We start from the raw sequence: 288,358 nt of genomic DNA, 5'->3' as shown, positions 1-288,358 counted from the left end.
AATCGTTTTTCCACGACAAAAAGGGGTTTCCTTAAATTTTATCCAAGATAAATGACTTTAATTTTTAACTTTTTTTAACGTATCTTTGCTAAAAATATGTCTCACGATTACAAGATCAATTGTTTTCATTCAAAGTTTGTAAAGAATTTTTACCTTTCACGTCAACAATTGTTTGTTGCTAATTGTTGCTAATTACATATCAATAACGCAATTTTGGTTTATTTTTAAAACATCATTCATAATTAAGTTGTTTTTCGTTTTAAATATTATTACTTTACAGAAAAAAGAGACTAAAGACGCTAAAAATGTTGCCATGTAGAATAATAACGTCGGGGTAATTGTTGAAATTGTGCCAACTACACTGACCTCGTGGTAATTATGTGTTAAGTTGGCAACATCTATCCCTTCCTTCTTTTGCGCCGCTCCTCTAGGCAGAACTGCGAGAGAACGTGATCGATCGAATTTTAAAAAAGGCACACATCCACCCCTGTGCTCCTGAGATCACGAAATTACTTTATATCTCCTGATTACAAAATCGGGAGTTCGTGTTTCGTGATTTTTTCATTCCGCGTGTGAGCTCGCAGATTCCACTACACGTCCGCGAGGCAATAAAGTCCAGTGAAAGAGGCCAGCTAATCGAACAAAATGTCGAACCTCGCAGATCCCGTGGCGTTCGCTAAGGACTTCCTCGCCGGTGGTATCTCCGCCGCCGTCTCCAAGACCGCCGTAGCCCCCATCGAGCGTGTCAAACTGCTGCTGCAAGTACAGCACGTCAGCAAGCAGATCGCCGAAGACCAGCGCTACAAAGGTATCATCGACGCCTTCGTCCGCATTCCCAAGGAGCAGGGTCTGGTCTCGTTCTGGCGTGGTAACCTCGCCAACGTCATCAGGTACTTCCCCACGCAGGCGCTCAACTTCGCCTTCAAAGACAAGTACAAGCAAGTGTTCCTCGGCGGAGTCGACAAGCACACCCAGTTCTGGCGCTACTTCGCCGGTAACTTGGCGTCCGGTGGTGCCGCTGGTGCCACCTCGCTGTGCTTCGTGTACCCACTTGACTTCGCCCGTACTCGTCTCGCCGCCGACGTCGGCAAAGGCGAGGGCCAACGCGAATTCTCCGGCCTCGGAAACTGCATCTCCAAGATCTTCAAGTCCGATGGCCTGGTCGGTCTGTACAGAGGCTTCGGAGTGTCCGTGCAAGGTATCATCATCTACCGCGCTTCCTACTTCGGTTTCTACGACACTGCGCGTGGTATGCTCCCCGACCCCAAGAACACCCCCATCGTCATCAGCTGGGCCATCGCGCAGGCGGTCACCACCGTCGCCGGTATCATGTCCTACCCCTTCGACACCGTCAGGAGGCGTATGATGATGCAGTCTGGACGCGCCAAGTCCGACATGCTCTACAAGGGAACCCTCCACTGCTGGGCCACCATTGCCAAGACCGAGGGTGGATCCGCCTTCTTCAAGGGTGCCTTCTCCAACGTGCTCAGAGGCACCGGTGGTGCGTTCGTGCTCGTCTTATACGATGAGATCAAGAAGGTCCTCTAAATTGTTTAATGTAAGAATTACTGTTACCATAATTTCAATTGTGATTCTAAATCACGTCTAGCCACTCCCCTGAAATCATGTATTACGTATTTAGGATCAACACAAAAAAAACGAAACCTAGTAACTTATTTTTTAGTTAAATAAAAATGATTCCATATATTTTTCGTTTCATTAAAGTTAGTTGCAAGTGTTACATAACAAACGCTTGATAGATTTGCTTGAAATTAATTTTAAGAATCAATTAACATCTGTTCTAAATATAAAATCAGTAATGATCTTGAAATAGAAAACTTTTCTGATCAGATTTTTCTGTAGTGACAGATTATGTAATGACCTCATTTGTGAGTAGCGTTTGAGGCCAAGGCTACATGACAGACTGCTTTTCTAACCTCTTTATGTCTAATACACTAATATAGAGTATATTATTATCCCACTTTAACATGAAAGGGAGTGACAAAAAATTGTGTAGTGAGTTATGTAACGTTTGAATTCAATTTTCTGTGAACTATATTCAATCATGTGATTGCGGCAGCTGTTATGTAACCTGCCTGGATGCAGTGAGAGTGTACTTCAAGAAAAACTGTTCTACTTCTAGTGAACCACTGTTTAGTGCTCTTGTCCTGTGATTTTTGACGTCTACCAACCTTATGTAATGTGTCATGTCTGTTTTATAGTTGTTTTTATTTTATAAGTTTACTGATAATTATTTCTAGGCATATCATTGGTAAATAATGTTGGTTTTAGTCAAAAACTAAGGACTTAAGTGTTTAATACATGTAACTTAGTAGGTAACATATTTCGGCATGTGTGAGACGAGTGTGTTGCAATGATACTATGTGGAAAGTTCCCTCGGTGTGAGTTTTTTGTAAGGAAAACTTCATGCAATACGAGAGAATAAAATATTAAAATGTTTATCTGTCTTTTATTTAACTTTTTTTGTTACCTACTAAGTTTTGTACCCTGAACCCTTCTTAACAACTTCTAACTCTATGCGCTATATAGATTATACAAATATTTTCCATATAGTACATCGAATTTGTAGGCTGCTACTCTATTAGTAAAACAATTTAGAATCTTTTCTATTAAATAGACTTCAAATTAAATTCGAAATTCAAGTAGGCCACCACCTATAAAGCATTCTTGTATATTTTTTCTAGTACTTTGAGGATCCAAACACGCCCTAGTTGTTCATTCAATGAAGCCCTCGGCAATCTACTATGTACCTATGCTGTATATTATTGGATCATTATTAGCATTATATTGAGGACTTTCTATTGGGCCTCCTCTGATAGAAAAGAGAGATTTTGAGCTTACTAATGCTGCTGCAATTTTCTATCTAATTTTTTAATATCTGTCAAGAATTTATGGTCAAATCAGAATTTAAAGATTTCAAGATTCTTTATATAAGATTAAGAGTGAGGTGATGGTGAAAACTTTCTCATTTCATCAATTTAAACTGAAAGCTTTCAACTCCAGTTCACTCGAGAAGCGCACAACTAAAGCTAGGCACCTTATACATACTATTTATTTTTTAAATTTGTTTTTCTTGTCCCAATAGTATCACAATAGTTATGTTTCATAAAGAATTTAAAAAGGTAAATATATACAATTCTAACTTATCTATACATGGTATAATTGGTATAGTGGTAATTGCAATAAAGAATTGATTTTTCAATGTACATATATTGTATTACTACTATGGTTCAAAAAATTAATTGGTTATGCACATTAAATAATAACTAAGTACCAAGGTAAGTAGGTATTTGAGAAACCAAATTACTGCACAAACCTCTCAATCTTGACTACCTAAGTATCCAAGTCTAGTCTTAAGTCCAGTGTCAAATGATTAAATAACATATTTAGGGCTGTAAAACAATAATGGAAGGGAAATGGTTCTTTTTTAATATTGCACGATCAAAACGTTTTAACAATTGTAAATTACATTCTTAACCTACAAAAAATCTAAAAATAATATTTTTTAACTTAAACTAATAAACTTGCTAAGGATTCAAGAATTGAGCATAGTTTGTGAATATGTAGGTATATAAGTATATTTAGGTACGAAGAGAAGTGACTGATGCATAGTGGCCGGGAATCTCTGCAGCTGTGATGACGTCACGCCATAGAGTCGACGGTCTCTGCGTAAGCCGAATGACGTCATACCGAACGTAGGTATTTGAACTTTGTTAAAATGGAAAGGTCAAAGGTCCAAACAGACTGCCATAAATGTATGATCTCAATACAATAACGATACATGTATCTAATATTTACTATTTATTTATTCCTCAACCTTTTAACAACGTCCCACTGTTGGGCACGGACCTTAAATTATGAGGGAAGGATTTCGGCCTCAAACCCAAACTGTGGACTAAATTGTTTTAATATAAAAATAAATAAATGAAACTTGGGCAGGTGGACTAGTGAATTTTACCCCTTGTAGGATATAATAGGTGGGGGATTTTTTTTTCTTTCATATACTAGTCGGGCAGCAGGTTTTGGGCTATTTAGGGTAGGGTCCCTGATCAAAGTTATGAAACTAGTACATATCTAAGATGGGCTATCCTTTTTTGAGTATGGTAGATTATAGGCCATAAGCTACTGAATCAGACCAGAGAGAATTCAGTAATTATAAATTTACATATTGCCCCTGCCACTTGTAGGACCAAAGCGCAGACCATTGCAGCGCATGTATCTGGTCTTGATTTGTCATCTAAACTGGCACTATATTTTGCTTTTAAAGTGCCGCAAAACTCGCAGAAATTATAAAGAATGATCTTTTTTTATCTATGCCTAGCCCGTTGCCCGCGGCTGCTGATCGCGTTTTTTCATGAAAGGGTAACAAACATCCATCTAAACTTTTGCATTTATAATATTAGTAGATTGACAGCGAATGATTCATTGAATTGCATTAGTGTTGTTATTTAAGTTACCTAGTTATAAGATTATTTATTGAACATAATATGTGAGTTTTAGAACGTATTTTAGTATCGAAAAACAGTATCGAAGTCGTCAGTGTTGATAAAAAATAGATGATATCGATTGATAAACTATAATAACGCCATCTGTTTTTAATCACTTACAACTTTGCAATAAAATAAAGAAATCTATGCAAATAACGAATGCTTTTTAAATTACTAAAAATAAAAAAATAAAAAAAAACATAATTGATGTTTATTCGATAAGACTAATGAGTATTTCAATAAATCATAATGTTATTGATCACTGTCAAATGATGCAGTCCTACATCGCGCTATTGAAGTTTTTTAAATCTGGTGATATATATAGATTGACAGTTGTATTACCGGCAGGGTCCTCCAGTTCGAGGGAAGCCAGTTGCCAAGGTCCAAGCTGGTCTAAGTTGGCGGCCTCAATCAGATGAGACTCGTAAAGAGTCTACCCTTACCATGCTCAGTCCACCTGCACTGACGCGTTCGATTCCTCCCCCTCGAAGGGTTGTAAACACCGCGAACTGGACTCTAGTCGACCCTACTTTTTGGGAAGATTCTCATGTAACATGATATTTTTGGCAATTTTAGATTCAACTCAGAGCGGTGTTTTTTTTAAATTTAAAATAACGTGCCGTCCACAAGTGAAAAAAAACTTTATTCAACTCATCATCATCATGGCAACCAATCGACGTCCACTGCTGGACATAGGTCTTTTGTAGGGAGTTCCACAACACACGGTCCTGGGCCGCTTGCCTCCAGCGGCTTCCAGCGACTCGCCTGATGTCATCTGTCCACCTCGTTGGGGGCCGACCTACGCCGCGTTTACCGGTGCGGTGTCGCCATTCCAGCACCTTAAGACCGCAACGTCCATCGGCTCTCCGAGCTATGTGCCCTGCCTCGCTAAACTATGTCGGTAACTCTAGTTCTTCTACGGATCTCCTCATATCTGATTTCATCACGTAGAGATACACCTAGCGTAGCTCACTTAACTACTTCGCTTATTCAACTACATGAAAAATTTTAAGAATAATATACATAAATAATTATAATATATAGATAAACACCCATACACTGAAAACATTCATGTTCATCAAACAAACATTGTCCAGTTGTGGGAATCGAACCCACGGCCTTGGACTCAGAAAGCAGGGTCGCTGCCCACTTTATTTTATTCTATCAATTGGTTATGCAATAATGCAATGCAGAAGCTTGTATGCGAAATTTATCAATCTTACTTGCAAAAGACCTAGATGCAAGGGTCATTATACCTTGCGTCAAGTAACGGCGAGACCTCGCGGCCCCGCACTGGAAGGTATTGATTCTATTACTTTGCCAACTACTACTGGGCCAGACTGGGATACGGCATGTCGTCCGTCTCATTACATAACGCATGTCTGAGTTCCGCTATTGAGTTCTCCACCAAACTTAATTTGTCTCGTACAATTTTTGAGGACCTCCCTGGCGTGCTGTGGCGTGAGTGCAGTGGTATTTGAGTGGGAAGTCCGATCGATCGAGATTCGATCCCCGGCAGAGGCAATCGGCAGGAAACTTTAATTTTCAATTTAAATTTATTCAGCACAAAATACATAATGATACATTTATAATAAAATATTTAAAATAAATCTAATTATATAATGTAACGTATGTACAACCAGTTTGGGCGCAGCCATTTTTGTTTTAATTAAAAAATTTTTGGAATCTCAAAACATAAGTAAGACATCGTATAGTAGGGAAACCGATTTTATCTGGGATGCTCAAAATAAAAGAAAAGAGTGTCTGTACTTATGTACACGCGTTAGAAGTTATACTTCTTTGGCGTATGGAAAAAAATAACTAAAATGCAGTAGTGATTAACGATAAATATTAAAATAAATAAAAAGATTTTATTTAAATAAAAAAGGTTTTATTAACGTAATAATAATATTTATTTATTCGCACTGTTTGTACTGTTACGAAACACATGTTCTAAATATAAAAATACTAGAATATACAACTTGAACATAGTTATCGATTTTCATGCCACCTGGAACTAACTTTACGATGTAGAATTCAGATTTCAGGTGTCGGTGTGCGCGCGCATCGTAAAAATTCACTCTCATAATTTTTCTCCATCGCACCAAGAGATGTATAACTTCAAAAGCATTTATAAAATAAAAGCATTGCACTATGACGTACTTAAAACTTTTTACTTCTTGATCAAAAAGCGTGAAACTCGCGTCATCGTCACCGCACGCTTTCCATGAGCTATATGTCAGACAGTACTGACAGTGTCTAAAGACTGCCCCGCATGTTTTATTACACGGGGAAACGACAAAATGTTCCTATCCCATAGAATTGATTACGTAGCACTTATTAGTGTATTCTATGGTTTTATCCACTCTCCACGGGCACACGGTTGGAAATAATAGCATACATTTAATATTAAATGGGGCTAAACTTAATTTTCTCATTAGTGGAAAAGTAAATTGTATCTCTTGTCATTGAATTTAATTGTCGGCCTTCCTGGTGCAACGGTGAGCGCTGTGGATTCAAGTCGGAGGTCCGGGGTTCGATTCCCGGCTGGGGAATTAGGGAATTTTAAATTTCTGAATTTTCTCTGGTATGCTCTGGTGGCTTTGGCCGTGGCTAGTTACCACCCTTCTGACAAAGACGTGTCGCTTAACGATTTAGTCTTTCGTTGCGATTTCGCTTAGAAACTGATTAGGGGTATGACTACCATACTTCCTAACAGGTTAGCCCGCTACAATCTTAGACTGCATGATCAGTTACCACGAGAGTTCCCCATAATTTCTTAAAGGTGCGTGGAGTCCACCAATTCCCGTGCACATAGTGGGTCATTAATTTTTTGACATGGCGTCCACTACAAGTGGTTTTTTTTTATATGATGACAATAATGATGAACAAAAAGAAAAGGTTCTTGTTCTTGGGATCCAACCAACGATTAAAAAAATATTACACTCTAACGCCATCTGTTTTTAATCACAGACAACCTTGTAATATAAAGTAAATTAAACAATAAATAACGATTATTATGGCGTCCAATAAATACTTACTTAAATAAAAAATATATTTAAAAATAAATTTGGTTGTCGATTAGTTAATAATAATGAATATTTCAGTCACTAATAATGGTATAGATCATTTCGGTCAATTCAATCCTACATCGCGCTATTGAAGTTTTTTAAATTTGGTGATATATATAGATGGACAGTTGTACTACCAGCAGGGATTCCGACTCGCGCATCCGTCCCGTACGGATGTCTGTCTCGCAACCGATTGCTCGAGGTGAAAGTGTCAGTGGAAATCAGTGTCCGTTTCTGCGTTGTGGTAGTGCAGTGTAGTTCTAGGGTCTAGGATTCCTGTAAGTACACGTGTTATTATTAGCGTAGTTTAACACCCTCGTCACCTAAAGGCGAGGCCCCATAGGGCCACACCCTTTTTTAGGCACACACCTCCCTGCATGGCAGGGAGGTCAACCGCTACCCCGGGGGCCGCCATGGCCCTCGCCGACTCCGACCTTAATCTGGAGGCCCTCTTAAAGGACCTCCAGGAGAATAACGCGGGTTACCTAAACCGCTTTAGGACTGTTAGGCCTAGAGTGTTCACGGACAGCCCGCAATCCCCGGCTCCCGCAGAGCCGATTACCGACGACCCGGTCGCTATCCCTGCGATAGCGATCGAAGAATCTACCTCCCCGGCATCATCCGAGACCGACGACGGCTTCACCGTCGTCGGTGCTAAAAAGCGGAAGCTTAAGGCTTCCAAATCCAAGGCGAACCCGCCAAAGAAAGTGGTAACGGACCGCCCAACTAAGACCCAGTCCCAAGCGCCCCGCGCAGCGCCTCGCGCAGCATCCCAGGCTTCCCCTGCGGACGAAGACGAGCCCGAAGACTCCCCTATGGAGGAGCAACCCCAACCCAGGGATAGAATCCCACCTCTCTTCATCCGCGACAAGCTCGCATGGATGAAAATCATCCCGCTTCTTGAAGCGAACGGCATCGGCTTCACCGGTGCCCGATCCACCGCTATAGGCATTAGAGTACAGTGCCTATCCTCCGACGACCACCGTCGGCTAACTTCAATGCTCAGAGAGCATAATATAGGTTTTCATACCTACGCCCTAAGAGACGAACGCATTCTCCGCGTCGTCATTAAAGGATTACCGAAGGAGATTAGCTCCGAGGTAATAAAAGCCGACCTTTTGTCGCAAAATCTACCTGTCCTGGAGGTACATAGGATGTACAATACCAGGACGAAATATGTCTACGAGATGGTTCTCGTTTTATTAGAACTTTCCCCCGAAGGTAAAGAGATTTACAATCTCGAAAAAGTGTGCCACCTTTCAGGACTCACTATCGAGAAGCCCCATAACAGAGGCAAGGTCGGCCAGTGCCACCGATGCCAACTGTACGGCCATTCCGCAAGGAATTGTTTCGCCCGCCCTAGGTGCGTCAAGTGCCTGGGCGACCACGGCACCGCCGATTGCTCCCGACGGGACCCGACCGTCGACGAACCACCGAGCTGTGTACTCTGCTACACCCAAGGGCACCCCGCGAATTATCGCGGATGCCCAAAGGCGCCGCAGTTTACACGGCGCAGGGGTCCGCCGCCGGCTCGGAGACCCGCAGCACAGCCCGCCCAACGCTTCGTCCCAGCGCCGGTACCCGCTACCAGCGCATGGGCCAAGCCCCTTAACGGAGCGCCTAGCGCCTCCGCCCCCGCCCCCGCACCGGTGCCGGTAGCCCCTCAGGCCACCGCACCGGCAGCGGCCCACCCGGCCTCAGCGCCCTCGCCCATGCACCTATCTCCGGATATGGACCCCCTGGACTTCATCCAGTACCTCGTGTCTGCGGTTGACATGAACGAGGTAAAAGTATTCTTTGCAAAGGCAAAGGTCTCCCTCAACCAGGCTATGCGTGAGCACTCTAGCCTCCTAACAACCATCGGGACTATCCAAAAAGCAATCCGTTAATGGGTAGTACATATAAAGGTAGGGTAAAACCACACTCCCTGGCAGTCAGCTTCTTTAATGCAAACGGCATTATCGATCAAATGCATCAAATCCGTGAATTTATATGTGCACAACAAATCGATATCTTCCTAGTGCAAGAGACCTTCTTAAAACCTAGTAGAAGCGATCCCAAAGTTGGAAATTATAACTTAATTAGAAATGATCGGACCACCAACCGGTTGGGTGGTACCGCGATCTATTACAGAAGGGCTCTTCACTGCACTCCTCTCGATCCTCCACAGCTTACCAACATGGAAGCCTCCGTATGTCAGGTGGGTATGACCGGCCATCCGTCGATCATACTAGCATCCGTTTATCTCTCACCGAACAAAACCTTTTTAGAGAGTGACTTACTCGCTCTCCTCTCCTTAGGTGACTCTGTCATTTTGGCTGGCGACTTCAACGCTAAGCACACCGACTGGTCCCGCTCCACTAACGCGCACGGACGACAACTTAACATACTTGTCAGACGACCCGACCTCAACTTTATCGTAGTTGCCCCAGACTCGCCGACTCGCTTCCCGATGTCGGATAGTTCGATCGACCGACCGGACATACTCGACATAGCGCTCCTCAAGAATATCACCCTTCAGGTGAACTCTGTGGAAGTGCTATCCGAGCTATATTCGGATCACAGACCTGTCAAACTACAGCTAGGCCCCGTAGGCCCCGCGATCCTCCCGACCCGTAAAGTCATCGACTTCAAGAAGCTCTCCGGGCTACTCGAAGCGAAGGACTCTGTGCACCTCTCTAAAATTCCTGACGTCGTAGAGACATTAGAGCAAGCCCAGGCAGCCTCACTGCACCTGACCAACCACGTTTGTGACGCTACGAGCGAATGCTCCCGCGAGATGCCGTGCGGATTTTACCGCATGGTACTCACGGAGGACGCGCGAGAGCTAATCACAAACAAGAATAGGGCCCATAGGGAGCATGACAAATATCCGACACGACAGAATCGGTTAGAACTCTGGAGAGCCCAGAGGAAGGTAGTGTCTATCATTACCGCACTCCGACACGGACAATGGGACAGGTTCTTGGGGGAGCTCTCGCCATCGCGTAGTGCGTTCTACAAACTGGCGAAGGCTCTCAAAATGACCCGCGCTCCCGCCCTCCCACCGTTAGCACGCCCCGACCTTCCGCCCGCCTTTGAAGATATCGATAAGGCTGAATGCATGGCTGACTGCCTCGAATCCCAATGCTCTCCGAGCACCGTATCCATTGATAGGCCCCACGTCTTGCGAGTCGAAAGCGAACTCGCAACAATCCTCTCGACCCCTCCCGATGGTGAACCTCTCGCCCCGACGACCTGCGATGAAGTTCATACTATTATCAAGGGTTTCCACTCTAAGAAAGCCCCAGGCCCCGACGGCATTACCAATAAAACCCTAAAGTTACTCCCAGGACAAATTATCAACCTACTTGTGGTAATTTTTAATGTATTCTTGGCAAACTGCTACTTCCCCAACCAGTGGAAGGAAGCAACAGTCATAGGTATCCACAAGTCGGGCAAACCCCGCGACCTTCCCTCCAGTTATCGCCCTATAAGCCTCCTCAACACCTTAGCAAAGGTGTATGAGAGGGTAATATTACACAGACTGAAGGCAGTCGTAGAGGAGAAAAACCTCCTTAACGACGAGCAATTCGGCTTTCGAGCCAAGCACTCTTGCGTCCACCAAGCGCACCGCCTCACGGAGCACATACTGGCAGGATTCAATCGATACAGACACATGAGCCCCACTGGGGCCGTGTTCTTAGACATTGCCAAGGCCTTCGACAGGGTCTGGCACGCCGGCTTGTTGTACAAGCTGCACCATCTGGGCGTGCCAGCTAGTCTCGTTCGTTTGCTGCGAGCGTATCTCACCGATCGCACATTTCGCTATCGTCTAGACGGTACGCTCTCTTCCCCTAGACCTATACGAGCGGGAGTCCCTCAGGGCTCCGCGCTCTCCCCACTTCTATACGCGCTCTTCACGAGCGACATTCCCCGCGACCTACCGGCGACGGTCAAACTGGCCCAATTCGCCGACGATACCGCTCTCTTTGCGACCGATCCCAAAAAGAGCAACATTGCAAGTCGACTCCAAAAGGCGCTCCACCTGCTGGGCAAGTGGTTCCGCCTCTGGAGGATCGAGGTTAACCCCGAGAAGAGCGCAGCGGTGCTCTTCACGGGCAAACCGAGAGGCCGCTTCACGGTAAACCCCGCAGAGGTCACCCTCTACGGGCGTCCCATACCCTGGCAAGACAAGGCCAAATACCTGGGAGTAACGTTCGATCATAGAATGAGCTTCACCGCACACATTCGCAAGGCCCGCAACAAGGCTGCGTATGTGATGGGTCGTCTCTATCCGATGATTTGCCGCAAAAGCAAATTATCCCTCCGTCACAAGGTAACCTTGTATAAAACGTGCATACGTCCCATTATGACATACGCCAGCGTCGTATTCGCCCATCGCCCTCACAGCTCCTACAGGAGCTTTCAAGTCCTGCAGAACAAATTTATGCGTATGACCACGGACAGTCCGTGGTACATGCGCAACGTAGATCTCCACCGAGACCTCGATCTTCCCACCATAGCCCAGTACATGAAAACATTATCAAAGACCTACTTTGAAAATGCAGTCCGACACCCCAACCCCCTAGTGGTCGAGGCGTCCACTTATACCCCCGTCCCCGACGTCGAACCAAAGCGGCGACGTCCGAAGCATGTCCTTGACGACCCTGACGACAAAATAACTACCGACAACGTGTCCCAACAACACACACACACGCAACATTCACAGCGTCTTCGCCGGCGAAGACGAGGGCCCCGATTTCTGACGTCATCCGGACGTGGATCCTTACCACGGTCACGGGGGCGTTCGGACTAAACAATGATTAGTCCAAAAGTCCACCAACAGTCAGATTAACGTCGAACCGAGCCGAGGTCCGAGTCCTCGCAGGAGGCACCCTCGGGTCGACGTCTCCCATACTCCCCCCGATGTCGTCGAGCCCTGGGGCTCTTCTCATGGCGAGCTTTCGCGCTCGCCCCACTCCCCCGGTGACGCCGTAGCAACCCCTTAGGTGGTTATCGGCAAGTGTCCTTCCGAAAAAGCAAAAAAAAGCACTACCAGCAGGGTCCTCCAGTTCGAGGGAAGCCAGTTGCTAAGGTCCAAGCTGGTATAAGTTGGCGGCCTCAATCAGATGAGACTCGTAAAGAGTCTACCCTCTCTATGCTCAGTCCACCTGCACTGACGCGTTCGATTCCTCCCCCTCGAAGGGTTGTAAACACCGCGAACTGGACTCTAGTCGACCCTACTTTTTGTAGTTTTTTTAAGCAGATTTCAAAAACAACCGTTATTTTTTTCCGCCAATCTTCATTAGGTACCTACTTAATATCTGCAACTCCGTAACTATTTCGATGACAAGATCGCGTCGCGTTGGTTGTAAGGTACTAAGCTCCTCGTACATTTTTTTTTTTGATTATGTCTTTTTTTTAAACGATCTCTTCAATAAGTTTACTTTTCGATTATTTTCAAAATAAGACACGAGAGGACAAACACAGCAAGTTATTAGAACGTGGTAATAATCAAAATTGTCTTCTAACTTAGATACTTAAAAAAAATGTATTGGCTCTTTCTGTCATCAATTTGAAATAATATGAATGATAAAGACCAAACATTTCAGAACTTCAAATTAGTAGCTCAAATAGTAGTTTATATTTTTATTAGAGGAAATACATAAAGAAATTTAAAAAACGAAAAAAAAAAGTCTACATAATAACATAAAATTACGAAAATTTTAGTGACTTCTCCATTCATTTCCATTGAGAAAACCTTACTAAGTCGTGTAAATCAGATAACGGTTAAATCACAAATATGTCAAGAATAACATTTTTTTTTCGCTGTGAAAAACTACTTATGGAATACTATTCTTAATAGCCTACCTCGTGTCGCGGTTTATTATTGAACTACCTTCTAAAGTTTAGTGAGTGCTGCACTGCTGTGCTATTTCAAAAGGATTGGATCGCCAGTGATTCGCATATTTAAATATAATATATTTTTTAATTATCTTTTAGGAATTTTAAGATAGATACCTACTACTTTATTGCACAAAACTAAATTAAAAACAACACAACGCGAAATAAAATTTACACAAACATTGGTATGCAAAGGCAGTCTTATTTCTAAAGCAATCTCTTCCAGACAAAACTTGGGGAAAGTAAATTAAATGATAAACGCTAGTGGCGTAAAATACAAAATATAATATGATCCTAATAAGGCACTTTAAGACACTTTAATTAGCTTTAACGCGAAATTAAACTTAGAGTAATATTCTTTAAACAGTGTTTTTTTTTTTATTTGAATTGTTATTTTCATTTGTTTAATATTAATTCTTTTTATTCTTACTATTTTAGCTTTTAACTTAATTTAATTATTTTGACCGGACTTACTTCAATGTTGTGTATACCTGTAAGTGATAACTATACTCGGACAATAAACTATAATCTAAAATGATAAGTGATAATACAGTGTATCGTTGGTATATCTAATGAAATAAATAAATAGTCATAATTATATAACGAATGAAACGTGTTAATGAATGAATATGTGTTATGAAAAATAAAGTCTACTTTAAGGGTGAAACTACAAAACAATTTTTTAGACCTCGTCGTTGAATAACTTCCTAGATTAGATTAGGATTTTTAATTATTTTATTTGTTTGCAATATAAAACAATTAAACATCTTAATCTTTAGTCGTTATCTTAGTTCCAAATAACTAGTATTGTAATTATTATCTCTATCATTTATTGATTTTCATTTCTTTTTTCAATTTCCTAACATTCCTAAAAAAAAATATTTATTTATTTATTAGCTTTTCAAGGGAAACAAACAATACTATTACACACAAAAGTAATGCCGTATTTTTATATCACATAAACCAATAAAGAAGTTTCCACAACTTAATTAAACATATAATACAATAAAATTAACCACAATTGCTTAGGAATAAGTGAAAATTATATAAAAAACGTGAAAAAAAAAAAAAAAAATTAAAAACACTAAATATTGAAAACACTATTAAAAATTTAAAAGAAAAATAATAATTATAAGCGCAACCTGCTCTGCAACTCGATTCGGTAGTTTTTTTTTTTTTATTGTTAGCTCTGAGCTCTGTCATTTTATAAAATTTTGGACCTAACGATTCATACGTTTTAAACAATGTGTCAAAACACATTTATTACAGTGAGTTAATTATTGAATTTCTTAATAAAAAGTTGGCTTGGAAGCAGATCGTTACGCTTCCAACTCTCACGATGCGATGTTGAGTAAGAGCAACTGCCGAGTTTTTTGCCGACTTCTTCTCGGTAGAATCTGCCTTCCGAACCGGTGGTAGTCACTACAATCTGATTGGATGTTTCAAAAGTGCTTATTTTTTTTTTATTACATTACAAGTTAACCCTTCACTCCAATCTCACCTGATTGTGAGTGTTTATGTGACCTGTTACGGCAGTTATATTTAACCCATAACCCTAGAAGTTTCTACGCGACATCGTACCGGAACACTAAATCGCTTAGCGGCACGTCTTTGTCGGTAGGATGGTAATTATCCACGGTCGAAGCCTCCCACTAGACCAGACGACGTAGAGCGAATTCGGAAATTATAAATTCCTGAATCTTCCCTGCTGGGAATCGAACCTGGGACCTCCAACTTAAACCACAGGGAGGGAAAGGCAACAAAGGCTTGTATTATCGGCCAACGGCCTAGTATCGCAGTGGACAGTGACTCTTCTTTCTTTGTCTATCTTTCTGTGATGAACATGAATGTTTTTTAGTGTCTGGGTGATTATCACCTCCAACTTCACCACTGCGACAATCGGCCGTTGGTCGATATATATTATCGTCGCCTTTATACCAATCCGCCTTCATCATTAGGCAATCGGTTTATTTTTATTTGTTTTTTTTTATTTTTTATTTATTAGTATTACTTACAAACACACTAATACAACCGTTTTTAAAATTTTAACTATTCTATTTAAGTGTAATGTTTTCTCAAAAGTAAACACAGCATATGCAAATATATAATAACACCATATCATGAAAATAAAAGGTTTCGTGAATGAGAATATAATAACAAAATATCTCACACACTTAAAAAAAAAATCAAGGACAGAACAGCAAATAAGGGTCAATTGGTCCATGATAAAATATCTTATCTCTGAACTTATACAACGAGTCAGAGTAAATATCAACTTCAGGTTTCGGTTTGCCTAGGTGTGAATACGGGCATTAGTGTCATATTATAATACCGTGCGCAGAGTAACAGCGTGCCCCGGGTCGCAGTATCGATTGGTTTAACTACCCCAGCCTGAAGGCTGCGACGCGGCCCGTCCGCTTACATAACGCCCGTCTGATCCCCGGGCCAAGTCCTCCGCCAGAAATAAAGTGCTGAGAGCTACTAAATGAGCTTGAAAGAACTTAAACTATAATAAATCTATACTAGGTATATTTATCATTTATTGTTTTTCTTTTTTTTTTTTAATTATTAACGATGCTTAAAAATAAAATAAAAAACACTATTAAAAATTTATAAAAAAAAAAAAAACTTCCACCCTCCGCTTGCGGGGCTTTTGAATGCCCAAGCAACCGGCGGTCAGGGCTCCAGAGTGAGGAACCTCCTCACAATACGCGCCGTTTCAAGGACTACTGCCTTCTGTATCCGACCCTTGATCCAACAACCAAGCGAAAGCTTCTTAAGATGTTGCTATTAAGCTATTAAGCGATAAGGCCGCCTTTTGTATTACTACTTCTTTCGATATGTTTCTGTTTTTGTTATATTTTAAATATGTTAATGTTGTGGTATACAAATAAAGAGTTTAATAAATAAATGTTCGTCCGAAGCTTTTCGCGAGAAGACCATTGACTGAAACGACGACCGGAACAATAACGGTCGACTCAACATTCCACATGGCGGTAATCTCGTGAGCAAGGTCCAAGTATTTAGATACTTTTTCCTTTTCAGCTTTCACCAGATTATCGTCATGTGGAATAGTAATGTCAACAATTATTGCACGGCGCACTGATCGATCGACTAGCACTATATCAGGTCTATTAGCTGTAATATCTATTCTCTATTTGTCTATTTGACGGCCGACTGGCGCAGTGGGCAGCGACCCTGCTTTCTGAGTCCAAGGCCGTGGGTTCGATTCCCACAACTGGAAAATGTTTGTGTGATGAGCAATAAGTGTTTTTCAGTGTCTGGGTGTTTATATGTATTTTCTAAGTATTTATGTATATATAATTCATAAAAATATTCATCAGTCATCTTAGTACCCATAACACAAGCTACGCTTACTTTGGGGCTAGATGGCGATGTGTGTATTGTCGTAGTATATTTATTTATTTATTTATTTAATATACCTGTCAGTGATAATCGTTCGATCCCAGTAGAGCAATGCACTGCTATTTTCAAGAACTGACGCCGGGTCGTACTAGGTATATAATATTATTATTGAAGTGGGACTTCTTTATCGACGTATGGGAGAAATTTTATAGCAATGTAACGTTTTTCGCACGCGCCATCTTGCAACAAATAGTTTTAATAGAATTATTCACATTCACTGATATTTACAACCGTTACGCACCGTATTTATTTCTAATACATTCAACACGTGGGTGTGATTAAAGTTATTTCAGGTTAACCTCAGTTTTTGATTGTAAATATCAGTAAATGTCAATAATTCTGTTAAAACTAGCAACTATTAATGAATACGACTATTAATCTATAAAACATTAATTAATTGTAATAAAAAAAAATGATGTCTTAAAGAGTTTCACTTTACACTCACATATTTTATTTTCTGTATCAATTTTAATTCAAAACTCATTTATTTCAAGTCATGATGACATCATCATATCTACCCTCCTCCCACAATGAAAAGGGCTCAAGGCCGTAGTCCACCACGCTGGCCCAATGCGGATTGGTGGACACCTTGTTCTCTCTGTGGGAGGAGACCCGTGCTCTGTGGTGGGCCGATAATTGTTTGATGTTGTGATGATTTAAAGGAAATGATTTCATCAATCATGATCGGTAAACATTTCAACCTTGATCCGACTCGCGAATCGACCGAAGACCTTTATGCATAGATAAATATATCCTTATTTTTAATGACAAGGTTGCTTGGCTTTCATCTCACATAAGAAAGAACAAAGATTGTTACAATTAAAATTATGTTGGAAAAGAGCAACTGCCGAATTTCATGCCGGCTTCTTCTCGGTAGAATCTGCTAAACATCATACTTGACATTTCAAATGTTTTTTTTTTATTGCAAAAGCAACGAGACAGTGTCATTTTAAGTATATAAAACAATATGAAATGGCATTAGGTAGCGAGGGTATCATTTTGTCCACTAAAACGATATCTTAATAGGGACTTTAAGATGTAATACGATCTACATAGTTAGCTTTGTTCGAAGAAGCTGGTAGGTATAAAACATTCCTTGCAAACAACTATGAACTTAACGGAATTGTGGGGTGTTTCTTGATAATTTAAGTCGTAGTTTTAATGTCTAAAGTTATGTTATTATCATTATTATTATTAATTTAAATCAAAAAATTTAACCCCGCACCCAATATGTTTACATACTCGCTGTTTCCCGCGACTTCGCGATGTTATTGTTTTAAAAGCATATTAAGCTGTGTATTCTTGTTTTAAAAATCAGGTGATGTTTTTAAATTAAGTGTTAGCTAAAAATAACTGTTTTCTTCAGGTGTAGTCCTTATTTTTTTTAAACTCGCGATAACTTTTATTTCAAATGTCTGATTGGAATGATTTATAAAGTATACCTGCAGATTGCACCATTACTTTTTTCTAAAATAGATTTTTTTTTGTAAAATAAACGTTGCCCAAGTTACTCCTTGTTACATCAGCTACCTGGCAGTAAAAGTCACGTGTATGAACATGTGACGTATAGCTCAGATATTCAGTATGGGCCAGCCAATACTTGGTGGTATCGGTTGCTAAGTATCCAGCTACTATTCGTCACGTGTATGAACATGTGACGTATAGCTCAGATATTCAGTATGGGCCATCCAAGACTTGGTGGTATCGTTTGCTAAGTATCCAGCTACTTGCACTACTATACGTCACGTGTATGAACATGTCACGCATAGCTTAGATATTCAGTTTGGACCAGCTGAGACATGGTGGTAACGCAGGGTAAGTAACCAGAATAAGCGTCACATATGCATTACTGATTATTATCTATAGATCAACTCAGATATTCGCTAATACATCCCTACTAATATAATAAATGTCAATGGAAGTTCGTTTGTTACGCATTCACGCAAAAACTACTTAACCGATCCTCATGAAACTTTGTACACATATTCTTGGCAGTGTTAAAAGTAATATAGGATACTTTTTATCCCGACTTTAAGCTCGGTTCCTTTGGGAGAGGGGAGGAGTGTTTGACGATTTTACACCATAACTCCGACAAATTACCTATAACCGATTTAAATAATTATTTTTGTATTATAGGGGTTATAATATGTGTTTAATTTTGCCCAAACTGGGGTTGGAGATAGAGGACGGAACTCCTCAGCGGACAGCAGCAAACCCCTCATTTAAGGCTTAGCAATACTATATACTTTAATTTTTTTTAGATCTACAACAAAATTTAATGCCACATCAAAAAACAAAATCAAACGTAGACGAAGTCGCGGGCAACAGCTAGTGCCTATACATACTTAATATGTATAGGCACTTGGCAACAATAAGCGCGTTCTACCAATCAAACTCTTCAACTTTAAAATATAAAGCAAAGATAAAAAAATGAGTGTACGTAAAGAAAGTGATTTTAAATTAAAACATGGTATGTCTGTACGTCAGTACAGAATGTCACGAGGGAATGACGCGGCAGTGCGGACCGCAAATGTAATCGGTCATTTCTGGGTTATGTAATCTACTGTGTGTACTATATAGTAACGTTGAACGATGTACGACCAAGGTCGGGGTAATTTAATAATGCTTAACGATTTGAATAGCGTTTTGTTGCAGAAAATTTTCGTTTCAGAAAATTACATAATGAAATAGTGCCGTGTGATCAAACGATGCGATGTTTACTACGAAAATGTAGTATATTTATTTATTTATTAAAGAAAAAAAAACACCTTGGTCAAAAAGCAACCCGGCTAAGTTTGTTGTAGTCTCTTCTTAGACGAGGCACGTTTGGGATCCTGTTAGCTTTAGGATTAAGTTGGCGAACGTAGTTATCATCGCCTCACAATTATGTAACTAAACAAATATCATGTATGAACACAAAGGTATGTATAATAATAATAATAATTGTCTTTATTGTGTCATTTACAATGGATTCATATAATCTAAGGAACGGTAACAACTGTGTTAGTTAGAAACTGTGTTACAGATATTAACGCCCACCTCCTAGTTTGCTTAAATACAAAAAGACTAAAACAAAGAAAAATTAAAATATTACAACTAAAACAATACAATTTACAATTTTATAATGTACGTGTTCGTGTATGCGTATGTGTGCGACAGTGCGTATGTGTGTGTGTGTGTGTGTGTGCGCGTGTGTTTGTGTGTGTATGTGTGTGTGTATGCGTGCGTGTGTGTGTGTGTATGAGTGTTCGTGCGTGTATGTGCGTGTGAGGGTTGCGTGTTTTTGAGTATGTTTTGCAAGCAAGCAAGATCTGCAAAGTTAGTGCCTTTAATTTGAAGTGACGATATTTTCCGTATAAAGCGGTGAAACTCTGTCTTTGTGAGGTAGTTTTTTTATATTTCACTACAAGTTAGCCCAGTAGGTAGGAGTTCACTTTCTTGGGGCCGAGCTCGAATCCCAGCACGCATCTGTAACTATTCTAAGTTATTTGCGTTTTTAGCAATTGAAATATCACTTGCTTTAATGGTTAGGGAAACCTGCATGCTTGAGAATACGTGGCATGCTTGACAATAGGCGTGTGGAGTTTACCAATCCTCACAAGGCAAGCGCGGATGACTTCGGCCTTAACCCATTCTCATTGTGTGAGGAGACCCGTCATGTATTGTACATAAATAAAGAATTTTTAAATTTGAATTTAAACCCTTCCTGTCCACGGGTGTGGTACGACTAAGGGAATATAATGGGCATGGGAACAGAACACACAACAAAATACGCGAGCATACACTACGCTAACCTTAGCCAGAGTATGTAGAAAAAAAAAGAACACTATGCAATTTTTATTATATGTATGAAATATATCAATATCGACTGGGATAACTAAATTCAAAAATTCAAAAAATTCAAAATTCATTTATTTCAAGTAGGCCTAATATAAGCACTTTTGAAACGTCAATTCTGTCTGTGTGTAGTGACTCTACCACCGGTTCGGAAGGCAGATTCTACCGAGAAGAATCCGGCAAGAAACTCAGCAGTTGCTCTTTTCCAATATCAACAATTTACATTTTAATTTTTTTTAATTCATTTTTCTATCTTGTGAGAGATGAAAGCGGAGCCGGCTATTTCCAAGCAACCTTGTCATTAAGAAACTCATCAATTGTATAATAACCTCGCTGTAATAAATGTGTTTTAACACATTCTTTAAACTTATGCATTGATAGGTCCAAAATTACCTTAGGAATCATATTATAAAAGCGTATACTCAATCCCACAAAAGACTTCTGCACCTTTCGCAGACGATATGCAGATGTCACTAATTTATGACAATTTCTTGTAAGTCGACTGTCTATATCCACTTTTTGTTTATAAAGACTAATATGTTGTCTTACAAATACTATATTGTTATAAATATATTGTGAGGCTACCGTAAGATTACTTATTTCTTTAAATTTTTCACGGAGGGATTCACGTGTTTTAAGTTTATATATTGACCGTACAACTCTTTTCTGCAAAATGAATATAGTTTCAATATCAGCAGCTTTACCCCATAATAAGATCACATAAGACATCACACTATGAAAGTACGCAAAGTAAACAAGTCTTGCTGTTTCTACGTCAGTAATCTGTCTAATTTTCCTGACGGCGTAGGCAGCCGAGCTTACTTTATCTGCTAGTGTATCTATATGGGTACCCCACTGAAGCATACGATATAAGGTCATGCCCAGAAAAACTGTGGAATCTTCCATTTTTAGTGATTCTCCATTTATTACCTATTATATTTTTATTAACTTTCTTTACATTTTGTAAAATAAATTCCACACACTTAGTTTTTTTTGCATTTAAAAGTAAATTATTGACAGTAAACCAGTGCGATACATGCGACATAGCACGGCTTACATCGTCAGAGTTATCTCTACCTCTATCAGTTTTAAAAATTAGAGATGTATCATCTGCAAACAGTACAATGTCACAGGTTTCACTGACATGGTGTGTAGTAGATCATTTATATACACCAAAAATAGAAAGGGACCCAAAATTGAATCCAAAAACACATACAATAAACTACCTATTATAACAGTTAATATAAAAAATAAAAAATAAAAAAAAACAATTACTAACCAATTACTTTAATGAAATGTAATTATTTTATTTTTTGTTAATTTATAATTGATACTTATTTGAATTTAATTTAGGAAAGTTAAAAGGCAGAAAAAATAAAACATACGCGAGCGCATACACACACACACACACATCAAAAGCGAGCGCACATACACAAATGTATTGCATAATTCACCATTCAATCTGCTATATTGAATTTAGATCATTCATTGTCGTTGATCTGAGTGAATGTAACGAATGACGGTATTAGATTGAGTTCTGGCTTCAGCTGGCGCAACTCCAGTCTGAACGGGGTTTTTAAAACGGCGCCATTGAACAAAGGTTAAATAAATTAGGTTTAGTCATACTTTGTTACTACTATATAACTGCACATTGCAAAGACACACTGCTTCGCAATGTGTCTTTGCAATGTATCTTGCCGCGTCTTTATCCGCGTTTATTACAGTTTTCGCAAATCCTGCGGGAACCGTTGCGAGGTAACATAGGCTTTTCTTTTTTTTAACTAGGTACGGCCAAAACCGGGACAGACCAAAAAAAAAACAGAAATAATAAATTCCCAAATTACCCTTGCCCAAAGGGTAATTTGGGAATTTATTATTTCTGTTTTTCATCGAACCGGGGACCTCCTACTTCAATTCACAGAGCTCAACGTTGCGCCAGGAAGGTCGTCAGCCTATGTTTAACTAACTCTTTGCCAGTAATAAAGTTTATTGGTATCTAAGTTAATGCGTAAATGAAGCACAAACAAATAACACACACTTTCGTATTACTTATTACTTGGGATTCTACTATAAGTAAACCTTTGACTGCAGTATCATGCATTGGTAAACGATGACATTCTATGATAAATACAAATACACTACGACAATACACACATCGCCATCTAGCCCCAAAGCGTTAGCTTTTTTTATGGGTACTAAGATTATGAATAATATACATAAATACAATAATAGACATAAATACTAATAAATAAAAATAAAATAATAAAATAAAAATAAAATCAATTTATATCAGGTCGGGAACCCATATACAAAATTGAGAGAGATAAAAGACATTCAGATTCAAAAAAATAATAAATAAAAAAGAAAAAAATAATTAATTAACCTCAAAAAATAAAAATAGAATACAATATACATTAAAACACCCAGACACCGAAAATCATTCATATTCATCATACAAACATTTTATGTGTGTGATTTTCAGTGTGTGGGAATCGAACCGGTCCTTGGACTTAGAAAGCGGAGTCGCTGCCAACTGCGCCAATCGGCCGTCAAAGATGATTGCGGCTTAGTCTGTAAAAGTTATGACAGTTCAATTAAAACCATAACCTATGGTTTAAGAAAACACAAAGAAAAACAACCCTGTTTAAATAAAACAGTGCTCGTTCGCTGGTTACAACTTCGGTATCTCTTTCGAGGGGACTGAAAGCGACACTAAAAAGTACCTATAACTTAACTTAATAACTCCGTTAAAAAAAAAGCGGTGAACGGAACTCAATCAAGTCTTCTCATCAGGTTACCCCAGTGCCTGAAAACTAAAGTTTTCAACCAGTGTGTCCTTTCGTAGACGCATACGAATGGACTGATCCACAAAAAGGTCACTCGACGAGCTATGGAGAGGGCTAGTTTTGGAGTTTCCCTTTAGAATAGATTTAGAAACAAAGAGATCCATCCAGAACCGAAGTCTATGACATAGCCCATACTATCAGCAATTTGAAATGGAAATAGGCAGGCCATGCTTGTCGTAGGTGCGATGGCCGTTGGATGAGTAAAGTTCTAGAGTGGAGACCGCGAACAAGCAAGCGTAGTGTGGGACACCCTCCAACACGATGGACCGACGATATAAAAAGAGTGACATGGAGTGGGTGGATGGATTTGAAAGAAATCATCGTGATCGTGATCTGCAAGCCTGTGAGTTCCTCATAGTGTTCTCAAAGGATAGAAAGTGAAGTCCAGAAGTCCACCAACTGTGCCAGCGTAGTGGACTTATACCTCATTCTGCCCGGCTGGCACAGTTGGAAGTACTATCAAAATTCGTCTAATAATAAATCGGGATAAACTTTTCCTATCCCCAGTTACCGTGCTTTGGCAGATGGACACGTGAATTATATGCCTTATAAGTGGATATAATCGGGGGATATCATTTTTGTCTCCTGTCTATTCTATCCGTGCTGAGATCAGACCCTTGCTGTGTAGTGGACCAGTAATGCGTTGATAACGATAATGATGAATGCTCGAAGGCGCCCATGCGCTTGGGTGCAAGGTCTAGGGGGAGAAAGTGAGATTGTTTCTGCTAAAACTGTATTTTTTATTTTTGTCTGTCTGCCTCTCTGTTTTTATCTTGGCCGCCATACATTTTTTATGCGAGTTCATAATTTTCTGCGAGATTTCCAGGCTGCCCCTCCTGGGTACACCCATGGCCATGCGTGTAGGCAGTGGCGTGCACTCCATACATACACAAAAGCACTGCATACCCTAACATTGATACATAACTCGTATAGGAGGATAATTTGTGCCGTTTTATGCAATTTTCCTGGTGTATGCATACCCTGGTAGGAAACCCTGTGCACGCCACTGCGTGTAGGTCATGACAAGTTTCGTAGATCGGTGTCTGGACGTTATATAAGAAGGATTTAAAAACCTTGAGTGATACCGTGCTATCACAGATAACTTTTTACCTAACTGATAACACGAAAGGCAAATATGTGTAAAAATTCCAAGTTTGCGCATTGAACTGCGTCATCTTATCCGGCATATTTAGTCTTTGATTCGTTTATTGGAAAATAAACTGAAGCACGCGACTTCGGGTCCGGATTTTTCAAAATCCTGCATAAACCCTCGTTGCATTCTACTAACCTTGACTGAATGAATGAATGAATATAATTTTATTGCACACGACAAAAAGTACATAAAAAAAGAAAAGTAAAACAAAACAATGTTTATAATTTGGCGGCCTTATCGCTTCATAGCGATTTCTTCCAGGCAACAGCAGGCGCAGATAGAAAATACAGAATATAGTTAGGTGGTGCATATATACATATACCCATAAAATAAATATTTCTAGAAAGAAAGAAATCATATACAGCAATAAGATCACATGCAAAACTAAAATCATGTGACTCCGGGTATCCGCATAGCGTAGGTACTATGCCCGTGTTGGTATTTTATCTTCCATAGGGTTGCCATAAGTAAACAAAAGTATAGAAAAATAAATATGCTTTTTTTGATTTAATATTTTTACAGGGTGATTCCTTATGAAATAAACTTATGCATCCTTCAACATTATTTCGTAATTCGGTTACACGTTGTATACAACTCTATTTTTAATGTCGTAAATCGTTAGGAACGTTTGCCGAAGCGCATATAGATTGTTTCTACACGGTCATACGAAAACGATGTACATCCCCATCCGGCTTGTTCCAGCGGTTTCCTTTTGCGAGCAGGTTTGAATGCCAGCACCTGTCTCATTACTGTATGGTAAACGTGCTTTCTTTTCGGGCCCGCCAAAAGGTTTTTATATAAACTATTACGTTAGGCTAAGTTACTAAGATTGGTATTTTACTAACAATTTTATTTTCTAAGTAGGTGGAAATAAATTATTTTCATTATTATTATATTAAAAGACGGACCAAGCGGATGGCCCACCAGATCGTTAAAAGAAAGCAATCGCCACCGCCAAAGCCTGTGGGAATTTGAAGCAGAAGATCGGCCGCGATGGAGGCACTCCGTAAATAAAAAAGTATCGGAGTTTGAACTTAATAGGCGCGCAGAGCAAGATGCGTAATGAGATAAAGGAAATACCATCGCCGGCCATATATTACAATATAATTTATTCATTTATTCAATTACAAGTCAATTACAATGTCTTAAAGATTATATAATAATTATATTTTTCAAAAAGAATGTCAATCTAATGTTTACATTTGAAATGGAACCCTGTGAGTGCGCTGTAACCAGATTGAGAGGCGACTTATTATTGTCAATATTAAATATTCTCATTTAGGAAGTCATTTATTTTATAAGAAGCTTTCTCTAGTAGCAAGTAATGTTTTAAGGATTTTGTAAATAAGTAACTTTCTTTTTCTTTTATATGTTCCGGGATTTTGTTGTAAATGTTGGTGCACATTGGCTTGGGCCGATGCTGTGGATTTTTAATTTAGATGGCGGTAGGACCAAGTTGTGTTTGCGTCAATTCAGGAAACAGGGTCATTTGTCTATGAACTATCCGCTCAAAGACTTTGGACAAAAAGGGGAGAATAGAGATAGGCCGATAATCAGAGAAGCATGCGGGATTCCGATTTTTAGGAATTGGAGTTACGTGTCCTTTTTTCCAAGAACTAGGAAAAACGCCAGTATTAATAGAATTATTAAAGAGGAATGTAATGACAGGTGCAAGTATTTCAAGGAGTGCATCGCAATGTATCCTGCCGGGGCATGTCTTGGAGTTTTTAAAAAAATCGGGATGTTTTCTTACAGATTTAAACTGAGGCGCACAGCTTTCCGTGTTTTTAATATTTTTTATAATACGAACTCATTTTTTTTGTAGTACAAAAAGTTGATGTACCTCTGTACTATTTCCCCATAATAGGATACTGTAGCTTAGCCAGGCATTTGCATACGCGAAGTAGGCTAACATTGTCGCTTATGTGTTCGTTGATTTTTTAGCTCTCTCAATGCGTATGTGAATCGAGACAGTTTAGTTTTAATTTTTTGTATATGATGTTTCCAATTTATATTACAATATAATTTGTGGAGTACTGACGTGATCGCACATTTAAAACAAAGAGTGGTTATGCCAGTCACTTGAGAGCACATCAGGTACGCTCATTATAGCTAGAAGGAGTCGCTGTGGTCGAATAAGGCCAGGAGGGTATAAAAAAAAATAGCGCATTGAATTACGAACATACGGAATCCTCATTCAGCCATTATTGTTCGCAGTGAATTGTGTCCAAAAATACTGAAAACGCCCCGCGCACTTCTCAATTAACACCCGCGGAATATGGTAAACGCTAAGAACATTCATCATCATATTCACCGATAGCCATCCACTGCTGCAGAGCTAGCACGGCAGGAGACAAAAATTATATCCCCCGATTATATCCCCTGATTAAAATGTCCACATGCTACGGAACATGGAATATGAGAAGTTTACCCCGTTTATACATTACACATATATTATTTGGATATTATTTTCACTTGTGCGCCAGTGCTTTGAGAGTTGATAAAGCTGTGGGAGAAGATACATTTATAAATAAATGAATAATAAATAAATATATTACGACAATACACACATATACAGTATATTTTTACGTATAATATACATAAATACTTATAATATAGGTACATATAAACACCCAGACACTGAAAAACATTCATGTTCATCACATAAACATTTTCCAGTTGTGGGTATCGAACCCACGGCCTTTGACTCAGAAAGCAGGGTCGCTGCTAACTGCGCCAATCGGCCGTCAAATTTTTATCCTTTTCCCGGGGAGATAATTGTCTTCGGCCAATGCTAGCCGTGCTAGAGGTATTTTAGGGTGTTCCAAATTCCATGGTTTTGTGCCGCTTGGGTCCAGCGGCTACCTACAACGAGCTTAATATCGTCTGTCCACCTCGTTGGGAGTCGAACGCTGCGCTTTCCAGTACGGGGCTGCTATTCCAGCAACTTGCATAGAACATTAGAGGTAAAAAAATTACTTTCAAATGCTAAATGGAACGAAGTAACTAACTGTCTGTTAAGAGACGAGAACTACTAAAGTGGAGTGGTTTTTGATGCTTCAATATTAGTTGTGTACACGGTTTCTGTATGTTCCTAATTCTGTGTTATAGAAGTTATGGTTGACACTGCGTAAATTTCAAAGTTATTCTTTGGAAGCATTGATTGATTACGGGAAAATGTTCTGGAATAAACGTTTTCCATTTACATGATTATTGTATATCTCGTCGACCCAGATCCTTCCTAGAATCCCCCTTTCTTGTATGTCAATGGTTATAACCCTTATCGGTACCAGAACAGTGATAACGCATTAAACAGCTAAGTCATTGAGTAATCGAGTCAGTCAGTTAGTGTATCTATTAATATCAGAGTTTCTAGGTTGTATCAGGCGCCGACCGTTATCACCTGACTGGCCTTTAAAATGTAGATATACTATATGTTATCCTAGCTGTTGCCCGCGACTTCGTCTGCGTTTGATTTTGTTTTTTGATGTGGCATTAAATTTAGTTGTAGATCTAAAAAAAATAAAGTATTCAGTATCTATGCCTTAATGAGGGGTTTCCTGCTGCCCGCTGAGGAGTTCGGTCCTCTATCTCCAACCACAGTTTTGGCATAATTAAACACATATTATATCCTCTATAGTACAAAAATAATTATTTAAATCGGTTATAATTTGTCGGAGTTATGATGTAAAATCGTCGAACACTTTCATCTCCTCTCCCAAAGGAACCGAGCTTAATGTCGGGATAAAAAGTATCCTATATTACTTCTAACACTTTCAGGAATATATGTACAAAGTTTCATAAGGATCGGTTTAGTGGTTTTCGCGTGAAAGCGTAACAAACAAACTTACATTGACATTTATAATATTAGTAGGGATAGGGATGTACCTATGCAGTCTTATCACTATGCCTTTTGTTTTTACTAAGAAAAAAAAACCCTTGTATGGAAACTATCTAAATACGAAACTCAATCCAAATAGAAAGATTTATGTTCTAAACTTGAAATGTATGAATATGGCATCGCAGAGGAAGTGAACTGTCCTGAAAATTAATTTTTCAGCGTCTTAAACGATCTCAGGAAAAAACTTATGTTTGGCAATTTTTTTTTCCCAAGTTCAACGAAGTCAAAGTCAAAAATATCCTAATTAAAATATGCACATATGTGGCACTTATGATGCGTAGTAGGTAGTGAGATAATGGCGACAAGCACAATCACAAACATAAAACTAAAGCTGCGAAGGTTTCAAACGCGCCCGGCTTTACAAGAAGCCCACAACAAAAGGCGGAAGTAAAATTAGAAATATTTAATGTTCCGTATAAACTTTATTTACGAGATCACAAAAATAGCCGGCCAAAATTGGGCTAAAGTAGCAAAGGATAGAGAAAAATGGACATCGTTGGAGGAGGCCTTTACCCAATCTGGGGTTCTTGTAATAAACTAACATTCATAACAATAAATATTAAGTAAGCGAAAAATAAAATACTAACTTTAAACTATCTTAGGTATGTTAATGTAAGTTACAGGAAATAAAAGGCTTTTTTATTTTTTATTTTTATTTTATTACATAAACTTTATATGTATCCTGGAGCATATTTTTTGTTATTTAAGACGAATGATTGCCTAAATAAAATACTGGAACCCAGAACTCAGCTTTCAAATAGAAAAAAAACGCATGAAAAAAGATCCATTCGTTTATAAGCTACGACTAACACTCGTCTTTAGGTTGGTCACAGTCACAGTATATTGCCATTAGCAAATGGAGTGCAAATATTACAAACCATTGGTTGCAATTAAAACATAGAATCAATTTACAAACATGCTATTTTAATACAGTACAATAATACAATAGCGGTAATAATAGAGTAAAAAAAAATCAAAAATCAGAAACATTAATTGAAAATTCATAAAATACATATGTCACAGTTGTTTTTTGTCACATTGGGAAAGTTAAACGACAATTTTTTTTTACGCATTACTCTGTCTAGTACTGTCAAATGTATTGCGATGCAAATATGGCGCCGCCGGACCAGCTTTTTGTTTTCCTGTTCAGGCTTTACTGTACAAGTCATGCTCGCTTGGAATGGTGCCAAGAACCATCATATCGACCCATTATCGGCTCACTACAGGGCACGGGTCTCCTCCCACAGTGAGGGGTTAAGGTTCATCACGCTGACCCAGTAAGGCTTGGTGGACTAGACTCCATTTTTGTTTTTTTAAACAAAAAAAAAATATACTAAGCCAACAAACGAAGCCATCTAGCCCTAAAGTAAGCGTAGCTGGGTACCAGGATGTATAACTTACTTATACTTTGAATATATTTTTAATGAATAATATACATAAATACTTATAATATACAAATAAACACCCAGCCATTGAAAACCATTCATGTTCATCACACAAACATTTTCCATTTGTGGGAATCGAACCCAGCCTTGGACTGAGAAAGTAGTGTCGCTGCCAACTGCGCCAACTTTGAGAACATTATCTAGAACTCTCAGGAATGCAGGTTTCCTCACGATTTTTTCCTTCACACGAAGCAAGTGATATTTTAATTACTTAAAACGCACATAACTTAGAAAAGTTAAAGGTGCGTGCCGTGCGAACTCGGTCCCGCGAAAGTGAAGTTCCTGACCACTGCTTATGCCACTCGTGCCAAGAATGCTGGCTGCGTTTGCGATGATCCAGACTGATTCTTTGCCCAGCCAGCGTTTGCCAGACCAGTTCTGCCACCAGATGGGGCAATTAACCGGGTTTTAATGTCTGGCAAGAATATTTTTGCACAGACTCCATAGCCACAGGGTCTCCGCGGGAAACGAAACGAAGATACTCCTAAACTAAAGAAGCATACTTTACGCCTTTTACTATGTTCAACAATCTCAACTGCGGCTCCCAGCTCACGACTGGGAGCCGCAGTTGAGATTGTTGTGTCCTTGGTACTTGATGAATCTTATGTGTCAAAGCATGTTGCGATCTACAAAACAAACTTTATTATAAACAAAAATAAACTCGTTGCACTTAGGCTCCATGAAATTTATAAACAACTAACGAATGAAATCTTTGAGATTTAAGATGCCTCTCAATTAGTTCAAAGTTTATACAAAACGTAAGCTTACAGAAAAATCCTATTATAATGTTAAGGATTAAACGATAAAAAAAGGTTGACGTGAATTGCTCTAACTTCATAGCTTATAAAAATACCCGGCTAAGTTTGTTGTGGGCTCTTCTTAGACCAGGGCGCGTTTGGAACCCTCCTAGCTTTAGGTTTAAGTTCGCGAACAAAGTTATCACCATGCCCTTACTATTATGTAAACATTCATAATTGCCTGTGATAGGCCTACGTGAATAACTTTCTCCACCTTAGGTCTTTTATAGTCGCATGCGAAATGCATGGCTGCCCAATGCTGTTCAAGCTAATGTTATGGACTATCAGTAGTGGTAAAGATTTTTTCGTCCGGGGAAGTACCACCGCCAGGTTTATTTCTGCAGCTAAGCAGCAAAAAAAGTGCATAAGCGCAATGGTGGGAAAGGCCCAGTTCCTGATTGAGCATGCCCGTAGCAAAATCTTTAAAAGAACCCTTAATCTGCTATGGGTTCTTAATTATAAAGTGGTAAAAATACAATTCAATACTCAATACGTATCTTAAATACGTATAAATGTATCTTAAATACAATACGTATTTGCTATCTATAAGTTACAATTTTGTGGGTAGTTAATAGTGTAGTAAATTAATATAGGCGATGTCCGTGTGCGTGTCGTGTCAGTCTGTCAGTCAGTCAGTCAGGCAGAGATGAGCGGTATTAAATATGCGGGGCCCTCTTTCGCGCGGGGCCCGTAGCAATTGCTACTCTTGCGACTTGGTTAATCCGGCACTGGAAAGGCCCCATTCGAATCGTGTAGACCAGTAATTAAAAGTTTAGGAATCCTTACACTTCCTAGCATATTTGACAGCCGATTGGCGCAGTGGGCAGCGACCCTGCTTTCTGAGTCAAAGGCCGTGGGTTCGATTCCCCTAACTGAAAAATGTTCGCTTACTTTGGGGCTAGAAAGCGATAGTATATTGTGGTAGTATATTTATTTTGATGAAGAAAATTTTTTTTAGAATTAGCAACATTTTCTTAAATCTTACTCAGATCTCTTTAGGAAGGTTATTGATTTATTTCCAAGGCTCACTAGAAACGAAGACAGATTAATATTCAATAAGTACTAGGACAGCCATGTATTTGAAAAACTGTAGTGCAATGTGTGTAAAAATATCTAATGCAATCCTAAAATCAATAGCCGTATTACCGCATCAAAAATTTAAGAATACATTGAAAAAGTGGCTGAGCAATGTATTTTATTCAATTGATGAATTTCTGAAGAGGGACAAAACCGTGGAATTTGGAACTCCCTGCAAAAGACTTATGTCCAGCAGTGGACGTCTATCGGTTGATATGATGATGGATTTCTGCAATTAAGCCTCAGAACTAGATTGTTTATATATAATTGACCAAATTTTGAATGATTGCCTGGCCGGATATGTTGCGGCTTTTTATTTTGCTAAGAACATTTTATCACATACTAGCTGTCCCGGCGAACTTCGTACCGGAAATCATTTTTTTTTTCTTTGATGAATGTTATATTTTTTAATAATTATTATCCTATTCCGGTCTAAGAGGAATCCAAAAAATCAATTATCATAAAAATTGGTCCAGCCGTTCTTGAGTTATAAATGGTGTAACTAACACAACTTTCTTTTATATATATAAGACTAGCTATTGCCCGCGACTTCGTCTGCGTTTGATTTTGTTTTTTGATGTGGCATTCAATTTAGTTGTAGTTCTAAAAAAAATTATAGTATTCAGTATCGCTAAGCCTTAAATGAGGGGTTTGCCGCTGTCCGCTGAGGAGTTCTGTTCTCTTTCGCCAAACACAGTTTGGGCAAAATTTAACACATATTATAACCTCTATAGTACAAAATAAATATTTAGATCGGTTATAATTTGTCGGAGTTATAGTGTAAAATCGTCTCCCAAAGGAACCGAGCTTAATATCGGGATAAAAAGTATCCTATATTACTTCTAACAATTCCAAGAATATGTGTACAAAGTTTCATGAGGATCGGTTAAGTAGTTTTTGCGTGAATGCGTAACAAAACCCTACTAATATTATAAATGTCAAAGTAAAAGTAAGTTTACTTTGACATTTATAATATTAGTAGGGATAGGGATCCATACAAATAAATACATTTCATTTCAATCCTGTGTTCCGATATGAAGCGCAATGTTGCCATGGTAATAACATGCACATGAGGTTAACACCTACGCCTTAGGTTGATAGACACAGGGTCGCAATTTGTAAAACGTGTTTCTTGCATGCTCTGTGAAGTGTTGCCATGTTTATAGGCGATAATTTTCAACTTCTGCTTCTACTTCTCCTTGGTACGTGAATTATTCCTATAAAAAATATGACAGTGACTCAAAAATACGCTTATAAATAAGTACTTATATAAAATGATAAATGTTTACGTTCAAACACGTTTATATAATAATTCAGTAATTTTACGTTGTTGTCTGCGAACGCTGACACGTTAATCGATAACGCCATTCCCTAAGTAGGTTAAACTGGCATCAAAAGGTCTAAGGTTTATCGGTCGGTAGAATATTACGTGATTCTGCGATGTCTTTACGTAAAAGTTCTCTATTGTTAGGAATAAGTGAAAACTCAATTTCAACTCAATTCAATAAAACTCGTGAATCTTTTTTCATTAGTTGTTTAGTAACTAAGTTAGTATAAAACAAATTTAAATTAGAGAAAATAATAAAACCCCGACACAAAATTGTAAAAATAGCATCAACCCAAAAATCCCAAAAACAAATTAATTGATAGCAATATTAAGGGAGTTGTGATTTTTTTTTTCATGGATTGGACATTTTTCTTAAAGTACAGTATTCTACTGTCAAGCCCTTTTATTTGATACCCGTATTTAGGGAGTAATTACAAAAGATGAACCCCGTCCGATTAGGAACTCCCGACTTAGTCACATTACGAACAAAAAACAAATGCATCCGTTCAAGAGCTACGATGCCACAGAGAGACACACATACCTACACACCAAACAGAAATTTCCAACACATCGTCAAAATGTTTGGGGGTTAAAATTCCACGCGGGCATGACTTTTACAGTAATTATAGTATAAGTTATGCAACATTATGAATCAAAAAAACAATGAAATAAAAAAAATTATTAAAGAAATATTTGTCTTTGGCTTGATGACAGTATACGACAAGTTTAAAAGAAATAAAAGCCTGTTTTAGTATATGTAAATAACCGTCTACCGTTTCTAACTTTCGATGCCAAGCTGGACTTGGTAAACTAACTTTAAAATTTAGATTCCGAATTTCTGGCAATAATTTAACACCGGGAACTGAAATCGTAGATATTCGAATTTTAACTTCGCGTGCGCCAAAAGAATCTGCCGGCCGGTCACTGATATATACTCTAGATTGGTTCTGGATGAATGGAACAGTCAACGTTGATCTCAAGGATTTTACCACACCAGTCATGATATGAGTAGTCTATATAAATGCCGGGCCGGGCTGCCGGTGTAAATACAGGCAATTACAACATTGAATTAAAAAAAAAATCGTGTCCCATGTTCCAATTTAAGGACTCTAAATTTACAAGGTTTAAACGCCTTTGGGTGTTAAAAAAGTCCGTTTAGAAAGTGTAACCATAAATTCTACCCCAAAAGAAATACAACGGGCTGAACAATAATTATCCGTATTTGGATCTCCAGAAGAGAAGAAGTTACGCTTTTATCTACTCCAAAGGCGTAGTAAATGCACAGAGGAGACCTACACGATTTCTAAAATTGATGCTAAAAGTGTATTTTTTGTGTCGTGCTTCCCAAAAACTGTACTATATTTTTTATTTCTTTCATGCACCAACCGTTCAAACTGTGTGAAATTCGTTACATAAGCATTTTATTTTACCTGCAGTGGGCATGCCTCGTAACATCGAAGCGATTTTAAGGCGTAGTAAATGCTGAAAGGAGACTAACTAAAAATGCATATTTTATGTCGTGGTTCCAAAAAAACGGGTTTTCTTTATTTCAAAAAGCATCAAGCAAGAGTTGAATACAGTACAGCATAACTCGTTAAAAATTCAAACAATACCAAACCTCTATTATCTTACCCGCCATTTTTCTACTTTTAAACCTGGGTTCATGTTATATTTAAAACGAATAACATATTAACTTTTATTTAATTTTTGATTTGTTCCCTTCAGGACAGGCAAAGATAATTGTCCATACAGCATAAGATAATGCATAGTTTGTAACCAATGAATGTGTATGAACTAAGATATTTTTTTTTAAATAAATATAGGTACAGCACGGGCAGTTTTGCCAACATTTTTAGACGCAATTGTTCACCCAAATCCGTTACATAAGCTTTTTATTCGACCTGCAGCGGGCATGCCTCGTAACGAAGCGACGTAACCTTGCTCCGAAGTGTGCGTACGTTTGGCTGATCGCCAACACTCCGCGCACGGCGCACGCAACTCGCCGATCCCGCACCAATGCGGGCAATCGCCAGCATTCATTTTTACAAATAGCTTTGGTCCGATGAAATACCTTTTTGGTTTTGGTTTATTTAATTGTTGAACAACAAACTTGCATAATCCAATGATATTCACCAGATCTTCGTGCAGTTTTGACCGAGCTAAAATTTTCAAGGTTTTTTTTTATAGGAATAACTGGCCAAGCTGATACCCCACCTTCGCCTTAAACAGAGCAGCCCTGTGTCCATTAATCTGAGACGTAGGTATTAAACTTCATGTGCGTGTATTTACACCGGCAACCAAGCCCTACAGACGGGAACACAACAATGTACTTGGTAACAGCTGCCATGAATTTGGAGGTCCTGTGATTTCGAATACAAATTTTCCATCTTATAACATGTACCTACCCTAATATACTATTTTTTTTTCTTTTTTAATATTATTTTAATAAACGCAATCATGTGTGTGCTTTTATGTGCATCACCCACATCCACCATCGATGCTATATTTCGTAATCAAGAAGAGATCTTCATTCCCTTCCTTCTTCTTTTTGCTACAGGTCGTGCAGTTTGAGTGAAAAATGGTCAAAGCTCTATTAATATGGTTTACTAGCTGTACCCTCGCTTCGCTGTGACACATTGAGATTAAATGGTTGAGAGAAATAAAATTTCAGCTCGATCGGTGCAGAACTTTTTGAGTTTTTGGAGCGTACAAAAACCAACATTATATTTTTATATATATATTTTATTAGCGGTACCTCGCTATGTCAGCGTATAAGTCAACCTTAAAAGATGGACTTTTTTAGAACTTTTAAAGAAGAACCACTTTGTCATGCATGATTTTCATCGAAACTTTGAGTTTGAACTTTGAGCGCACGAAAAGGAAACGAAAAGGAAGTGCTATGCTCATATTGGTATTAGCGTGATTATATAATATAGCCTATAGCCTTTCTCGACAAATGGGCTATCCAATACTGAAATAATTTTTCAAATCGGACCAGTAGTTACTGAGCTACAGCTCTTCAGCTTTATATATTAATATAAGATTATATTATTTTATCCTTGTGTAACATAACATAACAACGCGATTTTACCAATGCCCTTATGTAACCCAAATGTACCTACTCGTACCTAACCTACCTATTGTGCGACACGTGTACCTATTTTGATCGTGTACTTGACACCCTCAAACTGATCCAATCACAATGTGACCGACATTACATTGTCTATATTATTTTTAATAATACGCGTTTTATAAAACGTTACTTTGTTGCTGAAGATTTCACTTACACGCGCTGTATTGATATATATTTTTGCGTTTGTTAATATATTTTATTCTATGTTATTGTCCTTTTTTATGATTATTTTGTTATTCTTTAGTCGCGAGGATTCAGTGACGACGAAGAAAATGCCTGAAAACCAGCGCTGCGCTTTTTAGTATGAAGCTATACTGAGCCAACTCTTTTGTCACACATTTTTTTTATGCTTTAACAAATTTATGTAATATTTTTTACAAATGTGTGACAATAAAGACGATTTTTCTTTCTTATATTTCGTTCATACTTATCTACTTATTGTTTTAAGTTTCCGTTGATAAGGGGGCTTAGTTTATTAAGTCAGGTGATTTGTCACGTGTATTCCGGCCAGTGCTGGATTAAGAATACGTACTTGATATATACGTACCCTAGTAACCTATTTTGGCCTTGAATTTTTTTTAAATTATTAATTTTTTTAATTTTACTTAGACGTGGTGGAAAATGTTTTTTTTTTTATTTCACTACAAGTAAGCCCTTAACTGCAACCTCACCAGTCACCTGATGGTAGTGGACCAATCTGATAAAATTCTAAAAATTCAAAATTCATTTTATTTCAAGTAGGCCTAATTTCGAAACGTAACGTAACATACCGAAAAGAGCCGGCAAGAAACTCAGTAGTTTCTCTTTTTCGAAATCAACATTTACAATCATTGTTTTATCTTGCGGGAGATGAAAGCGAAGCTGGCTGCTTCCAATCTACCTTGTCATTAAGAAATTCAACAATAGTCGGTAACCTCGCTTTATTAAAAGTGTTTTTATGCATACCTAGGTAGGTCCAGAATTACCTTAGGAATCATGTTGTTAAAGCCTATCTAACCTACAAAGGAGTTTTGTTGACACATTCCTAATCGGTTGCTACGTAACACCGTACCGGAACGCTAAATCGCTTAGCGGAACGTCTTTGTCCGTAGGATGGTAACTAATTACGCAATCAGACCTCTCAGTTTTAAGACCACAGCGCAAATCACAGGATTATGGTTTCATCCAAACCTTTGGCAGGGCGGAAGTTAAAAAGGTTTATGAATTACTAAAATTTACTGCCGGTAATGTTAGCTTTGCTAAATGCCTGAGGAGCCCATTGTTTAATTCCCACCAGAATTGTATTCTTGCCATATTAGCTTTGATAGACATTAAAAGAGATAATGGGTAGAGATAGTTATCTCGTTGTGCGCATCCTAGCCCTACAGGTCGGGTTCTGCCTCTAATTCACTCTCTCTTATGACTCAGCGGTGAGATACTAAAAGTCGGAGAAGATACTATCTTACAAATTTTATTAAACTGTTTCCTTAACTAGCAGAACGATCCTGAAGCTAAATATATCAAAAGATGTAATACAGTAATACATTTTCCAACTGCCTCGTTGGTCGGTAATGAACGTGTTCCGCTACGGATAACAAGGTTTGATTTCGGGGAGAAAATTAGTACGTATTGTACTACCCACCCTAGTGCCGTTAAGAGCACGTTAAGCCACCGGTCGAGGTTATTGTCACTCACGTGGTAATCGTTAAAACCCGCCAACCCATATTGAAAAAGCGTGGCGGGTGTATGCTCTAAAACCATAGCTGCTAAAGACGTGGTGAATCCGAAAAATAAGGATTAAATAAGTACAATTTAATATGGTTAACTATTTATTTATTGACATAAATTAATATCTAAACTTTTATACAACTTCAACGATAAATTAAACTTAAAAGTTATTAATTTTTTTTAAGTGTTATATTTTTATTCATTTTGTTCTAGATACATGTATTCAAAATGGAATGATAAATCGATTTTATTTTACAATCCGCAAACATTAATTTGCCTTGCGCTAAATTCAAATAATGAAATAAAAAAAAAATGTATAATTGTTTTAATTGCTTTTATAATTTTTTTTCTTATTCATACAAATACAATAATGATTCCAAGGCTTTGGATTCTAACAATTTTGATTTAAAGAAGAAAAGCAATCTGTTACATCTCAGAACAGTAAACAGCTTTGTATATATAGATTACAAAAAGGTTGATTTTTTTTTTGTTCCGAAAAGTTTTATATTTTTATGTATGATTTTTTGTACGTCCACACTTTTGCGCTTTTATTTCCTCTTGCGTTTTCTTAATTCATACTAACATATTATTATTAAGGATTTTCGACGATGGCTTGACACTTCTAGACTCATAATAAAAGCAAGGTATCTCATTTGATATTAAAAGCACAAGAAACTACAGAATGTCACCATCTCGGTTGGCAGCTGAGGTTAGAGAATATAAAATAACGGTTTGACATTGTTCGATGGCAACTTCGGTGGTTTTTAATTATGTAGGTCTGCTTAAGGTTTGTGACCGATATAAAACTTTGAATTTAGAATCATTGTCTCAGTTGCCATACTTTTTTTTTAAATATTTTTTTACGACAAAGGTGTACAGGTTTTAGTGACGGATTTCATTTATTTCGTTAAATTACAAATAATATATGAATACTTATTTAAATAAATTACAATTCAAACAGCAGAAACGTGGTAGGGTGTAAAGTCCCAGCAACGCTGAGGATAGCTTATCTTCTTCAGCCATTCAATAAATTCTTCGCCTAAGACTTGATGGGGTTACCCTGCAAAAAAAAAAATTAGTAGATAATTAAAGATTATAAAATTAAGATATTTGTAATATATTTCAAATACACATTGAAAACTTGTTTTATAAAAAATTAAAACTTATTATAAAATAAATTTTCCTTTTTTTTTGTAATAGACTAGCGCTTGTCTAGAAGATGCCTATTCACTTTTGTTTTAAAGATACCCAGGTTGTAAGAATTAGGAAACACAGAACTCGGGAGGGCATTTCAAATCCCAGAATACGTTTAAGAAAGGAAGACGTAAATCGCTTCGTGCGAGTTTTTGTGATATTGGCAACAGACAAATATAAACCCGCCCGGTTTAAAGTGGAAGTTGAGTGAAAGAAAAGAAGTAAATTTTTGTATATATTTGTACTTCGACTGTGTTTTACTTTTTATTTAATAATCCCGCAGGAATCCTTTATCTTCCCGGGATAAAATGTATCCAGGATTCAAACTATTTCACTAATAAAAAACTAAGCTGTCGGTGTTATTTTTTTAAATTTCCGCTGGCAACTATTAACAGCAGCTTCTCCAGGATAAACATTATCCTATGCCCATCTCCAGGATAAACATTATCCTATGCCCATCTCCAGGATGAAGGCTCCATATGTGCCAAATTTCATCAAGATCGGTTCAACGGTTGAGAGGAAAATAGTTAACAAACAGACATAAAATACAGATATTTACAAATATCTTTCTTCAATTGCCCGCTAGGTCAACCAAACTTATGACAATGAAAAATTCCATTCGGAACGCTGCCGATAGTCTATTAATACTCGATAGTTCAGTTTCAAAGGACGAGCCGAGACAGTGCCAGCTAAAGATAGCCCAGTTAAATCCGTACTGCCAGGGATAAAGGCTACGGTCAAGATTCCAATGTCTATGGTTCAAGGAGGAATCAAGACTACCAACCTTGAAGTAATTACACTCTTTTATATCTAAACTTGTTCCAATTTCAAACATTTCCTTCACCTTTGAACGCTATTTGACATTAGTGTGTTACAGACTCTGTTATATAATTATAACATTCGACTTAATTTATGAAGAAGTTTTAATCGACTTGTTTCGAAATTCTGTATTGTTTTATCTATCCATAATATTTAAGAATATATAAGATAAAGTAAATAAGTGATGCAAGAAACTTTGGTACCGTGTTCGGAAATTAATACGACCTAAAAGTTGATTACCACGGATTTCAAATCAAAGTGCTCATCAAAACATCACTGTAGAATTGGATAAAAAAATCCACAAACAGTAAGTTTTTTTGCCATTTATATTAATTCTTGTAGAGACTCGGAGAATAACGCGATGGGAGGGTGATGCGCCGCGGTGGGTCGGGGTATTGTGCAGTATAAAAGATGAAAGTATGCATGGGAAACTTATCAAATATTGTACGCAAACGAAATCTTTCATTTTTTTATCGTAGTAATAAACTGGAAAGCCATCGCCAACCGACAAAGCAACACTTCGCAAGACATACAAAGAACATATGATGTAATGTACAAATAAAGAGTACGTATATATAAATAAATAAAATAAAAAGAAATAAGGTTTCAATGATGAATATTTTTATGAATAACGGCCATCTAAATATGCATAGCTGTAGTTCTTGCCGGTCGGACAGTCACAATAGGCTTAAAATTCGGTATATATTATCTTATATCTTTAAACGATCAATTCTTGTATATATATATATAATTGGAATCTCGGAATCAGCTCCAACGGTTTTCATGAAATTTAGTATACAGGAGGTTTCGGGGGCGATAAATCGATCTAGCTAGGATTATTTTTTAGAAAATGTAATTTTATTCGTATACGTACCGGAAAGGTAATAACCGCAGATTTGGTGCAGACGAAGTTGCACGGGTCAGCTAGTTTGTAGTAATATCGAAAATTCGGCAGTTTTGAGAGCACAGTTCAAAACATCGCCCGTCTCATCGCAACGGTGGATGTCCTTCGCGATAAATAATCTGGCATCGAGCGGAGTTAAATATACATCTGAATGAGCTGATCTGACAGGCAGGCACGTGAGCTTGGCGCGTGTTTCTGCTGCAACCAGGACGTATTCGGGGGCTAGGGTTTTGGGGGGGGGGGGGCAACCCCCCACCCCGTTTGTCATAAGCAACTCTTTTTCATTTGTAGTAAGGTGCTTCTTTTCGGAGCTATGTCCGATTTAATTTAATTTATATATGCTTAAAAATAGTGTGGATAGGCTTTCGACTTATTTATTTATTCAAACTCTTTATTTTGAACACCACAACACAGATAGGAAAATAGAGAACGAACAGAGAGAAACACAAAGACTGGAGTAGAATACAAAAGGCGGCCTTATCGCTTAAAAGCGATCTCTGCCAGGCGACCTTAGGATTAGGACAACAAGAGCGAGAACAAATAGGTGGCGACTTCACTTCCGTGGGGCTGAGTTCGAATCCCAGCACGCACCTCCAACGTTTCTTAGTTACTTCAACGGTGAAGGAAAAACATCGTGAGGAAACCTGTATGCCTAAGAGTACTCCACAATGTTCTCAAAGGTATGTAGAGTCCACCAATCCGCACTAAGCCAAGCCACGTGGGACTACGTCCTAAACTCATCTAATTGTGGGAGGAGACCAGCACGGGTATAACGTATCTCGCGACAGGCTTGCGACAGGCGTAAATCTTGCAATCGCTGCTGTCAAACGTCACTTTTGTTCATTCTTGTTGGTTTTCGTCATTATTGTTGGCGGCCGATTGGCGCAGTGGGCAGCGACCCTTTCTGAGTCCAAGGCCGTGGGTTCGATTCCCACAACTGGATAATGTTTGTGTGAGGGGCCATCCATAAAGTACGTCACACGAATTTTAGGACTTTTGAACCCCTCCCCCGTCCTTGTCACAGGTTGTCACATTTTTATAACCCCCCCCCCCTCCTGATGTGACGTCACACATTTTTTTTAATTTGTGTATGTATTTAAAAATAATCGAGAGAAAACAGCTATTTTCATTTTTTACTTATTTTTATTAAATAATAATCTAATAAAATCAAAATTTTTAATTCACATACAAACGTTTTAGTATTTTAAATTTTAACATGTGACGTCACAAAAGTATTGACCCCCCCATGCCCCTTTGTCACACGATGTCACACTTCGGTGATACCCTCCCTCCCCATTACCGTGTGACGTACTTTATGGATGGCCCCTGATGAACATGATTGTTTTTCAGTGTCTGGGTATTTATCTGTATATTATAAGTATTTATATGTATTATATTCGTAAAAGATATTCAACAGCTATCTTAGTACCCATAACACAAGCTACGCTTACTTTGGGGCTGGATGGTGATGTGTGTATTGTCGTAGTATATTTATTTATTTATTGTATGGAAAAGTGGCGTTTGACAGCAGCGATTGCAAGATTTACGCCTGTCGCGAAGTACTCTATAGTGTAACGGTAATGGGTTGGATACGATGATGTGTAGATGATTACCGCTAATGATTTTAACAGCGTAACTAGGGCTTGTTGGCAAGCCTCGGAATGAGAGCCAGGGAGAGTAATCTCGAGGACTCGAAGAAGTGAAGGGATCGTCGGCCTGAGGTCGCCTCATATGAGACCCTCGGCTCAGGCGTCGTTTGGAGTGACGGGGTGTCGGACGGTGATTAGTCCGCACGCTCCCGAGGCCGTGGTGTGAAGCCCACGTCCGGATGACATCATAAGTCAGGGGACCTCGCCTTTTACGGCCAAGACGCTGTGCAAAGGTTGATTGTGTGTCCTGACCCCCCCGAAATGAATTACTGGCTACGCCTTTGTGCTGCAACCTACTATGTTTACGCGACACGTGTCAACGTACCCCTTCGTGCCAAAGTCAAACTGAAATCTTTCACTCGACTACGGTTTGTTGTTTTTTTTATTCCACTGCCAGTTAGCCCTCGACTGCTATCTCACCTGGTGGTGAGTCATGATGCCGTCTAAGGTAACGGGCTAGCCTGTTAGAGGGTATGGCAGTTCTATCACACCCATACGCCTAAACGGTTTCTACGACATCGTATTGGAACGCTAAGTCGCTTTACAGTAAGTTTTTAAATAAATAAATAAATATACTACGACAATACACACATCGCCATCTAGCCTCAAAGTAAGCGTAGCTTGTGTCATGGGTACTAAGATGACTGATGAATATTTTTATGAATATAATAACACATAAATACTTATAATATACGGATAAACACCCAGACACTGAAAACCTTCATGTTCATCACACAAACATCTTCCAGTGGTGAGAATCGAACCCACGGCCTTGGACACAGAAAGCAGGGTCGCTGCCGACTGCGCCAGTCGGCCGTCCAAAGATGAATGAGATCTTCCTATTTTTACGGTCGAGCGTATCGCCATAGCTCCCGTACAAAAGTAGTAGCAGTAGTACATAGAACAGTTACATCAGTTAATAGTTTTACTAGCAGAAGAGCTTCTTGTGACAGAGCTCGCCCGGGGAAGGCTAGGTTGTATTGAAATATAAAAAAACTAAATAACTACCGAACTATAAAATACCTCCCTTACGCAATAGGTATTTATCTTTATATATATATTTCTTGTGTGCGTGTGTATGTCACTAAACTCCTCCTAAACGGGTGGACCGATATAAATGATTTTTTTGGTATGCGTTTGGGTGGCACCCTGGATGGTTTAGATTCACAAATCAGCCCGACAGATGGCGCTGGTGTCCGCTAGTTTATATATATAAATGAGAAAGTGTGTGGGTATGTTCCGTTTAGGCTCCGAAACGACTGGACCGATTTCAATGAAACTTTCAGGGAATCTCCGGATTGACCTGGCGAGTGATCCTGTAAAGTTTGGTGACGATCGGAGCACTCCTATTTTTGAACTGTCAAACTGTCAAATACATCTTTTATTTACTATAATGATATTCTATTGTTGGGTGCACATGGGTGTAGATAATGATCTTCACCCGCTCGAGAAGAGAATAAAAGAGAATGAATACGGAGAGAAATAAATGATGTAAGTTTATTGTTTAAATAAAATAAAGCAAAATCTAGCCCGGCGAAGCGGGCTGGGTACGCTAGTATCCCTAGTAATCCCTACTAATATTATAAATGTGAATGTAAGTTTGTTTGCTACGCTATCACGCGAAAACTACTGAACCGATATTTATGAAACTATATATACATAATCTTGGAGGTATTAGGAATAATATAGTATACTTTTCATTGAAAAAAAAAAATTAAGGAAGAAAAAAAAAGTTTGTGAAAAAATCTCAAAATCAGATATATGACTATAGGTGTGGACTATGTAGAAGTACGCTGCCTCCCAAAATTACGCGGGCGAAGCCGCAGGGCACATCTAGTATAATATAATAATAAGTGGGTAAAGGTTCTATGTTTGATCCCCAGGAGAGGCGATTTGGAATTTTTTTTTTTTTTTTAAGTTTCTCCGGTCTGGTTTTGGCTGTGGTTTAACCACTGTACTGATGAAGACCTAGCGTCAGCATCACCATGGGCAGAGGTACACAGCGTTAGGGGAGCCTTCCTTGACTTGCAAATTAATATGGAGAACCAAATATCTAAATAAGATTGAACCTATCTGGTATACCACCATCTCAAAATTGCGCACTGGCAGCTTAGATTTTTCCTTTATTTCACATTAAAGACACTCACATTACATTTAATTTTTGATTTTAGATTTTTAGTTTTTTCTTTTTTTTAGTTTTTCATGTTTATTAATTTCATAATTTTTGATTTTGTTTATTATTTACCTCTTTGATGATTTTGTATTTCTCGATGTAAATAAGTTTGTTTTAATGAAAAATATCTTTTGTTTGTTTATATATTATATTCTATGTTATTGTTCTTTTTTATGATTATTTTGTTATTGTTTAGTTGCGAGGATTCAGTGACGACGAAGATAATGGGGCTGGCTGAAAACCAGGGCTGCGCGTTTTAGTTTGCAGCTATACTGAGCCAGCTCCTTTGTCACAAATTTCACAAATGTAACATTTTACACAAATGTGTGACAATAAATACGATTTTTCTTTCTTTCTTTCTTTCTTTCTTTAGACCTTTTAAATATTGTACATTTTTATTACTTGATATCTCAAGCCGTTACAAAGAAAAAACTCAATACACACTCGACTTTCAATATAGTGTACATTATTGTAATAGTTAAGCCGTTTCATTTCACACCCACATTAAGGGAGTGTTGAAAAAAATGTAAATAGCCATATTGTGGCGGCGGCCATCTTGGATTTGAAATCGGGGGTTAAAAAGGGCCGTTGCACACGTTTTTGAATCAAATCAAGAATATTTTTAATAATATAGAGTAACGTGTCCAAAAAAAAAGACGCTATCCATTGGAAGTTTGTTAAAAAGTATAGAAGTACAAAATAGTATGCGCTACAATACGCCAGCGATTTTAACCTTGCTATTAGGGTTGCCACTTTTTTTTCTAATATACAATTAAATAAATAATTAAATATACACTCATCGCCATCCAGCCCCAAAGTTAGCTTAGCTTGTGTTACAAATATCTATAATATACATAAATATTTTTATAATTTTTATAAGTGTTTTTACCTACACTTGGAGGAATTATCAATTTTATAAATTTAAAATGCATATAAAAAATTTCGGAACCGACAGGATTTGAACCTGCGACTCTCGGGCAATCGCGGCCTGAGCGCTTTCACCAATTAAGCTACGGCTCTCCTACCGTCGATGCCGAAATTTGTATATGCCTTTCACATCAGTGGTAAATCTGTGGAATGAATTGCCGAGAGATATAAGACAGTCACAGACAATAAACATATTTAAAAATCGACTAAAAGAATTTTATTTATCTAATATGATATCCTGTATGTATGATCTTTTGTATGTTTATATATATATTTATTTATATATATTATAATTATATGTATTTAACTTAATTGTATCACTGGTTGCACTATCCCGTTTTCCCTAACCTAATTCTCTACCATAAAGGGTTGTCTGGAGGAGATCCCTTAAAGCGATAAGACCGCCTTTGCGCATCTTATATATATATTGTTATTGTTTTTTATTTCTTGTTTTCGCTTTTAATTTGTGCAATAAAGACTTTATCTATCTATCTATCTATCTATCAGGCTTATAGCGACTGTGTGTTTTCATATGGAGAAAGCGCTAAGGCCGCGATTGCCAGAGAGTCGCAGGTTCAAATCCTGTCGGTTCCGAATTTTTTTATATGCATTTTAAATTTATAGAATTGTTGATTTGTTTTTTTTTTTTTTTTTATATATACTTAATAGCGGGCAAACGAGCATGTGATCACCACCGCCCATAAACATCTGCAGCACCAGAGGAGCCACCGATGCGTTGCCGGCTTTTGAAAATGTCAAACGTCTTACCCATGTGCGAGAGATCCAGATGAGGGTCTCGTTACTCAGTCTGGGCCCAATAAGGGGGTTCATTTGCGCCATGTACGCGCACAGCCAGCTGAAACATACAAAAATAATCATTAAATCCTAACCTCATTAACCTCATTAACGTTTTTATCCACGTTTCTGATACGTGCCGCTAAGATGCGGAACGCCCTCCCGCCAACTGTGTTTCCCGCCACGTATAATTTGAGTACCTTTAAGGCTAGAGCGAGGCAAGCGTGCTCCAACCTAGACCTCATCATTGCTTTCTAACGGGCATGATTGTCGTCAAGCGCTGGCCTATCAGAATTAAAAAAAAAAAAAAAAAAACAATTTTATAAACGCGCAAGTCTGTTTTTTTCTTTATTTATCCTTCTTTCTACACCCCACTAAGCGACCAACTTGATTTTTGGCATTTATGAAACCTGGAATTGATTCCAGGTTCCCACGTTATTAGTTAAATACCGTAGTTAACGCAGACGAAGAACAGACGATGAATGTTATGGAAAAAACATTCATATATACAGTGGCGTGCACTTCATACATGCACAAAAGCACTGAATACCCAAATTATTTTACATAAGTCGTATTGGAGGGAAATTTTTGCAGTTTCATGCAATTTTTGCTACTGTATGCATACCCTAGTAAGAAACCCAGTGCACGCCATTGCATATATATACCAATTTATTTGTGGTCAGATTCACTATTTCTTTGCCACACTTTCTGTTTTGGATTGGCTTTTAGGTCGTGTTGCTTTGCTATCCCATCTTTTATTGTTTGTATCCATGTGGTTGGTGGTCGTTCCCAGCATGCACTCTCCTCACCACATTTATTTATTTATTTATAATGGAGAACCGAAAAAATTTTTTTTTCTTAATGACAAGGTTGCTTGGAAGCATCCAGCTCCACTTTCATCTCTCACAAAATAGAAAATTGAATGTTAAAATGTAAATTGTTGATGTTGGAAAAGAGCAACTGCTGAGTTTCTTGCCGGCTTCTTCTTAGTAGAATCTGCCTTCCGAACCGGTGGTAGAGTCACTACACACAAACAGACTTGACGTTTCAAAAGTGCTTATATTAGGCCTACTTAAAATAAATAAATTTCGAAATTTTAAATTTTTTTTTTGTAAATTTAGATGTAATGAATAAAGCTATATTATTATAATTGACAAACAACTGTAGATACATCAAAGCTTGCTCTTTTTTTAGAATGAGTCACACAGTAAATGTTCAACTATTCACAGGTTATCACAGCATGCATTAAAATGTAAAAAGTCATTTGTATAAATTATTTACAGTTCATTATTTGTCTGTTAATATAAAACTTATAAACCTTTTAAAGTATACATTTAAAGCTAAGTTCCAATGAAAAATTGAATCTAATTAATTATTAGGAAACAAAACAAAAATGAATTAAATCTGATTAACATGTTGAACCAGAACTGACAAGACATGGTCTTTGTCAAAATTGTCACTGGAAACTTATTTTGTATTCTACTTCTGTCTTTGTATTTCTATTGTTTTTTTTATTTTCCCAACTTCATAGTGGTGTACTAAAAAAAGAGTTAAATAAATAAAAAATTTGAAATAGCTTGCTTTCGAATTAGCATTTGCGCTCTCATTCTGCAATCTGATTTGTGAGGAATAAAAGGAAACTTTGAAGTAAAAATGTTTTATCACAATTGGTCATAGCATACTGTCCCAACTTTTTTTTTTACGACAATACACACACCTCCATCTAGTCGCAAATTAAGCGTAGCTTGTGTTATGGTTACTAAGATAACTGATGAATATAATTATGAGTAATATACATAAACACTTATAATACACATACAAACACCCAGACACTGAAAAACCATTCATGTTCATCACACAAACATTTTCAGTTGTGGGAATCGAACCCACGGCCTTGGACTCAGAAAGCAGGGTCGCTGCCCACTGCGCCAATCGGCCATCTACATTCAGATAAGCAAGGCCTCTTTATGGTACATATTGTGATAAGAAAATATAAAGTCAGTCTGAGCAGCAATGGCAATCAGCAACCTGAAAATGAACCCCCAACAAATCTCTTTCCAGGCACCTAAACTAGGATCGCAATCATTCTTGGAGATGTTTGTTTCCGCTCTAACAGTTATGTGATAAAAGTCGTTAAATTGTTAAAGTATTACCTATATATCTACGTATTAGCTATATTCTGGACTCTCCATGCTAATACTTTATAATATATATTAGCTATATATATATTATAAAGTATTAGCATGGAGAGTCCAGAACTCAGAATCCCTCTACTATGAGTACAAGAGACAAGTCTGGGACTCTGCAGGCCCACCGTTTCTCTGTATAAAAATGTTACACTCTACTGAGAAGATGCTAGGCACTGGTAAACAGGGTTTGCTATCAGAAATGTTAAGATAGAACCTCAAATATGCTGTACTTAAAAGTATTGCCTTGTAGACCTAGAAATCATAGTATTTATAAGATTACTTACAACAACCAACACGTCGACGCTGTTAGCATCAACACGACTTGGATTATCCTGAAATCGTAAAAGATTTAATGAGAAAAGGAATCTAATGATTTTATAATCTGACTTTGAACAATATTACTCACCCTCTATTTGGTCCTTTAGGAGCGAAAAATGGGCATACAATGCCCACCACACCCCAGAACACTGTAAAAATAGCGATGGGAAGGATCGAATAACCCATTTTGGAATAATAAAAACTGTTTTAAGTCGGAGAAATTTACGCAAACAAATATCAGCTGCCCTAAAATGGAGGACAAATGGTTAAGTTGGTAGTATAAACGTCATTGGTCATATGACAATGTTCGGATTATTGAACCGTAGTTAATTTGTTCAAAGTTTAAAAAGGGGCTGGCCAAATTTTTTACAGTACCCATACATACCTATTTCGTAATTCTCATTTTCAACCTCGATAAAAAATCTGATGAAATCAACTCATAAAGTACTCTCAGACCTGGAAACAAACGGCAATGAGGATAGAAACACTACGTTACAATTTGGTCAGATGCACGAACGGAGCCTCTATCAATAATATGTCTGATTTCGAGGCCACGATATTATTAATAGACCAATAGAATATGCAACAACACAAAATCATATCCTCCTTGCTGATAATGTTAGACGTTTCTACTAATTTTTGCGACATTGATTTAAAATATTGTTATTATCGTAACATAGTAACTTTTAAGAGATTTTCTGTTTATTTAAAAAACATGTATTTTAATAAATAAATTATGCTTCCTTAGAATAAAAATCAAGTTCCTAATAAGTATGAGGCCCACACGCAAAAAACCAAAGAAATGTGTGAAAACCAAAATTCACAAGAAAAAGCTTTCATCCAAAATCAAAAAGTGCTTGATTTCTTGCGGTAATAATACTCCTGACTTTGCTACCGCTGCTCCTGATATTGAAACTATAAATCATGCACTTTATATTGATGTTCGTATTATATTTGATGTACCTACTCTTTCTCACATTTATTTTACCTTATATTTTAAATGATTATATTTAATTTTACTTATTCTGCCCAAATTTCAAAAAACCTGATAAATTCGCACACAAATGACATGTATCTTTTTGCAGAAATCCCAACAGGCAGAAGGTAAAGGAAAATGGAAGGTTCTGCCTAAGGACTCCGTCGAGGTTTACAAAGATAAACTTCGCCGTAAAAATAATAAAAGACGAAGAAAAGATAGCCAAGATGATAGTAGCGAAGACTCAATCCCAGATAGAGGGCGCGATAAGGAATCTAGCGGAAAACATGTGTGCAAATGTAGGGTTCGAAAAAAAAGGTATTCCTTAATTTGCTGTAAGTATATTATGGTCAACTAAAGGTTGGTTTTCGAATGGATGTATTTTTTTAATGTACGCCCAATTTTTATTCACTTTTTATCCGACATTTTGTGGGATGTTTAAAATTTTATAAAAATCTTACAAATGATCTGACAGTATGGCTCGGTTGGATATGAAAAGCCCGATCATGAAATAAAATAATTTGACGCATATGAAAATTTTCTCTGTTATTTTCGTAACGTGCCAAGTTTCTATTGCTTTTGAAAATACTTTTATGATCTACCCACAACGGAAAGTGTATTTCTTTAAATATATTTTTACAGGTGTGACACATCTTGCTCTTCTTACTCCAGCTATACCTGTGACTCTCAAATGTCTTCGTCTGAAACGATGTCAAACTAATGTAAAACCGTCCGGCCTGTTTAAATAAATGTTCTAAGCAAGTATACGTCTTGTCATGTATTATTGGTCTACCTCTCTAATCCTGGTAGGGCTTAACGTGATTTTTCCCCTTTGGCCGTGTGGAAGGCGTAGGTCACCTATGGAGAACAGTTCTGGTTAGGCCGACATAATCCAATATTATCCAATTATTATATCTTTCTAAAAGCAACAAGTGAAAAGCGCCTTGACATGCCATACCGGAATATAGAGGAATCGCGGTATAAGCAACAGCACCTAGAGGCTAGAGTCTGTGCTTTAATCTTTCCTGTTTACGTGTACGGAGGTAAGAGAGAAGGCAAAGTATACATGAGTTCGAGATGTGGTGCTGGAGGCGATTGTTAAGAATTCCTTGGACAGCCAATAGCCCAAACGTGTCTATCTTGTCACAACTAGCGGTAAATGCTCGACTTTACTCCAAATGCTACTAACGCATGTACTCTTATTACGGACATATCAGGCGACGTAGGAATGAGAGTTTAGAAAAATTTAATATCACGGTAAAAACCGAAGGCAGGAGACTAAGATGCCGCCCACCAACAAGATGGGCAGAACAGCTAAGGAACTCCCAGTGTAAATTTTACACCACGGATAGGTTAGCCTCGAATAGAAGCCGATGGAAGCAACTGGTCCGCACAGAGTTGCAATTACACCAAGAACGCGATCTGCAGTAAAGAAGCAGTGACTACTGACTAACGCGAGACATATCTCTCTATCTAACATTCAACCTTCTTGGTTGTTCTTAGACATGACAGAAGAGCAAATAAAAGAAGATAAAATTTACGTTCATTTGAGTAGGTTCATAAGGTGCATTACGTCTTGTCTAACAGTAATGTCATTCATTTAGGCACAAAATTATGGTGTGATCAGTGAAACTTGAACAAAATTATTAATGAGAAATGTAGTTCTAACAAGAAACTCCGCGGGATTCTAATGTCGGTTCCACTAAATTTTGAAGATTGTTCTGTGTACATCATATGGCTTGGGGTCTTCTCGATATACCTCACTATTCTGACAGCGACTGCGCTTGCTGTGGTTCTTATTTTGTGAGTTTGGATTTGCCTATCAAGCCATTAACGGCCTACTACAGACAGGGCACGGGTGTACTGTCATAATGAGGAGAGTTTTAGGCCGGAGACCACCTAGCTACCCAGGTTTGGATTTGTAAACTACACTCACCTTTGAGTATGTAGGTTTCCTCTCAATGTTTTTTTTCTTAATTTGAAAACGCACATATCTTCAAACAATTAAAAGTGCCTGGGATCGAACTCTGAGACCGGAGCTGTAACCACTAGGCTAACACAGCTTCGCTAGACTATCAGCACTTTAAAGTTTGCCAGTAGCATCTGTGAATTCAATATTATCGATAGTGCTTAGTACAAATGACCCTCGATTGCGTAAAAACCTAACATAGGGCCCTAAGTTGAAAGGTGGCAGCTACGATTTCAATTAGGTTCAGACATTTAACTATACTTCTATAAATAATCCATAGATATATTATAAATGGTTGTGTGTGTTTGTTTGTCTGTTAGCCATGTTCGACTCTATCGTTGAACCGATCTTGATGAAATTTAGGACTGAAATTTCCTGGAGATGGACTTGACCCCTTACTTTACCATTGCGGAATTTTGCATATGCATTTTATCCCAGAAATAAAAGCGTTTCTGCAGGATTTTTAAAACCCAAAATAAATGCGGAAGAATTCGCGGGCAACGGGCTAATAAAGAAGAAACTTTGTGTTAGTTATCGATAAACTTTTAAACTACTGAAGGCCATTTCATCCAGAGTAATGTTTCTTATAAAAGTGCTTTCATAAATTCATCGCATATTATACACGATTAGTAGTTAAGTATAGTTTTCATTCAATTGTGCCAACATAATATGTTGAATAATAGTACTGGTATCCAGAGCTGATAAATAAAAAAAACTGTCATAAATTTTTTTTATTTTTTAATCTTTCCTGTAGAGAAAATGCAAGGATATTTCACCGTACAGCCTTATCTTACCATATGTCAAATTAATCTGTCAATGCCATATTTTAAAAAGTTGACCGTTTGCGCCATTGATTTGGTTTCAAACTTGCGTTGTTTTTATGTGTAACTAAATAGTACATAATATTTATAAACTTTAAGTGTTCTGTGTCGTAAAAATGTTGTTTCTATAATGTATGGTTTTGTGAAGTGAATAAATAATATCGTACGATATGGACGACACTCAAGCATCCATGAGAAGCACGACCGACGCTGCGGCAACGTAAGACGACCTTAAACTTTGTTGATATTATGGAAAGATGCAGTGAATTCATTATTCTACAAGTTCTGTTATATTTGACTAGCTCTGCCTGCGGTTTTAACCGCAGGAGCTGCGAAAAATACGAACTACTCTTTGTAAAAGAAGAGGACTCAAACAAACTCGCTTTCGCATTCGTTGCTAATGTTTCGGCTTAAAAAAGGATCTTGTGTAATATTTCGAGACTTAAACTATTACAAAGATTTTAGCATGAAGGGGAAAGCCTATCTCATAGTGGTAGTCTATCGCCCATCTCTCTCACGCCCATAAACTATGTGAGGGCATCCTTTATCTTGCATAATGTATGTCTTTTCCAGTTCCATCACTAAACAAGGAACCTGGCTTTTCGGTTCTTACATCAGACTCCCCATTTCATTTCATTTTATGTTGTTTGTCCAGCAATACCACGAATTTGGGTATCTACGGCACATTAGAACTCTGATGATTTCTAAGAAAGTAAGCTGGTACAAGCTCAGGTTGACGTAAAATTTTTGAGTTTAGTGAAGCAGTTATTTCCTTTGCAATTTCATGAACATTTTATTTACTAGAGTCAATTGGAGCTGAAAGGTAGCTACCATGATCTGCCATGATGCTTTAATAATTGTTATCAGATGTAAGGGATACTAATGCTTAAAATGGTCAAAATTTCCTAAACATAGGCTGGTACTGAGAATTTCCCGCAAGCAACACCCATAAGTTTTTCTCTATTTAAGTGGTTAAACCTACCTACAAACTAACTAGCTAATCTTTTTCTGATTCTATTACAAGATAGCACTTGACTGCAATCACACAAAAAATACATATTTATGTATTTGATTGTGCTTAGAGCAGACAAGTTTTATGAACTCGCTTACAGCACAATTGCAATTACATAAACATTATAAGTTGTGTATAATGATTATATGAAGAATGCTAAGAATACCTTGGAATGCATTCCAGACCAATAAAACCATTCTTGAAGAACTCTGCATCATGCAACGTCTATCCTCCATAGTACAGGCTCGTATTCTCACGTTCTTTGGTCACGTATCCAGAAGAGACAACAACTCCATTGAACGTCTGGTTGTCCAAGGAGGAATCGAGGGCACCAGATCACGCGGAAGATCGCCCATGAGATGGGCTGACCAAATAAAGGCTGCAGTGGCTGTCCCCTTACATTAGTGTGCTAGAAAGGCAGCTGCCGGAGAGAATTGGCGACGAATAATCAAGCGTGCCACAACCCTTAAGTGACGACCACAACCACTCTGACAAGAGCGAACCGACTGGGAAGAAGAAGAATAATGTTTATGTTATTGTAATTGTGCTCTAAGCGAGTAAGATATAACTTAAGTAGTTTTTAGTTTTTTTTTTGCAATTACATATCTTGAAACCACACTGAACTGCTTATGGTCATTAAATTATTAGCAGCAGAGTGCACAGTGTAGCACAGTGCTAGCTTCTACTTCTTCTGTTCCTGGGCCGTTTCTGCACTTGACAGTGACAGTGTTAGTGTTTTTATCGCATTAGCATAAGCCTGCAGTAAGAATAATTAATAAATAATGAATAAATATACTACGACATTACACACATCGCCACCTAGCCCCAAAGTAAGCGTAGCTTGTGTTATGCGTACTAAGATAGCTGATGAATATTTCTATGAATACAATACACTGAAAAACATTCAAGTTCATCACACTATCATTTTCCAGTTGTGGGAATCGAACCCACGGCCACGACTCAGAAAGCAGGTTCGCTGCCCACTGCGCCAGTCGGCTGTAAAGATTCATGTTCTTAAAATCTTTATATAGTATAAAAAATAAAACGTAATAATTCAAAATTCAAAATTCAAAATTCATTTATTTCAAGTAGGCCTAATACAAGCACTTTTGAAACGTCAAGTCTGTCCGTGTGTAGTGACTCTACCACCGGTTCGGAAGGCAGATTCTACCGAGAAGAAGCCGGCAAGAAACTCAGCAGTTGCTCTTTTCCAACATCAAAAATTTACATTTTATATTTTAACATTCATTTTTCTATCTTGTGAGAGATGAAAGCGGAGCCGGATGCTTCCAAGCAACCTTGTCATTAAGAAACTCATCAATTGTATAATAACCTCGCTGTAATAAATGTGTTTTAACACATTCTTTAAACTTATGGATTGGTAGGTCCAAAATTACCTTAGGAATCATATTATAAAAGCGTATACTCAATCCCACAAATGACTTCTGCACCTTTCGCAGACGATATGCAGATGTCACTAATTTATGACCATTTCTTGTAAGTCGACTGTTTATATCCACTTTTTGTTTATAAAGACTAATATGTTGTCTTACAAATACTATATTGTTATAAATGTATTGTGAGGCTACCGTAAGTATACCAATTTCTTTAAATTTTTCACGGAGGGATTCACGTGATTTAAGTTTATATATTGACCGTACAGCTCTTTTCTGCAATATGAATATAGTTTCAATATCAGCAGCTTTGCCCCATAATAAGATCCCGTAAGACATCACACTATGAAAGTACGCGAAGTAAACAAGTCTTGCTGTTTCTACGTCAGTAATCTGTCTAATTTTCCTGACGGCGTAGGCAGCCGAGCTTAGTTTACCTGCTAGTGTATCTATATGGGTACCCCACTGAAGCTTACAATCCAAGGTCATGCCCAGAAAAACTGTGGAATCTTCCATTTTTAGTGATTCTCCATTTATTATTATATTTTTATTAACTTTCTTTTCATTTGGTAAAATAAATTCCACACACTTAGTTTTTTTTGCATTTAAAAGTAAATTATTGACAGTAAACCAGTGCGACACATGCGACATAGCACGGCTTACATCGTCAGAGTTGTCTCTACCTCTATCAGTTTTAAAAATTAGAGATGTATCATCAGCAAACAGTACAATGTCACAGGTTTCACTGACATGGTGTGGTAGATCATTTATATACACCAAAAATAGAAAGGGACCCAAGATTGAACCCTGTGGGACACCCATTGACGTAGCCGACCCCTGCGACTTAATGTCTTTTATGCAAACCCTTTGGGTTCTGTCACTGAGATAAGAGGCAACCAAATTTAGTGCAACGTTTTTGATACCATAATGGGCTAGTTTAAGAAGCAAGGTTTTATGATCGACACAATCGAATGCTTTGGATAGATCACAAAAAACACCAATGGCATTCTGCGAACGTTCCCAGGCATCGTACACATGTTTTAAAAGTTTAGCGCCTGCATCCGTGGTGCTACGACCTTTAGTAAAACCGTACTGCTCCGGATGTAGTAAGTTATTTACATTGAAGTGATTCAAAAGTTGATTTAATATAATTTTTTCAAAGACCTTACTAAGAGCTGGTAAGATTGAAATGGGTCTGTAATTGTTAATGTCGTTTTTATTGCCAGATTTAAACGTGTGTGTACTTATGTACATGCGTTAGAAGTTATACTTCTTTGGCGTAGCAATATCTTATATTCCGCCTTGTTCTACGTTTGTAGAAAAGACTACACTAATACTCATTGAAAATATTTTATTGTAACGCATTATCTAGTTATCTTATTATAAGACTGCCCAGTTTCACTCAAAATTAAAATTTGAGTATTTTGTACTATCAAATCAATCAAACATCACACTTTGACAATTAAAATTGTACACTGTCAAACCTTTTTTTGAAAAACTATGGAGGGTAGAGGTAAGGAGAGTCATCTTATATGTGAGAAAAGTTGAAAAAGTGTCCAGTGTATGCGCTAAATAACAGTTAAAAATCCTCCACAATGGCGCTGGTGGATGCACAGGGTATGGTATGAATGTAGCAATCGTAGATGAATTGAAGTATGCCGAGTTAAAAAATTTAATGTCATTATCGACTAAAGTAGTTATTTATTGAGAATTTCAACAACTTACGTTGTAAAATATTGTGGTAAATATAACCTTACTTCCTTGTTTATTTTTCAAGCCTACTCTAACAATATTTGGTTTGGCGCTTCCTTTAAGAGTTACCTTGATGCAAATGTGGCGCCATCCTAATTTAATACATTTTGACGACACTTTTTCATATACACAGATGATCCTCCTTACCTCTACCCTCCATATGAAAAATGAAAATGTTTACTGTAGCTAACTTCAGGGTGTTGATTTTTTGTGACGCGCGCATGTTAAAATTTACTCTCATCATTTTTTTCCTGACGGGCCAAAAGATCTATAACTTCAAAAAAAGAGTCACTCCCTCTTTTTGTTTGCTTCAATTAATAGCAATAGATAGAATAATTTAAGAACAAGGCTTTACGTAGTATTTAAGCATATTACACGTATATGTTAGTGTAATATGTGTAATTATAATAATAAAAATAATAATAAGTGTCATCGTCCTGGGAAGTCCCTCAGGCATATAGTTTCCGGGTGTTCTCATCTTGCATAACCAAGAAGACAGGATAATACATCGACAACTTGCTCTTCAGTATGGCCTCATCGATTTTGAGATGCCTTACCATAAGTACGAATCGGCGTCAGTTCTTGAAAATAGCAGTGCATTGCTCTACTGGGATCGTACGATTGTCACCTTCAAGTATATTATAGCTAATAAACCTGATATAGTGCTAGTCGATCGAGTCGATTACTATTCCAAATAATGATAATCTGGTGAAAGCTGAAAAGAAAGAGTATCTAAATTCATGTGGAGTGTTGAGTCGTCATCTTAAGAAGCTTTCGCTTGGTTGTTGGATCAAGGGTCGGATACAGAGGCAGTAGGCCTTGATATAGCGCGTATTGTGAGGAGGTTCCTCACTGTGGAGCCTTGATCGCCGGTTGCTTGGGTACTCAAAAGCAGCGCAAGCGGAGGAGCGGCTTTTTTAAAAATATATTTTTAATAGTGTTTTTTTATTTCTCTTTTATAATTTCACTGTTTAAAAAAAGGAGAATATAAATAATACAGAATACAAACTACTTGTGATAGTCCTTGGTTAGTGTGATTTTCAGTACAGAAGAGCAGAAACAGCCAAGGAATTCATCAATTTGTAATTTAATGTGCGGGAACCAGAGCGGGTCGCCAGCTATTAATAAATAAATATATTTGCAGGAGGAAGCGCAGATCGTCTATACTAAAGAGTCAGCGGCCGCCGCGCACGCCGCTGTCTGAGCTAGAGTTTAACGTAGCCACCCCCACCGATACAGCCAAGAGTCGTCGCGTCAGCTTCTCGCGGCGGACTGGTGTTGCGTAAGTATTACTAACATCCGAAGTCCGAACTTAGATCGAGTCGTACGCTGACCTTGTACATGCCGTTCCACAAAACGAAGTTTTACAAGCATTCGTTCACTGTCAAAGCTACTGAAATGTGGAATGTAGAACATAAGACAGTCAAAGTCACTGGGCATATTTAAAAATGATGTTAAGGCTCAATATCACGACTATTATTTATTAATCTACTAAAGTTAATATTAGTATATTATTTTTTTATATTTATCATTAGTACCTATTGTTGTATTTGTGTAGTCTGGTTTATGTATTAGTATGTAGTTATTCGTATGTATGTTTTAAACAGTGTACTCCACCTTTTCGTTTTTCTTTTTAGTTCTCTTAATCCTAAGGTTGCCTGGCAGAGATTGCTACTTAGCGATAAGGCCACCAAGTATCAAATAATAAATAATAAAACATCTGATGAGAAAATTTAGCCTATACATACCTAATTTAACAATACATGTTAACGGTTTTGATCGCCTGCCCATAGCCCGATTCCAAAGTGTTTTAGCTCAATAAGCTACAACTTTCCTCAAGAATTGGGCTAGTACCAAAGCACGGCTAGCATGAGACAAGTATCTTCCCGGGGAAAGGATAAAAATTTCATTAACTCTCAGAGCATTTAATAATATACTACGACAATACACACATCGCCATCTAGCCCCAAAGTAAGCGTAGCTTGTGTTATGGGTACTGAGATAGCTCATGAATATTTATTATGAATATAAGTATAATACACTCCAGTTTTTTTGTTTCTCTCTATTCGTCCTTTATTTTCCTAACTGTGTAGTGGTGTACAAATAAAGAGTTTAAATAAAATAAAGAAATAATAATAAATACTTATAATATACAGATAAACATCCAGACACTGAAAAAAATTCATGTTCATCACATTAACATTTTTCCAGTTATGGGAATCGAACCCACGGCCTTAGATGCAGAAAGCAGGGTCGCTGTCCACTGCGCCAACTGGCTGTCAAATATTTATTATTTGTATTGGCGCACAAGTGGAAATAATATCCAAATAATATATGTGTAATAATAAACGGGGGTAAACTTCTCCTATTCCCGTGCTTTAACACGTTAATAATATCCCCTATTTTTGTCTCCTGCCTGTGTTAGCCCTGCAGAGATTGGCTCCTAAATTTGACAGTTGAAATAGGTGGAATTAAAAAAAAAATCTACCTATTTCAACTGTCAGCTAAATACCAATTGTCTGATATAATAAGTGACATAAGTAACTGCTAAATACAAGTTAATTACCATTGTGCTAAATACAAGTTAAATTTATAAAATTAATATTTCCTGGCAAGTGTAGGTAAGAACACTGTAAAAAATTAAGCAATGTGTGATCTCTCGTTTCAAAGTGTATCATTGTATTATGGGCCTTTGAAAGTAGATTGATCTTACAATGTTTCCGCAGTCGCTATAAGACTGATATGAATAAATACATATACAAATTTCGGCATCGGCAGTTGGAGAGCCGTAGCTTAGTGCCGCTCAGGCTGTGTTTGCCAGAGAGTCGCAGGTTCAAAACCTGTCGGTTCCGAAAGTTTTTTACGCATTTTAAATTTATAAAATTAATATTTCCTCCAACTGTACTAAAACTAGTTACCACCCTGACAACAAAGACGTGCCGCTAAGCGATTTAGTGTTCCGGTGCGATGTCGCGTAGAAACCGATTATGGATATGAGTACCATACTCCCTAACAGGTTAGCCCGCTACCATCTTAGAATCTTACCACCAGGTGAGAATGCAGTCAAGGGCTAACTTGTAGTGGATAAAAAAAACACTAAGAAATTATAAAATTTCAAAAAACGTATTTGCTTTCAGGGAATTCGTTACAAATGAAGGGACAACAACCTGGAAAAACTTTTATGAAGAGCACAACAAATCTTTGGAGAATTCGGGCAACGAATCGGTCGCGAACGCACCCCGCCACATGTCCATCGGCCACATCGGAAAGAGAATATTTGACCAGCAGTTCGAGGAAGTTGAAATCGTGGACATTGGAGGCATACTTCAACCAAAAACACTCGCACATGATTTTCATACATCACTTAATAATCTAAACATCACGCAACAGTTAGCATCCCTAGAATGCCAGGGCGACGATAGGAAACTGACCGCCCCTCTTCAAAATTTCGATTTAAGCTCGCTCACAGACCATCAGAGTAAAGTTTTCCGTGATGACCTCAGCATACCGACTATGCCTGAAATGTCAAACCCAATTGACATAAATTTTTCGATGCGACCTATGAACTCTAAAGACGATTTAGATGAAATAGTGAAAGATTTGGGTAGGATGCAACCAACGAATGTTGTATGTGCAGGTCCGTTTAATGGTAACAATATGTCCGAGTACATTGAAATAGACCTGAACATGACTCATGTCGCATTAAAGAATGACGATTGTGAGATGTCAATCACAGACACAATTCGCAATCCAGAAGTCCAGGAAGTTTCTAAAAGCATATCGTCCATTCACAATGAAAGGAAACTTAACGATGAAAACGATTGGATAGTTGATAAAGAAAATATTGTAATCAATCCTTACGTAACACCGAAAGAATCTAAAAAATTTAATATAAATGAATCCTCTGATAAAATATTAGTGTTCGATGGCAAGAAATTAACAGTAAAATCAGAAAGAGAGACCTTATCGAATTTGGAGAAAAAATGCGACTATCGAAGTACATTGTTACCTGATACCACAGATTCGCCACCGAAAAGGAAAACAATTGTTTTAAATACAGACGACGACTTACCAAATTTCATGTTCAATAAATCAATCATCAATCAATCAATCATAGGAAATCAAGAAGCTGACAGTCCAAAAGATTTACCTCCATTTAAACAAAGCATTGTAATATATAACGAATGTGATATGTCCATAACACAAGCAGTGAACAATGAAGTCAAGATACCAAAGAGACAAACAATTGTTTTTGAGGATGACATGGGCAATATCTCCATTACCCAGGCTGTTCCAGCTAAAGTTATTATCAATAAGCAAGAAAAGAGGAAAACTATTATATATGAAAATGACAACGCAAATATATCAGTGACACAAGTGGTGCCAACAAACATTATGGCTGCTAATAAAACTATTGTTGAGAAAAGCAAAACTGTTGTATATGAAGATGATATTTCGTTTACACAAGCGCTACCGGGTAATTTGATTCTGAACGATAATACTAAGAAATCGCAGGATAATACAATGTATTACCAAGATGATTACAATATATCTGTCACTCAAGCTGTTCCAGAGAATATATTACATTTAGCGAAAAATGAGAGCAATAGTAACATTACGATTTCTCAAGCCAACAAAAAGGTTAAGCCAAACGATTCAGCGATGACTGTAATTTACGACGGACATGCTAATGAAGATATCGAGATTACGCAAGCAGTTTCAGATAATATTTTATTACCTCTTAAAAAAAGTTCTGAAAAACGAAAGACTCTGATATTTGAAGATGATGCTGGTGATATATCAGTAACTCAGGCGGTTCCAGCAAATATCATGTTAGAAACATTAGAAGCAAAACGCGAAACAAACCCCGAATCACTTAAAACCGAGGACACGGTCGCTTTAAATAAGTCAAGTGTACATTCCGCTTATGTTAAAGCTGAACTCCATTCAAATGATCAAATCGAGAATATTGAGAAAAACTCTAATAGAAGGAAGACAATAATTTACGATGATGAGGCAGGTGATATTTCAATGACACAAGTTATGCCTTCTAATATTATAGTGGAATCAGAAATTGGAAAAATGGAAATATCAAGTGACCACAATATAGCAGATCTTTCATTAACACGGGCGTTGCCTTCAAATATATACGTACTAAAATCGGAAAATGGAATTAAAGACGAATTATCTAGCCTTCTACCTAATATCGACTGCAATGCCAAAAATATCTCGACAAATTTTAACACTAGTAAAAAAAAAGATGTTTTGGTACAGTTAATTGAGGATAATAATACGAAACGATACTCTGAACTCCGTGAAACTAGCGGGGGTAATTTATCAATTACGAAACCGATTCCAAGTATTATTCTTGATTTTCAGAAGGAAATAACCAGTAAAGGGATTGAAGTACGCCCAGCAAAAAAATTATATACGGAAACTGAACTGTTAAAAGATAACTTATCCATCAAACAAGATATTTTTATATATCAGGCTGCAGAACAAAGTATTTCCGAATCAGAAAAAGAAAGCAGTGTTGTAGCCTGTCCTTCGGGAACTAGTATCAAGGAATCGAACGAATCCGTAGTATGTAAAGAAAACTTCAGTGTAAATAATTCATATGACTCAAAATCAAAAAAGTCCTTAAACTGTACTAAGATTAACGAAAGCTTTATCGAAGAAAAACAAAGCATAGACTATGAAAGTGAGCATCAAAAGAACTCTATGGTAATCAGGCAAAGTATAACGAGATATCTTGATGAAAAATTAAAGGGCAAAAAATCTTTCCTCAATGAGCTATTAGATATGTCAAATGCTTCGTTGGAAACTGTCGCCAAATCCGATGTAATTTCAGCCGAACCAGGGGTTGTTGTAGATACGATAATATATAATAATGTCAGTCCAAACAGTATAGAAAAATCTACTGGAAGCCTGTTTGTCATAACGAGTGATAATGAAGATGACGTCGAGGACGGAAATAGTACCAACAATAAATCAGAACAATTACAAAAAAGTTTTGTTAGTGAACCGAAACAGGAAATTACGAAAAATATACCAACCAATGAATATCTTGAAGAATCAGAAGACGTTCGGGACTTACACAATAAGATCGCTGAATTAAAAGCTGTTAATCAATCAAAAAGAACTTCAAACAACCGCCATTACGAAAGAGTTGTTAGCTCTGATCTATATGATGATAAAGAAAGTTTAAATAAATCTGAAGTTAATGAAAAAAGAGTAAGAAAAAGTAAGAAATCTTTTGTAAACGCTGACGATACAAGGGAATTGCTAAAAATGCTTTCAGATTTCACAGAAGGGACGACCGATGAGTCAGAAAAAGATAACTCGATAGCCAAGGTAGATATAAAAGAAAGTTTACCAATCGAAAAGAAATATGAACCCAGTCGTATAATCCCAATAAGACAGTCCTTGAGTAGAGAACAACTATTGTGCAATATATCGATGGCTAAAGCCGCTCTACAGCAATCTCAATTCGAAATAGATGAAGATGAAAGCTTAGAAGAATCTCAAGACTCGCCAGAGGAAATCCACGATTCACCAGAAGAAACTATAGAGGATGATAAATCCCGGAGAAAATCCGTCAGGATTAGCAATGAAGTAGTTAAAACCTTACAATTCGAGGAAGAAGATTCTTGTTTAAGCGAGGAAAGTCTGAAATCTGGCGTTAAAATATCACTATTAAAGAAAACCGCCTTCGGTGAAACTACGTACATGAGAGAAAATAAAACGCGTGTTATACCGAGCTACTTAAAAGATGTGTCTGACAATCTGAAAGATCTTATGAACGATCTTGTCAAACCTATGGCAGATGTAATGCCTTTTGAATCCGTTGGTCTAGACAAGTCTTTTGAAACAACAGGATCAACCTGCAGTACACAAATGCAAGCTAATTTAATGACTTCGAGTCAAATAGATGTTGATGTTGAACTGCATTCTAATGCAGAGTCAGTTGAAAATATTAAGAATATTAAAACGAATCGATCCCCTTGTAGAGTTATCGAGAAACCAGCTTTAACTAACAATGCAGACCGATCTTTGACACGTTCCTTCCAATCTTTATCTGCATCTATGAAAGTCGACCATTCTCCTATCTTACAAACGAGTATTAAAAGACCGATACCACAATCTACGGAGAATGAACCTGTTATAGTATTCGATCATTCAAATCCTCTGAACAACGTTCTGTTAGCACCAATAGATGGCGTCAAAGTACATAAATACAATCCGATAAGATCAACAGAAACTATGCATTCGGAACGCGAAAACTTCACCGAAATGGAAGTTACGAATGTTGAAAATATCGTAGAAGTTGAGAGATTGTCAACGCATTATAACGTGGAGGGTTTAGTATGCCAGCGGCAATCAACGCTACAATCAGGGGATGTTTATCATGAAAAAGTCAAAGATACCAGCAGTTTAGCTTCAAATATCAGTAAACCTTTATCAATCGATCGTTCAACAGATGGATTGTTGATTCAAGTTACGAGCACTGAAGTCAACACTTTAATTGCAATGAAAGAAAATAAAGAAATCTTGGAAGCAAGCTCTTCACTCACTTTAGTAGATGATGCACTGGCACAAAGCATATTAGATGTAGAAATTGAGAGTAGAACTTCTAAAGGAGCTAATAAGCCGAAATCACCACTCAGGGTGATTTACCAAATGGAAACAGATGGGGAACTGTTGCAGAAAGTCAATTCTGACGCAACATCGAATATCGAAACCGATGAAGAAAACGATATAACTAATACGAGAAAACGTAGCTACAGTCCCACTAAACGAAACGAAGATACAGCGAACAACTCAAATATAGAGCTAACGCCAAAACCGATTAACAAAATGCAGAAAATGTCCAACAGTCCGAGAGAACATAAAAAAATCAACGATCGCCTCGACAAATTATTATTGTGTTTGGATAAAATGGAGTCAGTGCCCAACATACCAGATGGTTCCGTAATTCATGATGAATCACCAAAAAAGAGAAGCCCGAAACGGGATAAAGTTATAGTGCAACGTGTTCGCACAGAATGTACTAGGGACGCAAGAACTGACAAGAGTGCTATAGAATCCATTGATTCTTCTAAAAATGTCGCCGAAAGCGTTAGTGTGGAGATAGCGAGCTCATATACCAGTAAGGAGGCGATTAAGATTCAAGATGGCGACAGATCGCCCAGCAATCTATCGAGCAATCCAAGTATGAACTGGGAAACCGAAATCAATGAGCCAAGTTCGCGAAACATTTCGGCGTGTAGTTCAAACGTCAACGTTGTAGATAGAATCAACATGCTGAAGTTTATGGGGTAAGTTCATTAATCTTACTTGTGCATACTAATATTATAAATGCGGGAGTGTGTTTGTCCATCCATCATGCCGGAACACAATTAATTTGTTTTTTTTTTCATTTTCCATTTCACTATAAGTTAGCCCTTGACTCCAATCTCAACTGGTGGTAAGTAATGATGCAGTCTAAGGTGGTAGCGGGATAACCTGGTAGGCTGTATGGTAGTCATACCCCTAATCGGTTTCTACACGACATCGCACCGGAACACGGTTTATCGGTAGGGTGGAAACTAGCCACAGACGAAGCCTCCCACCAGACCAGACCAGAGAAAAATCAGAAATTATAAATTCCCAAAATGCCCCGCTGGAAATCGAACGCGGGCCTTCCTACTTAAATTCACAGCGCTTAACAGTGCTGTCCTTCCGTCATGCCGTGACAAAGCCTCTATACAGGAGCTATGATGACAATAGGAATATTTAGAGCACGGTCCGGGTGTTCGTGCTCGGAGGAAACACACAACACGATTCGTTAGCGTGAGTCAGGATCTTTGTGGCGCCATCTAGTTTAGTAATGTGGAGACCCCTACAGCCACCAATAAAGATTGAGAGTAACATGGGCTGCAAATTAACTTGATTTTTTGCATAGAGTTAGAACAGGATAGAACAATGAGTGTTAAATTGTTAAATGATGTTGGAAAAGAGCAATTGCTGAGTTTCTTGCCGGCTTCATCTCGGTAGAATCTGCCTTCCGAACCGGTGGTAGAGTCACAAGACACAGACATAATACTTCAAGTAGGCCTAATATAAGCACTTTTGTAAAGTTATTTTAAACGACAAAAGAATTATGAATTTTTGAAACATTCAGATAAATATTAATGTCCATCACACAAATATTTTCCTGTTCAGGGAATCGAACCCACGGCCAGGAAAAGAAAGCACGGTCGCTGCCCACTGCGCCGAACAGCCGTCAAACGGCATATGAAAGAATGTGTTTATTCTCTTTATTATTGAATTTAAAGACGGATAAATTGTTAAAGCAGTCGCGAGTGTGAATGGGAGTCGTCCGGCGGCGACGTATGGATGTTCCGACTGTTGCGCTCCCGCGTCCGCATCACAGCGCGACTGTCGCATCGCCACCACAATGCGTCGCGGTCGCTCGTGCTGTCTGACACGCCGCTGGAGGCCGTCACCGTGGAGCCCATTGGACCAGGTAAAATCATTACTATCGTCCGCATCACAACGCGACAGTCGCAGTGTCATTACAGCACTAGAGCCCATAGCACAAGGTATAAATCATCAGCCTCGCCCACAACAACGCTTGGGGCTGTCATCGTAGACCCCATTGGACAGATCATCATCATCCGCATCACAGCACGACTGTCGCAATGATATGATTAAGAGTCGCGGATATGCTCTGTGACACACGCTCCTAGAGGCCGCCACCATAGACCATATACTTTAATTTAACTTTTTTGCACTAACTAGATGAAACAGCATTATTTATAGATAACTATAACACAAATTAATGAAAGATAAATTATATTTGTAGCGGGCTTCTTCTTAGAACGGCGCGCATAGATCCCTTGTAGCTTTAGTTTTAAGTTTGCGAATATGGTTATCGCCATAAAATTACTACAGTGTACTCATTTTTCATGTAATGTACGCGTCATAAGTGCCATCTATGGGCCTACTTCAATAAAGATATTTTTGACTATTGACTTTATATGTCAAGGCAGTTTATCCGCATCACCGCGCGACTGTCGCAGTGTCACGCCGACGTGACGTGTTTTAAAATAAATAATTGTCTTAACAATTATTCATTGTAAAGTCAACATTTCCTGAGGATGCTCCGGTTTCGGAGCGTAGAGGGTACATTGCCGAAGATCTGTTGTGTGGAGTATAAAGATTGAAGAAATTATACATGACACCATACAGATTCTCCTCCCGCGAAAAGCTCGCGGAGTACAGCAAATTAAGCTTAATTTTCATAATTTATCATGGATTTCCGCAAAGTAAACGCCTGCTTCTATCCAATCATTAGGTACTTATATCATAATAATAAAAAGATTTATTACTATGGGGAAAAAAATGTATATGTGATTCCAGAAATAAAGGATCCCATAGCGGCGCTGTGCGTGCGCTTCGCCGCGGAGGCGATGCGCTACGAGAGTGCGCGCGAGGGGCAATGTGCGCGCGCGCAACACGTGCCCGCGTTGTTGCAGAGATGCGCGCGCGTCGCACGCATTGCACTGCGCTGGGCGCGGGCGATGCGCGACGCTCGCTACCATCTCGCGTACACCGCCAGCAAAGACGGCGCCGTCACACTCAAGGTAGGACTTCTTTATTTTTGTACTAGCTGGTGCCCGTCCGTTTATTTATTTACTCTTTCATTTATTCATTCATTCATTCATTAAACCATTAAATTTATTAAATCATTAATTCATTCATCCACTTTATTTTATTTTATTTTATTTATTAGGGACAACAGACAGTCTTGCACAAAAATAACAAAAAAGACAGATTAAATTCAAATTCAAATTTAAAAATCATTTTTTTCAAGTAGGCCTACTTTATAAGCACTTTTGAAACGTCAAGTTTATCTGTTTTCTTCCCCCGACAATGACGATGCCCGCGTGACCGCAGGTCGCTAACTTCCCCCTACGCTCGGTGTGCGGGGTTGAAATTTAAGTTTTTACAAAAATAATAAATAGTTGGAAAATCCATCGCCTCATAATCTCATTCATTCATTACAATAAAATTGAGATTACTTGGAAATGATAATTAAACTACATCTAATTATACCGTGAAAAGTAATCTGCTGGCTTCTTTTCCTCAAAATACTGAAGCCTAAAAAAAAAAAAAAAAAACATTTCTATAAGTGAAGTATTTCGCTCGTTTTCGTGACCACAAGATACGGGATCCGCACATACAGACACAAGGACGTCCTAGACTGAACTTTTTAAACAAATTTTTTAATTAGTTTAAATAATATGTATTTAATTTTGCCCATACTGTGTGTAGATCTGATGAATGTGGTTGAAGATAGAGGACATAACTCCTCAGCGGACAGCAGCAAACCGCTCATTTAAGGCTTAGCAATACTGAATACTTAATTTTTTTTAAACTACATCTAAATTGAATGCCACATCAAAAAACAAAATCAAACGCAGACGAAGTCGCGGGCAACAGGTAGTAAAGAATAAAAAAGTGTCATTTTTTTTTTTTTTTATAAATTATAAATAAATATACTACGACAATACACACATCGCCATCTAGCCCCAAAGTAAGCATAGCTTGTGTTATGGGTACTAAGATGACTGATGAATATTTTGATAAATAATATACCAAAATACTAATATACATATAAACACCCAGACACTGAAAAACATTCATGTTCATCACACAAACATTTTCCAGTCGTGGGAATCTAACCCACGGCCTTGGTCTCAGAAAGTAATACCCACCTCAACGCTTCGCTTATGAGGCGTGCAATAAGTCGTCAAGTTATAATGCAAAAACTACTGAATATAACGTATATATAACGTATTATTTTAATTTTTTATATTTCCACCGTAGAGCATAAGGCAAAGGAACTCGATTATGCTTCCCGACAATGACGATGCCCGTGTGTCCGCAGGTCGCTAACTTCCCCCTACGCTCGGTGTGGGAGGTGCGCTTCCGGATGGAGCTGGTGGTGGGGGACGCGGAGCAGGTGGCGTGGCCGTGCGCGACCGACGTGCGCGCGTGCTCCGTGCTCGCGGACACCAAGTCCACTGTCGACGTGGCGAAGCTCGCGGATCAGATGCCTAGGGACTGGAGGCACGCGCCCGCCACAATATGGTGAGTTATCGAATATACAATGAACACTATATATAATATGTAGTTCAGATTTAATTTGTAACATATAGCAAAGAAAAAAGCAATTACAGCGCTATAAACATCTTAGCGCAAGAGGGCACCATTGGTGGCCTTATCGCTACATAGCGATCTCTGTAGGCATATATATATATATATATATATACACACATATATATACACGTTGTATACCTATATATATTTTATTTATTTATTAGCTTTTCATGAGAACCAACAGTATGTACTATTATACATAAGAGTAATGCCGAATTTTGTCAACAATGTAGTTTTAATAAATGGTAACATTTACCACAAATTGCTTTGGAATTTAGTAACAAGCGAAAATTACACAACAATATTTAAAAAAAAAAGCAAATTTAATTTACCATACAAACTAATTCAAAACATTCAAAGTGTTTACTTATTGGAGATAAAAGACTGACGCACGCATAGTACCTAATAAAGTGACAGAAGTCGACCGATTTTAATTTTGCATGTAACTTTAGGCTGTATCGGATTTCTTTCAGTGAAAACTATGGCAGTGGTTTGGAAGTAATATAGTAATAGTAATATTTATAAACATATACATGCTACAAATCTATATATAAAAAAATGTTATGTTGGTTAGTGTACGCTTCAAAAACTCTAAAAGTTCTGCACCGATCGAGCTGAAATTTTAGCATTATATATTATAAGCATCAAGGATTGTTTTTAACTATTTTTCTCAACCATTCAATCACAATGTGCCACAGCGAAGCGTGGCATGGTATGGCTAGTTAATAACAAAAATCTATTATTGTCTTAAACACTATTGATAACACATATTTTAATTATTGTTTTCTTCTTTTCAGGTCAGTGTTTAGGTACCTGAAGAACAAGACTAGTGACGACGATCATTTTCTCGGTTTATTATAAAATTGCAACATTCAATTGAAGAGCATTTCATTTATTTGGGTTATTCCGTTTGTCACCCTAAGGCGATCGCCACTAGGGTGTATTTTCGGAAATTTGGGCTTTTCTATCCACCACAGCACAGCTAGCATGGGTAGTAAACAGTTATATCCCTGGGGAATTGATAAAAATTTGCCTTTTCACACAGCCTTAAAAAAAATTATATCCCGGACAGGGGATATAATTAACGTGTCCACCCTACTAAAGCACGGGAACGGGATAGGAGAAGTTTACCCCCGTTTATTGTTTGGATATTATTTCCACTTGTGCGCCAGTGCTCTGAGAGTTGATAAAGCTGTGTGAGAAGATAAATTTTTACCGGGGAAAGGCCCCGGTCATATAATTGTCTCCTAACCCATGCTAGCCGTGCTGCCAATTCTATTTATCTCCTTTACTCGACATAACCTTGAAATTCATATTCGATTGTTGAAACACTACCTTTGCGAAACCTCTCCCTGCTCTAACGCGACTTTCATTGATCGTAATATTATTTTAAATACATTGCAGAAGACTGATTACCATTTACCTATTCGTATTATTCGTTTGGTACGCACAACAAAATATTTTTGTGTGCCAAAACTATTTTAACCAGATGCCATTAAAAAAACCTATTAAAAAAAAAAAAAGGGAATATCTATTGCTCCAACATTCATATTTAATCTATATTTTATTTATTATCAGTGAAATATGGAGGGTAGAGGTAAGGAGAGTCATCTTATATGGGAGAAAAGTTGAAAAAGTGTCCAGTGTATGCGCTAAATAACAGTTCAAAAATCCTCCACAATGGTGCTGGTGGTGGATGCACAGGGTATGGTATGAATGTAGCAATCGTAGATGAATTGAAGTATGCCGAGTTAAAATATTTAATGTCATTATCGACTAAAGTAGTTAATTATTGAGAATTTCAACAACTTACGTTGTACAAAATATTGTGGTAAATATAACCTTACTTCCTTGTATCTCCATACTTCCTTGCTTATTTTTCAAGCCTACTCTAACAATATTTATATTTGGCGCTTCTTTTAAGAGTTACCCTGATGCAAATGTGGCGCCATCCTAATTTAATACATTTTGACGACACTTTTTCATATACACAGATGACTCTCCTTACCTCTACCCTCCATACAGTGAAATTACAAATAGGATGGCAGTACCAAGTGCATACTATTTGGTGTGCGTACAAATCGCTCATATGCTACTAGGATTGCATAATTTAAAAGCGATTTTTTAGAAAATTTTAAACCCCAAGCCGACAACAAAATTTAGATTTAGCTATATTTGACGCCGAGTGGCGCAGTGGGCAGCGACCCTGCTTTCTGAGTCCAAGGACGTGGGTTCGATTCCCACAACAAGAAAATGTTCGTGTGATGAACATGAATGTTTTTCATTGTCTGGGTGTTTATCTGTATGTGATTCATAAAAATATTCAACAAGAAGATAACCTTAGTACCCATAACACAAGCTACGCTTACTTTGGGGCTAGATGGCGATGTGTGTATTGGCGTAGTATATTTATTATCATAACTGTTATATATCAAGGATATTTTTCGAAGATATAAGGATAAAGCCAGAAGAGAATTAATAACCTACAGACACCGTGTACAGAACTAATATCGAAGTGTATATTGAGTATCAAAAGCCACTTTCACTTTTAGGAGTGATTTGTGCGCGGGGCGTTTTCACTGTTTTTGGATACAATGCACTGCATAAAATAATGGCCGAGTGAGGGTTCTGCATGTTCTTTATTCTGTGGTTTTATTGTTCTATTCTTTTGGAATTGATAATATTTTTAATCAAAGTTTAACAATAATCCCTTGTATAATTTTACATTTTGACATGTGTCAAAGAAAGTAATAACTAAATGTTGTCCAGTTTAATTTTAAATATTTTAATCTCACAAGTAAATATTAAATGTTTTAAAATTTATTTGTGAGATTTTTTTCATGTTACTGTTAGAATTAAATTTCTGATGTGTTTTTTTTTTATGTAAATATATTTTTTGTGTAAAAGTAATTAAATGGTTTTATTTGAAAGCGAAGGCTAACTATAGCAATGCCTATAGTGAGGGCTCCCATAACTTGTAGCCATCAAAACGGGACGTTTTCTACACAAATGCCCAAAACCCGACAGCAGCTTCTCAAGTACTACACCATATATAATTAGTATGCATGTGAACTAGATGGCGCCACAAAAATCCTGCATCGCGCTAGCAAAGTGTTCACGAAGAATGCCTAAATATACAACTTCCAAAAATGAATGTTCGGACCTCGGTCCCCGAGCACGGTCACCCGCTCGGAAGAAGATCTTCCTATTGTTACGGTCGAGCGTATCACCATAGCTCCCGTACATATGTGATCTCAACCGTATCAAAAGTTTTAAAATAAAAACTCAAAATAATTAAGTCATAAGTTTTTTTGTTTTTTTTCATTATCATCATCATCATCATATCAACCGATAGACGCCCACTGCTGGACATAGGTCTTTTGTAGGGAGTTCCAAATTCCACGGTTTTGTGCCGCTTGAATCCAGCGGCTACTTGCGACGCGCCTAATGTCGTCCGTCCACCTCGTCGGGGGTCGACCAACGCTGCGTTTACCAGTGCGGCTGTCATTTCAGCACCTTGGGACCCCAACGTCCATCCCTCCCCCGAACTATGTGCCCCGCGCATTGCCACTTCAGCTTCGCGACTCGTTTTATTTACTACAAATTAAATATTAGTCTTATTTTGTCGGGATAAAAGTATCACGGGACCACTGTCCCGTGATACTTTTATCCCGGTTCAAATGCGATGGGCAACTGTACCTATATACTTCAAGATGTCATATTTTAGTAAGTAATTTGTTGTAAATAATACATAAAAAATTATGACACAATGATTTTGAGATTTTATTTTAAACTTACGACACGGTTGAGATCACTTACACATGCGTACTAATTACAAATGGTGTAGTAGTTGAAAAGTAAATTTGTTGCGTGTCTTATAACGTCATCATAGCAATCCATTACTGGCCTATAGTCGTAAAAAAATAATAGGCCCGTTTTGTCATTTGTGCAAGACCATAGAATGTAACTTGGAACAAAACTGAAAGAAACAATAAAATAAAAATCAATTACATACAGTGTTTTAAAAAATACGTAAATTTTTTTGGGGCGTTAAATAATATGAAAGAATATATCGCGAGTATTCTTTTTGCGCTTACTTTAAAGTAGCATGCAATTTATAATTGTTGCGAAACGTTTCGAAAACAGTTACGTTCTCAGTGTTTTTTTTTAAATCTAGAGTTGTAACCATTTTTTTTACGGATATCGAAATTAAATATTGTGTAGTAATCTTTACTGCAAAGAATGAGCTTGGTTCTCAAAATGGGTTCTAAATAATGAGTCTGAGTTGATGTATCTGACCAAGCGGCACATGACTGAAGCGTCCCCGCGCGCACTGCGCAGTTTTTCGTATAAGTTTGATATATACTGTTTACTATTACGTTAACTTTGGCTCTTCTACTTTGGACATTGATTTAAACATAGTGATTTGACTCGATTTTTGTGTTTGTTGTTATATAGTACGAACTCTGTTTCAACATGTTGAAAAGTGGACGTATAATCAACAGCCAGTCACGCGAATTGGTTGTGAAGTTAAAGGCATACTGAACGAACGAACACTTTACAATACATAATAATATCAATCAAGTACTGATACAAACTTGAATTGATTTATCGTGAGTATCGAGTACAGAGTCTTATGGTTCCATAACTAGTTACTTCGCATTGACAAATGTCAAAACGGGCCTATTACTTTTTTACGACTATAGTACAGGGTATCCTTCCATAGTGAAAAGGGGTTGACGTCTTATTGCCCTTGAACTTGTTTCAATGAAAAATATTGATGCAAGTCTACACGTTTAGTTTTACATAAATAAAATATTGTAGATTGTATATTTTTACTTTTTTATTTTCTTTTTATCTTAGGATATTTCCTAATCTATCAACGCTATAAGATAGCGTTGCTTAATTCGTTAATTGAACTGAAATAAAACATTTATAACGATGTCGGCACATGTTTTGGAGTAGCTGGTCGCAACTTCGTGTTCCGAGCGCCAACGACCCAGTGGCGGTTAACCCTGCGCCTCGTGGCTGCGACCTCGACGATAGGGTGCGTGCTGAGAGGTCTGCCCAGGGTACTGATGACGTCATACGTGGCACAAGGGCGAATGATCTGTGGACGTTTTTTTTATTTTTATTTTAGGTTCTAACTCAGTGGAGGGCAGCTTTTGTTTTAGGAAAACCCGATATTACTCATTTGCCCGACCCGGGAATGGAACCCAGGACTTCGTGATCTGCATTCGAGCACGCTCACCAAATCACCACTGGACCAGTCAGTTAAATTTGCATGAAACAGCTGGTTTGAAATAAGTATTATATACAGTATGTAGGTACTAATAGATTGTTCAACAAGGTAAAGCGATGTCTTACGTTACGGATGCCGGGATAAATCCCAAGCAAACGACGGATTTTAGTGTAACTCCCGAGCGTAGCGAGGGTATTTCATTAAGAATCCTGAGTGTACCGAAAGTTTTAGGGGTGCCAAAAACCATCGCTAGGCAATCAAATCAAGTTTTTAGGGATCTTTTACACAACCTATACTCTATGCTTCGCGCTTCACAGATTCTGGTGAGTGACAGGGATGCCATCATACGTAGGAGCGATATAGCGATATTAAAACGAACATATTTTATTCAGCTGACGTGCGCGATGTTATTAAAATCGTAAAAGCCCTAGGGACTTCATTACAACATTACTTACCCCCTGAATTTAAAGGATGACACGGGATGTATTGACATACTTGACCTTTCAATACCACGCTAAGTAATAAGGCATTGTCTAGCGAGTGGTGTGAAAAGGTTCATACAAATTTGTATGATAAACTCACTCTGCCAAACACGACGTTTTTGAGATCGAACTGCGGCAAAGCCTTGAAGGTGATGTTAAATGAACCACACAGCTCACCGTCGTTTGTGGTACGCATAGACAGTAAACCTGAGATCGTAAATATTATAGTTATTTATTTAATAAACACAACAAAGTTATATTTCATTGGCGTAACAACATAAAACTCTTTTCAAAAACTTTATCTTACGCCTTATTCTACGTTTTTAGTGAAAAAGACACTAACAATAGAAAAAAGGTATTGTTTGAATTATTGAAAGTCAACTGTCAAACCTTTTTTAGAAAAACTATGGAGGGTAGAGGTAAGGAGGATCATCTGAGTATATGAAAAAGTGTCGTCAAAATGTATTAAATTAGGATGGCGCCACATTTGCATCAAGGTAACTCTTAAAAGAAGCGCCAAATATAAATATTGTTAGAGTAGGCTTGAAAAATAAACAAGGAAGTAAGGTTACATTTACCGCAATATTTTGTACAACGTAAGTTGTTGAAATTCTCAATAATTAACTACTTTAGTCGATAAGGACATTAAATTTTTTAACTCGGCATACTTCAATTCATCTACGATTGCTACATTCATACCATACCCTGTGCATACACCAGCGCCATTGTGGAGGATTTTTGAACTGTTATTTAGCGCATACAACTGGACACTTTTTCAACTTTTCTCCCATATAAGATGACTCTCCTTACCTCTACCCTCCATAAGAAAAACTAAAATGTTGGCTATCGCTAACTTCATGGTGTCTGTTTTTGTGACGGTGTGCGCGCGCATCGTAAAAATTTACCCTCACCATTTTTCCCTAACGCGCCAAAAGAAGTATAACTTTAAAAAAGAATCAAAATAAAAACAATAATCCTATCCTAACAACAATTTAAAAAAAAATCTCAATTTTTTACTGTAATAACAAGAAGACTGTCGCCATATCATTATATCAATACGTAGCGCAATATCAATATTAACAGCTTTACTATATATACTTATAAGATTTGTTAAACTAGTTATTGCCTGTGACATCGTTCGCGGTGAATCGTGTATACTGTATGTATTCTCTGACCACTACTATCACTAAAAACATGTCGATCCCTTGCTATTTAAAACACATAAACCGAACCGTACTTCTTCCCGGTACAAAGGCAGCGTGTTCTATTCCGGAATTAATCAATCTCAGTACAGAACTTCAACCAGATTCGTTCTGCAGACAGATTCTGTACTCAGTTGACATATAATTTAGCTAGTGCTGATTATATTAGCCATCTGGACACTTTTTAGCCAGTTAAATCCATATTTTGCATTCTAAACCTAAGTTTCCAAGTTCATTTCAACTCGGTTGGCAGATACAATAATCTTCTTCTATATCTTAATATATATAAATCTCCTGTCACGATGTTTGTCCGCGATGGACTCCTAAACTACTGAACCGATTTTAAATAAAATTGGCTCACCGTGAGCAGTCTGGTCCAACTTAAGAGATAGGATATGTTAGATCTTTAATTATAGTCGCAATTTTATTTTATTGCAAATTATTTGTCACATGTTATATATATATGTATATATATACTACAATACTCACTTAAGGCTAAGCGATACTGAATACTTTAAAAACAAAATCAAACGCAGACGAAGTCGCGGGCAACAGCTAGTATATATATATAAAAGAGAAAGTGTGTGGGTATGTTCCGTATAGGCTCCGAAACGGCTGGACCGATTCCAATGAAACTTACATGGAATCTCCGGATTGACCTGGCTAGTAATCCTGTAAAGTTTGGTGACGATCGGAGCACTCCTATTTTTGAACTGTCAAACTGACACAACAAATACAGCTTTTATTTACTATGATGATATTCTATTGTTGGGTGTACATGGGTGTAGATAATGATCTTCACCCGCCCGAGAAGAGAATAGAAGAGAATGAATACGGAGCGAAATAAATGATTTTATATATTATGAGAAAATTAAAAATTTAATGATGTAAGTTTATTGTTTAAATAAAATAAGCAAAATCTAGCCCGGCGAAGCGGGCTGGGTACGCTTGTACTAGATAAATATACTACGACTATACGCCATCTAGCCCCAAAGTAAACGTAGCTTGTATTATTGGTACTAACAGTGCCTTATTAAACAAGCGCGGGGCCCGTAGCAAATTCTTTAAAAGAGCCCTCGATCTGCTATGGGTTCTTAAGTATAAAGTGGTAAAAAAACCATTCAATTCTCAATACGTAAATTAAATACAATACGTATTTGCTATCTATAGGTTACAATTTTGTGTAATTAATAGAGTAGTAAATTACTATAGGCGATGTCTGTATGCGTGTACGTGTGCGTAACTATCAGTCAGTCATTCAGTCAGTCAGTCAGGCGACTCTAGCTACGTGGTTAATCCGGCACTGGGTACCAAATAAAATGACTAATATGAATTATATAAGTAAATACTTATAATATAACAGACACTGAACCAAATTCATGTTCATCACTCAAAAAAAATCCAGTTTTGGGCATCGAACAAACGGCCTTCTACTCAAAAAGCAGATCCGCTGCCCAATGCTCCAGTCGGCCGTCAATAATGTAGTTTATAAAAACTGCGAGGGCGTTATTTGATGGCAACTTAGATATAGAATCGCTGGAGTGATCGAGTAACAAACATCCATCCAAACTGGGCGCAGACTTCCTCTCTTGACGGCCTGCGATTGGCGCAGTGGGCAGCGGCCAGCGACCCTGCTTTCAGAGTCAAGGCTGTGGGTTCGATTCCCACAACTGGAAAATGTTTGTGTGATGAACATGAATGTTTTTCAGTGTCTGCGTGTTCATATACATCCCTACTAATATTATAAATGTGAATGTAAGTTTGTTTGTTACGCTTTCACGCGAAAACTACTGAACTGATCTTCATGAAACTTTTTATACATATTCTTGGAGGTATTAGAAATAATATAGTATACCTACTTTTCATTGTAGAAAAAAATTACGTAAGATAAAAAAAAATTGTGAAAAAATCTCATATATGAATATAGGGTGTAGATTATGTAGCAGTACGCTGCCTCCCAAAATTACGCGGGCGAAGCCGCAGGGCACTAGTATATTATAAGTATGCAGTACATTATTCATATCAGTCATCTTAGTAGGTAACCAATAACACAAGCTACGCTTACTTTGGGGCTAGATGGCGAAGTGTGTATGTCGTAGTATTTTTATTTATTTTATTTATCTCTCACAGGAGAAACGATTTAAGAGCAAAGCTGTTTGAATGTGGACCCAAAGCGGCTTAAAATTCTTTCTAAGGCTAGGTGGGCTAGTAAGTATTGACAGTCCTTATTAGAAAAAACTATTATCTAAAATAAAGAAAGAAAAATCGTATTTATTGTCACACATTTGTGTAAAGTGTTACATTTGTGAAATAAAATAATTGTTAAAGTATAAAAATTAAAAAAAAAATGTGTGACAAAGGAGCAAACTAAAACGCGCAGCACTGGTTTTCAGCCAGCCCCATTATCTTCGTCGTCACTGAATCCTCGCGACTAAACAATAACAAAATAATCATAAAAAAGAACAATAACATAGAATATAATATATAATATAATATATAAACAAACAAAAGATATTTTTCATTAAAACAAACATATTTACATCGAGAAATACAAAATCATCAAAGAGGTAAATAATAAACAAAATCAAAAATTATGAAATTAATAAACATGAAAATCTAATAACCGTTCCGGGAATCGATTCCAGAGCCTAGTATTCGGTAGTTGAACTTGCGTACCAATCAATACCAGTGTTTTTGAGTAAACACGTGATATATAAATAAGTAAATTATATATGACTAGCTGTTGCCCGCGACTTCGTCTGCTTCTGATTTTGTTTTTTGATGTGGCATTAAGTATTCAGTGTCGCTAAGCCTTAAATGAAGGGTTTGCCGCTGTCCGCTGAGGAGTTCTGTTCTCTTTCTCCAACCACAGTTTGGGCATAATTAAACACATATTATAACCTCTACCGTACAAAAATAATTATTTAAATCGGTTATAATTCGTCGGAATTACGGTTTAAAATCGTCAAACACTTTCATTCCCTCTCCCAAATAAACCGAGCTTAATGTCGGGATAAAAAGTATCCTATATTACTTCTAACACTTCCAATAATATGTGTACAAAGTTTCATGAGGATCGGTTAAGTAGTTTTTGCGTGAAAGCGTAACAAACAAACTTACATTGACATTTATAATATTAATAGGGATAGGGATAGGGATACCTGGCATAGAATGCGAGAAGTGGTAGTTCTCAGCTAAGATGGGTCTTACTCGGCCCTTCTGAGCGTAACATCCGAACCCGTTGTCGATTATGACGTCGCCGCCACTCCAGAAGAGGTGGGGGACTTTTCTGTGGATGTAAGTAAAGTGGCGCGGGGTTATTGTAGATCAGTGCCCAGTTGTCACTCTTTCTACGGGCGCCGTATGAGACGACTAAAGGAATGTTACGGAAAACGGGCAGCAGCTAAAGTCAGCTCATAGTTTCTCCCGGCTGCAGCTAATCTCGCTCCAGCTTCTATCAGTGAGATTATTATCTTCCTCAACTCGTAGGACAATTCGTTGGTGGATGAGAGTGATTGTAAGTTTGGCTGGCGTGTCATATTCTAAGGGTTGGGTAGGGAAGCTGTTGCTGCGACTATAGCTGCTGGTTGAGGAGCTCTGACAGCTCCAAAATCCCACAGAGTACCTGCTTCGGGTACGCGGCGTTCTATAAGTAATAACTCCTCATGCATTATGAGGCAACCGAACCCGTTGTCGAATATGACGTCGTCGCCAGTCCAGAAGAGGTGGGGGACTTTTCTGTGGATGTGAGTAAAGGGGCGCGGGGTTATTGTAGATCAGAGCCCAGTTGTCACTCTTTCTGCGGGCGTCGTACGAGACGACTAGAGGAATGTAACGGAGAACGGGCAGCAGAATCCTCGTGCTAGTACTACAATCTACAAAGATCACGAACCCATCTGCCCAGAGGGGTGATCATGAGCACACCCTCGCTGTTAGTTTTTACAGGCTTTTATAGTCTAAATATATAGTTTACAGGCTTATAGACATATATCAGTCTGATACTGGTGCAGACTGAAAATCAGCGCTAAGCATTGTTGCTAATGCACAGCATAAGGCTGAGTTTGCGGCCATTTGCCATATTGTTAATATTAATTAAAAATAAAGGATTTTTTTTAATTATAATTATTTATTATTATATAGGCATAAAGATTGGGTGTAGCGATTAGGTGAAGGAAAACATAGTGAGGAAACCTGCATGCCTGAGAGTTCTATATAATGTTCTCTAAGGCGGTGAAGTCCATCAATCCGCACTGGGCCAGCACGGTGGCCTTGACCCCTGCTCATTGTGGGAAGAGATCCGTGCTCTGTAGTGGGCCGGTAATGCGTTGATGTGATGATGATGAAGTAGCGAATAGGATACGCGGCTTAAGCCGTCTGTAAAGCTATACATTGGTCATTGAGCTGTACCTACTACTCGCTCGCTTAGCAGTGATCAATCAGGTAAAATAAACCTAGATGTGGCAGACCTACATTCATACAAAGCAAAAACATTGAAAAAGAAAGGCATTAAATTAAAAAAAAACACTTAGAAATTTATTAAAATATCCAAACAACATAAAACAAACAAAATCCAAAAAGGTCTAAAAGCGCATTCAATGCCTCTGATTCGAAGTCGACGGTGCCGTACAGTTCTCTCGCCTTTCAGAAAACTGATTCACAGCCAAGCAGTACTTCTCAGAGTGATACGTCCTTGATATTTGCGAGAGTAGAGGACTCCCATGAGGTGAGTTTAACCAAAGGGACGCGCTCCCAGACTGCCCCACCATTGCTATAAACGCTATCAACATCCTAGTGTTCAACAGACCACGTTGAATCTGAGGCTGTTTCAACAACGTCTGGAGTATGACCCCTTCGGGAAGGCCGTCCAACAGTTCAAACACACTGGATCCTCGTTCCCCGATCAACCAAGACGCTGCAGCTGGTACATTGCATCCAGTTGAACGCAGTGCTTCCTCAGCATCTTCGAACGAAAACCCTAGATTCCTCAATGCAGCTATAGCTTCTGGGTTAGGTGGTTCTAGTATTCTCCTTCTCCAAGACCGGAACTTCCCCAAAAATCGCTCCAAGCAATCAGCTCTTTTATACAAATCGTTACTGCCAGATGTATCTGGATCGGAATCCCTAACGGTTTCATTATTAAGTTTTGCAGCCAACTCTTCAGGAGTTATAACTTGAGCTACGATCCTTTGGGTGCGCTTGGGTTCGTCTAAAGCTGCTGATAATTGAGCTAAAGTCAGCTCATAGTTTCTCCCGGCTGCAGCTAATCTCGCTCCAGCTTCTATCAGTGAGATTAATATCTTCCTCAGCTCGTAGGACAATTCGTTGGTGGATAAGAGTGACTGTAAGTTGGGCTGGCGTGTCATATTTTCTGGGTTGGGTAGGGAAGCTGTTGCTGCGACTATAGCTGCTGGTTGTGGAGCTCTGACAGCTCCTAAATCCCACAGAGTACCTGCTTCGGGTACGCGACGTTCTATAAGTAATAACTCCTCATGCATTATGATCTCCTCTTGAGCGAGGGTGAGGAAATCGTGTAAGGTTGTTGATTCACATACTCTCACAATTTTGAAACGGCCAGATCTAGTTTCTCCTGTAGGATAGAAGTAGTCCACAGCACGATTCTTCACCTCCTCGATCAAAGTGTCTTCTGAAAAGCTCCCGGTGAACATCTGCCCTTCGGGACTGACGATTTTCAGTAATATATCAAATGCCCCACTTAAACCAGTGTCGGATACTAGCATTTTCGGACCGCAGTGTAGAATCCTGTTCACTTAATATGCTGAACAAGATCAGAAAGAAAAATATGCTGCTAAAAAATAAAGTTAAATACAAAATAAGTTTTAACATACTTTCTTGGCATTTTAATTTTTAATTTGATATCTTTGGCAAAAAGGACAAAGTGTCAAGTCACAGGTTCATCTTTTATTGACAAATTGTCAACGCATGAGTTCTTTTCACCTTTTAAGTCTTTTTAAAAAAGAAAATTTAAATAAGGTTGTATATTTCGAAAACACCAGCAGACAATTTTATTTACTTGGTAAAGTTTATGAAATTATAACAAAACACTCCTGTAATGGTGGAAGTTTTAGAACATTTGAGAGCTGTTACTTCGAAAAATATGACTTAAAACGCACATAACTTAGAAAAGTTAGAGGTGCACGGTCCTCCGAAAACAAGTCAAGTCAAGTCCTAATCACTAGGTTGTCACCGCATACGACTTTGACTTTGACAAATGTGTTAATACCAACCTAAAAAACCTCGTCCCCACATAGCCGTATCCCAGCCCGTCTCCATCTAGCAGTTCCAGGAACAGCCGACAGGTGTCAGGGCACACGTCCGTGAACAGTTCCGCCACCAGCGTGCCAAGCTGCGCAGCATTGCGCATGCGCAGTGTTATGTAAACCCTGCGTAAATACGTAAGGTATATTCAACTCTGGTCTTATGACATTGTAATCAGGTTGACTTACTTGACTTGGTTGATTGACCTCTCGCGTTCGAGCGCAACGGGGAGATGGTGAAGTGCGCGTGAAGTATCTTTCTTCTAAGTTTTTTTTTACATCGTGTAAGCAAGAATTTAAAAAATAGTACATTCGCCCAATTTAATATTATCGGACCGGCTTCCTTTTAACCTTAATATTTCAGTTATTTCGAAACCAGCGTTTAAGTCATGATTTTAATCATAAAGTAGCTTTTGCCAGCGTTCTTCGCCCGCTTTTATTAAGGTCTTTTGCAAATCTTTTTCATCGGGATTTCAATTGTTTTTCTGGGATAAAAAGTAGCCTATGTTACTCTGCTTCCTTTAATCCAGACAATTGGTCGCTTAGTTAGGGCGTAAAGGAAGGACAAACAAACAAACAAACACACTTTCGCATTTAAAAAAGCTTACGACAGCGGGCCTTAGTTATAGGAAAAAAGGTTGGATTTGCTGGAAGATTTGCTTTTTTTTGGTTGGTAAATCCCACGGCAAGGTGGTTATGACGGGCTCGTATCGACTAAAGGACCAGGGTGTTCCAACCAGTCGCCTGAACGACCGCACCACGGAAACACTTTCGCACACACCAACGACTGCTGGAAGACCCAAGGTCTCTGTTGTGAAAGCGAATGTGCGAATGCAGTAATACACAATTCACTTTCCAATAAACGGTTGTATTAGAAAATACAGCTGGTTGGCGCAGTGGGCAGCGACCCTGCTTTCTAAACTCGAGGCCGTGGGTTCGATTCCCACAGCTGGAAAATCTTCGTGTGATGAACATGGATGTTTTCAAGTGTCTGGGTGTTTATCTGTATTTTAGAAATATTAATTCATAAAAATATTCATCAGCTATCTGAGTACCCACAACACAAGCTACGCTTACTTTGGGGCTAGATGGCGATGTGTTTATTGTCGTAGTATAGAAAAATAAAAGAGAAGAGATTATAATTTACACCACACAGATTCGCGACACCTGATTTTCGCGGAGTATGGCAAAGTAAGCTTAATTTTTATAATTATCAAATTTGCTGTAGGGATAAGCTAACCACTGTAGATAATTTAGTAGAACGAACCTAGGCCGTTTGACTCCAGGCGAAGCCGCGAAGGCCAGGTCATCCATGGTCTCCGGCGAGGAGATTGGAAACAGCACAAACTTGTAACAAGCTTGCTGAACCATATCTCGCTTATTGCGTTGCCAGTCGACATCGAGACATGCTGTTGTCACCACGCGTGGGCCCTGATGTGAATAATGATTACGAGGATCTCGCTGGCACAGCAGAACGTTGTGTTTTAAGTAGGAAAACCCGGGATCGATAGGACAGGGGCAAGTTGATCAATTTCTAATTTATTTTCTGGTGTGATCTGGTGGGGCTTTAGACATGGCTGGTTACCACACTGCCGTCGAAGGCGTGCTGCCAAGCAATCTAGTGTCACGTAGAAACCGATAAGGGGTATGCATCTAACATGACTGATATCCCCTAGGCGTCTTAGAGTACCTACATCACATAAACTTGTAGGTGAATAAAAAAAAAGTATTTTTAAACATAAAATATGATTCCTAAGGAAATGTTGGACCTACCAATGCATAAGTTTAAAGAATGTTTTAAAACACATTTATTACAGCGAGGTTATTATACAATTGATGAATTTCTTAATGACAAGGTTGCTTGGAAGGATCCGGCTCCGCTTTCATCTCTCACAAGATAGAAAAATGAATGTTAAAATGTAAAATGTAAATTTTTGATGTTGGAAAAGAGCAACTGCTGAGTTTCTTGCCGGCTTCTTCTCGGTAGAATCTGCCTTCCGAACCGGTGGTAGAGTCACTACAAACAGACAGACTTGACGTTTCAAAAGTGCTTATATTATGCCTACTTGAAATAAATGAATTTTGATTTTTTTTTAATTTGAAAACCAGCGTTTCTGTGTTACGGTCTAAAGAGCGTGGTTGCCGGTGTAATAACACGTCTCAGGTTGACGGACACAGGGCGGGAGGTGTGAGGAAAACGGACAGGAGTTCCTTGCGTGTCCTGTGAAGTATTGCTCTGTTTATAAACGACGGTTTTCCACAACACCGTCAGTTCGATGCTACAGTTTTTTTAACGATCGATGTATCAGTGAACATATGCAATGTTTTCTTTGTTTTGTTTCTCATTTCTCAACCATTCCATAAAAATGTGCCACAGCGAAGCGTGGCAGGTTACAACTAGTTATTATTATAAAAACAAAAAGCTATATTTCCTATTAGCATTATATATTAATTTTATACATACTCTCCGTAAACCCTATCATAAACGGCTTCTTATACCTACGCACTTCACCAGTTATAAAGAAAAGAATAGAATAAAAAAACTTTATTGCAACACAACACAATAGGCAAAACACAAGGTTAACAGTAATAGTCCTTAGTGCCAGGGCGGCCTTATCACTAAAAGTGATCTTTTAAAGGCAAACTGAGCTTATGAAGCCAATAAAAAAGTGGAAAGAAGCTCAAAATGCCCCCAATATTCTACAGCTAGAGTTTTTTTGGCAGAACGTTTGCGAAATAAAAATCAATGGTACATAGTTGCGACTCTACAAGGGATAATATAGCACATTGTACTTTTAAAAATCATTAGGTACTACATAATTTGTGACTCGAAGGATACCTGCATATCGTCTGGGAAAGGTGCAGTTGTGGGATTGAGTATACGCTTTTACAACATGATTCCTAAGGTAATTCTTGACCTACCAATACATACAATTAAAAATGTGTAAAAAAACATCTAATACAGCGAGGTTACTATACATTTGATGAACTCCTTAATGACAAGGTAGATTGGAAGCAGCCAGCCTCGCTCTCATCTCCCGCAAGATAGAAAAATGATTGTAAATGTTGATGTTGGAAAAGAGCAACTACTGAGTTTCTTGCCGGCTCTTCTCGGTAGAATCTGCTTTCCGAACCGGTGGTAGGGTCACTACAAACAGACATACTTGACGTTTCAAAAGTGCTTATAAAGTAGGACTACTTGAAATAAATTAATTTGAACCTACCAATGCCTACATACTAATTTATGACCATTTCTTGTAAGTCGACTGACATGAGGCTACGTACGTAGCCTACGCGTCAATTTGATGGAAACAGGGAGGCATGTTGCAAGACGTACTCCTTGGATACCCTGTGAAGTATTGCTCGATGGTTTTATCATCTATTTAGTCCGTCAATTATTACTATAACAAAAAGAAATAAATAATAATAATAAATATACTACGCCAATACACACATCGCCACCTAGCCCCAAAGTAAGCGTAGCTTGTGTTATGGGTACTAAGATGACTGATGAATATTTTTATGAATAATATACATAAACTCTTTTCCAATATCCTTTTCGAACTTCCACCAAAAAAATCTATAGGGATACTAAAATAATGAACATTCATCAATTATATATATATAGCACGTGCATCTTTATTAGAAAATCAATAAATAAAACAATCCACACTAATATATACTACTACTATACTTTCACAAAAAAGAAAAATAAAACTCGTCGAGTCAGTTTCCTTACCTTACCTAGAACAAGAACGAATTATGGTAAAAAAATCCCTTGCCTTTGAAGGCGCCAAATTTTATAATAAAATACCTATACTCATAAAAAATGTAAACTCATTCAGTGTTTTCAAAACTAAATTAGCTTCTTATATATTAAGTAATACCTAAAGACGAATACATAGAATGAGTAGATAATAGTAAAATTAATTAAAAATTTAATGATGTAAGTTTATTGTTTAAATAAAATAAAGCAAAAACTAGCCCGACGAAGCGAGCTGGGAAACTAATACACTAATAGTAAATAATAACTAATAGTAAAATTGAATTTAGTTTAGTCTAATGGCGAAGTGTATTAATTTATTATAGAAAATTAAGTTTCCTATGTAAGTGACTTAGGCCTTTTTATGGGAAGAAATATCTTTAAACCTAAACCTAAATACTTAGAATATACATACAAACACCCAGACATTGAAAAACATTCATGCTCGTCACACAAAAATTTTCCAGTTGTGGGAACCGAACCCACGGCCTTGGACTCAGAAAGCAGGGTCGCTGCAAACTGCGCGAATCTGCCGTCAAAGAGAAGATACTCACAGTTTTAGAGATACGTTTATATATTTGTCGGTTCTGTCGATTTATTATTTTACACGAGTCCTTTCTATTCTGGTGGTACTGTTTGTTTCCTGATGGCATTACCGTCCAGCGACTGTCGACTTTACCCTGCGGACAACAGATGATGGAGAGGATCTGATGAAGATTGACCTTTTGGTGAACGCAAGGGCCCACTCGTATGGTTCCGACAAACACTAAATGATGTTGAAAAATCTATTATTAATATTAAACATAATAATAAATAAATAAGGTAAAAGTCTTAAAATACCTTGATTCAAAATTCAAATTCAAAATTTTCTTTATTCATAGGCCTGTCACAGGCACTTATGAAGCGTTCATACATATATGTTTACATAATTTTAAGGGCATGGTGATACCTTCGTTCGCAAACTTAAACCTAAAGCTACGAGGGTTCCAAATTTTTTTTATTTTTTCTTCAAAAATAAAAATAAATAAAAAATAATTCAAATAAAAATTCAAAATTCAAAATTAATTTATTTCAAGTAGGCCTAGTATAAGCACTTTTAAAACTTTAAGTCTGTCTGTGTGTAGTGACTACCACCGGTTCGGAAGGCAGATTCTACCGTCAGCAGTCTTTTCCAATATCAACAATTTACATTTTAAAATTCATTTTTCTATCTTGTGAGAAATGAAAGGGTAGCCGGATGCTTCCAAGCAACCTTAGAAAATCATCAATTGTATAATAACCTCGCTGTAATAAATGTGTTTTAACACATTCTTTAAACTCATGCATTGGTAGGTCCAAAATTACCTAAGGAATCATATTATAAAAGCGTATACTCAATCCCACAAATGACTTTCTGCCGCTTTCGCAGACGATATGCAGATGTCACTAATTTATGACAATTTCTTGTAAGTCGACTGTCTATATCCACTTTTTGTTTATAAAGACTAATATGTTGTCTTACAAATTCTATATTGTTATAAGTATATTGTGAGGCTACCGTAAGGATACCTCTTTCTTTAAATTTTTCACGGAGGGATTCACGTGATTTAAGTTTATATATTGACCGTTGAAGCAAGTGATATTATAATTTCTTAAAATGCAGTATGTCTGGCTTTATCCGGCCTCGCAACGCTATGCACGAATAAACTTAAAAAAAAACCAAATTCATAACCACCTCCGTGAAGGAAGTCAATTAAAAAAGGGTTCGAGTCAGGGTTAAACCTTTTTTATCCATCCTCCAGGTTCCGACAAGAAATCCCATAGAAGGCAAATAGTTGTCCTAAGGATCAGACATAAGCAGTGGGTAGAAGAAGAACCAAGTCTCGTTTGATTAATTGAACCAGTTTTGAGACCCAATTTATAATTCTGATTTCTGATGGATGCCGATAACCTGAGGGGTTTCTACGGCGTCACCGGGGGGGAGTGGGGTTCGCCTTGAGAAGATTCCCAGGGCTCGAAGACATCGGGGGAGGTGGGGGACGTCGACCTGAGGGTGACTCGGACCTCGGCTCGTTTCGACGTTAATCTGATTGTTGGTGGACTTTTGGACTAATTTTTATTTTGACCGTGACCGTGGTAGGGGTCCACGTCCGTCGAGTCGGTCGGTCGTTGGCGGTCGAGTCGGTCGTAAAAAATAACTGAAACCAATACTACAGTCCAATTCACAGCTAGGAACAATGAACAATAAAATTCAGAGATGAATAATAAATAACTCTGAACATTATTACATTAATAAAATAAGCAAAGTATTCCAATTTATTTTATTTTATACCAGCTTTTGTTGCCCGCGGCTTCTTACGTTCCTGTACCTGCGGGAACCGTACAATTTCCCGGGATAAAAAGCAGCCTATATGTTAATCCAGCGTAAAATTTATCTCCATTCCCAAATTCTGTCAAATTAGTTTAGTTGATTTTGCGCGAAAGAGTAACAAACATCCATGCATGCTTCATCATAGTAATTAATATAGTAGGATAGAATAGTGTTGCAATCAATTTATTTAATTAGTTTAATTGAGCTTATTCAGTTCTAGTTAAACAAATAAATAATACCAACCTTACAGCTAGAGGAATAATAACTGTGGACGGACTATAGTCCGTCTCAAAATTTGAAAAAAAAAAAAGATATGTTTTAGCAATCCGACGACGGTTATAAAGAATCAAGAAGGAAGAGTGCTGAGGTATGAAAAATGTGCGACATGCTGAAGTTCTGGGTACAAGAAACTAAAATTTAAATATTACGGATCTAAAAACACTATATGTATTTGGTTCAAGAGACAGTTTTTTTATTAGGTCACAATTGGGGCTTTTTAATGGGGGCAATATTTAATTATTTAAATAAAACCATCCCAATTTTTTACTTATTTTTATACTTACCATTTTTTTTTGGTTTGGCAGCACTGATCGAGAACTTCACCCAACCTCTAACCTTACTTAGCGTTTTCATTTTTAATTACATATTATAAACTTATTTTGTACTTTATTTTATTTGCTGCGATCATGAATTCCCAGGGAGCTATGAATTCCCTACTATAACAAATGCAAACTTACTCCGCTCATATAAGTGTTAGTAATTCCGCAAAGTATCTTTACGTTCTCATAGTACAAATCGTTAAGATGTTTCGTCCATTTTGGTAGGTGCCGCGACATCCTCTCGGCGTCATACCTTGGGGATGAAGTATCTACGACCGGCCTCACATGTCCAAACTATAATAAATTGTTATGAGCCTTATTTTAGGTATTATGGAACTACAGCTATCTATGAAAATACCTTTATTGCAATAATTATTGCCATAGTTAAATATTTTATAAAAAAAACATCGATTGTATACTCATTACTACTCATGGTGCTTTCACTTATACGGTTGTCAGGAAATAAGAAACTACAGCACTTTATCTTTCATTAAATCTTCTTTTTCTACAAAATATCGTTTGTATAATACCCAAAGTGCTTTCTCGATACTACATAATCTGTGCTAAGACTCCAGATTGTCAAATAAATAGCGGTAAAAAAAAACACAACCCGAATGAAATCAAAAAAAAGTTAGTATCGATGAGTACACAAACATTGTTTTTTTAAAACATTTAATTTAATCATAGGTTGTTTGCCGGGGATCGAATCCTGGCTCCACCACTACAAAGGTAGACAAGTATAATGGTTCGAAAGATACCTTATCAACACGTTTTTTCGATTTATTTTGTAATATAGTTCCATCAATTTCGGGAGGCGGTGATGTATACTTTTTAACAGAGTCTTTGGACTGCACTTTCTCTAGAATAGCACCTATTAAAGTCATTGTGCACTTTTATTGTGATACAAAAAAAATATTAGGATAAGACTCCAAATTTTGATTAGCTAAAACACAAAAATAAGGAATAAATACGAAAATCTATGAGGCTTTATGGCATACTTCAAATTTTTTGTCAGGGTTCCTTTTTATTGCGTTTTTAAACTGGGCACTTGACTTGATTTTTTAACAATAATGGATCATTGACATTGGTATTAAGTAGAAGTTTCTACTGGATACTTTAAGAGGTTACAGACAAAAAAGGCCTTGAGACGCGAACGAACAAACATACAACAAAAGTCTGCGTCAAAAGCGCAGCATGTCCGTTTTTGATTAGTATGACCGTGAAGTGCTTTCATTGAAGTAGGTACAAATTGGAGTGTCATTGAACACTGAGAATCACCTGATGTTCGTTACATCATCGAGTAGGTAGTATTATCTACAATGTACAGACTTCTACAGAGTTGCAGTTGAAACTCTTTTTGCGTCAACTTTTTAATAGCATGCAATATAATATTATATAAATAAGCAAAAAAACCTTAACTTTCTAGTGTATAATTCTACAAGTCACACCAATAAGTTGTTATCCGTAAAATATGTAATCCGCCATTTTGTAGCGACGGCAAACTTGGACGATACCCGACTAATTCGAATTCGAATTCGAAATTCAAAATAAAATTCATAATTCAAAATTCATTAATTTCAAGTAGGCCCAGTTTATAAGCACTTTTGAAACGTCATGTCAGCTGAATCCTCTTTATCTCTCTAAGTCTCTCTTCAAATTAATGAACAATATTTATGCGTAATCGTTGACGAAATTGATCTCGTTATAACATTAATTTGTTTATTTAGGACGCAGGCAACAGCAGCAACTAAGGTAAAACAAGGTCTTGAACAGGAGGGTTTCGCTAAAGTTAAATGAAAGCAAACAAGTGTTAAGTGTATAAAAAGTTTAATTGGTATTAAAAATAAGTTCACACAAATCAAAATATCAAATTGTATGCAACATAAAATTAAAGTATTTTTTTTACTAGAAAAAATATAATTTTCATAGTTAATTTTTTAAAGAAAGTGACATCAAAACTACGTTTTTTCTAGGTTTTTGAAATAACTTAATTTAAAAGCAATTTTCGAAACTAATAACTTTCGATCATATATTTTTTTTTGACTACATAAAGATTAAATACTGGTTAGATATTGGGGTTTTATTATAAAGATTACATTGTACCAGCCGGGAATAAGAAAAACCCCCGTGCCACGGAAAGCACGCTAAGCCGTCCGCCCGGTTACTAAAATGAACTAAAATCCACAAACCCGTATTGGAGCAGTGTGCTGGGCCTATGTTCTAAAAACCATCTCTCCCATGAGTGCCCAGCAGTGTCACTTTAATAGGCTGAGAGTGTGTGCGTACGCGTGGGCGTGCGTATGTGTGTGCGTGTGTGTATGTATGTTGCGTGTGTGTTTGTTTGTGTGCGTGTGTGTGTACATGTGTGTGTGTGTGTGTGTGTGTGTGTGTGTGTGTGTGGTTGGATGCGTGTGTATGTATGTTCGTGTTCGTGTGTGTGTCGTTTATTATTACATTATAATACTGAGAATAAAGTGACTAACATACAAAATAAATCACTGGAATGTGACTAGCATAGTTTATATTAAATAATATATAAAAAAGCAGGCATCCGTACAAGGACACAGTCATATAGATTCTTAACTTAAGATCACCATAGCGACTTCTTTATCTACCATCAGTAATTAATTCCTAAAATGATTTGAATGAAAGAATGCATTTTTTGGAAACAATTCTTATTTTTTACTTTCTTAAGTTCTGTCAAAAGCCCGAGCCAAAGAATAGTAGGCAAATTTGAGCTTTAATTAAATGCATACAAGAACCATTTTACTCCGATGTCCAAGTATGTCTATACTCATAAACAACTCGTTTGCGAGAGAGCAAATGTTGTGCTACGGTTACTAATTTTTTTCTTTTTTTTAGTAAAATTTCTACAGGAACGACTAGGGAGTAGGGCAAATATCGTAATCAATTAGGATTATATATTACCAATATTTTCGAACGGATCAATTGTGAATAGCAAAGTGAATAAATATTCAACAGTTTACAAAAAAAAAAATTGCAAAGTTTAAATCTCTTAATATACTTGTTCTTTTTTATTATTTTTGTATTTAATAAATTGTTAATACATTTTCTGACGATTGCGACTTTCTATAATATTCAATGGCAAGGCTATCTTGACATGTGCTGATCTAACCTTAAAATTTCTACTCTCAATTATTCTTTTTAACAAATTAAAATATTTTATATAATGTGAAAGTGATATTAATGAATTTTAAATAGAATATAAAATGAAATAGTGAATATTAAATGAAATGGCATAGTCCCAGGGAACATTTTACTCTTTCATCAATAAATAATAAATGAATGAATACACTTTTATTTATACAAGAAACAAAATGTAGTTACAGAGACATAAATACATATCAAGAGAGTACAATTTGGTGGCCTTATCGCTACATAGCGATTTCTTCCAGGCAACCAATGGCGTAAAAGGAAAAAACATAGAAAAGAGGTAGGTGGTGCAATAAATAAGATTTAAAAATTATACAAATATATATATATATATATATATATAAATATATTACATATAAATACAAATAAAATATATAACATAAATATCTATATAATAATAAAAGTTTTACTTCTATCGCGCGTAAAGGTTACACGAATGCACTTTTTTTTTTTTTTTATTAAATGCAATAGTAGCAATTTAGTCTGCAACGTTCTGAAATGGAATATAAAGGATTGTCGCTAGGTGATCCTACGCTAAAATCTCACGACCTATTTATTGCCGCTGTCGCAATGCCGTGTGCGGTCTGGGCACGGACGACGTGTGCGGTCGCGCCAGGCGACTGGTGGCGCGACCACTCACCGCCGAGTAGGACACATAGCGGTCCGACAGATCTGGAGGCTCCACCTGTATTTAGAAAAAAACATTATAGAAAAATATTAAATGCGTAGGGTAACATCCGGAGCAACACAAAGCGCAAAATATACCTTCTATTGTATACAATATTTGAATGAAGTATTTTAAACACAGCCGGTTGGCCCAGTGGGCAGCGACCCTGCTTTCAGAGTCCAAGGTCGTAGGTTCAATTCCCACAGCTGGAAAATGTTTGTGCGATGAACATGAATGTTTAAGTGTTTGGGTGTTAATCTGTATATCAAAAGTATATTTTATGAGTAATATATTCATAAAAGTCAGCTATCTTAGTACCCATAGCACAAGCTACGCTTACTTTGGGGCTTGATGGCGTTGTGTGTCATCAGTGGCGTGCACTTCGTACATGCACAAAAGCACTGCCTACCCCGATTTTTTTTTTTTTTAAATAACTCGTATTGGTTAGGAATTTTTCAATTTTTATACCTGGCAGCGTTAGTAATTTAAGAGATTGAAAGAGCCGCTTTGCATGATTGCTTAGGACCTAGGGCATATCAACAAAAAAAATATATATATATATATATATATACTAGCTGTTTCCCGCGACTTTGTCTGCGTTTGATTTTGTTTTTAAAGTATTCAGTATCGCTAGGCCTAAAATGAGTACATAGTATATATATATATATATATAACATGTGACTTTCAATTAATTACAGACAAATAATTTGCAATAAAATAAAATTGCTACTATAATTAAAGATCTAAGCTTTCCTATCTCTTAAGTTGGACAATACTGCTCACGGTGTGCCAATTTAATTAAAAATCGGTTAAGTAGGTTTAGGAGTCCATCGCGGACAAACATCGTGACAGGAGATTTATATATATTAAGATAATTACGTGTACGGCGCTCTTCTGGTGTTGAAGGCGCGGCGCCATGTTGTTTCCTGTGTAGGCAACGCACTTCACTTGCCACTCGCCCAGCTGTTCGTTCCAGTGCACGTATTGCTCGATCAGTGCCTGTTGATAAAAAAAAAAAAATTACGATCGCGTCATATTACTTCTTCTTTGGCTTTTCTAATTTATACTCAGACAAATGATATAAAATGAAGAAAATTACCAGTGCGAGTTACGAAAAATTTAAGGATAGGCTTTTTATAACTCATGCAATGCATATACTTTTGTATTTTTATAACTCTAACTGGAGATTTTTTTCATTTTATATCATCTGCATACCCTCTGTGCACGTCACTGAGTATAGGTGTGCCAAATCGGCACGTTATCGTGACATATTAAGTATTGTAGATTTTTTCAAACTAATAATACTAATAATTTTTATTCATTCAGAACATATGAATTTCTACAATGAGCTTTCAGAAAAAAAGCTCAATAATTCAGTAATAAGCAATGTTTTTTCGAAGTTATACTTCTTTTGGCGCGTTGGGGAAAAATGATGAGAAGAAATTTTTCGATGCGCACCGTTACAAAAAACAGACACCTGAAAACTGAAGTTAGCTATAAGGTTTGACAGTGTACACTTTCAATTGTTAAAGTCTGCGGTCTCATTCCGGTGATTTAATTGTACATGAATCTCAAATTTTAATGTTGAGTGAAACTTGACGACTTCTGATAATGAATCTATTAGCATTTCAAATTTAATTATGTTTATTATGTCCATTTCTTTAATTATGTAGAAACATTTTTTATGTGATATTTAAATAAACTTTATTTAATTAGATAATGCGTTATAATAAAACTTTCAATGTATTAAACACCTTTTTCCTATTGTTAGTGTCGTTTTTTTTACAAACGTAATATAAGGCGAAATTTAAAATTTTTACAAAGTCTTTTTATCTTGTTACGCCAAAGTAGTATAAGTTCTAACGCGTGTACATAAGTCTCTCTCTCTCTCTTCGTCTCTCGTCGTGTTCCTCATTGCTGAGGGTCGTGACCCCTTCCACTTACAACTTTTTGGACGATTTTGTGCCATTTGACTCTGCTTTGAGCAACGTTTAAAGCCGTATGCACATTGGTGTCGAGAGCAGTGCGGATTTGATCCGACCAACGAAAGTGTACATAAGTACACACACCTTTTTTTCTACGTACAAAGTAAATATAATTATTTATATATACTCGCATATAAAACGAAATGCGTACTTTACATCTTATATTTGTGAATAGTAACTTGTGTTATTATGTAAACAATCTAAACATTCGTTTTTGAAGTAAAGTTTTAAAAAAAGAAATTTAAAAAAAAAATCAAAATTCAAAATTCATTTATTTCAAGTAGGCCTAATATAAGCACTTTTGAAACGTCAAGTCTGTCTGTTTGTAGTGATTCTACCAACGTTTCGGAAGGCAGATTCTACCGAGAAGAAGCCGGCAAGAAACTCAGCAGTTGCTCTTTTCCAACATCAACAATTTACATTTTACATTTTAACATTCATTTTTCTATCTTGTGAGAGCTGAAAGCGGAGCCGGATGCTTCCAAGCAACCTTGTCATTAAAAAAATAACAAGAAAAACATATATGTTGAAATAAATAACAAACGACCAAAATAAAAAAAATATATACTTTATGAATATGATTTACTTATTTTTTTAAGAACATAGTAAAATTTAGAAACTCCTCATTTTTTTAAAGCCGGTCTCTATTAATTTTATTCCAATAATTAAATAAAACACAACCCGCTACAGCTCTGTACTCAGAGCCCTGACTGAGCCCGGACGTATGCCGTTTATCTCCCTCTACTGATCCTATTGCTGGTCAACCATTAAACGTGACACAGCTGGTACTCACTTAAACTCTTCACTGTGTTCTGACTCTGTCAAGAACTCTCTCTTTCTCTCTATACTGCTCCCATTGGTGAACAGCCAGTCTAAGTGACTTACCTGGTACTCCTTGGGTATATATGCGTCCAGCACCAGGTCAGCAAGCTGGAGCTCTCTTCTAAGCGCCCTGACTCCGTCGAGGATGCCCTCCATCTCTCTCTGCTGTTCACGTTGTTGGTCAGCCAGTTCCGCTTTCGCGGAGTTGAGGAGTTGTACCGCACGTTTGAGCTTGCGAGTTTTAGCAGCGTTCTCTTCTTGCAAGCTCGAGTAACGTTCTTCTAGGTCGAGACGTTCAGCCTAGAACAGTAATGGAGAAGGTCTTTAACGTTTAACCTTTATTAGAAGAAATTTTACCCGGCTAAGTTTGCTGTGGGCTCTTCTTAGACCGGGGCGCTTTTGGAACCCTCGTAGCTTTAGGTTTAAGTTGGCGTACGAAGTTATCACCATCCCCTTACAATTGTGTAAACATATATGTGTGAACGCTTCATAAGTGCCTGTGATAGGCCTATATGAATAAAGAAATTTTGTAAATTTAAAATGTATTTAAAAAATTCGGAACCGACAGGATTTGAACCTGTGACTCTCGGGCAATCGCGGCCGGAGCGGTTTCACCAATTAAGCTACGGCTCTCCTACCGTCGATGCCGAAATTAGTATATGCCTTTCACATCAGTCTTATAGCGACTGTAGCGTCATCTAGTATGAAACGTTGCAGCTATAAGACTGATGTGAAAGGCATATACTAATTTCGGCATCGACGGTAGGAGAGCCGTAGCTTAATTGGTGAAACCGCTCAGGCCGCGATTGCCCGAGAGTCGCAGGTTCAAATCCTGTCGGTTCCGAAATTTTTTATATGCATTTTAGATTTATAAAATTGATAATTCCTCCAAGTGTAGGTAAAAACACTAATAAAAACTATAAAAGAAATTTTGAATTTGAATTGAGAATAAAAACCTGAAGCAAATCAAAAACAAGGTTGAAACGTTATTATACTCAGGATACGTACAAAAACTGCAAGGCGGACGTTCGTCCAGATAATTCCTACAAGTTCCATTAATTAACTTAAAGAAATATTTTCTTTTTTCCTTACTTTAAATGTTATTTATTAATACGTTGGTGCAACTCTCTCGAACGCAATAATCTAATTAAGATTAGCGTAATGTAATCGAGATTTGAACAATAATGTATTTTTTATTCATAATAAACAAGATTTTTTTACTCATTCTGTATTAAGTACTAGCTGTTGCCCGCGACTTCGTCTGCGTTTGATTTTGTTCTTTGATGTGGCGTTCAATTTAGTTGTAGTTCTAAGAAAATTTAAAGTATTCAGTATCGCTTAGCCTTAAATGAGGGGTTTGCTGCTGTCCGCTAAGGAGGTCTGTCCTCTATCTTCAACCACATTCAGATCTACACAAAGTTTGGAAAAAATTAAACACATATTATAACCTGTATAGTAAAAAAATAATTATTTAAATCGGTTATAATTTGTCGGAGTTGTGGTGTAAAATCGTCAAACACTTTCAAGAATTCTAAAACTTACAAGAATATGTGTAAAAAGTTTCATGAGGATCGGTTAAGTAGTTTTCGCGTGAAAGCGTAAAAAACAAACTTACATTGACATTTATAATATTAGTAGGGATAGGGATAGGTAAGTAGGGATATTTCAGTTTTGAAAGAACAAAATAATGTGCATTTTTTGTGTGACTGTTTACTGGGTTGAATGACCGCTCGTCTTCGATCTCGCACTTAGGCTCTTCCAACAGCGCGGTGTATTATCACGGATTATTTACCTCTTTCTTTTGCAGGTCTTGCTGCAATCTCAATTCGTTCAGCTTCCGCAGTTCCAACTCTTTAGCAGCCTGCTCCAGAAGTCTTCTCTGGCTGTCTGCTTTGTCCAGGAGGTTCTCTCCGCCGACCAGCACCTTGGATTCCAGGCGCTGGAGTTTATCCTTGAGTTCCTCCTGTTGCTTCCTAGAAGAGAATAGTTCATAGAATTAAAAGAAAAAGAAATTATTAACTTTGTTCAAATTCAAAATTCAAAATTCATTTATTTCAAGTAGGCGTAATATAAGCACTTTTGAAACGTCAAGTATGGCTGTTCGTAGCGACTCTACCACCGGTCCGGAAGGCAGATTCTACCGAGAAGAAGCCGGCAAGAAACTCAGCAGTTGCTCTTTTCCAACATCAAAAATTTACATTTAGGACTATCCTTATAGTTTTCCTGCAAACAATTTTGAAATACCGCAAAAAGAATTCTTGGTCGGCATTTATAGATTTTATACAAAATGTATGATGTCTTTCGGCGCGGCAGGTTTTTCCCACTCTATCCCTGTACTCTAACTGTGAATTCGTGGAATGCTAAAAAGTTCGTCTCTCTCTTTTTTTAAACACTATAAAAAACTCACTTTGTTCTCTGTAGTTCTGCTTTCTTCTCTTCTAGAACCTTGCGAGCTAGATAGGCTTTCTCTCGGTTTATCTTTTCCTGAAATAATAAAATTGTTATATTTAATTATCAAAATCCATGCAGGCACTCTTTTTCTAATTTAGGATGATAATTTTGAAAAGTGCACGCCCGTCAAGTTTCGTATTTTTCCCGTAAAATATAATACAGATAATGTCACACTTCATTGATGGGTATCTCCCACACGAAAATCGGTTTTGTAAATAAAATAAATCGAACATTCAAATATTAAGGTAAATTGTAAATACTTCACAACTTAATTATTTGTTAAAATAAACTGTTATTTCAGTTTTATAATAATTAGAAAAAGTATTGCCAGTCGTCTAGCATGTAAAATTCATAAAATCTTAAAAAAAAAAAAAATTGTAGCATCATCATCATTATATCAACCCATTCCCGGCACGGGTCTCCTCCCACAATGAGAAGGGGTTAAGGCCAAGTCCACCACGCTGGCCCAGTGCGGATTGGTGGACACCGCACACCTTTGAGAACATTATGTAGAACTTTCAGGCATGCAGGTTTCCTCACGGTATTTTCCTTCACTGTTGAAGCAGGTCATATTTTGATTGCTTAAAACGCCCATAACTTGTAAAAGTTAGATTGTAACTGGGATTCCAACTCGCAAATTCGGCCCCTTGACAGTGATGTCGAAGTCCTACCCACTATATATCACCACTTCACTTATGTTTTGTTTAAGAAATTATAATCTGACCACACAGCATTGTCATGCATTAATCGATTCCAAGTGCTATACAAAGAATAATCGTAAACTTATATCGATATCGATACTAATAACTTCAAGTTTTTTTTTTTTTTTCAAATTCAAATTCATTTATTTGAAGTAGGCCTATTTTATAAGCACTTTTGAAACGTCAAGTTTGTATATTTGTAGTGACTGTACCACCGGTTCGAAAAGCAGATTCTAGCCGAAGAGCCGGCAAGAAACTCAGTGGTTGCTCTTTTCCAACATCAACATTTACAATCATTTTTGTATCTTGCGGGAGATGAGAGCGAGGCTGACTGCTTCCAAACTACCTTGTCATTGAGGAATTCATCAAATGTATGGTAACCACGCTGTACTAGATGCGTTTTTACAATTTTTTTAAATGTATGCATTGGTAGGTCAAGAATTTCCTTAGGAATCATGTGGTAAAAGCGTATACTCAACCCCACAAAGGAGTTCTGCACCTTTCGCAGACGATAAATAAATAAATAAAATAAATATACTACGACAATACACACATCGCCATCTAGCCCCAAAGTAAGCGTAGCTTGTGTTATGGGTACTGAGATAGCTGTTGAATATTTTTATGAATATAATACATAAATACTTATAATATACATATAAACACCCAGACACTGAAAAACATTCATGCTCATATGCAGATATCACTAATTTATGTCCGTTTCTGGTAAGTCGATTTCTTTCTGACTACAATTTGTATGGTATCGGAGGAGCGCCATCTAGTGCCGATAAAGTTACATATTTGATTCACCATGATCATAATTTCAACCGACAGACGTCGACTGCTGGACATAGGTCTTTTGTAGGGAGTTCCAAATTCCACGGTTTTGTGCCGCTTGGATCCAGCGGCTACCTGTGACGCGCTTTTTCGTCTGTCCACGTCGTTGGGGTTCGACCAACGCTGCGCTTACCAGTTCGGGGCTGCCATTCCAGCACTTTGGGACCCCAACGTCCATCCTTTCTCCGAACTATTTGCCCGGCCCATTGCCACTTTAGCTTCGCGACTCGTTGAGCCAAGTCTATAACTCTGGTTCTTCTACCAATCTCCACATTTCTGATTTGATCGCTTTGAGATACTTATTTAATTAGATAGCTATAATTCAATTGGCGCAGTTTCCCACAACTGGAAAATGTTTGTGTGATGAGCATGAATGTGTGCCAGTGTCTGGGTGTTTATATGTATATTCTAATTATTTATGTATATTATTCATCAGTCATCTTAGTACCCATAACACAAGCTACGCTTATTTTGGGGCTAGGTGGCGTTGTGTGTATTGTCGTAGTATATTTATATAATAATTCTTACCTTCTCCTCTCGTCTCATCTTGCGGCGCATCTTCTTCTCCTCGGGATCCAGTACATCGAGCTCGGGGTCTGTGAGGGTGTCATCTGTCAACTCCTCCTCAGATATTTCCTCTTCCTCTTCTTCCTCGATCTCTATTGGTGAACATGAGAAGTTTAATCTTACAACTATTTTAAATGCGAATGTTTGGATGGATGAATGGTTAGTTTGGATGGTTGGTTCGGTTGGTTGGTTTTATTACATGGTTTTACCAAATCTCGTTTCTTTCTTTACCGTTTCATATAGTTTATAATCACAAAAGAAGTTTCACATGAAATACAAACACAGTTACGCGTTAATATTTAATTTTAACTTTCACTTATTGTAGACAAAACACTTATCGTGTACTGAAATTGGTTTCATTCGTGTCAATAATATGCGATATCCCTAGTATGTTTTTACTTTGTTTATAATGTTATACTTTTAAATAGCTTTAATTTATACTTAAGTATTAGTTAGGTATTAGTAGTTAAAGTCTGCACACAGAATTAAGAACATACAGAAACCGTGTACAACCACTCCACTTTAGTAGTGATCTCGAACAGGCGGTTAGACACTTAGTTCCATTTAGCAGTTGACATTAATTATTTTACCTCTAATGTGCTAAACGTTTACCATAAAATGGAGAAAGTCGGAAAAGTTTGTGCGCTAGCGACATTCGGCGGGTGTGAATTGAGATGGGCGCGGGGCGTTTTCACGTTTTTTGGACAAAATGCACAGCATGCAATAATGGCTGAATTAGTGGTTGTGAAGTGGAATGTGCGCGGTATGTTATCACGTTTTTGGACGGTATGCACTGGTTGCAATAATGGCTGAACGAGGGTTCTGTATGTTCTTAACTCTGTGGTCTTACGTAAATTTGTATAGTTATTTAGTCGTAACGTCCGTGATCTCATCCATCATCAGGCGCTCACTGAGAACCAGCGCTTGCTGCAGATGATGATGAGTGTACGACCATTATTTGGTCAATGTCGTTGTACATAATAATATACAACGTGTAAATGAAAACCGAAATAATACTTCAGACAGTAAATAATGTGCCTCAATACTTTTGAGGCACATTATTTACTGTCTCCGAGACTTATCTTTGAAACCGAAAGCTTATATTTTCTGAGTAAACCATAGTTTTTACTGAAAGAAATAGATACAGCCCTAACATCACATGCAAAATTAAAATCATGTGACTGTCACTTTATTAGGCACGCGGCGCGTAGCGTTAGTACTACGCCCGAGTCGGTTTTTTATCTTCAATAGGGTTGTCACAAGTAAACACTTAGAATGTTTTGAATTAGTTTGTATGGAAAAAGAATTATTCTTCTTTTGATTTAATATTTTTACAGGGCGATTCCTTATGAAATAAACTTATGCATCCTTCAACGGTATTTCGTAATTCCTTTACACGTTGTATATAAATAATTTTGTATTAATTATGTATTGGCGTACTAAAAAACTTTTTCTTTTTTATTTTCTTTTAATAATATTAGGTAGGTTCTAAAAAGTTTTTTAAAAATACTAAGAAAACTAACCGTTTACGTTCTCTTCTAATTGTTTCTTGAGCTGATCGATTTCTTGTTGGAATCTGTGCGGAATTAAAAAGGCTTAATTACAAATTTATAAGTAGGCTTTTTGACGTGACAACGTCTTATAATTCGATGAAGCCGGCTGCACGAAAAAACATGACGTATGCGGCGTTACCTCGCTCTGAGGCGTTCCATTCAAGGCTTGAAGTGCAAGCGAGAGCGCGGAACGAGCGACAAAACAGTCGGCCTCCGCGTTCGACATCTGTCTCTCTCCTACTTGAGTGAGCGATGCGTCCGCGTGGACAGCTTTTATACAATAATACATTTACATGTTTTCGGCAAGGATGAAGTGCAGTGAAAAGTGAATGTGGTGTCGATTGTTTATAGCAACGACAATATCAATCAAACAACCATTCCATCAGTATTTTCTTACGACGTTGTCACGTTCAACTATCGTCAGTAAGCCGACTTTACAGACAACCAATTTATTTTATAGTTATAATAGGTAAGATGACTAATTTTGAATATTTGGAAGATATTCAAAAATTGTTTTTTTTAACTCAAGATTTTGCTGATACAAATTGAAAATTATATATATTTTTTTTAATTCCCGCTAAAATCGCTCGCCGGGTGTCATGGACGTACTCCTGACGTCATACGCAAATTAGAGTTTAGTGAGTCCTTGTTCCATAGCTGAAGATTATTGGTTTTGGTATTGATGGCAAAGAACTCAGCAACTGATAGATTAAAATCACAAAAAGAAGAAAGAAAATTCCTTTTATAATATTAAGGATAATATGTATGATCAAAAAGATCGGGTATGACTGGCTTTAATTTCATAGCTAGACGTTAACTCGACTGAAGATGGTGATAACAAAAAAAAATCTGGCTAAGTTTGTTGAAGGCTCTTCTTAGACTATTTATATATTGTATTGCCCTAAAGCTCCAATATTATGTGAATAGTGTTGTGGATAACATATTAACCAATTCCTTTTTGTTTAGATTTAGGAGCTGTTTTAATAATATGTAACTGTCCCAAATAAATAAAAATAACTTTACTTAAGCGATAAGGTAGCTAAATTGTAAACGTTGGTTAAATCATTAACCACACCACACTTTTTGTGGTGTGAAATAAATGTATATTCATTCGTTCATTAATACCTTTATTCATTCAGTTGATTTGTTATACTTTTTCTATTTTATGTACTTTTTGGGTTTGCAATAAAAGTAAGAGAGGCCGAGTCGCGCAGTGGGCAGCGACCCTGCTTTCTGAGTCCAATTCCCGAGTCCGATTCCCACAACTGGAAAATGTTTGTGTGATGAACATGAATGTTTTTCAGTGTCTGGGTGTTTATCTGTATATTATAAGTATTTATGTGTATTATATTCATAAAAAAAATATTCATCAGCTATCTTAGAACCCATAAGACAAGCTACGCTTACTTTGGGGCTAGATGGCGATGTGTGTATTGTCGTAGTATATATATATATAAAAAAAAGTATATTCATTCGTTCATTCATTCCTTCATTGTACTTTTTGTGGTGTTCAATAAAAGTATGTATATTAATTCGTTCGCTCATTTCATTTCGCTTCATTCATTCAGTTGATATGTATAATAATAAGGCCGCTAAACTGTACACGTTGATTTGACTTATCTATTTTATGTACTTTTTGTGATGTACAATAAATGTATATTCATTAGTTCATACCTTCACTCATTCATTCATATCCTCATTCATTTATTCATTCTTTCAACTTACCGAGTGAGTAGTGCGTCGCCCGGTTCGCTGTTGATGTGCGTCTTGTTCTCAATATTCTTGGCTCTGTTCGCGTATCGGAGAGTGCTGATCGTTTCCACATAGTTAGAATCCGCTGGCCCCACAGTCGCTATCTGTTTAATAATTTTTATGGAGCATTACGTAGCGGTGATAGCGCATTGAGTAGGAGCTCTTCTTCACTTCACTTTCGGGGGGCCGAGTTCGAATCCCAGCCCGCACCTCTAACTTTTCTAAGTTGTATACGTTTTAGGTATTTAAAATATGACTTGCTTCAACGGTGAAGAAAAGCATCGTGAAGAAATGCATGCTGTGAGTTCTACATAATGTTCTCAAAAATGTGTGGAGTCCACCAATCCGCACTGAGCCGGCGTGGTTGACAGCGTTAACCATTTCTCATTGTGGGGGAAAGCCCGTGCTCTGTATTTTTTACTTTTTCTTATATGATTATCTATTCGGTCTCCGCATTACCAAAACTAGATGGCGCCACAAAGATTCTGCATCGCACAAACGAAGTGTTCACAAAAATTTACCATAGATACAACTTCCAAAGATGAATGGTCGGAAAAAGATATTAAAGATTATTAAAACGATAAAAAAGCTTGGGTGTGAATTGCTCTAGCTTCATAGCTTAATTTAAATTTACTGGAAGATGGTGATAACAAAAAAAATAAATTTACCCGGCTAAGTTTGTTGTGGGCTCTTCTTAGACCAGGGCGCGTTTGGAACCCTCGTAGCTTTAGATTTAAGTTGGCGAACGAAGTTATCACCATCCCGTTACAATTATGTAAACAAATATGTATGAACGATTCATAAGTACCTGTGATAGGCCTACATGAATAAAGAAATTTTGAATTTGAATTTGAAGATCTTCCCATTTTTACGGTCGAGCGTATTAAAGGTCCCGTACAAATGAGGATTCTTAACTCTGTGGGTGGGAACAACTTACGTGTGTGGATTCGAAATGTTAGTAGCTGTGAACCTTACGGGTTTCAACAGCGTCACCGGTGGGTCGGGGCGAGCACGTAGCGTCCCCTGATGAAGGGTTTTGAGCCCCAGGGCTCGAGGAATATCGGGGTGACGTCTACCTAGGGGCGTCTCCTGCGAGACTCGGACCTCGGCTTAGACGGACGTCGGAATTTGGAGGACTGATCGGACGGTGATTAGTCCGTACGTCCCCGTGGCCGTGGATTGTGTCCACGTCCGGGTGACGTAAGAAATCGGGGACCTCGTCTTCGCCGGCGAAGACGCTGTGTCGTTGTAATTGTGTCATCGGTGTGTAGCCCTAAAGCCCTAGCATAGGGAGGGAACAACTAACCATGACAGTTTTTGAGTTGCCACCAAGCGAGTCTTGCAACAGACGCGTCAGTTTCGAGTTCCTGTACGGGATGTGAGTGGACTTGCCGTCCACAAGTGCGGATATCACGTTGCCCAAGACGGACAGCGATTGGTTGATTTTGGTCGCCTCCTTCAGTCGCGTACCCGTTGCTTGTGTCTTGCTCTGACGCTCGGAGCCCTGGAACAAGTTGATGTAAGTTGAATTATAAATAAAATAAAATAAATATACTACGACAACGCACACATCGCCATCTAGCGCCAAAGTAAGCATAGCTTGTGTTATGGGTACTAAGAGGACTGATGAATATTTTTATTATAAACTAGCGTACCCAGCCCGCTTCGCCGGGCTAGATTTTGCTTTATTTTATTTAAACAATAAACTGACATTTTAATTTAAGTCTCATAATATATTAAATCATGTATTTTCTCTCCGTATTCATTCTCTTCTATTCTCTTCTCGAGCGGTTGAAGATCATTATCTACACCCATGTAAACCCAACAATAGAATATCATCATAGTAAATAAAAGCTGTATTTGACAGTTTGTCAGTTCAAAAATAGGAGTGCTCCGATCGTCACCAAACTTTACAGGATTACTCGCCAGGTCAATCCGGAGATTCCCTGAAAGTTTCATTGAAATCTGTTTAGCCGTTTCAGAGCCTATACGGAACATACCCACACACTTTTTCATTTATTATCAATTAATTTATATATATATTTTATATTAATATATATATATAAAATATATATATATATATTAATTGAATGCCAATGAAAGTTATATTTTTGTATAGATACTAATAAATAGCTGCTGTTTATGACTGGTTTTTTTACAATAATATGCGAAACGTTTGTTTTCCTCGGATAAATCTATATAAATATATATATATATATATATATTTAATTTTATAATTTTATTTATATTTATATATTTGTATAATTTTTAAATCTTATTTATTGCACCACCTACCTCTTTTCTATGTTTTTTCCTTTTACGCCTGGAAGGAATCGCTATGTAGCGATAAGGCCACCAAATTGTACTCTCTTGATTTGTATTTATATCTTTGTAACTACTTTTTGTTTCTTTGGTGTACAATAAAAGTGTATTCATTCATTCATTCATTCATTCATAAATCGCTAGTTAAAAAAATAAATAAATAAATTACGTCAACACACATATCACCATCTAGCCCCAAAGTAAGCGTAGATAGATAGATAGATAGATAGATAAATTCTTTATTGCACACAATTTATAATATAAATTGAAAACATAAATATAAGAAGAATAACAATGCGCAAAGGCGGTCTTATCGCTTTAAGCGATCTCCTCCAGACAACCCTTAATGAAAGAACAGGAGTATGGAAACGGGATAGTGCAATTTTAAAAATATATAACATAAACTACATCTACTATATATAACAATAATACATAAACAGCTAATACAAATACAAATAATACAGAAATAAATACATACACATATAAACATATATATAAATATATATATATATATATATATATAAATAAATATAAATATACACAAATACATACAGAGCAAATATATTAGTTTATGACTCCGTAGATAAATAATATTCTTTTAAACGACTTTTGAAGATGCTTAATGATTTAGACTGTCTTATGTCTCTTGGCAATCCATTCCAGAGTATAACCACCTTGACTGTAAAAGAATTTCCATACGCATGCGAGTGACTGGCAGGAACATGCAACCTGTTGTCATCCTTAGCCCTCAAATAGCACTGAACATTGCTACCAAGAAAGTTGAATCGCTCTTTTAAATATGGTGGCGTCTGAGGATAAAATAAAATAGAATATAAAAGACAAAGAGCGTGCAAGTTCCTACGTGATCGAATTGGTAGCCAGTTTAACCGAGAACGATACTCGGACACATGATCAAACTTACGTATACCAAAGATAAACCGTATACATACGTTCTGCAGCCTCTCCAGTTTATCGAGCATGGTCTCTGATAAATCCAAGTAGCAAATATCAGCATAGTCTAAAATAGGTAATAGAAGAGAATTAGCTAAGAGAATTTTAGTTTTTAACGGTAGAAACTTCTTCCACCGTCTCAAGTATCCAACAGCGGCAAAAATTTTGCGACTCATTTCAGAAACTTGAGGTACCCATGACATTGTATTGTCCAAAATTAGCCCAAGGTCTCTGACTGCACTGTTCCAAGGTATAACAGTACCTTCAAATAGAACAGGTGGTAACCTGTTATATGATAGAGAGGAAAGGAAATAAGAGCTGCCTATTATAGTTACTTGAGATTTACTTGGATTTACTTGGAGACCAAATGACCGACACCAAGCCGCAATTTTATTTAAATCAGTATTAATATTATCAATGGCAACGGCAAGATTATCAATAGCCGCCGATGCATAAAACTGCAAATCATCAGCGTAAAAATGATAGGACGAAGATAAAACAGATGACACTGAGTTTATAAAAATTGAAAATAGAAGCGGAGAGAGAACACCACCCTGAGGTACTCCGGAAAGAAGTGGAAGAAAGGAAGATAGTTTACTGTCCGAACGAATACATTGCTGACGATTACATAAGTAAGACCGGAACCAGTTGACAACGTGAGGTGAAATGCTGACTGTCTTTAGAACAGCCAAAAGTAGATCAAAGTCTACGTTGTTAAACGCATTACTGAAATCTAAGAGAACTAATACGGTAATAATACGGTAAGGAGTTTATTGTCGACAGCGAAACGAATATCATCGCAGACCTTGATCAAGGCTGTTGTTGTGCTATGACCACGACGAAAACCGGACTGGAGGGGGCTTAAAATATCATATCTGGTAAGATAGAGGCTAAGTTGCTGATGAACAATACGTTCGAGAACTTTAGACAGAAACGGAAGAATGGAGATAGGCCGAAAGTTTGAAGGATTTACAGGGTTACGAACTTTAGGAATAGGAACTACATATGCTTTACACCACACGGTGGGAAATGCAGCTGAAGTAAGTGATGAGTTCAGTATGTGAGACAATACTGGCAAAACACCGTCAAGCGCTGCAATTATCATTCTCCTACTTATCTAATCAACCCCAGTCGCATCAGATTTAATAGCAAAAATATGCTTCTTAACTTCATCGACGGTTGTATCACTGAACTGGAATTCAGGTCTTTCGTGTGTAGGCAATGAGTAAAGATAATTAAGAGTCCCTTGTTTAATTAGCGCATTGAATGAACATTTGGCTACAAAGTGTTTGTTAAGGCTCTCCAAGTCAATGCTTTGCGAATCTTGCTGACGCTGACGACCGATTCCCAGTGAAGCCAGAAATTTCCAAGCTTTGTCGGCATTTTTTTGATCCACTGATGAGTGAATATATTCACGCTGAGCATCTCGACAAATTCTGCTACACCGATTCCGTAGTTTTTTATATTTTGTCAGGTTGGCATCTGTCGGATTTAACTTATATTTACTTTTTGCTTTATTGCGTTTGGACATAAGCAGCTTGATGTCATTAGTGAGCCATGGTGCAGGAAGATGCTTAATTTTGATTGGCCGGAGCGGAGCGTGTATATCAAAAAGTTGGGTCAAAAGTGAATTAAATATATTAAGCTTATCATCTACAGAAGGCGTGTCAAAAACAATATCCCAGTCAATATTATTAAGATCTTCCATAAATTTATCATTATTAAAATAAGCTTGTGTTATGGTTACTAAGAGGACTGATGAATATTTGTATGAATAATATACATAAATACTTATAATAAACACTCAACACTGAAAAACATTCACGTTTATCACACAAACATTTGCCAGTTGTGGATATCAAACCCACGGAATTGGACTCAGAAAGCACTGCGTCAATTGGCAGTCAAATTGCTGTGTTAAAAAAAAACATCGTCAGGAAACCTGCATATCTGAATGAATAATAAGAATACAATTATATTATACAGATAATCATGCAGACACTGGAACACATTCATGTTCATCACAAAACATTTTATTATAAAATTTAATTTGAGAGTATTCATTTATTTAGAACAGTTTGAAATAAATATTTGAGAGTCGGGATTTTTGTAGTCAAAAAACTGACTGTCTTGTGCTTGGAAATTAAAAAGCTGCAGATTCCCCATTTCGACGTGCTTCTTGCTATTTGTGCTTGCTATTCTCCGCGTTATGGAGAATACGCAATGCCAACGACACGTGTATGCAACGAAGACGTGTGTTTAACCTGTGAAATTGAACCTTAACGCCAAGTCAACGAGTTGTATTTTCATTTGCGCAGTGCTTGCTGTTCTCCATGGAGATAGAGAATATGCTGTCCAAGCAACAGCTCCCTATATGTATCGATGTCGCATTGTTATTATTTTACCTATAAAATTCTGTCAATCAAAATGGAACCTTACCGCCAAGTCAACGAGGTGCAGTTTCCCCATCTTGACGTGCATCTTGCCATCTGCGCCGCGCTTGCTATTCTCCACAGTTATGGAGAAGATGGCGTGCGAGCGGGAGCTCTCTATATTCATCGCGGTTGCACCAATGTGCCTATTCTTGTTGCCCACTGCCATTATTTTTTCTAGCTCGTCCGCATTGTGGACTACGTAGCCTGAAGAGGTAAGAATATAGAAGTTAGAAATTGTGTGTGTAAAATAAAACCGAAATATAACTTCACAGGCTTGAGAGGTTTATTAACTGTCTCTGAGATTTATTTGTGAAAATGAAACGGTAATAGTTTTTGAGTAAACCATTGCCTCTGCTTTTCACTGAAACACACAACAACAGCCCTAACATTAAATGCAAAATTAAAATCAAGTGACTCCTGTAACTTTATTCGGTACTCGTCGCGTAGCGTAGGTACTATGCACGTGACGGCCTTTTACCTTAAATAGGGTTGCCACAAGTAAACATGAAATATTTTGAATTCGTTTGTATACAAAAATAAATATGCTTCTTTTTATTTAATATTTCTATGTACAAAAACTTTGAACATTATAAATAAATTGAATTTGAATCACCATTTCGACCCATTACCGGCCCACTACAAGGCACGTCAATCGTAACCTAACGTGAATGAAAAAATAACGTGTGTATACTTATGTAAACGCGTTAGAAGTTATAATTCTTTGGCGTAACAAGATAAAAATCTTTTCAATAATTATACTTTGACTTATTCTACGTTTGTAGAAAAAACGACACTAACAATAGAAAACAAGTTATTCAATACTTCGCATTATCTAGTAATCTCATTATCGGACGACCAAGTTTCACTCAACGTTAAAAATTTAGATTTTTGTACAGTTGAATCAATCAAATCACCGATATGAGCCCGAAGACTAACAATTTAAAGTGTAAACTATCAAATTTTATAGCTAACTTCAGGGTGTCGGTTTTTTGTGATGGTGTGCGAATCGTAAAAATGAACTCTCATCATTTTTCCCTAACGTGCCAAAAGAAGTATAACTTCAAAAAATATTCCTTAAGCTTGTCCAATATTAGAACAGGGAATAGAACAGAAGGGAAAGAAGCTGTATGTATGAGTACCAGTGAGATCCTTAACGAAGACCCCAATGTCGGGGCGCTCCTTCACCTCGAGACTCTGATGGGGATTATTGCCCAGCAGGTCGCGTACCTCCTCATTGTAGATCTCCAAGTACGTCACGCACACCAGAAACCTGTAACGGATGGTGACCAAAATGCACTCTAGTTAACAACTCATCTCCATCGTCATTGTCCATCTTAATGGATAGAAGCAGGCGTTACTTTTTTTTATTCCACTACAAGTTAGCCCCGCAATCTCACCTGCACGGAGACAATTATATCTCCGGGGTAAGGATAAGAAAATATCTTCTCCCACAGCTTTATCAACTCTCGGAGCCGTTACGCACAATTGGAAATAATATCCAAATAATATTTGTGTAATATAATTAACAGGGGAAAAATTCTCCTATTCCATTTTCCCGTGGCAGTTGGGCACATTAGTTATATCCCACTTTGGGGGATATAATTTTTCGTCTTCTGCCTGTACCAGCCCTGCTGGTGTTGAGTGTTGATGCAGTCTAAGACGGTAGCATGCTAACCTCCATCATCTAGAGTTTTAGATTATAGAAAAGACGTCAGAAATCTGACTAGAAATGTAGGCCATGTTAGATAGGACTGCTTATCGAGGAAACTGGCTAGATAAGCGGTGACCGATCAAAAGAAAAATTCAAGGTAAAATTACGTGACTGGTTGGTTGATAAATGCTATTACTCTGTAAGAGAGCTCTTGGATAATCCCTACTAATATTATAAATGTCAATGTAAGTTTGTTTGTTACGCTTTCACGCAAAAACTACTTAACCGATCCTCATGAAACTTTGTACACATATTCTTGGAAGTGTTAGAAGTAATATAGGATACTTTTTATCCCGACATTAAGCTCGGTTCCTTTGGGAGACGGGATGAGTGTTTGACGATTTTACACCATAAATCCGACAAATTATTACCGATTTCAATAATTATTTTATTACTATAGAGGTTAAGATATGTGTTTAATTTTGCCCTAACTGTGGTTGGAGGTAGAGCAGAGACAGAACTCCTCAGCGGACAGCAGCAAACCCCTCATTTAAGGCTTAGCGATACTGAATACTTAATTTTTTTTTTAATCTACAACTAAATTTAATGCCGCATCAAAAAAACAAAATCAAACGCAGACGAAGTCGCGGGTAACAGCTAAGTAAAATATAATTTATTTAGGTACTAATTTAATTTATATGTTATCTTTTAATTGAAATTCCATGATAATAATTTTTTTTTTATTCCATACAGTAAAATGAATGACATTTTAATATGTATGCATAATTATATGACAGACCTAAGAAGGTGGCGTGCCGTTTAGCGCACGCCTATCTGGAGGATTCAGCAGCGATTAGGCCATTGACGATGGGGCTCGCCATGCATTGGGGGGTCTAAACCTTGGCGAGAGTGCAGTGAATACGCAAGTGGACCCCGTGCTCTCACTTATAGGTCTATCGAGAGACACACAGAGTTTTTAGTGGGTGCAATTCCCACATAACTACTCCGTTTCCCCATGCGTGATATGCGTCAGGCATTATCTCTGTATAAAAGAGAAAAAATCATTCCGTCGATAGGCGAAAATTTGCCTAGGTTAGTATTGGAAAATTTAGAAGCCTTGTGATAAGCGACTAAGACACCGGGAGGTATCTTTGCATAGTTCGAGTCCATGCAGGACTTCGGTGCATCTTTTTCTTTTCGGAAGGACATTTGCCGATAACCATCTGAGGGGTTGCTACGGCGTCAACGGGGGAGTGGGGCGAGCGCGAAAGCTCGCCATGAGTAGAGCCCCAGGGCTCGACGACATCGGGGGGGAGAGTGGGAGACGTCGACCCGAGGTTGCCTCCTGCGAGGACTCGGACCTCGACTCGGTTCGACGTTAATCTGACTGTTGGTGGACTTTGGACTAATCATTGTTTAGTCCGAACGCCCCCGTGACCGTGGTAAGGATCCACGTCCGGATGACGTCAGAAATCGGGGCCCTCGTCTTCGCCGGCGAAGACGCTGTGTTTGTTGCGTGTGTGTGTGTTGTTGGGACACGTTGCCGGTAGTTATTTTATCGTCAGTCGCCGCTTTGGCTCGACGTCGGGGACGGGGGTATATGTGGACGCCTCGACCACTAGGGGGTTGGGGTGTCGGACTGCATTTTCAAAGTAGGTCTTTGATAATGATTTCATGTTTTGGGCTATGGTGGGAAGATCGAGGTCTCGGTGGAGATCTACGTTGCGCATGAACCACGGACTGTCCGTGGTCATACGCATAAACTTGTTCTGCAGGACTTGAAAGCTCCTGTAGAAGCTGTGAGGGCGATGGGCGAATACGACGCTGGCGTATGTCATAACGGGACGTATGCACGTTTTATACAAGGTTACCTTGTGACGGAGGGATAATTTGCTTTTGCGGCAAATCATCGGATAGATTGCGGTGCATCGATAATGCAGTCGTATTTATATCAAAACTAGCTTAGCTAGCTAGTTGCCCTTCGTCTTCGTTTGATTTTGTTTTTTGATGTGGCATTCAATTTAGTTGTAGATCTAAAAAAAAAAATAACTATTCAGTATCGCTAAGTCTTAAATGAGGGGTTTGCTGCCGTCCGCTGAGGAGTTCTGTCCTCTATCTCCAACCACATTCATCAGATCTGCACAAACTTTGGTAAAATTAAACACATATTACAACCTCTATAGTACAAAAAAAAATATTTAAATCGGTTATAATTTGTCGGAGTTATGGTGTAAAATTGTCAAACAATTTCATCCCCTTTCCCTAAGGAACCGAGCTTAATGTCGGGATAAAAAGTATCCTATATTACTTCTAACACTTCCAAGAATATGTGTACAAAGTTTAATGAGGATCGCTTAAGTAGTTTTTGCGTGAAAGCGTAACAAACAAACTTACATTGACATTTATAATATTAAGTAGGGATTGGGATAGGGATAGGGATAGGGAAGTAGGGATAGGGATAGGGATATGGAAGTAGGGATGCCCACCAACTAAATGTCATGAACATTGGTTGTTAATCAAATATAATTTTAATTGTTTCTTGTAAAACTATCTATTAACAATTTAATAAAATATCTGGCCAATATGAATTTTAAGTTACCTATCAAAAGTTTAATTATTTACCCACTTTATTTACACAATTTACTGTTACACTGTTGATTTATGTCTGTATGTCTGGCAAAACGGACAGCTATTGCTAAAAATGTCTCACTTCTCGTCATCCTTGGCGTCGGCGATGTGGCTGAAGATGTGCGCGAAGGAGTTCGGTATGATGCCGCGAAGCTCTGGCGCGGAGTTGCTTCCAGCCATCGTATAGGTCTTCCCCGTACCCGTCTGTCCGTAAGCGAATATTGTGCCGTTGTACCCTCGCAGAACTTGCTCCACGATCGGGCTAGCTGTCTGTACGTAGATGTCCATCTGGAAAGAATATGAACTCATCGTCAACTCAACCAATTGACCTCGTTGATCGCTGGGCGGTACGTAGGTAGGGCGATATCATCATCAGTGGCGTGCACTTCATACATTCACAAAAGCGCTGCATACCCTAAAATTGATATATAACTCGTATAAGAGGAGATTTTTTGCCGTTTTATGTAATTTTCCTGCTGTATGCATACCCTGGTAAGAAACCCAGTGCACGCCACCACATCATGACCAAAAGCCTATAACAGTCCACTGCTGAACGAAAGGGCTCACGCAATGGGAGGTTTGGAACATAATCACCACGCTGTGAAGACGGGTTGATGATTGAATTATTGTTTAACTTAAAAAAATATAAAGTTTTAATTATATTCCTACTAATATTATAAACGTGAATGTAAGTTTGTCTGTTACGCTTTCACGCAAAAACTACTAAACCGATCATCACGAAACTTTGTACACATATTTCTGAAGGTATTAGAATTAATATAGGATGCTTTTTTTTCCCGAAATTAAGCTCAGTTCTTTTGGGGGAGGGGTAGGTGTTTGACGATTTCACACCATAACGCCGTCAAATGATAACCGATTTAAATATTTACTTTTGTACTTTAGAGGTTATAATGTCTATACAGATAGAGATACAGGCTATTTAGTGTGGAGACCACTAGCAATTGATTTTTGTAATCTTTTTGAAAATAAAGATATTATTATTTATTTAGGAATAACAATTCTTATTATCTACTTTTAACAATATATTACTTGAAGTGAATTGGCATATATACAGCTTGCATCCTGGAAATGCGACTTTTTATCCCTAAACAACGTTTAACGTTCCCTTTGACGTTACCGGGGTAATTTAAAGCCAGTTTCCTATGCACGGCTGCGCAGTTTAATCGATTCCTGCGTAAATTGGAACATGTAGCTCAGGCTATATGTGCCAATGTTAGTAATGTGCTCTATTTTATATCTTTACCAGCTGTTGCCCGCGACTTCGTCCGCTTTTGTTTTTGTTTTTCGAAAGACATGTGCCCCATAAATGTGGCAGCACTTTATGTATTTAGGATAGCTAAGCCTGGTGTAAAATCGTCAAACACTTTCGTCCCCTCTACCGAGAGAACTGAGCTTAATTTCGAGATAAAAAGAATCCTATATTACTTCTAATACCTTCAGGAATATGTGTACAAAGTTTCGTGATGATCGGTTAAGTAGTTTTTGCGTGAAAGTGTAACAAACAAACTTACATTCACATTTATAATATTAGTATGGATAGGGATAGAATAAATCACGTAATAAGCGGTGATAGCACATTGGTTAAGAGCTCAACTTCACTTTCGGAGGGCCGAGTTCGAATCCCAGCCCGCACCACTAACTTTTTTAAGTTACGTGCGTTTTGAGTAATTAAATTATCACTTGCTTCGACGGTGAAGGAAAACATCGTGACGAACCTGCACGCCTGAGAGTTCTACATAATGTTCCCAATGGTGTGTGGAGTCCACCGATCCGCATTAGGCCAGCGTGGTGTACAACGCATTAACCACTTCTCATTGTAGGAGACCCGTGCTCTGTATTGGACCGGTAGGGGTTTTTGTTTTTCACATGGACACTTGCCGAAAACCACTAGGGGTTGCTACAGCGTCACCGGGGGAGTGGTGTGAGTGCGGGAGCTCGCCATAAGAAGAGCCCCAGGGCTCGACGACATCGGGGCGAAAGGTGGGAGACGTCGACCCGAGTCCCGAGGCCGAGGTTGCCTCCTGCGAGGACTCGGACCTCACATGATAGTTCATCACATTACCCAAACCCCAACAGTCAGATTAACGTCGAACCGCGCCGAGTCCGAGTATAATCGGACTCGGCGCGACGGCCGACTGGCGCAGTGGGCAGCGACCCTGCTTTCTGCGTCCTTGGCCGTGGGTTCGATTCCCACAACTGGAAAATGTTAGTGTGATGAACATGATTGTTCTTCAGTGTCTGGGTGTTTATCTGTATATTATAAGTAATTATGCGTAGTATATTCATCAAAATATTCAACAGCTATCTTAGTACCCATAACACAAGCTATGCTTTCTTTGGGGCCAGATGGCGATGTGTGTGTTGTCGTAGTATATTTATTTATTTATTTATAATAACATGCCTATCTCCATACTATTTATACTAATAAATAGTATGGAAATAGGCATGTTATTATACTTATTATACCGAAACCACTTATTAAAAGAACCTTTGCTCCCTTTAATTTCAAATTACACATCTAAACCGAACATAATTCTTTTTTTATATCATTTTTTAGTAAAAGTAAACATTTTTATAACAGTCCTTGATCGGGGGAGTACGTAATACTATGGACGGCCGATTGGCGCAGTTTGTAGCGACCCTGCTTTCTTAGTCCAAGGCCGTGGGTTCGATTCCCACAACTGGAAAATGTTTGTGTGATGAGCATGAATGTTTTTCAGTGCCTGTGTGTTTATATGTATATTATAAGTATTTATGTATGTCTTATATATATATATATAAATGTTATGTTGGTTTCTGTACGCTTCAAAAACTCAATAAGTTCTGCACCGATCGAGCAGAAATTTTAGCATGATATATAATCCGCATCAAGGATTGTTTTTATCTACTTTTTGCATCAGTCACATATCCGCGACCGCGAAACTACAGTTTTTTTTAACGATTGATGTACCAGTGACCGCGCAATCTGCCGAAAGCGAGAAAAACACTCGCTGACCTATGTAATGTATTCTTTGTTTTGTTTCTCATTTCTCAACCATTCCATAAAAATGTGCCACAGCGAAGCGTGGCAGGGTACAACTAGTTATTCATAAAAATATTCATCAGTCATCTCAGTACCCATAACACAAGCTACGCTTACTTTGGGGCTAGATGGCGATTTGTGCGTCGTCGTAGTATATAAAGTATATAAAAACTATGCTTATTGCGTAATCCCTCCGTCACAAGGTAACCTTGTATAAAACGTGCATACGTCTCATTATGACATACGCCAGCGTCGTATTCGCCCATCGCCCTCATAGCTCTTACAGGAGCTTTCAAGTCCTTCAGAACAAGTTTATGCGTATGACCACGGACAGTCCGTGGTTCGTCGCAACGTAGATCTTCACCGAGACCTCGATCTTCCCACCATAGCCCAGTAAATGAAATTATTATCAAAGACCTACTTTGAAAACGCAGTCTGACATCCCAACCCCCTAGTGGTCGAGGCGTCCACTTATACCCCCGTCCCCGACGTTGAGCCAAAGCGGCGACGTCCGAAGCATGTCCTTGACGACCCTGACGATAAAATAACTACCGACAACGTGTCCCAACAACACACACACACGCAACAAACACAGCGTCTTCGCCGGCGAAGACGAGGGCCCCGATTTCTGACGACATCCGGACGTGGATCCTTACCACGGTCACGGGGGCGTTCGAACTAAACAATGATTAGTCCAAAAGTCTACCAACAGTCAGATTAACGTCGAACCGAGCCGAGGTCCGAGTCCTCGCAGGAGGCACCCTCGGGTCGACGTCTCCCACTCTCCCCCCGATGTCGTCGAGCCCTGGGGCTCTTCTCATGGCGAGCTTTCGCGCTCGCCCCACTCCCCCGGTGACGCCGTAGCAACCCCTCAGGTAGTTATCGGCAAATGTCCATCCGAAAAAGCAAAAAGCAAAGCTTAATGCGTACCTATGCTTATTTCCGCTTCAGCTCTGTACCGGTCTTGAGAGCGTGGTTGCTAGTGTTATCACGGACACATGAGGCTTAAAACGTAGGGTTGAATATTCTCGTTCAGTGCACTAATGCGCTTACGGATAAGATCTACTTGATAAAATCAGAAATAAAGAGATCCGTAGAAGAACTAGAGTTACCGACATAGCACAACGTTGAACCGTTTTCGGGGCGAAACGTGCGTAGAGGGTACATTGCCGAAGATCTGTTTGGTGTGGAGTATAAGGATTGAAGAAATTATAAATAACACCATACAGATTCTCCAGCTTTACGCGGACTATAGCAAATTAAGCTTAATTTTCATAATAAACACAGGCACAGCGTTGGTCGATCCCCCAACGAGGTGGACCGGCGACACCAATCAAGTCGCTGTGAGCCGCAGGAAACAAGCGGCGCCAGGATCGTGGATTTTGGAACGCCCTTCAAAAGCCCCTATATCCATAATGACGATGACGAACCCACTTCACATCAGATTTCAAAGGTTCTCGCAACCAATAATTCGATAGGTACAAAATAATGATCCGATACATCCAGTGCTCTCACACACCCCTAAATTACGGAACACAGACCTGCCGCTGTCCTAAATAACCATGTACCTACATGTACATTACTGAATTCCGGCACACCTCCCGGAGCCCTCGACCTCCCCCCTGCCCCGTGCCCCGCCCCCGCGCCTCCCGACCCCCCCGCATCCGCCGGGAGAGGTCCGAGCGGAGATCGATAGATGCAACGCGCAACGACGCCGCGCGGATCACGTCCCACTAACCTAGATATGTACAGGCGATGGAACACTGCGGCAAATTTGATGTATAGCTACCTGTTATGTGATTGTAGCCTATGCGGCATCGGCTAGACCCTAAAGTAGTAGTAGTAGTAGGGCTATTTGGGACAGAGCTCGCCCGGGGAAGAAATACCACCATGTTTATTTCAACAGTGCAACACTTTGCGGGATGTGTTCTTTGCATGCTTTGCGAAACGATGCTCTTAGCATCAAGTGGACCATCTGTTTGGTCTATCAATTATTAACTATATTTACCATATAATTATTTAATCTATGAATTTTATTTACTAATAGGTGTCCCGCCGAACGTCGCCCCGCGGTTAATTTGTTGTTATATTTTAATAAACAGTCGACTTACAAGAAATAGTCATAAATTAGTGACATCTGCATATCGTCTGCGAAAGGTGCAGAATTCATTTGTGGGATTGAGTTATACGCTTTTATAATATGATTCCTAAGGTAATTTTAGACATACCTTTTGCATAAGTTTAAAGAATGTGTTAAAACATATTTATTACAGCGAGGTTATTATACAATTGATGAATTTCTTAATGACAAGGTTGCTTGGAAGTATCCGGCTCCGCTTTCATCTCTCACAAGATAGAAAAATAAATTTTAAAATCTAAAGTGTAAATTGTCTATATTGGAAAAGTGAAACTGCTGAGTTTCATGCCGGCTTCTTCTCGGTGGAATCTGCCTTCCGAACCGGTGGTAGCGTCACTACACACAGACAGACTTGACGTTTCAAAAGTGCTTATACTAGGCCTACTTGAAATAAATGAATTTTGAATTTTTTTTTGAATAAATAAATATTTAAATAAATAAAAAAATACTTATTATCCTATTCCAATCTAAGAGGAATCCAAAAACTCAAATATCATAAAAATTTGTCGTCTTCGTTCTTGAGTTATAAATGGTGTAACTAACACAACTTTCTTTTATATATCTATATACTAGCCGTTTCCAGCCCGCTTCGCTGGGCGAATTGAAAAAGGAAATAAATTACATTTTATGTTTCATTTTTATTTATTTTTTTCATATTTTTATTATTCTCCTTTTTTTTTATTTTTGTATGAACATAAATAGGCCCCGCGGATAGAACTGTAAGCATCGATAATGTTTAGACTTACTCAAATTCCAAATTCCATCGATTTAGCCTGTATCTTTCATCCAGGTGATTTTTCTCACTAATATTCATTGTAACTTTCAATCATTATAACATTTCTGTGCCTTTCTTCCAAAAATTAATAATAATTGACATGAAGAAAAAAATTTGAAATGAGCATTGAAAGTTTAAGTTAAAGTCATTGCAAGTCTCATATGTTCTATATTTTCTGTTAACTAAAATTTTCTCCGTGACATCAATTTTTTATAGAAAATTAATTGTGCATGTTTTTTATGAATTCTATTGGAATAAGTAACTAAATTTCTTTTCCACATCTCATGTGCTTGGAAAATGCATTCATTTTAATCTGTTACATTTCCGCGATCCCGCAATAAAAGAATTCGTCGGTTATGTAGTCTGCAAAAGTACAATGAATGTAAAATTCTTAGTCCATTGATTGGATAGCTACATGTAAAGTTAAGTTTTTGAAACCTCTCAATGACTTTTTCTCCGCTGCCAAAAAGACGATTGTTGTAAGGAAATACACGTATATCCCTACATACACGAAGATCCCCACCAAATTTGGAGTCTGTAGAAGTTACAGGTTAGAAATAAAAATTTTAGATTTTAACACCCACCCCCGCAATTCCTGTCGGAAGTAGATTTTATTGAAATCCATTTTGAGATGTTCTTTTGTGAATAATAAAAGATTCCTACCATATTTAGAATTTTTAGAAGCTATATTTCGAAATTGAAATTTTTTATTGTTAACACCCACCCCCGCGAACCTTATTGGAGGTGATTCATTGTAAAATCCGCTCGAAGATCATTTTTATATTACATATAGAATACTCTCACTAAATTTGGAGTCTATAGGAGCTATCGCTTGGAAATTGAAAATTTTTATTGTTAACGCCCCCGCAATCTTCTTTGGGGTGGGATATCGTAAAATTTGTTCATAAATCATTTTTACATCACTTATAGAAAATTCCTACAAAATTTGGAGCTTGTAGGAGCTTTAGCTGAAAAATTAAAAATATTAATTGTTAATACCCACCCCCGCAACCCCCTGTGGGGTGAGCTATCGTAAAATTCGTTCATAGCCTATTTCTACAAATTCTACACCTCTTACAGAAGATTCCTACCAAATTTGAAGTCTTTAGGAGCTATAGTTTAAAAACGGGAATTGTTCATTGTTAACGCCCCCGCAATCCCCTTTGGGGAATGAATTTCTTAAAATCTTCTTATGGTTCCCGAGATTTCGTGGTGAGTGACTATATAGATGGGAATTCTTCGATTATCATCGAAATTTTTAACTTACTATCGGGCTTTTTTAAAATTTTCTTAAATACAAAACTTTCTCCTTACACTTCTGAAGATAAAAAAAAAGCCCAATTGGTCCAGCCGTTCTCCACTACCGTGAGTAGATTCTTAGCTGAATGTAAAAAACCATAATCCGTTTAATACACTCTGTTGAAATCCATGAAAACAATAGAATCAAGAGAAAATGCTTATCTTTTGTTTTTATTAGCGGGATAAATGTTCATAAAAGTAAAACAGCAATAAAAAAATGAAGGAATGTTGGAATTCAAAAAATAGATAGCCATAAACCATCTAGGAAAAATTTCGCATCGAATGGTGGTAGTTTCATGTCGATACGATCAGTGGTTTAGGCGTGATTGAGCCTCAAACGAAGACCATTTTCATTATATATATATAGATATATACTACCTGTCCCGGCGAACTTTGTACCGCGGATCATTTTATTTTTATGAATGTTATATTTTAATATTTATTATCCTATTCCGGTCTAAGAGGAATCCAAAAACTCGAATATCATAAAAATTGGTCCAGCCGTTTTTGAGCTATAAATGGTGTACCTAACATAACTTTCTTTTATATACATATATAGATAAATGAAATGTATGAATTTGTGAAAAATGTTCTTAACAAAATAAAAAGTCACAACTTATCCGGTCAGGCGACCCCATCATACAAAATTTGGTCAGTAATATTTAATAAACAATCTAGTTCTGACGCTTAAATTGTTGAAATTCATCAATTTAATAAAATATATTGCTCAATACACTTTTGCAATGTATTCTTAATTTTTTGATACGGTAATACGGCTATTCATTTTGGGATCACGTTTAATTAATTTAATTGGCATTAATTATTTAACCCGGGTAAGTTTGTTGTAGGCTCTTCTTAGACCAGGTCGCGTTTGGAACCCTCGTAGCTTTAGTATTAAGTTAACGAATGCAGTTATCAACCTCACCTTACATTAGTGGTAACATGTTTGACAGCCGAGTGGCGCAGTGGGCAGCGACCCTGCTTTCTGAGTCCAAGGCCGTGGGTTCGATTTCCACAACTGGAAATTGCTTGTGTGATGAACATGAATGTTTTTCAGTGTCTGGGTGTTTATCTGTATATTATAAGTATTTATGTGTATTATATTCATAAAAATATTAATCAGCTATCCTAGTACCCATAACACAAGCTACGCTTACTTTGGGGCTAGATGGCGGTGTGTGTATTGTCGTAGTATATTTTTTTTTTTTTTTTTTGTTATAACGCTTTATAAATGCCTGTGATTGAAGTCTACATGAATTAAACATTTTTGAATTTAGAATTTTTTGGTTTTTTAAAAAAATTTATGAGTTGCTCTACTGTCGAAAAAGGTTTCTCTTTCTTCTTTTCCCATATAGGATATTGAAATCAAATTCGTTATCATAACGACAGTAGTGCCAAATACGAGTACCAATCAAAATAAACTATAAAAAAAGAAAACTTACAAAGAGTGGAAAAAAAATATTTGTATTCCGCTTGTCTTTTGTTTTCTATTCGACTTTTATTTCTTGAAGTTGTAGTAAGAGTATAAATAAAATAAATAGATAGTAACACTCTAAACACCTAGCGATGTTCAAATAAACTCAACGACCTATTCTCAGTACAAAACCTTTCAAATAAATATACGTACAGGTATCTACTACGACGATACACACATCGCCATCTAGCCCCATAGAAAGGTTAGCTTGTGTTATGGGTACTAAGATGACTGATGAATATTTTTATGAATAATATACATTAATACTTATGATTTACTATGAAAATTAAGCTTAATTTGTTATAATTTGCTAGAATAATTTTTAAACGAACAAGTGTCTCAACAATTTATCATTGTAAAGTCAACATCTCCTGAGGCAGCTTTCGGAGCGAAACGTGCGAAGAGGGTACATTGCCGAAGATCGGTTTGGTGTGGAGTACAAACACAAAATACCACACCTTGTGGCAAGAATCATAGACAAGGTAGGTTATATGAGTTACTTAGTGAAAATCGATTGGTGCGAGTTGTATGCCTGGGAATCTTCTTTGATTAGACATTACCTACTTTATTTTATTTATTTTATTTTATTATTTATGTACCATAAATTGTGATTGTGAACATAAGATACATGAAGTGTACAAAGGAAAGCTTATCTCTATAAGAGATCTCTTCCAGCTACCCCAGGATGTGAGTAAGAAGGTTTAATTGTGGTATAGGTCAAATAAAGGTACAATATATTTCATAACTAATAAGTATACTTAATATATCTAAATAATAACAAAATTCTACATACTAATACAATAACATTCGAATATACTATATATATACAAAATACATAAAAATAATATAATAAATATTTATATAATATAAATATAAATATATATCTATAATAAGTAAACAGTGATAAATATACTATGACAACGATAGATAATGCTCCTTTACATTGTGTTTAAAAGAGTGCACCGATCGGCAGTGTCTAATATGTTCTGGTAGTAAGTTCCAAAGGTGTGTAGCGTGGACGGAGAAAGATTTCTGGAAGAAAATAGTATTATATGAAGGGACATCAAGAGGATTTTTTGACACGCAAGACCGCAAGGGTCTCGTAGGCGGAAGACATAGCTTTCTTACGCATTGCGTTGTTTGTCGTGAGTGAAAACGGGCATAAGTTTTAGAATTATTAAGAAAACCTAAAATATTAACAGTGCTTATAGCTACATCTATTTGCTGATTCGTCCCAAGTCTTATTAGACGATGTAATCCTATCACAGACAAAGAATCGGTGCCCCGAAAGGCCCCAGATACTGCGTCCCACTCCCCCACGCGCGCTATTGCTAGGTGGGAAAGAGATAGCAGTGCGCTCTTGCGAATCGATGTTGAAGGGACGCCTCCCACCTGCGACCCGACCGACCCGGGGTGGCAGAGATATATTTTATACACGTAGGGTTGTCACGACGCTTATTAGGTTTCTTTTTATCTCACTACAAGTTAACATGGGCAAGAGACATTTTCCTCCCCGGGGAAAAGATGCCGGTAATTCAAATTCAAAAATTCTCATTTAAGCCTATCCCAGGCACTTATGAAGCGTTCATACATATATGTTTACATAATTGTAAGGGTATGATGATAACTTCGTTCGCCAACTCGAACCTAAAGCTACGAGGGTCCCAAACGCCGCACCCTGGACTAAGAAGAGCCAAAAAGAATCTTGGTCGGGTGTTCTTTTTGTTATCACCATCTTACATTGTCATTTTAAATTGCTAGAAGAGCAACCTGGATAGAGCAATAATTCACAACCAACCTTTTTTATCAATTACGTAGTCCTTTATGCTATAACTAGCTGTACCCTGCCACGCTGGGCTGTGGCACTTTGTTATTGAATGGTTGAGAAAAATAGATAAAAAAAATCCTTGATGGTGGAAAAGGTGCAGAACTTTATGAGTTTTTGAAGCGTACACAAACCAACATAACATTTTTATATACATAGATAGGACTTTTTTATAAGATAATGGTTTACATAAACTTTGAACATTTTAAGTGGCATCTCCAAGACGTCAACGGGTAGTTAGAAAAAAAACTTAAAGCTACGGTTCCAAACGATTCCTGTTCTAAGAAGGACAACAACGAACTAAGCCGGGTAACTTTTTAAATTGTACCGGCAACCACGCCCTTCAGACCGGACCACGGTTAACGGTTAATGGGCTAACGTGCTTATAAATTACCACTACTTGAAATAAATAAAGTAATTGAGATTGTTTTAATGCCATACCCACATATCGGCATGGTTCCGAAACGCTGAATCGGGGAAAAGGATAAAATTTATTTATGTATTTATTTATTTATTCCCATCTTACATTTTTGTCATTACAGGAAAAAGTTATCCTAATACGACAATGCAGCATGTTATGTAAATTTTAATAATACATATATATAACTACTAGCTGTTACCCGCGACTTCGTCTGCGTTTGATTTTGTTTTTAAAGTATTCAGTATCGCTAAGCCTTAAATGAGTATAGTAGTATATATAAATATATATAACATGTGACTGTCAATTAATTATAGACAAATAAATTGCAATAAAATAAAATTGCGACTATAATTAAAGATATAAGCTATCCTATCTCTTAAGTTGGACCAGACTGCTCACGGTGTGCCAATTTAATTTAAAATCGGTTAAGTATTTTAGGAGTCCATCGCGGACAAACATCGTGACAGGAGATTTATATATATTAAGACAGTGTATATGATAAAATCCAAATCGCTATATTTGTGAGTTCACTCAGAGTGCAACAAAATAAATAATGTAAAAAAAAAAAAAATTGTATCTTCTCCCACAGCTTTATAAAATCTCAAAGCATTGACGCTTGGTAAATAATACCCAAATAGTATACATGTTATATGAAACGATTTTTAAAGGACACCTCGGGAATATCGCACTTTATCGTTTGAGTAAACTTTTAACAGGATGTTCCGAATTATTATTATGAATTTTAGTTTGAAATAAAAATGTCTTAAGTTTCTCCTTTATATTTTGAGTGTTTATTCTCTGCTTTAGTTTATAATTATAAATATATTTGTATACTAGCGGACCCCCGCGACTTCGTCCGCGTATGACTCAATCGAGAAGCTAGAATATATCTGATGCTCTAACATCATAATCATCGTGGCCAGCTATATATGTACCTACTATTATGTTACGTGGTATTTTAGTTGATACATATATACATCCATCCTCACAAACTTTCGCATTTATAATATGAGCAGGATGGTACGCATCCATTCGATCGTTGTCCCATATGCCTTGCGACTTACAGTTATTTATGAAGAGTTATGTTCTTTATCTCCGACAATATTCATCAGATCCTTATAAAAATAAGACAATAAATACTTGATAGTATACACTTTCAAATAAAAAAAGAATTATTACACTCGGTTCAAATTTAACGGAGCTTTGAAGTAAAATTGATAAAAAATGTCATCCCATTTTCCGGAGGAAACTTGTTGTCTATCGGGATAAGAAGTATCCTATATGTTGACCCGGAATATCAGCTACCACTATACCAAATTTTATTTAAATCCGTTCAGTAGTTTTCTTTCACGTGATGCCCGGACAGACAGACAGCCTGACAAACAGACAGACAGACAGACCGACAGACAGACAGACAGACAGACAGACAGAAAACAGAAACAGTTTATATATTACATCTTCCAGTTACAGTTTTATTATAAGTATAGATATAGATTATTCATAAAAAAATCATCAGCTTTCTTAGTACCCATAACACAATCTACGCTTACTTTGGGGCTAGATGGCGATGTGTGTATTGTCGTAGTATATTTATATAAACTTATATCGGTAGAATATCTTTATTTGTAACATACACGTTTTAAAGCTGTTACATATTTAAAAAGGTTTTAGATTACAGTGTATTGCCATACACGGCGAGCAAAATGCCAAATAATGCAACAAATGTCATTTTGTTGTAAAAAAAAATCATTAACAGTTCAAGTTCTTATTTTAACCATTTTTTGAGTTCAGATTATGGAGGGTAGAGGTAAGGAGAGTCATCTGTGTATATGAAAAAGTGTCGTCAAAATGTATTAAATTAGGATGGCGCCACATTTGCATCAGGGTAACTCTTAAAAGAAGCGCCAAATATAAATATTGTTAGAGTAGGCTTGAAAAATAAACAAGGAAGTATGGAGATACAAGGAAGTAAGGTTATATTTACCACAATATTTTGTACAACGTAAGTTGGCTAACTCGGCATACTTCAATTCATCTACGATTGCTACATTCATACCATACCCTGTGCATCCACCAGCGCCATTGTGGAGGATTTTTGAACTGTTATTTAGCGCATACACTGGACACTTTTTCAACTTTTCTCCCATATAAGATGACACTCCTTACCTCTACCCTCCATAGTTCAGATCAAAATACAGTTGTCTAACACCCCCCCCCCCCCCCCCCCTGCGTTCATCGTACGAGGCGATTAGCTTAGTTTATTTTTATTTTGTTTATAAACAGTATCAAAATAAGACGAATTCGGTAACGAGGTATCGTACCTAAACGCTAAAACGGTGGGCGGTTGCACGGTAACTAGCCACGAAGCCTCCCAGACCAGACAAGGTGATGCTGATGATATAGACATATTAAGTACCCAAATTAAGCATCTGAGCGGACAGACAGGAGCTATCGATCGCGGAGTGGCATTGGGCATAGATATATTTAGTATACGAGTGTGAAGTAGGGTTGTCACATCGCCCATCACATTCAACATGAAGAGTTTATTTGGTTTGTACTCGGCTATCTTAGGAACTTTTAGTGGGAATAAAATGATTATAAAAAAGCAATGTTTCATCTCTTGTTTCAAACGTGTCTCATAGTAATATGGACCTTTGAAAACGTAGATCGAAACTGCAACGTTTTCTACTAGATGACGCTACAGTCGCTATAAGACTGATGTAAAAGGCATATACTAATTTCGGCATCGATGGTAGGAGAGCCGTAGCTTAATTGGAAAAGCGCTCAGGCCGCGATTGCTGTCGGTTCCGAAAATTTTTATATGCATTTTAAATTTATAAAAAAGAGAATAAAACATTTTATTCTTGCATTTCGTAGCCGTAGAATATTTTGAAGAAGGCTATATGTGGGGTTTTATATAGATATAAAAATCCAACGTCTCAAACTTTTTCGTTTGTGTGTTGCATGTCGCGTGACGGTCGGCCGCGGAGTAGGGATAATGTGACGGGCGCTAGTCAGAGCAGCCGAGGCCAATATGGCGGCGCGTGTAGTGTATAGGCTATCACTAATTTACGCCAGTGCTCCATAAAATATTCACACTCATCGAGTATAAAATATTGGTTTCAGTTTTTTTTATATTGGTATATCATCAAAATAATTGTTGTAAATGTATGTCGCACTGACACAGAGTTCAATAAAAATATTAGTCGGAGACCTAGTCTACTTTTATCATTTTCCAAGTATAAAATTATTATTGATGAAGCTATTTTTATAACCTAAATAAAATATTATTCCGAAAATTTTAGTTGAATGACTATAATGTGAAAAAAAAATCACTTTTACCGTGGTTCCATAAAACCACACTATCCTTTTTTTGAATTTGCATAATGCATAAGTTTAAAGAATGTGTTAAAACACATTTATTACAGCGAGGTTATTACACAATTGATGAGTTTCTTAATGACAAGGTTGCTTGGAAGCATCCGGCTCCGCTTCCATCTCTCACAAGATAGAAAAATGAATGTTAAAATGTAAAATGTAAATTTTTTATGTTGGAAAAGAGCAACTGCTGAGTTTCTTGCCGGCTTCTTCTCGGTATAATCTGCCTTCCGAACCGGTGGTAGTCACTACACACGGACAGACTTGACGTTTCAAAAGTGCTTGGTATTAGGCCTACATGAAATAAATGAATTTTGAATTTTTGAATTTTTTAATATCGATTAAAATTAGTACCTGTTTAGTTTAAAAATTAAAATCTTTAATATCATAAATGCGAAAGTCTTTGTCAGTACTTTCTTAAAAGCCCTAACTTATCAGCAAAGCGACTTGATTTTTATCATAGAGTTATTACAAAGGACGGAGAACGCGGGCCAAACGAAACTTAAACGATAAAAAAGCTTGGGTGTGAATTGCTCTAACTTCGTAGCTTAGAAACTTCATAGAAAAACTTTATTGCAACACAATACAATAGGAAAAATACAAGGAAAACAGTAATAGTACTTAGTGCTAGGGTGCAAAGGCCTAGCCTTATCACTAAGTGATCTTTTAAAAGCAACCTGAGCGTACGAAGCCGATAAAAAAAAGGAAAGTGGATGGTGCATAAAGTATGTTACAAAAAAATAATATAAACTTACATGAACATTCATAGTACATTTTACTTAATATTAATTTACTGGTGATAACAAAAAAAAAATTACCCGGCTAAGTTAGTTGTGGGCTGGTCTTATACCAAGGCACATTTGGAACCCTCGTAGCTTTAGGTTTAAGTTGGCGAACTAAGTTTTTTTTTTTTTTTTTTTTTTTAAAGTATATAGACAAGTGCTTGACTGCAATCACACCTGATGGTAAATGATGATGCAGCCTAAGATGAAGCGCGCTTGCCTAGAAGATGCCTATTCACTCTTGATTTGAAGGTACCCAGATTATAGGTATCAGGGAAGACGGAAGATGGGAGGGCATTCCAGGCCTTTGCGGTGCGGATCAGAAAGGAAGAAGCAAAACGCTTCGTACGTGTTGATGGTATTTCAACCACGTAACGGTGCAGATTCTTTCGGTGCCTCGCAGTTCGATGGTAGAAAGGAGATGGTTTGACCAAATCGAATAGCTCCTGAGCACACTCTCCGAAATGTATCTTGTAGAAAACAGCCAGACAAGCAACCTTGCGCCGGTGTTCAAGGCTTTGAAGTCTACTGACTACAAGGTCGTTGCCAATGAGTCTCCTAGCACGACGATCCACCGAATCCAAAGCATCGAGCTGGTACTTGGCAGAGCCATCCCATAAATGGCTGCAGTACTCCATGCACGACCGAACCTGAGCTTGGTACAGGGTTAGAAGCTGTTCTGGCGTGAAGTAGCGCTTAACTTTGTTGAGGATGCCAAGTTTTTTGCCAGCAGTTTTAGCTTTGGACTCGATGCATTGTCCAAAGTTTAGATTGGACGAAATGCTGATACCTAGGAGCTCAATACTATTCGTGATTGGCACAGATACATTTCGGAAAGTCGGAGTTAGGGGGAACGGACTCCGTTTGGCGGAAAACAAACACGCTTGGGTTTTGGAAGCATTAAACTGTACCAGATTAGTGTCACCCCAATCGGACACCTCGCTTAAGGCCAGATTAACGCGTTCCACCAAGGCCTCTCTGAGCACAAGAGTTTCTTCTCCACTAGCTCGTGGACTGGACATGTATCTAACCGTCACAGTGCTGTCATCTGCATACCCAAAGATGCCGGGTTTTAACAGATCATTTATATGCAGCAGGAAGAGCGTAGCGGAAAGAACCGATCCCTGAGGGACACCAGCGTTGATGGCCATTAGGTCAGACGAGGACCCATCGACGACAACCCGAAAAAATCGTCCACTCAAGAAATCAGCGATCCAGTTGCAAAAACTAATGGGTAACCCGTAGGCTGGAAGCTTGTGCAGAAGACTTTCATGCCAGACACGGTCAAAAGCTTTCGATACATCGAGTGAAACGGCGAGCGCTTCACCGTGCTTATCCATGGCTTCACCCCAGATGTGCGTGGCATACACTAAAAGATCCCCTGTTGACCGATTTCGTCGAAAACCGTACTGACGGTCTGACAGGAGTTCGTTGTTTTCTAGGTATGCCAGAAGTCTGTTATTAAGTACACGCTCCAGACTTTTACATAATAAAGAGGTGATAGCAATTGGTCTGTAGTTAGATGGGTCGGCACGGCTACCCTTTTTTGGAACAGGTTGCACGTTGGCAATCTTCCAAGCTTTCGGGACCTGAGTGGTTTTAAGGGAGAGGCGGTATAAACGTGTTAGAATAGGAGACAATTCGGGAGCACAGGTTTTAAGAACCACTGCTGGAATACCGTCTGGACCACTGGCTTTATTCACATCCAGATTGCGGAGCACTTTTAAAACCTCACACTGTCGAATGCGTATCTCTGGCATGACAGAGTCACAAAAAGGTATGGTTGGTGGTGAGGCACTTCCTGAATCTAGCTGTGAATTAGCTGCAAACAGAGATCCTAAGAGGTTAGCTTTATCTGTTGCAGTAAAAGCCAGAGACCCGTCAGGTTTCAAAAGGGGTGGCAGCGAAGGACGGCAAAAATTCGTTTCGATGGACTTCGAAAGGGACCAAAAAGCTTTACTACCACGTGGATAAGAAGCTAATTTTGCCCCGATACGTATGGTGCGACTAAAACGAGCTCTTTTTAGTACCTTCTTGTAGGACTTGGCGGCTGAGTTAAAAGCTCTCTTCTTGGCGGTGATATCCGGAGCTTTTTTTGAACGGGCTTCAGCCCACGCTGCAAACGCTGTATCTTTATGCGCCTCGGCTTGGGCACACTCAGCGTTATACCACCGTGGAACCCTGCCATCGAGTGATACGTCAGCGAATGGAATAAAGTATTCCATGGCTTGCATTATGACCTCCGATAAAGCTTTTTCACTGCTCGACGGATCATTAGACGAGAAGCATACTTGCCGCCAAGGAAAAGATGCAAAAAAATGCCGCATCTCGTCCCAATCTGCTGACTTGTATCGCCACACCCGTCTGATTCCAGTAGAACCGGAGTCCAGGGGGTGATAGTTTGACACTGACCTAACCAAACAGTGATCAGAAGTGCCCAAGGGAGCTCTAACTGATACTGAAAAACGGTCTGGGTCGGTAGTCAGCAGAAGGTCTAGGCAATTAGGTGTGTGGCCGTCGATATCAGGTACCCGTGTTGCCTCTTGGACTAGCTGAGAGAGATCTAGCGATAAGGCAAATTTAAGCGCCTCTCTCCCGGCGTGGTCGGTGTTCTGGTATGGAAGTTATCACCATCCCCTTACAATTATGGTAACATATATGTGTGAACGCTTCATAAGTGCCTATGATAGGCCTACAGGAATAAAGAAATTTTGAATTTGAATTTGAATTCGAATTTTAACAGTTAGAATTAATAAACCTAAGAAGTCTAGTAGAAAGTCGAGTTGATTTGTTTTAGTTAAAGAGACGCGGAAGGACGAAACAAACAAAGGAACTTAAATATTGTATCTAATGATATGCAATTCATGTATTATGGAAAACGTATTTTTATTTATATTCGGAGTGAGATAGGTTATTATTTTCAATAAATAAAAATGCAAAATCTAGCGATCCGCCATGACAGGTGAAACACCGAATTCAAAATTATGACGTCACGTCTATATAAACATAATTTTGCACCGCTTGAACTTCCGAAACCTATGCGTATATCAAGTATTTTGTGATTTGAAAGAATTCAATTTTTATTCTGTTTTGCATTATTTGTTGTTATAGCGCAACAGACAGTCATAATCTTGAAAAAACCCAATAAAAGTCTCGGTTACCTTTCTTTGATGGCGCAGTGGGCAGCGACCAAGCTTTCTGAAACCAAGGTCGTGGGCTCGATTCCCACAACTGGAAAATGTTTGTGTGATGAACATGAATTTTTTACAGCGTCCGGCAAGGCGATTACGTATCTCACGACAGGCTTGCGACTGGCGTAAATCTTGCAAACACTGGTGTCAAGCGTCACTTTTGTTTATTTATTGTATGGAAAATTGACGTTTGACAGCAGTGATTGCAAGATTTACGCCTGTCGCAAACCTGTCGCGAGATATGTAATCACCCTGCCGGTGTTTATATGTCAATTAAAAGTATTTATGCATTAAAATATTCTTCAGTAATCTTAGTACCCATATCACAAGCTACGCTTACTTTGGGACTAGATGGCGATGTGTGTATTGTCGTAGTATATTTATTTATGTATGCTCCCACTGGCACATGCATCACAATTCTGCACTGGCACCTTTTTCTAGGTGCCAGCCACACATAACATACGTGGTACCGGTGATATTGTATGTGTGGCGCAATGTGAAAATACATTTCTCTTTCCTATTAAGGACTACGTCAACGATAAATATACTTGGGTGTAAATTATTGCTCTAACCAGTTTGCTTCTTTAAAAGTTTTAAATGACAATGTGAGATGGTGATAACAAAAAAAAATAACAACCGGCTAAGTTTGTCGTGGGCTTCTTCTTAGACCAGGACGCGTTTGGAACCCTCTTTAGTTTTATGTTCACGAATTTAGTTATCGCCATCAACTCACTTCTACGTCATATTTTACATGTAATGTACGCATGAAAAGTGCCATCTATGTGCCTATTTGAATAAACAAATATTTGACTTTGACTTTGAAATATCACTTGCTTGAACGGTGAAGGAAAACATCGTGAGGAAACCTGCATGACTGAGAGTTCTCGATATTTTTCTAAGAGGTGTGTGGAGTCCACCAATCCGCACTGGGCCAGCGTGGTGGACTACGGCCTTAACCCCTTCTCATTGTGGGAGGAGACCCGTACCTTGTAGTGGGCCGGGAATGGGTCGATGATGAGCTACCTCTTTGGTCTGTCTAGTGGTTAGCATGTTTGACTACGGATCACAAGGTCCTGGAGTCGAATCCCGGGCGAACGAATTGTATCATTACATACCCGGTAAAAGCCAATGTCATATCCACTACATCAAAGAAAATAAATAAATAAGAACTACTTCCATATCAAAGACAAGAATAGAAAGAGAAATGGTAAAGCCAAAGGGGGGAAAAAAACAAAAAATTCATAAGCGCGCGAATGTATTTATTCATAGATATAACAATAAAATGTAAAAAAGATTTAAAAAATAATAAAAATTAAGCTTAATTTGCTATACCTACTCCGCGATGTAATTTATAGTTTCTTCAAGCCGTATACTCCACACCAAACAGATCCTCGGCAATGTACCCTCTACGCACGTTTCGCTCCGAAAACTCCTCAACAACAGCGATCAACATCAGCGATCTGTTTGGTGTGAAGTATACGGATTGAAGAAATTATAAATTACACCACACAGATTCTCCTGCTGTTCGCGGAGTATAGCAAATTAAGCTTAATTTTCATAATATAGCCAGCCTGCTTCTAGCCAATAAAAAGATGTTAAAGCAAAATTAGGGCTATTCGCGGGGTTTTATTGCGTAGTCTGGCATACCAGTAGGGCTAGCATGCGCACCACGAGATAGTTAACTCTACCCGCTACTCGTATTTTTTCTATAGGGATTGAAGAGATAATGGGTAGACATAACTCTCTCGAAGCGCGCATCCGAGACCTACACCACGGCTAGTATGGGCAGGAGATAATTATATCTCCGGGGAAAGGATAAAAATGTATCTTCTTTATCAACTTATTTATTTATTATTTATTTATGGGTACTGAGATAGCTGATGAATATTTTTTTATGAATATAATACACATAAATACTTAGAATATACAGATAAACACCCAGCCACTGAAAACCATTCATGTTCATCACACAAACATTTTCCAGTTGTGGGAATCGAACCCACGGCCTTGGACTCAGAAAGCAAGTTCGCTGCCCACTGCGCCACTCGGCCGTCTATATATCCACATAATATGTATAATCCTGTATACAAGCGGCACAAAACCGTGGAATTTGGAACTCCCTACAAAAGACCTATGTCCAGCAGTGGACGTCTATCGGTTGATATGATGATGCTGACATGTGTAATAATAAACGGGGGTTAACTTCTCCTATTGAGATATAGAGACGGCCGATTGGCGCAGTTTGCAGCGACCCTGCTTTCTGAGCCCAGGGCCGTGGGTTCGATTCCCACTACTGGAAAATGTTTGTGTGATGAGCATGAATGTTTCTCAGTGTCTGGGTGTTTATATGTATATTCTAAGTATTTATGTATATTATTCATAAAAATATTCATCAGTCGTCTCAGTACCCATAACATAAGCTACGCTTACTTTGGGGCTAGATGGCGGTGTGTGTTTTGTCGTAGTATATTTATTTATTTATTTATCCCATGTTCCGGTGCTTTAGCATGTGGAAACGTTCATTATATCACTTGTCAGGGTATATTATTTTACTCTAGCCCCGCTATAGTCCTATACACTCTTTCGGAAGCGGCGAAAGTTTGTCTCTGCTTCCGAAAGAGCGGAATTAAAAAAAACCCCCAATAGGCTTTCACCGCTCTCGACGTAGTAATGTTACAGTAAACTCATAAACCTTCCATAGGCAGTAAATAGTGTATATTTCCTGTGTTTAAACGCCGCGGAATTAAAAAAAAAACCCCCACTAGGCTGTCACCGCTCCCGACGTAGTGAAGTTACAGTAAAATCATAATACTTCCATAGATTATATAGTGTTTCTATCTATCTATCTTCTATCTATATGTATATATAAAAGAGAAAGTGTGTGGGTATGTTCTTTATAGGCTCCGAAACGGCTGGACCGATTTCAATGAAACTTTCAGAGAATCTCCGAATTGACCTGGCGAGCAATCCTGTAAAGTTTGGTGACGATCGGAGCACTCATATTTTTGTACTGTCAAATACAGCTTTTATTTACTATGATGATATTCTATTGTTGGGTGAACATGGGTGTAGATAATGATCTTCACCCGCTCGAGAAGAGAATAGAAGAGAATGAATACGGGGAGAAATAAATGATTTAATATATTTTGAGACTATTATACTAAAAACAAATAAATTAAAAATTTAATGATGTAAGTTTATTGTTTAAATAAAATAAAGCAAAATCTAGCCCGGCGAAGTGGGCTGGGTACGCTAGAATATCAAAAAAAGCCCCAACTAGGCTTTCACCGCTCCCGACGTAGTGAAGTTACAGTAAAATCATAGCCCTTCCATAAAGTAAATAGTGTTTCGTATTTGACAAGAATAGATGTCCTTTAGTGCTGCAGAAGGTCGCAGCGGTGTATGCACAGCTGCACGCGTGGCTAGATATTTCAGCTAAACATTAAATGCCCTATTCACCGGCGATAAGACTTCGGCTTCACTTTCGAGGAACCCGAGTTGGACACCCGGCAAGCATCCGTAACTTTTCGGATGCTAAAGTTTTTTATTTTAATTAGGACTACCGACAAAATTACATGTATCATAGTTATGAATAAAGCTAGCCTTAGGTTACTAATGACACATAATTTAACTTATAGGTAGTCACAGCATGCACTGGTTAGTATGTACGATAACTCAATTCTATACAAGCATTATTAAAAGATATGTATATTTATAATAATAAAATTTAAACAGTATGCTTTATAAGTGCCTGTGAAGATGTGTGACAGCCCTCTCTGCAGAGCATGCATGGAGGCGGAGGAAACACCGATACACGTAATACTCCAATGCAACGGAGTAGCAGAACAACGCGCAGCACACATTGGCTCCTCAGCAACACTCCATGAAGCACTCGGCGACCTGGGCGGCCTGCTAAGCTTTTGGAGCGAGCTCGGCTGGCTGGAGTGATCCAGCGGGGAGCCGCATCAGTGGCCATACGTACAACGGACGGTCCCAGACCAACCAAGTGCGGAAAAGGCCCAGGAACAGAAGAAGAAGAAGAAGAAGTGCCTGTGATAGGCCTACATGAATAAAAAAATTTTGAATTTTAATTTGAAATAGAAACTTACATTACCAATGTTAATATTTAAGAAACTTAGAAAACAAAATTGGGGTACCTAATCTGATTCTGATTACGAGTCACCTTATGTATGTTATGCACGTTTAAAGTAAATAATATAAGTTGCTTTAACGGCGAAGAAAAAAATCCTAAGGGGACTTGCATGCCTGAGAGTTCTCGATGATAAATAAATAAACCAATATACTGCTACAAACACACATCGCAATCTAGCCCCAAAGTAAGCGTAGCTTTTGTTATGGTTACTGAGATATACTGATGAATATTTTTATGAATAATATACATAAATAATTATAGCAATAAATCTGCCTTTGTTTTTTAAAGATCAAAAGGTATCTAAGTCAAAATTATGTATAATCTGTGGTCGGCATAAGTTGGGGTAGGAATTCAAATGGCAGGAACCCAGATCAACAAAAGGTCATATAAAATGGCGGATGGCACACAAACACACACACACACATTTATAAAACATCCAAAACTGTTGCCACGTTTGGCAGTAGTTAGCGGAACAGACAAGACCCGGACGTCTTTGTTTTATATTATGTAGGGATAACTAATGATTCTTTATGCGGCGGTAAAAACGAAAAAGATCTTCCATTTTTATCATTCATTCGCCATAACAAATTCTATTCAATGCACAATCCAAGTGGGTAGGTAGGTACTAACTCGGAACCTTGAAAACGCCTGACGTCACCTCTGCATACGTACCTAATCTACAACAGCGAAAAGGGTTGCCACCTATTGTTTTTTTTTTCAAAGTGATACTTATTTACTTCCGTTTTTTTTCACACAAGATAAAACAATATTGTTAAATTTTAAAATGATGTTGGAAAAGAGCAACTGCTGAGTTTCTTGTCGGCTTTTTCTCGGTAGAATCTGCCTGCCGAAGAGGTGGTAGAGTCACTACAAACAGAAATACTTGACGTTTCAAAAGTGCCTACTTAAAATAAATGAATTTTGAATTTTTTTTTAATTTTATAAATAAATAAATATACAAAGTAGTAAAATTAATAAAATTTTTATTATATTCAGCCGACATATTTTGATCTGAAATAAATTTGTGTAAATAAAGATTTGCATGTTATGTCTAAACATGTATACCTACAATGTTTTATGCAAATAAAGGAATAGAATTGAATTGAATACCAAGCTTACAAAAAATTCAATATTTTAATATAAAATATTATAGTATATTGTTATTACAATAGCGTTTCCATAGTAACTAAAACAAGATAATGTATACTATCGAATTCTCTTTCCGGTTTAATTCTATGCATTTATGTGTTTTTTTGTGTGACGCCTTTTCGTTTAATCGAGTTTCACATCACAATTCTATAAAAAAACTTCTTAGACAGCCGATTTGCGCAGTGGGCAGCGACCCTGCTTTCTGAGTCTATGTCAGTCGGTTCGATTCCCACAACTGGAAAATGTTTGTGTGATAAACATTTATGTTTTTTAGTGTCTGGGTGTTTATCTGTATATTATAAGTATTTATGTATATTATAGATATTCGTAACAAAAGCTAAGCTAACTTTGGGGCTGGATGGCGATGAGTGTATATTTAATTATTTATTTAATTGTATATGAGAAAAAAGGTGGCAACCCTAATAGCAAGGTTAAAATCGCTGGCGTATTGTAGCGCATACTATTTTGTACTTCTATACTTTTTAACCAACTACCAATGGAGGGGGGTTGACAAGCAGTCGTGTATGATAGCGTCTTTGTTTTGGACATGTTACTCAATATCATTTAAAATATTCTTGATTAGATCATGTGGGTGTGAAATGAAAGGGCTTGACTAGTACAATAATGTACACTTTATTGAAAGTCGGGTGTTTTTTTTTTGTAACGGCTTGAGATAACAGATTATTAATAACCGGCCAAGTGCGAGTCGGAATCGCGTACGAAGGCCTCGGACCATAATCGTAATACGGCAAAAAAAGTTGTCTGTAATGGAGCACACTTAATTATTTATTTTATTACGTTTTTTAGTATTTGTTGTTATAGCATCAACGGTAATACATCGTCTGTGACAACTTCAAATGTTACACTACGAATTCGTGGGATACAGCCTGGTAACAATTGGACAGACAGAGGGTTTTACCCTTTTACTTTTTGGTACGGAACCCTAAAAGGAAAATTATTTTTTTGCCCACGTACGAACCAAGTAAAAATAAAAAATAATAATAATATTGTATTGAAGTCAAAATCAAAAAGAGTCCTTAAATAATTTAATAATTTTATTGTATTGTTATCACTTTTTGAAATCTTCCTAAATCCACTACAAATTACAGAAAAAATATAGTGCTTGTATACTCATTGTATACAACAAAAAAATTGGCTGTCATAATAGAAATGACAGCCAATTGTTTTGTTTTTAAATGTATCCTTTGTCTGTTTGATACTTAGAAATTATATGTTAATTATATAAACAATCAAATTAGTTCTTCTCTTTATAGATGTACGGTGTTTTACCGATGCCTTTTCCCTATGGGCAAGAATAAAGAAAAAACAATTTAAAAAAAAAATGGTTCTTCTAAAAAGGTTTTTAAAAAACCGTAATAAACGCGGACGAAGTGTACGCGCAACAGCTAGTAGATAATTACTATAAAACAAAACGTGAACAGTATTAAAATAATACTGTATAAAGCCATGCCAGTGTGGGACTGAATGATATATTTATAAGAGTGGGGGTGTTAAAAAACCGTAATTAACGCGGTCGAAGAACGACAGCGGACAACATCTATTAGATTATAACATGAAACAAAATGTAAGCAGTATTAAAATAATACTGTTTTAAGCCATGGCCCGTTAGTGATTCTTGCGCAAGTTAATGCGCATCGTCTGCAAGCCGCATGAAACTCGAAGCGGGAACGCGGCGACCGACTGACCTAGTTCAGTTTGGGAGCGGCACGGCCCTAGGGGCCCAACATTAAGCCAATGCATTGAGCAAATTTAATCTGTTTTGCAAGAAGCATTCGAACATATTTATTAATTTTAGCGGTGATAGCACCGTGGGTAGGACTTCGTCTTCACTTTCGAGGGGGCGAGTTCGAATCCCGGCACCTCTAACTTTTCTAAGTTATATGCGTTTTTAAGCAATATTAATAAATTATAACAACAAATATACTACGACACAATACACACACCGCCATCTAGTCCCAAAGTAAGCGTAGCTTGTGTTATGGGTACTAAGATAACTGATAAATATTTTTATGAATAACATACATAAATACTAATATACATATAAACACCCAGACACTGAAAAAATTTATGTTCATCACACAAACATTTTCCAGTTGTGGGAATCGAACCCACGGCCATGGACCCAGGAAGCAGGGTCGTTGCCCACTGCGCCAATCGGCCGTCTAAAAAGCAATTAACACTTGCTTTAACGGTGGAGGAAATCGTGAGGAAACCTGCATGCTCGAGACTTCTCCATAGTGTTACCAAAGGTGTGTGAAGTCCACCAATCCGCACTGGGCCAGCGTGATGGACTACGGCCTTAAACCCTTCTCATTTAGGTAGGAGACCCGTCCCCTGTACCCCGAATTACTTCGTAATTGGTTGATACGATGGAGATGTTAAATAATTTGTTGTTAATATGCTCCAAACGCTCTATGGAGCGAGTTATGTTGGGAGTCTCTCTCCGGGATAGAATTCGCAACGACGAAATCCGTAGAAGAACCAAGGTCACAGACACAGCTCAAAGGATAAGCAAGTTGAAGTGGCAGTTGGCGGGTCGTGTCCGTCGTAGGACCGATGGCAGTTGGCAGTGTTCTGGAGTGGAGACCGCGAATCGGTAAGCGCAGTGTGGGACGACCTCCAGCCCGCTGGACATATGACCTTAAAATTGTGACTGGAAGCGGCTGGATGAGAAAGGCGAAAGACCGTGTGGTGGCGCGCTCTTGGAAAGGCCTATGGAATATGCTCTAAAGGCGCTATGAAGCTATGTTGGGAGTCTCTCTCCGGGATAGAATTCGCAACGACGAAATCCGTAGAAGAACCAAGGTCACAGACACAGCTCAAAGGATAAGCAAGTTGAAGTGGCAGTTGGCGGGTCGTGTCCGTCGTAGGACCGATGGCAGTTGGCAGTGTTCTGGAGTGGAGACCGCGAATCGGTAAGCGCAGTGTGGGACGACCTCCAGCCCGCTGGACATATGACCTTAAAATTGTGACTGGAAGCGGCTGGATGAGAAAGGCGAAAGACCGTGTGGTGGCTCGCTCTTGGAAAGGCCTATGGAATATGCTCTAAAGGCGCTATGGAGCAAGCTATGTTGGGAGTCTCTCTCCGGGATAGAATTCGCAACAACGAAATCCGTAGAAGAGCCAAGGTCACCGACACAGCTCAAAGGATAAGCAAGTTGAAGTGGCAGTTGGCGGGTCATGTCTGTCGTAGGACCGATGGCCGTTGGGCAGACGTGTTCTGGAGTGGAGACCGCGAACCGTGACTGGAAGCCGCTGGATGATAAAGGCGAAAGACCGTATGGTGGCACGCTCTTGGAAAGGCCTATGTTCAACAGTGGACGCTTGTAGGCTGTTGATGATGATGCTCTAAAACCGACCCCTCTATGAGGCCAGACGTCTATGCCAAGAGGGACGTTAATAGGTTTCGGATGATGAGCATACTAGTTTTGAAAGATTATGACATCATCAGCAGGGCTATTCTGTATCTCAGTTGACATCAAATTTAGCTAGCCGCTTTGGAAAGTTGCCATCAAATAACATGTTAAATCCATATTCTGCTATCTGAACTCTAATTTTCCAAATGAGTTGATTCAACTCGGTTTACAGATACAATACGCATATATCCCTATCCCTACTAATATTATAAATGTGAATGTAAGTTTGTTTGTTACGCTTGCGGGCGAAAACTACCCAACCGATCTTCATGAAACTGCACACATATTCTTGGAAGTGTTAGAAGTTATATAGGATACTTCTTATCCCGACATTAAGCTCGGTTCCTTTGGGAGACGGGATGAAAGTGTTTGACGATTTTACACCAGGCTTAGCTATCCTAAATACATAAAGTGCATGAGCCACATTTATGAGGCTCATGTACTTTAGATGTTATAATATGTGTTTAATTTTGCCCAAACTGTTTAGATCTGATGAATGTGGTTGGAGATAGAGGACAGAACTCCTCAGCGGACAGCAGCAAACTCCTCATTTACGGCTTAGCGATACTGAACACTTTAATTTTTTTAGAACTACAACTAAATTGAATGCCACATCAAAAAACTAAATCAAACGTCGCGGGCAACAACTAGTAATTAATAACGTATTGTAATGTTTTAAGCAAATAAATTTATTCTATTTCTGAGTGTTGCGCATCATCTGGCCGCATAAGACTCGAAGCAGGACCGCGTTGACCGACTAACCTAGTTCAGCTCGGGGTCGGGACCACGCCCTTTGCTTATAAGTATGAGTTAGGTCCATTTTATTTTACGATACAGTTTTACAGTGGCGTGCATAGAGGGTATGCACAGGGTGGGCAAAACGGATGCTATAAAATGAGGTATGGCATTATCCATCTAATAAGTTCGCATTTCTAATGAAGAAAGCTAGTTCTGCCAACTGCGATATTTGCGTTACGATGGATGATTTCCAGCATGTACTGGGGGAATGTAGCAGATAAAAATTTGGAGCGACTAGATGTTACGCGGCGGTACAACATCAACAGATTTGACGTGCGTGCTCTAACGAGCCTTCTCTCTCAACCGACCACAGAAGGTTTCAGGTCTCTTGTTGAGATATTGTAATAACAGCTTCTATCTGTTACATTTATCTTATAGGTGTTAATATTATAATTAAGTTTTTTGTTACCTAGTTACTTAAGGGATGATGGGGCTGGCGTATCCGTGTTGGATAAGTCCCAAATAAACAAAGATTAAAAAAAAAAATGAAGTATATTAATCCTAAAAAGTATATTGTTACTTAAAAAATAAAATAATGAAATAAAATAAAACAACTGTATACCGGAAAATAATTTAGATTTCGTTCCATAATTGACTTGGAAACGCTTCAATTAGTATTTGACCGGCCGATTGGCGCAGTGGGCAGCGACCCTGTTTTCTGAGTGTAAGGCCGTGGGGTCGATTCCCACAACTGGAAAATGTGTGATGAATATAAATGGTTTTCGGTGTCTGGGTGTTTATCTGTATTTTATAAGTATTTATGTAAATTATTCATAAAAATATTCATCAGTCACCTTAGCACCCATAACACATATAGAGAGTCAGTGGCGTGCAAATTATCTATGCACGTCACTGGCTGTCTTTACACTACAGAGTGTAACATGGGATATTTTATATCACCGGATAACAAAATGTTCACATGGGATATGTTAAAAAAAAACGAAGACAGCGAGAAAAAAGCTATTGACATATATTTTTTTTCGCTGTGAAGAACTACGTAGGTTTTAATAATAGTGTAATTTCTCTCAACCTCATTCAGCAGCACTCCGCGCCGTCAGGGGTGTGGTCACATGATGCTTCACCCCAACTGAACTAGGTCAGTCAGTCGACGCGGCCTTGTTTACTCTTAAACCACTTATGAGCTGCTAATATAATTAGCTATTATCTATACTTATAATAAAACTGTAACTGGAAGATTTCTGTAAATTTAATATATTTTGAAAATTTTGATTGGGGGATGCTTTATAATCGATACTGAGCCCAAACAGATTTTTGTTTAATTTTTGTCTGTCTTGTCTTGTCATCACGTGAAAACTACTGAACGGATTTAAATAAAATTTGGTATACTGGTAGCTGGTATTCCGGGTCAACATATAGGCTACTTTTTAACCCGATAAACAATAAGTTTCCTCAGGGAAACGGGATGAAAATTTTTATCAATTTTACTTCATGGCTCCGTTAAATTTGAGCCGATTTTAATAATTCTTTTTTATGAAGATCTGGAAATAAAACTGGACCTGGTAGCGTGGCAATTTGTTTCTAGGTTTTTTAAGATATTGAAACCTCTAATAACCGATTCGGTGCAGACGAAGTTGCGCGGGTCAGCTAGTTTAGAAATAATTAGTTAGGAACAAAAATAAACAAGCCACTGTTGACAGTAGACAGAGGTTGTCAGCTGTCAACTGTCAACTGGGGTCCAAGGTTGGGGAACGAGGCCTGTTGTGCCTTTTTTCCTGCCCGAAATTTCCCTTTAATCTGTATGATATACTTCCTTCTAAAAACTCCTCGTCCCGTCGTCGAAATGTCGAGTGTGTGTTAATATCAGTGTTTAGTCGGTATGTCAAATATCTATGTAAATTTATTAAAATTAACAAATTAAAACTATGATTTTGGATATTAATTTTTATTTTTTTTTATTTCATCTTCAAATGATTGTTAAATTCATGCGTACTTAGTTCATTTAACTAACAACTACTATTGCAGGACGCAGTTATGAAATAGACATTTCTTTTTCTTTACTGACCACTCCAGTTCGTGGCTTTTCCAGGCTACTTGACACTGGCAAAGTACATTGTGCTGTTTTGGCGCTACGAAAAGCCAAAAATCAAAAGAAGAAGAGGCCTGCTGTGTGTTCTTATGGGTATAGCTAGCACCATAAAAAATAATTGTATATTGTCGCGGATTGTTTATAGAACTTCAAAGAAGCCCTTCCGAAAATTCCGACTTGATTCCATCTTTCTGGCGTAACGTATCCCATCAGTGGTAGCGTTGAACGTTTAACGCAACCTTTTGCACGACTTATGGTGCGAAGCATCAGAGAGTGCTTTACTAGGCGAAAAATTTTTTTCGCTTCATTTCGGCGGCTATTTTTTTATTATAGCCTTGTTAGTTCACGGAATCAAGATATTTTGCATACTATTGTCGAGATAATTTAATGGAGATTAATTCCATACTTTTAAAAAATTGATTTACTGCAATAGAATTGGAAAAAAACACCAAAATAGGTCAAAAAAAATTCCTGTCCGTCATGTGTGAAACCCGAAAACACTCTTAACTTGTGAAAAAATCCATTATTTGAGTTAAATTTTTAAAAAAAAAATTCTAATCGACGATTGTAGGTCACTGAATGCGAATGATTAATTAATTAAGTGTAGTTTAATTGCAATTAATAAAAAACGAAAACTGCAAGACTGTATATCTATATATATCCATGTAAAATTAACATGGATGGTGATATATCTATAACTATAGATATTATGTACATTTTATTCCACCAGGGGCGCCTGTGCATCACTTTCCTAGTACAGCTGTTTTAAAAAAAAATTTTTTTTTCTTTTTACTTTGCACGACTCATGTGGTTTTTTTTCGTTATTTATTGACAAATAATTGGACAGCTATTTTATTAATGAGTCGTGCACTTTAAGGATTTTCCAAATTTTTAATCTGTATTTGGAAGTTACATTAGAAGTTTCACTTGAGAAACAAACGTGGACGAAGTGGCGGGCAGTGGGAATTAAATTATAATAAAAAAAAACTATGGATTCCAAGTCCTATGGAAAGAATAATCGATAATCGAATAGGTTTCTTTAACGATTATACAAAACTTCATACATTTTGTGAGCTATCAAAATGTTATCACCCTAAAGTAGACAAAACATTTTTTACGACATAAATTCATATAAGAGAGTAACTAACTATATGTAGCACATGGCACCTCGAATAAGATTCCAATTAGATTTGTATCGGAAATAAAGCACGGTCTTTGATTGGCCGAATTTGGAACCAATCAGTGTGACTGAATTGTTTTGTCTAATTATCGGGCCTCTTTTACGCGCTAGACACAGTCCTCACTCTTATTAAGCTCTCAACAATAGAAGAATAAGGCAGTAGCGGTACTTCTGGCAGAAAATAAAAAAATAAAATTTCCCCACCTGCTTTCCTTTCGTCTCTTCCGGCAATAATGAAATAATATTTAATGTACAAGTTTATTTCCTGATTTGTTTTTATTATTTTGAATTTTAACCACTGTTGAATATCATGAATGTACATGATAATTTGTGCCATGTCAAATAAACAAACAGACACAATCTTAATCATGCTGAGTTCCATTTATTTCTTATTTTTATCATCATTATTATTAGAATTTGTGGGAGGTCTTTCTGGTCTATATAAACCTCCCACGATTCTTCGTTTACCGGAGATTAAATAAGGCTACAACCTCGACTTTAAATATTTAATTACTTTAAAATTAAACCAACGTACAAGGTGGACTAGTGTGAGCGCTGACGCCAATAGGCCCGCTACAGAATTTAAACAGTAGGTTGAAAATTAGAACAGTTTCATTTTCAGCGTCGATTTTAGATTACCCTCCAAAAAAAGTTTCTAAATATCTTCGTTGCACAGAATAGCCTATTACAGTTTCAATACAAGTACACTAACATTAAGTTTTTAATTTTACCGCCGCGCCGCGCGTCTTGTGACAGTTTCGTCGTTTTAGTTATTTTTATTGTTCTAGTACGCAGTAAAGTCCGCAGCAGTTTATAACATAATAATAAATAAATAACAAACAACCATCAACATCATATAATTTTGAATTTTGAATTGAATTATGAATTTTGTAGTCTACCACGCTGGCCCAGTGGCGGATTGGTGGACTTCACACACCTTTGAGAACATTATAGAAAACTCTCAGGGATGGGTTTCCTCACGCTGTTGTCCTTCAACGCACATAAGAAATATATCACGACAATACACACATCGCTATCCAGCCCCTAAGTTTGCGTAGATTGTGTTATGGGTACTAGGATAAAAAATTAATAATATACATATATAATTATACAGATAAACACCCAGACACTGAAAAACATTCATGCTCATCACACAAATATTTTTGTTGGGAGTCCACAGCCTACTAAAAAGAAAGCAGGGTCACTGCCCACTGCGCCACTCAGCCGTCATCAACATTAGTGGGGAAGTATCAAGTAGATATAAAATAGCAACGCGAGTAGTAAAACATGAACACAAATAGCGTTTGTAGCGACGCGCTGTAATCACCTTCAACCTTGGGAGCGAGTGACGTCACGGATTAAATTCGCAGAACACTTACTGGGAACGTAATTGCGCAAACGTACGTACGTTTTGTTAATATACCGCAGACTCCATAACAGAATACCTTGTAGTTTAAAATCTATATCCATCATCACTTCATAGAATAGAACCAAGTCGCTTCCCGCTGTCTGTCCGTCCCTATATATGCTCAGATCTTAAAAACTACGCAAATGATTTTTGAAGTTACACTTCTAGTTCGCGTTAGGGAAAAATGGTAAGACTAAATTTTTACACAAAAAATCGACACCCTGAAGTTAGTCAACATTTTCGATTGTAAATCAACGATTTCATTGTTGCGGGCTCATTCCGGTGATTTAATTGATTCAATTGTACATAAATCTCAAATTTTTAATGTTGCGGTATAGCTTGTTGTATTGTTAATGTAGTTTTTTCTACAAACGGCGAAGGATTAAAAAGATGAAAAGATCTAAGCCAAAGAAGTATAACTTCTAACGCGTGTACATAACTTTTTTTCACCCACGTTTTTTTTTAATAAATAGGAATTCAATTGGAATGTTTATATGTATGATACATGCATAATATAGAATAGAAACACTGATTGCATTAGAAAACTAATGCGATGTCATAAATAATCACATTATTTTTGAGCGTACATTTTAAACTAACTAATACTGGATAGATCTGAGTAATGCACTACAGTATCAGCAGATCTTAAAAATGTCTACAGTCGTCGAAGTCGTCTAAGTCGAAGCGATGGTAAATGTCTATCTCTTATGGATAACCTACAATAACCATTTTGTATCCTTTACTTTTAACAAGAAATAATGACTCATTTACAAAGCGATTTGTTTATTTATGTGCATTTAATATACATCAATATGGCCCTCAACAGCGTGTAATTTAAATGAAATCCGTAGATTTTCGAAGTTATTACCGATTGACGATCTCCCTGGCGCAACGGTGAGCAGAACGGTGATTTGGAGAGCCAGTTCTCCCTCGAACCTTAATAGGATACTGGCGCAAACAGAGCGCCCGACACTCCGTTTACAGAGACGCAGTTTCCACGCGAGTCCATCGTCCATCGAGCCTCCGACAAACGTGACCAGCCTACGGCCACTATAGCATGCTAGTTCTAAGGGCTATGTCGGTTTCGTTCTTACCAACTACCTCTTTCCATAGCACACCGAACGACTTGAAGCTTGTAGATCAGACTCGACGCCGGTACTGGGTTTATGTGATGAGTGCTACTATTAGCACTCATCACATAAACCTATACAGAGCACGGGTCTCGTCCCACAATTAGAAGGGGTAAGGCTGGACACCACACACCTTTGAGAACATTATGTAGAACTCTCAGGCATGCAGGTTTCTCTCGATGTTTTCCGTCACCGTTAGCGCTGTAGCCAGTGTAATAACACATTTTTTAATGTAGTAATAGTTTACAAAGGTAATCAGACTGATTGCCTAAGTATAAAGGTAAGACGCGCAATGTCCTTTGCATTCGTAAGAAGCCAGCATATTGTAAGCGACCGAAGTTACACTGTCCGTGTATTTCCGTCCGCTTGATTTGTATACAGGCGGGCAATACTGTCCTTAACCTAATTGGAACGACGACCTGAGAATGTCCGTAATTAGGAATAGGTCTATCTCCAGCAGTGGATGTACATCCAAAAGCGATCTGTTTGGTGTGGTGTATAAAGATTGAAGAAATTATAAAACCCTACTAATCCCTACTAATATTATAAATGTAAGTTAGTTTCTTACGCTTTCACGCATAAACTACTAAACTTTGTACACATATTCCTGAAGGTATTAGAAGTAATATAGGATGCTTTTTATCCCGAAACTAAGCTCAGTTATTTTGGGAGAGGGGACAAAAGTGTTTGACGATTTTACACCATAAAGCCGTCAAATGATAACCGATTTAAATAATTACTTTTGTACTTGAGAGGTTATAATGTCTGTTTAATTTTGCCCAAATTTCGTGTAGATCTGATGAATGTGATTGGAGATAGAGGACAGAACTCCTCAGCGGATGGCAGCCAACCCGTCATTTAAGGCTTAGCTATCCTAAATAAATAGTGCTGCCGCATTTATGAGGCCCTCAGTGCTAGGACTAAATAAAAGTTGTCAGAAATGTTCTTCGTTACCTTTAGCATATGAATCAACTAATAATGCGATTTGGATTCTTCCTTTAACGATTACTATTCTTTGTAAGTGATAAGAGGAGCTGAGATTAGACAGTTCTTTTTAGATATTGTTTGTTATGTGAATTGTTTTTTTTAAACTACACCAAATTTTTTTTTATATAAGAATACACAACTTAAAAATTTCAGTAGAATTACACCAAAATCGAATGCCACATGCCTGTCGAAAAACAAAAACAAACGCAGACGAAGTCGCGGGCAACAGCTAGTTACACCATAAAGATTCTTCTACTTTTCGCGGAGTAGGTTAATATAATATTATGGTCTAACATTTGGAATAAAAATAAATATTTATTTATTTTATTTATTTAACTCTTTATTTGTACACCACAATGAAGTTAGGAAAAAAAAAAAACAATAGAAATACAAAGACAAAAGTAGAATACAAAAGGCGGCCTTATCGCTTGGTAGCGATCTCTGCCAGGCAACCTTTGGATTAGGACAAGATGAGAGAGAGTGGATAGGTGGTGTAAAATTATTATAAACGTACATTCAAATAGCTAAATAAATATAAAATAATAAACTAATCTATACTCAATAATACATAAATACTTATGAATAAATATAAATAAATATCCAAACAAACAAATTGTAACAGAACTAATAATCAGTTCAAGGAAATTATATCGATACGACACCAGTTGTTGAGTATTCCTTATTCCTGAACGAAGAATGCAGTAGGTCTTGGTAGTAGGAATGTCAATGTCAGTGGAAAGAATAAGGGGGAAACAAGGGGAATTAACCGGTGATGGGGGGGAAAACGAGGATAAAAGGTGATTCTGTACTCTTACACCTAATTATAGGAAGAAGTTATTGTCTATAAAGGAAAGTAAAACGAACAACCAGTTTTATTGACGGGAGTCGTTGAAACGTACTTTCTTAGAAACCACAAGTTGCAAACAAGATTGGAGATGAGTTAACACATTTACATTAAACCTTGTTACTAGAAGCTGTTATAAGCACTATTGTGACCAAATAATAATAACGGTTAAAGTTTAGGCATGATAATTAAATTTTATAAAACTATTCAAACCTATTAAGTCGGCAGGTGCTATGATAAATAATTATAAGTAACTGCTTTAAATAAATCGATAGTAAAGTATTGGTACGAAAAATTTTTACCTAGTAGGTAACTAAAATAAATCTTGAGGTACAAAGTAAATAAAAACCTTCTAAATATTATGTGCACTGTATTTTATTTATGTGAGCCTAACCCAATATTTCTAACCCAATTTTTTTTTTTTAATTTTCATAATAAATTGTATACTTCATTCCCCGCTAATGTTATAAATGCGAAGCGTTGATGTGTGGAGAGGTAACATATATAACAGAATCCATAAATACCCACCTTAGCCAAGAAGTACATACAAGTACATAACAGTCACGTTACCCCGCCTCGATTAATAGGTACACTCGTTATCACCACTGATAACACAGTTTCCCACTTCGGCACGCTTATCACGTACCTACATAACGAATAGCGGTTTTAGTTTTTGTCGGTTTTGTAGGTAGAATTTTTGTCGTAGTCAATATAAAATTTTGAAGTTGTAATAACTGACGCAGCATGAGCAGGAGACAATTATATACCCGAGGAACAGCTGCAGCTGCCAACAGCTTTATCAATAGGTAATCTCCAAATAATATGTGTCATAAAATTCAAAAAATTCAAATTCAAGTAGGCCTAATATAAGCACTTTTGAAACGTCAAGTCTGTCTGTTTGTAGTAACTCTACCACCTGTTCGGAAGGCAGATTCTACAGAGAAGAAGCCGGCAAGAAACTCAGCAGTTGCTCTTTTCCAACATCAACAATTTACATTTTAAATTTTAATATTCATTTTTCTTTTTTGTGAGAGATAAAAGCGGAGCCGGATGCTTCCAAGAACACTTGTCATTAAGAAATTCATCAATTGTAAAGTATGACGGCCGATTGGCGCAGTGGGCAGCGACCCTGCTTTCTGAGTCCAAGGCCGTGGGTTCGATTCCCACAACTGGAAAATGTTTGTATGATGAACATGAATGTTTTTCAGTGTCTAGGTGTTTATATGTATATTATAAGTATTTATGTATACTATTCATAGAAATATTAATCAGTTATCTTAGTACCCATAACACAAGCTACGCTTACTTTGGGACTAGATGGCGATGTGTGTATTGTCGTAGTATATTTATTTAAATATTCAAAAAAAAAAAAAACTCGCTGTTAAAAATGTGTTTTAACATATTCTTGAAAACTAATGCATTGGTAGGTCCAAAATTATCTTAGGAATCATATTATAAAAGCGTATACTCAATCCCACAAATTACTTCTGTACCTTTCGCAGACGATATGCAGATGTCACAAATTTATGACCATTTCTTGTAAGTAGACTGTTTATATGTACTTTTGTTTATATAGACTAATATGTTGTCTTACGAATACTATATTATTATTAATATACTAGCGGACCCCAGCGCCATCTGTCGGGCTAATTTGTGAATCTAAACCATCCAGGGTGCCACACAAACGTATACCAAAAAAATCATTCAAATCGGTCCAGCCGTCTAGGAGGAGTTCAGTGACATACACACGCACACAAGAAATATATATATATAAAGATAGTGAAGCTACAGTACCCATTTCTTTAAACTTCTCACGGAGGGATTCACGTGATTTAAGATCAGCAGCTTTACCCCGTAACAAGATTCCGTAAGACATAACACTATGGAAGTACGCAAAATAACAGGGGTAATCTTCTCATATTCCATGATCCCGTGCTTAAAAGCAGGTAAACACGTTACTTTATATCCCCTGTCAGGGGGATATGATCGGGGGATATAATTTTTGTCTCCTGCCCGCGCTAGCCCTGCTGATGATAAATGAAAAACCATGGCGTTTTAACAGAGGAACACTTCGCATGCACGCATGGAAAACGATATAAAAAGTTCAGTGCAGTGCTCTCCACACATAAACGCTTCGCATTTATAACATTAGCGGGGAAATAAGTATACAATTTATTATGAAAATTAAGCTTAATTGGCCTAATACCTTATTAGAAATATTGGGTTAGGCTCACAGAATTTGTAATTCTAACACATCATTTTTTTTTTAAGTGAAAACTTCTTTAGCGGCGTTGAGCACTTTTTCTGTAATGGGTATAAAATCTTAAACTCGCGTCAGGACACGTGACCTGATCGAAAAAGCGTAAGACGTATGGATGAAAGTTGATTTTTCGGAGAGATAAACTTTTTAATGTAAAATAATTGTAATAGTTTTAAAGTGTTAAATTTTTAATGTAATATAAATTGTCATGTTTGTGTACGATAGCGCAATAAATGAATATTGTATTCTACCACATAAATTATAGTACTTTTATACTGATAAAGCAATTGGTGCAAAATTATTCCCTAACCATTCCAAAATATCAAACATGCTCAACGTTAATTAATAATCAAGTTTTCACTTCTGCCGGCACTCCCGGAGTGCAATTTTTTTTTATGAATCTAGTTACAGTTACCGACCCAGTACAGTGCATGGATGTCGTCCCACACTGAGAAGGGTATAGGCCGTAATCAAGCTAGCCCAGTGCGGATTGATAGATTGATGGACTTCACACGCCTTTGAGAACATTATGAAGAACTCCCAGGAATGCAGGTTTAATTCACCGTTGAAGTAATTTGACTGCCAATTGGCGCAGTGGGCAGCGACCCTGCTTTCTAAGTCCAAAGCCGTGGGTTTGGTTCCCAAAACTGGCTAATGTTTGTGTGATGAACGTGAATGTTTTTCAGTGTCTGGGTGTATATATGTATATTATTTATTAAAATATTCACCAGTCATCTCAGTACCCATAATACAAGCTACGATTAATTTGGGGCTAGATGGCGATGTTTGTATTGTCATGGTATTAACTTATTTATTAATTTTAGTATTTTAGTTACTTAAACGCACATAACTTAGAAAAAATTGTGATATGTATTGGGATACGGCACTGGGCTATCACCGTTTCACAATACCCTCAAGCCTCATGTGTCTGAATGCATAGCGATGCTGCTTCCCCTGATATATCTGTGTGTTATTTAATATTATAAAGTAAATTACATATAAAAAATATTTTTTTTCGTTATTTTCGGCTCGTGGGTCAGGGACAGGTCAAGCGCTGGTCTATGCAAATTATAGCCCTTGACTTTCAATACAGTGTATTTTAAGAGCCCTTTCATTTGATACCCACGCCGAGCGAGTTGAGAAAAAATATGCGATCCGCCATTTTGTAACGCAGTCTAAACACAGCTAAGAACACTTACACTACACAACACTTAGAATACACAGACTATTATGAAAATTAAGCTTAATTTGCTATACTCCGAAACCGGAGCATCCTCAGAAGTTTGAGGAGTTCAGTTAAATAATTGTTAGTTTCTCTTAAAGTCAACATCTCCTGCGGATGCTCAGACTTCTGTGCGAAACGTGCGTAGAGGTTACATTGCCGCAGATCTGTTTGGTGTGAAGTATAGGGTTTGAAAAAATTATAAATTACACCATACATATTCTCCTGCTTTTACGGAGTATAGAAAATTAATCTTAACCTTCATAATATATCATGGAATTCTCCAAAGTAACGCCTGCTTCCAACGCTTCAGAAACACTACAAAATCGAAAATCGGTTTATCCGTTCGGGAAAAACGATGCCACAGACACACACACACATACACACAGACAGACACACACACAAAACCAGGAATGAGCCCTGTCTTTGATAGTTGAAGGTGTAAACTGTCAAACCTTATAGCTAACTTCACGGTGTAGGTTTTGTGTGACGGTGTGCGCATCGTACAAATTTACCCGCATCTTTTTTCCTAACGCGCCAACAGAAGTATAACTTCAAAAATAAACAGTCGTTAATTTTGTAACAAGCAAAGTACATTGCAATGACACGCTTTCCATACAATTAAAGAACAACTAAGTTTGTTGTTACTTTGAACGATTTGTACGTTTTTTACCGCCGCTGAGCCGTGTCTGCGTACCGTGACAGGTCGGTCGGTGGTTAAATTATAATTCCAAGCCTTTTCGACTACAGTAGTACTCACTGCTGTATTTTCAAACAGGCTTCGCTCGTGTGCCCTAATATGACTCATGTACCCTGGCTTAGCACTGAAAAATCGCGCGCCTTGAGGACAAGTTAAGATGCCACCATAGTTAATAAATAAATATACTAGCCCCAAAGTAAGCGTAGCTTGTGTTATGGGTACTAGGATAGCTGATGAATATTTTTATGAATAGTATACATAAATACTTATAATATACAGATAAACACCCACACACTGAAAAACATTCATGTTCATCACACAAGCATTTTCCAGTTGTGGGAATCGAACCCACGGCCTTGGACTCCGAAAGCAGGGACGCTGCCCACTGCGCCAACCGGCTGTCAAATAGTTATACACTATGTTGGAGTGTGGTTACATTTACTTCTGATTTTAGTTTTACAATCGTCAAAATCTGTTAAAAGGCCGAGCTAAAGAATTGTAGACAACTTAAAGCTTTAACACAATGCAATTAAGATTCGCTTTACTCCAACGTTCAAGTATTCCATACTTGAATGGGAGCGAGCAAATCTCGTACTAAGGCTACCAGTACGCAGTACAATGTTTGCTTGCCAGAGTATCAAAATACTTGAACAACAGAGTAAAATAAAGCTTCTGTGTATTATTTTAAAGCTCAAATTTAACTACAATTCTTCAGCTGGGGCTTTTGGCAGTTGCAAAATAAACAAAGTGCAGGATTTGCGAGTCTTAAAACGAGTGTCATTAAGCCGATTTTACTTTGACGGTTTAGAGTTTGAGGCTTATATATAAACTGTATTACAATCGTCCCTCTTCTTCGAGCGTTCTGGTACGATATTTGTCTAATGATAAGGCTACGGTTGTCATCACCCCGGCTCTTCCCGCAGGTGTTGTACGAGGCGACTAAGGGAGAACGGCCAGCAGCTTCCTGTGTGCCACTACAACCATCTACTGTGTCACAAATCTGTTTGCCCAGCGTGGGTGATAGAGCTCGCCCGAGGGAGTACTGCCAAGAAGCATTGCTTTTATCCGGTCTGAAGGCTTCACATCTACACAGGTTGATGGACATAAGATGGCATTTTAAAAAACGAAAAAAACGAAAAAACTAAATAAAACGTAAACGACATAGCTGAGAGAACGGATCTGTTTTGTTGTACTCTGACTGAACTCCCAAAGGTTGCTTTGTGGTGCATTTGCTACTCTTGTAAAGTTTAGTGTGTAGGTAGGCATCAGTATCTACGCTAGTGCATTAGGAAATTCCTGTAAACTAGTCGTAAGTTGGAAATAAATAAATAGATAAAATAAATTTTATAGGAGGGGAAGGAGAGGTGGGGACACCGTATTCGGAATTCTGATCTCTCATAACCACACGGAACTTTCTTCGTATGATATGATATATACAACTGTAATGTGTTAATGAAAACCGAAATAATAATTCACAGGCTTCAGAGGTACATTGTGGTTTTGAGTAATAATAATAATAATAATTATCTTTATTGAAAGGTATAAACCCAGTTATTAGAATACAAAAAGATAAACTAAATAACAAAATAATAATAATAGGTAACAGTATTGCAATATATAAATATTGCAAACTCACGTCCGTCATAATAATAGTAATAATAGTGTAATAATAAACCACTGCCATAGTTTTTACTGAAAGAAATCAGATAAAGCCCTAAACGTCACATACAAAATTAAAATTAAAAAATACGAGTCCTGTCACTTTATTAGATACTCGTCGCATAGCATTGGTACTATGCGCGTGTCGGTCTTTTATCTTCAGTAGGGTTGTCACACACTTACGAATATATGAAAAAATAAATATGCTTATTTTAATTTAATATTTTCACAGGGTGATTTCTAATTAAATATACTTATGCGCCCTTCAACATTATTTCGTAATTCGATTACAAGTTGTATAAATATAACATATCGATACTTTTTGAGCTCGGAGAACCTATGGATGTTGAAATGAAAAAATGAAATGAAAAATGAAATGAAAATACGCTTTATTGTACACCTAACAGAAATTAAATTATAAACAAAAACAACACAATAAGACACAGGTACAATGGGCGGCCTTATCGCTAAAAAGCGATCTCTGCCAGGCAACCCAATCAAGGAAAGGAAAAAACAAAAAAAAAACACAGACTTAAGGGTTAGGTTGTACACAGGAGAAGAGCAGTTAACAAATTAAAAATAAATATATATATATCAATTACTATATCATACAAAGTACAAGCCAACAACACAAAGAAAAGTGACTCCGAAGCAAAAAAAAAAAAAAAATGACGAATTAGGGTGGCATAAAATGTTTTTTAAGGAGTCTTTTAAAAATTTGTAGTGACTGCGCGCGCCTAATTTGAAAGGGGAGAGAGTTCCATAGCCGAACAGCTCCAACTGATGTTGGGGTTGGGGTCCCAAGATACTTGGTAGGTACAGGTTTTGTCGGGCTAACTCTTTGACATCCCTAATTCGTACAGCCTACTTCTATGTAGGCACAGCTTAGTACTTGTAACATTTTAGTTATCAAGTATAAAGTTTATATATTGCAGTTATATGGAAGCTGATTTTTTTTATTATCAATATAGCGGTATCTTTTGCAGTATTATTATTCCATGCCATTGAGCTTATAATATAAATAGTATCATATTATATAAATGATCTAAACAAATATAAATAGTCTGTGATTTCACCTTTACCAATAGGCAAACCTATTAGGCAGTAATCGGTTATGGTTTACGATCTTTATTTTTTTAAAGAATTACAAAAATTGCCTAATAAATAATACATTAAACTTCAAACTACTACATAATGTGAGCTTACATTATGGAAGGTATATATAAATCTATAAACTATATTATCTGGAAGCATAACTAAATGCAGCCAAAGAGAAAAATGCTCGTTTATGCGGGTAGTTACACAAATAATACCTTACGCCCGTTTTCACAAAACTTAGGAACGCTTAAAATATATTTTCCTGTGTTGTTTTTTTCTCTCAAATAAAAGATTTGAATAAATACACTTTAATTGTACACCAAGAAAAAAAGTAGTTACAGAAATATAAAAACAGAGCAGTGACAAATACAGAGTACAATTTGGTGGCCTTATCGTTACGTAGCGATTTCAACCAGGCAACCAAAGGCGCAAAAGGAAAAAAACATAGAAAAGAGGTGGTGCACTCAATAAGATTAAAAATTAAAAAAAATATATAACTATAATATAATAATAATAATAATAAATATACTACGACAATACACACATCACCATCTAGATTCTAGCCCCAAAGTAAGCGTAGCTTGTGTTATGGGTACTGAGATAGCTGTTGAATATTTTTATGAATAAATTACATACAAATACTTATAATATACAGATAAATACCCAGACACTGAAAAACAATCATGTTCATCACACAAACATTTTCCAGTTGTGGGAATCGAACCCACGGCCTTGGACTCAGAAAGCAGGGTCGCTGCCCACTGTGCCAGTCGGCCGTCGAATATATATCTTAATATATATAAATCTCCTGTCACGATGTTTGTCCGCGATGGACTCCTAAACTACATAACCGATTTTAAATTAAATTGGCACACCGTGAGCAGTCTGGTCCAACTTAAGAGATAGGATAACTTAGATCTTTAATTATAGTCGCAATTTTATTTTATTGCAAATTATTTGTCTATAATTAATTGACAGTCACGTGTTATATATATATTTATACTACTATACTCATTTAAGGCTTAGCTATCCTGAATACTTTAGAAACAAAATCAAACGCAGACGAAGTCGCGGGCAACAGCTAGTAATATATATAAATATATTACATATAAATACAAATAAGATATATACATACATGAAATTACCCATAATTATTATTATTATATGTTTAATTGCATTGAATTAAGAAAATACAGAATCCCCATTCAGCCATTATTGTATGCAGTGCATTGTGTCCAAAAACAGTGAAAACGCCCCGCGCACGTCCCACTTCAAACCCGCGGAATTATGTATTATAGGTAACAATTATTTTCCCATTTTCAGATTTTATGTTGACCGTTTACAACTTTAGAGGTAAATTAATTACTGTCAAATGCTTAATAGTATGCAGTGACTAACTGTTTGTTCGAGAAAGTAGTCTAAAGTGGAGTGTTTTTTGATGCTTAAACATTAGTCTTGCACACGGTTTGTGTATGATCTTAATTCTATGCCTAATTAATATAGTAGCCATTGGAAAGATTACCTGGTTTACTACTGTACGAAAAAAAGGTAACGTGTATTTTATGTATTACTAGCTGTTGCCCGCGACTTCGTCTGCGTTAGTTTTTGTTTTTCGAAAGACATGTGGCATTCAATTTAGATGTAATTCTACTGGAATATTTAAGTTGTGTATTCTTATATAAAAAAAAGTAAGTAAGTAATTATTTAAATCGGTTATCATTTGACGGCGTTATGGTGTAAAATCGTCAAACACTCTCGTCCCCTCTCCCAAAAGAACTGAGCTTAATTTCGGGATAAAAAGCATCCTACATTACTTCTAATACCTTCAGGAATATGTGTCCAAAGATTCATGATGATCTGTTCAGTAGTTTTTGCGTGAAAGCGTAACAAACAAACTTACATTCACATTTATAATATTAGTAGGGATAGGGATAGTAGGAATTATATTATGCTGAAATGTTCGCTGCAATACAAATAATTATAGATAGCTAAACCTGACTATTACTATATTCTTCATTCTTCATATCTTCTCTTCATTATTCTCCAAAATGATGTTTATTGAACGTAACATTCCCGATGCACTGCGGTAGGCAGTCAAAGCATCGCGCGGGACTCGCCCGGGACGCAAGCACTAAGAATGTTTCGTCTATAAGATCGGCGGTTTCTCCTTCTTCGCTATGTGAATTAAAATTGGGACACCCCTATAATCCGGGACCGTTGACAACCCCCTTAGACCCCGCAATCAGAATAAGTAACATTTCAAACAGATTGCAAACTGCTGCCATTCACAATTTTTTCCAAAAAGCGAAATTGGACAGACACAGTTGTTAACTGATCGCAAACTTTGCATGAAGATGACAGATGTCTATCGTTTAGCAACTGTAAGGAGAGTTACTGAATAGTCTGCGGAGTGATACAAATAAGTGTCGATTTTTTAACCTCCTTTTTTAAGGTGGTTAAATACCGATACCGTTGGCATGACTTCTTGACATGCTGCAGCAAGTTGTGTACTAATAGTACAATTAAACAATGTTAGGGTTGCCAACCAGAATATTATTTAAGTACCGAATTGATTTGGTACAAGAATTATTAACTGCTTTCATATTTTCTTCAGTAGGGCTTCTATTTTCTTTCTTCAATGCTGATTGAACATTAGACCCACCCACCATTCGACAAGACTGATGATTAGATAACGTCAGTCGAGAAGAATGGCGGGTGCATCAAATGTTTGCTCAATAATCTTCAATCTCTCCTGTTAACCTTCTTTCTTGCTCTTCACTGAATAATTAATGAAGAATGATAACAAGTAAAATATATGTTCACGTTAAAACATTTATACTAAAATTAAAGTCATTTCTGCTGGTTAATTTACACATTGCTAAAATGATTTTGATGAAATCAATAATGAGGAAGATAGTTCACAATTCGCTTCCCATAAATAAATTTCAAATTCACTTGAATTGAAATGAATTTCGAAAAATAAAACTATTTTGTAAAACGAAAAATAATTTAAATTTTTTTTCATGAGACAGTTTAAAGCATATAAACAGTTATTCAATACAAAATAGAAATCAAAAGTATAACAAACAACAACGCAAGTATTGTATGCTACCATACAATTTATAACTGCAAAACTATAATTTAGTTTATTTCTATGAAGTTGAAACTTTATTTACCTGTAAAAATATTTATTAACTTTAAATAATCTATGTACCCAAATCAAAGACAAAAGTAAATACTTGTTTATAAAACCGATGTTATGTTGTCTCTGGTATTACACAGACCAGGCAGGAATATAATATAGAATGCAATGGGCATACACTATACCAAATTAAAATTCAGCTTCCATATATTATTATTTATATTATTACTCTTTATTTGTACACCAAATGAAATTATACAAGAAAAAAAGAAACATAAAAATAGAAGTAGAATACAAAATACGGCCTTATCGCTTAGTAGCGATCTACGTCAGGTACCGATGTTCGCAAAACTCTAAAGAAATGTTTAGAAATATTTACACATTTTTTTTTTTAGACTTTTTGTTTATAGTTGTTGTTCCTTATTTCTCACTGTGACGGGAACGAATAGAAGACTGAGGCATAGCAAAGCGTGGCCGGGTACTAGGAGAAAATGAACCTATGAAGTTTTTTGTTCCACCAACGAGAAGCGCGCGCATAGCAAATATAAACTGGGTGACCTACTTTATTTTATCAATAAAGTACCTATCTACACCGGCGTTGGTTTGATAGCCCCTACCGTGTAAGCACTATTTTAAATTCTGCATACGTAAACCTTTATTTACAGGAGGTATTTTGTACTATATATTCTTTAAGACTTGTATGTACTTGTAATATATGAATAGAAAAAAAACAGAGTGCTAAAAATTAACAAAATTATGCTTTAAGATTTTAAAACGCGCTATAATAAAAAGAAATAAAAACATTGTTTAAATAATAAGACTAGAAGGAAAAACGAAAAAAAACAGGCATAATAGATAAATGCACTCCGACATAAGTCGCAAGGCGCTTTTAATATAAAAAAAGTGCATTCGTGAGACCTAAATTAGAGAACACTCATCACTCTCGACGATAATATCCGAACTACGCCGAACGGAAGCGATCGATTCGCATTGAAAGAGTATAATGTTTTTTTATTACGTGACGATTTCTACCATTCCTACCGCGTTAAGCATCCAATTTTTTTTTAATGTAATTTACGCATGAAAAGTGTCTACTATGATCGTACTTAAATAAAAAAAAATCATACTTTTTTTTATTAAAGTAGGATCTTAGTTGACTTGGAATTTTGTATATTATTATTGTTTAACAATAAGGGTTACTACAATACATTAATAGAACGAGGATAACTTTATGTTACTATAGTTTTAAAATAACGATACTCCAGCTAGATTTTCTTTTCTTTGACCTGTCACACCAATAGCTACAAAAAATCATCCAGTAAATAAGTACCTATATTAAACAAAGAGCAGCCTTGATACCCGTAATGAGTAGGTACACAGTTAGAAGGTTACGGCAATAGAACATGTTTGTTGAAATGAGGTCACAAAACGTGCACTGCAAACTATTCTTTATAGCCCACGCAATAAAGTAGGTTATCAAAAAAAAAATGTGTATCTTTTTTTTCTTTATACCTCCTTCATTCTTCAGTGTGTCATAAAACTAGAAAAACTAAAATAAAATAAAAAATTATGAAAAAAAAAAAAATCATAATTTATTTTATTTTAGTTTTTAATTATTCCGTTATGCTATAGTGTAGATGGGTCATAGTTGTTACCAAATAAAAAATAAAAAAATAAACCCTGATTTTTTTAAGTGTTAAATAAAAGGACATATTGAGAAGGGCGTTGGACACAGCACGGGACTGTAATTACTGGACTGGAATTTAGAGCAGGTTACACTGTATAACTGTCCACCAATCCGCACTGGGCCAGCACGGTGGACTACAGCCTTAACCTCTTTTCTAAGTGGGCTGGAAATTGGTTCAATATGACGATGATGATACCTACTGTAAAACCCGCAACAAAAGATCCTAGACCAACAGTGGACTTCCATTGGCCATCACGATAATCTATGTGCTCAGATGATTACCTACTGGAATGATTAAACACAAAGAAAGAGTTTTTTTAACAATTTATGTTGATCTGTTTTTGAGTGCATTGCCCTAATCAGAAGAACAACTTTTATGTGGGCAGATGATATGTATAGCCTATTATGATGATTTCACCGAAAATCCTGGACAGTGGATACAACACAAAACCAGGAAAAATAGGAAAAAATATATATAATTGAGATACAACTGGTGGTTTTATAAAATTAAATGGGTACTTATTGTGACCTGTGAATAAGATCAACTGAACATAGGTTTCCAAATATGTATCTTGGTTGGGTAAAAAAATTGTCCAGCATTGAATTTTTCTATTAAGAAAATCTAAGTACCAGTCTACTTAGAGAGTTGATTGTAGCATATATTATAATTTTCTTGTAACATTATTAAAACTTTCTTAGCTTTGTTTCTACGTAGTAATGGTATTTTGGAACATCATATTGCTGTAGCTAGTAAAAAACACTAAAGTTAAGAAAGAAGACTCAAAGTTCAAATATCTCTTTGTTCTCAACCTACAAATTCTAAACATGTCATGAACACAATCATATTGCATGGAAACAATTGATGAGGTTCTACTAGTTTTATCATTACTTCGTTATTAATCAAAGAAAATATATAATTAATACAAGTTATTTTTTTACTGTAGCTAAATGCATGGTTAGAACTCACTCTATTGGCATAATATAATAAGAAAGACGACCAATAAAAGAGTTGGAATATTTTGTGCATATTACAGTTATATAGAAATATTTCAAAACCTTCAACAGGTAACCTTTAGTGTAAAGAAAAAGTGAAGCCTTTTTTCTTCAAGATTTTGTATAGAACTCTGAAAAATTCAGCGAAGCTATACCTATAGCCACACATACAAAACTGTGCATTGCATAGACATTTTTGTTATATTAACCTTATGAACTTTAATAAACAAGAACTAGAAAAAGTTAAAACCAAATGGTTTAAACCGCTAAAATGTTTGCATACAAAAAACTAACATTTGAAATGTTAGTTTACAATCTTGAGATTCCTTTGTTCTTCTTTCACATTTACCTTTATTTTGTAAAAAATGTTTCCTTTTTAGTGAAGAAATATAAGTAAGTATTTAAAGAGTTCTTCTATGTTTAATTTTTTTTTTATTGGTAAATCCAAAAAGTGTTTTAAGTTGATGAATATAATCAATCATTAGTGACAAACCACAATGAGTAAGAAACCTTTATAAATAATTCATGATGCAAAGATGAAATTTAAGTTTAATTAAGAGTTTGGGCACTCCTATTATAAGTCCTTGAAGACACTTTGTTCGATAGATTTTTTTTTTTTAAATATTTTAACTCTGCTAACAAAATATTTGAAGTTTATTAATTTACATTTGCACTTTATCAGAGATATAAAAAAATAAAATTTTCAGCAAAATTATTAAATTAAAAAGAAAAGAAGTTAAAACATAATTCTGAGGGCATATTCCTTATCATTGATAGAAACTCTTCTTGTTTTAGACCTATTTCCTATTGAAGGTTCACCAAAATAGTTGAACAATAGAATTTTCTTCACCAATAGGAATCCCATAGAAAACAAAAAAAAATAATCCAAACTGCAGGGCGCAGGCTTTATCGCTTGAAGTACTTCCCGAATGACGTGTACAAATGAGGTCATACCTGGGTAGTGTTGGTGTCGAAGACCGCATCATAGGCGTATATCCGCGGAGGCTCCGCGGGGCTCACGTTACTTCTGGTGACTGCGATCGTGTTGTTCACGGGATCGACTGACACGCAGTTGTAAGCGCCGTCGAGCCTCTCCTTCTGGTCCATCGGACGCACGCGCACAACCACCCGGACATTTTCGACCGTCGGAGCAGCCATCTCCGCGTTCTAACAAAAGATTCACCTATTAACTTACTAAACATGGCCTAAAAATTTATAAAAAAAAAGACTGGCACGTGCCCTCGTGAGTTATGACGCTGAGGCATAAAAACGTCTATTGCGTAGTTCTAGCCAATGGTACTCTTTAGGTACCTACCTAAAACGACCATGACACCAATTCGCAATGACTCACGATTATTGAATTTAAAATATTGCTCAAACCGTTGGCACATAGGCACATTACTAGGTAATTAGCCGTTAGCGAGCATATCGAGTTACCTAAATAAGCGTTTTCAAGTTATGAAATATTCCAATACGAATTGTAATATGAAACTGCTGGTTTCGTGTAAAAGGAAATGATGAGTTATGAAATCATGGCACTTTCCGGAAATCACATGATAAAACGTTAAGAGCACTTACTGGCATGATGCACGTTCTCCTTCCACGGGACTGCGGACGGGTTTATTTTCACTGGGCAACGTTAAGTCTTTGTTTGTCGGATATTAGGTAAAAATCAATACTCGCGACCTAGTTTTCCCGGGGCCCCAATTCGCTGATCGACACGCAGAATTCAAGAAAATGAAATGACAGCTCGATACGGTGTTACCATTTTAAAAACGGAATCAATATGACAACAGATAATAATAAATATAGATTTTTCAACAGTTTAATTAATAAATTGTTAATAAATAAAATGAAACATATATTTTGTTAGAAGATGTCAGTAAAATAAAGCTATAGTTTGCCAATAACCACAAAAACTTACATTATTTTTATTAAATGCAACATTTTATTTTCTAGAATCTTTACAAAGTCTATGTTTTCTATAGATTTATAATACATTTAGACGAACAAATCTAGACTAACGTACCTCCACCCAACTCTCTATTGGTTAGAGTTTTTGTTACACACACGAAACCCTAATAATATCGTTAACGACTTTATTATGGTTTCTCCTGACAAAACTACGACCGAAAATGCGTCATTATCATCACAGTTTATCCTACAGAAGACGTACAGATAGACTGTTTATAAAATGTTCGCTGGCGAAAAGCAGGTCCCCGACTTCCTATGCCATCCGAGCTTTTACTGCACCTACGGCATCAGGAACTTACTTAACTTAATTTCAGTCCTTCCATCGTCCCTCCATACCCAACATCACCTAAACTTCTCAAATTTCCCAAGAGGTAATCTTGTGGTGAAACTAGGGTGAAGCTAGCTTCGCACTTGCATCTATGGGGTTAGTCCATGGTTAGTCTTAATGAATGCGCCGACATGTTTTTCTGACATAACCAACTCACATCTGTAAAGTGTGTTAAAATGTGTAATTTTTGTCACGCCTTTTTCGCTGAAATATGATTAATAATTAATAACTGTCATGCGAACGAATATATATGTTTCTAAGGGCCAATCGATAGGTTAATATATATTCTTATTTTTGGAAGATTGATAGAATAATATTAATTTTACGAACTTCATTTAGTCAATATCCAATACTTTATTCACTAACTCACTAGTCCGCGAGCTCTCAAGCTTATTTAGCCAGCGGCGCACTTTTCAGCTAAGAAATTAGTAGAGGCAGATAGGCGTAAAAAATAATACATCAGAAAGTAATAAAACCATAAAAGATAATAAATTTTAATAAAGAATTAATAAAATGCTGATCTTTGTGGTCTCCATAAAATTGTGGAGGGTGGGACAGGTTTGTCCCACAAAAAAGTGTGGGACAAACCTGTAACACCTGTGAACACAAACTAACAAAAAATATTTTTCTTAATTTTTTTGAAGTACAGAAGGAGCACCTAACGATGCCCCTCTGTACTTTCTACGGCACGCCAGGGCGCAGCGGTGCCCAGGTTGGGAAGCCCTACTAGTCACTACACTATCATGTAAATGTATTGTATTTACTACTTTTAGTTTTGCGGTTGGTACTTGGTAGCCAAACCATCGAATTAAAAAAAAAATTGACGACAGTCGTGTCGTGTAAATAGAACTTAAGTCGGAATTGCAGGAATTTGTTTCGCTTTTTGTTGTCCTGTCAATAAAATCAGTAGAGTGAATGTCAGTAATAGTCCAAATAACTTTTATAATTTACTATAACATGTTTTAAAATTACAATGGCGCTAGAATTAACTACGAAATGAGCGTGTTTTAATTGCAGTTTTTGAGAGGGTAACGTGAAATGTCCTCAGAATCGATAGAATGTGCCATCCATATTGATAACGTCGACGTAGAGGACGGAAAAGAGAATGGATCGAAGTCAGTTTTATCGTGCGATTCCGGTGTCGAGACCCTTAATTCGACGCCAGTTGCATATACTATACCATCCAACTCCAATTTAAAGCCCGAAAACGCAGATATGCCCTTAGAATTAAACTTACAAAGTGGTGCTCCAGAAAGCAGTTCAGAGCTGTCTACACCGACTTCGCTATCCTCCGATAAAGGTAATTGTTTTTTGAATTTCGAAGAGAACGTCAACGAAACAGACGAAATAGAAAACATAGAAAATTTAAATATAGAACTAGAAACAGCTTTTATTATTTCAAATGATAGTATTACAGATGGCATGAGAAAATCGCTGTACATAAGTTCTAATAATGCCATAGCAACATCAACTGTTAGCTTGAATGAGCATATTATTAAGGAGAAAAATATTAATAGCTTGATTAGTCGAAGCGCTGAAAATATATCTGTATTAAATGAGTTAGTTGTAAAAGATGATGATTCAACCACCTCTAGGACCAAAGACCTCGATAAGGATGAAATATTATCGGAATTTTCATCTCATAAAAATAAAGTAAGTGCCACACAGAAAATTGTACCTGAAAATCTACAAACAGTCGATGTCCGATATGCCAAATTACCCAAAGACATACTCTCACCAGATTTGGGGAGTATCGTTAAAAATGTTCATGGCATATTCTCCTCTGTTAGTGGGAGTTTAAAAAATGCATATATTAACAGTCACAGAGTGTCTCAAAAGCCACAGATAAAAAATGTTAAACCAATAGCTAATGGAAAAATTATGAGTGATATTTTCGAAGATGCATCCGATGAGAAACTCAATGAAACCATACTGGATAAAACACCTGTTGAATCAAACTCAAATAGTATGGAATCAGTTGCTAAAGTTAGTAACGAAGACGACTGTAATCCGAAAAATGAAATGTTGAAGTTGCAAATTGAATCATTAGAGCGTGTTTTGTTTGAGCAACGGAAAGAGAATACGTCGTTAAGGGATAGGGTTAAACAGCAGGTGGACGAACTGCAAGCTAAGGATCAGACATTTAAAGAGTTGGAGGCAAGGGTGGATTTAGTAAGTAAATTTTAGAATTGTGTCTACAGCTTTGCTCGTAAAAAAATTTTAATCTTACCATGGGAACAATTTGAGAGATTGATATAGAAAGTACATGACCTTTTCCATAGCATAGGTGACATGCATACCAAATTTCAAATTCAAAGCTGTCTGCAAGCTGTCCGCCTGCGGCTTAACAATAGCTGGTAAAGAATTTTCAATTTTCTCTCGGGAACTACTTAAGGAATCAGCATAAAAGGTATCCTATGTTATTTTTTATGGCAAAGTCTACATCGATGCCAAATTTCATCCAAATCTGTTCAGCCATTTTGGGTGATTGAGTAAGAAGCATCCACACTTTCACATTTATAATATAAGTAACATATATTTTATATTAGAATAAATGAATGATTGTTTTCTACTTAACATCAGGTGGTACATCTGCTTGTTCCATCAATTATTTACTATGAAAAAACTAATTAGGTGATTTTTATGTTAAGGGCTAAACTGGAAGATAATAAAAAAAAGTACATATAGGATTTAATTTAATTTTTACTTATTTAATATTCAGATGTGTAAGCGAGCAGAACTAGCACAGAAGGAGAAGGATGCAGCAGTGATGCGCTATGCCAGCACAGAGTGTGCGGCAATAGAAGCCAAGAAGGCTGCAGAGACTGCTGCCAAGTCTGAACGTGCAGCACTCGCCGAGAGAGATCTGCTCAATGCCAAGCTTAAGACTGCCAGAGAGGAGAAACAGAGGATCTGCCAGCTGTATGATGATAAGGTAAACTAATTGAAGCTATAGTAAAAAGAAAAAGTACATTAAAAAGAATCAAAAAAGTATGTAGTAAAGACAACATTAAAAGAGAACTCTTTTACATTTCAAAATGGCTCCTTATCTCACCATGCTTTTTTTTTGTTATTTATAGCCAGTGTTGGTAGAGATTAACAAATTCAAAAAACATTCAAATTCTGAAAACTGTATACTCTTTTTATGGGCAGTTGGCATAATAACTATTAAAATTAAAACAATAAAATAGCCTATAGTCTATGAGTATAGGTACAGAATATATAAAATCTCCCAAAATTATGGTATAAAAAAGGCATAAAAATATTATACTTTACTGGTTTCCCAAGTGCTCTATGGTAACCAAAAGTACCCTGATTCCATATATATAGGATGACTCTTGCATATATAGGATGACTTGAAATGTTAGTTTTTTAGTACCCATCATCAAGTAAAGTAGGTTTGAATGTTTTACCTAACATGTTTTTACCAACAATAAAAATAACATGGCTCATGTATAAGTACTGTATTATTTAATTTGACATGAAATTAATTGTTAATTTCGAACTGATAAGATAGGCACTTTCTTATCGCTACTTTGCATTAAGTGTAGCATGTTTTTTAATGAAACCACAGACTTTTGTAAAAAAGAAAGAAATATTAACGTTGTCTCAAAAATCCAAAACAAGAAAAAGAGCTTTGAATACTGAGCTGTGGAACGAAGGATAAACTACTGTCCGTCGTTTTTAACTGTCTTCAAAATAGCAGCAACGCTGTACGTTTCAATAATTGGCATCAAAATCAAGTGGTGATAACTCAGTGGGTAGGAGCTCGACTTCACTTTCGTAGGCCCGAGTTCGAATCCCACCATGCACCTCCAACTTTTCTAAGTTATGTGCGTTTTAAGTTATTCCAATATCACTTGCTTCAACAGTGAAGGAAAACATTTGCTATGACTAACATACTCCCAACAGGTTAGGCCGCTACCATCTTAGACTGCAACATCACTGACCACCAGGTGAGATTACAGTCTAGGGCTAACTGGTAGTGGAATAAAAAAAAATAAGTCTATACGGTGATGTAATTTTTAGTTTCCAATCAATATCTTTAGCCGATTTCTCTATTAATAACAAATTTAATGGTGTATAAGTTAACGATTAATTTTTCTCTAATAAAAATAGCAGTTTAAGATAAACTAAAAATCACGCTTTTATAAATAAACCATACTAAAACTAAAAAGGTAGAAATTAGTTTGTTTTTTTTTTATACCGAGCATTTTTTTGTAGTTTTTTTTTAACTATTAATTTCCAATAGTCTGTGAAAGAAACGCGTAATAATACTCGTTTTGTTACAGTGCCACGACCTACAGAACTGCGAACGCGAGGTTTCGAAGGTGCGGGAAGAGTTGCGTGAGATAGAGGGCAGGCTCAAATGGACACAGAGCAAACTTCGTATGGAGATGGACGTGTCTAAGGTTTTATGTATGGAGGGTAGAGGTAAGGAGAGTCATCTTATATGGGAGAAAAGTGTAAAAAGTGTCCAGTGTATGCGCTAAATAACAGTTCAAAAATCCTCCACAATGGCGCTGGTGGATGCACAGGGTATGGTATGAATGTAGCAATCGTAGATGAATTGAAGTATGCCGAGTTAAAAAATTTAATGTCATTATCGACTAAAGTAGTTAATTATTGAGAATTTCAACAACTTATGTTGTACAAAATATTGTGGTAAATATAATCTTACTTCCTTGTATCTCCATACTTCCTTGTTTATTTTTCAAGCCTACTCTAACAATATTTATATTTGGCGCTTCTTTTAAGAGTTACCCTGATGCAAATGTGGCGCCATCCTAATTTAATACATTTTGACGACACTTTTTCATATACACAGATGACTCTCCTTACCTCTACCCTCCATAGTTTTATGTTTTCAAAGTACAACTCCTACCAAGATTATGTTAGCACAGACTCCTTCTTCTTCTGGATTACGCTGTCGCAAGCTTTGGTAACTTAACTGACGATCAGTTAAATAAACTTGAGAGACTTCAAAAACTTTAGCATTCGGTTCATATATAGCGATTTGGATTTTATCATATACACTATCTATAGTTATGTATATTTTTAAAATTTACATAACATGCTGCATTGTCGTATTAGGATAACTTTTTCCTGTAATGACAAAAATGTAAGATGGGAATAAATAAATAAATATTTGGGTTACGTAAATATGACCATGTATCACCATTTCGTTCTCGTCTCAAGTGGTTACCTATTCGACTTCGCCGGAATTTGCACATTCTTTCTATTCTCTACTGTGTGTTGTTTTTTCCTTCTTCTCCACGTTATTTGAAGGAAACATTTGAATTCGTTGGTCGCCCAGGTGAAGTTCTCCGTACTGCAAGGAAACTGATCTTAAGGGTGCCTTCACATGCCATCTTGCTTCCGCCGATCTTTCACTATTCAGGCTGTTAAGCTTTGGAATGCCTTGCCTCTTGAAATCCGAGAGGCACAGTCTATTACCATTTTTTGAATAACTTGTTAAAGATCATTTTTTGTCTAAATCTTCGGAACTTTAACATGCCTACTCCCTTCTGTTTTATTTTGGGTTTGACTATATTGTTTATATTTATGTATTATTGATATTAATTATATAAGTATACTAGCTGTTGCCCGCGACTTCGTCTGCGTTTGGTTTTGTTTGTGGCATTAAATTTAGCTGCATTTCTTAAAGAAATTAAAGTATTCCGCTGAGGAGTTCTGTTCTCTATCTCCAACCACAGTTTGGGCGGAGTTAAACACATATTATAACCTCTATAGTACAAAAATAATTATTTAAATCGGTTATAATTTCTCAGAGTTATGGTGTAAAATCGTCAAGCACTTTCATCCCCTCTCCCAAAGGAACCGAGCTTAATGTCGGGATAAAATGTATCCTAACAAACTTACATTGACATTTATAATATTAGTAGGGATATTAATTATCAGTATCTATATATTAAGTATATTGTAAGTTTATTATATATGTATATATAGGTATATATGGAAATATATATGTTTATTTATATGCACCGCCTAGAGCTGTCGTTTTGTGTCGGTTGCCTGGAAGAGATCGCTATGTAGCGATAAGGCCGCCAAATTGTATACTTTTTGTTAATTTTTTATTTATAATTTTACTATATGTTTATGGGGTGTACAAAAAAAGTGTATTTATTCATTCATTCATACTACTTCAACAATCTTTTTATCGGCTCCGCTCGCTCAGGTTGCCTTTAAAAGGTCACTTTTAGTGATAAGGCCGCCTTTGCACCCTAGCACTACTACTGTACTAAGTACTATTACTGTTCTTCTTGTGTTTTTTTCTATTGTGTTGCAATAAAGTTTATACTATTCTATTCTACCAATTGCACTGAGTTATTTACCAGGGTATGCATACAGCGGGAAGATTGCATCAAATGGCAAAAATCGCCACTGGGCTCTATTAAAATCTAGCCAAATGATTTGGCTGATTACCAATTTAATATTAACCTAAACATCTAAAATATTATTCTTTGAATTAGAATTAGATTCATAATTTAGGGGGAAAATGTTTAGTGCTGGAATGTTCTGGAATGTCCCCGGTAAATAGTAGCGGTCGAGCTTTTTTAAGCTTGCGTCCTAGTAAGTTCTAGAGTTTACGTCTATGAGTATGGTACCTACGTGGCTCATAGTATTAAGGTGCTGGAATGTCACCGGAAAACAGTAGCAGTCGAGATTTTTTTAGCTTGCGTCCGGTTAAGGTCTTGAGTTTACGTCTATGAGTATGGTACCTACGTGGCTCATAGTATTAAGGTGCTGGAATGTCCCCGGTAAATAGTAGCTGTCGAGCTTTTTTTTTTTAGCTTGCGTCCGATTAAGGTCTAGAGTTTACGTCTATGAGTATGGCACCTACGTGGCTCATAGTATTAAGGTGCTGGAATATCACCGGTAAACAGTAGCAGTCGAGATTTTTTTAGCTTGCGTCCGATTAAGGTCTAGAGTTTACGTCTATGAGTATGGTACCCACGTGGCTCATAGTATTAAGGTGCTGGAATGTCACCGGAAAACAGTAGCAGTCGAGATTTTTTTAGCTTGCGTCCGATTAAGGTCTAGAGTTTACGTCTATGAGTATGGTACCTACGTGGCTCATAGTATTAAGGTGCTGGAATGTCACCGGAAAACAGTAGCAGTCGAGATTTTTTTAGCTTGCGTCCGATTAAGGTCTAGAGTTTACGTCTATGAGTATGGCACCTACGTGGCTCATAGTATTAAGGTGCTGGAATATCACCGGTAAACAGTAGCAGTCGAGATTTTTTTAGCTTGCGTCCGATTAAGGTCTAGAGTTTACGTCTATGAGTATGGCACCTACGTGGCTCATAGTATTAAGGTGCTGGAATGTCACCGGTAAACAGTAGCAGTCGAGATTTTTTTAGCTTGCGTCCGATTAAGGTCTAGAGTTTACGTCTATGAGTATGGTACCCACGTGGCTCATAGTATTAAGGTGCTGGAATGTCACCAGAAAACAGTAGCAGTCGAGATTTTTTTAGCTTGCGTCCGATTAAGGTCTAGAGTTTACGTCTATGAGTATGGTACCTACGTGGCTCATAGTATTAAGGTGCTGGAATGTCACCGGAAAACAGTAGCAGTCGAGATTTTTTTAGCTTGCGTCCGATTAAGGTCTAGAGTTTACGTCTATGAGTATGGCACCTACGTGGCTCATAGTATTAAGGTGCTGGAATGTCACCGGTAAACAGTAGCAGTCGAGATTTTTTTAGCTTGCGTCCGATTAAGGTCTAGAGTTTACGTCTATGAGTATGGTACCCACGTGGCTCATAGTATTAAGGTGCTGGAATGTCACCAGAAAACAGTAGCAGTCGAGATTTTTTTAGCTTGCGTCCGATTAAGGTCTAGAGTTTACGTCTATGAGTATGGTACCTACGTGGCTCATAGTATTAAGGTGCTGGAATGTCACCGGAAAACAGTAGCAGTCGAGATTTTTTTAGCTTGCGTCCGGTTAAGGTCTTGAGTTTACGTCTATGAGTATGGTACCTACGTGGCTCATAGTATTAAGGTGCTGGAATGTCCCCGGTAAATAGTAGCTGTCGAGCTTTTTTTTTTTAGCTTGCGTCCGAGGTAGTTCTAGAGTTTACGTCTATGAGTATGGCACCTACGTGGCTCATAGTATTAAGGTGCTGGAATGTCACCGGAAAACAGTAGCAGTCGAGATTTTTTTAGCTTGCGTCCGATTAAGGTCTAGAGTTTACGTCTATGAGTATGGTACCTACGTGGCTCATAGTATTAAGGTGCTGGAATGTCACCGGAAAACAGTAGCAGTCGAGATTTTTTTAGCTTGCGTCCGATTAAGGTCTAGAGTTTACGTCTATGAGTATGGCACCTATGTGGCTCATAGTATTAAGGTGCTGGAATGTCACCGGAAAACAGTAGCAGTTGAGATTTTTTAGCTTGCGTCCGATTAAGGTCTAGAGTTTACGTCTATGAGTATGGCACCTACGTGGATCATAGTATTAAGGTGCTGGAATGTCAATGTCAATGAATCTGAAGTTTTTTAGCGTGCGTCCGAGTAAGTTCTACCGCCATGCTTATTTCTGCTGCCAAACAGCGTTGCTGTGTTCTGGTCGGAAGGGCGTGGTTGCCGGTGTGATTATTAAAAAAAAAGAAAGTATCACTTAATACCTATGCTGTAGAAGAAATCGCTATGAAGCGATAAGGCCGCCAAATTGTATACGTTGTTTTGTTATACTTTTCTTTCTTTTATGTACTTTTTGTGGTGTGCAATAAAAGTATATTCATTCATTCATTCATTCATTCATTCTTTATGCTATACTTCCTATATACTATCCGGCTATATAAGGGTCTAATTACTTTTCGCGTAGTATAGCAAGTTAAATCAACTTATAATTTAAATCGTTTGCAGGAGAGCACGGAACGCGCTGAGAAGCTGTCACAGCAGCTATTAGAGTTGGAAGCTGTTAAAGAGGCGGCCATTGCGAATTCCACAGACACTGCGCGGGCAAAGCAATTAGGTATGCCATTCATCCTCATTATCATCATCATCATCAGCCGCCGTCGTCGCCGTCGTCGTCGTCGTCGTCGTCGTCGTCGTCGTCGTCATCATCATCAGCCCACTAACGGTCCACTACAGGGCACAGGTCTACTCTCAGAATGAGAAGGGTTTTGGCCGTAGTCCACCACGCTGACCAAGAGCGGATGACACACACGCCATTGATAATGTCATGAAGAACTCTCAGGCGTGCAGGTTTCCTCACGATGTTTTCCTTCACAGTTTTAAGCAAGCGATATTTAAATTGCTTATATTAAAAACGCACATAACTCCGAAAAGTCAGTGGTGCGTGCCGGGGCTCGAACTCGGTCTCCACTAAATGAAAGCCGAATACTTACCCAAATAGTTCCAATAAATATCTCTTTTAAATTTTGCTCGACTACTGATTTCGAAATGGAATTCATTAAATAATTCATACTTTATAGCAATGAGGATACAAACACAATGTTTTAACTTGCGCCCAATAATGTATGGACAAAGAGTATGACAGCACTACGTTACTGTGGCAGGTAGACTGGTAGCTACCAGCCGAACGCGATAGAGTGACATTAGAGCGCCACACCGAAATATGAACGATTACAAAGTACTCTAGCCTTGTCTTGCTCACACTTATCTGCTTATACGGGGCTTATTTTTTACTGTTTTCACTCATAGAAATGTTTTATTTTTATTAATCAGCTTGTTAAGGGAAACAACATTACTATTGCACATATTTTAGAGTAATGCCGTATTTTTATATCACATAAACCAATGAAGTTCCCACAACTTAGGTTTATGTATTAAGCAGAGACAATCTAAATTATTTGAGTATGTACGTAAAATGCAAGATTGAAGTTCGACTAGGGAGCGAATATAAAAAACTTCACATGTGTTAAGATTAGAACTAAGAGTATCATTTTGTTATTATAAGACGTCATTATTAAACAATGAAGACATGGCTGTACAGTGCCTTATACCTTTGCCTTCTCCCCATGGTAAAGAATAAAGAAAAAAAAGAGTTATTATTATTATTATTTTGGGTTCGAAATAGGGCATTTCACTGGTTTTTTTTTCTTATAAATTTCATTAAATATGAGCTCAAATTATGTGCAAATGTTTCTGTGGCGAGCTTAGGTGTGCTCAAATAATAATTCGCGAACAAAAGGTAAACTCTTTTGCAACTTTTTTGAAAATGCAGCGGCTCTCAATTTTACTGAAATCTACGCCAGACTTGCATTTCTTAGGCTAGTAAAAATGATAAGAGACAATTTAGTGTATACATAACTAACTCGTTGGGTTTTTGAGTGCTGTCATTCTAACAAATTGTATCCATTGTTGGTATTGCATACTATAGTGCTGTTATTGTTTTTTCATCTTTATCCTGCCAATTATAAATCGAAAGGAGAATGCCGGATGTAGTATAAGAATTTGTTTCACATTTTAAGTCAAGTCAAGTCAAATATTTCTTTATTCAAATAGGCACATAGATGGCACTTTTGATGCGTTATTATATACAAAATGTGTACATTGCAGTGAGTAGTGATGGCGATAACTACAATCGTAAACTTAAAACGAAAGCTGCGAGGGTTCCAATCGCGCCCTGGTCTAAGAAGAAGCCCACAACAAACTTAGCCGGGTGTTCTTTTTGCTATCACCATCACACATTGTCATTAGAAAATATTTAAGAAGCAACCTGGTTAGAGCAATTGTTTACACCCAAGCTTTTTTATCGTTTACGTAATCCTTTATACTATAATAGGACTTTTCTATAAGCTTTCGCTTAATACAAACTGTACTTATAAGGTGCCTTCTTAGAATTTATCTCATTTTGAAGGGTTTATTAATTACAATACATTACCAAAAAACATTAAAACTGTAGTTCGCCGGTTTTCAGAGTTACATGCAAATGAAGTTCGTGAATTAAGGTTATTTTTGACACATGCGATTATTTTACCTACCTATTGATGGTACTGTTCACAATATATAAGAACCACTAAACTATTTCAATAAAAGATTTTTTAACCGTCGAAGTTAAGGCTTGGAACTCAAGAGGTTTTTAAAAAAAAATAAAAACTTAAATTTTGATACCAATTTAAATGAGTCACCAAACGAAACCGTGTTCCAGCATTCTTCTTTGGAAATTCAAATTCAAAATTCATTTATATATATAGTAGGCCTAATTAATAAGCACTTTTGAAACGTCAAGTCATTCTGTTTATAGTGACTCTACCACCGGTTCAGAAGGCAGATTCCACTGAGAAGAGCCGGCAAGAAACTCAGCAGATTGCTCTTTTCCAACATCATTTTAAAGTTTAACAATCTTAAGAATTTTTCTGTTTTGTGAGAGATGAGAGCGGAGTGGCCTGCTTCCAAGCAGCCTTCTCGTTAAGGAATTCATCAAATCGTGTAGTAACCACGATTTGTTAAATTTCTATTGATAATTGGCGATAAATCAATAATTCGCGTGTTGACCTTAATCGTATTGTTTTTCATGGATAAGTTGATGTTGTTTGTCACAACAAGAACGCTAACGTTTAGAGTTCACGACGAGTCAATTTAGTCTTTAGGTTACTTGCTCAAATTCAAGACTATGAACAACGGAGTAGCCTGTTAGCAGTGGCGTGCACTTCATATATGCACAAAAGCACTGCATACCCTAAAATTTATATATTACTCGTATAGGAGGCGGATTTTCGCCGTTTTTGCAATTTTCCTGCTGTATGCATACCCTGGTATGAAACCCAGTGCACGCCACTGCCTGTTAGTTGTGCACCTGCCAGCAAATCTCGCAAACTCAGACACCACAAACACTTGTGTATGTTTTGTCTACAGAAACAGAACTTAAGGAGAGTCAGGCAGATCTGATACTATGCCGTCACGAGAAAGAGGATTTGGAGCGAAGACTCAGCATCTCCCTCCAGCAGTTGGATACCTGTAGGAGGGAGAGAGACGACGCTACTACCGCTCTCGTAGAAGCCAACAAACAGGTGAGCAATCATGTGTCCGTTTTGTACAGTAATAATCTGACCGAACAAGCAGATGGCAGGCAGATGACAAGTCTTTGTCGGTACGGTGGTAACTAGCCACGGCCGAAGCCTCCTACTTCCGCTCCTAACCATATTGTAACCTCAGTCCTAACCGTGATGTTACACTTGTGTCCAATAAAAGTGTATTCATTCAATTATTTGGACGGCCGACTGGCTCAGTGGGCAGCGACCCTGCTTTCTGAGTCCAAGGTCGTGGATTCGATTCCCACAACTGGAAAATGTTTGTGTGATGAACATGATTGTTTTTCAGTGTCTGGCTGTTTATCTGTATATTATAAGTATTTCTGTGTATTATATTCATAAAAAAATATTCATCAGCTATCTTAGTACCCATAACACAAGCTACGCTTACTTTGGGGCTATATGGCGATGTGTGTATTGTCGTAGTAAATTTTTTTTTATAAAATTAAGAAAATCTCCAGTATGAGTTATAAATACTGAAGGGTAGGCTTTTAATAACTCTTAAAATGCCTATCCTTAAGTTTTTTATAACTCGTACTGGAGATTTTCGTCATTTTATATCATCTGCATACCCTGTGCAAACCTTCTATGCACGCCGCTGAGTCCATCTCAACAAAGTCAATCTCAACTTCTTTTTTTCTTCGCAGGTGGAGTGCCTAAGAGAAAGCAACGTCCGTCTTGAGGAGGAAGCCGCAGAATTGGCGGCGTTGAGAGCTCAAGCTGCCCTGGCTGATACTCTTGGTGCACAGTTACAGAGGTGAGCCCGAGGAGATGAGATGAGAGTTTGCTTTGAACCGAAACTTCGCCCGCGTGGGCTGGTTTTATCAGGACCAAATTCCTTTGGCACTATCCATCATGTTGATATGTTGCTGCGCGAAAAAAAAAAAATACGGTCACCTTTGCGCTTTTATCAATGCAAATATCGAGCAATTGTAAATTCTAGTTTTTAAAGTTATTTTTTTTTCGACATTTTTCCAGATAAATGTGCTTTTTTGATTTTTTTAATTTAACAGCATATTTTTCTGTGAAAATATTAAGAGAAAACATATTTAAAAAAAAAAAAAATTTCGGTTACGCTAATTGGCCGTTATAAATACGAAAGTGTTTTTGTTTATTTATTTGTAACCTATGTTCAGCTAAACCAATGCACTCTGACTTGACGAAATCTAATTCAGAGATAATTTGTATCCCGAAGGGTAATTTTTATCCCGGGAAAGCGATCGGGAACCGTTCCCGCGGGAAGCTAGAAATAAACTTTACCTATGCAAAACAGCACAGCCGATGTTGACAACATTTTATATTAGAAACATACTTTTTACAACCGGAAATTAAATGTTCTCGCAGGTTTAAAAAAAACAAAACGCAGATGAAGTCGCGGGAAAAATCTAGTCAGAATTAAAATAAACTTATAAAATTTTGAACCTCCGGTATCTAAACCACCTTTCAACAATGTTTTAAGGGAGACGGAGAGGGCCTGTGTCGCAGAGCAAGCTCTTAGTGCAGAGCGTGCACGAGCGGAGACGTGCTCCAGAAGAGAAGCGGGAGCATTGGAGCACGCGGCACGTTTGACCGCGCAACACGTTGCATCTAGAGCGTGCGCCAGTGAGCACGAGGCTAAGGTAAAGAAATAAATATACTACGACAATACACCCATCGCCATCTAGCCCCAAAGTAAGCGTAGCTTGTGTTATGGGTACTAAGATAGCTGTTGAATATTTTTTTATGAATATAATACACAGAAATACTTATAATATACAGATAAACAGCCAGACACTGAAAAACATTCATGCTCATCACACAAACATTTTGCAGTTGTGGGAATCGACCCACTGCGCCAGTCGGCCGTCCAAATGAATGAATACACTTTTATTGTACACCAAAGAGAAAGCTATGAAATTGAGTTAACATCACGGTTAGGACTGAGATTACAATATCATCATAGTAAATAAAAGCTGCATTTGACAGTTTGACAGTTCAAAAATAGGAGTGCTCCGATCGTCACCCAACTTTACAGGATTACTCGCCAGGTCAATCCGGAGATTCAGATGAAAGTTTCATTGAAATCTGTTCAGCCGTTTCGGAGCCTATACGGAACATACCCACACACTTTCTCTTTTATATATATTTGTAATTACATTTGTAATAATTAAATTATTAATAAATTTTCTGACGATTGCGACATTCTATAAAATTCAATGACAAGTTTCTATAGACATGTGCTGAACTAACCTTCAATTTTGTTATTTACGAATTAAAATATTTGTAAAATGTGAAAGTGATATTAATGAATTATAAATAGAATAAATTATAATAAAAGTTGTACTTCAATCGCGCGTAAAGGTAACTTTTTTTTTTTTAAGGCGCAAGCCCTTGCAGCTGACAACGCTTCTCTGCGGGAGAAAATCGAAGCGCTGGAGAGTGAAGCTGAGAGATTGAAGGTAGCGCTGCAGGAGGAAACGGAGAGACGTTATAAGGAGAATAGAGTACTTGCTAGGAAGGTAACTACTATAACAAATAACAATGTTTTTTACCGGTAAACCGGTTGCTTTTGCCATAAACTATTATTGAAGTAAAACTTCTTTAGGCGCGGCTAGGGAGTAACTCAGATTTTTTTTCTGACGGAAGTAACGCTTAATTTAGCAATAAGGCCGCCTTTGCATGTCTACATTGTTTACTGTATACTGCTTACTGTTTCTTTTCCTGTATGTTATACGTGCAATAAAGTTTTTCTTCTTCTTCTTAATTTAGACGTCTGTGTATGTTCCGCTTTATAAAAATAATAATTTGGATTGGTCGTAAGTATATGTCATATGCTCCACGCTTCTCGACTTGTACGCCAGCGAGTGGCAAATATAATAATCAATTAGGATTATTTATTTCCAATATTATCAAACGGATCAATTGTGAATAGCAAAGTCAGTGGCGTGCACTGGGTTTCTTACCAGGGTATGCATACAGCAGGAAAATTGCATAAAATAGAAAAAAAATCTTCCTATTATACGGGCTATATTAAATTTTGGGGTATGCAGTGCTTTTGTGCATGCATGAATTGCACTCCACCGAGCAAAGTGAATGAAAATTCAACAGTTTAAAAAAAAAATTTAAATTGCAAAATCAAAATCCAAAAAATTGAAAATTCAAAATTCATTTATTTCAAGTAGGCCTAATATAAGCACTTTTGAAACGTCAAGTCTGTCTGTTTGTAGTGATTCTACCACCGGTTCGGAAGGCAGATTCTACCGAGAAGAAGCCGGCAAGAAACTCAGCAGTTGCTCTTTTCCAACATCAACAATTTACATTTTGCATTTTAACATTCATTTTACTATCTTGTGAGAGTTGAAAGCGGAGCCGGATGCTTCCAAAATCTCTACGTCTACTTGTTTATTTAATACAAAAGTAATAATAAAGCTCCAGGTGTGTTTTTGTTTGTCTCATCATATAGACCCACAATGAGAAGGGGACTCCACGTACCTTTGAGATCATTATGTTTTGTTTGTCTCATCATATAGACCCACAATGAGAAGGGGACTCCACGTACCTTTGAGATCATTATGTTTTGTTTGTCTCTACATATAGACCCACAATGAGAAGGGGACTCCACGTACCTTTGAGATCATTATGTTTTGTTTGTCTCATCATATAGACCCACAATGAGAAGGGGACTCCACGTACCTTTGAGATCATTATGTGTTTGTCTCTACATATAGACCCACAATGAGAAGGGGACTCCACGTACCTTTGAGATCATTATGTTTTGTTTGTCTCATCATATAGACCCACAATGAGAAGGGGACTCCACGTACCTTTGAGATCATTATGTGTTTGTCTCTACATATAGACCCACAATGAGAAGGGGACTCCACGTACCTTTGAGATCATTAGGTTTTGTTTGTCTCATCATATAGACCCACAATGAGAAGGGGACTCCACGTACCTTTGAGATCATTATGTTTTGTTTGTCTCATCATATAGACCCACAATGAGAAGGGGACTCCACGTACCTTTGAGATCATTAGGTTTTGTTTGTCTCATCATATCGACCCATTAGTGGCCAACTACAGGGCATCGGTCTCCTCCCACAATGAGAAGGGGTTAAGGCCGTAGTCCACCACACTGGCCCAATGCGGATTGGCGGACTCCACATAACTTTGAGAACATTATGTAGAAATCTCAGGCATGCAGGTTTCCTCACGACGTTATCCCACACCGTCGAAGCAAGTGTAATTTTGAATTACTTAAAACTCACATAAATTAGAAAAGTTAGAGGTACGTGGTTCGAACTCGGCTCCTATAAGTGAAATCGAGCTCCTGCCCACTGCGCTATCACCGCTTTTTGTTTGCCTGAACGCGCTTAACTCCGGAACTCCTGGTTGATTTAAAAAATATTTTGTGCATTTGATAGCACAACTTTTGAGGACGGCTTGGCATTATAACTTTTTAAAATTTCAGCTCCTAAAGGCTAAAAGTTTATATGAGAGTCTGTCGGTTTTCAAGTTAAGTGGATGAAAATAGGTATTTAGGTTGACAACAGGTATAATGACAGTAACAAAGAATCGCTAATATATTGTTATACAGGATTAAGTCCACGATGCAGGATTTACAAAGATTCCATCCTAAATGGATGAAAATGTATTTGTTGGAATTCGCTCACACTGCGATGCAATACGCTCTGTAACAGCGTCGAAGAATTTTATTTTTTTACAAAATCAAAGATTTAATTTGGACAAATTTTTAATTGATTTTTGAATTTAGAATTTAATTATGGATTTAGAATTTAATTTTAAATTTAATTTTAAATTTTGAATTTGGAATTTGGAATTGAATTTTGTATTTAATTTCGAACGTTGAATTTCCAGGTCGCAGAACTAACGGAGGACGCTGCGCAGGCGAACCAGAAGCTAGAGTGGGAGACCGGTGAGAACAACGTGCTGAAGAAGAAACACGCCAGTGCCATTAAGGTAATAATGCTCATTTTCACTAAAACTAGGGAACGCCTAAATCGGATGCCTAATGATTCAGGTGATGCGTACTAAAAAGACAACGTTTCACTGTGGCATCACACCACAGATTCTATACTGTCAATTCTCTCCCGATTTTATTTGAGCATAGACATTTTGAAACATCTGTTCAATTTATTATAATTAATTATATTTATTATAATTTATTGAAGATATACTTCTTTTGGCGCGTTAGGGAACAATTATGAGAGTACATTTTTACGATGCGTACGATGCGCACACCGTCACAAAAAACCGACACCCTGAAGTTAGCTATAAGGTTTGACAGTTTACACTTTGAATTGTCAAAGTCTGCGGGCTCATTCCGGTGATTTCATTGCTCAAAACGCTTAAATTTTAATGTTGAGGGAAACTAATGGATAACTAGATAATGCATAACGCATTATCTAGTTATCCATTATAGCATTATAATAAAACTTTCAATGTACATTTTTTTCGTTTTCGTTTTTTCTACAAAGGCGAAGGCAAAGGCGTTTTAAAATAAGGCCAAAGATAAAAAAAAATTGAAGAGATTGTTGTCTTGTTACGCCCAAGAAGTTTCACTTCAAACGCGCGTACATAAGTACAGACACGTTTTTTTAATTATTTTATTCATTTCATTGATTCCAGGAACTGAATCGCGAGCTGCAACGCGCCTTGAAGCGTATCGAACAGTTGGAATCCAAACTACCTCAGCAGGACGCTACCTCTATTAGAACAGGTTAGAATACTGTAAATCTTTTGTTCTTACCTTTATTGGATAGATCCAGGCGTTACTTTTCGGCAGTATCGTGCATAGAGGGTATGCACAGGGTATGCAGATGATATAAGAAGTAAGAATACACTTACTGTGCAATATACTAGGTTACATTAAATTTATAATTCGTTTATAGGAAATTGCATAAAATTCTACAATAAACTACCAATTGACATCTTGGAGATGTCTCTTAAAAAGTTCAAAGTTTGTATTAAACGTAAGCTTATAGAAAAGTCCTATTAGTATAAAGATCAAAGATCTCTAACCAGGTTGCTCTTCTAATAATTTTAAATGACAATGTGAGATGGTGGTAACAAAAAAAGTTTGTTGTGGGCTTCTTCTTAGACCACGACGTACGTACGTACCTACGTACGTACGTACCTACGTACGTACGACGTACGGACGTAGCTTTAGTTTTTGTAACCCTCGTAGCTTTAGTTTTAAGTTTACGAATGTGGTTATCGCCATCATCTCACTACCGTGTAATTCTTATGTATGCATCAAAAGTGCCACCTATGGGCCGGCCTACTTGAATAAAGATATTATTGACTTTTGACTTTATAAAATCTCCAGTACGAGCTATAAATACTTGAGGGTAGGATTTTATAACTCTTGCAATGCCTATCCTTAAGTTTTTTATAACCCGTACTGGAGATTTTCTCCATTTTATATCATCTGCATAGCCTCCTATGCACGCCGCTGATTTTCGGAATTCCATGATATACTATGTAATCACGGGCCTCCTCCCACACTGAGAAGGGGTAAAGGATGTAGTCCACCACGCTAGCACAGTGCGGATTGGTGGACTCCACACACCTTTGAGAACATTATATAGAACTCTCAGGCATGCAAGTGACCTCACGGTGTTTTCCTCCACCGCAGAAGCAAGTGATATTTTAATTACTTAAAACGCACATAACTTTGACAAGTTAAGAGGTGCGTGCTGGGATTCGAACTCGGTTCCCCGAAAGTGAAGTCGAGCTCCTACCCACTGAGCTATCACCGCTCTAATGAAAGTGATATTTTAATTACTTAAAACGCACATAATTTTGCAAAGTTGCAAGTGACGGGATTCGAACTCGGCTCCCCGAAACTGAAGTCGAGCTCCTACCCACTGAGCTATCGCTGCTCTAATGAATCACGCCAGAATGTTTGACAGTATTAATATTTTCTGTAACCAGGTTCGGTATCTTCACTCAGCAGTAGCGAGACTCCCCCGCACGAAGAGAGATTGCAAAATGGACATGTGCACGGTGACCCGTTGCCCGATGTGCAGGTATTGCATTAATTTTACAGTTATTATTAATTTTATTTTCCTCATCATCATATTGAAGACCCCTTGGCGCAGCGGTGAGGGCTGTGGATTCAAGTTGGAGGTCTCGGTTTCGATCCCCGGCAGGGAAAATATAATTGATTTCTGAATTTACTTTTGTCTAGTCTAGTGGGAGGCTTCTGCGGTGGCTAGTTACCACCCTAATGACAAAGACGTGCCGCTGAACGATTTAGTGTTCCGGTACGATGTCGCGTAAAGAAAACGATTAGGGGTATGAGAAAATTCAGAAATAATAAATTCCCAAATGGCCCCAGCCGGGAATCTAACCCGCGACCTCCTACTTTAATTCACAGCGATCACCGTTGCACCAGGGAGGTCGCCAAAACTAGGCCTAATTGGAATAAATGAATTTTGAATTTGAATTATCTTTCATGCTGGCACAAAGGCAATCTACCAAAAAAAAAAAAAATTTCGCCAAATGCATGCAACTATATTTCAAATTTCAAATTTCAAATTCATTTATTTCAAGTAGGCCTACTTTATAAGCACTTTTGAAACGTCAAGTATGCATGTTTGTGTGACTCTACCACCGGTTCGGAAAGCAGATTCTACCGAGAAGAGCCGGCAAGAAACTCAGTAGTTGCTCTTTTCCAACATCAACATTTACAATCATTTTGCTATCTTGCGGGAGATGAGAGCGAGGCTGGCTGCTTCCATTCTACCTTGTCATTGAGGAATTCATCAAATGTATAGTAACCTCGCTGTACTAGATGCGTTATATATACCTAAGAACTACCCGAGTGATTTAAGTACAACATAAGAATTATATAAAAATCGGTCAATATTGAATTACGATCATACGTACACCGGAATTTAATACAACGTGTAACCGAATAAATAATGTTAAAGGCTGCATAAGTATATTTCAGAAGATATCAATCACCATGTAAAAATGTATGCTGTATGTGACGGCCGACTGGCGTAGTGGGCAGCGACCCTGCTTTCTGAGTCCATGGCTGTGGGTTCGATTCCCACAACTGGAACATGTTTGTGTGATGAACATGAATGTATTTCAGTTTCTGGGTGTTTTTTTGTATATTACAAGTATTTATGTATATTATTCATAAAATATTCATCAGTCATCTTAGTTCCACACATAACACAAGCTACGCTTACTTTGGGGCCAGATGGCGATTTGTGTATTGTCGTAGTATATTTATTTATTTATTTATAAAATATGAATTTAAAAGAAGCACATTTATCTTTCCAAACAAACGAATTCAAAACATTCTGAGTGCTCACCTCTGACAATCCTATTGATAAAAGACCGACACGTGCATAGTACCTACGCTACGTGACGCGTACGCGAAAGAGACAGGAGTCACGTGACTTTAATTTTGCATGTGATGTTAGGGCTGTATCTAATTAATTTTGGTTAAAACACTATGGCAGTGGCACTCAACAGCTATTAGGTGTTTTGTTTCACAGAAAAGTCGCAGAGACAGTACATCATATTCCTCTAAAGTCTGTGAAGTATTATTTCGGTTTTCATTAACACGTTGTATATAAAGATTGATATTATATTGCAGATAAAGAACTCCAGCGTTCTTGATAAACTGTTCCTAAAGGTTAGAAATATTTCTGTGAGTAATGTCAATAACATTATTTAAAAAAACATAAGTACATAAAATATGTCGTAATTGGCATAATAGTAATAGTAATAGTAAAGTTTTTTATTAGAGGCATATAAACCCATATATCAGCTTTTATATACAAAGAAATCTATAATTAAATGTATACATTAAAACTTACATCTAACTGAAATAGTTAATAAACTTATTTCAGATGTCATAGGTTCTTATTTTATTTTTTGTTCCAGTCTCGATGAACAGACAGCCAATAGTCTGAAATAGGACTCGGCATACTCTCACAGACGACCCTAAGTATTCTATTGTTAGAGTTCCCAATTATTTCCCAAAAGGATGCTACACGAGCACTTACAATACAATAAAAGTCAGGCACTCCTAAAATTGCATAGAAGCAGGCGTTACTTTGCGGAAATCCATGATATATTATCAAAATTAAGCTAAATTTGCTGTACTCTACGAAAAGCAGGAGAATCTGTGTGGTGTAATTTATAATTTCTTCAATCCTTATACTCCACACCTAACAGATCTTCGGCAATATACCCTCCTAAAGTTGTCTAGTTTAGATATCATAATAACGAGTTTAGATTTGCAATGTAGTGCAAATATTGCCGTGACTTTAAATATTAATTGTAGTACTTTTAATTTTAATTGTAGTACTTTAGTTTACTTTTGCAGATTGCAGTTTAGTATAGTAACAGTAGATTTTTAATTATAAATCATTGTAATTAGACAATGGCCAAATTTTATATGTTACTAGCTGTTGCCCGCGACTTCGTGAGTGTTTGTATCGATTGATAAATACTAAAAATCTGGCTGGCAAAATCTATTTTCCCGGGATAAAAGTATATACGCAGGCGTAGTTATTAGCCTCCAGGATTTAGCTATTACTATAAAATTTTTGGCTAGAACGGCTTACTCTTTCTCTTTACAGTAGCCCATATCTTTGAATAAAACTTAAATTAAAAAAACAGTTCAAAAAGTGTGAAGAAATTTCTTTTATGAAGAAACCTAAAACTTGGCTTTATACAGCTAAAAAGAAAAAAGAAGTAGGTACCTATAAATAGTTTTAAACACTGATTCAATAAAAAAGATCATATATTTAACAAAAAGGCGTATTCAGTGGCCACCATAGTGGTATTGATAATACGGTGGTTTTCCAACAATCGGTCGTATAATCTTACTGAAATTAAGGTGCTTCGAGAAGCTATAATTTTTGTTAAATAAAGAAGTCCTACTATGCGTGCGTGCGTGAGTACTTGTGTGTATGTCAGCGCACGGTGGAACCGATTTTGAATTTGTCTTAAATGTTTTAATGGTGAATAAGTAAGGAGTGTTCTTAGCTATCTTTGTTTTCCAAGATGGCCACCGCCACTCAATGGCGTATTTAATATTTTTCCACAACTCCTACTATATGATTATTGAACGAAACTGCTAGACTGGTTGAATAATGTACACTATATATGGTTTTTAAATTTGAGAAATTTAAACACAGCTATATGAAAGGTGTGTGAAGACTTACTACCATTGCGCACTTGGCCAGCTTTGTGGACTACAGTCTAAACCCTCCTCATTCTGAGAATAGCCCCGTGATGAAATGATCTGGTCTGCTTCGTCTGTTATTGTTTTTTTTAATTTCCAGGCGCGAGAGCCCGATCGCCAAGCCCTAGTGGAACGTATAGTCTCCCTGCAACGCGCCGCAGCGGCGCGCGCGGAACGCTGCGAGTTCCTGCAGGAGCATTGCTCTCAGCTGACGAGGGAGCTCCGTGGGAAGAGTCGACTGCTACGTGCGTTATTACCGGCACTGCCGCCCGCCGCTCTGGCATCTGCTAACGCGGACGAGCATAAGGTCAGTCATCATCGTCATCACCATTTACACCATAACAATCTTCGTCGTCGTCGACGTCGTCATCGTCGTAGACGTCGTCGTCGTAGACGTCGTCGTCATCGTCGTAGACGTCGTCGTCGTGGTCGTTTCCCTGCAACGCGCTGCAGCTGCGCGCGCAGAACGCCATCATCATCATCATCATCATTTTCATCATGACCATCGTCGTCCTCGTCGTCGTTGTCGCCCTCGTCGTCGTCCTCGTCGTCGTCGCCCTCGTCGTCGTCCTCGTCGTCGTCGTCGTCGTCGTCGTCGTCGTCGTCGTCGTCGTCGTCGTCGTCGTCGTAGTGTCCCGCCGCAGTGACGCGCGCGTAACGCTGGGAGTTCCTGCTCTGCACTAACACTTCTCGCAGCTGACGAGGGAGCTAGAACGAGTATGATATCAGTCATCATCATCATCTTCATGGATGAACCCCGATGTACTGAATAATTGTTATAGTTATATGCGTTTTAAATTTAATTGCTTTAACGTTGAAGAAAAACATCGTGAGGACCTCACTTACTTTATTAATGTTTCACATCTGCCATATTAAATGTTTTTTTACATCCCTTTTTAACTTTACTCAAACGTTAACGTTCATTTGTACACGCTGCTGTAGCCGAGACGGAAATTTACAAAGGTATGGTAATTTCATATTCATCATTATAAACAATTTGCTCTGCGGGGCATATTTTTTTTTATTTATTTTATATTTTTTTTATTTTTTTTTTAATATTAACGATAGGCCAGCGCTTGATAGAAAGCAATGATGAGGTCTAGCAAACGCTTGCCTAGAAAAAGCCTATTCACTCTAGCCTTGAAGGTACTCATGTTATACGTGGCGGGAAACACAGTTGCCGGGAGGGCGTTCCACATCTTAACGGCACGTATAAGAAACTTGGATAAAAAACGTTTCGTGCGTGTTGATCGAATATCAATCACATAAGGATGCCATCGCTCACGGTGTCTCGCTGTTCTGTGGTAGAACGGGGAAGGAGGAACAAGATATCTTTCGTATATGACACGAGGAGTTCATTCGGTCACGTTTAAGGAGAAAGCCTGTGGTGGCCAAACGTGTTCCTGACTCGGAAAGAAATTCAAATTCTTTATTTGGAAAAGATATGGTAGGCTAGGTAGAAGTCCTAGTATCCAATCGCAGTCCTAGGTCCTAGTCCTAGTATACAATTATGACTAAACCAAACCCCAGGGTTTTTTGTGTGTATGAGTACCCACTCCATTTTATAATATAATATGATTCCTAAGGTGATTTTGGACCTGCCAATGCACAAGTTTAAAGAATTTGTTAAAACACATTTATTACAGCGAGGTTACTATACAATTGATGAATTTTTAATGACAAGGTTGCTTGGAAGCATCCGGCTCCGCTTTCAGCTCTCACAAGATAGAAAAATGAATGTTAAAATGCAAAATGTAAATTGTTGATGTTGGAAAAGAGCAACTGCTGAGTTTCTTGCCGGCTTCTTCTCGGTAGAATCTGCCTTCCGAACCGGTGGTAGAATCACTACAAACAGACAGACTTGACGTTTCAAAAGTGCTTTTATTAGGCCTACTTGAAATAAATGAATTTTGAATTGAATTTTGAAACATTCAAAATCATCAGACATATACGGCCAACTGGCGCAGTGGGCAGCGACCCTGCTTTCTGAGTCCAAAGCCGTGGGTTCGATTCCCACAAGTGGAAAATATTTGTGTGATGAACATGAATGTTTTTCAGTGTCTGGGTGTTTATCTTTATATTATAAGTATTTCTTTATATTATTCATAAAAATATTAATCAGTCATCTTAGTAACCATAACACAAGCTACGCTTGCTTTGGGGCTAGATGGCGATGTGTGTATTTGTTTACCTTTTTTTTTATATGAGAAAATGTTCGTCAACAGAAATTTGAGTTTTGTCCGTTTTGTCTTGCAATAGAAAGATACCCTCCATGTAGATTGTATTGTTTTAGCGTAGTTTTTGTAATTAATAATGATTTATGGTTTAATTTTTTAAGATTTGCCAAAATTGATTTATTTGCAGTCGTGAAAATAGATTGCACGCGTTTAGCCAAACGAAAAGTTGTTTTGGGCATTTTTTAGATAAATGCCCATAAATAAAGCATTTTTCGCAGTCTGTTTCATATTTTCTATGACAAATCTTAATAATCATAGAATCCCATTTGTGATTTCTCCATATCGTCATACATTAGCAAGAGAAAGAAAATACTGATCCCACTGTTTTGTCACTTAACAGAAAGAGATAGCGCGACTAGGAGGTGGAGCGATGGCGGCTGTATGGGGCGGTGACCCGGCCGGCATGACGTTGGAACTGTCTCTAGAGATGAACAAACGTCTGCAGGCAGTGTTAGAGGATACGCTGCTCAAAAATATTACGCTTAAGGTAAGTTATGACTGGACTGTTCAACTGTCCCATTAATGTTGGATGTTGGATACACACCGCTTTACAGAGTTATATTGAAGGGATTTTCGTGTGACCAAAAATCAGGGCAAGTCGTTAAACGCGTTAGTCAAGAGCTTGATGCTGTCGGTTCATGAGTGGTTTCTTTGTGAGAGCGTTAACTGAGTTCAATGACCGCAGGTGTTCGGTATTTCACTCAAGAATACGTTATAGCTTCGTTATTATTTTGAATTTAGTGAAAAGTGCCTTTAAGTCAAGTCAAGTCAGTCAAAGTCAAATATTTCTTTATTCAAATAGGCACATAGATGGCACTTTTGATGCGTTATTATATACAAAATGGGTACATAGCAGTGAGTAGTGATGGCGATAACTACAATCGTAAACTTAAAACTAAAGCTACGAGGGTTCCAGGGCTTTTGTGAATTTTGGATTTTATGCTTTCTGAATTTTCTTTGCTCTGGTCTTGTGGGATGCTTTCTTAATAGAGGTGATGGCCAGCTGGCCATCCCCTCTACCGAAAAAGACACACGTCTACGATATTTAACGTTATACCTATTTGGGGTATAACTTCCATACCCGTAATATACCCCTATAATACCATCTTCCTTACAATACTGCATCATCACTTATAATCGGAGTTGGTAGTGAGATACTCTTCCTACGTTTACTTAAGAGCTGGATATACGCCGTTGACCTTAGGCCGATATAAGCACTTTTGAAACGCCAAGTCTGTCTGTTTGTAGTGACTCTACCACCGGTTCGGAAGGCAGATTGTACCGAGAAGAAGCCGGGAAGAAACTCAGCAGTTGCTCTTTTCCAATATTAACTATTGACATTTTACAAAATTGCAAAATTCATTTTTCTATCTTGTGAGTGATGAAAGCGGAGCTCGGTGCTCCTAAGTAACCTTATCATTAATGAAATTCATAAATTGTATAGTAACCTCGCTGTAATAAATGTGTTTTACACATATGTATAATATATATATATATATATATATATATATATATATATATAAAAGCGCAGAAGGCCTTCTTCTAAACTAATTTCAGAACTCATTGTAAATTAATAACTCTTCTTTTAAAATAACAACACAAGTCAGTACAAACACAAAATTATTATATTCCTCTTGTATGTATTATATCACAATAAAAATTATTCCAATCTATATTACTAATTATCAGTATTTCAATAAAGACTATCAAAAAGTAATTTGTTTGAGTTAGCAAACAGTGATTCGTCGCAAAAACGGCGCGCTGGTTCTTCCCGCCTCTCGAGAAAAAACAAGATGGCGATCCTTTTCCCCGCTACCATAAACGCGACGCTTCGCTAGAGTGACTTTGACATGCCGTATTCACACTAAACTTTGACGCGCCGTCATATATAATAAAATTATACACAATATTATTGTCAGGTAGCTTATTAAAGATAACAATTGCCATACAATGGCAACACTTACTTGGAGAACACTCGTAATTTTTGGGGTAAAAAACCAGCTTTTTTTTCACCCAACTCTCTTCTTTTACTCTTCGTATCTTTTAAATAGACATCGATTTTTTCTTACTAGTAGAAGTGTTTCATAAATATAGAGGGGAGGTAGAGGGAAAACATTATACTTCTTTAAACCAAGGTCTACAAGTCAATAATTACCGCAGTACGTATACTGCTCTAATAATATTCCTACACGACAGGGGCGTTAATATCTGTATACATAACGGCTGGACCATTTTTTATTATATTAGATTTTTTGGATTCCTCTTAGATCGGAATAGGATGATAAATATTAAAATATAACATTCATAAAAAAAAAATATCCGCGGTACGAAGTTCGCCGGAACAGCTAGTATATAATAAAAGAAAGATAAGAAAATGTTTATAAGTATTTCTGTGTATTATATTCATAACAATATTCGTCACCTGTCTTAGTACCCATAACACAAGCTACGCTTACTTTGGGGCTAGGTGGCGATGTGTGTACTGTCGTAATATGTTTATTTATTTATTTATTATATCGTGCAAACGATTCTGTTATATTCTCTAACCAGTTGGCCGCGGCTTCGTACGCGTATTTTTTTTTCATGAATCCTGCTTGAACCGTACATTTTCCCGGGATAAAAAGTAGCCTATTCGGTAATCGAGAGTGGTTCAGTGGTTTTTGCGTGCAAGTAACAAACCTCCGGTGCGATGCCGCGTAGAAACCGAGTGGGGTGCAATACCCCAAACAGGGTAGCCCGATAGTTACAAGTTTACGAATTTGGTTATCGCCATCATCTCACTACCGTGTACCGATTTTTGAATTTGGCTGTATCATCGTTTGCCACTAAGTGAGATTGGAGTCAAGGGCTATTTTTTATGGTATTTAAAAGGAAGTATCATTTTTTTGGCAGGAAAATATGGACACGTTGGGTGAGGAGATATCCAGACTGCGAGAGCAAACGAAAAGTGATGACAAGAAATAGTTTAATTTAACATAGTTGTTATGAGTATTATGCAAATGTAAATATAATTTATTAAAACTAACTAGCTTCTTTAAGCATTAAACACACAGAATCTGGGGCGGAGACGAACTGGGTATTCTTGAATTGTTATATTTTGTGTTACACGTTACATAGAAATGGGAGGGAAAGATAGCTAATGTATTCGTTACATTCTAGGACTTCTAGGAGTTAAAAATTTGCATTATTTATTTATATATTTATCACTAGCTTATGCCAGTGACTTGTCTGTTTAACACGACTAAAAGAAGCGCACGATACACAAGCTCGCTCGATCGACATGTTGACTGTGTGATAGAAGGCAAAAACAAAATACAAACCTTGTGTTAATGGTTATAGTATAATTATTTTTAAGGAAGCGAAAACAATTATTAGGAAGATTTTTAATTATTGAATGAAAATTATTGAAGTTGCGACATTATTTTCATACCACCGATGTATTTATGTAGAATTATTTTGATAGTCTTTAATATTGATATTCCCCAGTTAATTATCAAGCTAACAATGGTGAATATTCGTCATGGAATACCGCCAAGAAAAGTTCGATTGTGTGCCACGGCTTCTGTGTTTTCAGTGCTTTACCCCGACAGGATTATTTGTGATGTGTGATATTGTATGACACATTAGACGAGAAAATCATTTTTAACAGACGTTAATAAAGGCGATTAGTTTTGTTGCAGACTTGGTCGTGCTAGGGGTATAGTATTAAATATGACATCTCCAGATATCAGAACATTAGAATAGGTTTTGACATTTAAACAAAAAGTCATCTCATACAAATTTGTCACTTTCATTTTGCTTGTTAACTGAGTTTTGTATGGAATTACTAAGTCGTAAGACAAAATTTGTCTCGTCCGAATTTTCACAGTACTTTAAGAAATTAACAATGAATAAATGTGAGTATACATATTTCGAGTTTATGACATATAGAATCGGGGTCGGAAAATAGAAACATGTCACGAGGGAGTTCGGTTAGTAAGAAGTCGCAGTGATTGTAGCTAGTATTAATTTTTAATCTGCCAAGTTACTAGATATTCTTAAACAATCACACTTCTGATACATTTCCGCCACGGTTTCTGTGTGTTTAATGCTTAACATGCATTCCGTTTAGTATTTTATATTAAGTGTCTTTTAGTAGGCTTATGCCGTGGCTAGTTACCATCCTATATCGACTTAACAAAAAAACAAATTGACTTTAGATATGTGTTCATGAACTGACAATTGTTGGTCTAGTTATTGCCTAGTTTATCTAGTATTATACTATCGAACACGAGGTCCCGGGTTCTACTTCCGGGAAGGGTAACAAATTGTTGGGTATCTGGTTTTTCTGTCGAGATATTCTCCATACCAGCGCCATGTTAAAGTAATCACTCCTGTTTATCTCAAACATGTTAATAATGGTTAAAATCCGCCATCCCGCGTCGGAGCAGTGTGGTGAGTATGCGCTCTGAAACAGCTCTGCTTAGAGAGAGGTGTTTTAGACATTTTTAATGCCTATGTATAATGTAAGCCAGTGTTGTTATTGTTTAAATGTCTATTTATTATAAAAAAATAAATTATATATTATAATGTAAATGTTATGCCAATAAATATGTATGTGTAAAATATTAATGTATTCCCAGAAATAAAACTTTATTTTTCAACGTATTGTGTTAAGGCTCCTTCATAAAATACTCGATAACTTCAGAAGTGGGATTAAAAATATTAAATATATATTAACGGTTTTATGATCTCCCTGGTGCAATGGTGAGTTCTTAGTATGAAACTTATAAGAAGTGGGAAGTCTCTGGTTCGATTTCTAGCGGAGGCAATTATTGAATTTATTATTACTGAATTTTCTCTGGTCTTCTTCGTCCTGTGAAAGGCTTCGGCCGCGGATAGTATCCCCTCCCTATCGACAAAGTCGCTTGCTGCCAAGCGATTGAGCGTTCCGGTACGATGTTGTGTAGAAACCAATTAGGGGTACGGGTTTTAATATAAATGCCATACTACCATCTTTGATTGCATCATCACTTACCATCAGATGGGATTGTAGGCAAGGGCTAACTTGTAGTGGAATTAAAAAAAAAAACCACGGCCTTGGACTCAGAAAGCAAACCATCGTCGCTGCAAAATGCGCCAATCGGCCGTCAAAATTAACACAATAAAAAACAATAATAAAGTTATTTTGATATAAGATGTGATTTTTTTTACATACCTCATTCCGTTCAAGTCTGTAGGCAGCTCTGAGATGTTCTATTTTTTTCTTAATTTCGGTATTGGTTGCTAGGGGATATGTTTTCCATTTTTCTCAAAGTATTTGAAACGCTTGATTGCGTGCATATTTATTTAGAATACAGGTTATGCACAGACAAGGAAAGTGTTTATATAAACACTTTCCTTGTCTGTGATAACAGCTCTGTGATAGCTCTCTTCTCCGAATCCATTTTTCTCGCACGGTTGCACAATAGCGACTAAACCAATAAATGGTTCGGTGCGTCGTCCACACGAACGTTCGATGTAGAAGCGCCCCGAAACCAGCCGTACCGTTAAACAAAATAATAATAATTACGTACCGTGTTCGATCGTCTGTTTCCACTTTAATAATCTTCATCTTTTGCGCCATATATTTTTAGTCACTCTACTTTGGCACAAATTCAGTTCATAAATAAAAGAACTTTATAATTAAACGTCGCTGCAAGAGTTATCACATACATCTTTATCATCGAAGTGCCAATGTAGAATTATCTCTTCATTCTCATATGTGAGAGGAATGTCTTCAATAGGTAGGTTTTCATACCAATTCAAAGACGCTACAGCTGAGGGTACCCTTCCGGGTGATGCCTGTATGTTGGCATCTTTTAGCACGAATCCTACCCAATTACAAATGACAGTTCTAGATGCTACACGAGTTTCCCCTTTTACTGTAATAAACAAGGAATCGTGTTTTGGCTTACCCGTCTGTGTTCGCTCAAATTCCAACACTTTTTGGTCCAATAAACGGGACATACATTTATGATAGGATGTTGTAACAGTCTTCAACCTTATTGCCTATATGTCGCAGTGTCGGTATTTAATCCAAACTCGGGATAAAATATGATTTGGTCACCGCCGTCTATGTAATGACCTGTCGAAACTTTTAGAAGCGTGAGATCAAGAACGCGTCTGCCAGATGCTAGTAATAAGATACAGGCCAGTCTACGTGACGCTTCAAAGAAAGTTATTTTATTTGAATGATTATTTTGCAACCAGGCAATCAGGTCGCTAGGGTCCCAAATCGGAGATTTCTCTGCTCTTGGACTTTGAAGAGAGATTGCCTTTAGCATAAGCAAGAAATGTGAACTTAAGTTTTCGTCGTTCTTTGTTTGACCAAAAGTTGTCACGACAGATTTATGCAATTAGTAGGATACGCCGATATCTTTCTTCAAGGAAGAGGAAGGCTAAATATTTTGACAGTGTACTCCCATCAGGTGACTTATAGTCACTATTATTTACTCCGCACTATTTGACCTAGCTTACCCAATCTGGTTTGTAGGTTTTTAAGGTTGATTCTCTCCAACTTAGTTTTAAAAAGTTCTTTTCAGATTGGGACCAGTGTTCGGTTCGCTGCATTTCTTGTACACGTGGTGGGGCAAGACCGGTGAACTGATCTATTAAGACATATTCCAGATCTGGTATACTCAGTGGTCTGCGCAACGCTCGCCTGCAAAGGTCTGGAAGCCAAAACGCTTTTTTCCACATGGGAGCCACAACGAGGAATGTTCCTTGTGCCGAGTTCAGATGATGAAGTACCCGGGGTATCAAGCTCGGTGGCGGAAACACCCAAGCCAACTGATAATTCCATATCCGACTGAAAACGTTGCAAAATGTGGCTGATGAGTCTAAGTGATCTTTGCTGGCATAATTCTCTACAAATTTCGTTTGGTTGGTGGCAAACAGATCGATTTGTGGCGTTCCAAATGTCTTGAATATTTTCCTCAGCGCTGGTTTTTTCAGGTGCTCTTCTGATGCCTTTTTTCCCCGAGATAATCCGTCGGCGATATCGTTGAATCTGCCTGGCAGGTATTTTGCAGTAATCGATATGTTCCATCGGTCCAAGATCCCCATCAACTGGTAAGTTAGGTTGAGAAGGGTTACCGACCGCGTTCCCCCCTCTTTCCTGATGTAAGACACTACCGTCCGATTATCCGTTTGGAAAACAAGATGTTGGTTTTGTAGTCGATGCTTGTAATGATGACTCACTGCTGCTATGCTAGCAAACATCTCCTGACGGTTGCAATGCCAGTTGAGTTGATCCGGCCGCCATTTGCCTGACGTTGTGAAATCTTCAACCTGCGGACCCCAACCGAAATGGGCCGCATCCGTGGTCATGAAGTGAGACATTAGCTCCGGATGGAAGGTGTTCTTCACTTGAGGACCTTCCAGTATGTCGAACCACCATTTGAGATGCGCAACAACGGGCGCAGATATACTCACTGGTTGGCACGGCGGAAGGAGGCTCAATGTACGTGCATGTAGTTGTAGTTGGCGGCAGTGTAACCGCCCCCTAGGAATGACAAAATTGGCGAAGTTCATCATGCCTAAAATAATTTGTGTAATTTTTGATTTCTTCTTGGTCAGGGCATGTCTCATACCGGTCTTGATAGATTGGTCCTTTCTTGAAGGTAATCTCTTGAATTTTGAGACCTGTGTTCCACATTATTCCAAAGTACTCTATCTCTATATTCCAAACTACACAAAGTCAGTGTTACAGCCCACACAGGGCTGTAACACTGACTTTGTGTAGTTTATGGTCCATTCTAACGTTTCCAGCACCCTGATGGCTATCCTGGTCTGATCCTGAAGCTGATCCCTCCGATTGGTTGGCTAGAAGAAAATCGTCTAAATATACGATTGCCCTCAATCCTCTGTTCCGTAGGATTTAAATTGGTCAGAGTGAAGAAATTTTTTGGAGCGCATGACAGCTCAAAGGGTTAACTTGTTATTTGTACAACTTGTCGAGGAACAGCCGACACTCCCTGATACTTAGGTTAAAATACGCTGATGAGAGATCACCATCAGAAGAGTTTCACCATCCAGTCGTTTTTCTGAAGGAAATGAGGTACTTTATGGTGAGAAATCAGCCTGAACGGCCTGGGCACTAAGTGTTCGTAGAGACGCTTCAGGGTGTAAATAGGTCTCCAATCCATTGCTGACTAGGTGAGAAACATTGTAGAAATTGAGCAGGACCCGAACTTTTTCTGATCTGGTATCTCTAGAACGGCCTTTGGCAATATTATTTCTATTTGGTCTGTCATCTGCGGTGATTCCTGGGTTTTGTAGCGACGCAGGATCCGGGTGTACGATTGGACTAGGGTAGGTTTGTTGGTTAATGGCAACCGCATTCCCATAATCATATTGAGAAGGGCCTTCAGAGCCCGAAGCAACTGCCACTGCCTCCTACTCTGAGGCAGCCCGCGTAAAACTCGGGCTGAGATGGCCGCGAGTAATTTGTGAAACCTCTTGCTGGGTTGGTTGTGCTATTTAAAGGACTTTTTTGCCTTATACAAGTCTTGCTTAGAGGTACTGGTTGTAGGTTCTTTTGTGTTGTGGTCTTTAGCACGAAAGGACTGGTTAGAGGTGAAAGCGTCACGCGCTCCGCTCGATTTGATTTTTTCTTACCGTCCTTATCAAATGCAAACCAAGGTCGGACCCACTTGTCCATGCCCCCCGTGTGTTGCACATACAAACGCAACTGATCTTCATCGAAAATACATTTGCAACTCGGGAGGTATCTTACGTAGACCCTCTCGCAAGTTTTTATTATGCAACTCGTTTAAGATACGGTCACGACGTGTTTCAATTCAGCACTTTTGCCGCACACTATCTGCATCATTTCCTCACTGGTTTTATGGAATTTCGAAGAAGGTTGAAAAGGATTCGATATTTTTACGAAAATATTTGCCGCGGTGATCGCCGTATCGGGCGCAGCGGACCAGTCGACAAATTGCTGCAGATTTGGTTTCAATAGCTCACGTTGCGCGAACAAAGCATTGCAAACGGCTGCCTTGGCCCGTTCAGACCCAGCGATGTAGTCTTTGCCCTTAATAAACTGCCTTGGCTCATCATTGACCTCAAGCTCAACAAAACCCGGCGAGGCGTTGTAAATTTTCAAGGCGTCCACGTATCGAATATCTTGTAGAGCAGTATCCAGAAATAAAGTAATTGCAAAAAATCAAAAATTACCCATTGTGTTGCTTCCCATCCAAATTCCTAAGTACCTAATGTAGAAACCTTTCTCTACTAATGTAAACTAAACTAGAGATTAGAGGGTGACCAGTTGGAATTGTCGCCGCCTGTGAGACACTGCGGATTTACACTGAATGTACAAAGACTTATGTATAATACAAAATTTGCTTACACAGTAAACCCCACAATATTCCCACTTACAAAAAAAATTTAAAGTTACATCAAAATTAATACAACAATTTACATACTTATAGATAAAAACGTCTTTAACAAATTAAATAATGCAACCATGCTGTAAAAAAACATGTAGGTACGATCCTAAACAATGGTTATGATAATGGAAACGCTGATTTCGCAAGAGAGTTCATTATAATAACGCTTAACAATAGTTGAAATATGACATTTAAGTTAATAAAAATATAATAATAAATGGAGAATCACTTAAAATGGAAGATTCCACAGTTTTTCTGGGCATGACCTTGGATTTTAAGCTTCAGTGGGGTACCCATATATATACACTAGCAGGTAAACTAAGCTTGGCTGCCTACGCCGTCAGGAAAATTAGACAGATTACTGACGTAGAAACAGCAAGACTTGTTTACTTTGCGTACTTTCATAGTGTGATGTCTTACGGGATCTTATTATGGGGCAAAGCTGCTGATATTGAAACTATATTCATATTGCAGAAAAGAGCTGTACGGTCAATATATAAACTTAAATCACGTGAATCCCTCCGTGGAAAATTTAAAGAAATAGGTATACTTACGGTAGCCTCACAATATATTTATAACAATATAGTATTTGTAAGACAACATATTAGTCTTTATAAACAAAAAGTGGATATAAACAGTCGACTTGTTTTAAACAAGAAATTGTCAAAAATTTGTGACATCTGCATATCGTCTGCGAAAGGTGCAGAAGTCATTTGTGGGATTGAGTATACGCTTTTATAATATGATTCCTAAGGTAATTTTGGACCTACCAATGCATAAGTTTAAAGAATGTGTTAAAACACATTTATTACAGCGAGGTTATTATACAATTGATGAGTTTCTTAATGATAAGGTTGCTTGGAAGCATCCGGCTCCGCTTTCATCTCTCACAAGATAATGGAAGAAGAAGACCCATCTCCAACCTATGCCAGAGAAAGAAGACCTCCGATATTTCGAAGAGATAGACATCTAGCCTCGGCTCTGGCCCGAGGTGAGATAGACTACCTGTTAAGTCAATGGGATAACCCGAGAGGACTTAAAAGAGAACATCACCTCCTCAAAAGGGACACAAAAAATGTCACATTTCTCCCTTCGGACCAATACATACATTGGGCCCTCCTCCATATATCGTCAAGTCCCCCTTCACCGCGGTACACGGAACAACTCCTGAGGCACATGAGGATAGATAGCCATGGGTGCTACTACCCTGGGCCACGTCGACTATGCGAAGTTCAAACCTACTCTTCGTCCTCCTCAAGCCACACCGCTCTTGTCTCTAGTCTACTCGTTGAAGAAGACATTAGCGATTGTGACAGACAGTATCACCTTCAGCCAACGGTTCAAACAAGACTACAAGTTCTTCGGATGTAAGGCTACGTGCTACGGAAATCTTCATGTAGTCTGGACGTCTGATCTCATTGCATACCTCATAACGCATAGCCACTTCCTGGCAGTGAGAGATAGCATAAACGCCTGGTTCTCCTGCCTCTTGTATGCCTACCAAAACCAAAACAAGTCTCATCCCTTACTCTTACACCGAGTTTCTCGCCAACATGGGGGATTCGGGGGTATCAGACTGAAAGAAGGAAGGAGCACGGGTTGCCTCATTAAGCCGGTCAATAATTCTTCTCTCCTGATACCCACCTCTGGTCCAAATAATGGCAACAGCTCCTTGTTTTTAATGAGAGATGGAACACCTACCGTTATCATGTCCTTTATGTAATTCTCTGGTTGCCTAGGCATGTTGATGGGTAGAGACAAGGGGTCTTGTATTAGCATTTTGGGGTCTGTGTGCTTCATCAGTGTTGTCGCTACCCGTAATATATGAGGGCGATGACGTGGAGATGCCATGAACGTCTTGATGAGACACAACTGGCTGGTGAGGGGATCTTGAACAGCCCGTGTACAGAAATTCGCGAACAGGGTGACCGGAAACCCTCCCATAACTCTTGAGGTTGACAGCAAAGAGGTTATGTACTCCACCGGATATCTCTCCAACTGAGGGAATCTCTCATGGAGTGTAAAGTTTGCTTCCAAAACGGTGGTCCAGTAGGCTGCTACCGGGTTATGATCCTTTTGGGCAGCAGACATTCCAGTGGAGAAGACACCTGCTATGTCTCCATTTATGGAGGGGATTAGACAATCCCCTCCATAGATTCGCCTCACTGGCTATACGGGATATGCGCTTCAGGGCAGAGCTAACCTGAGCCCCTTTTACGAAGAACTCTCGACCATACTCTAGGAGTATCCCTGACACCCATGTCTCCTCGAGCTTCATAATGATACCAGCACCCGTGCACAAATCCCTGAGTACTGTTTGGAACCAGGTGATATATTCCGTCTTCGTCATCCTGAGGTCCTCCAGTGTTTTTCTAGAAGGAATGCGCAGATATATGACTTGGTTGTCTCCCTGTCCTGTTAAAGTGGCGACGGTGTTGCATCTCCAAGATGCTATTAGAATGAGCATAATAGTTAGTAGAGTCCATCCTTTCTGCCTCAACCCCTCCATCCAAGCCTCTGGACCGGGCACACATCGACGGGAGACATTCACGGGGTCCCCATCCTCTCCTTGCCTGGGGGGTTGAACCTGTCTTGGAAAAGAAGGACGCTTATCAACGGGAACATCTGCGTGAACGAGAACACACCCTTCAGTCCCACAAGTCTGTCAAGCTCCTCCATCAATGGGGTCACCCCTTCCCATCGAAAGCTGGTACACCAGGAGGAGAAGTCTATAGATATAAAGACGTGACACCCTTCTTCGTTGTCTGGAGAGTTGGCCATTTTGATAAGGCGTTTCATCAGACCATCCTCGCTTTTGGTCATCGTCTGATGAGGGATGAACTTAAAGATGTTCTTAATATTGTTTTCAGTTGCCACCTGGTAAAGTCTCATCTCCAGGGTCATCTTCCCGAAAAACCTGGCTTTCCTCTTCTTCATCTCGCGCTCCTTGGCAACACCCACGCAGACCCTCCAGTTACGAGGTATAGTACCTGTAGAGATGATGTCTACTATCTCTTTAACGTTGACTTCCTCTCGAGATATATACTGCAGGATGACGTTACTGCTCTCCCTGGGAGGTCCACGCGGGAAGAAGCCGTGGAGTGTTCTGTGTGCTTGGGTATCGTACTCGTAGATCCAATGATCTCTTCCGGCTATAACTGATTTATCGGAGAGGAGGTCCGCTGTGTATACTTGGTAATCGAAAGCAAGTGTAGGGCCCATCTGGACAAGTTTGAACATCTCAGGCGTCCAGGGGTCCGTTGGTGACTCTCCCCAGTATCCGCCTCCGTGGCACTCCTTTACCTTTGGATCCGCACCTTCTAAGAAAAGTAAGTTTGGCCACCTTCTCCTCATCTTATAATAGTTTCTCGAGAACTCTAATACGAATGCAGACCTAGCCAACTCTCCTGTCTGCTCAAGATCTTCTTTCCTCACCGTCCCTTTTTCATACCAGGTCGCAACGCTCTCGTCCATAACCAACTCGGGGTGGCCAAAGCGCTTCGTCATACCAGTGAGTTCCAGTGCGACGTGGCAATCTATATGGTTTGTCAAAGGTCGGGTCGCAAGTTGTAGGAGGTAAGAATCTTTATACTTACTTGTAATGTCTTCCATAGAGAGTAAGAAGGCGGGGTCCGACTCCATGTATTTTAAGATGGTCCCTATGACCAAGGGTTGCCAGGCTTTAAGGATGTCAAAGACGTCATCTTTGTATAGTTCAATGTCCCTCAGGACAGAAGTTATTATGTTTGCTACCTCATTGTAGAGCCCGAAGAAAGGCTGACTGTTACATTAAGGTATTGTAAATGAAACACATTATTCATTATGATTACCCAAATCTTTAATTCTTAAATCTAGATGCGGGAAGCGCAAGACCGGTAGTTAACAATGATGAATCAAAATTTCTAAGTGGATCAGTTCTGCAATATTTGGTCGATTTCGCCAATTGAGTGTGCTGTTTCTGCTGATTGTTTGCAGAATCTGCTGATTGAATTGCAGAATCTGCTGATTGAATTGCATAATAACCTTGAGTTTCAATAGATTCGGGTGACTGCATGGACGAATAGGTGCTTGTATTCGTAGTACTACTCGTATATGCTTAGTATACCGGCGATGACACCTCTGCTGTATATATTGTAGGTGTCGGTTCGTATGTACCATACCCACGATGATTGTAAGAATGCGTAGTTTGGGACATGTTCTATGGGTATTTTTTTTAAATTGATTTTATAAATCAAATTCATCACTTCTATTCTAAACTAATATAGGATTGGGGAACTCGAAATAACAATCCCATTTCTAATATTAAATACATAATAACTGTTTATTATGAATATGAAACACATTTACGTTATAAGTTTTACATCTTCCGTTAGTAGCTTAGATTTCGACAGTCAACAGTTTGAACTTGTCTAAGCATAGACAATAATGTTGCTAGTAACATAAAATACAAAGGCGAATGGCCACAGCCCTCCATTACGGAGACAATAAAATTGGTAAAATTTTAAACAACAGAACAAACACATAAATCTAAAATAAAACATATTACAAACGTAACCGTAATATTAAGTCTTACACAATATAATAAGAAAAATCTTAAACTTCAATAGGAGTTTTAAATCTAACGCTTCTGCCAGAACGGTTTGTATATGGTTTTTGCTTAGACTATGTCCCATCGTCGGCCGAGATTGGAGTTTCCTTGGTTTCAACGGCGGGAGTTGTTGTGTCTGCACAGGGGTTAGGTAAAATGTACGCTGGCTTTATGTGGTCGATGCTTACCACAACCTCTCTGTACCTATCAATATAGTAATTTTTTTGTCGTTTCTATTGAGCAACTTGTAAGGACCATTATAAGGTGGCCTTAAAGAGGGTCGTACCGTATCGTCTCGCAACCAAACGTGAGAATAATCGGAAAGGTCCTTAAAAACAAAAGAAGACCTCTGCCCGTGTCTTGAAATCGGCACCGGTCGCAAGCGTGCCATATGCTGCCGGAGCTGTGCTATAAACCGAGATGGATCTTCATTCGGAATGGGACTGGGCGCTGGAGCAATAAACTCACCAGGTAGGCACAAGGGTTCCCCGTACACTAATTCGGCAGCAGAAGCATGTATATCTTCTTTCAGAGCTGAGCGCATACCAAGAAGCACGACCGGTAAAACGTTGGACCATGTGTACTGATGACGCATCAAAATCTTTCTGTAAAATTTTACCTTGGGCTGACAATCCGTGACAAACAGACGGCGTGAAATAAGGTCGCAATCCGCAGCCGCCTCTACCGATCGCGTTGGTCGTTTCCCGACTCTGCTTCCCAGTCACAAGGGCTGATACACTTTGAGGCTTTGCTGCCAAATTTCTTGTGATACCAGCACAGTTGGGAACCAGAGCGAGAAGAAGCCTGTTGTCGTTGCGGGCGAGAACGAGAGGACGACCTTGGCTGTCTTGTAAACTCAACCATTTTTTTCATAAGGTAATCCATTTGCTGCCGTAATAGTTGCACATCTGTATGTGCAACAGCTGCATTTACGGAGGAGGAGGGAAAACAGGAGATCGAGTTTTAGGTAAAGTTCATACCGTGCATCCCGGAAATACTGAATGATATCACCTGCGTCTTCTCTTACATGAGATTCGAGGTCCTACATCATTTTCTGCTTTGAAAACTGTTGATGTAGCATGTGTCATGCAACATTTCAAGCAGCATGTAGAGCACTTGGTCTTCTAAAAGATGGTGCTAATTGGTATCGCACTCTGGATGAAGCTTGCATCTCTGATTCACCCTACAAGAACCGTATGGTGTTTGCCATTATGTTAGTTTTTTTTCACGTTGACGAACCACCAAAATTATGGGAGAAGTATGGAGATTATTTTTCGAAGATATTAAGAGACGGTGGAAATGTTGAACTGTTACTTGACGTTATTTACGACAGATGTCTCATACTACTTGAAGATATTGTTATATATGTCTGGAAAAACACTTCTTCAGTTCGGTCTCCACTCTCCAACCCGAGATGAAAGGTTTATTGTCACTAATCGTCAATATTTGCGTGAATTGGCTTACGACACCGTCTTAAATAGACGGAATCGTTAACCAGAGTTGTAGCAGAAAATGTTCCTAAATGAAATCTAGAACAGGAAAAAGTTTAATTCGATTATACTCGTATCTGATACTGGGCAGTTGCATTTTTTGTTTTATTGTATTAGGCTACGTCCTGTCCTCTCCCACACTCGAGACTTTGTAGTGTATGTACCGAAATGAAATTATCAAATTGTTGATTGGATTATTTAATTTGCGTAAAGCGTTGGAAAGTGTTTGAAATTGACTAGCCTCGGATTTTGGCCACCGCCTGCTCTCAAAGCTCTTATAGACTTGATAGGCATTGTGAAAGATCTTCTTGTGTCATTCCAATTTTCTACAAATGCGATATCATGAAGTGGTATTGGCGAAACTGTCAAATGCGATACTGTAAAAAACATAAACATATCACATAAAAAATAAAATGTTACTATCTTGGAATTGATTTCGCAGAGAAGGGGAAGTGAGTATTGAGGGACATGAAGTGAAGAGGTGGGGGACGAGGCGAGGCAAAATTAGATTTCATTTAGTTTTTTTTTTTTTTTTCTTTTTAAATTTAGTTTTATTTATTTTTGACATGTATTTATTTTAATTGCATTCAACAGTATGTCGTAACTGATCTTAAATTGTATGGGTAAAGCCTGAAATAAATGATTATTATTATTATTATTACACGCGTGCGCAAAATCTTTGCGACGTTGAGTTCAATATTCAATTGTAAAAAAAATCGTGTTAAAGGTTGCTGTTGATCGCTCTAAATAACTTATTTAATTTATTTCCAACTCTTAAATAACAAAAAATATATTAAACCCACATTTTCAAGTATATTTAAAAATTAAACAGTAAAATGATGTTGAAAAAGAGCAATCTGCTGAATTTCTTGCTGACTATTCTCGGTGGAATCTGCCTTCCGAACCGGTGGTAGAGTCACTACGAACAGACTGACTTGACATCTCAAAAGTGCTTAAAAACTGGGCCTACTTGAAATAAATGAATTATGAATTTTAAAAAAAATATTGTTCTTTGTTTTGTATCTTACTTGAATAAATTGAATTCGGTTGAGCTTGAGATCTTTATATACAGTTCAATAACATTAAAAAATATGATCAATCTATACTTACATTATGGAAATTTTATATTTTCTATTTAAAGTAATGAAAAGTGAAAATTGCAAAATGAACTGACGTTTTTCTTTTTTTAATAGTGATGGACCGTAGTGTATCGTCACAAATATCAATATACTGCCACAGTAAAGAAATATGCGTCCAAATTGTAACTTGAAAATCCATATTGCCCGAATCAAATCAAATCAGAAATACTTTAGTGCACACAAATACAGAAGTAAATAAACAAGAACAAAGGTATGCCCGACATAGCATGCTATGTAATAAGGGGTTCGTTTCATAACTTGTAGCTAAGAAATTGTGTAAAATTGTAAAATCTTAAAACAATATTGACAATAAATCCGAAGAAAATATCATCGACTTTGAAATAAAAATATTTAACTTACGCAGACAGAAAATCGAACATATGATTATGCACGATTGCATTCTATGGCTTTTGAATTTTAATTGAATTCTCGTAATCTTAATAATTATAAAGAAATTAAAAACTCTTGCCAATAACATCAGTGATGTCATAAAAATTGTAATGAAGTACAAAGTGTGTTTTCACAAATGTCCCACAAATTAAAGCATTCGCTGTGATAAATACTTTCACGTAGTTTGAAAAGATACAAAACGCAAATGAATTTTGATGTTGAAGATTGACGAGATACCTGAATTGATTAGTAAAATTAATAGAGGCGTTTGCCAGTCTTAAAGTTTTGATCTTAGTAATAGAAAAATTTAAAATTTTATATAGATAAAAATTTACGAATTGTTGACCTTATTGTGAGACCCGATCTCGGACTATGAATTTAGGATGTTTCATTGTAAGTTATTTAATATAAGACGTATAAACCTTAAGCAAAAGATTTAATAGCTTTGTACAATTTAAAACTGTAAATAATACTGATTAAAATACCATTATAAATACACGTAGCGTAAGGTTCAGTTTTCTTTAAGTAAAACTATTAATAATTTTACATTTAACCAAACTCCACAACACTGTATAATACTGGTTTTTAGTTTAATTCGTATGATTTCGTCAACTGAAACAACTTTAATGTTTTGCTCTGTAACAACAAAGATTTATTTCGTTACTTTTATTACATTACGCTACAATTAAATTTTTAGTCAAATATGTAAAAACACTCCTACCTGTAACAACAAAGAAACGACTTTCAAAGTTTATTTCTTAAGTAAATTCACAAATAGTTTTTTAATTTATTCCGTTATATCCGTTTTTATAAGTCACGCACAATGGCACATAAAAATTGTCTTTTTTTGACTGCCATATTCGTTACTGTTTTATCATCACTTTTGAACGGCTTGGATCATGGGAAAATTTAAATTAGAGAATATTGAAACTCAAAAGAAATATACTTTCTTTACAAGTGTATATTTTTTTTTTCTCTGATGGACACTTTCCGATAACCACCTTAGGGGTTGCTACGGCGTCACCGGGGGAGTGGAGCGAGCGCGAGAGCTCGCCATGAGTAGAGCCCCAGGGCGCAAAGAAGTACACATCAAACAGCGTCTTCGCCGATGTTTGTTGCGTGTGTGTGTGTGTGTGTTGTTGGGACAACTTGTCGGTAGTTATTTTATCGTCAGGGTCGTCAAGGACATGCTTCGGACGTCGCCGCTTGAGCTCGACGTCGGGGGCGGGGGTATAAGTGGACGCCTCGACCACTAGGGGTTGTGGTGTCGGACTGCGTTTTCAAAGTTTAGTACTTTGATAATAATTTCATGTACTGGGCTATGGTGGGAAGATCGAGGTCTCGGTGGAGATCTACGTTGCGCATGAACCACGGGCTGTCCGTGGCCATGCGCATGATTATGACTCGGAAGGGTCTGAAGAATATAGTGATGAAGAAGTGTATTCGCAAGGAGTTCATGAAGAGGTGTTATCTTCAAGTTCAGAAGAATCTAGCGGCAGTTATGTTAGTATTTTTGATACAAAAATGAAGTCGAAAACGACCAGTCGTAGACCACGCGCTGGTGATGTACCAGCTCAACCTTCAAGGTCACAGGCATCAAAGCGAGGTTCGAGTGAGTCAGGCGGTAGCCCTATTATTCGACCTAAGCAACTGAAAGCAATGGTTAGTGATGGCCGCAAGGGAGCGAATATACCAGGTACGCGTGATACATCAACTCAGTCTTCAACGTTACCAGATTTCTCAGCATCAAGGCCTGCGTTTCGCCAACTAGAATTTGACAGACTGGACAATTATGAGATCAACTGCGAAATTGAACGTCTTTCATCGCCCTCTATCGTACAAGATAATGGAGACGTACTGCCCGATTTGCCAGAGAATCTATCCTTGGGTAACATTTCTACGCCTAGCGTATCGCTTCTGAGATCTAATGCGGTGACTCCGAACTTCTCGTCAGAGCATAATGACGCCCCTCCGGCTTTTCCCGCTCTAAGACCTGAAAGTAGTAGACTTGCCAAGCGATAACCATGATGCCCCGTCACCTCAAAATTCACGCAATAACTCACCTTCTCATCAAGGAGCCACTACCACCTGGAGCTCTAACCCAAATTCAATGAAAACTATCGACTTTACCACGGAACAACAACTCTTGGTGCCGCCTCCAACAGATCCTTACGATGCGTTCCGTTTATTTATTGATGATGATTTATTAGATCTGATTGTTCGAGAGACGAATGCAAATGCAGTAAGAGTGGGTGCTGCAGATAATGTAAAGCGCAACTCACAAATAAACAACTGGAAAGTTTTAACTAAAGAAGAACTGATGACATTTCTCGGACTCCTTTTGCACACTGGAACAATTCGGCTAAATAGTATATGCGATTACTGAAAACGGCACTATTTATTTAATATTCCATGCTTCGGTAAATTTATGTCTCGAAACCGTTTCTTATTGATATAACGATGCCTGAACTTCACGTCGGAAACAAGCGAAGAAGACCGCCTAATAAAAATTCGACCATTTATGGATCATTTTAATAATAAAATGATAAATATTTATTGTCCGAGTAAACAGGTAACATTGGATGAGTCCATGGTTTTGTGGCGCGGACGACTGCTGTTCAGACAGTACATTAAGAACAAAAGGCACAAATATGGCATCAATCTTTATGTCTTGGCAGAGCCAAATGGCACCGTTTTAAAATATCAAGTTTACGCAGGTGCCAATGATGAGACAGTCAGGACAGGGTCATGCCAGCAAGGTCGTCTTTAAACTCCTCGAAGAGAGACTAGATTCTGGCCACCATGTGTACATGGACAACTACTACAATTCTTATGGTTTGGCTGTGAAATTGCTAGATCGACAGACGTACTGCACAGGAACGTTAAGAAAAAACCGCAGAGATAATCCTGTTGAAATTGGGACTATCCCATTGAAAAAAGGAGAAAACAAATCCTTGTTTTTGAACGGGGTTCATATTGGTAAGTTACGTATTATATATTTCCACAGAACATGGTTACGAGATGCTGGAAACTACTTCCAAAAGGGGATCTGTAGTATTGAAACCAAGCGCAATTGTCCATTACAATAACTTTATGTCGGGCATAGATCTTCAAGATCAGATGCTCGCTTATTACCCAGTCCAAAGAAAGACGCTGCGCTGGTACAAGTGGCCCGAAAGGAATGCAAAGGCTGCAAAGCCCAGAAAAAGAGAGTGCAAACCATTTACGAATGTAAGCAATGTGAAGGTTCTCCAGGCTTCTGTACACAATGTTTCTGTCAGGCACATTCCTAAGTTTTTTTATTTTATTTTAAGTTTTTTTTCTTTGTGTACGTAACATACCGTGATTCAGAGTGTAATTTTTCAGTTAAAACTTATAATTAAGTATTAATGTTTTTTTGTTTGATTTTTATAATTGTAGATTTTAACGCTTCTTTGCATAGATTGATTAACATATCTTTCTAAATAAATAATTCTCCAGATGCATAATTGTTTTATTTACTTACTGTTTTTTTAAGTCACCACATGATGACATTTTAGTTAATAAACGATTGCCATCCCTAGCACTCGGATCCGAGTGTTCGGCACCCGACGTGCTGCATGCCGACCACTCGGATCCGAAAAATGTATTTTTTAATAAAAATAATAATATACATTCATACATATTTTCAAACATTCATATTTACTTAATCAAAATTCACCATAAATAGTTATGGCTTACGGCTATTACTTTGTATCCATTGTTTAAGCAATCAATGTGAAACTTGTTCAGCAGGACTTAAAAGTTCTTGTAATAGCTGTGAGGGCGATGAGCAAATACGACGCTGGCGTATGTCATAATGGGACGAATGCACGTTTTATACAAGGTTACCTTGTGACGGAGAGATAGTTTACTTTTACGGCAAATCATCGTATAGAGACGACCCATCACACTCGCAGCCTTGTTGCGGGCCTTGCGAATGTGCGCGGTGAAGCTCATTTATTATCGAACTGTTATAACGGGAATTAACTTTATCTTTTTAAAAAAAGGATAATTAATAACACTGAAAATAAAAGAAAGATATTCACTAGGTAGAATGTTTATTCACTTGTTACACACACACTTGACTTTTTGGCAACCGAATAACAACCCTGTCGCGGTTGTGGTCAATGAAGGACTGACGATGATTCCCGTCGCAGTTTTAGCTTACATGGAATGCGCTGATGTGTTACTTCGCATCAGCCCTTTCCTATGCAGTCGAAAGGTCCAACCATAAAAAAATGAACTTCTTCTGAAATGAATAAAAAATAATTTCGAAGTTTTTATTTTAAAAGAAGCTTAAGTAAATAATGTACTCAAGAATATAATGTATTTAAGTATATAATTTACATAAGTAAATAATGTACTTAAGTTTATAATGTAAATAAGTATATAATGTACTTAAGTAAATAATGTACTTAAGTAAATAATGTACTTAAGTATATAATGTGCTTAAGTAAATAATGTGCTTAAGTAAATAATGTACTCAAGTATATAATGTATTTAAGTATATAATGTACATAAGTGAATAATGTACACAAGTATATAATGTACATAAGTATATAGGTTTAGGTTAGGTTTAAAGACATTTATTTCCATAAAAAGACCTAAGTCACTTACATAGGAAACTTAGTTTTCTATGATAAATTAATACACTTCGCCATTAGACTAAACTAAATTCAATTTTACTATTATCTACTCATTCAATGTATTCGTCTTCAAATTTATTGGTATTACTTAATATATAAGAAGCTAATTTAGTTTTGAATGCATTGAATGAGTTTACATTTTTTATAAGTATAGGTATTTTATTATAAAATTTGGCGCCTTCAAAGGTAAGCCTTTAATTGCCTCTTATCTAAGTGATAGAATTCAAAGGGTATGCGTAAAAGACATAAAGTCTAAGGGACCTTAATGGGTGTCCCACAAGGCTCAATTTTGGGTTCCTTATTGTTTCTGGTGTATATAAACGATCTGCCACACCATGTCAGGGGCACTTGTGAGATTGTACTGTTCGCAGATGATACATCTCTCATTTTTAAGACTGATAGAAACAAAGATAATTTTGACGACGTAAACCGTGCATTGTCACATGTGTCAGACTGGTTTACTGTTAATAACTTACTTTTAAATGCAAAAAAAACAAAGTGTTGGGAATTTGTTTTGCCTAACGTAAAATAAATTGATAAAAACATCATAATAAATGGAGAAACACTTAAAATAGAAAACTCCACTGTTTTTCTAGGAGTGACCTTAGATTGTAAGGTACAGTGGGGTACCCATATAGAAAGCCTAGCGAGTAAACTCAGCTCGGCTGCATATGCAATCAGGAAAATTAGACAGCTTACCGATGTTGAAACAGCTAGGCTTGTTTATTTCGCATACTTTCACAGTATTATGTCCTATGGGATCTTGCTGTGGGGAAAAGCTGCAGATATTGAAAGTATATTTATACTACAGAAAAGAGCCGTACGATCAATATATAAACTTGGATCACGCGAATCGCTTCGTGAAAAATTTAAACAAATAGGTATTCTTACAGTAGCTTCGCAATACATTTATAATAATATAGTCTTTGTGAGACAAAATATTACTCTTTATAAATCAAAAGCTGAAATTAACAATCGACTTACCAGAAACGGTCATAAATTAGTGATATCTGCATATCGTCTGCGAAAGGTGCAGAACTCCTTTGTGGGGTTGAGTATACGCTTTTACAACATGATTCCTAAGGAAATTCTTGACCTACCAATGCATACATTTAAAAAATGTGTAAAAACGCATCTAGTACAGCGAGGTTACTATACATTTGATGAATTCCTCAATGACAAGGTAGAATGGAAGCAGCCGGCCTCGCTCTCATCTCCCGCAAGATAGCAAAATGATTGTAAATGTTAATGTTGGAAAAGAGCAACCACAGAGTTTCTTGCCGGCTCTTCACGGTAGAATCTGCTTTCCGAACCGGTGGTAGAGTCACAAAAACATACATACTTGACGTTTCAAAAGTGCTTATAAAGTAGGCCTACTTGAAATAAATGAATTTGAATTTGAATTTTGAATTTTAAGGGATTTTTTACCATAATTTGTACTTGTTCTAGGTAAGGTAAGAAAACTGGCTCGACGAGTTTTATTTTTCTTTTTAGTGAAAGTGATATTAGTGTGGATTGTTTTGTTTATTGATTTTCTAATAAAGATGCACGTGCTATATATATATAATTGATGAATGTTCATTATTTTAGTATCACTATAGATTTTTTTGGTGGAAGTTCGAAAAGATAATTCATTAAGTTCCACATTTGTTTCGGTTTGTTAAGACATTTCACAAATTGTTTATAATAGTAAGTATTTTTAGTAGTTTGTATATATTTAGATACAGAGGCTCTCTTTGCATTAAATTGTATTTTTAAGTTATCATCTTTTTTATTCTGCTTTAGTTTTACCCATAAATCATTATTTTCATATATCTCTTTAATTACCTCGCGATTTATCCAGTCTTTTTGTGGAGGATTTACAATTTTGGTTTTTAATATTTTACTTGAATCTGTGGCATTTATATTCATATAATTGTAAGTAATCGTTGCCTAAATTATCCAATTCAGTTTCGTTCAATAAGGTTGTCAGTTTATTATAGTCAACTGCTTGATATTGGAGTCGTAATTTTGGCGGAGGTTTAGTTTTTTTTATTTCCAAATATAATTGTTTATGGTCTGACATTGGCGAATCAATAAGAGCAAGGTGGAAAAAATCATGTTTCAAATTGGTTCTAACATGATCTATAATTGATTCTTTGTTAAGCATTCCCTTGTACAGTATTTGCCGCTTATTTTATTAAGTAGTATGTGTCCTGCACCTTTAATTAGCTCTTTATATTGATTGGTCCTGGTATCCTTTGTTAACAAGTCTATATTAAAATCCCCAAAGACGATGGCTCTAGTTTTTCCTTGAAGTTGGGACTCATACAAATAAAGAAAATGCTGAAAGTTTGCGTGTCCCGGATTGTAGATAACTCCTAAAAAAATTTAAAGCGTGATTTATGACTCTGTATACTTTGATAGTTATCAAGTACTTGGTAGGTATTCGTGGCTGCTTTTCTGGTTGGTGTTGAGTCAGGGCTTACTGTGTGGAGATTTTTGACAATTTGACGATTTTCGGAGTCCCATCTACGTATTTTATAGTAATGTCACTCTCGCCTTCGTTCTTGCGAACGGCTAATTGTTCTTGTAAGGTTTTAAGAAATTTTTGCTGTCCAGGAGTCTGGTCTGAAAAAATCTTAATATTTTCTGGCAACTTGTTTTTATTTCGTAGAATATTTCTGACGGGTCCTAGGGAATGAAGCATACTTTGATGCTTCGGGCTTTGTTGATGGTATATTTGCCAATCCTAAAAATTTTAGTAGGTTTCGAAATGTTTCCATCCACCAAAGAAGTAATTCTCTGGACTTCCATCTCATCTATTAACCTTCTTTCTTCAGTATTGGTAGCAAAGCAATAATGTACACAAGTATATAATGTATTTAAGAATATAATGTACAAAAGTAAATAATGTACTTAAGTATATAATGTATTTAAGTATATAATGGACATAAGTATATAATGTGCTTAAGTAAATAATGTACTTAAGTAAATAATGTACTCAAGTATATAATGTATTTAAGTATATAATATACTAAAGTAAACAATGTACTTAAGTATATAATGTGCTTAAGTAAATAATGTACTTAAGTAAATAATGTACTCAAGTATATAATGTATTTAAGTATATAATGTACATAAGTAAATAATGTACTTAAGTAAATAATGTAAATAAGTATATAATGTACTAAGGTATATAATGTACTAAAGTAAATAATATACACAAGTATATAATATACACAAGTATATAATGTACTAAAGTAAATAATGTATTTAAGTATATAATGTACACAAATATATAATGTACTAAAGTAAATAATGTACTGAAGTATATAATGTACTAAAGTATATGTCGGCGCGAAGGTGTCCTACACCTCATTTACCGGCGTCAAAATAATTAAGATTTATTAATTTACTTCTTTTAAACTGTTTCAATCACAAACTAAGCTTTTACTGACAATCATGTGTTAAAATTCACAACATAATTTTGTAAACACAATTAGTCTGTGTCAACAAGTTTTTACAACAGATGATTGTACTAGCATGCTTTGGTATAAGTACCGGTGGCCGATATCTCGCAGTGGATTATTACTCGAGATGTCGGACCGTTCGGACGTCTAAAAGTATATCTTAATAAAAACAGAAAACAACAAGTCAGTAAATAGTGACGTCAGTATCGCTGACGTCACTCTTTCTAAAAACAACTCTGAGGCTCTTGAGCCGTCATATATTATATACTAAAGTAAATAATGTTAACAAGTATCGCAACAACAGTACAGTCAGTACAGACAGACAAGTATCAGTCGTGTGCGCATAGTTGTCCAGTGTGCACGCGTACACATTCTACCTGCCGAACACCAGTGCAGTTGCGTTGTAAACAAGTGACAGTGGTTTCAAACCTTTCGTCTGTAAAAATGTTTTTATGTGGAAAATGTAACAATGATACAGAGGAGGCTATTCAATGTTGGGTCTGCAAGAAGTTTTTTGACTATCCTTGCTCAGGAATAACTGAAATAGGCTACCGCAAGCTGGGTGATCGACAAGCTACTTGGAAATGTGCGACATGCAAACTTGTTCAAGGTGCGAAAAAACAGCCGGGTTCTCCAGTTCCTTCCCCGACATCTCTGTCAATGGATACTGTGATGGCGGAGCTCACTAAGCTGTCACTTCAGTTGCAGCCCCTTCCAGAACTTTTCAAGGATATTCATTGCATTAAATCGGATATGGCTGCACTTTCGACTTCCACTCAGGAATTGATCAGTAGAATCGATAGACTGGAAAAAAGGATTGATAATATTGAGTCTGTAAGTGACGCCATGCCTGAGTTGAGGGTTGCCATATCTCAACTTCAAGAGCAGATAGATGAGCAGGATCAGTGGCTTCGATATAATAATATTGAGATAAAAGGTGTACCTGTAAAGCACAATGAAAACCTTTTCGATGTTTTGTCTAAAATAGGAACAAAGATAACCTTCCCTGTTTCTAAAAACAATATAAACTTCATCGCGCGTGTGCAGTCCCGAAATCCTTCTGAGAACAAAATCAAGCCTATAATTGTGTCTTTTATTAATAGATATCTTAAAGAAGATTTCGTAGCTGCTGGAAAGGCATTGAAGACACTCACAACATCTGATATCGGCATCCCAGGCAATACTAGAATCTTCATTAATGATCAGCTGACGGTCAAAAATAAACAGCTGTTATCTAAAACGAAACTCCTTGCTAAGGAGAAAAATTACCGTTTTGTTTGGGTGAAGCACTCCAAACTATTTGTAAGAAAAAACGAAACGTCCCCCGTCTTAAGTATCAAAGCAGAGAAAGATTTGACGAAAGTAAAATAAAGTTAGTAACTAAAATAACATTTATTAGAAGTATATACCTAGAAATAAACTTTAATCTTAACCTCATACCTCTTCGGACCGCAAGGTTGGGAAGCACTGGCGTTCTTATCTCGCTCCTTTGTTCGATGGGCGCAAGCTATTCATTTGTAATTCCGAGCGCCTCCGTAATTTTTGCAATGAATATTGCTAAGTTTGAACGGTGTTATGATAATTTATATTATTTCTACCTACGTTATGTAATTCATTCGAAAATATTGTTTTTTCTTAACCGAGTATTATTAACTGTTTGCATTGGTTACATTTTAATTTTATACACTGTTTACCATATTCAGGGCATTTGGAAACTAGTTGCGTATATTATTGCTATTAGAAGACGTCGATTTCTATTACACTATTTTATAGTTGTTAATGGATTACTATTAAGGTACACTGCAGAATTAAGAAGTGCACTTAAGTATGATAATACAAACAGTAGTTGGTGTAAGTTTCTCCATTGTTTATGTTTAAATACAACGTTTTTTACAAGAAACGGACCTACTATTTCTATTAATTTCAACATATTGTCATTGATAACCTATGTTGGTGTTGTAACTAAGTCGTGTGTATTTGGAAGGCTGCAGTATTCTTATTACTGTGTATTAATTACTATGGTCTATAAGTGGATTACTTTTAGGCTTATTTGGTTTTTTTATAGTTATTGTGTGCAGTGTTCACTCTAGCTAAACTCAACATTTATCACCAAAATGTTAGGGGATTGCGGACCAAGACGGACACTTTTTCCAGAAATATTTTATTGAATGGTTACGACATAATTACAGTGACGGAAACTTGGTTGCTTGATAGTGTTTCGGACACGGAACTTTTTGACACAAGATACTCTGTATGGCGTCGTGATCGTGATTACAAGCAAATGTGTCAGACAAGGGGAGGTGGTGTAGCTGTGGCTACTAAAAAGAGCCTGAATGTTGAATGTAGGTCGGATTGGCAATCCTCAGCTGAAGACCTCTGGGTTTCAGTCACTTATCACAACAAAAATCGTAACACTTCGCGTATTCATATTTGCACTATATATCTCTGTGCGGAGAATAAAGGTAATTCATTTGATCAACAATTGGATAACTTTTTGATCAATCTTGAAAAATTAACTAATGAACATCCTAATGATATGTTCTTAATTTTAGGTGATTTTAACATGAGTTCCATTCGATGGAATGAAACTGAAGAGGGCCTTCAAGCTTATAATTTAAATGATAATAATTCAAGGAACTTTATTGATACATTAAGTTTATGTAACCTTAATCAATTTAACAATATTAAAAATAACTTCGGTCGCATATTGGACTTAGTCTTATCGAATGATTCAGTGACTGTTTTACATTGTGATGACCCTCTAGTACCTGAAGATCCATACCATAAGGCCCTTTGTATCAATTTACCGTTCTTTTCCATCCAGACACTTCCATTGTCATCTAGAACTATGTATGCATATAAAAGAGGTAACTTTTCTCAGATTAATGAAGCCTTATCGAATTATGACTGGGATACTCTATTGCATGTCGGGGATCTTGAATCTGTTGTCAAATCGTTCTATAAAATTTTGTATGAACTGCGAGATAGATTTGTTCCCTTAATCAAAAATAAAAGCAATAAATATCCATCCTGGTATAGTATTCCACTTATTAAAGCAATTAAAGAGAAATACAAACATTTAGTTAAATATCGTACGTATAAAAACCTAGAAGACAGGCTTTCATTCGATATATTAAGAACCAGAGTCAAACTACTTGAAGATAACTGTTACTCATATTACATTAATTCACTTGAAGAGTCTCTCACGAAAGATTCTCAATTATTCTGGTCACATGTTAAGCGTAGTATTGCCAAACGTGCAACTAGCTTCTATCCTAAGTCTATGACTTATTCCCATTCTAAATCTGACACTGGAACAGGTATATGTGAACTCTTTTCATCATACTTTCATTCAACCTATCAACAAGTAACTTCTTCATCTTCGCATGTGCAGCCAGGAGATTCTATTACAACTGACATTTATACAATTGAATTCATTCCCCAAGTTATAGAAAAAGCCCTAAAATCTTTAAAACCTAATAAATCAGCTGGCCCAGATGAAATTCCTGCCATTTTTCTGATTAGTTGTGCGCATAGTTTATCAGTTCCCCTTTCTATTCTTTTTCGGAGGTCTATATCTGAAGGATATATGCCTTCTCTTTGGAAATCTGCTTATATTACCCCTATTCACAAGAATGGCCCAAGAAATATGGTAGAGAATTATCGCCCAATCTCTAAACTTTGCCTTGTGGCCAAAGTTTTGGAACGTATTGTATATAATCAATGCTATAATGTCCTAAAGTCGCAATTTAGTCAGAACCAACATGGTTTCATAAAGGGTAGATCTACGGTCACAAACTTGGCACTATTCTTAGATTTTCTTACTGATAAGTTAGATAGTCGTGACCAAGTTGATGCTGTATATACTGACTATAGCAAAGCTTTTGACAGGATTGACCACATCTTGCTTCTAAAAAAACTGGCCTCCCTTGGGATCAGAGGGGATTTGTTTCGCTGGTTTTCTTCTTATATTAATAACAGACTTCAAACAGTTGTGTTAAATGGTTTTAAATCAAATTGGATGGCAGTACCGTCGGGTGTGCCCCAAGGGTCCTTGTTGGGACCCTTTTTATTCACTATTTTTATTCATGATATCGATCTCTGCTTTATACATTCAAAATTTTTACTTTTTGCTGATGACTTGAAGGTATTTCGTACAGTCAATAATGTTAAAGATGCGGAACTATTACAAGCTGACTTGTTTAGATTAGATGATTACTGCATTGAAAATAAACTTGATCTTAATGTCTCTAAGTGTAACTCTATATCTTTTACTAGGAAAAGGGAACCTTTTCTCTATGACTACATTTTAAAACATCAAAACCTTAACAGAACTGATATTATAAGAGATCTCGGGGTACTCCTCGACACTAAAGTAATTTTTGATTATCATATAGATGCTATTGTGACCAAAGCATTTAAAGCTTTAGGTTTTATTATACGTGTTAGTAAACCATTCAAAAAAATGAAAACCATCAAAATCCTCTACTGTTCACTGGTCCGTAGTCAACTAGAGTATGCTTGCCAAATATGGAATCCTGCGTATCACATTTATATCAATAAATTAGAAAGTATTCAAAAGAAATTTATTAGATTCCTTAAGCACAAATTTCACCTTCCTAAAACTTCCTACGAAATATCATGTTCGGATTTACACCTTGTACCCCTTCATACACGTAGAAACATTGCCGACGTTTGTCTCGTACTTAACATTGTTAGAGGGTCAATAAATAGTCCGGAATTACTTACTAAGTTAGATTTATTTGTACCCTCGCGATTACCTAGGCATAAAAAGATTCTGCACGTACCCTTAACTAAAACTAAGAATAGATTTAATTACTTTATAATCCGTGTCTCTCGCCTTCTTAATTCTGTTTACAATGACCCCGAAATTGACTTATTTTATAGTAATATGAATAGTGTACGTCGCAACTTAGTAGGTAAACTGTTGCATGCTAGGTAAACTTAACACTTTGTTTTAGTTTGCTGCGTTTTTGCTGGGTTCTATCAGGTACCCTTGTTTATATAAGACTTATCTGTGGAAACCTGTTATTAGTTTTAAGTCAATCAATCTGTTAACTAGTTAGTATCTACAACTGTTGGTTTTCCAATTAAAGAAAAAATAAAATAAAAAATAAAATAAAATAATGTACTAAAGTAAATATTGTACTTAAGTATATAATGTACTTAAGTAAATAATGTACTTAAGTAAATAATGTACTTAAGTAAATGATATACTTTAAATAATGTACTTAAGTATAAAATGTGCTTTAGTAAATAATGTACATAAGTAAATAATGTACTCAAGTATATAATGTACATAAGTAAATAATGTACTTAAGTATATAATGTAAATAAGTATATAATGTAATAAAGTATATAATGCACTTAAGTATATAATGTATTTAAGTATATAATGTAAATAAGTATATAATGTTGTTAAAAATATAATGTACTTAAGTATATAATGTACTCAAGAAATTAATGTTAATAAGTATATAATGTACTTAAGTAAATAATTTTAATAAGTATATAATGTACTTAAGTATATAATGTACTTAAGTAAATAATGTACTTAAGTATATAATGTAAATAAGTATATAGTGTACTTAAGTATATAATGTATTTAAGTATATAATGTACTTAAGTAAATAATGTAAGTAAGTATATAATGTACGTAAGTAAATAATGTACTTAAGTATATAATGTATTTAAGTATATAATGTATTTAAGTATATAATGTAAATATGGATATAATGTACTTAAGTATATAATGTACTTAAGTAAATAATGTAAGTAAGTATATAATGTACTTAAGAAATTAATGTTAATAAGTATATAATGTACTTAAGTAAATAATGTAAATAAGTATATAATATAATTAAGAAATTAATGTTAATAAGTGTATAATGTACTTAAGTATATAATGTGCTTAAGTAAATAATGTACATAAGTAAATAATGTACTCAAGTATATAATGTACATAAGTAAATAATGTACATAAGTAAATAATGTACTTAAGTATATAATGTAAATAAGTATATAATGTACTTAAGTATATAATGTAAATAAGTATATAATGTAATAAAGTATATAATGCACTTAAGTATATAATGTTGTTAAAAATATAATGTACTTAAGTATATAATGATAATAAGTAAATAATGTACTAAAGTATATAATGGTTTTAAGTATATAATGTACTTAAGTAAATAATGTACTTAAGTATATAATGTAAATAAGTATATAGTGTACTTAAGTATATAATGTATTTAAGTATATAATGTACTTAAGTAAATAATGTAAGTAAGTATATAATGTACGTAAGTAAATAATGTACTTAAGTATATAATGTATTTAAGTATATAATGTATTTAAGTATATAATGTATTTAAGTATATAATGTTAATAAGTATATAATGTACTTAAGTATATAATGTAAATATGTATATAATGTACTTAAGTAAATAATGTAAGTAAGTATATAATGTACTTAAGAAATTAATGTTAATAAGTATATAATGTACTTAAGTAAATAATGTAAATAAGTATATAATATAATTAAGAAATTAATGTTAATAAGTGTATAATGTACTTAAGTATATAATGTGCTTAAGTAAATAATGTACATAAGTAAATAATGTACTCAAGTATATAATGTACATAAGTAAATAATGTACTTAAGTAAATAATGTACTTAAGTAAATAATGTACTTAAGTAAATAATGTAAATAAGTATATAATGTACTAAAGTATATAATGTACTTAAGAATATAATGTATTTAAGTATATAATGTACTTAAGTATATTATGTAAATATGTATATAATGTAGTTAAGTATATAATGTACTTAAGTAAATAATGTAAGTAAGTATATAACGTACTTAAGAAATTAATGTTAATAAGTAAATAATTCACTTAAGTATATAATGTAAATAAGTATATAATGTAAATAAGTACATTATATACTTAAGTATATAATGTACTTAAGTATATAATGTACTTAAGTATATAATGTACTAAAGTATATAATGTACTAAAGTATATAATGTACTTAAGTATATAATGTACTTAAGTATATAATGATAATAAGTAAATAATGTACTAAAGTATATAATGTAAATAAGTAAATAATGTACTCAAGTAAATAATGTACTTAAGTAAATAATGTACTTAAGTAAATAATGTAAGTAAGTATATAACGTACTTAAGAAATTAATGTTAATAAGTAAATAATTCACTTAAGTATATAATGTAAATAAGTATATAATGTAAATAAGTATATAATGTACTAAAGTATATAATGTACTAAAGTATATAATGTACTTAAGTATATAATGTACTTAAGTATATAATGTACTTAAGTATATAATGTACTAAAGTATATAATGTACTTAAGTATATAATGATAATAAGTAAATAATGTACTAAAGTATATAATGTAAATAAGTAAATAATGTACTCAAGTAAATAATGTACTTAAGTATATAATGTAAATAAGTATATAATGTACTAAAGTAAATAATGTAAATACGTTCATAATGTACTTAAGTATATAATGTACTTAAGTATATAATGTACTTAAGTATATAAAGTACTTAAGTATATAATGATAATAAGTAAATAATGTACTAAAGTATATAATGTAAATAAGTAAATAATGTACTCAAGTAAATAATGTACTTAAGTAAATAATGTAAGTAAGTATATAACGTACTCAAGAAATTAATGTTAATAAGTATATAATGGATTTAAGTATATAATGTAAATAAGTATATAATGGTTTTAAGTATATAATGTACTTAAGTAAATTATGTACTTAAGTATATAATGTATTTAAGTATATAATGTAAATAAGTATATAGTGTACTTAAGTATATAATGTATTTAAGTATATAATGTACTTAAGTATATATTGTAAATATGTATATAATGTACTTAAGAATATAATGTACTTAAGTAAATAATGTAAGTAAGTATATAATGTACTTAAGTAAATAATGTACTTAAGTATTTAATGTATTTAAGTATATAATGTAAATAAGTATATAGTGTACTTAAGTATATAATGTATGTAAGTATATAATGTACTTAAGTATATATTGTAAATATGTATATAATGTACTTAAGTATATAATGTACTTAAGTAAATAATGTAAATAAGTATATAATGTACTTAAGTATATAATATACTTATTTACATTATATACTTAAGTACATATATACTTTAGAACATAATATACCTATTTACATTATATACTTAAGTACATTATATACTTATTTACATTATATACTTAAGTGAATTATTTACTTATTAACATTAATTTCTTAAGTACATTATATACTTAAGTACATTATATACTTTAGTACATTATATACTTATTTACATTATATACTTAAGTGAATTATTTACTTATTAACATTAATTTCTTAAGTACGTTATATACTTACTTACATTATTTACTTAAGTACATTATTTACTTGAGTACATTATTTACTTATTTACATTATATACTTTAGTACATTATTTACTTATTATCATTATATACTTAAGTACATTATATACTTAAGTACATTATATACTTAAGTACATTATATACTTAAGTGAATTATTTACGTAATACACTATAATAAGTACACTATATACTTATTTACATTATATACTTAAATACATTATATACTTAAGTACATTATTTACTTAAGTACATTAAATATTTAAACCATTATATACTTATTTACATTATATACTTAAATACATTATATACTTAAGTACATTATATACTTTAGTACATTATATACTTATTTACATTATTTACTTAAGTATATTATACACTTAAGTACATTATATACTTATTTACATTATATACTTAAATCTATTTTATACTTATTTACATTATATACTTAAGTACATTATATACTTAAGTACATTATATACTTTAGTACATTATATACTTATTTACATTATATACTTAAGTACATTATATACTTATTTACATTATATACTTAAGTACATATATACTTTAGAACATAATATACTTATTTACATTATATACTTAAGTACATTATATACTTATTTACATTAAATACTTTAGTACATTATATACTTATTTACATTATATACTTAAGTACTTTATATACCTTAGTACATTATATACTTAAGTACATTATATACTTATTTACATTATATACTTAAATCCATTTTATACTTATTTACATTATTAACTTACATACATTATATACTTATTTACATTATTTACTTAAGTACATTATATACTTATTTACATTATATACTTAAGTACATTATTTACTTAAGTACATTATATACTTACTTACAGTATTAACTTATTTACATTACTTACTTAAGTACATTATATACTTACGTACATTATATACTTTAGACCATTATATACTTATTTATATTATATACTTAAATACATTATATACTTAAGTACATTATATACTTATTTTCATTATATACTTAAGTACATTATATACTTATTTACACTATATACTTAAGTACATAATAAACTTAAGTACATATATACTTTAGAACATAATATACTTATTAACATTATATACTTAAGTACATTATATACTTAAGTACATATATACTTTAGAACATAATATACTTATTTACATTATTTACTTTAGTACATTATATACTTACTTACATTATTTACTTATTTACATTACTAACTTAAGTACATTATATACTTATTTATATTATATACTTAAATACATTATATACTTAAGTACATTTATACTTTAGTACATTATATACTTTAGTACATTATATACTTATTTACATTATATACTTATTTACATTATATACTTAAGTACATTATAAACTTAAGTACATTATATACTTTAGTACATAATATACTTATTTACATTATATACTTAAGTACATTACATACTTATTTACATTATATACTTAAGTACATTATATACTTATTTACATTATATACTTTAGTACATTATATACTTATTTACATTATATACTTAAGTAAATTATATACTTTAGTACATTATATACTTAATTACATTATATACTTAAGTACATTATATACTTTAGTACATAATATACTTATTTACATTATATACTTAAGTACATTATATACTTAAAGCCATTATATACTTATTTACATTATTTACTTTAGTACATTATATACTTACTTACATTATTTACTTTAGTACATTATATACTTAAGTACATTATTTACTTGAGTACATTATTTACTTATTTACATTATATACTTATTTACATTATTTACTTAAGTACATTATATACTTATTTACATTATATACTTAAGTACATTATATACTTAAGTACATTATGAACTTATTTACATTATTTACTTTAGTACATTATATACTTATTAACATTATATACTTAAGTACATTATTTACTTGAGTACATAATTTACTTATTTACATTATATACTTATTTACATTATTTACTTAAGTACATTATATTCTTATTTACATTATATACTTAAGTACATTATATACTTAAGTACATTATATACTTATTTACATTATATACTTAAGTACATTATATACTTAAGTACATTATGAACTTATTTACTTTAGTACATTATATACTTAAGTACATTATGAACTTATTTACATTATTTACTTTAGTACATTATATACTTATTTACATTATATACTTAAGTACATTATTTACTTGAGTACATTATTTACTTATTATCATTATATACTTAAGTACATTATATACTTTAGTACATTATATACTTATTTACATTATATACTTAAGTACATTATAAACTTAAGTACATTATTTACTTAAGTACATTATACACTTAAGTACATTATATACTTATTTACATTATATACTTAAATCTATTTTATACTTATTTACATTATATACTTAAGTACATTATATACTTAAGTACATTATATACTTTAGTACATTATATACTTATTTACATTATATACTTATTTACATTATATACTTAAGTACATTATATACTTATTTACATTAAATACTTTAGTACATTATATACTTATTTACATTATATACTTAAGTACTTTATATACCTTAGTACATTATATACTTAAGTACATTATATACTTATTTACATTATATACTTAAGTACATTATATACTTATTTACATTATATACTTAAATCCATTTTATACTTATTTACATTATTAACTTACATACATTATATACTTATTTACATTATTTACTTAAGTACATTATATACTTATTTACATTATATACTTAAGTACATTATTTACTTAAGTACATTATATACTTACTTACAGTATTAACTTATTTACATTACTTACTTAAGTACATTATATACTTTAGACCATTATATACTTATTTATATTATATACTTAAATACATTATATACTTAAGTACATTATATACTTATTTTCATTATATACTTAAGTACATTATATACTTATTTACACTATATACTTAAGTACATAATAAACTTAAGTACATATATACTTTAGAACATAATATACTTATTAACATTATATACTTAAGTACATTATATACTTATTTACATTATATACTTAAGTACATATATACTTTAGAACATAATATACTTATTTACATTATTTACTTTAGTACATTATATACTTACTTACATTATTTACTTATTTACATTACTAACTTAAGTACATTATATACTTTAGTACATAATATACTTATTTACATTATATACTTAAGTACATTACATACTTATTTACATTATATACTTAAGTACATTATATACTTATTTACATTATATACTTTAGTACATTATATACTTATTTACATTATATACTTAAGTAAATTATATACTTTAGTACATTATATACTTAATTACATTATATACTTAAGTACATTATATACTTTAGTACATTATATACTTATTTAAATTATATACTTAAGTACATTATATACTTAAAGCCATTATATACTTATTTACATTATTTACTTTAGTACATTATATACTTACTTACATTATTTACTTTAGTACATTATATACTTACTTACATTATTTACTTATTTACATTATTAACTTAAGTACATTATATACATATTTATATTATATACTTAAATACATTATATACTTAAGTACATTTATACTTTAGTACATTATATACTTTAGTAAATTTTATACTTATTTACATTATATACTTATTTACATTATATACTTAAGTACATTATAAACTTAAGTACATTATATACTTTAGTACATAATATACTTAAGTACATTACATTATATACTTAGAGTAATAGTGCTGCTAAACTGCAGTAATAGTGCTGCTAAACTGCAGTTATTTTCGAAGTGTTAAGGTGTCTCCACACGTTTGAGTAATAATAAAATATTAAATAATAATAAATTAAAAATATGAGCAGCGCACGTCCGTGCGGACGTGTTTGATCACGAGTGATAAATAGTTATAAAAAATGGGTACAAAATGTAATGGCTGTAGTGAATCTATTTACGATCTTTTATTTATGGAGTGTAGACAAGAGAACTGCAAAAAGATATACCATATGAAGTGTTTGATGTTGTCGAAAAAGCAGTTTGAAGAATTTACAGAGCAATACAAAACTAACTGGAGGTGTCCGGAGTGCATGCGAGACGATCCAAAAGGGGACAACTCTGATACGCCGGTTCGTGCAACCGCCATGAATAAAACGTTTACTCCGAGCAGCTATGTCAACAAGCAGCGTGGTAATCGGGTCGCTCATAGCGAATTAAGAATTGAAACTGAAGAGAAGGTGCTTGAAGAGTTGGAAGGAGTTTCGTGGGGAAGTGCTATCTCGCATTGACGAGCAAATGAAGGAGTACACACTGCTGCTAGAAAGATTTACTAAAGCAGAAACTGAATTGCGAGAGATGAGACAGTCCTTGATGGTAGTTTCAGAAAAAGCTAATAAAGTAGAAGTATTAGAATCAAAAATTAAATCTTTGTTAGAAAGAAATGAAAGCCTGGAAATTGCTCTAAGGAGCAAACAGAGTCAGGAGATGGAGAAAACATCCCAAACTCAGGAAGTGCCTATGCGATCATTTGTGAATGCCGTTAAGAAAAATCAAGTAGTTACACAAAAAGTGAAGGCCATGAAACCAGCGGGTTTAGTAATCGCTGAGGAGAGTTTGAAGAGAGTAAATCCGAAAAATATATCACAAAACTCTAATCAGGTTATAGAGGGAAGTAATAATACAGAAAATGATTCCTGGATAGTAATAAATAGAAGGAAAAGCAAATATCCTAATAGGGAAGTAAAAAAAGGTGGAAGTACGCAGACAAATGAAATAGAAGGGACGGAAAAACAAAAATTTTTACATGTTTGGCGGCTTAGGAAGGACACCACTGTGGAAAGTTTGGAAAAATATGTTCGAGATTCAGTGAAAGTGCCGGTCAAAATTGAAAAAATTAAACATAAGACAGAGAGGGATTATTCCTCATTTATCATAGGAGTGCCAGAAAGTAAATATGATGATCTATGCCAGCCAGAAATTTGGCCTATTAACGTCGAATTTTGTGAATGGTTGTGGTTTCGGAGGACAGTCAGTCACCCAAGACCACCGGATAAAAACAACTAATAAAGTAATAGAATTATTTTACCAAAATGTAAGGGGATTGCGAACAAAACTGGAAGAGTTTTATGAAAGTGTGGCATCTTCCAACTCTGATTTGTTCGCAATAACAGAAACAGGGTGCAACGAGTCAATAAATGACGCGGAGTTAATTCCGCCGGGTTATACAATTATAAGGTGCGACCGAACGGATGGACGGAAACAAGGCGGCGCGTTTTTAGTGGCCACATCGCGGTTGGAACTACGTGAGGTACACAGTGACGTCAACATCGATGCGCATTCTTTTGAAATGATTTCTGCGACAGTGTATAAGCGTGAGCGGTTTTTGTTTTTGCTCTGCGTAGTTTACATACCGCCCAAAAGCAGCGAAAATGAGTATATGGTATTATTTAGGATAATAGAACAGTTTTGTAATAATTATAGTGAAGTAATAGTGTTAGGTGATTTTAACTTGTATTCTTGTCCACCACAAGTAAATAATTATTTTGAGTACTTGCAAACTTATTGTGGATTCACTCAGGGCAACAGTATAGGAAACTGTAATAATAGGTGCCTAGACTTAGTTTTAAGTACGGTATCAGAGAGGAGCGGGGGGAGCGTGAGCGTACGCGAGGCGGTAACACCGCTTGTAGCGGTGGATGCGCATCACCCACCACTCGAGGTAGCGGTCACGTTGTGCTCGCGCCGGCTACTCACCAAAAGCGAGTCGAGACCAACTGCTAGGGGGGACGAACCGAGCGCGTTTATACCCATAGGATGGAATTTTCACAAAGCGGACTTTAAGTCCCTATATACAGCAATTGCGGCTGTTGATTGGACACCGATGTATGAGTTAGACTTAGAGAATAGTCTGAGTTATTTTTATAGTACCATTAATTTTATTATCCATGGCTGTGTTCCGAATAAAAAGCGAAGACCGGTTACCCCGAGGTACGTTTACCCCGAGTGGTACACAGGTGAAGTAATTCGCGACATAAAATTAAAGGCTGACCTTCACCGACGGTATAAGGCAAGCAAATCGCCTCATGATTACGAAACGTTTGCTCAGTGTAGGGCAAAGGTTAAGGGAATGATAGCTCTCGCACACAAACAATATAAGCAGTGGGTTCAAGAACAGCTTCTACGGGATCCACGGGCGTTCTGGAACTACACAAATTCAAGAAGAGAATCTAGAGATCCGCAAAAAATTTTAAAGAACGGGGTTCTTTTAACTGATGAGCAGTGCGCTTCAGAGTTTGCTAACTATTTTCACTCAGTTTATAGGACACAGAGTGCTGACCTGAATGTGAGCGCAGCTGTTATAGCAGCGGGCGGAGAGAACGGAGCGGCGCGGGTGCATCTGGACCGACTTACTCTGGACGAAGTGAAACAAGCTCTAAAAGAATTGAGGCCTAAAAAGTCGGCGGGCCCGGACGGAATACCGCCGTACATTATAAAAGATTGTCGGTCAGTGCTGGCAGAACCGTTGCATTATATATTCAATCAATGCCTGAAATCAGCAGTGAACCTGTGCTGAGTGTGAACTCAAGACTTGATCTCGAACTTGAGAAACTCGAAACTCGAACCCTGGAATTTTCGTCCAGCGTGTGAAAAATAATTCCGCTTCAACTCGTCTGATTGTGAACAACGCATCCGCCATCTTGCGCAGTGCTTGCCGCTTAGCTGAGCCACGTGTTCGCAATCAGACGAGTTGAAGCGGAATTATTTTTCACACGCTGGACGAAAATTCCAGGGTTCGAGTTTCGAGTTTCTCAAGTTCGAGATCAAGTCTTGAGTTCACACTCTGCTGTTGTCGACGTCACCTCCGACGCCGATCTCCGGGTGCAGCTGAAGACCACCTCGTCTTCGCCTGCCTCGCTTCGAGTTTCTCGCTTCAAGTTCGAGTTCAAACCCAAGTTCCGGGTTCGACTCTCTACTGTTGTCGACGTCACCTCCGACGCCGATCTCCGGGTGCAGCTGAAGACCACCTCGTCTTCGCCTGCCTCGCCTCAAGTCTCAAGTTTCAAGTTTCAAGTTTCAAGTTCCGGGTTCGACTCCCTGTTGTTGTCGACGTCACCTCCGACGCCGATCTCCGGGTGCAGCTGAAGACCACCTCGTCTTCGCCTGCCTCGCTTCGGGTTCGACTCCCTGTGGTTGTCGACGTCACCGTCAACGTGCCGTCTCCTGGTGCAGCTGAAGACCACCTCGCCTTCGCCTGTTCCTTCTGGGCCACGCAATCAACGGCTACAAGGGCAGTACTCGCCCACTGCAGAATTTGGAAGCGAACTAATTGACGGGCCCTTTCACCCACGACCGCTGACCTTGTTACCCTAAATAAATTTGTGATTACGAGTTCCATCTTTTAATACACTCTAACTAGAACCGTAACAATGTCAGGGAGGCGATATAGACGAAATAGACGTCACTTACTTCGTATTCCTTCAGCGGAGGGCACCGCAATGTTGCAAGGGGAAGAAAAGTGGAGTAGCGCGGAAAGTGATGAACAAAATGCGCCGGATGAGATTTGTGCTTCTGCTACTACTGTCGTAGAAACCTTGCATGACAATGCACAAAGGGTACAAACTCATAATAATAATGATATAGATATATCAATCAGACCGGCGGCTGTCAAGGCTCGCATTAATCTCAAAAAATATAAATGATTGTTACTCTTAATATAATTATGATTAGGTATGTTCTTACAATGAATTAATTGTTAATACATATATACTAAGTGCATGAGGTGATTAGCTTATGTATATTTGTACATGTATACATAATTTCAGTCTACCAGTATTGAATCTATACCTATATGCTTTTAAAAATTTATGGAAGAGATGTTGTGGTTATGTATGTTGTATTATTATTTTTTATGTGGGTATGCCTATAATTAAAAACAATAAAGCAGTTCTGATCAAGTGCCGAGTTTGAATCACAACATAACCTAATAAAACTTTTGTTTCCCATAATGAAAAATCCGTACCTGGACGAAAAGTAAGTAAAGAACGTGTAACCATACTACCATGTGCTAACGCTGCGGGTACACACACGCTAAAAATGGTGGTCATTGGAAAATCTAATAAACCACGTGCATTCAAAAACATTGATTTACCTGTACACTATTATGGACAAAAAAGTGCGTGGATGACAAAAGATCTTTTCAAAAAGTGGTTTGATGAATGCTTCGTACCAGAAGTTAGAAAATGGTTGAAAGATCATAATTTTTTCAAAAAGCGTTATTGCTTCTTGATAACGCTCCCGGTCATCCGCTTGAAGAAGAACTGACAACTGACGATAAATGCATCACTGCGATGTTTCTTCCGCCAAACTGCACTGCACTGATTCAACCGATAGATCAGCATATCATTCAGTTTGTAAAGCAAGATTATAAGAAAAACCTTCTTCTGAAAGCCGTGTCAAAAGACCAGACAATAGAAAAAACGTTAAAAGAACTTAACATGAAAGACTTGGTTTTTGCTCTTTGTCAATCGTGGAATGCATGACCTTCATCAACTATTACTTCGTCTTGGAAAAAGTTATGGCCAGATATAGTCGCCACTCCTACCACCGATCCACAAATCAGTGTACCTTCGGAAGTAATAGAGCAAATTGCTGCTGAAACACAAATAAGTCCGGAAGATTTGGAAACCTGGTGCCGTGGAATGGATAAAGAGGAAAATATTTTTCATGAAATGTCTGACGAAGAGATTATAAAAGAGATTTCTAGGGCCGAAACACATAAGCGCGTTGCGGCGCCGCGCCGCTGAAATCGGCAGTGCGCTATAGCGGTGCGGCGCCGCAACGCACGACGCGAATTCCAGCGTTATGACGTCATACTTGTTGACAAGGATGCAGTTTGTTTCTAACACTCTTGCAAACAACACGTGTCAACCGAGAAGCAGTTTTAAAATTAAAATGTCTGACGTTGACGTCGATCTGTTTATATCTTCGGTTCAGGAACACCGTTGTTTGTGGGATACTAGTGACGAAACCTATAAAGACAAATTTATAAAACAAGAAGCATGGAAAAGCATTTGTGAGATCGTTTATGTTGATTACAAGGAAAAAAACTCAACCGAAAAATCAAAACTGGGTAAGTAGTAACATAGTATTGTCTTAGGTTTACGCGATCACTATTCACAATAAAACTACAATTTTTACTGTAGTAAAAACGTAAAAATCTGATCCGCGGTTTAAATTGTAAAAATTGTAGTTTAATGTAAGTAGCATGTATCTTTTTTTTTTTAATCATATGAAATACACCATTTATTTTAATGCCCTATGCAAAAGATTTTCTCTAAGTTAAAATTATATTTTTTCTCGCGCTCTTATTCAAAAAGGTAAACAAATACTATAAATAAAACCAAATTGCCATTTAAATTGTTTATTCGCAGTTCACAACATGTTAAATAGTTTGAATCAAATGTATTAAGGTATTATTTGTATTTTGAACTGAGTAGGTATACGAACATTCATATTTTGTTTAATTGCCAACTTAGGGCGCCAACATCACTGGAAAAGTAATTACAAAAATCATTCCGTATTAGATGTGGGCTTAAATTATTTTCATTTGCTGTGGGCAAATGCAACATTTGCAGATCAGAATCATCAAAGATAATGTCATCGGTCGCTTGTACTCCATCTCGATTCAAAACAAAGTTGTGCATTACACAACATGCCTTGATAATGTCTGTCGCAAATTCGTATTGCACATTCATAGATCGATGAGATATGCGCCATTTATTGGCTAGGATGCCAAAAGCGCACTCGACATATCTTCGGGCACGACTCAGTCGATAATTGTAAACTCTTTGTTGTACCGACAAATGTTTCCCTGAGTAAGGGCGCATGACGTTATTCGAAATTGAGAATGCTTCATCTCCTACAAAAACAAATGGAGTTTCATTTTGAGAACCTGGTAAAGGCTTTGGTACAGGAATAGGTAATTTGCGTGTCATAATCAAATCATAAAGTTTAGAGTTCTGGAAAACGGTGGAGTCACTTTCCTTGCCATACGCTCCTATATCGACAAAAATGAATCTATATCTAGAATCTACAAGAGCTAATAAAACTATTGAATTATAGCCCTTATAATTGTAAAACAGTGATCCACTGTGCGCAGGACATGTAATACGGACATGTTTACCATCAAGAGCTCCTATGCAGTTAGGAAAATTTGCTTTCTTGTCAAACTCAATAGCGACATCTTCTAGAACCTGTTTTGTTATAGGAGGTATATTTTGACTTGATAGATGTTTCCATATGGCGCGACAAACTGTCCTTACAATTTTTGCTATTGTACTTGCTCCTCGGAAGTAATTCGTATGCATGGTTTTAAAGTCACTGCCGGTTGCTAGAAATCTAAAATGAAATAATAATTAGTAGGCAAATAATAAAATAATACAAATGTAGGTATAATCAAACTCAAACTGCGCAGGTAATAGTGTTGCTAAAGGAATAGATTTTCAAAGATAGACAGGTAGTTTTTCAAAGAAGTACTCAAGAAATATTTTACATTATGGTTGTTCTAGGCAAAGTCAATCAGTTTTTAACTTGCCTAAGTCAAGAAAAAGCAGAAAATTGTTCTTTTTCGGCGGCCAGCCATTTATATGAAATTGGATGGACCGAAAGTACTTATGAAAGTTATATCAAATTTTATATGTAGTATAAATGGAATCTAGGGAATTTTAGTCTTTATTACTATTTTTCACTTGTGAAGTTATTTGTTGCAGGTAATGATTTAGTCAAGAAGTGGAAGGCCATAAAAGATAATTTTGCTAAATATCAAAAAAAACTAAAAGATGCCAATCGATCAGGAGCTGGAGCTGCAAAAATTAAAGAATATCACTTGAATAAACAATTACAGTTTTTGAAAAAGGTTTCACAAAATGCAACTGATTCCAGTTTATGTGTAGCGGAAGGAGATATTGAGAATGAAATAACGGCATTGCCTCGTTATAAAAGTCAACCACGAAAACGAAAGGCAGATGATAAGGATGATATTGAAGAAGATTTATTGGCAATATTAAAAACACCGGAGAATAGACATTTGCATTTTTTCAAGGGGATTTTACCATCTCTACAATCGTTAAATGAGAATCAAACATTGATATTTCAAAGTCGGGTGCTTCAAATATTAACGGACATTCTTCAACCTTCAATTCATCAAAATACACATCACGGCTATAATCAAGAATATCAGCATCAGGGTTATAATCAAGGATATTCAACTATGAGATACGATAATACGGTTCAGAGTGGCTACCACACTTCTACTCCTGGAAGTTCGATTACTGAACAGAGGACTACCTCATCATCAAACCAACAACGTCCAATAAATTCACCATTTTTACTGGACGAAACGTCAGCTACTTCCTATGTTTCACAAGATGAGGAGTTTGATTTTTCTTAAATTGATCATTACATTTTTTAAGGCCTATTAAAGTATTCTTAAAGTAAGAAAATTGTATAATGCAAAAAGCTTAATTTGATTCTGTCTTGTTTCATTTGAACCTGGCTTTGTACCACTAGGTACCCCCAAACCATGAACACTAGTGATGCAAAATTTTTATCGACACCCCGCTAGTACCACAGGTGTATAAAGCCAGGGGTACAAATAAAACTAAACATTTGATTCCGAGTGCCATAAACATCAATAAAAAAAAAATAAGAAACCTATTTGTTTTACCTTAAAGTTAAGCCCAGCATTTCCAAAGCAGTAACTGGTTTCCTTCCTTTATTTTTTTTCTTCTGTATATATTTTGATAACTCGCTTAATAGCTCTTCAAATGATGATATACTCATTCTAAAGTAGGCAACAAATTTTTTTTCGTCTATCTTTAATGCTTCGTATTTTTTAGAAAAGAACTCGCCATTTGGATTCATACCCTTACTTAATGGATGTATCCAGTATCTTCTTTGCCGTATTTTTAAGATAGAATAATGTCTTCTTAATAACAAATAAGCAATAAGTTTATTACGATCCATCGCAGAGAGACGTCTATCCACACTCAAAAATCACGAGAAAATGGTTACCCTACCATAATGCCCTGTTTCGCGACGCCGCAACGCGGCAACGCAACTGCCGATTTTGGCGTTGCGGCGCCGCAAAAATAAGCAGTTTGCGTTATGTGTTTCGGCCCCTAGTCATACAACAATAAATCAGGAAGATGACGAAGTGATTGCAACTACTCCGCAAGTGAAAGCACAAGATGCAATTAATGCCTTTGAGCTGGGTTTGCAATGGGCTGAAGAAAATGGTGCATCCTACAACGAACTTCTACTTTTGAGAACACTGAGGGACAAAGCTTTAATCTCGCGTTTCAACAATGTTAAACAAAAAAAAATTGATGAATATTTGCATGCTTCTTAAACTACATAATTGATTCATAGTTTTTGATTATTAGTTGACCTACATAATGAAGTATAATTAGTATTTCAGAGTACATATCGCTACCTGCAGGTTCAATTGGGGTAACTGACAAAACACAATGTTGCAGGAGAAGCATTTAATGTTTTTTTTCGTCTTTAATCGATCATAACTTTTTTTCTATACTACCTTTTTTTCATTTTCTTTTATAAAAATGCTTAGAATACGGTGAATTTCTGGCTAAAATGTAAATAATATCCAAAGAAACTCTATAATAGAAAATAAATTTCAGTTACACCAATTTTTTTTTATACTATTGACAGTTACGCTACATTCAGCATAAAAACTTTAAAACAATTCAGGTCAAAATGATGTAAAGACAGTTGTAAATCAAAATATGATTTAATCGTTTTAATGTAAGAGCCTATATGTGTAACAGGTTACTGTCTATTTTAGTTAAATTGTCTATTTTAAAGTTTATAAAAATGTAGAGAAGAACAAAATAAAAACCTGTTGCTTTTTACACTAATTTTTCTTAGATCCTAATAATGTTAATTTTGTAATAAGAATTAAGATTTATAATGAAATAAAAACCTCTTTTAATCAACACTATATTTATTGCGAAACATCAACAAAAATCTAAAAAAATAGTAACCAAAGTAATCAACTGGCTAGACAGAGTCAACAGAGGAGTCATCTTCGTCCGTTTGATTGAGTGTGTCTTGTATTTTCTTAGCATAGGGTAGATTAGTAAAATCCCCATGATATCTGCTAGGGATAACACCATCATTGCATAGCTTTGTCAAATCTTTATATTTGATTTCTGATATGGCCAATCTTTTTTTATAAAGGGGTTTCAATTGTTGGAATTCCTTTTTTAATTTTATTTCTAACGTCTCATTAGAAGCTGATGGTGCAGTATCCTTTTCCTTCAATTTTCCTTTCCCTTTTCCTTTACCCTTTCCTTTTATTACACCCTTTCCTTTTGGCTTAAAATAATTATCAAATAATTTAATTTCATGAGTGGTCGCATCAGGTTTCATAGAATGTTTAGTTGTAAACGTGTTTACATCCTTTTTCTTCATTGTAGCAATTCTAATTTTCGATGTATTTAATTCCTTTGTACAATTAGAAAAGCATTCCTGCGTCACTGTGTCCCAGTCGATAAAATCAGTAAATTCAAGAACGTTTACATTGTAAGGACGAGGATTTTTCCGGGCCGATTCTATATAACTTGACCATTGTGTAGGGCTCCAAACAATTATTTTTCTTACTTCACGTTCTATTACAGAGTGCATGCTATCTACAGGCATATAGCTATGTCCCGGTAGCAGGTAATTAATTTGAATGACTTCAATATTTTTAGATACCGTCAAAAAACCTTTAAAAATCGAAAGTATGGTTTTATTACGATTTTGTCCGCTACAACAATCGCAATAAAAGATAACTTTTTTTATTCCTCTTTCGTCAACATTTTGCAGATACTTATAAATACAAGAACCTATCTCTTTTGCGCCTCGTTTCCCATCACATTCACCCCATGTGTAACAAAAACCATTTTGAGTGGAGCTTTCATAAATCGTAAAGTTGAAAACTGTAAATTTTCGCGTGTAGTAAAGTAAGATGTTATCACCATGGGGTGTATTCAAAACCTTCTGTAAATCAAAGCTTGATACTATAGTCTCCTTGTCTATCAGATGCAAACTTTGATGACATTTGAATCGTTCGTATGTTGCTTCTTTTTCTTCGATGTGAGCCTTAATAATTTCGGAATCCATATTGACTTTATTTTCATTATGATCGTTTTCGTATTTGGTACAAATTTTGCATTTATCTTTCTTTGGTACGTGGACAGTAACATTGTTGTATTCCGTTTTGAAAAAATCTTTGAATTTTCGCTCACCTAGATAGTTTTCCTGATTTTCTTCGCATTTTTTTTTGTATAAACGATAAAGGTTAGTTGTATTCTTATACTCTTGTGGTAAATATAATTTGCTTGATTTTTTCCGACAATAATGTGAAGGAAGATATGGAAGAGATTCAATGTAGTGCTTTGCTGAAGCTATCACAGACTCATCATACTTTGGATTGCTCGATTTCTTTCGACTTTCTGCTTGAGAAAGTCCTTCTTGAACATTACCTATAGTATAAAGTAAATAATTTTGTCCAATATCTAAGGTTTTTAGTATAAATTTTTGACACACCTGTCTTCTGCCCTCGCCTTCATTTATGTAGTATTCGTAAGTAAACTTTCTTTTGCTGTCGATCACGCCTTTTTTTGGTCTATTAACCGGAACTCGTAAGGCACATTGTACCAGCCAATCTTTTTTTCTTTGAGAATTCAAATTCCAAAAATAATCAAAAATACTTTGTCTCCTTTCCTCGGTGATTTCAAAACAATTCCTGGGACATTTTGTAGGCTCGCAGGGATTTGCCTTTAATGTTTTTTTCTCTACAAGCTTTCCAGACGAAGTCTCATAACTGTCACCTTTTTCTCGTTTCATTCTCCTAATCTTCCTTTTATTTTCCACTTTTCTTTTCTTAAATTGTACAGTTCCTTCCAATGGTTTGTCAATATTTCTTTTCTTTTGTAATTTCTTTCTCTTATTTGTAGGTTTAGTATGTTTTGGGTCATTTTCAGAGTTAGATGACGACATGTTATCGCTTTCTTTGCCGGACCATAGATCTGAGCTTCCAGAGGAAAAATCTTCGCCTTGAGCAACATTAAGTTTGTCATAACATTCATCGTCTGATATAAAATCAATGTGTTCTTTTTTTAACTTAGGGAGTTCCTGTATACATTTTCTTTTGCGAGATTTTTTAATATCAGGCATTCGATTTTTATTTGTATTGCTACTAGAAGGAGTAGGTAAGTTCAATGTTCCTAATTTTTTTAAGGAAGATGAGTCCGATATTTCATCACAGGCAGTTTCAGGTACTATAACCTGTACTGGGATATCTGCAGCAAGAGATACAGGTGAGTCCACATTCATACCATCTGTACAGGAAGTTGCAGGGACTATATCCAGCACTGAAATATCTGGAGAGTGAGCTTTAGGTATGTCCATGTACATAATGTCTGCACAAGAAGTTGTCGGTACAAAGTCTAACAATGAGGGAGATGAATGAAGACCCAAAGCTTTGTTATCACCGCGAGGAGTTGCATGGTCTGTGCACAAAGTCTCAATCTCAATGGCAGTGCAAGAAGACACAGGTAGAGCCAAAGCCTTAATATCAGTGTAAGAGGTTGGAGATACTGTATCTAAAGGTGCAATATCTGTGGACTGAGATGTAGGTAAATCAAAAGCCATAACGGGGGCGCAGGCAGATTTAGAGATATCCAAACCAAGTTTGCAGAATGATGTATTAGGTATGTTCGAACATTCATTAAAGGTCACTATTTGATTAACATTTTGTGAATATTTTTTTGTTTCTTTTAAGGGCAACACATCGTTTTTGTTACAACGTTTTACACTGTCATTTGAATAAAGTTCACAGTATTTCTTTTCATTGAGTTTAGCAGTCAAAATATTATCAACGTTTTCAACAGAAACAATGTTAATTTTCTTTTCTGTTTCAGATGACTCGGGTATATTATTACTCTTAACGAGATCACTATTATTAGAATCATTAAAAAATGAGTGAGACATTTCTAGACATAGAGTTGACGTGTTAAGAATATTGCTGCTGTCACTACTACTATAATTCACAACTGCTTCCTTTTGTTTTTTAATTTCCACAGTATCATATGACTGAAATGTTGAAATATCTGATTCATTGATATCTACAATAATATCTGTAGCTGACGAGTTCAAATTGCTCTCAATTGAGTCACGAGAATTATGGGATCTGAAAGCGAAAAAACATTTGAGTTAATCAAATAAGGACCACGTATTTTTTAATATTAATGTGTTGGGAGCCATTAGCTTATTGAATTTGAAGCAAGTATACTTACTTTTTTGCTAAAAATGACTGCACGTCGAGTTTTATACATTCTGTATCACTTTGATCAATTATATTATCAGCTGACGAGTTTTGGGAGTACGAGTATTCCTTATGGTTTTTTACAGATTCGGATCTGAAAATAAGGGAAATAAATAATGTAATTTATTTTGGCATAGCGAGCTCTTTTTTCATGTTCTAAATACGAGTACCTTCAAATATTATTTAAAAATAATTATTGATTACCGGAAACTTGTTGATCGCTCTTCGTACCTATTTTTATTAGTTAGACAACAAACAATATCGATTACTCTCAGAGAACAGTCCTTACAACTTCTAGCAGTACTGGATAAAAATTACTGTAATGTTAACGTATTAAAAATACCCAGATAGGTAGGATTTCGGAGTCAATAATCAGATTCCAGGGACTGATTTTGGAAGCGACTGATTAGGTTTGTATTTTAAAATATTATTTCTAAATAAAATCGTGTGAAAATATTTAATAACGGTACTCTGATGTTTTTTATAATCTACCATTAATTTAAATGGTCTGCATAAGTGTAAAGTCTTCCAGATTTGAATCCCGGCCGGGGTAAGTAAGTAACTATGTTTGATGGATATTAATAGGGATTTACCAATTTAACTATCATTAATTATCTATGTCCATAATACGGATACCTAGATAATTGTTGTACCCAACCCTTACAAGAACACACGACGTTAATAATTACAATATTAATAGTTTCAATCTTGAAATATTAAGAACTTACCTTTCTATTTCTGCCTTTATTCTTATCAATTCCTGTTTACGCTGCAGTAATTGTTTTAAATTATTAAATTTTTCCATTTTGCACACCGGTAACAAACAACTACACCGAAAAACAAGTCAGCGCCAACTAATCGCGCCACTAACACCAAAAAGCGTGCGCGCCTGTTGTAAATAATGTCATTTGTCTCCTTCACACTCATTGCGTGTGAGGGAGACAAATGCCGAAGTGCCGCTTGGCTCGTGTGGCGCTTTACTTACAACCAGCCATCATTGGTGTAGGTAGGTATTCTGAACAGATATATTTAGTAAAACAGGGTAAAGGGCAAACTTATTAACTTACTTACCTGCAAATTGGTGTAACTGTCACTATAGTTTGGGCCCAATTGGTGTAACGTTGGAAGTAATGAATTAATAGTAAGGTAAAATAAGTTTAGTGACATTTAATCGGATAGTGCAGATAATATTTTGGTGTATCCGTAGGGAATTTCTTTATTCATCTTAAATAAAAATGTAAAAGCAATGTTTTTTCGGTTACATGCATTTGTAAATACTTTATTTACTACCATTATAAAAATACACGAATTTAACCGGCAAAAATGAATCAAATGTTTATTACCTCAAAATTTTAATAGAAATGTGAAAAGTACATATCCAAAAAAAGTAAGGTATCTGCATATTTTTAAAAGATCGAGTTTTTTTAAATATAACATTCGAAAGAGCAGAAAAATCTTAAAAAAACTGTATACTTAACTCATTTTACGTGTTTTGTCGGTTACCCCAATTGAACCTGCAGGTGACGATATATGTATGTACATATGTATATATACATAATATGTATGTATAAAGAATCTTATCATTGGATCTGTAATTTGTCGGATTAGAAGGTACTCTTTTGTAGAAAAATCCGGACTATAGGGGGTCTTAGGCAGTACTCTATAATTCGACGAATTCGATAGTTCGACACTGCCCTGCAAAATGTTTGTCGGACTACCGTGTCCACTGTAAGTGTTTCTGTAGCTAGAGAAAAATAAGGATTGACCACCCACAAATGGCAAATCAATGTGGAAAAAAAGGCTTAGCAACCTAATTCTACGAGCAAGGCTTAATTTATTCCGTCTCTCTTATAGTATAGTCAATAGAATGGCAGATCCGACAAAACCAGAATGACATCAGACGCAGGACAGCTTAGTATTATGAAAAATTAAGCTTACTCTGCAAACAGCAGTAGAATCTGTACGGTGCAATTTATAATTACAGTATAATCTCACTAATCCGGCACTTCGATAGATCGGCACGTCCAATAATCCGGCACCCTCCGCCCACGCCTCCCTTTCTCCTCTATACCTGTGCGCTTTGGTCGCTGCGTCATCGACTAGCAGTCTAACCTTAAAACTGATCACGTGCACGTGGTAACATATTGTTTCTTTCAAGTGAGACTACACTAGCGAGCAAAACTATGGAATCACCGACTTGTATTTTGCTACGAGCGATTTTAAAAACTATTTGACTTATAAAGATGAATGAAAATGATACCATCTGATAGGTTATACTGTTTACTTTAAATCACTACCATATTCATTAAAATTGTATCTGTATTTCAGGAGCTGTCCTGGTTTAAGTAAAGGAGAAAGAAAAAATACAGTTTCGACTTCACGAGTCCTGGCGAGTTGCGCGACATTAATAGCCTATAAAAGCGCTTGGTATCAGAATTCTCTTATCAGGAGTTGCTCGAGCTGCCATCGCGTGCACACCTGTGCACCGGCGTTCGGGCCCGTCCTAGTGTTCGGTCACTGCGACTGCCTACCGAACCAACTGCGTCCAGCGGCGGCGCTCGGATTTACGCGTCATTCCTCCCCGATTCTGGTTCCCCGGTCTGCCACCAGCGGCAAGCCCCGGGGGCCGGGTCGGTGGGGTTGGCGTGCCGACACCGCTGCTCGGGCCACGTCAGGCAGCTCCGCCCCGCGTTGAAGCGCCCCGCGTACCGCGTCGAGCGCCCCGCGCTCCGCACCCCGCGTTTCCGCGTCGAGCGCCGCGCGCTCCGCGTTTTACGCGCCCTCGACTACTATGCCGCCGCCGACGCCGAACCCACCGCCGCTATCCCAGCGGCGCGTCACCCGAACGCGCGCGATCCGCCGTAAGGTGTTCGTGCGGTCAACAAACTCCGCAATCGAAGCTGGCCTGGATGCTATAATAGCGACCGGCCATGCTACAATCTCCGCCCGCGCAACCAGGAAGCCCACGGGCTTCCCGTCCGATGCCGGACCTTCCTCCGGAGCCGGTGAGGAGGCCTTTGATGCGAGCCCGCTCAGCCTTTCGCCGACCCCCTCAAGAATGCTGACACCAGCGCCCCCCACGGCACAGGCAAGAACTGCTGTGCCGACTCCGTCCCCGCGCCTCATCGCCCCGCAAATGGATATTGCGGTGGGGCGGTTCCCGTCTCCGCCACCAAGGAGAAATGAGAAAACCCCGGCGGCATTTACTGCAAGAAACTTGCCAGTAATATCGCCGAGTTCCCCAATGGACGAATCCTCGTCCCCAGGCCCTTCGTACGCGGCAACAGAAGAAAACCGCGAAGAAAACTGGTGCGGCATCCGCCGGCACCACCAATGCCACGGCAGCAACCTCTGCTGTCCCAACCAGCGCTCCCACTGTCACAATAGATGTCGGCAGCGCACCGAAGGCCACCGTCCGCTACCCTCCGCTCATCGTGGAAGCATTGCCGGACTGGCCCCAGCACTTCCGGGAGCTTAAGAGACTCCTCGGACACACACCGAACGGACGCCCATTTGGCAAGGGGGTCCGTTTCCTACCGAAGTCGGATCAGGAGTTCCGGCTGATCCAGCGCTACCTCACGCAGCTGGAGAGCACCAGCAGAATCTCCTGGTTCACCAGCAGAATCTCCTGGTTCTGCTACTCGCTGCCCGCCGAGCGAAGCCTTAAGGTCGCGATTCATGGCCTGCCGGCTGACACGGACCCGGCACTAGTGGAGGAGGAACTGCGCGAGCTCGGGTTTGTGCCAGAGCACGTGCGTGCCATCCCCGCCCGTCCAGGCAGACCAGGCTGCCTCATGTTCGCGCAGCTGAAGCGAACACCGCCCAAGTAACAAAAAGTGGTCTTGTAGTGGTTCCAGAGCCAGGTCTATAACAGGCTAGTAAAAGTTTATAACCACAGAAAAGGGCCCATTTTATACGCGTACTTTTGCTAATAAAACACTCATAGTAGACTTGGCGAGCACCACTTAGATCAATAATACACTTATAGTTGGACTACGCAGAACTATTTGCTCCTGCGAAGCCAGCTATGAGCATCTAACAGAACCAGCCACCACGACTTAAGCCCATAATACACTTATAGTTAGACTCCGGAGAACCATTTGCTCCCGCGAAGCTCACTATTAGCATTTAATTGAACCAGACAGGCGTGTAACGTACTCCGCGCTTCTATTACTAGCTACTTCAAACATTTGTGAATTGTTATTGTGTTATGTTGTGCGGTCGTGGAGAAAAATAAAAAAAATAAAAGGTAAGTTCATCTATTATATATAAAATATATTAATAAGTATTTCGCACGAAATATTATACGTGCATACGTGTGTGCACGGCAAACGCGTAAGTATTTTCGGTGAAGTATATTGTGTTTTACATCTCAATTTTTGTTCGCCTTCTGAACACGGCGTATTTACAAAGTTGTGTTTAAAAATAATATTAGTCCTAACAGCATTGTCGCGCCATATTGTGACGAATTAGAGTTCCGCACACAAATGTCTTAAATGCTTGCTAAACTAAGAGTTTATTATTTTTATGTTTTAGTTGTGACTTGGATCGAACTACTATGGTCATATTTCTAGACGTAGACCGTTTTTTGACTAAAAATGATATCCGAGCCTTAAAAACTGCGAGATGGCCTTGGATTGAAACTCATTTCTTGTTATCTCGCAATTGCCATGGTTGTGGCAAGAGAGTTTCAACATATTCTGGAGAAAGGCCAGTTCATATTGTTTTGAAGGAAGAACACATAAAATTATTGTTAAACGAAAAAAATTTTTGGTGTGAAAATTGCAACTTCGCCGTTTATGACCATTTCACTAGTGACGAATGTGAACTAGGTAATTAATTTTATTACTTCATTTCATAAATATTTTTTAAAGATTGTAATTGCTGCTTGGTGGAAATCATCCGTAAATATACTAGATAAGTATTTCTAGGGTTTAACCTGTGGTATAACTGCGGGGAATCCCTGTGTTATGTAGGTAATGTTTGAACTGAAGTTAGCCGCGCGCGCGGGATAGCTGGCGCGGCGCTCGCTCGCCAGTCGCATGCCGCGTGCGTGTCTGTTCTTGTTCAGTAAGCTCTTAGTTAGCTGTGCTAATGTGATGACGGCGGACGTGCGTGAATAATATTGAGCAATAATTTTTCGTTTACATCACAAAGGTTGATGTTATGCACTGCTTACTTAACCTGTTCATCTGACGCCCACTAGCACCAAAGATAAACCACCGGCGCCGGTTAACCGAACTTTTACAACATCATACCATAGGAACATATTTTGGGATAAGTATTGGTGCAGGTGGGAACTAAGGACTAAAATTTCAATTGTTCTTGCATCTTGACTCATGACGCCTTGCGTACCTGAACCGGTGCTTTTCTTAGTGCTTACGTTCGTCCCTAATATTCTACCTATATCGTTTAAGCAAAATTGTATTACGTGCAAATTAACTTGTGTGCGTTTCACAAGTGAGCTCTCTTTTCGTTATGTTGGCAGCATGCGAAATTGTTCGAAAATAATCCGTAGGCTCATGTAATAAGGACGTTCATTAAAGAATGGGCATAAGGACGTCCTTATTGCATCTCCATACAGATTATTTTTGGACAATTCGCAATGCTGCCAATATAACGGAGCTCTATGTAAACTATTGCATCTGTCTCCGTAAGTTCGTTCGGTTTGTTTCTTATGGTTTGATGTATTATAAAATGTATTTATAGTTACATGTATTTTTTTACAGATTCCTGCCATGCCTTTCTCAGTAGTGCAAACAATTGAAAAAGGCGAATTAAGATTAACGGCCGTACCAGATCTGTGGGTGCATAATAAATTACTTTTTTGGCCAAAGAAGTCAGCAGATAAATTAAGGAGGCAGGAAAATAGTTCACCTGATGCTTCTTGGGAAATCATGTCATGTGATGTAAAAAGAAAAAATCTTGAAACATTTTAAGAGGCACAGGATGAAATTGATACAATGAGTGACAAATCAGATACTGAAACTGACGAAGGAGATACGAACCGTCGATCATTACGCAAGGAAAAATATCCCTTGCCAGATAAATCTTTCAACGAATTGGCGAAGACTTTAACAGATGTAAGTATCATCCATCATCCAAGTTACCAGTTCCTATACCAGTTCTAGAACCACTAGATGCCACGTTTGACACATATTGCAAGGGTTATTAGGTATTATATGATAGAACAATAAAATTTATAAATTTATATGTATCACCCATTATTGGTGAGAGGTGGTCAGCCTTTCGCCTATTATACAGCAGTACCCTTATATCCCACTTACAGACTCAATCATCTTGGTGTAAGAATTGTGTATCCTGCGTTGGTGGACCTTAAAGTAAATAAATAAATAAATAAAAATGTTATAATCATATTTTTTTTCAGAATCATAATCAAATGCTAAGTACCACAACACCAGTCACTCAAGTAGCCCAGAAATCCCAAGAAGACACAAATTGCTGTTTTGTGCCCCAAGACCAGATTGTTGGTACAGTCGAGGGCAATATTCCTGTCACAATTCCGGAATCGAATTTCCTCTTTTATACACATACAGAACCGGAAATTTCAACACCAACTAACGAGATTGAAGCTATTAAGGAGAGCATAGCAACCATTATAGCCAATCAAAATTCCTTACATGAAATCCAAACTAATATGTGTGTAAAGATCTCAGAAATACAAACAGAGCTAAGATCATTCATAAAAATGAGCGTATCACAAAAAAGAGTTGACGAAGAGCCAACTCTAATAAAAAATATCAAAGACCTTGAGGAATTTGAAAAAAATCTATCAAATAGAACATTCTAAGATAACATGTTGATGAAATTTGTCGGTGTGTGTTCTAAAGGTTTGGGCAAAGGCGGCGTAAATGCCTACCACTTGGTCGATTCTTTGTTTGAAAGAAATTTTCTTAAGCAATGTACGTGGACTGGCTTTTCCAAGAAAGAAGCAGTAAAAATATGTTTTAAAGCGTTTACGAGAACGATTTCTCTTTTTTTTGATATTATCCACGCAACAGATGAAAGTTTTACAAAAGTGGACTGCGATAAATTTTTTAAAACTATTTTGAAAAATGCTCATAAACGCAGCGAAAGCAATCAGAGGATGTCGGCTCCAAAAGTTAGAGTAATAAAGAGAAAAAGGACAGCAAAAACTCTTCCAATAGATGTGCCGATTGAGAATGTTAACGGAGAGGACTCCGGTCAAAACAGCGTCGAGACTCCCGATTTAAACAATGAAGAGAGATCTGACCAAAATGATGTTGAGATTTTCTATCAAAGTGATGAAGAGAGGCCTGATAAAACGACGAAGGGATGTCCGACTAATTGAGTACGTAGTTAATGTTTTCATATAATGTTTACACACCTACATTTGGTAACTCGATTCATTTTTTGTCGCTGATTTTTGAATAATCCTAGATTAGGTGGGAATAATTAATTATTGATGGTGATATTACTTAACAAGAGGTTAAGTTTTCATAGTTGTTATTTCTAAGTTTATTTTAAAGTTCCTTTGGTAGCTAAGACTTGTTGGTTGAATAAAAGAGTACCTATTTAACTAAACGTGAAAAAAGTGATTTTTGATGTACCTATATAACAAAATTTTGTATTGTAGTACTTATACCTAAAATTAAAAAGCAAACAAGCTATGTAGAAAATAGTAGTACCAATAGTAAAAGCTGTTTGTATTGATGAATGCTATCATCTGCTTATGGGATCAAAACCTTCGAAACGGGTTGGAAGATTTTTGTGTGGAGCCTGAGGGGTTGCGTCCCACCTACAACTTTTCTTGTGAAAAGCCGTAGCCATTGATGGAACTTCCATAAATCGATAGATTGTTTCAATACGAATCGAAACTGAAGAGTGATAAAATCTCTTAAAGTGTCACATTTCCGAGATACAGGCCATCAAACGTTCTAATATTGGAGTTTTGAAACTTTTGACAGCCTTTACCTTGGAAATGTGAGATTTTATCACTCTTTAGTTTCAATTTGTATTAAAGCGAACTATCGAGTTATGGAAGTTCCATCAATGGCTGCGACTTTTCACAAAAAAGTTGTAGGTAGGCCGGGCCCAACCTAGGCCAAATGCTGTTTTTACCATAGTTTTGTATATTTTTTTTAATTTGTTGGAATTGTGAGTTTTGTTCATTAATTTTTAAGCACATAATTTTTTAATGTTAAATTTTTTAACTTTTTTTGTTTAACCTACAACTATAGAGTATTTCGTTAGCATAACTTAGTAATCTGACGAATTTTGGCTATTAATTTTAAAGTCACGTTTGGTTAGTCAAAAATTATATTTATTTTTATCTATATGTAAGCATAAATAAAGGAAAGGAAGTATTTGATACACAAGATACTGAAGGACTTGTAATTGTGATAAATGATTGTGACTGTTTCTTGTCAATATGCTAAAGGAAAGGAACGTGATTACCTCATTGATTATACCTTTTAAGATTGATTTTGGTCTCGCTTTAAGATTATTGTAATAAAAAAAATTGTTATTGAAATAATAAAACTTTAATTTTGATTATTACAGACTTTTATTATGTTCACTTACAGAGTATGTAACAAAGGTATGAAAAACATTTTCCTACCATACAAAATACTCACCATTTTACACTTAATAATTGAAATTTTGAAAATATCGGCCTCTCTGTTGCGATGTAATTCATCATTATCACACTGATAAATGTTTAAAAAAGAAGATTTTAGTGGCTTTTCAAATGCATCTTGAGTTTGTTGCACAACAAAACCACGTATTTCTATATCTTGCTCCTGGGTCTGACTATTGTTTTTAATATAAACTGATATGAATTCAACCAAGTGATTATCATTAGTGAGAAACCATTGGTCTTGTTTCTTTTTTGATAATATAAATGAATTTAAACATAAAACATTTTTCTTTATAACTGGACATTTGTTGTTCTCTGTTGTTAGACTATTTAACTCAACTAAATCCCTTTCAATGATTCTCCTTGCAATTTGACGTAGTGGCTTTTTTCCATGTCTTACCATATGCTTCAAATGTTGAAGTTTATTTTTGAATTAGTAGGCATTAAAATTTTGCAGAGTCCCGAATTTTTTAACTTCGTCAACTAAATGTGAGAGATTGTGAATGTTACTTGTCACATAGTCTTTACCGTATATTCTTTTGAACTGTTCTGTAAAATGTGCCAACATTTCTTCAGCAATCTGAAGGAATTTAAAATGTTTTTCGATCGAACAGATTGTGATAGCACAAAAGAAATGCATGAAATGTGTATAAGCTTCTTCTTTTAAGACCTCCTTAAGAATCACCAAGCTAAGGTAGTAAAGAAAACTACGAAACTCTGAACCTTTCCAGTGTTTTAAAATGTCCAGTGATCTAACTGACCGATGTATTTCTGTAGGCATTTCACAATCATTTAAGAAATTGTCAACTTTAGCTATATCGCTAGCACTCCATTTAGTTAGATAAATACCAAAATTGCCATCACGCCATCCTATTAGTAATCTTTTCATAAGCCCCAGGTCAATGAGATGCAGCGAATCTGACACCGGAAAATCTTCAATCATATCAATGTTGAGTTTGAGTAACGGCGAGTCTAACTTGTGGTGTTGCCCGTATTTCTTTTCACGAGTCTTGGTCATTCCTTTTGGGGCAATTAAACTGGGGAAATGTCACAGTATTTGATTTGTGAGAGTATTCCCCGACCACCGTGCATTTAAGGCATCCATGTTTACTATTAAAGTTCGATACACCTGAAACAATTATATTGTTTTTAATTAGCTGAATTAGTTAATTAGCTGATAGTACTATATGTTTCTATACTATGTAATTAGTGAAATAAAAACCTTTTATCATAGCTCTTACAGGTGAATCGCAAATGAATGCTCCTAATTTGACATGTATTATTTTTTCTCTTTGTGATTTGTCTGTTATTTTAAGTCCCTCTGGAAGTTGCTGCATTTCTGTTACAAAAGGTCCCAAAAAAGTGTCAAGATCTTTAGGCTTTCCATCACCAGCATAGATACCTATGAAAAAAGCAAACATTGTCATCTAAGATTTTCATTATTTTGTCTACGAAGCTGACGTAACAGGTACTTACCTACGACAAAAGGCGGCAGTGGAATTTCAGATACTGAACATAAAATGGGCCAAAACTGGTACTTAGAACTTTTAAACACTGGAAGGCCGTCAATGTTTATTTTTAAAGAAAGTTTATCAGGTGGGACAGAGAGCTCTTCAACAATATTTTTTAAACATTTTTTCAGACCATTATGCCAATATTCCCCTGGAGCTGAACAAATAATATCCACATTTGCCTTGTTTGTTTGTAGAAGAGTTCGTGCGTCATTAGGGAGGATATTTTTCAACTTTATATTTAAAATTTTTAATAATGAATTTAACGCCACATGTGGAATATTGTGTTCTACTGCCCATTTACTAAGGTTACTACGTAGTTTATTATTCTCCTCGTATGTTGAATAGCAGTCATCTTCATCTTCCTGCTCAGAATCAGAGTTGTCACAAATATATTCCTCGTCATTGTCAGAGTCTAAATCACTTGTTATGGGTAAAACCTTGTTTTGTACCGAAACGCCACTACTAACTCCTGGACTAATATCTTGAAAATTATTATTTCGTCCGGAACCCTCACCATCTTCTACAGAACGTTCTTGGCTCGATGTAAATCTATTACTCGGCACACTTATCATTTGTTGGTATGTTTTCTGCACTTTCCTTTTATATGAACCGCTTTTTTTTAACCGCTTCCATTTGTTTATATCCATTTTTATAATAATTTAATAAAAACCCAATGACTCAAAAGAAATCAAAATGGCCGTGAAGATGCGATAAACATTAAAAGCAATTGTCTTCTTAAATGGACTTCACGAAGATATCTTTGGACACTAATAGTTTTACAAGAAACCTTTACATAGAAATTAAGACTAACAGCATTCGAGAGTCCACAATAATACCACGTACGTCTTACTCTTAGAGGAAACCATTGTAGAACAAATTCACTTATAATTGGCACGTAAAGTTGACTTATAAACCCCTACAAGGTCAAGTAACAAATGCAAATGGTTCTAAGTGTATTTAGTTCTATAAATTACTATTACTGGCTTAAGACACTTATAGCGGATTTATAATTACTTCTTGTAGACAATTATAAGTGTAACTTACTGGAGCAAGTTTTCTCAAGTGTATTTACACCTATACAACACTTTTATAGGCCTTCTTAGCCTTTACTGCGCCTATAATTTCGTTCTATACATGACTATAAGTCAACTTATAGGAACAGGTGTACTATAAACCTAAACGAACTCCGTGTAACCTGTTATAAGCTTGGTAGTAAAACCTGGAACCACTAAGAGAGAGGTACTAGTGCTGTGAGCCTGTAAACTGTGCACTACAGGAGAACTTTGTTACTTGGGCGGAGACCATCCCGGGCATATATGAGGTGCGCGAGCTCCTCTGTATGCCCGGTGTTATCATCGAGGCATGGCGCGGCAGGAAGGGGCCCGCCCAATGCCATCGCTGCCAACAATTCCGGCACTCGTCGCACAATTGCCATAGGCCCATTGCCTGTGTGCGGTGCGGTGAGAGCCACCCAGCAAGAGACTGCCCTAGACCCCGGGAGGAGCCGCCAACCTGCGCTAACTGCGGGGAGGCGCATACCGCAAACAATGCTGCCTGCCCGGTTTTCCGAAAGGAGAACCGAAATCGCCGAGCAAGTACCATTGCGCGCACCGCCACAGCGAGGCGCGCCACCGCCGCCACGCCACATGCCGAAGCCGACGCACCCGGCTCGCTGACGGCCGCCGCCAACCAGCCGGGCCGTCCTCCGGGCAGCAAGCGCCGACGTAAACGGGGCAAGCGTGCCCAAGCCCGTAAGAAGAGCATGCCACCCACGTCGCCTGCGACAGTGCCACCTACGTCTTCTTCTACGACGGCACCGCCTTCCGTGCTGCCGCGCAACGAACCGTCCAAGCCCACCGTGGTCGCTGCCCCCGAAAGGGGGACGAAGGCGAAGCGAGTGGGAGTACCGCAGTCGGCAGCTCAGCCGGCCCGCGGCCCATTGGACTCAACGACGACCCGCGTCATCGGTGCCCTGAATCAGGTCCTGATGGCGATCCAGGAGCAGCGCGACCCAGTCCCGCTCATCCTGGCATGCATAATGGAGCTCTGCACTGGATGAGCTCCATATTGCCCCCCGGAATGCCGATGGGCTTTTGAAGAACAAACCCCATCCTCACAAGGACCTACTATCCACTTGGTACACCGGCCCCATGCATGAGATGCCCACGTCGGCTATTCCCCGTCGAATAGTCAAGACTGTGGGCACCTCTTTGCAAGACAGGCGTCTTCAAGTGGCGGATGAAGACGCACTGTCTACGGAGCGCCCCACGAGGACCACGTAACCACCGGACTTCCAAACGCTTCCTCGCCGCTGGCTGACGGGCGCTTGCCAATGCACATTGGCAAGCTCGACCTCGCTGAGCGGCGGGTGTAAGCCCCATCCAGGACATACCAAGTCGCCGCAGTACCGCTGATCGCCGCGTCATAACGCAGGCTTGATCGCGCTGCCGCGACTTCTTCCCCGGACTCGACACCACGGACCCAACGGTCCCACCAAGTGACCCGTCTGTAGTTGCAGACGGCGTTGCTACCACCGAAAAGGGCCATTGCCCTGAGCGGTTACCCCGAGCCCCATTTGGGACTCCGAGGAAGATTAGATTCTCTTATCATTCCGACTCGCGCATCCGTCCCGTACGGATGTCTGTCTCGCAACCGATTGCTCGAGGTGAAAGTGTTAGTGGTAAACAGTGTCCGTTTCTGCGTTGTGGTAGTGCAGTGTAGTTCCAGGGTCTAGAATCCATTTAAGTACACGTGTTATTATTAGCGTAGTTTTAACACCCTCGTCACCTAAAGGCGAGGCCCCATAGGGCCACACCCCTTTTTTAGGCACACTCCTCCCTGCATGGCAGGGAGGTCAACCTGCTACCCCGGGGGCTGCCATGGCCCTCGCCGACTCCGACCTCAATCTGGAGGCCCTCTTAAAGGATCTCCAAGAAAACAACCTGGGTTACTTAAACCGCTTTAGGACTGTTAGGCCTAGAGTGTTTACGGACAGCCCGCAATCCCCGGCTCCCGCAGAGCCGATTACCATTTACGAAGACCCGGTCGCTATCCCTACGATAGCGATCGAAGCATCTACCTCCCCGGCATCCTCCGAGACCGACGACGGCTTCACCGTCGTTGGTGCTAAAAAGCGGAAGCTTAAGGCTTCCAAATCCAAGGCGAACCCGCCAAAGAAAGTGGTAACGGACCGCCCCGCTAGGACCCAGTCCCAAGCGCCCCGCGCAGCGCCTCGCGCAGCGCCTCGCGCAGCGTCCCAGGCTTCCCCTGCGGACGAAAACGAGCCCGAAGACTCCCCTATGGAGGAGCAACCCCAACCCAGGGATAGAATCCCACCCCTCTTCATCCGCGACAAGCTTGCATGGATGAAAATCATCCCGCTTCTTGAAGCGAACGGCATCGGCTTCACCGGTGCCCGATCCACCGCTATCGGCATTCGAGTACAGTGCCTATCCTCCGACGACCACCGTCGGCTAACTTCAATGCTCAGAGAGCATAATATAGGTTTTCATACCTACGCCCTAAGAGACGAACGCATTCTCCGCGTCGTCATTAAAGGATTACCGAAGGAGATTAGCTCCGAGGTAATAAAAGGGGGATGACGTCGCTCGCGTCCGTAGGAATTACCACCCTGTCCTTCAACAGGGCCCGCCCTACACGTGTCCCCTGGGTGGTGCAAAACTAGCTGACAACGCCGAACAACAGGCGGCGGTTAATTATCCTGACCACGGTTACCACATACCCTGAGGCATTAAATACCCTCAAAAACGGTGGCAGTAGTACCTTGGGAAAGTACTGCTAGTATTTTTTCCCAAACACCCAATCCAAGGTGTCACACGACCCGTGCCGATGGATGAATGGCTGATGGGTTAATCAGTCCTGAACGGAGTCTCCTCGAAACCGGGGCAAATCGAGGCAGTATCTTGCCCTTCGGGTCTCATGCGGGGCTCTGGGGCCTTGCGACATTTTATTTCCCTTGCTACTCGTGGGACTTGCATGGATACAAACATGTCAAATTTTCTACCATCCACCTCTGGTGGACTAGACCAGGAGCAGAGGAGTAAGACTGACCCAGCACCAACTGGTATTTTCCAGGAGCTGGGGACGCCTAGTGACTCTGCAACAACTGGAGCACCTTCGGCGCTGGACCGGGATGCTATGATGGAGGACGGAGGTCATACCACCTCTGCTCAGCCCTCGAGCAAACCTGCCCAGCCCGACAACATCTACGCCAATCCAGCGTTTAGACGCTTGAGTGGGGCAGGAAAAAAGAGAATGTGGAGGCTCCTGAAGGGGGTCTCGAACTCAACGAGGCCATTCTTCAGGCAGGCAAACCTTGCTCGACTCAACCGGATGGTCAGCGATTTAACCTCAAGAGGGGCAGACCAGAGGACAACTCCCCCAAGGAGAAGCCGAGCAAGGCTCCAAAATTGTCCACTACACCTGTGAGGCGGGGTACTAACCCGACTCTCAGCTATAGGGACATAGCGGGCGCGACTAGAGTTGGCATCCGAAATGTGGTGCCAATGACAGACGCGCAAATGAGTTCGGTTCGTGCGGCCCTGGTCACCTTCCTGAACACAAAAGGGAGGTGCATGGACAACAGAGGCGCTGGACCGTCCTTTCTGGGCTTTACTCACAAGGCAGGATGGATTCTCGTAACCTGTGAGAATCAACGCAGCAAAGACTGGCTTGTGAGCGAAGTCCCAAATTGCAAGCCATGGCCTGAGGCGAACCTATCCATAATGGAGGATAGCGAGCTTCCAAAGCCATGGATTGCAACCACCCTCATTCCGGCGACTGATGCGTCCTCTGTCTCTGAGGCTCTGGACACCATCAGATACCAGAACGAGGGGCTTTACCCTGAACACTGGAGGGTCCTCAACGAGAAGGTCGACGGAGCAGGCATCATTGCTGCCATCTCCCTCGACGAGATCTCCGTTGAGACCCTCCGCGCACGTGACTTTCGGGTCAATATTGGCTTCCGGAAGATAGTGTTCAGGGTGAGAGGAGCCAAAAGCTCAAACGTCCTAGGCCTGAACGCTGGGGGTAAGTTACTATCAAATACCAACGGTTGCAGGCCTAGAGCTTGTATTGTTTTCAACAGAAACATTAACTTTCTGCCGATTCCAGAATTATGCACTGACGACCTGGTGGCGGCATATATTGACCTCAACAGCTGGGGGGGCAGAAGAGTCATCCTCTGCTCAGCGTATTTACCCGGTGAGGTCACCAATCCGGCTGTCGCCCTACTCCCGGTGGTAGAGTACGCACGGGTACACAACGCGGAGCTACTGGTGGGATGTGACGCCAATGCCCACCACGACGCCTGGGGCAGCAGTGACATCAACGAAAGGGGTGAGTACCTTTACGATTTTCTTCTTGCAAACTGCCTTCAGCTCTTAAATAGGGGAAACACGCCTACTTTTATAACAAGGGCAAGACAGGAGGTCTTAGATATTACTTTCGCGACTACCAATCTAGCCAGGTATATAGAAAACTGGATGGTAAGCGATGAACCTTCCATGTCGGACCATCGACACATCAACTTTGACATAAAGTCATGCTCCAGCATGGAAACAGTTACTTACAGGAATCCGAGGTGCACCTCTTGGGACAGTTTCCAAAACAAACTAGAGAGCAACCTGGAACTGGTCCCCAAAAGTATAAAGACCCGTGTTGACCTTGACCTTGCGGTGGATGCTGTCTCCAGAGGTACAATCAGTGCCTTTGAAGACAGTTGCCCGCTTAGGGTGAAGACCACACGGCGTAAGGCACCGTGGTGGAACTCGAGGCTAAAACGACTCCGAGACAAAACACGTAAATTATTCAATAGGGCGAAGGCGACCAGAGAATGGGACATTTATAAAAAAGCCCTAACTGAATACAATAAGGAGATAAGGAAAGCCAAGCGAGCATCGTGGAGGAGTTTCTGTGAGGAAATTAGTAGCCTGCCTCAAGGTGCGAGACTCCACAGAATGCTAGCTAAAGCGAAACCCAATCAATTGGGGCTCCTGAAAAATCCTAATGGAACCTACACGTCAAGTGAGAAGGAAACCCTAGAACTACTAGCCACAACTCACTTTCCAGGAGCGAAAATCGGGTACGCTGGAAGTACTATGGCATGCTCTCTCGGCCATCCAAAAGTTGAGGATTGGAGAAGGGCATCCATCGTCTTCAGACCTGGCACTGTGAGGTGGGCCATAAGCTCTTTTAACCCGAATAAAGCATGTGGAACTGACGGCATTACTCCCCTTCTTTTACAAAAGGGAGCCCAGTTGTTAGTTCCGCATCTGGTAAAAATCTTCAGGGCAAGCTACGCCTGGGGACTTATACCGGAACAATGGACCAAAGTTAAGGTCATCTTTATACCCAAAACGGGGAAAAAGGATTACGCACTGCCGAAATCCTTTAGACCCATAAGCCTATCCTCGTTCTTACTAAAAACGATGGAGAAAGTGCTTGATAGGTATATCAGAGATGCGTTTCTCATTGAGAGACCCATCCATGCTACCCAGCACGCATATTGCAAGGGCAGGTCCACTGAAACTGCTCTGCTCAGCTTTGTTGACAAGGTTGAAAAAGCGCTGGAGGATAAGGAGATCGCACTCTCTGCTTTTCTGGACATTGAGGGAGCATTTGACAACACCCCGATACGCACACTGGTGGGCGGTCTTGCCAATAAGCAGGCTGATCATACAACCATCAGGTGGGTAGAGGCGATGCTCTCCAACCGGAATGTAAAAATCGAATTAAACAGTTTCTCGGTTGAGGTGCTCACCACTAGGGGATGTCCGCAGGGCGGGGTTCTCTCGCCCCTGCTTTGGACCCTTGCGGTGGACAATCTATTGCACAATATGGCTAACATGCACTTTGATGTCCAAGGATACGCTGATGACTTGGTGGTCATTGTGCGAGGAGCATGTCAGGACACCCTCTCCCATCGCATGCAAAGAGCACTCAACACTATTGAAAAATGGTGTATAGAGAACGAACTTACAGTTAATGCTGACAAAACTGTAATAATACCGTTCACTAGGAAGCTTAAGATTGACAATCTTAAGCCCCCAAGCTGAACAACATAAGTATCCCATTCTCGGAAGAGGTCAAATACCTGGGAGTTACACTTGACAGGAAAATGACCTGGAACTCCCACATAGATGGCGTACTTAAAAAAGCAAAATCTGCACTGGGGATCTGCGGTCGGCTGGCGGGGAACAGATGGGGTATGAAACCCAAGATAACCTTCTGGCTCTACACAGCCATTGTGAGACCTATTGTGTCTTACGCATCCATCCGTTTGGAGTAGTAAGACGATGCAGGTAAGAACCCAGAACAAGCTAAGCAGTCTACAACGCTCAGCCTGCTTACTCATAACAGGAGCCATGAGCACCACCCCTGGGGCTGCTCTGGATGCTTTGCTGAATCTCCCTCCTCTTCATCTACATGTTAGGAAGGAGGCGAAGGCTTGCATGTACAGGCTAACCAGCCAGGGTGTGGTAAACTGGATCTCACGAGAACTGAGGCATCTTCATAACTCAGTTCTTGAGATACCTGTTTTGGGGATGCCAACAGACTCAACAACTCCAAAACTTAATTTCCTCGGGCAATATACTGTGGAAATTCCAAACCGTATTGACTGGCTTGAAAACCGGATCACCTGGGCCCCAAGTCTGCTATTACAATTGTGTGTCAGTGATCGATCAGTGACTTCATAATTGTCAATTTTGGCATATTTGGTAGTCTGCTAACACAATGGTGTCATTATGGTGTCATTATGATTTTCCGATGGAAAACCACTGACACTTCAATGAACATTTGCTAGTCTGCTGCACAATGACAATTCAATGATCGCACGAATTGGTAGTCTGCTAATATTTTGACAGTTCTATTGATCATTGTGAGACCATTGAGACGCAATTCTGCAGTCATTGCCTTTTAGCAATATTATTTTTATAGAAATAAAATTTGTGTAAAAATAAAAGTGTTCAGATAATGTTAAGGCTGCGATGGAATATTCTGGAGATGGCTAATGCTGTTGATGCTCGCCAAAACCATCTTTCAGAGCGTAGAAGGCGCCGTCGAGCCCGCCGCTTACTCAGGATCAATATAGATCCCTTTCATATTCCCGATGCGGAATTTATAAAAACGTTTCGCCTTGGGAAAGAAACTGTAAGGGGGCTAGTGGAGGAGCTCACTCCACTGATTCCCAAACCCCGTCGGAATGATGGAATTTCGGCAGAAACTAAGGTAAAAAACAACTAAAATTTTCATTGCTTTTTAATAATAGCATAGCAGTCTCAGAATACATTATGATTGTGTATGACGGTAATGCCAATTTTTTTTTTTTGCAGATTCTGGTAGCACTAGCGTTTTACGCATCTGGGTGTTATCAAACGTTGGTTGGGCAGAGTGCCCTCCATAATGTGGCACAGAAGACTGTTTCAAGAGCTGTGAGACAAGTGACGGAGGCACTTAATATAATATTTAGAAAATATGTGAAATGGCCCACCCAGAGTGATACCCGAAATGCACGTTCCCTGTCCCAAACAAAAATGCAAAATTGAATGACAAGTCCAACATACTTTTTGCAAAATACTTTTAATATGTTGTCAAAGTAATAAAAAAAAAATAAAAAAAAATCGGAAGTAGGTATTATTAGCCTGAAACACATATGGCTCAGGAGCGTAGAGAGTCATTTTTGTTTCTGCACGTTCATGACCATATGTGGTTCAGGGAAGTTTATAGTGGTTTTTATAATTATTTATTGATTTTTTACACTTTATATGTACAAATTATACATTTATACAACTTATGGTAATACCTACTTATCTACAAACATGTCAGTGTTACATATTTTTTTGATGTCACTGTCAATGACATCAAAAAATCTGTCCGTTACTTTTTGATTTTCATGATTGATTTCTGTGTTGTTTTGAAGTTCATCATCGTGTGTTTTTTTGTCGAAAATGTCCCGTAAACTTACTACTGAGCAATTGCGACAAATACTGGAAGAAAGTGACTTCGAATTGAGCGATAACGACACGGATTCGAGTGGAAGAAATAGTGATGTACAAGACGAGCCGGATTTTGTCGATTCGGATGGTGGTTTGCAGGAACCAAGTATTTTTGCTGATGATGATATAAACGATCCAGACTTTGATCCAGGTGAGTTTTCTCGTTCAAATATTGTTACCGAGGCCTTTTATGGTGACTATGGTAGAAACTCACCTGAAGATTCGCCCGATACCGTTATAAATCCGCCCCAACCAGTTACGAGCAGCGTATCGCAGCCACTTAGACCCAGAAGGTGGACAGCTGGTGAGGTTATGCGGCTTTCTCCACAGGAAATAAATAACATTGATGAGGAAAATGGTTGGAAGCAGGAAGTACTACCATTGTCACGTTCTCCTTATACCGCAAGCTCAACCCTTCACATCCAAGGAGAACATTCTGTTGGATCCATTTACCGAAAAATAGTGACCGATGAGGTATTAGATCTTATGGTCACACAAACAAATTTGTATGCAATACAAATAAAACAGAACACCAATATATCAATGCATAGCCGCATGAATCGGTGGACAGACGTGACAAAAGCTGAAATAATGAAATTCATCGGCTTGTACATGTTGATGGGTATTGTACAATTTCCCACATTGGAATCGCATTGGAAATTAGACGCGATTTATTACCATCCAATTTTTCACAATGTAAATATGTCGTATAATCGCTTTTCATCTATATTGCGTTGTTGGCACTTTGTCGATAATGAAGCTCCCAGAGATCCGCAGGAACGTTTGTACAAAATAAAGCCACTTTTAGACCTTGTCATCAACAACTGGAAAAGTTTACATACACCTGGTGAATGTATTGTTATTGACGAATCAATGATGCCATTTAGAGGGAGGATATCTTTCCGTCAATACAACCCATCAAAAGCTCACAAATATGGCTTGAAAATTTATAAGCTCTGTACAGAAGAAGGATTTGTCTGGAACTATGTCATTTACATAGGGCGCGATCCCGAAATTGCTGATCTGGACAAGCCGGGAAGTGTCGTAGTTCAGTTATGCGATGGACTTTTAGACACTGGACGGGTTGTTGTGTGTGACAACTTCTACAACAGTGTAGGACTAGCAAAATATTTGCTGCAGCGGAAGACAGACTTATGCGGCACTCTACGAGTAAATAGGGTTGACCTTCCATGGGCAATAAAAATAAAGAAAATGGGCCCCAAAAAAGGTGAATTAGTTGCTCGTCAGAAAGATAATGTCACTGTGCTGAAATGGAGAGACAAATGTGACGTCGCTATGATATCTACTTGCCACGACGCTAGCATGCAAATGTCTTCTGGGTACCGCCCAATATCAAAACCGACAGCAGTGCTTTTCTACAATGATAGAAAGAAGGGCATAGATCTATCGGACCAGCTTTCAAGCTATTACGACCCTAAAAGAAAATCTCTAGCGTGGTATAAGAAGATTGCTCTGGATGTTTTGATTTGTGCGTCGGTTACAAACGCCACGCTATTGTATCAAAAACTACACCCAACTGCAAACAGAAAATCTCGCAAAACGATATTACAGGCGCAGCAAGAGATTATCAGGGAGTTCTTGCTATTGGACAATTCATCAGATACGAATGCCAATACACTGAGTAGTCCAAGACCGTCTACTAGTTCGATCACAAATCAACATTTTCTATCAAAAATTCAGCGAAAAGAGGACAATAAAATTATCCGAAAACGTTGTAATGGATGCTACGAAGACTTGCGAAAAGATGGTACAAGCTGGGAAACTGCTGCTAAACAAGTCAAACGCGTAGATACAGAGTGTTTGCAATGCAAAAAAACCTTTTGTTTGCCATGTTTCAAAAACAAACATAATTAGTTAGGAAGTGTAATTTCGTAAAAAATAAAGATATTTTTCCGTACGTCTTGGCGTTTTTCTTTACTATATGATTGTCTTAGCACGTCCCAAGCATATTTAGTACAGTACCAGCGCGTCCCGTAGAAATAATCGCTATAGAAGTTGTATATGTCCCCTGACACACATATGGCTCAGGAACGTATTAGTGCTTTCCAAGGGCAAGTTTCCTGAGCCATATGTGGTTCAGCGGACAGGGAACGTGTTAAGGCTAAGTAAGAAATGATATTTTGCCATATTATATGAACGCAATATGTTATATGATTTACTAATAATCTTTTTCAGGTTTTATCAGAAATTTGATTTCCCAGGAGTCCTAGGTTGCATTGATGGCACACATGTGGCAATAATAAGACCAAAAGTGCATGAAGAGCGGTATTTTAACAGGAAAGGATTCCACTCCCTAAATGTTATGATAGTAGGTTTAATATTTAAATTATATTTTAAAATACAATGTTATATACCTAGCTTATTTGTTTCAATTTAATTTACAGATCTGCGACTCAGACCTTAATATATTGTGCATAGATGCCAGCAACCCAGGCTCTGCTCATGACTGCAGTGTGTGGCAAAGTCATCCACTAAGTCAACATTTAATAGAATTAAATGAAAATGGCAATCAAGGTTTTTTATTAGGTATTAATTATTTTAATTTTATTGAATACATTCCAATAAGAATTTTAATCTTTAAGGTTAATATTGGTTGGATTTTCAGGTGACAGTGGTTATCCTCTTAGGAAAACGATGATGACCCCAATTTTGAATACCATAGAGGGGACACCACAGCACCGCTTTTATGTGAAACATGTCACTGCACGTAATACAGTTGAGCGCTGTATAGGTGTATTGAAAGCACGTTTTAGGTAAAGTTAATAAAATTCTGTCTGAAATAGTATGTTATTTTAATAGTTTCTACTCTATTGTAATGTATCATTATAGCAAAGGGTCTAAACTGCTAAAATAAGGTAAATAGTTTTATTGCCAAATATTTTTCAGATGTTTGCTTGGAGCACGTGCTTTACATTATGATCCTATCTCTGCAGGCAAGATTGTTAATGCATGTTGTGTTTTGCACAACATAGCAAACAAAATGAAAGCACCTGTGCCTCTGCTGACACCTGAGGAAACTCTTCTTCTGCAACAGGTATTAAATTTTTGTGTTTATTAAAATTCTTTCTATGAGGGAGACATTTAATATAAAACAGAGTTTCAAGACAATGAACAATCTATTTATTTACTTATTCAATTTAGTGCATAACAGAGAAAAATGGTTTACAAAAGGCAGACTTCATGCTATAAGTATGATTATTAAACAATAACTTTTGTAATTCAGGATGAACAGAATTCGAGAGCAGAGTTGGAAAGTTCTATTGAAGGACTCAATTCACAGAGACATCAACGAGTGAATCAGGGTCTTCTTGAAGGTCGGTCACTGCAGCAGGCTCTTGTCAACCAACTGTGGAGAAATGCATAAATTATTAGTATGTTTAAAGGGTCAAATCTCGTATTTAGTCTTATAATTGTGTATAAGATTGAACAAGTATAAAAATGATATTTAACTTCATAGCGAAATATTATTAATTGATTGAAATTGATCTAAACCTAATGAAAACATTATGTACACTTCATAAGTGCCTATGACATATATACATAAATAAAAAGAAATTTAATTTGAATCAAATCATAATTACTGTGATTGTCTCCTCAATTGAAAATAAAATTACAAAAATATATTATTGTTTTAATAATTTGATTTTACCCAATATTTGTTAATGTTTTTCAAATTTGATTGAACTAAGATGAAATTAACAAATTTTACCTGACACAAAAGATTTATTTTCTTCAGTCTGACTCTGAATCTGATGTCAAAACGATCTTCCTACGTTTCTGGAAAAATAATTAGAACTTTTACATTACCACTAATTGTTTTTAAAAATAAATCTCTCCGACCTCGCTGACCCAAGTATATATGGCCAATGGCCATTTTGGGTTTAATTGAACAAAATAAAAAAAGAACCTTCTTTGATGAAGCTGAGGCAAAGATGCCAATCATGTCCCCAATTTTTTCTATGGCTGCAGCCAGCCTACTGGAAGATTCATTGGTAACTTGTCCTAATCTATCAATGGCTGCAGCCAAGTTATTAGTGGCCTGAGCATGTGCCAAAGTGGCCTCGGCATTCTTGGCCTCTATTTCTAGGAGTTTGGCTTGAGAATCTTTTAAAGCTCTATCTGTAAATAAAAAGGTAATATTTCTAAATCTCTGATGCCCTCTTACACACTCCAAAGAACAATAAATTATATTAATAATATTTTATGTCTTAAGTTACAAATACATTATTAGTTGCTATTATCTTTCAGACAGCTAATAGAAAAGTAACTACATGAACAACCTTCTGTTGGGTAATATCTTGGACGACGTTTCCTTGATTGTTGGCTAGATTTTTTTAAAGGCGGAGTCCGAATGATGGATGGTGTTTGTTCTTCATCTAACTCAAAATTATTAATATTCTGCTCTATCAACGGTTCATGGTCTAAGCTAAAAAATGTACATTAGTATGATTATTATTGCAGACATTTCCATACATGTATATAAGTTGCCTGCTGATAAATTATATACCTTATTACTTGTGATTCTGCATTATATGCAGAATCAACATTATTGGTGTCACTACCAGGCACCATATCTGCACTAGCTGATGTGACACAATAACTGTCTAATATCCTGTAAAAATAAAATAGTATGTAGTAGATGATTCAGTGAAGATCAAAGGAAATATTGTTAAAACAAAAGGTTAGTAAAGTTTATAACCACTCACGAATAAGAATGATTTGCAGGATTTGCGCTAGCAACAACTTCCACAGCAGGCAATGATATAATTGGCTATTTAACAAAAACCATGCAGTTAGAGAAGTTATAAAATGAATAAAAAATATATATATAGAGTGCAACAAAACATGACATAGCACAAAACAAGAAGTTGGGGTGCAGTGATGCAAACAACCATTCAAATATTATTATTATGTTATAAAGCTTACAGATGGTTGGTTCCACGAGAAACGAGAAACGAGATCGACTTCATCATGTCGACCAAACGGCATGTATTCAATGATGTCTCTGTGATCAACCGGGTTAAAACCGGAAGTGATCACCGTATGGTAAGAGGCACATTGAGTATAAACGTTCAACTTGAAAGAGTCAGACTGGTGAAGTCTACACTCCGGCCTACTCGTGCCCATATTCAAAACCCCGAGAGCTTTCAACTAGAACTACAGAACCGGTTCGGTTGCCTAGCAGATTGCGACACTGTGGACGATTTGAACAACAGGCTGGTGGAAACTGTCCAAACAGTCGGGTCCAAATTCTACAAGGCCCACCGTAGAAACAAGGCCAATAGGTTCTCAACCAATACACTCAAGCTTATGACGGAGAGGCAAGAGATGAGACTACAGTCTATAGCAGACGCGTCCGCTTACCGGCGGATTAATAGGCAGATCTCTAAATCACAGACTCGTGATATGCGGCACTTCAATACAGAGCGTATTAAAAATGCCATCGAGCAAAACAGAGGCTCTAAAGTGTTCGCTAGAGATCTGTCTATCGGTCAGAGCCAGTTGATGCGACTGAAGACCAATAATGGTAGTCTTGTCTCTTCCAAACCTGAGATCTTGGGTGAGGTTGAGAACTTTTATGGACAGTTGTACACCACAGTACAGACGCCTGTTGAAGATTTGGCTAAGGATCCTAGAGCCAAATTAACTCGACACTATACCGAAGATATCCCAGACGTCAGCCTATACGAGATTAGTGTGGCTCTCAAGCAGCTTAAGGGTCCGTTCACACAGACCGGCTCGGAGAGGAGAGCAGATTTTTATCACGTTGGAAACAGTGTTTTGAGTGATTGTAGTAAAGTTTATTTTTGCATTTGCACCTTTTTTGTCATTAAAAATGCCTGAACGCGCTTCGTGTGAAGTAATAAAAGGAGCCGACCGGCTCCGCTTGCGTGCTCTTTCTCGCTCGCGCAGCCGATCGGCTCTGATTGCGTGCTCTTTCTCGCTTGCGCAGCCTGTCGGCTCCGATTGCGTGCTCTTTCTCGCTCGCGCAGCCGATGGGCTCCGATTGCGTGCTCTTTCTCTATCGCGTAGCCGATCGGCTCCGATTGCGTGCCCGCTGCGGCCGCGCCGACCGCCATTTTGATAGCAACATTTGAACGTAATAGTTGTGCGTACTTGTACGAAAAGATGAATGATGAAAAATTAATAATACTCGTGTCAAAATATGAGTGTTTATTTGACATAACCAAGCCATCATATAGCGATCGGATAATGAAAGACAATGCATGGGAGGAAATTAGCAAATGTCTCGGAATAAGTGGTAAGTAAGGTTTTCATTGTTTTACACCTACCCCCAGATACTCAAACGAATTTTAAAGCAAGGGCTTCTTAAACTCGTGCTGCGACGTGTTAGATTCAAAGTCAAAATAGGAATAACATGAGTTTAAATGCGCCCTTACTTTAAAAACTCGTTTGAGTATCTGATCGTTAGAATATACTTATGTAGTAGACAATTTTTATTAAATATAACTTAAGAAACTCGCGTAGCCACTTGATCTTGCCAATCTAAAGCACCACTTGATGAAAAATAATCCTTAAATTTATTCCTTGTGGTTAGAACTGCGTCGCTATTAGAACTGTTTTCATTATTATTGTCTGTTATTGCTGTTAATAAATTTATATTGCTGTGAAATTCATTCTCTTGTCCTGGCGTCCGATTTTCTATTAAAAAATTATGTAAACATGTAGTTGCTAATATAATTAAATCACAGTACTTCGGCTGAATTTTCATTCGTTTTTGATAAATTTCAAATCTTTGAGTTAGCATTCCAAATGCACATTCTACGACTTTTCTTGCCCTGCTTAAACGCAGATTAAATACTTTTTTTGATAATTCTGTTCTTGCTTGTTCTCTTGGATACGGCCGCAATATATTATTGCTCAAAGGAAATGCCTCGTCTCCTATAAAAACATGTGGTAAGCTTTCAGTGGTACTAGGTAGAGGTTTATTTGGGGGCAGCTTTAACTTATTGGTGTTGAGTTTTTTCCAAAATTTTGAATTCTGTAAAATTCCGCCGTCGCTATTTTTACCATATGATCCGACATCAACAATTAAAAAACTGTATTTCGCGTCGACCACAGCTAGTAACACTGTACTGAAAAAGTTTTTATAATTATAGTATAAGCTTCCACTATTATCTGGTGCCTGTATATTGACATGCTTTCCGTCTATAGCGCCCAAACAGTTAGGAAAATTCCAAATATTAAAGAAATCACGTGAAACCTTTTCCCACATTTCTTCATCTGGCATCTGCATAACTATGGGCATCAAAACATCACAAATTACTCTGATTGTCTCATGAATAATTGAATGAACTGTAGAAATTCCCATTCGAAAATTAAATGACAAGTTTTTGAAACTGCAACCAGTGATGAGGAATCTGTAAAAATAAAACAAACACACAAAATAGAAATATAAGACTGCCGTACCAAAACGAACTATAAAATAAAAAAGAGTTATGTTATTAATTTTTCATTTCTGTTCTTTCCAGTGACGCAGTGCCAGGATCGTTGGAAGAAACTGCGAGATAACTTCAGAAAAGCCTATTATAACCGAAAAGGCAAGAGTGGCGATGGTGCAACTACGTCCAAATTGATAAAATTTGAAAAAGAACTTTCTTTTATAATACCATTTTTTCGCAATCGAAACCAAATATCTAATGTAACATTATCATCGGATGATTCAGAGCCTGGCACACCAATACCACCACCATCGACATCATCTAAACGTTCTGACCATTCTGAAGTTGAATCGCTTGCAAGTACTTCTGGCTCGAAAAGAGACCACGCTTAAGCAAAGATGTTGCTACGGTTTTCGAAGAGTATCTTGAAGAAAAAAGAAATACTACACCCCGTGACAAGGCATTACGTAATTTTTTTTTGTCTATGTCAGATACAGTGGAAACATTCCCAAAAGAAGTCCAAGCACGAATTAAAAGGCGCGTGTTTAACATTGTTAATGAAGCTGAATTAAGTCTGTATGAAAATAGTACAGATTTGAATTATTCTTTGTCTATAAATTCACCGCCATCGACTAATCAATCTACTTACCTAGTGTCAAACGAAACCTATATTCCTCAAAACTATCCAGATCAGACTACTTACGGGTACAATACCAGCACACAAAATACAAAATAATAAACAATCAAAAACAATAATAATTATAATAATAATAATTAAACACACACAAATCTGTACTATTTAATTACATTTCATTAACGTAAATAATGCTTAATAAATGGAGGGCTGTGATTTTGTGATCTATTTAGATGTTTGTGTTATTTAACATGATTAGTATAAGTAATTTACATTTCATTAACGTAAACAATGCTTAATAAATGGAGGGCTGTGATTTTGTGATCTAAATAACATGATTAGTATAAATAATTGTTTTTTATTTACCTTAAAGTTACCGTTAACCTTTCTTCGGCTGTAATGGTGCAACGATAATTTGTAGTCTTTTTTGTTATATGTACTCTTAACAAATCTGTCAATTTCAAAAATTGCCAATATTCCATACGATAATACTCATAAAATTTTAGGCTATCTCTCTTCAATTCCTCGAAAATGGTGTGAAACTCCCCATGGATTAGTCTGTTTTTCCAAATATGTTTTACCCATATTTGTTTCCGCTTGCGCTTACGTTTCCTATGTTCTATTTCAAGTAATCTTGCTAACAAATATATTTCTTCGTCGGAGCTATCTAAATCCATGTTTCGAAAAGCACACGTTAACACACCGAAAACAAAACTTAGACTGCGCGGAATACTGGCACTGCCTTTGTAGTGTATCCACCCGACTCCGAGCGCATCCGACCGGCTCCGAGCACATCCAACCGCACCCGCTTTCAGATCTCTTCCAGCCGGTCGATGTGAAATAGTTGGCGGCTCCGCTCCGGCCAATTCCAAGCGTATACGACCCGGTCTGTGTGAAAAGAAAAAAGCAGGCCGATGCTCTCCGAGCCGGTCTGTGTGAACGGACCCTAAAAATGGCAAGGCGCCGGGTGATGACGGAATAACGGCAGAACTCCTGAAGGCAGGTGGAAAACCGATACTGAAAGTCCTTCAGCGATTGTTTGATTCCGTTATTCACCAAGGCACAACGCCAGAGGCATGGCACAGGAGTGTGGTGGTTCTGTTCTTCAAAAAAGGTGATAATACCTTGTTGAAGAATTACAGACCCATCTCGCTGCTGAGTCATATCTACAAGCTGTTTTCGAGAGTCATTACGAATCGTCTCGCTCGTAGGTTTGATGACTTCCAGCCTCCCGAACAAGCCGGTTTCCGTAAGGGCTTTAGTACCATAGACCACATTCATACGCTGCGGCAGGTTATACAGAAGACTGAAGAGTATAACCGGCCACTTTGCTTAGCGTTTGTGGACTATGAAAAAGCCTTTGATTCGGTGGAAACTTGGGCTGTGTTTAGGTCACTGCAGAGATGCCGAATTGACTACCGGTATATCCAAGTGTTGCAGTGTTTGTACAAAAACGCCACTATGTCAGTTCGTATACAGGATCAGACTACGAGACCAATCCAATTGCAGCGAGGCGTGCGACAGGGAGATGTTATCTCCCCGAATTTATTTACCGCTGCGTTGGAGGACGTCTTTAAGCTTCTGGAATGGAACGGACTTGGCATCAACATTAACGGCGAGTACATCACTCAACTTCGGTTTGCCGACGATGTAGTCATAATGGCAGAGACTCTGGGAGACCTAAATACGATGCTCGATGGCCTCAGCAGAGCTTCTCAACAGGTTGGCCTACGAATGAACATGAGCAAGACGAAGATTATGTCTAATGCTCATGTTCCGCTTCAACCAGTAATCGTTGAGAACACTGCACTCGAAATTGTTGACGAATACGTATACCTAGGACACACGATCCAGTTAGGTAGGTCCAATTTCGAGAAGGAGGTGAACCGCCGAATCCAACTCGGATGGGCAGCGTTCGGGAAACTCCGTGCCATCTTTTCGTCAGAAATCCCTCAGTGCCTGAAGACGAAAGTTTTCGAACAGTGCGTGTTGCTAGTGATGACCTATGGCTCTGAAACATGGTCGTTAACTATGGGCCTCATAAGAAGGCTTAGAGTCACTCAGCGGGCGATGGAGAGAGCTATGCTAGGAGTATCTCTACGCGATCGAATCAGAAATGTGGAGATTCGTAGAAGAACCAAAGTTACCGACATAGCTCAACGAGTCGCGAAGCTTAAGTGGCAATGGGCCGGGCACATAGTTCGGAGAAAGGATGGACGTTGGGGTCCCAAGGTGCTGGAATGGCAGCCCCGTACTGGTAAGCGCAGCGTTGGTCGACCCCCAACGAGGTGGACAGACGACATTAAGCGCGTCGCAGGTAGCCGTTGGATCCAAGCGGCTCAGAATCGTGGAACTTGGAACTCCCTACAAAAGACCTATGTCCAGCAGTGGACGTCTATCGGTTGATGTGATGATGATGATGATGAAAGCTTACAGATAGTGGGTTATGACGGACACCAGCTAATGGCTCCCCAATATCCCGTCCTATTATGTCATAGAGCCGTTCCTGTAGCGGGGTTAATTTTATATTTTTGGCAGGGCCACCACCTTAAATGTGCAATTAAATAAAAACAAAATGCATGTTTGATGACAAAGTGAAACCAATTGCCGAAAATAATCAATTACTTACCTGTAGCGCTCAGTTCTCGCTTTTTTAATTTAATTTTTTTAACCAATTTGCACTTATATTCATTATAAAACTAAAAAAAAAGAACAGCATTAAAGTAGTGTTTAGACTTTATATCATAGTTAGAAAAATATCAAACATAGACGGTGCAAGTTTTCATTACTTACGGCTCGCCATTCCATGGGAGATTTATTGGGGCAATCTGCCCCGACTGAATTTAAAATCTGAGCGCACTCCACCCAACGCCGCTTTGCGAAGCTGCGCCCTTCACTTGTGCGGCTGCAATGGCCGAGCGCTAGCTCTGGCTGGCTCTCTAAGAAGTCGAGAAGCGCCGAAATTTGTTGTATGATAACCATTTTCGTGTTCACTTTTGTAATATATTTGAAATATATCAACAGCACGAAACGCAGGTTAACAAGATAAAATTTTAATGTGACAGTTACAGATTAAATATAATTATTTTTGACATTACGTCTTCTTACGGCACACAAAATATTTGTTTTTTTGGATTCTTTCGATTGTTTTACCAAATGTGATACAAAGTTCGTCTTTAGATAGGAAATCAATAACATTTAAAAATATTTCTAATCAAAAATTCGCTTAATTGGACATTATTAATTAATGGTAGTATTTTAATTTTACTTCTCAAACACAGTTTGACCAAATGGCAACACTGATTCTCTTTCTACCACAATGCAATTATCATCCAATTACAATCCAATTGCAAGACCATTGTGAATTTAGTAGACTAGCGACTTTGGGCACAATGATAATTGGATTGCAATGGAATGGTGTCATAATGACAAATCTTGTAAAATAGCAGACTTGGGGCCCTGGAAACCGGGGAGCCTTAAGTGGTACACAGACGGCTCCAAGTCGGGTAGTAACGTAGGATGTGGAATATTTGAAGAGACCACCAGGGTAGGGCTCCAACGTAACCTGGGTGTCTACGCCTTAGAGATGGTCGTTTTTGTAAAAACGTTTTTGAACAACGATGCCAGTACTCGATGCCGGCATCCGATGCCAATATATTGAAAAACGGATGCCGATGCCGATGCGATGCCCGCAACGAGTGCGGTACCGTGCCGAGCGAGACAGGTGACCACGCAACGGAGAACGGGCGCGACGGCGCATCGGTACTCACTACTCGGCACCGACCGACAACGCCGCGCACCAAAATCCAAATCGAAGATGTCCGACGACGTATCTCTCGCTCGCTCACTCTCGGTACGATCGGTGATTGAGACATTGACATTACGTTACTAGAAGCGACATCAAATTTTATCTAATGTATGAACTAAATTTAAATTTTATGAATACTGGTATTTTTAATTCTATTTTTAGCGATCCTTTGAGTAATTCGGCTGTTAAAGTATATAGATTTGCTAGTGATTCTCTCAAATTGATATAGTTATATAGGTAGTTCATTTTGTATATTGTATTTATAGTTGTATATTGTATTTTGTATTGTATTATTATAATTGTAATATTTTGTGTGTACCGATGGGGCTGACATGAAGGTCACCTTCAAAAGTCCCTTATTAAATTATGAGAATTAAATTTTATCTGGAAAGAGCAGTTTTACCTATCTAGTATCTACTCTATCACCTCACAACCAGTGCTGGCTTTAATTATGGTGCAGGATGTGCAACACACACAGGCGCAGGAACTTAGGGGGCGCCGCGCCGAGCCGCGCTTGCTTGCTTCCCGACATCATTTAAAATTGCACCATTTTTTGCACCTGAATTTCCTTTCACTGGTGAAAATATAACTGTAAGTCAAACAGTTTTCTTGTATTGTAAGTATTCCATTTTGGCCGCACGTATACTAGAGGGTGCCAAGATATTGATTGCACACGGGCGCTACATGGGCTAGAGCCGCCTTTGCTCACAACAAGATTACAAACGCATCTACTATTACGACACTTTCATATCATCCTAAGTTTATTTAAGTCATATGACTTAAGGAGGTACTTATCTTTTTTTTTCGTTATATCCTCAAATTATTCTTGCAAGATGCATAAAATGTAGCTACTTATTTTTTTAAACTGCACTTGCGCATTGATTTATTATACCATTCCTATTTCATTGCGCTCACGTCTCTTCTTGTGAACGCGAGATCTATGGAGTAGAAAGAGCGCCACTTGTTCAAGGTTGAGTTTGTTTTGATTTTGTTTTGTGATTAATTCATTGCGCGCGAAATTTTAGAGTGAAACTTATTATTTAAACTTTTATTTGTGTTTCTTTTATAATTAACTAATTGATCATGCCACGAAGAGAAGGAAACCCATGTTGGGATCATTTCGACAAAAAAGATGAGACTTTCGGGATCTGTAAGTACTGTAGTCAGTGCATCAATTATAAATCTACAACAGGAAACTTAAGGTCACATTTAAAAAAAAAGCACCCCCATATTCTGGCATCCTCATATTCTATAAGTCAATCAGCACCACCTCAACCTGCACAAATACAAGCAATAGAAATGCAAGCAATAGCAATACCGGACTTCCCTTCAACGTCTGCGAGCGCGGAGCCGCCATCGTCTTTAATTTCTGATAGATTTACTGTTCCTCCTAGACAACGCCGACAAAACACAATAAATTCCTATATAAAAAAACCGGTATCACAAGAAATGAAAAAAAAAATTGACAGAGACTTGCTCGATTTATTTATTGATGACATGCAGCCATTCAGCATAGTGGAAGACAAAGGGTTCCAAAAGTTACTATCATGGATTCCTGGTTACATACCGCCATCAAGGAAGACAATATCAAACTCATTAATTCCCGCATTACATGAAAAAATATTGAATGAATGCCGAGATATATTAAATACAGAAGCGGTAACTGCATGTATAACAACTGACTGTTGGACCTCCAATAACAATGACAGTTTCATTGCAGTTACCGCCCACTACATTTCACCAAAGTTCAAATTTAAGTCCATATTATTAGAATGCAAAGGATGTCCCGGCAGTCACACAAGTGACCACCTTGCACAGCAAATTAAAGGCATTATTCTCGAATGTAATCTACTGAACAAAGTAAATTTCGCAGTGTCTGATAATGCACACAATGTTTGCAATGCAATAATAACCCAATTAAAATGGAAGCATTATGGTTGTTTTGCACACTCCCTTAATTTGATTGTAAAAGAAGCCGTCATACCAATCCAAGTCACGATCGAAAAAGTAAAAAAAATTGTCGCACATTTTAAACGTAGCACCCAAGCCACTGAAAAACTGATGAAGTATCAAAGCAACCACTTGGGAATGGAGCAGCCAAAAAAGCTGATCATGGATGTAGCCACAAGATGGAACTCTACTTACCTCATGGTAAAAAGGTTTATGGAGCTCAGTGAGGCAGTCAAAGCCACTATAGCAGTTATAAATAGAGATTGGCCAATCGTGACGGAAGAAGAGTGGACAAACCTTGAGTTGTTGGTAAGTGTTTTAGCACCTTTTGAAGAAATTACTTCTACTTTGAGTGGTCAGAACTATGTGACTGGGGGACTAGCAATAGTTTTAAGTAATAGCCTTCAAGATATTTGCCAAGAAATGCTTCAAAACAGACGTTACATAGACGCTGAGGTGATACAAAACGTTTTATTAAAATAGAAATGGGGCCTCGATACGCGATTCCAGAATATTGAACAGAGCAAGTCTCTAGCCTTGTGCACGCTGTTGGACCCTCGCTTTAAGTTAGAGATGTTTAAATCTGATACCAACAAAAATGCCATTAAAGAACATTGCCACGAGCTGATGGCAGGTATTTTGTCAAGACAGGTCCCAATCCTAAATACAGTACAAGTAGCGCCTAATGCAACTGTTTCTGGATCGAGTGTGTGGAATAAAGTAGACAGTCAGTTAAACAAAACTAGAGTGCCAGGGACGCCATTATCCAAAGCGATCAGGGAGATGCGCTTGTACTTGGATGACGAAATTTTGCCCCGGCAAGGCGTGGACGGGAAGTGGAACGATCCCAGTGAATGGTGGCTTCGTCATTCCAAAATATACCCGACGTTGGCAGAAATATACCGTTCCAGGTGCAATATTGTGATAACTTCTGTGCCATGCGAACGGATATTCTCCAAAGCCGGGTATATTTTGAATGAACGAAGAACTCGGCTTTCAAGTTCCAAATTAGAAAAATTGGTTTTTCTCAATGTGAACTCCAATTTTGTTAAAAATAAAGACTAATATTAACTACTTTTTGTTTATTTTTTAACCTTTACTTCTGTCTCAACTAAATATTATAATGACGAAAGTGAATCAGAATCAGAAAATATATTTTTTATTGCACACTGTTCGTCCGCGTGGATTTAGTTTTTAAAAATCCCGCGGGAGCTCTTTAATTTTCCGGGGTAAAAAGTAGCCTATGCCACTCTCCAGGTCCCCATCCTATACCCATGCAAAAAATCACGTCGATCCGTAGCTCTGTTGCAGCATGATTGAAAGACAAACCAACAAATAAACGATAGTGTGTTATTCCAGCTTAAGATGAGCCGTACTTTCAAAGTTTCCTGTACATAACGGGGTTCAAGTTATTTTGGTCCTAGTACTGAGGATTATGATGTCTATAATTTCTGAACTACTAAACTGATGACATTGAAATAATTACAGGACAATCTTTTTTTATTGGAAAGAAAATACCGTAAGTATTTTCTTTCCAATAAAAAAGAATGAATGAAATCGGAGTATGCGTTAATGAATTACAACTAAATATATATTTTGACTTTCATCCCCTCTCCCAAGGGAACCGTGCAGAATTTCGGGATAAAAAGTATTCTATGTTTTACCTCGTAGTATGAACTTAAATCATACAAAGTTTCATTTAAATCCGTCCAGTAGTTTCAGTGTGATGCGCAGCCAAGATACAGACAGAGTGACAGACAGACAAAAAATTCAAAATTTTGGGCTCAGTATCGATCGATAATAAAGCATCCTCCAATTAAATTTTTTAAAATATATTTAATGTACAGAATTCGTTCCGTTACAGTTTTATTATATGTATATAGATAGATAGATAAAATAAAATACACAGTGAGTTTGTTTATAACTTTTGGTATTTAGCTTAGGTACAAGTAGAAGTAGTTTCGTTAAATAATAGGCATCAAATCAAATGTTATCATTATGGTACCGTTGCCGAGTATCGATACGCAGACTTCAGTCAGCAATCAACATCTAATCTTGGTAAATTCCGTTGTCGAATCGATGCCAAAAAAACGATGCCGGCATCGGATGCGGCTTACTTAGAAACGATGCGCATCGTTGACAAAATATTACGAAAACGCCCATCTCTAGACATGTATCTAATAATATGTATTTTGTATTTCAGTTGACGTTGAAACGTGTTGGCCGTTGACGAGCGTCCTGGAACGCCGTTGACGAGCGTCCTGGAACGCCGTTGCCTCCTTCTGTGAGAAGGTCATGACGCAGAAGGAGGCAGCACAACGGCGGCGGGTGGAGGACGCAGTCGCGGATCCTCTCCGTCGCTGAAGAGCGGGTCGCAGGCGACGTACTCAAGAGCGCCACCTGCCACCCTAACGAGGAGCCTCGGGCGACAGATTTGAGGTATCTGTCGCCCGACGAGACACGTTCTCGAGTCGGGAGGCGCACCGAATGTTCCTGGTATGCCTCTGACGGAGTTTGGAGACCTTGAAAAGGTCCTCCTGTGGAGGGTCTGCCTCGGCAGTCGCCGCTGGCTGGGATGCGCTGTTTCCGGAGGGGATGCATAAACGCATTTCCCAGTTAAAAAAAAAAAAAGGCCGTTGACGAGCAACGAAATAGTTGATTTTATCAATGATTTGGACTCGGATGATGAAGTGACAGGCTTAGATATATATATTGACCCGGCGATGGATTAGTTTCAGACTCTGATTCCGGTGATGAGGTAAATGTAAGTTTTGAGAACTTATCCTGTAGACAACTATTGGCACCTGCCAAACTTGTACTTCACGGTGTTAATAGCGATACTGACAGTGTGTTCGAGCAAGAAGATGATCTTCCGCTTTCAGGATACCGAGCAAGACGACACCGAACATCGGATATGCCTTCGTCGAGTCGATCACGACAGCCACAAAGCCGTAAGTGGGTAAAACGAGACACGTATAAAGCATGAAGAGTGGATTGCTCGCCCTCCAAGATCAGTGATGACCATATCAGATGCGTCGGACCCCATAAATGTCTTCGAATTATTTTTAAGTCAAGAAGTTATATTTACATTGTTCGTCACACAGTTATTTATGCAGTAGAGAGAGGAAATATGGCATTTACCTTGTCTGATGACTAAATATATTGCTTAATTGGCATTCTCATATTGACAGGCATGACGACGTATGTATTGGAAAAGTAATGGGGATACCCACAATTTGTTGATAGCCACAATCCATGTAGCGAAACCGGTGTAACGAACGATACTACGAAGATATAAATTTCTCTGTTTATATTGACAATTTCTTCACAGGGTTACCTTTGATTTCTGAAATGAAGGAACAAAATGTTCTAGTGAGGGAAACAGTACGAGACAACAGAACTGAGAAGTGTCCTTTGAAAGAAGTCAAGTTATGCAAAAAAGAAGAGCGAGGCCATCACAGCTGTCGTTTGGATGGAAACAACGGTATTTGTGCTGTATGCTGGCCTGACAACAGTGTCGTGACGTTGTTATCCAGTGAGTATGGGTGACACCTCTGCGTACAGCAAGTAGGTACTCAGCTGCACAAAAAGCAAGAGTGGAAGTGCCACAACCTGACGTTGTTTATCAATATAATCGCGTCATGGGTGGAGTAGACCGTTTGGATGCTAATTTCGGCACTTACAGAATTGCAATAAGAGGCAAAAATGGTACATTCCAATAATATTCTGGCTTATTGATGTGGCTGTAAACAATGCAACACTCATTGCACGTGAATTTCGCAATGATGTAGACACGCTGGAATTTCGGCGTAGTATTGCCCGAACTTTACTCCAATAGTACGGAATTGATAAGCGGCGGTCAGGTCCTTCTAAAAATGTTCCGAGCACTGTTCCTTCTTCAGTGCGAAAATTTATTGCTGAGCAAATGATCGGCAGAGCACCAAGTCGACTCCGTTGTGCTACATGCCAAATGTTTTATTACGTTCCATTCCTAAATTTTAAGTAATTAATTATATTTCACGTTGGCACAGCTGTCCAACTGTGTATCTGTCGTGTGCCACTGACTGTCCAAAGCTTACAGTTTTTTTGTTAACATAACATAATATTATCTAAAATCATAATATAAAATAAATAAAAAGAAAAAAGGCCGTTGTTTATTTATTCACAGCAAATGTTCCGTATATGCCCAATGTTTCGTTTTCGAACACTAAAGAAAAAGGTACTTCTCTAATACTGACCTTTATCAAATTAGTTATTTATGTTAATAACGACCTATTAGCACAAACGTATCCAAAATTTACAAGAATCTGAAGTCCTAAATAGTTCTGGGCCTATAAAGGGAACTAGATCGTTTTCGAATCAAGGAGTATATATCGGTTAAGCATGCGTCATGCGCACACACCACAATACAAAGCCGCGTTTCTCCACAAAAAAAAATTACATTTTGAAAGACAAAAAGCCTATTTTACCTACAACAACTAAACCAAAAACTATGCCAAAAACTCCATTAAAATATTGTATCGATTCAAAAAGATGTCGCCGTTTGGTAATACTGACCATTTAAGTAATACTAATAGGTTAAATTACCATTTCTTAACACTTTTCGGTAGCTCTGTCGTCCCATTAGAGATATCAAATAAATACTTGCAAAACGAAAGATGTTCTTAAAAATTATTCTTGAAGTTATACTAGCGCGTTAGGGTAAAAAATGATGAAAGTAAATTTTTATGATCGCGCGCACACAGTCTCAAAAAACCGACACCCTGGAGTTAGCTGTAATCAACAATATTTTTAGTTTTCAAAAAAATAGGTTTACAGTGTAACCTTTCAATTTTCAAAAATCGGTGATTTAATTGATTAAATTGTACAAAAATCTCAACTTTTAACGTTAAGTGAAACTTGGTGGTCCGATAATGAGATAACCAGAAAATGCGTAATAATAAAACGTTCAATGCATTTGTAGTATATATGTGGGTAGTTTGATAATGAATGTTAATCTTAAAAACTAAGTGTGTGTAACTAGCCATTTTGAAATAAACAATTGCTCGGACTACGCGTTGTTATTTCCCAAGTATATTACAGTGGCGCAGTCGGTATAGTTTTTTTTTGTGAAATTCAGGGCGTGCAAGATGTCGGTGGGACGGTTAGGCGAATTTAACCTTAGTTCGGGGACGTGGACAACGTACATTGAAAGGATGGAGCAATATTTTCTGGCAAACGATGTAAAAGTTAATTTACAAGTGCCTACTTTGCTCGCCTGTGTCGGTGACGCAACATACGAGCTAATGGTGGATTTGTGTTCGCCGAGGAAGCCCGGCGAGATGAAATTCAGTGAACTCGTCCAACTGGTTAAAAAGCATATCCAGCCTACGCCATCTGTTCTCGCTGAGAGGTATAAATTTCGGAAACGAACACAGACTGTGAACGAAACGGTTGCCCAGTTTGCAGCAGCTTTGAAACATTTGGCCAGAGATTGTGAATTTAAAGATAACCTTGAAGAGAATTTACGAGACCAGTTCGTATGTGGCTTGTCAAGTGAATCTACGCGGCAAAGATTGTTCTGCGAGGACAGCGTGACCTTCACGGTAGCCTTCAAAAAGGCTGTGGCGCTGGAGGCGGCGGCTAATGACGCGGCGGTAGTCGAGCAACAGGCAGCAGAGGGCGCGGTGCACGCGGTACAAGCGCGTGGCGCGCGGGCAGCTGTGGCCGTCAGGGGCGCAGCTCCACGATGGCGCGGCGAGGCTTCGAGCAGCAGGGTCCGGTATTCCGGCGGTTATACTAATAATAGGGATCGTCCAATAAAACTATTGTGTGCGTGTTGTGGGAGCAGAGAACACACCAGACTAACATGTAAATATGCAGATTGGACCTGTAGAATCTGTTTGAAACCCGGACACCTGAAGCGGGTCTGTCCAAATGTAAGCAAGAAACCAGAGGGTCAGGTTCTTCGATTGGATACGGCGCGATCGGGAGTGCTGAATGGATGTGATGACATCAGCAGTGAACATGCGAGCTCGGCCGGGGAGTATGATGACGAGGGGACCGGCGGGCCAAGTGGATTATACATGGTGCAGCTTACGGGGAGTGAGCCCGTCATGGCCGAGGTTACCGTGGCGAAGAGACGGCTGACTATGCATGTGGATACCGGTTCGCCTATATCGTGTATAGGCAACAAAATGTATACGGAACTGTTTTCGGATTACCGGTTACAAGATAACAGTTATAAGTTAAAGAGTTACGACGGAAGCGTTATTAAGTGTATCGGCTATATTAAAGTGCCAGTGAGTTACGGTCCTATCAGTGAAAATCTAAATTTATATATTATACAAAACGGAGGGGTACCCCTGCTAGGTCGTGAATGGCTTACGAAGTTGTCTTTGAGTGTAATAGTGCCTAAATCGGTCCTAGCCATCAATAATGATAAACGTGATAATGTCGGGGGCGTATTCGATAAGACTAGGTTCATGAGTAAGTACCCAGCAGTGTTCAGCGGCAAGCTGGGCTGCCTGCGCAGCCAACGCGCCACGTTGCGCGTGCGCGCCGGCGCGGCGCCCGTGTTTCGCCGCGCACGCCCTCTGCCGCTGGCGCTGCGCGCGGACGTCGACGCCGAGCTACAGCGCATGCAGGCCGCAGGTATCATACAGCCCGTACCCTCCTCAGACTGGGCCTCGTGTTTGGTAGTTGTGCTCAAAAATAATGGCGCATTAAGGATTTGTGGCGATTACAAAAGTACGATCAATCCTATGCTAGAAATTGATAAATATCCGCTTCCTAGGTCCGAGGTATTATTCAATAACTTAAACGGTGGCAAAAGATTTACTAAGATCGATTTATCTGAGGCGTATAGCCAAGTAACCTTAGATGAATCAAAGAAATATACAGTTGTTAACACCCACCGGGGACTATATGTTTACAATAGACTAGTATACGGGTTAGCCTCGGCTCCGTCCATTTTCCAGCGCATTATGGAGCAATTGGTGGTAGGTATTCCTAACGTATCTATATTTTTAGATGACATTCTCATTACCGGTAAAACGGAGCACGAACATGTTAGAAATTTACATTCCGTTTTTGAAAGATTGGCAAAGGAGGGGCTCACCGTGCGGCAAGAAAAATGTAATTTTTTTGAAAAGGAAGTAAGCTACTTGGGTTTTATCATATCGGAACACGGGGTTAGGACCGACGATAGAAAGACCGAAGCCGTAGTCAAAGCACCGAAACCGGAAAACATAAATGAGTTGAAATCGTTTCTCGGAATGGTTAACTTTTATGCAAAATTCATTAAAAATATATCGATTTTATTAGCTCCCCTCTATGCATTGCTAAGAAAAGGTGTTGAATGGCAATGGACGGAAGCACAGGACAGGGCGTTCCAGGAGGTTAAGGCCGCATTAACTAGTTGCCCGGTTTTGGTGCATTATGACGAGCGGCTCCCGCTTATCGTGTCGTGCGACGCGAGCGCGCGGGGGGTGGGTGCCGTGTTGTCGCAGCGCGGGGAGGGTGGCGAGCGGCCGGTGTCGTACGCGTCGCGTACGCTGAACTCCGCGGAGTGTAATTATAGTCAAATCCAACGCGAAGCGCTGGCGATTATATTCGCGGTAAAAAAATTCCATACCTACCTGTATGGACGGAGGTTTGTTTTGCGCACCGACCATCAGCCTTTGATAGCTATTTTCGGGTCTAAAAAGGATATCCCTCATATGGCTTCCGGGCGGTTAATCCGATGGGCTATTTTACTGTCCGGTTATCAGTACGATATCGAATACGTACAATCGAAGGCAAACAGCGCCGACGCGTTATCTAGATTACCTATCGATACAGGAGAAGAGAATAACGATGCAAATACGTTTATTAAATTCATAGAAAACAAATTTCCGATTGACTCGAACCAAATTAAAATTGAATCGGGAAAGGATAAATGCATATCTCGGATTTTAGAGTTTGTTAAGACCGGCTGGCCCAAGTCAGGCTTTAAGGAACCGGACCAAGAAATGACCGCATACTGGCGGCGTCGCGAGGAGCTGTATGTGGAGAACGGGTGTCTGATGTGGGGGTGTAGAGTGGTTGTGCCGCGTGCACTTCGGCCAGCGGTTTTGGCTGAGCTGCATGGCTCCCATCTCGGCATGGTCAAATGTAAGGGACTGGCTCTGAAGGGACTTGTGTTTTGGCCGGGGTTAGATAATGACCTGGAGCGAATGTGCTCAGCATGTCGCACGTGTGGAGAGGTTGCGGATTTGCCACCAAAAGCGCCGGTTGTTCCGTGGTCGTGGCCGTCTAATCCATTTGATAGGGTTCACATTGATTTTTTTTCATTTAGAAATATTACGTATCTGATTTTGGTTGACGCTTACTCTAAATGGATAGAAGTTAGCCCTATGTCCACGACGACCGCTTCGAACACGATTTTGAAGTTAAAGGAGATATTTTCGCGATTCGGAATTTGTCGCGTCCTTGTTAGTGATAATGGCCCCCCGTTTTCCAGCGAGGAATTTAAGCTATTTTTGAAAAACAATGGGATCAAACATGTCACCTCCGCCCCGTATCACCCCGCTTCGAACGGAGAAGTTGAAAACGCAGTTCGAACGGTTAAAAGATCCTTAAAGAAGGCGGACGTCGAGAAAATTTGTATTTTTAGTTTTTTACATAGATTTCTTCTGGATTATCGTAATAGTATTCACGGCACAACAGGAGATACACCTGCGAGATTGATGTTCGGGCGGCACCTTAGATCGCGATTAGACTTACTAAAATCGGGAATCGTAGAATCCGTTTCAGATCGCTTACAGCAAAGGGCGCTTGCTAAAGGGGGAACTTTTAGATGTTGGGTAGAAGGGGATAAAGTATGGGCTAAAGATTTTCGTAAGAATAAAAGTTGGTGTTCTGCGATCATTATAGGTAGGAAGAGTCAGAATATGTACGAGGTCGAGACTGTGGAGGGTTTGCGTTGGAATCGGCACACTGATCAATTGCGTTCTAACTCGGCGGTTGACGATCGAGACTCGAGTACACGGGATGGACAGCCGACAGTATCTGCTCAGGCAGCTCTAGCTGACTATGCCATCGCGGGTAATGGTAATAGCGCTATGGATGTTGATGTTGGCGAATCTCATATTGTAACGTCACCCGTTCCGAATAAACGTGACCGACGGCAACCAGTTCGTTTTGGCTTTGATTAAAATAAGTAACTAGTTAGTTGTTAAGATAAGAGAATGTAGTAGCTATTATAATATAAGATAGTTAAGATTTATTTACAAAAAGGGGGGGATAATGTAGTATATATGTGGGTAGTTTGATAATGAATGTTAATCTTAAAAACTAAGTGTGTGTAACTAGCCATTTTGAAATAAACAATTGCTCGGACTACGCGTTGTTATTTCCCAAGTATATTACAGCATTAAATACCTTTTTTCTATTGTTAGTGTCGTTTTCTAAACAAACGTAGAAATAGGCGGAGGATAAAAATTTGGAAAGCTTCTTAAAGAAGTATAACTTCCAACGTGTGTACTTAAGTGCACACATTATATTTCACTAAAATTCTGTACTCAAGAGGACATTTTGAAAACAATTATGAGTAACTAATGCAGCTGACATCAGATAATGGATAGGAATGATTCAATTAACGCTTCTAAGGATCATAACGTTCATTATAGATACCTGTATCGCCAAAATCATTTTTCCTGATGCTTGGAAGCTTGCGAAGGCAGTATCATTGCCGAATCATGATTGCATGAGCTCTGCAGATATTCAGACTTGCGACCAAAAAGCATGCTTCCTGACTAAATACGGATTGACTAAGAATACCGCTATTATGCGTCACATCATCGATGAGCTCGACGTAGGCTCTTCTGCGAAACTCATCTTAAGCCCGCACCCTTGTTTCCCAGGGTACTTTATCTACGACGATAACCTAAACCCCGAACCTAAGCAATCCTCCCGATCGAGATATTCGAAGCGCCTCCGGATTCCGTCATCAAGTAGAGGTAGTGATGCTGAAATTGTACGCGCCATCCAAGACTTAGAAACAAGTTCATCGTCTAAGTGGCCAACGCCCAAAGGTAATTAGCACAATATTATTCCCTTCACAGAATGTTGTGGCATACCAGCTTTTATCCGCACGTCAATGTTCAACAAATCTGCAGCTGATTTTAATGCACTTTTAGTGACAGATAGTATTTTAGAACATATTGTTAAATGTACTATTAATAAATTATAACTCGCACGACATCTATATAAAATGCAAGAATTCGTTCATGGTCCTCTGAAAACTGACCTCGTCGAAATAAATCATTTTTCTGCTCGAGTTTGTAGAAGGATTTGGTGAAGCTACCAAAAATAGCTAATTATTGTTCCAAGGATGAGATTATGGGCCAAAACTTCCCAGGAACTGTAATGTCTAGAAATAGATACGATCTCCTCTTGCAAATACAATAAAACAATAAATCGGACCGACTTCACCGCGTCACTTGTAAGATGTGATGAATGACAAATTTCAAGAGAAATTATATGTATTGGTGGGAGTATTCCTTTTTGAGGTCATTTGGTATTCCGTCAAAATATTAAGCAAAAACTAAATAAGTACGGCAACAAACTGTTTAAACTGTGTACCCTAATGGATTTACATACAGGATACTTATTTACGCTGGTAAACAGCATGAACATCAAAAAGTTAAAATGAACCTTTGCCTGGACTGATAACTGGTACACAACCGTAGGCTTAGCCAGAAAACTCTTAAAAAAGGAAACACATCTGATTGGCACTTTCAGAAAAAACAGAAAGCATTTCCCTGAAGTTGTGGTTACCACTACAACTTTTGAAATACTAGTAACACCAATAATCTCACAGGCGACACGGTTCCCGCGGTTTATGCAGACATCTTAGAGCAAGATGTCTGCAGAATCTTTGGTCTCTTCTGATGAGGAGCTGAACATTGTTAGAGGTAACCGAAACAGAAATATGATTTTTGACTCTGATGACGACTCTCCCGAGCGATTGCAGCCACATCTACCGGAGTGTTCACTTGAAAACCCGGTAATACATCCAGGTAGAGCCTACATGTATGGGAAAAATAAACACAAATGGGCAGCCACTCCACGCAGCTCGGCTACTCGTGCATCAGCTCGAAACGTTATACATTTTACCAGGTCCTGTAAATGAAGCGAGAGATCATGTAGATCAGATTCCATTATTTCATTTGTTTATTTCTGATGAAATGATTGACCAGATTGTAATCCACACGAATGCTGAAATTGATTTGAAAAGGGAAAAGTATAAAGAATTATGTCATACTGATTCATCTACCTCAGCTACTGAAATGAAAGCGTGGCTCGGTCTTCAATCAGCTGCTATAAAAAGTAACCACTTACCTACGAGAATTTTATTTAACACCAAACGAAGTGGCAGCGTTTTCAAGGCGTGTATACTCATGCTGAGAGATTTGATTTTACGATGCTGTCGGTTCGACAATCGTGCTACCAGACAAGAAAGAAGAGAATCGGATAAGTTCGCACCAATAAGAGAACTCTGGGAAATGTTTATTGAAAATTGTAAAAAATGGTACACACCCAGTTCTTATCTGACAATAGATGAACAATTAGTCGGGTTCCGAGGTAGCTGTCCGTTTCGAATGTATATATATATATCGAATAAGCCTAATAAATATGGTATCAAGATTTTGACATGTCTACTGCTAATACCAACTTCTCTAATTTATTGATAGTTAAATCAGATACAGTAGTCAATCCCTGCAGCAGTAGGAAACTAAAAAGGTATATCAAAGTTAACCGATATATTAAAAAAACACAGAAACTGTTAAAAGTACATAAAAATTCTGTTAAATCTCTGAAACCAAAGAAAAAACGTTTAGAATTATTGAATGAGATTAAAATGTATAGTTCACAGTTAGAAAGTAATAGATTAAGTTATGAATCTGACACACAAATCCTAGAAGCACAAATAGCCAGATTACAGACTTCTTTACGTTCACTGGCAGTAAAGTATGACATGTATCAAAGGCAAATGATATCTGAGTACACACAGACTTCAGATGAATGGCATAAGACAGAAAAGTCTACTAGAATCAAAAACCGCAATGTCCATAAAAAACTGAAATTGTGTTGTCTATGGCATATGAATCTCCAGTGAAAAAATAAAACATCTATTTATTCAATAGGGAACTAAAACCGCAATGTCTCATAGAAATTCACATTTAAAAATCGATGTTTGCTACAAAAACAGCATTGTCCACTTGTGTATGTATCTGAACAAGCATTGTCCATCACAACCAATCACGGTCGCGTAAACAACATGGCGGAATATGGTATTTGCTGTTTGGAGTGCTCTCGTTTAATTCGTTGTTGATGTGTTAAAACAGATTTGTAGGCTATAATTTTTATAAATAAAGTAACTATGGAATGTTATCCCCAAGTGGTGGATAATAAAGATGCTCGAAAACACCGAGTTGATAGTGCAAATTGGAAAAAAAACAAGACCAATAATGACCGGTGAGTAAATCACAATTAGATAGTTTTGATACTTTGTTTTTAAAGTTTTCAAACTCAGTTTATAATGACTTTAGATCGTCCTTTATTGTACAATTTATATACAAAAATAAAATTTTCACCCCATTTAAACATAAAATTTGCATTTTTTTTTATGATACAGTTCATTTATGATTATTTATATTTTATTTATAGACTATTAAAATATCTTTGCGAATAAAATCAAAGTCTTCTTTGGCCAAAGTTCATTGTTTCAACACCGAAATTAATTACATTTACACAAATCGCCTATCACAATTTACTAAACGTAGATATTGTATTATATTCTGAGTATTAGTATAGTATAGTATACTATGAAGCCAATCGTCATTGTTCGTATTTTAAATTTAGTTTGCCATCGAAGCATAATGAAACAGTAAATACATTTGTATGCGACTCTAAAAATTTCTCAGAGACAATAAATTTGTACCTACCTAATAATACCGTATCACTAGGACTCGGATTAATATGTAAATACATATTTTTAATTTACACTATTTTTGGTCTCAAATGTGTTTTCTACATCGATTATCATATATAGATTGTGAAAAACTAATTTTTATTTTCCATATTTTCCCATATTTTCCCATATTTCATGGTTAAGTCCATATTCTCGATATTTTCATCCATATTCATCCATATTTTCGATTTTTATATCATAGAACATGAGTTAGTTCACAAAAATTAATATAATTTTACGTGTTTGCATTCTCGCCATCACACGACCGCTCGTGTTTCATTTTTCTCGCGTAATATTTGTTGTATATTTAGAAAAAATCAACAGAGTTTTCATTTCGATAATTTAAAAAAGCATGTAATTGTGTATTGCAATCAATTTAATAAGACAGATTTAGTGGAAAATTAATAAAAAATAATTTTTTTATTTGAATTACCTAAAGATTTCGCTATCTTTTTAATTTTTTTTAATGTAACTGTTACCTAGTAATTTTTCACAAATAACAATGTTTAATATGGAAGATATTCTTATTTTATACTCCATATTTTTTCCATATTTTACATTTTTTGGTCCATATTATATGTACATATTTTGAATTTTTTAATACATATTTATCCGAGCCCTACGTATCACCGTACGTAGCAGGTAAAAATATTAAACAAACTAAATGAGTACAGATCTGAAATTTTGCTGTTCCAGATACGCTCCAAAAGACTTACCTGTTAAGCCGACATGTTCACATAAAGACAAAAAGCTGCAATGCTCTGAAATTAGTATGAATGACTTACAATCTTTTCATGAATCTTTTTATGCCGTAAAGGACAAAGTAAAACAAGATATGTTCATATTAAAACATGTTATAGCTGTGCAAACAAAACGTCGTCGTCCTCGGTCTAATACTAAGCATTACAATACCAGAGCTATGCAAAGAATGTACAGGATTTACTGTAGATCTCAAAAAAAGATGATATTTGTTTGCCAAAAAGCTTTTTTACAAATATTGCACATCAAAAGGTATCGGATAGAAAATGTGGTAAAGAATTATTATTTAGAAGGCAAATTCCCAAAGGAAAACCGTGGTAGTGACCATAAGTCACATAAATACGAAGATAAGAAACAAAATGTAATTTCATTCATTAAGAAATTTAAATGCACTGAAGCTTACTATTGCAGAGGCAATTCTAAGCGAATGTATTTGCAGTCAGAATTGAGCATAAATAAAATGGCTAAAATGTATAATTACCAGATAGCCGAACATCTCAAAGTAAAGGCCTTATATTTCCGAAACATAATTAATACATGTTTCAATTTAGGATTTGGGTCACCACGTGTTGATGTATGTTCAATTTGTTTGCAGTTGACGGAAAAATTAAAAGTCACGAAAGAGCCTGATAAAAGTCAGTTGATGATTGAAAAAACAGTCCACAAGAGACGTGCAAAGGCATTTTTTGATATGTTGAAAACAGAAGACCCTTCAATAAAAATAATATCCTTTGACTGCCAAAAAAATATGGTATTGCCTAAAATTCCTGATCAGAGTACCTATTACTCAAGACAACTTTATTTTTTTAATTTCACAATAGTAGAAGGCAGTTCAAAATCATCATTGACGAGGCAAAATATATTCAGTTACTGCTGGACCGAAGATGAATATGCAAAGGATTCAAATCTAATTTCATCTGCAGTTTTTCATCGACTTTGTAATACTGAATTTACACCTGAATGTAATTAACTTCGGTTTATGGCTGATGGATGCGCCGGACAGAATAAAAACTCTATATTAATAGCTATGCTTTCGAAATGGTTAGTCCATCATGCACCAACGCAAATTAAAATTATAGAAATAGTATTCCCTGTAGTGGGTCACTCATTTCTTTCCGCTGATCGAGTCTTTGCCCACATTGAAAAGCAACTGCGAAAAAGGGAAAATATTATAAATCCTAGTGAATACATAGATGTAGTAAGTCAACATGCAACGGTTATTAACGTAGCAACAACATGTCAAATCTTCGACTGGAAAAGCACGTTAAAAGACATATTTTTAAATGTTGGTAAGTGGCATGTACCTTTTGCTAAATGCAAAAGATTCTATCTAAAAAGAAGCAGCAGATGTAGTGACATGGTGGGCCTTCGAGGTGAATTGCACTATCGACAAGACTTAGGGCAGTATAAAAGTATTTGTAAAAAAAAAAAAAAAACCTCTGCAATGATTGCACCGACTGTAATGACACAAGGAGTCTCAATAAAACAGTTAAAACTGAGAGACGTCGGCCAATTACTTAAAACTCATTACGGCGATGATTGGCGCAGTTTAGATACCTTAGGATATTTTGCTCGAGTACTGCCACACGACATTCCTTTACGTCATAATGTTGGTGACGACGGAGAAGACGATAACCCTGAAGAATCGATGTGCCAAGTCCAAGAGGAGCTACCATCATTAATAATTTAATTTGATATTTTTTTAATATACTTTTTTAAATTAATTAAACATTGAGTATATAATTTATTTTTTATTTTTAAATAAAAGTACCGCCAATTTTCTTCAATTACTGGACTTCAATTTATAAAATGATGTAAGGATTATAGTCTTTGCTATTCAAAGTATCAATACTAACCAGGCGTAGTACATAAAATAGGTATGTTTCAAAATAAGCAATGTCCATCATAGCCCAGTCATATTAGGTAAAAAAAGGGGTCAACCTCGGAATGAAAGATAATAAGCTGCAAATTGGTATGAACCTTTGTTTTGTCATTCTAAATGTTGTCTCAAAAGTCACAATCGTTATCGTGTCCGCGTCTTAAGATATTCAAGGTCAAAGGTCACAAAAATCGGTTTTTCGCGAATATCTGGCTTCCTATCGGTTGAATGAGATTTGCATTTATTATAAAAGTTGTAGGCTATAAAATTCCCTACAACTTTTGTTTAAACTTTTTTTTCATACGACCAACCGTTTTGAAGGTAGAGCGCGAAGTGCACATCGTACAGTCATATACGGCCTAATGCAAGGTCAAGCGTGGTTATCAGTACGTTATAAAGTCAATTATTTACTTGGAAATTATAATTATTAAACAATGCCTATTATTTATGTACTAACTATTAATTATTTATATTTAATTAAAGTAAGTAACTTGATTATTTATATATAATTATTCATATTTAACTATTTAAGTATAAAATATTATTAATTCTGGATTATATATTTTAGTTTTATTTTAAGTTAACACGACATTATATATCTTTTCTTTAAAACGCGTAAATTTCTCAATACTTATATACCTGGAAATACTTGTCCCTACCCTATGCCCTTTTCTATTCATTGCCGGGACAGATGTTCTATAGTATTCAAGGCCACTCTCTCCACTTTGTATGAGTCAAGATTATTCGTTAGTTTCAAATTGTACCGTTGCAACTACAGACGTACGGTTTTAAGAGCTATGGCTGATTTGTGTTTTATATGTGATAAGAAACTTTCAGAAGGTGTTTCTGTGAATGTCGTACGTGGTTTACAAACTTTAAAAACTGCAAGTATTGAAAGAAATGATGGACATATAGACTATTTAAATACTTTAAGTTCTGTAAATGTGCATTCCGAGTGTCGAAAAGTGTACACGAGTAAAAATGTTATTATTGCATCAAAACGACGCACAGATGAGAGTGAACCTTCAACGTCAAGTGCACCTCGTAAAAAACGAAATGAAGTCTTTGATTTTGGAAAGTTATGCTTAT

General features: G+C 37.4%; 15 protein-coding genes and 2 long non-coding RNA genes across 21 annotated transcripts; 8 read left to right on the top strand and 9 right to left on the bottom strand.

Moving 5' to 3' along the window:
• The first annotated feature begins 396 nt into the window (after positions 1 to 396).
• LOC120635183 (ADP,ATP carrier protein) lies at positions 397 to 2,460 on the top strand. Its single transcript, XM_039906117.1, has one exon. The coding sequence runs from the start codon at positions 646 to 648 to the stop codon at positions 1,546 to 1,548; it is 903 nt and encodes a 300-aa protein (XP_039762051.1). The 5' UTR covers positions 397 to 645; the 3' UTR covers positions 1,549 to 2,460.
• Positions 2,461 to 38,202: 35,742 nt separating this feature from the next.
• LOC120635361 (V-type proton ATPase subunit e 2-like) lies at positions 38,203 to 49,356 on the bottom strand. The gene is made up of 4 exons (XM_039906355.1): positions 49,171 to 49,356; positions 49,049 to 49,096; positions 46,549 to 46,636; positions 38,203 to 39,174 (listed from the first exon to the last, which is right to left on the bottom strand). Exons 1-4 carry the CDS (start codon positions 49,266 to 49,268, stop codon positions 39,154 to 39,156), a joined length of 255 nt encoding a protein of 84 aa, XP_039762289.1. The 5' UTR covers positions 49,269 to 49,356; the 3' UTR covers positions 38,203 to 39,153.
• A 416-nt stretch (positions 49,357 to 49,772) lies between these two features.
• LOC120635359 lies at positions 49,773 to 50,823 on the top strand. Of its 2 annotated transcripts, none has more exons than XM_039906354.1 (3): positions 49,773 to 49,952; positions 50,168 to 50,376; positions 50,701 to 50,823. In XM_039906354.1, the coding sequence occupies exons 1-3, from the start codon at positions 49,885 to 49,887 to the stop codon at positions 50,805 to 50,807; spliced, it is 384 nt and encodes a 127-aa protein (XP_039762288.1). In that variant the 5' UTR covers positions 49,773 to 49,884; the 3' UTR covers positions 50,808 to 50,823. The 2 variants fall into 2 exon arrangements, with proteins under 2 accessions (XP_039762288.1, XP_039762287.1); XM_039906353.1 differs by having other exon boundaries at positions 49,773 to 50,023.
• A 2,055-nt stretch (positions 50,824 to 52,878) lies between these two features.
• Positions 52,879 to 70,736, top strand: LOC120635108. The gene is made up of 7 exons (XM_039906028.1): positions 52,879 to 53,068; positions 58,151 to 58,288; positions 60,144 to 65,324; positions 66,345 to 66,514; positions 67,411 to 67,634; positions 68,942 to 69,144; positions 70,011 to 70,736. Exons 1-7 carry the CDS (start codon positions 53,019 to 53,021, stop codon positions 70,072 to 70,074), a joined length of 6,030 nt encoding a protein of 2,009 aa, XP_039761962.1. The 5' UTR covers positions 52,879 to 53,018; the 3' UTR covers positions 70,075 to 70,736.
• Positions 70,737 to 74,141: 3,405 nt separating this feature from the next.
• Positions 74,142 to 90,093, bottom strand: LOC120635278. Its single transcript, XM_039906242.1, has 9 exons — positions 89,885 to 90,093; positions 89,265 to 89,420; positions 86,732 to 86,857; positions 83,682 to 83,845; positions 82,379 to 82,540; positions 80,739 to 81,497; positions 79,301 to 79,428; positions 75,038 to 75,144; positions 74,142 to 74,323 (listed from the first exon to the last, which is right to left on the bottom strand). Exons 1-9 carry the CDS (start codon positions 90,008 to 90,010, stop codon positions 74,147 to 74,149), a joined length of 1,905 nt encoding a protein of 634 aa, XP_039762176.1. The 5' UTR covers positions 90,011 to 90,093; the 3' UTR covers positions 74,142 to 74,146.
• A 2,656-nt stretch (positions 90,094 to 92,749) lies between these two features.
• On the bottom strand, positions 92,750 to 163,578 carry LOC120635229 (kinesin-like protein KIF3A). Its single transcript, XM_039906183.1, has 14 exons — positions 163,417 to 163,578; positions 162,793 to 163,005; positions 113,702 to 113,907; positions 110,480 to 110,610; positions 109,345 to 109,544; positions 104,939 to 105,136; positions 103,606 to 103,736; positions 101,851 to 101,903; positions 100,289 to 100,419; positions 98,182 to 98,258; positions 97,567 to 97,747; positions 95,838 to 96,074; positions 93,847 to 93,966; positions 92,750 to 92,985 (listed from the first exon to the last, which is right to left on the bottom strand). Exons 1-14 carry the CDS (start codon positions 163,420 to 163,422, stop codon positions 92,854 to 92,856), a joined length of 2,016 nt encoding a protein of 671 aa, XP_039762117.1. The 5' UTR covers positions 163,423 to 163,578; the 3' UTR covers positions 92,750 to 92,853.
• A 1,446-nt stretch (positions 163,579 to 165,024) lies between these two features.
• LOC120635112 (coiled-coil domain-containing protein 186) lies at positions 165,025 to 192,026 on the top strand. Its single transcript, XM_039906031.1, has 14 exons — positions 165,025 to 166,312; positions 166,863 to 167,075; positions 168,433 to 168,552; positions 173,028 to 173,136; positions 175,986 to 176,140; positions 176,809 to 176,918; positions 177,621 to 177,780; positions 178,522 to 178,659; positions 181,018 to 181,119; positions 181,789 to 181,879; positions 183,097 to 183,191; positions 186,477 to 186,683; positions 188,954 to 189,100; positions 191,506 to 192,026. Exons 1-14 carry the CDS (start codon positions 165,179 to 165,181, stop codon positions 191,575 to 191,577), a joined length of 2,853 nt encoding a protein of 950 aa, XP_039761965.1. The 5' UTR covers positions 165,025 to 165,178; the 3' UTR covers positions 191,578 to 192,026.
• Positions 192,027 to 195,102: 3,076 nt separating this feature from the next.
• On the bottom strand, positions 195,103 to 197,296 carry LOC120635139. The gene is made up of 2 exons (XM_039906074.1): positions 197,036 to 197,296; positions 195,103 to 196,278 (listed from the first exon to the last, which is right to left on the bottom strand). Exons 1-2 carry the CDS (start codon positions 197,294 to 197,296, stop codon positions 195,103 to 195,105), a joined length of 1,437 nt encoding a protein of 478 aa, XP_039762008.1.
• A 6,999-nt stretch (positions 197,297 to 204,295) lies between these two features.
• Positions 204,296 to 205,654, bottom strand: LOC120635465. Its single transcript, XR_005659283.1, has 2 exons — positions 205,610 to 205,654; positions 204,296 to 204,487 (listed from the first exon to the last, which is right to left on the bottom strand). It is a non-coding gene; the product is annotated as an uncharacterized LOC120635465 (long non-coding RNA).
• An 8,194-nt stretch (positions 205,655 to 213,848) lies between these two features.
• On the top strand, positions 213,849 to 215,159 carry LOC120635304. Its single transcript, XM_039906274.1, has one exon. The coding sequence runs from the start codon at positions 214,038 to 214,040 to the stop codon at positions 215,127 to 215,129; it is 1,092 nt and encodes a 363-aa protein (XP_039762208.1). The 5' UTR covers positions 213,849 to 214,037; the 3' UTR covers positions 215,130 to 215,159.
• A 15,892-nt stretch (positions 215,160 to 231,051) lies between these two features.
• LOC120635484 lies at positions 231,052 to 234,450 on the top strand. The gene is made up of 2 exons (XM_039906508.1): positions 231,052 to 231,407; positions 233,047 to 234,450. Exons 1-2 carry the CDS (start codon positions 231,140 to 231,142, stop codon positions 233,724 to 233,726), a joined length of 948 nt encoding a protein of 315 aa, XP_039762442.1. The 5' UTR covers positions 231,052 to 231,139; the 3' UTR covers positions 233,727 to 234,450.
• A 904-nt stretch (positions 234,451 to 235,354) lies between these two features.
• Positions 235,355 to 239,667, bottom strand: LOC120635138. The gene is made up of 4 exons (XM_039906073.1): positions 239,396 to 239,667; positions 238,639 to 238,761; positions 236,888 to 238,532; positions 235,355 to 235,801 (listed from the first exon to the last, which is right to left on the bottom strand). Exons 1-4 carry the CDS (start codon positions 239,470 to 239,472, stop codon positions 235,355 to 235,357), a joined length of 2,292 nt encoding a protein of 763 aa, XP_039762007.1. The 5' UTR covers positions 239,473 to 239,667.
• Positions 239,668 to 242,931: 3,264 nt separating this feature from the next.
• Positions 242,932 to 247,118, top strand: LOC120635486. Its single transcript, XM_039906511.1, has 3 exons — positions 242,932 to 243,499; positions 244,397 to 244,750; positions 245,056 to 247,118. Exons 2-3 carry the CDS (start codon positions 244,631 to 244,633, stop codon positions 245,476 to 245,478), a joined length of 543 nt encoding a protein of 180 aa, XP_039762445.1. The 5' UTR covers positions 242,932 to 243,499; positions 244,397 to 244,630; the 3' UTR covers positions 245,479 to 247,118.
• A 173-nt stretch (positions 247,119 to 247,291) lies between these two features.
• Positions 247,292 to 248,867, bottom strand: LOC120635487. Its single transcript, XR_005659286.1, has 3 exons — positions 248,764 to 248,867; positions 248,510 to 248,689; positions 247,292 to 248,416 (listed from the first exon to the last, which is right to left on the bottom strand). It is a non-coding gene; the product is annotated as an uncharacterized LOC120635487 (long non-coding RNA).
• Positions 248,868 to 261,089: 12,222 nt separating this feature from the next.
• LOC120635485 lies at positions 261,090 to 268,960 on the bottom strand. 3 transcript variants are annotated; one of them, XM_039906509.1, is made up of 6 exons: positions 268,506 to 268,960; positions 262,347 to 262,451; positions 262,120 to 262,265; positions 261,747 to 261,958; positions 261,549 to 261,616; positions 261,090 to 261,185 (listed from the first exon to the last, which is right to left on the bottom strand). In XM_039906509.1, the coding sequence occupies exons 2-5, from the start codon at positions 262,409 to 262,411 to the stop codon at positions 261,572 to 261,574; spliced, it is 468 nt and encodes a 155-aa protein (XP_039762443.1). In that variant the 5' UTR covers positions 262,412 to 262,451; positions 268,506 to 268,960; the 3' UTR covers positions 261,090 to 261,185; positions 261,549 to 261,571. The 3 variants fall into 3 exon arrangements, 2 of the variants coding, with proteins under 2 accessions (XP_039762443.1, XP_039762444.1); XR_005659285.1 differs by having other exon boundaries at positions 261,549 to 261,958; XM_039906510.1 differs by lacking the exons at positions 261,090 to 261,185; positions 261,549 to 261,616; positions 261,747 to 261,958; positions 262,120 to 262,265; positions 262,347 to 262,451 and adding an exon at positions 268,243 to 268,423 and having other exon boundaries at positions 268,506 to 268,575; positions 268,670 to 268,960.
• LOC120635483 (protein ANTAGONIST OF LIKE HETEROCHROMATIN PROTEIN 1-like) lies at positions 263,999 to 266,817 on the bottom strand. 2 transcript variants are annotated; one of them, XM_039906507.1, is made up of 3 exons: positions 266,243 to 266,817; positions 265,065 to 265,221; positions 263,999 to 264,936 (listed from the first exon to the last, which is right to left on the bottom strand). In XM_039906507.1, the coding sequence occupies exons 1-3, from the start codon at positions 266,551 to 266,553 to the stop codon at positions 264,886 to 264,888; spliced, it is 519 nt and encodes a 172-aa protein (XP_039762441.1). In that variant the 5' UTR covers positions 266,554 to 266,817; the 3' UTR covers positions 263,999 to 264,885. The 2 variants fall into 2 exon arrangements, with proteins under 2 accessions (XP_039762441.1, XP_039762440.1); XM_039906506.1 differs by having other exon boundaries at positions 263,999 to 265,221.
• A 7,803-nt stretch (positions 268,961 to 276,763) lies between the features above and the next one.
• On the top strand, positions 276,764 to 281,697 carry LOC120635060 (uncharacterized protein K02A2.6-like). The gene is made up of 3 exons (XM_039905963.1): positions 276,764 to 280,259; positions 280,530 to 280,706; positions 281,285 to 281,697. Exons 1-3 carry the CDS (start codon positions 276,764 to 276,766, stop codon positions 281,695 to 281,697), a joined length of 4,086 nt encoding a protein of 1,361 aa, XP_039761897.1.
• The last annotated feature ends 6,661 nt before the right edge of the window (positions 281,698 to 288,358 follow it).

Source organism: Pararge aegeria, chromosome 26, assembly GCF_905163445.1.
Source record: "Pararge aegeria chromosome 26, ilParAegt1.1, whole genome shotgun sequence".
Taxonomy (NCBI): Eukaryota; Metazoa; Arthropoda; class Insecta; order Lepidoptera; family Nymphalidae; genus Pararge; species Pararge aegeria.
The sequence above is the reverse complement of the archived record's forward strand: the minus strand, read 5'-3'. Positions and strand labels throughout refer to the sequence as shown.

Bases quoted from the DNA above. Each gene is read 5' to 3' on its own strand.
- LOC120635183 (XM_039906117.1), top strand. From the start codon at position 646: ATGTCGAACCTCGCAGATCCCGTGGCGTTCGCTAAGGACTTCCTCGCC.
- LOC120635361 (XM_039906355.1), bottom strand. From the start codon at position 49,268: ATGGGTTATTCGATCCTTCCCATCGCTATTTTTACAGTGTTCTGGGGT. The intron at 49,097-49,170 runs GTGAGTAATATT...TTACGATTTCAG, and splicing joins CCTAAAGGACCAAATAGAGG to GATAATCCAAGTCGTGTTGA. The intron at 39,175-46,548 runs GTAAGACGTTTG...TTTTTTTTGCAG, and splicing joins TCTGGATCTCTCGCACATGG to GGTAACCCCATCAAGTCTTA.
- LOC120635359 (XM_039906353.1), top strand. From the start codon at position 49,856: ATGAGGCCCACACGCAAAAAACCAAAGAAATGTGTGAAAACCAAAATT. The intron at 50,024-50,167 runs GTTCGTATTATA...ATCTTTTTGCAG, and splicing joins ATCATGCACTTTATATTGAT to AAATCCCAACAGGCAGAAGG. The intron at 50,377-50,700 runs GTATTCCTTAAT...ATATTTTTACAG, and splicing joins TGTAGGGTTCGAAAAAAAAG to GTGTGACACATCTTGCTCTT.
- LOC120635108 (XM_039906028.1), top strand. From the start codon at position 53,019: ATGGACGACACTCAAGCATCCATGAGAAGCACGACCGACGCTGCGGCA. The intron at 66,515-67,410 runs GTAAAATCATTA...ATGTGATTCCAG, and splicing joins CGTGGAGCCCATTGGACCAG to AAATAAAGGATCCCATAGCG. The intron at 67,635-68,941 runs GTAGGACTTCTT...GTGTGTCCGCAG, and splicing joins ACGGCGCCGTCACACTCAAG to GTCGCTAACTTCCCCCTACG.
- LOC120635278 (XM_039906242.1), bottom strand. From the start codon at position 90,010: ATGACTTTAATAGGTGCTATTCTAGAGAAAGTGCAGTCCAAAGACTCT. The intron at 83,846-86,731 runs GTGAGTATCTTC...TATTCACATCAG, and splicing joins ATAAACGTATCTCTAAAACT to GGCCCACGCGTGGTGACAAC. The intron at 82,541-83,681 runs GTTCGTTCTACT...GTATTTACGCAG, and splicing joins CCTGGAGTCAAACGGCCTAG to GGTTTACATAACACTGCGCA.
- LOC120635229 (XM_039906183.1), bottom strand. The intron at 100,420-101,850 runs GTTAGTTTTCTT...GTTCACCAATAG, and splicing joins ATTAGAAGAGAACGTAAACG to AGATCGAGGAAGAAGAGGAA. The intron at 93,967-95,837 runs GTAAGTCACTTA...TTTTATCAACAG, and splicing joins ATATACCCAAGGAGTACCAG to GCACTGATCGAGCAATACGT.
- LOC120635112 (XM_039906031.1), top strand. From the start codon at position 165,179: ATGTCCTCAGAATCGATAGAATGTGCCATCCATATTGATAACGTCGAC. The intron at 173,137-175,985 runs GTATGCCATTCA...TTTTGTCTACAG, and splicing joins TGCGCGGGCAAAGCAATTAG to AAACAGAACTTAAGGAGAGT. The intron at 177,781-178,521 runs GTAAAGAAATAA...TTTTTTTTTAAG, and splicing joins CCAGTGAGCACGAGGCTAAG to GCGCAAGCCCTTGCAGCTGA.
- LOC120635139 (XM_039906074.1), bottom strand. From the start codon at position 197,296: ATGGACAAGTGGGTCCGACCTTGGTTTGCATTTGATAAGGACGGTAAG. The intron at 196,279-197,035 runs GTAGGAGGCAGT...TGTGGAACACAG, and splicing joins TTTACGCGGGCTGCCTCAGA to GTCTCAAAATTCAAGAGATT.
- LOC120635304 (XM_039906274.1), top strand. From the start codon at position 214,038: ATGTTAACAAGTATCGCAACAACAGTACAGTCAGTACAGACAGACAAG.
- LOC120635484 (XM_039906508.1), top strand. From the start codon at position 231,140: ATGACGTCATACTTGTTGACAAGGATGCAGTTTGTTTCTAACACTCTT. The intron at 231,408-233,046 runs GTAAGTAGTAAC...TATTTGTTGCAG, and splicing joins AACCGAAAAATCAAAACTGG to GTAATGATTTAGTCAAGAAG.
- LOC120635138 (XM_039906073.1), bottom strand. From the start codon at position 239,472: ATGGAAAAATTTAATAATTTAAAACAATTACTGCAGCGTAAACAGGAA. The intron at 238,762-239,395 runs GTAAGTTCTTAA...CCTTATTTTCAG, and splicing joins ATAAAGGCAGAAATAGAAAG to ATCCGAATCTGTAAAAAACC. The intron at 238,533-238,638 runs GTAAGTATACTT...TTTCGCTTTCAG, and splicing joins CAGTCATTTTTAGCAAAAAA to ATCCCATAATTCTCGTGACT.
- LOC120635486 (XM_039906511.1), top strand. From the start codon at position 244,631: ATGAGTGACAAATCAGATACTGAAACTGACGAAGGAGATACGAACCGT. The intron at 244,751-245,055 runs GTAAGTATCATC...ATTTTTTTTCAG, and splicing joins TGGCGAAGACTTTAACAGAT to AATCATAATCAAATGCTAAG.
- LOC120635485 (XM_039906509.1), bottom strand. From the start codon at position 262,411: ATGGTGCCTGGTAGTGACACCAATAATGTTGATTCTGCATATAATGCA. The intron at 262,266-262,346 runs GTATATAATTTA...TACATTTTTTAG, and splicing joins GCAGAATCACAAGTAATAAG to CTTAGACCATGAACCGTTGA. The intron at 261,959-262,119 runs GTTGTTCATGTA...TTTTATTTACAG, and splicing joins AAGATATTACCCAACAGAAG to ATAGAGCTTTAAAAGATTCT.
- LOC120635483 (XM_039906506.1), bottom strand. From the start codon at position 266,553: ATGGATTTAGATAGCTCCGACGAAGAAATATATTTGTTAGCAAGATTA. The intron at 265,222-266,242 runs GTAAATAAAAAA...TTATTTTTACAG, and splicing joins AGGTTAACGGTAACTTTAAG to ATTCCTCATCACTGGTTGCA.
- LOC120635060 (XM_039905963.1), top strand. From the start codon at position 276,764: ATGTCGGTGGGACGGTTAGGCGAATTTAACCTTAGTTCGGGGACGTGG. The intron at 280,260-280,529 runs GTATTTTTAGTT...CGATCATTATAG, and splicing joins GGCGGACGTCGAGAAAATTT to GTAGGAAGAGTCAGAATATG. The intron at 280,707-281,284 runs GTAATAGCGCTA...CGTTCATTATAG, and splicing joins CTATGCCATCGCGGGTAATG to ATACCTGTATCGCCAAAATC.